Source organism: Anopheles arabiensis, chromosome 2 (assembly GCF_016920715.1).
Source record: "Anopheles arabiensis isolate DONGOLA chromosome 2, AaraD3, whole genome shotgun sequence".
Classification (NCBI taxonomy): domain Eukaryota; kingdom Metazoa; phylum Arthropoda; class Insecta; order Diptera; family Culicidae; genus Anopheles; species Anopheles arabiensis.
Genome location: NC_053517.1, coordinates 103,456,265 through 103,700,094, shown reverse-complemented (window position 1 = coordinate 103,700,094; position 243,830 = coordinate 103,456,265). Strand labels below are relative to the sequence as shown.

Here is a 243,830-nt window from a genome sequence, read left to right as displayed (position 1 = left end):
CGCTCGTGAGGGGCAAAAATTATCTCTCTATTTTTCCAACCCCTTCAAATTCCAAACCATTCTCTACTATTTCCTCCTGCTCGAAATTGAATGTACAACCTTGCTTACAATCGCGCACAAATACACAGACACATTACATCCCCGAGAGAGAGAGAGCGCTCTCTTGTGCTCTTTCGTCTTATCGGTTGGGAAGTTGGTTGATAAAAATCGTCCCGTCCCGAGCACGTTCAGTAGTGTGTTGACCGTGGCCACCGATGGTTGCAAACAGTTTTCCGCTGGGGCAACAACCATTCTGAACGCACAAGGAAGAGGAAGGAGAAAAAGAAGCAAAATCCAACCAACACTCCCTAAACGGAGCAGTGGTAGTAGGGTAGTAGTGCAGTAAAAAGTGTGATGGGTTGGTGTTTTAGGGGTGTTTAGGTCGCTATCGTCGATTCTAGAGGCAGCTGCGTAGAGCTGCTGCGTTACAACAACTCCCCCCATTTCTACTGCCTCTCAACCACACACAGAAAGTGTTGTCGAGCAGGTGGTGTGCTTTAAGCAAGCGTGAGTTGAATTGTGCCGTGAACGGGTGCTGTGTGTGGAGAAATTGTGCTGTAAAAGCTTGTTGTGTTGTTGCGCCCTTCAAAGCATAAATATGTGAAGCAGCAGCATTTTGCAAGGTTTCCTGTTTTGGTCGTGATTGTGGGTGTCGCTAAAACTGATTGCTTAAAGCGCATTGTGTAGCAATAGTGTGTATTTTGGTGCTGCTCAATAGAAGGCTAGAGTCAAGTGTGTGGCAATTTTTGGCTTTAAAGAGGAGTGAAGAACCATGATTTTATGTTCCTCGAGGTGTACTTACTGTTGAAGAGTTTTAAAGGATGATTTATTTGTCAGATGATACCGAATGGAGGCTATTTATAACTTGTTTTATTTATATTCTAATTAATAGAATTTAAATTTTATATTTTTACAAGTATCGTATAACCAGACGGTTTTAGATGGACCACCGAAAGTTATAAATACATCGCTCAGGCTTGAATAAATTTTCATTTTTCTCGGTACCGAGCCGTGTCTAGCAATGCGAACCTGCTGGGGTAGTGAAAAATAAATGAAGCGTCTGTGAATGGGCGGAAGAAAGCGTCGGCTCGCTCATAGTAACATAATGTGTAATTGTGTCTATTCCATCCGGTACAGGAGTGGTGCGTGCGTATAGCCGTATATATATATGCGTGTGTGTGTCTATGTATTTGTGTGTTGAGTGTACAATCTGTTGAACGTTCTGGTCTGCCGTCTGCCGACTGCTGCTGCACAGCGAACGGCAAAACCCCTCGCGTAAGCTTTTGTGCCATTGTGAGCGCAATTTGGATGTGAGGCCTATTGTGTTTGTGTGTGTGTCTCTGCGTGCAAGTGTGTGTTCTTTGTACACGCGCGCGTGTGTGTGTGCACATGGTTGTGGAATCATCAGAAAACAGGGACAAAATGTTCCTATATTTATTGTGCCGTTGAATTCAGCGCATTCTTCAGTGGATGAAAACAATGGAATGGAAGGAAAGGCGCTGTTGCTACTACTTCCCGGAAGCGATATTTATCCTGTGTACGTATCTTATGAAAAAGCTTCTGTTTTCTTGCACCGTTGATGGGTTATAACAGAATGGGTATTACAGTGAATTGTTGAAAAGGTTTTTCGAAGAAAGGACTCGTTATTGAGTTTAAAAGCAAATATAATAATACTTCTGCTACTTGTATTGTTTGCTTGTTGGTTGAAGTAGAACAAATCGAAACCTGCTCCAACACCAACAATGCACATTCATGCATCGTAAAAAGACTCTAAACCGTGAGTCAGTGTAGAGCTGGGACTCACAAAAAAAAACAAACAGCATACTTCCAGGCCACTCCTCTCCAAGGGAGGCTAAAACCCCTCCAAAAATAAAAGAAAATGCACATAAAAATACTAAATGGAATTCCGGCACTTCGGGCCCCTTTTGCGGGAGGACGTTTTCCAGCACGCCAGAGCAAAACGGAAACCTTTGCGGCGGTGGGTGGATGGGGAAATGGGAAACCCGCGACCAGAGCCCGCGACCAGACAAAAGTCACACAGAACAGCCCCGACGGTGTGCCGGCCCGCTGACAAATGTTTTCCGACAAGTTTTTGCTGTTCGGGCGTTCGTTTTTTTCTTTTGTTTCTTCCATCTTGCTCCCGTGCTCCCGTGCTCTTGTGCCATTTTTCTACGCGGCGTTAGCGTTGCGTTTTTAGATTTTCGCTTCCCTTCGGCACAAAATAATGCCGCATTTTCACATCACATTTCAACCAAAAACCCACTTTACCTCACCAAAACGCTCCCCGGCTCCCTTTCTGGCCCCTTCTCCCCCTTGGCGCCCCATTGTGTGAAGTGATGCAATAAGCGTCCGGATGGAACTTTTACGATTCATCTTGTTCCGTTCGCTGCTCCCGGTACCGTTTTGCATATGCGACAGCAGAGCGGAGGCATGGACAGCCGGGGAAGCCAATGAGTTTGTTCGTTTGACGAAGGGTAAGGTGGTAAGGGTGCATGATGAAAATGGGAGTAAATCGCATTGCGTTTCGTAAGTTCGAGCCGGCGACCGGGTACGTTGACTTTGACGCGACGGGGCATTCGCATGTTGCGAGCGCCGAGATCAAACAGTCAAGAGATTGAACGATATTTGTCATTTTCGAACGACGTATAAACATACATTATCCTTCGTTTTGCGAGGGGAGAATGCAGGGCAAAGTGGGTAACAGTGGGCGAGAAAGGAAAAAGGAAATGAAACAAGCATTCAAGTTTGGCGTTCCCTTTGGGCAATGTCCCGGCACTGTCAGGATGGGAAATGGGATTTTCATCACATTTTGCTAGCCATGCGTGCTAGCAACGTGAAGGTATGTGCGCCTCGGCATGTGTGGTACTACTATTGTGTTGGCATGCAGGCAAAACATAGGGGAAAACATTCCTGTTCCTGTTTGTTGGGCTGGGCTTGATTGAAGCACAATACAAATATTTTAATGGAACAAACGAGTATCATGTCGGTTTGTTGTCGTGACGTGATTTTGCGCTTTGAAATAAGAAACGATTATATTGCAATCAACATAAGCACAAGATTGAAGATAACGTAAGATTGTGAAATTATCACTTCAACATTAAAATGGTACATTTTTTCGTTATTTTAAATTACTTCAATACAGTAAACAAATATTAAACTAGAAGGCAACAAAATGATTTTACAATGGAGACGCCTGGTACCGCGAGTCAACACGAAAGGATATTAGCCCGCTTTCGCGTAACAAATATTTAACACAGCCCACCAATTTGAACACAGCCCACAGAAAGAACATCAATTGATGTAAAATGAGCTTTATGCGCTATTGATTGTACTACGCCACCCGCTAGCATCACCATCACCACAACCAACACCCCGACACGCGTGCAAGAACCTTTTAATTTATTCATCACCATAATGAGTGGGAATTGACGCCAGCTGGACAACGGTGGGACTACATTTGCACATTGTACAGTGTAAGGCGAGAGGTCATCACCACTGTCGATCGTATTTCCATACCATGCGTGATGTAAATGATCCGTTGCAGAACAAAACATTCGTCGAACTCGTGTAGCCATATATTAGCATAAAGGAAAAGGAAAATAATGTAGTTTATTTATAAATAATACAAATTTTACATGCTTAGAATTACAAATTTGCATGTAAATAAATTCAAACCTGGATCATGTTTCGCATTTGATTTAGTTCATTTTGGTTTAGGCACATTATTCCCCTCAATGTTGAGCTAATGTACGGATTGTGTGTCACATTAAACCATAATTTAATAAAGCGATCTATGTGTCAGCATACAAGGTTTAGCGAAATTCACTTGGCCTAAGCTCTTCCGGTATCATCCACTAACTGATTAATTAATCCCGGCCCCGCTTTTCACCAATCAAAGATCGATACTGTGCCACCGATGCGTTTCCATACTCTTCTATTTAGCCTGTGCACATTTGCCATGGTGGGCATACATCATCATCATCATCATCATCATCGTTAGCATTATGCGCTTCTGATTCGATGCCTATTGGAAAACGAGACAATAGAGAGCGGTTCCATTAAACCGTGGCCGCCGATGAATGGAGCACAGACTAAACTCCGCTATGCAAAGGTATATTACTCTGTGTGTGCCGTACGCTCAACCGAACTGTGAACCATTTTGGTGCGTTGGATGTACAGGGCCACCAGCACGCTTTCGTGGTACCGCGGCGTCCGCTAGCGAAGCCATTTTCATTGGCCAAACTGATTCATTAATATTCATGACAGATAGAAATATGATACGAAACCATCAGAAATCTGATGCATACTGAAGAGGGTGGTGGCTAAGATGGGTCGTAAGCGTGCAAGTGCTTTAAAGGTCAACGTGGCTTATCTGTGAGTTACTGTTGGCTGAAGCTGTACGAAAAGAAGAAGAATAAAAAACAAAGATTCATGATGCTTTCCGTTATCCGACGTGAATCACGCAATCTACATGTGTAGGCTAAAACGGGGACTTTACAATGTTAAATTCCACGTAAAGCTTCAAAACACAATGTTAGCGAACCTGTCGGTAGCTGTCAATATTCGTCAGGGTTTTTTGCGTTCGTTTCAAAATAGAACCACATTTTGTATGTGCAACCTACACAGTGCCACACACACACACACACACACACACACACACACACACACACACACACACACACACACACACACACACACACACACACACACACACACACACACACACACACACACACACACACACACACACACACACACACACACACAGGCATCCAGTTCTAGCTAAAAATGTAGATTTGTTTTTTCAAACGAAAATGAAACAAACAACAACAAAAAACAATCGAAAAAAGCGCTGACATATGTAGGTTGAAAGTTACGCTTCCGTGAAACATCATTGTGAACGGGGTGGTCGGTTTTTTAGTTAGTTTTTCATTTCAAAATCTAAACAACTGTGCTTTGAGCATTTCCGCTGCCAACGAACGCTACTGGTCGGAACGATGAAGCTGACCAAAAGCAATCGCCTGGATCAAATAATCAAAACCATGGTGCCGCTGCATGCATAACTAAGTGCAGCAGCTGCAACGCTGCTCAAACCAATTTAACCGAAACCATCAAATATACTTTCGGCGTCGGCGTGGATTGTGGTGCCGAAAATTGTGTTGAAAATATTGGTGTGATGTGAATTTTAATTTCAAATCATGGCCCACAGCTCTCAATTCTACTGGTAAAGTCAATGGGGCTCTTTAATTTACATGATTTTGCGACGGTATGATTGGGCGTTCAGACATTGTTGAAACTAAATAATGGGGCCCTTTACGATTCTAGTCAGTTTTTTGTATGGAGTTTGACAGTTGGAGGCTGAAATCATGTAAACACTCCATACAAATCCACCCAAAAAACTAGCTTGCGATTTTCAGCATAGATTATTCTAGCCTCAAAGTTAGAGATCTAGAAACGGAGAGGGTTCCCAATGTAAGGTATCGTAAACGCACGTGTATTAGTGCTAGTGTAGAAATAATGATGCGTTTAATAAAACATGTATAATATGCTGATGCTCAATTATAAACAAGCGTCCATAGAAAAGGATCTTTAAGTGCAATTTGTAATGACATGTTCTCGCGAACCATAGAGTATATCAACCATTGATCAATCAAGTTCAGCTATTGCAATAAATTGACCAACTTTGAAGTGAGTAGTACAAATACGACACACCACGCAACCGATGAATATGAAATATGAGCAAACGTTTTGCTTGTTTTTGCACTTGTCCGATTGAACAAACTTTACCGAACATACACTGTCACTTGCTGCTGACCAACAGGGCACACAGTATGTCACTTCACTATGCATGAAATGTCTATCAAAAATGACAAACGCTTCATCAACCGGTACGGCATCTATCAGCCATTGTAAAGCGAGAGATTTAAAATATTTCCATTCCACTCTACAAGAACTCAATCTAACCTGACACAACCTGTCAAACCCTGTGCCCTATCGTTTGGTATGTTTCACATTTTTGGTAGAAGAAAGATTTACATTAAAAGGAAGAGAGTAAATGCTTTTGCAACAGTAAACGAAAGCGATCGATGCTCGTGCTGACCAAAAAGGAAGTACCGATACAGAAAGTTCACTCTATTTAGGACAAAAAAAGGAAGGAAAGGTAAATAAAGTGTATATAATGTCGGGAAAGTTTTCTCATTTCGTGTGTGGCTTATCGCTGATTCGATTTATTTCCCAGTATTGGTGGTATTACTACTGAGGAAGTTTTTCGGTTTTCACCTCACTTCTGTTTCATGCAATGGAAATACATCGAACAATGTGTTATAAAAGAGAATTTCCCGCCGCAATGCTTTATGCTACTGTAGTTGTTCGATTTTTAATAACACACTTTTATGGACACTGGCAAATTGTTGCTCAGTTTCTGCGCATTAAAAACCATTATTTGTAACCCATCCGCCAATAGAATATTTATTGCTTCCGGGCCATCAACGATAAGCTCGGGCGATGAGGTGTCCGGCAGCCACAGCTGCATGAAGCTGCCATCTAACGATTACGGCGAACAGCCAATGAAAAGTGCCTGGCCAAGAGACAATCCCCAGCTGCACCACCGCCAGCACCAAACAGGCACCACGAAAGCGTAGTTTATATTCCCTCTTATCTTTGCCCTTGCCGTGGCGCTCCTTTCCACTGCACCCTCATTTCCATGCCCGCTCCGCCGCAACGAATGCGTGGAAAATGTGTGAATCAGTAAAATTAGTATTAGTCGCTCCCCCTTGTGTGTACCGAGTTCGTTAGTATGTAGCTAGTATGAGGTGGGGGGGGGGAGGAGAGGCACACCGCGGGGTCCATGGCAGGACTGCGCAGAAAAGGAAGATTTATTCTATTTGCTCTTTCGGATCGGTGCTCTTGCCCATAATCAAACTTACGCGCCGAAGGTTTGTGGAAACCGAAGACGAATAACAATTTCGGTTGACTCACGTACACACACACACACACACACACACACACACACACACACACACACACACACACACACACACACACACACACACACACACACACACACACACACACACACACACACACACACACACACACACACACACACACACACACACACACACACACACAGTTCGCCGGTGGCCGGTCCTGCTTGATTAGCGGCAAAGATGCGAGCGAAGGGTTCGCCTCGGTTGGAAAAGGTTTCGGCGTGCGGGCGCTTGTCAATAAACCGGATCCGTGCCGAATCGGAACCAAAGCCTTAAGTAAGCAAACGCGCGAATGGCGCACAATTTATTTCACCAGGCCCGGGGAATCCTTTCACTAATACTATCGCATTTATTATATTTCGATCGTGACGTCGTAGCGGAAAGGAATGCCCAGGTCGCTGTGATGATGTTCCGTCCGTCGAAATGGCATTTGAATCGGCCTAATCACATTAATCTATTAGGGGGGAGGGGTGGTGGGGCGACCGTTACAGGCACACAGGCGGCAGGAACATAAATCAATCCGGTGAAAAAAACAGCTGTGTTAGCATGGAGCTTTCCGGTGTTTTGTTGCTTGTTTGCTTTGGAGGGAAATCGATACACTTTTGGGAAAGCTGTAGAGCAGAGCTACGTTTATGAATGTTGACTAGATTCTATTATAGAATACTTTAATATCTGTTCAGATCGAATGCAGTAAGCAAAAACACTCAGAAATGGACACACAAAATGAATTTTTAACGTTCATTTTGTTCCGTCTTGCCAACAACCTTCAACAACACTGCCGCAACGAGTGGGTCCTTCTACTAAGCAGACGCTTTTATGGTATAGCGTCATAATAGAATATAATGATTATTATTGCCGTCTGCTGAAGAAGCAATTGTTAAGCACCTTCCATTTAATGTTGATGGTGATTTTCGTTTCCTTGCTTATCAAAAGCTCAATTTAAAAAAACAAATTTAAACATCGTTTATGGCACTTTTTTGTCCAACGATTCCACCGATTTCGTTTCGTCGACACCCTGTAGTGATTGCGATTAAAATATAAATATCTCCATCTCCCCTAACCTTCTCCTTTGCGTGCGTTATAATGCTTCGCTGGCAAACACTTTCCCTTGGCCGGGATATGATAATGCTATGTCGTTTCATGTCTCTGTGCAAACTTGCACAAAACAGCCCGATTGAGTTTGGCAATAAAAAGTGTTCCTCACGATAGCTCTATGGAAAAGAGCCGCGTTGTGGGAAAGATATTCAGCGAAAGAGATGGCCCTGAGATGGCCGGTCGAGCCAGTATCAGATTACCGAACGAATTAAAGTTTATATGCCTTAATTGCTGACACGATCACGAGACCCTTCCGTGACGACGGCTTCGCACGACCGTTGTCGACGGTGGCGGTGGTGAAATTTGTGTAATTTGTTTCATTTTTTCTTTTCCCGTGAGCTTGTCCTTGTGTAGTTAGTGCAAATTAATTCCAAGCACGAAATCGGCGCTTGACACGAATGAGTGAAATAACATGCTCGCGTACACAGTCGAGCGAGCGTAAGGGCAAAGCGATTGTCGAAACCGTTTAGAAAGAGGGGTCCAGCGGGAAGTTTATGGGGAGTGGGCTATTATTCTTCACAAGCAACTTGTTATTAAAAATTATCGTTTGTGATGGTAGTCGAAAAGTTTGAAAAATATTTCATCAAAAGACATTAGCTTTGATGGAAATCATTATGCCAATTAACATTGAAAGGATGTACCGTTGGTTATAATGGGCCAAAACTTAAGCAACCCCTGACTGGCATTTTGCATTTTGATCATACTTTGTAGTAAAGTTGCCAATAAGTTGCAATCGGCTGAGTATAATCGTAAATTAATTTAATTTAATCATAATTAATTCAATACTCCCAATGTGAAGCAAGTTCATAAAACCGTTCTCCAAGACACAGGCAAGCCGAAGAGATAAACGGTTTAGACGCGCTAGTCCGTTAGAGTTTGAGTCCGTACGTTAATCAGTAATGAAAAGCAGCACCGTTTCGCGTAGTAATGAAATGCATTTTCCTCTATCTAAGCTCTTAAATTTCATAAGCACGACAGGACGACTTCACGACGAACTGTTGCTTGCAGAGCCGCGCCCGCTTGTGAGCGGCAGAAAATTAATCAACTCGTCCTTTAAACCTGAACACACGCCCACCAATAGTAGAGCACACACACAACACTACACGCGAAGCCCAGCCCTTGTCTCTTCCTGTGTTCGTTTCCCCCTTTGCTTCACGCTCGTTGCTTCTGTCTGACTCGTGGCACCACGGCAAACGGTCTGAAATACGAATTTAAAATGATTTTACGACCTAATTTTCCAACCCACTGTCCTCGTCCCGCCCTCACATTGGATCCAGTCTTGCCGCGTGCGCGCACCATCCTGAAGGTGGTGCCATCCACCAGCAGCAGCTTCTATTTCCGTTTGCGCGTTGAAGCGCTGGCACACACTGAGACGGAAAAGCATCCCGTCGACTTTAATTGGAATTCTTCACACAATTCCGTCCGCCGAACGGAAGATGAAACAACCCGGTAGTGGTGGTGATGAAGGAATGTTTTCTTTTTCCACTCTTTTTCCACTAGAAATGTAAAGGAAACGTATCACAACAACAGGCGGTGATTGGCGGTGGAGTCTGTTTACAGAGGTGACATAAAATTACTTCCCAACTACGTTCCACAATTTGCCTGTTTTTTTGCTCTTTCGCACAGCACTCCTGCCACAAACGCATGCTGTAGCACGTTGTAGTATCGGAGGTTTTATGTTCCAGCACTTAAACCGAATATGGATGGGTGTGCATGTTTGTGAGCTATTCTGCTTTCCATTAGTACATTTTATGTTTATTTATAGCAAGTACTCTTGTTAAAAATAAATGTTGAAACTGGTAAAGAAGGTATCACTGTCGCTCTCTCTCTCTCGCGCGCGCACACAGCTCTTTGGTAAAGAAAGCATTGCATTCAATTATCTGCAAGGAAATGTGAGAGTAATAAGCATTACGATTTGAAAGCGATTCCTAGTAACGGGGAGCTCAGCTGCATTCGTTTGCTTTTCCCATTTGCAGCTATTGAAGTGCATTCATATTTTTGCAACCAACCAGGAAAGGAAGGGCGAATATAAAGAAAGTAGGTGCAGGTTGCATTTACTTCCTGCTTCCTGCGAGTGGAAAAGAAAGCATCCGTCACGCGAAGAAGAAGTGGATCGTGGTATAAAAATGCATGCAATATTCATTCTCTTCGCTAGTAGATAGGTGTATGAAATGAAGAGAGTGGTATTATTTTATCATGATCAAGTAGCTTATTGCTTGATACTTCTCTTACTATGCAAAGTTTGCTGCTTGTAAAATCTTTAAAATCCATGTTTCATACAAATTAAGCCAAAGCTGTAAAAATATTTCATTATTGTACATTAGTTATTTAGCAACTAGAGATTACAATCATTTATGATTTAAAATTATAATATTATGAATATATCTAAGTATAAACATGGAAAACGCATAGCAAAAGCTTTGCTAAAAAGCACACAGTGTAGCATAAAATTAAATGCATTTCTTATGAATCGCTACCAGTGCTACAATATTGTGCGCTCGTCGCCAAAAACCTGCCATGTCGTTTGTCATCGCAGAAAGGTAGGCAAAACCATTTGACGAGAAAACAAGGTACGCAGTGATAACTTTTTTTGATACAAAAAAAACAATCTGAAACCATCTGCAGCCATGAGCGATAGTGCATCTTCGTATGAAATTTCATCTCTGACCACATTTTCCACTTTATGCTTTATGAGTTGTACCGGCAGTGGAACAACGCAAAAAAGATACACGAACCAATTTCCCACTCGTTCTACTCGTTCAGTCATCATGGGAGTCTATCCTTTCTTTCCAACAAGCAAACGGGAACGAGCTCCATCTTGAGCGCTGATACAGAACGAGACGGACAGTTTCGGTAAAGTTGCGGATTTTTTTTTTTCGCCTCCTCCTTTTCAATGTGCTGCCAACAGAAATTCTTCGTTCAACGCTTTCCCGGAAAGCAGAAACACTACTCCTCGTCGCCGGTCGGTACATTAGAATGCACAAAAAGCATCCGAATCGTTCCTATCCATCGGGCGGAAGTAGGAAGCGGTTGTACCTCCGAAAAACCACGGCGTGTGGCCTCTTCGGCAAGCTAAAAATGTGGTGTTGATAACTCCACACTGAAGGTTCGTACCGTACCGGATACATCCTACCAGCTCGTTGATGACTGTTGTGCTACAACGGCATTCGCGATGCAGTCCGTGGAGAGGTGGTGGGAGGGGAACCGAATGCGAGATTTATTTGATTGTATGGAATGCAAATTTGATCTTAATTGAGTTTGCCAAAGATGCTCCCGAAACGCCCCAAAACGATCGTCCCGGATACAGTGTGTGTGTGCGTGTGGAGTGAGGTCTAGTACGAGCTCGTTTCTAGTTTTCAAAACATATGAGCAACCGCTCACAACGAAACCATCGCTGCGGGTTGCCGCCATTCAGGCGCCTGCCGTTGGCTTTGATTTTAAGTGCTTACCACACGCGCTGGCACTAGCAGCTGGGGTAAAATGGATTTACGGCACACATACACACAACAACAACAACGAAATCCCGCACTACATTATGAACAGCTAGGCTGCGGGAGTGCGTTAGCCCATATTTGTAGAATATATTGTGACGCTGTTTCTTCTTTTCTTTTTTTTTGCAGAAATGTGACTCTACCCCGTGTGTCAGACATCATCCGAGAGTCGTTCTGGATGGAGAAGCGTACTTGCGTGATGCAATCAATAGCAGCAAAGCGATAAATCAGCAACACTTTTGTACAACACTACTAGCAAACTAATCAAGCAGCGATCAAGATTTACCAGCTGAAGCTTATTTTTTTCTCAATAAGTAGCAACATTAATCGTGAACTCAACTTGAGCGTTACACAGTAAGAGAAGATGCAATGATAGCATTGGAAAACTTACCGATACAGCGACTATCCTGTAACGCTTCACATACTATGAAACGGTCATCCAGCCTGTGAAGCAGCGTCATTCAACCAGTGACTTTGACACGATCGCACCGAAACACGAAACCAGTACTTCAGCTCACTCGCACGAACACACATTTGCACGTACTGAAGATGAAGCTGTAAATAATAGTAAGCCTTCAGGGCATTCGCTTGCATCCCCCTTCATACACGAACTACAAGAAGCAGTCTCCAGCATCGAGCAGCTGAACATAAAAGGCAGCAAAGCGTCAATTTATTTGTTTCCTTCTCAGGAGGTGACGTTACCCATCTCGGCGGGAGAAAACGCCGTTCAAAAGAGTCGAGAACAACAAAGCAGCAAAAGCGGTTGGTGGTCCTGCACCGCCTCCCCCCGCACTGTGTAGCTGATAGATCTTGAGTTGTTGTGCAAGAGCTGCTTAAGTGACGGCCGCCCAGAACAACAACAAAACCTACCGTGTGCTTCCGTGCAAAACCCCCTGTCGTGAGAGAGATAGCGAAGGAGAGAGTGGGTGAGCGAAAGTAAGGGGTGTGAGGAATAAAAAGAGAAATAGTAAACAACAATCACACACACACACACATAGGAAGATGAGTTTCTTCAGCTCGCTACAGCAGTACGTGACGAGTGGAGTGGCCGGGCTGGGGTTAAACCCACGAAGGTTTTCCCTTTCGCGCCAGGAATCGGCCGAAGGTTCGTCCGGCCCGTCCGGCGGTCACTCGTCCTCGTCGTCCTCCGTCACCTCACCGTACGGTGGCGTTTCGGGTGGGATGGGACACAGCCCCGGTCCGAGCCCGGGAGGACCGGGTAGCAGCGGCCAGGGCATGGGTGGCAGTACTGGATCCGGTGGTAGCGGTAGTGGTGCGACCGGTGGCGGATCGTCCGGCATGATGGGAGGCACATCGGCAGCGGCAGGAACGTCCCTCGGTAAGTGGCACTGATGCCTGAGCTGTACCGTTTTCCTTTTTATTCATCGGGTGGGAACAAAATGCAACACTGCACCCATGAGCGGTACACGGAGAAGACACATTGCACCCGCTCCAAGTCATACTGTCAAGTGGTGGCTTAGGCAAAAGATTACGACCACGTTGCATTGCATTTTGGAAGCGGGGAAGAGAACAGGTCCCGCAATTTGACGCGATGTAAAAACGATAGCGGCGAAAGATATTGCATGCTTCCCGCTTCACATGCTCTGCTGCGCTTATTGCGGACCAGGGCACGAGCTATTGCAATACAAAAATGCACTTACAGCATCCGGTGAAGGGCTCTTTGGCTGTCTTTTTGCTGCCCTGCCTTTCACGTGCAGGCGTGCGGGTTTTAGAGACAGACAGAAAATGAAATGAAACAGGAAGTGTGCATACCCGAGCGAATGCTTTTAAGGGCAGGACGTGTCTTTGTGGCGATTTGCTTCAGAGCACACTGCTGCAAAATTAAAGCATTTATGTGTAGGTGAATTTGCATCTATAGAAGGTACGCCTAAAATTATGCAAATTTTAGTACAATGCAAATGTCCGCAAAAGGTGCGTAACAACTGAGGAAAGGATAAGGATGAGCAAGCATGATAAATGCCATGTTGTTTTTCATCTATTTCGGATCAATTATGTATCTTATTAGTTTTTAATTGAAATTTCAAATGATGCCTCTAACAGCTTTTAAAAATAAATCGTTAAATATCCGGGAATAATTAATCCACGTTGCATACTTTTAGGCGCTCCTGCATATAAAAGAACAATGCAAAATAACGTCAAAAGCTTTTCCTTTTATTCCACAAAGCTAATCGCTTCGAAAAGGAAATTGTTCCTGCAGCTATATGACAAGCAGTGCCTTAATATGTATACTGCTTATCAAAGTAGTTAACTCTACTATCTCGAACAGCTTCAGGCAGTGCAGACGACAAACAGACGGCAAACCTAGGTCCTGTCTTTCAACACCTACCGTTCTGCTCAGAATTTTTAATGTACGTTTCCCTTTTGACCTATCCTACTCATTCATTTTCAATGCTCTTCTATCAGTGGTGGAGTAGGCTATCAAAACTGACGACGTTATCTTTCACTTCCCCATCAACTCACTTCATCAGGACACACACACATACTCTGACGGCTCGATAAAGGTGAAAAATATTAATCATACATGCTGCACTGCCGGCGCTTGCATATCCTTAATGTGCTTCGCATCCTCAAACGCGCAAGGGGCCACGAGCATTGCGACGGATTAGATCAGGCATAATGGAGTGGATATGTGCTTTTGCCACCGGGGCATACCTGCACGGCGACCGATCCGTCTCCGTCTCGGCCGCGTGTGTCAGCGTGTCGTTCACAACAAAAGCACTTTTGAATATTTCAAAAACTAACTCACCAAAAGCCACCGTCATCCATAAAACATGCCCCAAGTGTGGTGCTGCACATGATGGCGGCCAGGTCGAAGCGGTCGTTTCACGAGCGGCAGGAATAAAACTCGCCGTCGTGCTTTGAATATTTTTGCTCTCGTCCCAAACACTTCGCCACTTAAGAGACAGGTTTGAATGAACAGGCTTTCGGGTTGAACAACGATGAAGAGGTATAAAACTAAACTACCCAAACAGCACCGTCTGTCGCGTAAGGAAAAAGAGTTGAGACCCCCCGAAGGTGAAGTTGTCGTGGCAAAAGAATTATTAATCACCAATAATCTCAAACAGCACGGGACGGCGGGCTGCTGGTTTGCGGTTTGCGTTAGAAGGCGGACCAAACATTGGTTTCAACTGCCATAATCCAAGTGACCGTAACTGTGGGAAGGGCAGTAGTGATAGGAACCGTTTTCTTTTACGTTTGTTGAACCCTTGGGAAAATCTAAATTGAATTTGTAGTGTGTGACATGTCCATCTTTGAGTCATCGTGAATGGATTGCTACCTTGAGGATTGTGTTGAAGCTGACGTTACTTGATTATTACTATCGTGGAAGTTAGTTTTAATCTCTTTATGGAATATGCTTTGTGTTGGCTGTTATTGCTATTGCATGTTGTGTGGAGTTCGTTACATGACTCATAACAAAGGAGATACAATCAAAACTACTCAAGATAGCTTTTATTGCTTAATGATTTGTATTGCCTTTGAAGGCAAATAAAATCACCATAAAACATGCACAGGCAGATTTGGATTTCTTTTTGCTAAATGTATGTTCCAGCATTTCCCAACAGCGAATGGCTGCCATGCCAATTTGCCCAGACCGGTGACCAAAATTCATACATAAAACATTAAGCACTCCAAACCAGACGAAATCAAGCTCTACCGGACTTTATACGCTGTACACCTGTTGGCTGAATCATTCCCAGAGGGACAGGTTGGTACGCTGCTATTGTGTTTTTTTTTTTGTATGTTTTTGCCTCACCAGCTCAAACATTCTTTTTCGAGCAGGCAGGAAAAATATGCCTTAGTGCCATAGTAATTACCACACCCGCCCGTTATATTATGTTGCCGTGAAATAATGCGCTCTGTTCCGGTGCTCATTTTTACCTTCCACCGCTTCCTCACACCGATCCACACCCGCTGCTCTGTAATCAAACAATTAGTCCCAACACACCACACACACACAGACATACCACGTGCAAGGGAACGTGAAAAATAATAATGAAAAAAAAAAAATGTGCCGCATCCCCCATGCTGGCGTATTGCGGCGAACGAAAAACCGGACGCAAAGAGCTTTAATCACTGCTCAGCTCTCCGGGCGGAGATCGCACGTGAACACCAGTCGACCGGTCCTGTCTGGCGCATGTCCTACGGGTAAATAAATGATGCCCCCGACTGGTCACGAACCTGTTTCACGCGCGTGTTCTTGTGAGCAGTATATGGTGTTGTGTGCTCTGTGTGTGTGTGTGTCCGTCCGTTTGTATCTCGCTAGCCCGGCGAGAGTGGAACCGGGTGAATGTGGGTCCGTTCAGCATTGCGAGGCTGATTGCAGATGATTTTGGTAAAGCGTTTGGTGCTTGTGTTTGCTTCACTTCACTCAGCGTTGTGGACGGGAACGGGTCCGGCGAGGACACATTCCCCGTGTCAACACGTATCGACACTGTTGAAATGAGAAATGGTGATGCGAGTGAGTGACAAAGGTGGGCACGGAGAAAGAGGACGAGTCGGGGATAATTGAGAACACTAATTAGGATTCCATGTCTGCAAAACCGGCACAATGTGCAATTGCAACAAGTGATGAATGCACGAGCAAGTGCTTACTCGTTCTCGTGCATTTGTTCTAATCATTTTAACGGAATTGTTGAAATTTCGCGAAAAGGGGTTTGAACTTTGTTCATTCAATGATATGAAAGCCTTTTCCTTCTTTGGTAATGCGTCTTAAGAAAACATACACTATCCCATGGTTGCTTTTTTATAAATAATGTTCCTAGAAAAGGATGTTAGACAAAACTTCTTGGAGTACCATGTTGAGCCTATGCCGAAATTCGCTGGAAAATGTAACATTTCTCAAAGCCGCATCTTCGCGCAAAGGCTAGACCACGGGCGTCTGTTTTGCAACAATGAAACGTTGGGAAAGGGAATTTCTCAACCGACACGTGTACGCACAGTAACATGACATAGCGGCTTTTCCAAGTACAAGAAACATCACTGTTGCTTCGGATGGAACATAATTTTTTTTTAAATGAAAAGCTAAAACATATCTGGCCTACAACTGCATGCTGGTACAACATTGACGCACGAAACAACGTTGTACCGATTCTCGTAATTATGTTTGCCATTTTTCTTGTAACAATTTACATGCTTTTCGTACTTGTCTGGTGTCGTACAAATCTGTATTGGTGTATGTGTGAGCGTATCTGGTTTTAAATGCAAAAATGTGACACAAGACTGCAAAAAAAAGGCACAGCGGATCCATTAAGAGATAAATTTCCACCGCAAATATTAACCTATCTTCCACAAATGGGCCATAATTCTATTCCGCCTTCCTTCCCCATTGCCATTAGCTTCCCATGTGTGGTGCGCGCACGCCGGGAGCGTAGAGAGCAGTGTGGGAAACGGATTCCCAAATCGATTATGTGTTTGCGCGTCCGGGAATCGATTTTGCTTACGTTTGGTCTCGTTCCAGGAGTGCCATTTCCCGGAATGTAGATGTAAAAATAAGAGCTAAATATGGTGATGCAATCTTTCACTTTGAAATGTTGTTTTGATTGCGCTTCGGATTTGTGCTTATGCAAATCCCATCATGGTTCCAGTACAACAACAACAACAAGACACGCATAATCAAACGGCAGTGTTTTGTGACATTGCCAAGCGGTGGTAAGCGTAAGGATTCCCAGAACGCTTTTTCCCTGTCCCTCGGAAGTCGATGTAAATAATCAGATAAACAGGGCATGAATCAAACAAACAACAACGGTCAATTTATGCTGCACGATGAGCCGCGCCCCCCAAACACCTGCGCAAACAATGATCTGCGCCTGCAAAATGGCTAATAATGTAACGGCCATCGCTCTGCTTTTGCTGTTGCGCAGCCGGGTTTGTTTTCCTTCCATTTCGCTAGTCTCGATACGTCAACCCAGGTGAAGTGGTTATAGAAGCAAAATAAAAAAAAATTATCTTCATCTTGAAACTCTCTGCACTCGCACCTGGAGGGGTAGCAGTAGCTGTACACGGGGGGCAAGAGTTTTGCAGAGAGCAGCAAATGTCTGCAAAAGTCAAAAGTTCTTGCAACGCGACAGTTCCCAGGAAAAGCTGCTATTTGTTAGTAAGAAGAGCTTTTGTGTTTTGCTCCCCTCCCTTTTCTGTCTGTCGTTTCGTTTCGTGTCTGTTTCGATCATGAGAAAAGTTCCAATTCCTTAGACAACACAACCTGATAAGAACTATCGCAGTGCACACGCGTTGGCTGCAGTGTTTGGCAGGGTCTATTGCATGCTCTCTTGAAATGAAGAAAATGCTTTCTCAGAATGATGGGTTTTATCTTAGCATTTGCTGCACGAAACTCATTAAATGGAGCAGCAAAACAGAGGCAAACAAGAAAGTGGATTCGAAGAACTGTTTCAGCATTTATTATCTGCCAAAAAACGTTGCGTATAAATTGCTTTTAGAAGCTTTGAAGGTTGTTGTGCTGCACGGATTGTTACACAATTTGCTTTTTCCATTTGACACATTTTACTTTTGATATGTTATGAAGCATCTCTGAACGCTGAAAAGGTGGCAGTTCAACGTTTGTAGCTTTTTTTATCGAAACCACCTCTTTAATACATTTCCAAATGAAGTATTCTTGCCAATCGAGCCTTTAAAACACAACCCCAACCTCTTGACATTAAAGTTTTCCCACCAGCAAACTCACATACCAACAGAGGCACATAGAAAACAAGTTAAGGATCCTTTAACGAGCATCCGTCCTCTCCGGCCTCACCTTCCATCGTAGCCGTAAAAAGTTAGACACACGATAAATTATCATTGCATCTTCCAAACACACATACACACACCGTTGCCTTTCCCCCCCCCCTTCCCCCCTCGAACGGTTCATTGCATCGTGCCCAGAAGTGCTTCAATGATGTTCTTTCGAAAATTGCTTTCAAAAACTCAAAGATGTCTGTTTTCGGGGTGCCCCGAGAATGGGTTGTTTCCTCCCCAACCTTTAACTACTTTGCACTTCCTTCCTTCCGGTTTGTTTCTGACTCCTGTGCAGCTGACAAAGGTCGTCAAGTGTGAAGTGCAGCTCCAATACGGGAAGAGCAGTGGAAGGTGCTGTTCCTGCATCATGACCTAAGCAAGTACCCGAGAATGCTCGAAATTCAAGTATTGAAGTTGTCCGAAATGTATTGCAAAACTGTTACCCTATTGTTGGAGATACTTAAAAGCAATATTTGAAGAGTGTCACAAGATGTGGGAAATATTTTTGTGTTTATAATATATTCCCACTAAGCAAGAAATGTCCCAACGTCCCAAGAGTGGCGACGGGGCTATCATGGCACTTTAAAATTAAAACCCCTCCGCAACTGTACGTGACCGAGATCGGCATCCACAAAATAAAGCAATTTGAAACCATGCCCCATGCCATGTAAAGACTTCCGCTTGCAATTGCCGACAGAACAGCAGGCCTCAGTCTCCTAGCTGGTTGTGTTTCCTTCCGGGCTTTAGTTCACTCCCGCCAGAGCCTCCACTGGCAGCCGGAGCCTCGGACGGACGGATGAAAAACTATTGCACAGCAATTCCAGCTCAATGCATTCGGCACCGGTGGCGCATGGAGGGGTATGTATGTGTGTGCCTGCACGTGAAGCCTGTTGCCTGATTGCACACATTTATTCATTCAACCCGTCCAGACGTGTGTGTGTGTGTTTCTGTGTCTATGACGGCAGGCAATGGTAGCCGTTCGTACGTCCAGAGGTGGCTCTATTCATTTAGGCACTGCCGCTTTCCCAATCAGACCGCTTCACTTGACGTTGTATTTTCACCCCTGTTTTCACAGCCCACTTGCCCGTTGCACCACCCGAACCACCCAAGTGGACGGTGCGCATTAGTGTGGCAACATAATTCAATGATTTCATTAGACTACAATAGCACCAAGAGCAGGTGCTGCCTGCCTCTGTCACGAGAGTGCACTTGTGGCGGTGATGGTGGTGGCTATCACCACCAGAAGCCAAATCACGGCTCACGTCCACTGCAGCCCGGAGAGCATCTTCTTGGATGCGTGCTCGGCCACTTGAAAACCCTCGCTGCCGAGGATCTAATCGAAAGACGTTTCGAACTCAACCCAGCCACCCCTACAGAAGCACTTGACTGGAGCGGTGTACGTGTGTACCAGATACTTATCGCTGTGTGTGTGTGTGTGTGTGTGTGTGTGTGTGTGTGTGTGTGTGTGTGTGTGTGTGTGTGTGAAGCTCTTGCTTGAAGCGTTCATATCTTAAAGTGATGTTACAGTGGATCAATGGCAGACGGGGCAAACTAATAGTCTGTCGGCGATCGGATTGAACCATCGATTTTATCAGATTTCACCCCGGCCCTCTTTCATCAATCCAATTCGCCATCGCGCTTTCACACTCTCTTCCTTACCCTTTTTTCTACAGGATACGGCAAGGTGGCAACACCTTCAACGCTTGCCGCACCGGGCACACCGCCAATACGACGCCAATCGTCGGGCCGCGGGCTGGATGCGCTCGTGCCGCCGCCCCGCCAGGGTTCGTTCCGTGGCCGCAGCTCGCCGATCAATCCCAACCCACCGGACAAGCCGTCGTTTTCCGTGTGGAAGCGGCGCCCGTCCTGGCCCGAGGTGGAAATTAAGTCGTCGTCCGGGTAAGTTCCTCCACTGCAGTGTGTTACAGTGTGTGCGTGTTTTTGTATTTATTGTTTTTTCCATTTTTCCTGATCCACCTTCCGTTTCGAGCCGGTTCCGGCAGTTGGCACAAGCAAGGTCCCACCGAAGAGTGTGAGGGAGGAAGCGATTTGTTTAGCTCCAATCCTGAGCGGTGTTTTTGTTTCGTATTTATGTCATGAATATCCTTACAAATCCAATTTACTCTCTTTCTATCTCTTTCGCTCTTTCTCATTCTCCCTCGGCTCAGTGTTACATTGTTTGTATTTTTATAGTTTGATTTTTTCTCTCTCGCTCTCTTTTGCTCCACCTCCATTCCTACGGGTGTACTCCTGCCGGAGGGATTTAAAAATCCCGCGCAATCAAAACAACACAACTTTCTCTCGCTCTTACTCGCTCTTTCGTGTTGGTAAAATATTTCAAACAGGAAACAACACCCCCAAAAAAAAAACCTCCCACCCTGTTTAGTGGTGCCCCGTGGCCATAAATCGATTTGTTTCGATTTTCTAAGTAGATTTTGGAATACGCTAAGCGAGCTTAGCGGTAATTTATGGCGGTTACTTATAGGTTCGATTAGTTGCTTAAGATTTCCTGATTGCACTCCAACGCAAGCGGACATTAATTTTGTGCGGGCCTGGGTACGTTCCCTTTTTTATATACCTAATTGGGCCTAAGTTATGGTCGGCACCCGAACCCGTGTCGTGCATAATACGCCAGCATAAGCTTTCCCAGTTGACAAGGCAGTAAGCTGGCTCACGGGACTTTATGGTGGCTTTATTGTGCTTGGCCGGGCCCCTCCTAGGGTTGGATTGGCAATATTGCGTTCAGCTGTTCCGTGAAAGTCATAACAAAGGAATGGTACATTTTGATTAATGGCAATATTGAACGAGAGTAATATTTTATCGTTGATAAAGTGTAAAACGTTTAGCTATTAAACAACGGCAAAAAATACTTTCAAATTTGAAAATTTAAATCAATAAAGATGATGAATGTGAAGGACTTAGCCAATATGAATTTTACCACTGAGTGAGTAGTGTGCAGTTTAAGAATCATAAATAATGCATATAGCAAGGATTGATTGTATTCTTCATTGTAAAACTTTACTAAATGTTAGAAAATCTCAATAGCATTTCTTGAAGCTAAAACCATATTAATCTTTTAACGAAGGAATTATTTTACCGACTCGAGATTAAGAGGTATAAAGCATATATGTATATAGCAGTATATGTGTGAACGAATAAAAAATTGATGGACTGGACTTGATGTGTTTGTGATTAAAATAAATCCCCAAAAAACTTTTGCAAAAACCAAGCCATACGCGTAATTCGCAAACCACGGCTTTGCATCAGGATGATAAAACAACCCTCCGTCAAATCTACCCTGTGGCCAATAGCACTTTCGTGGCTGGCGGTGTAAAATTCATTAAACTAATTTCTTTAATCTCCATCTTCGTCGGTTCGCGTCCGTTAATAGATACACCTTCGCCTACCGGCACACAGTGTGTGCTGATGGCTGCGTGCACCATTGCCGTGGGCAGTCCGGAAATATTCGGCTCACAAACAAAACGCTTTTCCTGCTCCGCTGCAGCAAGCACCCCATTGAAAGTGAAACCCACGGTACGAAGGTGGGTGGGAGGGGAAGGAGTCAGGTTTTCAGGCAACGGTTCTCATAATTAGTTTTCACAAACCACAATAAAGGGACCAACAGCAGCAGAGGGTTGGCTGCTACAGCTGACTCACACCCGGAGGCAAACACAAGCCGATGACTGTCCTCCAACCTGGCTTCCCTCTAATGTGTGTGTGTGAACCGCGCGAGGATAATGTAATAAAAACTGTACCCGGAAACTGTGGGCTCAACGATGGATATGGGTGTCAGGAGATAAATGAAGCTTTTGGTTTTGTAAACTACCACCAACATAAACTGTAACTTTTGGTGAGGGGAAACAAAACGAGCCTGGAACGAGGAACGTACGCTTAAAATTATGACAATATATCACAGTGGTTTTATTCATAGTACAAATTTAAGATTGAAGTTAAAGTCAAATCTTCAGTGGCCTTTAATACATGGATAAGGTTACTAAAATATAGAAATTTTAAAAATAGTCTTATTAACTAGTAGCGCCATCTGCTGTGAAAAGTGTATGAAGTACTTAACATGTGTCATTTATTTAATGAACGTGACTACTTAAAATCCTGACATGAAGCTCATTCGAAGGGACGGTGTTTTTAGCTAGAGGGTCACAAACATCATATAACCCAAAAAAAACCCCTTTGTAAACCTACATCACAGTAAATGTTAAGCCTCTGCCTGTGTGTGTGGTAACAGCCTGACCTGTCATCAACGCTCACCCACCAGAACAACCTCATATATCCCGTATGGTTAATGCTTGTACGTGTCCATGTTCCTCCCCAACACCAGCACCCAGGGAGTCCTTTCAATCCCAACCAACCCGCAAACCCCGCTGTAAAGCAGGCTATTTTTTAACCATCAGCGAAAGACAAAGACGTCAGTGAAAGCAGCACACACACAGACGAAGTACAAAAAAAAAACGAAGCATGTCCAATACCCAGCACAAACAATAAGGAAAACGCTTTCAGCTCGGCTTGGGATTGTTATTTTATAATTGTTTCACAATTACGGTCGAGCTTGTAAGCCACCCGGAGCTGAAGCTGATGGTGCCGGAAAGCGAGACAGCAGTAATGATTGAGGCGGAAATGGTAGCGGTAAGGATGGGTAGTACTTACCGGTGTATTAGGTTGCCTTTCTTTCCCTCCCCGTCTCCACCGGTGACGCCGGACCCCTTTTCAACCGTACCGTAAAACCCTATTCCCCGCAAAAGCTGCTCGCCCGAAGCAGCCCAACCGTAACAAAGAACTAACACAGGGATAATACCGAGAATAATAGCCCGATACACTTTCACAGTGTCCGTGACTTTGTGGCGGCGGTGGGAACCCGGGGAATCGGGCAGGCCGTGTAAGTGCCGATCGAAGGGACAGCTTTTCATCAACCCCACGGTCGGTCGGTGCACTTTCCCCTCGGGGAGGGCGTTCCAGTTGCGTTCGAAATCCGTTCGTCGATTCATTTCGTTCCGTTTCGATCCATTTCGTTCCAGTCGATTGTTCGCATTGCTAAATGGGGTGTGCCTTGGATTACAAGGCGGGGAGTGCAACACGGTCGAGTAGGGTGCTGAATAGAAAAAAAGCAAACAGGAAGGCGTGTGGAAGAGGGTATAGGCTTAGGTCTCGTCAATGCATCGTGGTCCTGTGGAACTAACTACAGCCTGTTGGGGCTGTTTTCTGCCCCAGTTTTTATGACAATATAAAAAGTAATTCCCCTTTTCACCTACAGCTTAGTACCAAGCCACACACAGTCATTGTTTTCATAATATAATTAAGTTTAGATCTTTGTTTTCCCGTCCACTACCATGAAACGTAGATTTATTTTATGTCCTTGCCTCACTGCCCCTGAAACAGCACATTCTATTTTCATTCACGGGAACAGAATGTCCGCATGTCCATTGATTTTACCAAACAAATAGCATGAACGAACCACGTGCTTTCTTAGTAGCGCCAAAAAAAGCACCACCTTTGCCCCGCTGCCCCCTAGAAAGCAAGACACGTGGTTTAACCCGCCACGCTTTCAACAAACGACTGTTCAAACAGTCCTAAGCAAATGCGCACCCCTGCTGAGAGGGAATACTTTATTTATAGAGCCATTCGGCATGTGTTTACTTAAGTGGTTTGAATAATTTACGCTTTACGCTCGAAATTAAACAAACATCTCTGCTGTAACGTTTAATTTTAGTCTGTGCGCAAGAGTTTATGGGATGCAAACCCTTTCTTACATGATAAAGAGCAACCAGCAACCAGTCGTAACAACCATTGGCAGCACCCGTACGGGCGCTCAGTTGCGGAAGTTGGGTGTATCGTTACAAAAGGCGTCGGGCGCTTGTTTCCGACTCTCATCGCTCATGCTATTATCGGAAAGCTTTCCGCTACAAATTTGAAGAGCCGATGACGTGTATGTGTACCCCCTTTCCCCATTGCTAATGCGCACGATGGTGAATGGACAAAACAAACACACGAACCCTTTTTTGGGGGCTGGTAGTCAATAATGTCTTCCATTTCCTACACATTTCCGTTCCAATTTACCCCACTGTGGTGGAGTTTGCGAAGGGAAACTCATTCAAGGGTGTGTGTTTTCTGCGGATGTTATGAGTCATCGCTTAGTAACAGCCCCATCGGTTGTCTGCTCCTGCTGTGGTTGATACCTCAACCAACGTTCACTTGCAACACGGTACAATGAGCAACTCTTGCAGTGTTGTATAACTTTTAATATAAATTCCACCAAAAAACCGTTCCGATGCAAGCAAAATGCTGTCGTTGTTGAAGCTTATACCTACTTACTGCTTGTTTCGCATTGCAAACACAACATCTCTATGGGCGCTAAAAGCCCGCCTCACCATAGCATCATAAATTAACTCACCCAAAACCCATAAACTCCTAATGCATTCTCCGGAATCACACCACACTGCGAAAGTGCACTGTGCCCGTTTTTGGCTGTTTTGTTGCCACAGTACACCCAGTACACCACTCGTGGGATGACTCGCGCAGCACAAAATAAAAACAAGCAAACAGCGCCTGGCAGTATGCAAACAGTAGAAGAAGAAAAAATAACCGTACCAAACGAACCGCAACATATGCTGCTTTTGTGGACCTTTTAAGAAGGCAGGACATGACGTTTACTGCAAAACCATTCATCAAACATCGTCTGCACGTCTCCCGCGCCCTTTCCCATTCGCTCCCCCGCCTTTGCATCGGTTTGCAGTCCATCGATCTTTGTTTAGTGTGTGAGAATGTGTATATGTGTGTGTGTGTGTGTGAATGGTTTGGTATGTTAAGCTCGCTTCGACGAGTCAGTGGCTTTGGCAGCGGGCCAAAACACTTCCGGCGAAAACCTGTTGCCAAGCCCGACCTCGACACCGAAACCGAGTGGGTAATCCGACCGACTGGTGAGGCCACCTGTTGTGCTGTTATAGTCTCGCCCGCTCGCTATGCCCCCGTCATGACCCCATTCCGGTGTGTTGGCCCAATGCGCCCCCCCCCCTTTCCATCTACTCCACCGGTCGCGGGAGCTGCTGGTCATTAGGGTGAGCCACCGCCGGTCCGCGGGTATGGAAACATATTGCCCCGTTGGCACAGTCGGGCCCGGGTAATGAAAACGTTTATTTTCCCATTCCACTTTTCCTCCACCATTCAGGCTTGGTGTGTGTGTGTGTATGTGTGTCTCTCTCTCTTTCTCTCGTTTTTGGCTTAGCTCTATGCCGTGCGGAGGCAGGAAACACCGCGCCAGTGCGTCATTTTCGTACACTCATCGACATTTCCAGCCATCGAGCGCACAGACGAACAATTAATTTTGCCGCCATCCATTATCTCGTTCGCGACATGCTGGCAACATTGTTTTCCATTCTTCCTGCACGGCGGGACATTTTCCTCTTTTTGGTAGGGGGTCCTTCATTTGGGGCTACAATTGCTCTCCGAGGTAAAGTTGAAGAACAATTGTACAAACATTGCAGATTTTTGGGATTTTGGGGTTTTCGTGGGGGTCCGTTTTGTAAGCTGACAGATGATTCAGAGGATTAATAACAGGGTAGGCTTTTGGTTTAGTTGATCGCATAATTTGACGTGTATTACATGATGAAATGGGGAATAAATCTGATGATAATAAAGGTAAATGTGTCAACATCGATAGTAAAAAAGAATATAAAAGAATGTAATTGAATGGTTAATAACACGCTATGAACTCGTTTAAAACGGAATAAGTTATGATACCAACATCTACAAAATGCTTCGCTCTATTTGTATTGATTGCTATGTCCACGTCATGTAACTTCCACAAACACCTTCACAGTACATTTCAGGCAGGCAGGCTGTTCACGAAAGCTGTAAAATAAAACTAATCTATGACACCGTTTTTCTTTCTCTCTTTCTCTCTCTCTCTTTCTTTCTTCTAACCTAATGCTCTTAATTCTCTCCTTGTGAAACTTGTGATCCATTGTGCTGATTTCCCTCTGTCACGTATTTTTGGCATGTTTTTTTTTTCTGGCTCTCTATCCTGCCTTTATCATCAACAAACAAACACACATCGAACCGCCTGTACCATATGCTTATGAGGTTGGTTGACATCCATTTTTAATCGCTAACTTTCCGCCATGTTCCTGTCCACACATCAAATTCCTTTAACAATCCCCTAAAATAAAAACGAACAAAATGACCCACATCCGCATCCACAAACACACTCACTCACTCACACAATGAATGCGCACGGCTCCAGCTATCCGTCGCGGGCCCCTATGATAATGGTGCAACCGGTGGCGGAAGAATGTTTCTCCTCGCACGGTCCAAACGAGCAAGGAGTGACGGAAATAGTGTATCGCTTCGACAAAATGAACCCACCCTATAATAGTGTCGTGAGTGCGAATAACAATAGGTAACGATTTATGCAAACACTTTCTCCACTTGTACTGTCTGCTGCTACCACTTCTGCTACTACTACTACTACTACTACTACTACTACTACTACTGCAATACTGTTGCTAATACTATCACTTATCCACTACTGTTACTATTTCCTCTACCTCTACCGTTGTGCTGACTGTTTACTGCTGCGTGTGCTATCTCTTCCACATTCACAATCTTTCTCTCTCTCTCTCTTCTTCTCAGCCTCTCTGTTTATCTTACCGTGTTGCTACTTTCCCCATTTTCCAATCATATTTCCTGTACGCAAGCACTTGATGTTCATCAGACACACAGCGGCACACGTACACTAACGTCACTCGTTGTTGAGCTTTCGGATTTTGTTTCACATGATGGCCGTTTGTTGGTGTATACTGTTCGTTTGGTTCGTGTTCGTATTTGTCTGTATGTCTGTGTGTGTGTGTGTGAGTGTATTTGTGTGTGGGTCGGTGGTCGGTATAGGATGGTGAATTTCGTTGACAGTTCATCTGTGATTTATCGTGAAACAATGTATTTCCATATTATTAATAAACTCGTTACTATTTCTTCAATGTATAATTCACTCTTCTCGATGTTATGGTCAATGTGTACGTCTGAAAAAGTTGATGTTCTTCAGAAGCAAATTCATGTGTGTTATATTTGATGTATTTTTTGGATCTTTTTTTTTATTTATTCTTATTCCATGTTTTTATTCGTGTCAGTTGACTATTTTCATATTATTTATTTGTCGATCAGTTAAAGATGTTTTTGTACATATTTTTCTATTTGCTTCTTCATTTTGCTCTTGTGTCAGGTATTGCTACTTGTTACCTTGTATTGATTATCTGTTTTTTTTTACTTTTATATGAGTGTTTTGTTTCCTGTTTTATCTTTAAATTTCATCCATAATGTTACATTCTTCTTCTTTTTTCTATTTCTTTTCGATACTTTTGTATTTCTTTCATTTATCGCTCTTCGTGTAAATAACAATCAATAATTTATGCGTTTCAAAATGGGAAGCATTCCATGCTAATGTTTTACCGTTTAGCACTTTGTGGTTGTGGCTGCCTTTGTCACTTTTCATTTCTCCCACCTCGCAAACGAAACGTTCCATGACCACAGTCCTTCCTATTTGATAGGTCTTGAACGATCTTTTGCTTGATGGGACTTATTTTCATAGCAAAACTTTACTTCATAAAATTATATAGACGCACTGGGCCACGGTCATGGTAGATTTACAAAACGGCCGGTGAAACAAGTAAACGGTCGCCGTTCTCTTTCCCACCGCCATACCGTCGGAAGATTGCCGTCTATTCTAGTTGCCTTCGTTGCAAGCACATTTCAGTGTCAGCACACAACAAAAAAAGAAAACAGCACGTCTAAACTACCAGTGCCATTTCGCAGTGCCACCGCGGCAATGTTCACTGTTTATGCAAATCTGTATTTAAACCTCGTTTAAGTAGAATCGTACCAAAAATGGCACCACAAAACAGGATTAAAGAAAGCCCGTTTTATCACAGAGGAAGAGAGAGAAAGAGAGAGAGAGAGAGAGAGAGAGAGAAAATACACCAAAGCAATAAGAGCTCATGAATAGCTAAAGCGCAGAAAATGGACCACGACTAAGACGTGGTCAGAATATTCTACCGTGGCATGGTGCTTCTTATCAAACGTCAGACCAAGTATTAATCCCCATCAGAAGATGGAGGTGGAGAGCGGAGAAGGGATGTGGTTGGGAGCAGCTACTTTTTTTTGTTCACTTCTGTCTTTTGTCTAACTGTGTCCATCTTCAGACGTTGTTTTACGTTTGCATGCGCTCTCTTGTCACTGCACTGATCTAATCAAGGGCAGGTTGTGTAATGTTGTTGAGCAAAGACAGAACCACATTTAACCTAGATTTTAATCAAGAGATCAGAAGCGATAGTTGCGACGTGCTAAGGTTATGCAAGATAGTGCGGGATAAAGGAGGGCTCATTTGCACAGGGGACGTTAGTTTAACTTTTAACTACGGTTTACCCTTAAGGTGGGTCAAAGTCAATTAGGAAATTTTACGTAAACGAAGGAATGCAAAGTATTATTATTAGGAAGCTGTCTAGATCTTAGTTTGGCTTATCTCCGAAACAAGGACATTATATTCTTCAATCGCTTCGTATTACTTAGATCACACGTTTGTCAATGTTCATTCAAGGATAGTTGGTTTCGTTCTGTGGCCAAGACCATCTATGTACACACCTTCACCAGTCCGTATGTTTACACACCAATCTCACCTCCACGTTCAATCACCACAGCCCTTTGCATGTAGCTACAGCTGTTCACTATACCTCACGCAACCTTACCTTAATATCCCTTCCATCGCCTATCCTCGATTAAATTCCCCGCACCCAAGCAAAAAGCTCCCCTTTCTTCCAAGAACTATTCCCGTACCAATTGTGAACGGGGAAAACTGTGCGATTCCGAATCGATTGGCGATGGTACTGACGATAATGATATTGATGATGATGTGGCACCTTTGACTCGATGTGTTGACGCCTTTTTCTTTCGGTATATTCGTTGATGTGTATTGTGCGTGTACAATGGCAAACGGCTGTTTCTGTTACTGTTTTATCTCCATCCAGTAATAATCGTTCCGCAACCCCACGTTCTATTTCAACCCCCCTAGTCCCGCGTCAGCAACGGTTCGGCTGGCTATCACAAAGTGTCAGTGTTCTAGCAGTTGCGTACTAATGTGCTCTTCTTTTTCTTTTTTGTTCCCCATTTTCTTCTCTCCGCTTTCTGCGCTTACACAGTGTGCAGGAAAATGATGGTTCCTACTTCGAAAGCTTCACTGCCCTGTCGTGGAAGAGCGAAAACCGGCGCATGTCCGCGGTGCGGGCGGTGGAGACGCGGGCCGAAATACTGCCGGAGAATGACAACGATCGGCTGCTGGAGGACGACATCGAGCGGTCGGAGCAGAAGGAGCATCTCTACCTGGACGTGCTGTACGCGATTGCAAATACGGTCGGCGCACCGGCACCGGGAGGACAGGTAGGGTAGGGAAGGGTAGGCGGACAGTGGTTCAGGTGGTTTCCAGGAATTGCTGGAGTGACGGGCGTTTGACAGACACACCCGCACACAAACACACACAGACACGTACACGTTATATTTTTAGAAAAATTGGTTCATGGGTGTGGTTTTATGCGAAACACTTGTGTCTTTTTGGCTATTGCAGGCTTGACGAGTTTTGCAAATCGGTGGCACATTGTGAAGATGCCACTAGATGTGCTGAGTGGGCAACTTTTGTCTATAGCTAGATTCTCTAGAATTTTGCCTTTCATCCATTATTTTCCGAAACAGCACATACACTTTTATTATACCGCAATTTCTTTACTCTTCACATTGAAAGGCATTTCGTTCTGTACCGTTAGCTACGCGGTAACTCTAAGCTCTCTGCAAAAGACCGCGACACAAATGCAAACCATTTAAGATTCTCTCAGCGAGATTTTCGGACACTCTAATGAGTATGCTAATGCGAAACAAGCCCTGACTATCTGTTGTGACCCACATGTTCACAGCGCATCTGCATTCGGATGGTTTTACATACCCAGCACACCAATTTAGCACGTTGTCGTACGAATAATCCTACTCACCATCACCATGTTACACCCTTGTATGTGTCTGTGTTTTTGGTTGTTATGTCCCTTGTGCAACCTTTTGTTCAACTCACAATTCTCACATTTACTTTGTCCATTTTGTTGTTTTTAGCATTAAAGGTTTTAAAAAAATGCTAAAATTATTCATTGTTTTATTTTATTCTTTTTCTTTCTTTCACTGTTTTTTAATGTTGAACGGTTTTACTTGTATTAATTCTTCTTTCTTTCATTTCAATGTTTTGTTGTTTCTCATACTTTCTAAGTTTAATAATGATATACCTATTGTTTCTCAGAACTATTCGTCTTAAACATTATTTATTCTATTAATATTACACTGTCGCTGTCTCTCTCTTCTATGTACTTCTCTTTCTCTTCAATCTCACACACTAACCTATCTACTATCTGCTCTCTACTAAACTCTCTCTCTTTCTCTCTATCTTTCGATGCCTTCCCAAACTATCTTCAAACACTCTTAACAACTCTACCGCTCTTCTGTACCGCTCTACCGTCAACTGCACGCACGTATGTTCATGCACCAACCGTCCTGAACGAAATGAATCTAAATAAATGCAATCGCTGTCGTTCGTTGGTTGTATGGAAACTCTGCCTCACAAATTGCGAACAATTTGGCTCCCTTCGAAAAACAAAACAAAAAATCGTCATTTTCCATCCAACAACGGTGCGAACTAAACGTCCTCACCAAACGGCACTGGAACACTTTAAATAAACACCATCACTTAAAGAAGCGTCTTAAAGTAAATATGATATCCTTCCATATCCTTTAGCTTGTGTGCAATGTGTTTTTTCCGAGTATTTGTTTCGATTTGCATTGCTTTGAAGCTTGTTCGATTTACATATTTCTAGTTCGCAAATCAAAACATTTAACAAATTATGTATAATATTTGCTTACAAAACAGTACAAAACGGTTAAAAAAGCCCTAGAATGTAGTAGATTAGTAGTGAATAGTATTTGAGCTGTAGTTATCTTTGATTCAATACGTTTGAACACATTTCCATCATATTTACCACCCTGAGAAAAATTATTAATTTCGCCCGTCTTCCATCAGTGACATCTTTTTACACTCCTTTGTCCTTCCATGTTTCGCTCATCCAACCATGCAAATCGATCAAATGCTGTTGACAAAAAAAATATTCACAAAACCACCCCACACATACAAGACACGGGAAATGAGTTTTACAGCTTAGCATGAAAATCAATCCCTTCAGGTACAGCTGCAGGTCACAAAGGAAGCATAAAACGGACGTCTGCAGCTACAATACGTGCTCTCTTCCCACACAGGACCCTCCTCAGTTTTTACTTCTAGAAATAAAAACAAAATCAATCCACCAAAAGAAAACCTTTTCATTGGAACGACTATCACCGCTGTGCTGCGCTGGCGTCGTTCGGTGCGATGGAATCTCAGCTGGCCACTTTGGCTACGAGCAAAGGTGATACTATGGTGCACGTCATTTCGTTCAGTTCGTTCAATCCCCCATTCACTAGCTCGTAATTGAAAGGTGTGCATCGAAAGACAGTAAATCCCATCGGGAGAAGCGATCGGGCAGCATCAGTAGCAGCAGCTCCACAAACTATGCCTTTACCTTTGGGCTGGTGGAAAAAGGGATCCACAAAGGATGTAGCTGTGAATGGAAAACAGTGTACAAGAGTTGAAAAATGTTATCCTTTGTAGGGAGAAAATAATATTTGCTTTATGGTTCCCATATGACTGAACGCTATTTCTAATGGAATGTTTAGTTTAAAGTGTCTTTTTATGAAAATGCCTTTTTCGTTATGCATCACATTTCACACATCGATAGGAAATGAGCCGTTGGTTTTTTCATGATCTCAGTAATAGTATGTTTCCGACTGGTTAAACCAAACTCAAAATAAGGATCAGGGAACGAGCGCAGAACGTTAAATCCAAAGAGCTTATTTTGAAATTCGATCACGGTTGGGATTTTTTGTTTTTTTGGTTTGTGGCATTAAACCCTCATTCCTCGTACATCTCGAAGAAAACACAAGCAACACATTCTGAGTCCGAAAATATCTGTTGCTATCCACACACACAGACACACGCGCATTCCTGCTCTCATCGCCCATTCAACCTCAAAGTCGCACAAAATCTTAATCATACAGACAAACAAATCCGGATGGAGAGTGTCGGCGCGCCCGTCGGGTCGGGTTTGGCTCCATTCTTTCGAGTGGATCACCATCACCACCGCCTGTGTGTGTGTGTTGACCGGTGTAGGCGTTCGGGCGAATTTTCTTTGCAAAGCCGCTACCGTTCTTTACCGTTCAACCAAGCGCTACCGAAGAAAAAAACACACACACATATAAAAACAAAAGCAAACTGAACCAAAATACCATAAAGCGCCGCTCGCCAAAAATCATCTCAAGCACGCAAAACGATGACGACGGCGTACGACGATGGTACGATCCGGATCCGGGGAGATTGGCCAAACGACGGGCGGTGGTCTGCCAGCACAGTGGAAGCAGTCGAGGAAGTAATGTTCATTCAACCCGCTGCTGGTGTTTAAGTAGCGTGGGATTTTCGATTTGCGTCACCAAGTGCGGAGCGACCGAAGCACACGGGCTTCTAGCCATTTGCCATGTGGTTTCGATTCCAGCGAAAAATGGTTTTAACCGCAAACTGACACTGGGCTCGCTGGATGTGTGTGTGTGTGTGTGTGTGTGTGTGTGTGTGTGTGTGTGTGTGTGTGTTTGTGTGTGTGTGTGTGTGTGTGTGTGTGTGTGTGTGTGAGAGAGAGTATGCTAGACCAGGCTGTTAACCGTACCGGTGAATGGATGTGTAGGTACTGCTCTTGTCAAATTCAGTCCTACTGTGGCGTGCCGTGTTTTCGGGGGGTCTTTGTTTGTGAATGAATGCTGAGAGACTGTGAGGGAGAGCAGGAGATAGAACGAGCAAAAACAGCAAGTCGGGTGGAATTTTACGATGACGCAAACTACACCTACGAGTTGGCAGGTAGCTTTGTTCAGCGTTATTTAATGGTATTTACCAATGAGGAACTATAAAGAAGACTTTTAAAAGAGTCAAAATATTATATTATTTTATCAAAAAGAAAGATTATATTGACATTGTTTATAACGACTGCAAGAGAAAAGCATTTAAATATGTTTCAAAAATACTGTTGAAAAAATAATGATTTCTTTGAAAACATTGTTAAATGCTTTAGTTAAAGACAGTAACAAACAGCTTTTAAACAAAATATGATTCCTATTTTGATTCAAATCTAACTTTAAGCCTCCAAGAGCTGTACATGGAGACAAGAACATACAAGAACCATTTCAAACCGTTCGTTCTGAATTATACCTTCAAATTGTAATGAAATTTGAGTCACAAATTCCCAAACACAAACCATACGCTGCTGTCTACCTTCCACACTACACAGCAGTGGAAACATTTCAGTTTACAAATCAGCCTTACCACCGTACCAAGTTAGGCGCAGGAACGCAGTCCTCTCTGCAATCAAAATAAAGCAAACACACCACCAAGCTCGTACTCGCACGCGTAAACACGTGCCCGCGTGTACGGCTGCGATATTAAATTTGAGCAACCGTTAAACCATCAATTCGTTGTTATTTCTTGTTTGTGTCGGGTTGCTACCTGTACCCGGTCGCGTTTTGTGCAATCCTCTCCACTACTCCTTCGTGGGGAAGGATGGGGGGGGGCAACAGAATCAGCATCATTTTACCAACAAAAGAGCTTCATCTTCACCGACCTGCCGATATGCCACCACCACCACACCACAAGATGGCTCGTATCGAACGAACGAACGAACGGAATCCCTTATTCCGTTCGCCGTTTGCTGAAACCCATGCTGGAGCACAAACTTCCTCCACTGTTCGGTCGAGCAAGTTTTTGGGAGATTTGGCTGCCTGGTTCTTTCCACCTTTCCAACCTTTCCTTACACAATGGAACGAAAAATCCAATACCAACATGTGACACCATGGTCCCATCGTGACGATCCGCAACGTTCCGAAATGCCCTGCGGGGGGCTTGGGTGCGAGCTCAGTGGATTGGAAAAACGAAATGGAAAAGCTCGTTAGAAAATCAACATTATAGGGGAGGGAGAGAGAGACTGCATGGACGTGTGTGTGTGTGTGTGCGTGCGTTTGCGGGCGTTTCTGGAGTTCCGTCTGGATTGATATTTGCATGCATGCATGGGCGAGGGAAGGAGGAATGTTGGATATGATCGGCATTTTCTTACATTTTTGCTCACAACTTTTCGCAACTTTTGTGGCTTTTCGTAGGTGTTTTTATCGCCTTCCCAAACAACGGAAATGATTTAAAATTTCAGCAAAGCAATTTAAAGTAGCGCTCGCAGCATTATCGATGCAGCAAGGAAAACAGCTCCAAATCCAGCTTACCATACACGAACCTCACCAGCAAAATCCTTCCAGCACAGTGCATTCAATCCTTCACTCTTGCTTGTATGTATCGCACACACACACACACACACACACACACACACACACACACACACACACACACACACACACACCGAGCTTAATTCCAACCAGCAACAGTAGTGTTTCTACTCACGTTTCTCTTAATGCCTTGTAGTTTAGATTCGCCATAGATTTACAGTGTGTTGCTTTTCTTTAAGCGCGTGGAAAAGCAGAGAAGGATACCCAGATGCATCACATACGGCACATACAAATCACAACCGAACGCTCCGTTTCATTCATCTCCACTCTCTCTCTCTCTCACTCTTACTTTCTTCCCCGCTGCTGCTGTTCATCGCGCCGGTCCGCGGTCGTTGCTTATCGCTGCCGGCGCCTGGCACAGTTTGCACACTACAAAGAGGAGATGTACCTTCAGGCGCAGCGCGTGTTCAACGTGTCGGCCGACCGGCACTACCGGCTGCTGCATGCCGCCACCGAGGAGAAGCCCAAAATCATCGTGCTCACCGTGATCGTGCAGGAAGCGGAAGGGCTCGAGGCAAAGGACGCCAACGGTGAGTTTCTGCTAGCTGCTCATTGACTTTCTGGTTTTTATTTTTTTGCTTTTACCACCGCTTTTCACTTCATCAGTTTGTGGGCAGAAGTTTTGTATGTTCCAGGGGACAGTTTTTTTGCTGACATGTTTTGCCACGTGTGGTTCGCGTGGAGGTTATTTGTTTAATAAAAAACGTCTCAAAAGTTGCTATTACCTAACAAATACAAATATTTGATTTACAAACAATCCAACTATGTGCAATAATTCTGGGTATTGCTTTATATTATTAGGAATCTTTCAGATTTTGTAAAGAAGTGAGTTGGGTTCAGGAACAATTTCAGGACTGTTATGGGTGTGGGATCAGTTCCTAGAACGATTAAGGGTCAGCGCCATTTTCAAAACTGCTATGCGTTCAGGATGAATTTCAATATTGAAATAGGACTTGGTTCAGGACAAAATCTTCAGAATCTGTTCGAAGACCGGGATAGTTTCCTGGATCAGTTCCTGCACCAGTTTCGGTTCAGAATCAGTTGGTTATGGTTTAAAGTTCAGTATAACAACTGTTATGGATTTACGATCAGTTCCAGGATTGATATAGGTTTCGGATAAGTTCCTTGACCGGTATGGATTCTAGTTCAGTTCGAAGATTGTCTTGGGATCTAAAAAGCTATGACAACAGTTCCATGACTGGGTTTGGGAATCTATTTCTGGAGTAAAGTAAAGGATTTAGATAAGTTTCAGGGCAGGTTATGGGTTCGGGATCGGAAGTATTTTCAAGACTCGTTTCGGGATACGTTCGATCGCCGGTATGGGTTTAAGATGAGTTCTAATATTGCCTCGGAACCTAAAAAGCTATGACAACAGTTACATGAAAGGTTTTTGGAACCTATTTGAGGAGAAATAAAGGATTGGGATACGTTCCAGAACAGGTTATGGAATCGGGCTCAGAAGTAGTTTCAAGACTAGTTTCGGGATAAGTTCCGTGACCAGTAAAGAGTTGGGATAAGTTTCAGGAGTTTATGGATTAGGAATTAGTTCTAGGACCTGTACAGGTTTGAGAGTAATTTTAAGACTGGTAGGGGCTCATATAAAGTATCAAGATCATATCAAGAATAGTTCACGTACTGGTGGCATGAATTTTTCTATTTGTCATTAGAAAAAAAACATTTAACTGGAGAAAAGTGACGACACAAATGGAAGGAAATAAATTATGGAGGAATATTTTCATATTCCTAAAATAAAAAAAAAACTCTGAAATATTTCAAAATTAAATCATCTTACTCCCATTTTATAATGAAATGAAATTAAAATGACAAAAGCTCTCGTTCCCCCATGTGCTGATGTTTCAGAACAATTTGAGATTTTAAGCATTTTGTCCTTTAAACTTAAATGGGCAATAAATAATAATAAAATGCTCTCAATATTTCACCGAATGTGCATGTCCACTTGAGCACACACGCACACACTTTAGTACCATCCAAACGCACAAGTTGCGAAACGAGTTTACCACCACCGCCAACGGGTAATGGTGTTATATAAACCATAACAAGCTGCACAGTAACACCCTCCTACTAAAACGATTAGAGGCTGGTGTGTACAATGAAGGCAACAACGAAAAACAGAAAAAAGATACACACCAAGTGTTACCGCCATCAAGCGTGTGCTGTAAAGCATCATCTTTACAACGATTCTACGAAACGGTGTCGAGGGGAAAAAAGACCGCTAAAACGAGGTACCGGTGTCTCGTACTTGTACCGTGTGTCGATTTTATAAAATATATATATGACAACCCGGTCCCTTTCGCTCGTCGTTTGATCCCATGGTTATGCTCTTGAGATGCTTTTTGCATCGTCGCGTTGATGTACTGTAAATTTAATAAAGGAGAAAAAACAAGCATGCAATATGTTAGGTTGCGCGTCACTACGCTGCACGTGGGACTGACTGGTGGAACTGGTGGCTGCTGCAAAGTTAACGACGTTTGGCCGATTCGTGGAAACATAATTGAACTAAAAGGAAAGAAGGGAAGCTTTACAATAAAAGTACTGCTGTGTTTGAATCTTTAATATCTTTCGCGACAGCCCACTGTCTGGCCGTTACGGAATTCCAAGCGAAATCAGACGAAACGAATAGCCAAAATATTTAGTATTCATTTTCAAACACAACACTCCCTTCTTCGCCATAATCCAATTTTCACCAGTTTTGTTTATTGTTCGCGCGGTTAACAAGTCAGCCGGAGGATCGGAGCAATTTGACCACACGGAATGCCATCCAGCGTTACCACACCGAAAATATCCACTTTCAACGACCAACCAACCGGCTAACTTGATTTGAGGCAGCCGGTATTTTTAGCCACCCATTACCACCCATTCTCACCCTGCCTCTCGCGCAGCCTGTGCGTAAGTCCCTCACAGAAATGACAGGAAAATGTACCCAGTGTACGCATATCCTAGCAGCATTCCCACGGTCGAAGGGCGACATAACGTCGATGTGGATGGCATGAGTGTATGTATGTAGCTGTCTGTGTGTGTGTGTGTGTGTTATCAGAGATTGAAGAAAGTGCACCACATCCGCCCTCACACAACCGTTGTAAAGATAAGCGGAGATTCCAGCACACGGAACAAAAACACACGCCGATGGGAACGACTTACGCCGTAAATACGCCACCGGTCGTTGCGCCGGGCGAAAGGGGCCCATTAACGCCACCACTGCCATCTTTCGGTGGCGGTGTCGGGTGAATCGTTAAACAGCTTCGGGAGAAGCTTTTCCGAAAGGTAACAAACAAACCAAAAAAAAATCTTTCACTTCCTTCTACGCTTTCCTCGGAACGATTTTGTTGCAAAGCGATGCCTACCTACATCCCTTCTGACCATCAAACTAAATCCACACCCACCTCGGAAATTGTGCCGCCCACCCCACCCCCAAAAAGTCGACCCGATAGCGACCCGAAGAGCGATTCCCAAAACCGGTTCGTTCCCTTTTTTTGGAACACTTTTATGTGTTTCTCCAGTTCCTTTTTTGCTAAAATGATTAGCTCGCCCCCAGTAATTGTGTAATTTTTTTACGCACTGTTTCATTGAACCAGGCTCTCCATTTTCGTTTCTTTTTTTTTGTATCCACATTGCCCACGCAGGACTTAAGGCGGTTGCTAGGACAACACAGTAGCTTTAGGAAAACTTTAACTGCCTGCCCGGAAACGTGTAATGTTATGGGCAGCTTTTTTCCGTTTGATAAAAGACAGCCACTCACAGCAACGCAGCAGGTTGCTGCGGGAGTTATACCAGCATTTCCTGTTTTTTTTCTTCTTTTTTCTGTCTACAGGATTTGGTTTGGATCTTCGCATATTGTGCCCTCCCCCGGAACGCGCTGCGTGGGATTGCAAAATGATGTGCGAGAGGATGCAAATTAGTAAACAAAAAAAAGGAAAAAAGCAAGCCTGCCTACTCGATGAGTGTTTCGCTTTGTGTTGTTTTGTGTTTTATTTCGCAACCAGCTTCACCAATTAACGGCTGAGTGTCCGGTTGCTGCTGCTGCTGCTTAAGCTGCTAATATTCTTTGAAAGTTGTTAGTTTATTAATCGCTCTGTTTCAGGGGATTTGAGATGTTAAGAGCGTTTGAGGGGAGAGAGCTTTTTTTATTAAATCTTCAATGAAGCGATCTGTACAATGAGTGATGTGAGAGGTGTGTGCAGTTGAGCGAAGATGAGCGTGTACATTGAATAGCTTCACTGGTGATAATCTGTAAATTAGGTTAGTTTTTAAATTTTTCTGGATATCAATCGCATCAACTCTTGTTGATATTGGAAAAAATGTACAATTTTGCAGTCGATTTATTGTTATTTTTAGAGTTGTATTCAAAAATTAACTCGCAAAGGTCAAGTTTACCTCAAAGAAACATGTAAAAACACGTAGAATGCTAGTTAATTGTCAATTTTGTATCGATTTTTTTGTTTTTGGTCATTTTACTGTACAAATTTACCGATTATAGCATTAAATAAATACCAATAAACGCAGTAAAGTACTGTAAAAATAGTTCCTCCTTTTGCTTTCGCTGCCCCATTTCCACAACGCATGCAGTTAATTAAAAGTTCAAGCTATTTTAATCGAACCATAGAACCAATTTCAAACCTTCAAAACTCCTCTCCACATGTGCCGGCGATTCGCCATTCGATCCGGCTTGCAACTGCCAGCATTAAAAGACAGTCAATAACAATTCAATCCATCTTCCACGCGAACAGTTCCATTTGGATCAATTTTTCCCTTCACTTCATTCGCTCCTTCATTCCTTTCCTCCTTATTACGCCACACAGGTAAACGCCTGTGCAGTCAAGAAATTGCTGCGAGAGATTAAGGGGTGAAAGCGAAAAACTTCCTCTCGCTTTTCCAGCTCTCCGACCGCAGAGCGAGCTCAAGAGTTCGTACAAGGTTGATGATGGCGGTGGTGGACGTCCCGGCCTAACTAGACTCGACGCGAGCTTCATCGTTACCTGCCTGATAAAGGTGTAGAACCCCCCCAACACCGTGGTAGAATGAAGAACGAAAAAAAGGTGAAAAAGAAAACTACCCCGAGAAACGAGACCACCGTCGACAGCCTCTCTCTCTCTCTCTCTCTCTCTCTCTCTCTCTCTCTCTCTCTCTGTTACATTCTAACCGCGGGGATTTAATTTGAAAGTGAAGAAAATTGAAATTATCGATTATTTTAGCGCCATTAAGTGAAAGGGATGGAGGACGATGGGGCTGAAAGAAACACGGCAGGCCACTGCGGTACTGCCGGTAGTTGATTGGTGAACTTTTCCCATCGAAATAGTAGTAGTAAAGTGTTTGCGGATGTTAATATGTAGCTGCGTGGATGGTGGAAAACTTGCTCTCGGCGAGCAGGCTGCCAGGCCGTACCGAATCAATTGATTTATCTTTTTTTCTTTGCGTACAAAACATTGTGCGTGAGCATTTTTCATCTCAAAGCCCTGTTAGGGGATTTTCATTCACCCCGCCATAAAACCTTTCCCATTAGACGTGGAAATGAGAGCCGTGTGCTTATATTCTTTTTTGCTGCGATGGCTATTTATAACCGTGCAGACAATAATCGTTCCGAACTAACTTTAGTGGTGGATTTGTTTTTTGTTTTCCTCCACGCGCGGATTAGCGGACGGTGTGGACGAACAACAACTACTACCCGGCTTTAGGATGCATTTATCCGCCTGTCTACCTTTCTGATGGTTGTTTGATTGGAGGGAATGACGCACACAGACACACGCTGCCACCACGAGACGCTGCTCAACGCTCATATCGCCATGCGAGCCGAGCTGGTGTGTGAACACCAACTTTTACACCAACCGGAAGTGGGGAAGCAAACCCTTTCCTTCCCTTACTGCGGCTCAAATCCCTTGTGTATGGCAGCGACGACGTGGACGACTTTACGGTCGTACTCGAAGTCGTAGACCGTTCTGTGGAAAATCCTCTCGCATCTAACCTCACCACGCACAGCACATTATGTGTCTCTGCGTTGTGCTGAGAGCAAAGTGTTGGGAGACGAAACGAAAAACAAAAATGGGACGGATGCTAGAATAACTTCGCAATCAAACAACCATTTGGTCAGTGCTTTGCCGTTCCGCGTTTCACGCCTCGTTCCTTCTTCTTATTCTTGTTTTTTTTATCAAACGCGTCCCGGATGTCCGGAAGAATCGGTATCGGTGTGTTTCGCATCATGAAACCGTCGGCGTCGCCATCGTCGTCGAGAAGCGTGCGAGCGGCAAACGATTCTAGCAAAGCGCACCATCGAGCCTTTTATTTCCTGCCCATCAAAACTCGCACAGGCAAAATGGGTACAATTAGGTTTTGTGTGTGTGTGTTTGATGCTGATATAGCTGTTTCACGGTTTCACGGTGTAAGGATTTGCGTTAAGGCGTTTTACGGTGCTGTAGATGAGGACCACACAAGAACGAAAATCAAATTTATACGCACATAAAAAGATGTGAAGAGATTCAGTACATGTATAAAAAATGGTGAAAACATTCTAAATATAAATAATAAATAACAAACTTTTTCACATTTACCATAATCTGTCAAAACGGTCACATTCGTCAAAACGGTAAATTTTACTATCAGCTCTACCAACCACTCTATCACTTTTAAAAGACAAGCCAAAGAGCAAGTGGTACAGCATTCCTTTCACTACACATTCCATTGTGGGCGAATCGCGATCGGGATGAAATTACTGAATAGGATCAGCATAATTAGACAGCTACACGAAAAGCACTTCGCCCACCGAACAGCACCTAGAAGAGCAAACCCCGCAATTCAGCCTGGGTTGAGTGATTTATTGCCTGCTTTTTCACGGATGGAGCCAGCATTCCATCACGATTTATGCCAATCATCATAGAATTTTTACCATTCCAGTCAATAACTTTGTGGCACAAGACAGACAGACGGGAACGGATTTTTTACAATTTTCTACTCGCAGACAGACACGACACGAATTGGTGCTGTTTGCCCGGCAAGAACAGTCCTTTTCTCGATTAATTGAAAACAATTCCTTTGTGATTTTCTTTTCTGATAATCACATTTTGAGAAGGGTCTTACACATTTTCAAAATTTCAAATTTTGTATCATTCACAATCAAAACTTTTTCTCTCTCTCTCTCTCTCCCTCTCTACCTCTATGCACTAGTTGTCAATTTACAATCTGGCACCTTTACACCCGTCTATGCTCCCTTTTCCATGCTGCATATAAATCGAAACTCTCCCTGAATAATTCGTCGACATTCCACCGGAAAAAAGCCGTGCGAAAGGTTTCATCACCCATCCCGTACAGCCAGCCCATAGCAGTGTGATGGGGACGGAAAGATCAAGGAAAATTGATTTCATGAATATCTTGCACCTCGCACCATCGAACGGGTGGGAACGCTTGTGCCAGCGTTAAGGGAATAGGACGGAAACTGACGGAAGGCTGACAGGCTAAGCAGGAGTGGCAAAAAAGTAGGGTCGTATCTTATTTTTCTTCTCCTTCGTCTCATTCTGGTGCGTTCTTATTGTCGACGATACCATCTAACTTCCATGTGAACTGCACGAAACGTGGTGGTGGTGATGATAAAAAATTCGGGATTCAAAACAGACTTATTCCCTCATTCAGTATTTATTTCCTTCGCCACACACCCCTTCCTTTGGCTGTCGTTTTGTCAGACAAAAAAAAACTCGTCATTGCGACGCATTGGATTCGCAATTGGAAACAACGGTGCTTGAGGCTTATTGGATTGGATATAAACATACATTTTGCAGTTCTATTTGCGTGTGTCTGGTGCTATTTGGTGTGCACTGGTGGCTTTGATTGATTGAATACTGTGGCGAATCGAAACCCGCCACAGCTGGTACCATTCGATATAGGATTCGAGAGAATAGTTTGATAAATCGCTGATTGTAAATGGTGCAATCGGTGACAGAGCGTTTGATGAGCGTTTGGAGAATAGAATTAACAGATTTTGTCTGAAAAGTACTGGGCGCCTCCATCGGAAAATTAAGAAATAAAAATGGAAATTCATAAATCACTTCAAAAAGAGTACTGAAATTTGATTTCCGTGAACAAGAATTGAATTTTGCGATAGAATTGATTTGTTTCTGTTTCATTGTAATATGTATTATACATGTATACGAATAATTATTTCATCAATGCAATGGAGGCGCATGGTGTTTTATAATATTTATGGCTAATAATAGCCGGTCTCGTAGTACAGTCGTCAACTCGTACGACTTAACAACATGCCCGTCATGGGTTCAATCCCCAAATAGACCGCGCCGCCATACATAGGACTGACTATCCTGCTATGGGGGGAAATCTATTAGTCACTGAAAGCCAAAGCCCACAAATGGGTACAGGCAGGCCTTGACCGACATCGGTTGTTGAGCCAAAGAAGAAAGAAGAAGAAATAATAGCTTATTTCCAGGAACAATCTATTGTTTCGTCGTTGATACTACGATTCAAAGTGTAAGTTAATCGTGGTTCTCTTGTGAACCTTCTATACTCTCCGTTTAATATATTTAGCAAAAATGTTCACCTTGTATTCCAAGAAGATGAAAATGCTTTAAACAGTCTTTTGACCCTATCATAACTGAAGCAAGCATGTTATTTTGCAAGGAATGTATTTTGAAACATTAATGCAATATACTAAACTCATTTGTACGTATTGTATTTCCATGTGCTATTGTTGATCGGTGAGCATAATATATAACTTCCTTTATTCTGCCTAATTGCACTCTGAAATTAATTATTGTATGCTATAAATAGACTGCATAGATCTACGCTTCTATGAAATGTGAATTCCCCTGCTACAAAGGTTTAACAATCAGTATCACCGCACCAGCACGATTCTTAACCATTGCTTTGTTCACCGGAACATTATTACACAAATTCGTGGAAAAACCGGCACAAACCCGCGCACACACAAAATTGTACAGGAAAGGTAATCTTCATTCATCTTCATGTTCACACTGTACGGCGGAAACGGATTGTTGATGCTGCTGTAGCTGCGGCTGCTGCGGCTGCTACTGCTGCCGAATGTCTCTGGAGAATGTGTTTTAATTACAAACCCCCACAAAGCAGACACTGCGACCCGTTCCGTGATTAGCTTGCCAGGCTTGCCGCTCTGCGAGGCTTAGCGCTGAGGACATGGTTATCGCACCGGCACGCCTACAGTGAACGTCGTGTGACAACAGCTCATCACATCCCGGACCCGTTCAATGTGAGTCCCGTTTTATCTTTTTGCTAATTTGCATAAGGTGCGTGGTGGCGGTTGTCAGATAAATTAAGAAACCAACCGTTTACAATACCATGTACACCAGCAGCCTTCCCGAAGCGCCGCTGTGTGCTGGTAGCGGTGTGAAAAGCTGAAATGATATAAAATGATCAAAACATTGCAAAACCAACTCTATTTTCAATGATGATTCTCAATTTACTGTTGAGATTATGGGACCCATTTTCATAATTTAAAATCAATACCCCACTGCTCGGTTGTAACGAGCTTCAATCACTCGTCAATAGAGCGCACCAAGCCCACCGCACCGTGACACAGTGAAGTGACATGAATCGAAAGCATGCGCTGATAGAAAAGAGTGCCCGCAAAAAAAAAAAAAAAGACACCGGCCACTTCCCGGCGTCCCCGTCTTTTGCGCGGGCCCCGGGTAAATGGTGCGACCAATCCGCATTACTGCCAACGAAGGAATCTCTCGAGACCATTAGCGACTGATGGCATAAATAGCGCCTGAAACATTCACTTCACTCAATGCGCAACGTGGCGCAATCAGAATGGAGACCCGAAGGAAAGGGGAGGCGGGAATAAAATGTCAGCAAAGTTAAATTGATGGAAAATCGGGTACCGGGGGGAGGTTGGTTTTTTCACGGTCTATCTATCTTTCCCGCTGTCAGCAGTGAATCCGTACGTTCGATGATGGTTCACTCGATTTGGTGATAGTGAGCAAAGCATCTCTATTAGCCTTTTCAAAGGGTGCACTTCTCATTTTATGAGATAGATGATTAATACGTTGGTTTAATTTGAGATAACCACTTTAAACAAACACAGCTTGTGGCTCAAATGTGATGGAGTCAATAGACTACACCTTTAATGCTTCCTTTGTACTGTTAATCTTTCTACATTGGAACGCGAATGCACACACATAACACATCCTTCCATTTAAAAACACGTTAACACAACTGCTGGAAACCCAATTAACTCAACGCTCGTTGCGTCGTTGATTCACCTTTTTATGTCGTTGTGCTCGGCATGCACGATCATAACAAAAACGAGGTCACCACACCATTCGCACCCGTTAAACACCTAATTAAATTCCCACTTGCTCTTCACGGTGCGGGTTCCAACCGTCCCAAAAACCTGAAGCAAAAAACATAAAAACAAAGCCAAACTTTTCGTTCGTTGTCATACAAACTTTTGCGCAAAAGGTCCGGTTTAACCGGTACCGCAGGCATACAAAACAAAACCAAAAAAAAACACACACACACAACCAGCACACTAAACAAACAAACCAGCTGGGTATATACACCAAAAAAGGGGCTTCATCACAGTACGATGATGACAGAATGGTCTGAGCGGACCTGCCAGTGTCCAGCAGCAGCAACAGCTCGAAGGTTTATATTTGTTTTATTTTTTCCGGTTGCAAAAGTTGGCAATTTAAGGCTTCCACGGGGCTCGGTAAATGCCATATTTTTGCAGTGCACTTTAACAGTTACACCGAAACGAGAGTCACACGAATGTCAGCTGCAATGCAATGGCTCTGATGCACGGGAAATGGAATTCAATTACGAGGCGGCTAATTATGTTTCGTCAAACCGACAACACATTACCGGGAAAGGATTAGATTTTGCTGCATGGAAAATTGCGAAACCGTACAGCGCTTAACCTAAACGGTTGTGTCTGGCTGCTGCCCGATGCATTGATGCACTACCCATGGAAATGCTATTGAATTTCTATACTTTTTTGTAAGTGCACCATCAGCTTTGATCCGTCGATATCAATGCCCTAACGCCCCCCAAACGAGGACAAACAAACGGATTGACGAAGGTGCGCTTAACGCCACTTGCCACGATTAATTAAGCATGCTTGCCGTGAGCCGTGCGGGACAACAAAGCGAGGATCAAAGTCACTGAAACAAACGGGACTGCAAATCCCATTACACGCGGGCGGATCATTGTGTGCGTGTGTATATGCCTCAAGGGATCAAAAGGTGTGAGCAGTAGTAGCGCAGCGCACGGTCAAGCGTGATGAATTAAATTTACCCCCCGTACGATGTGTTTCATTGTTGCTAACAAAAAGCATTGGAAAATTAGTTTCCCTGTTCGTTGAAAGTGGATTCGCTTGATAGAGGGCGCTGCAGTCGGCGAAGGGAAGCTTGGAACAAAGATCGATGTATTTTAATTGAAGCATATTCTTTTAAATGCTCTCACAAAATCCATCCATTTCCATGCCCCATGTCTAGAGGTTTGCCACAGTTGGATTTGATTTATTTATTTCATTTAAAGCTATGCACCATAAATAAGCAGCACCACCAGCAAATCCGATCTTAAAGAAGAAGGTGAATTTACTCCAACAGAAGCAAAGAATGCGCAAAACAAACCCCCGAAAGCAGACTATTAATATTGAGAGTGTAATTTGTTTGAGAGATGTTGCGTAACGGCACCCCGGCACCGGTACCTTCCCGGACCACCCCGGTCAACCGGAGCAGGAAACGGAGCACCTCCTCATCTTAAGCCTTTGTACCCGGAGGGACGCCCTTTTTTACAGATTTCGCAGCCTCCGACGGCAGCGTGCGACGCGCCTTGTGAAGCTGATAAATCATCATAATTTTGCCACGCTTCGCCCCCAAAAAGAATAACCGGTCACTGACCGGGTGGCTGTTTCTCTGTGTGTGTGTGTTTGTAAAAAGCATCTGTGTCTGTAATAACGAAACGGGGCGCATATCTACCTTTACCAGGGCTGCCTGACAGGTGATCGTGACAACGGGAGACGCGGTCGTTGCACGCCTCGGTCCGGCCCATTAGTGCTGATTGATGATCAAGGTAGCTTCCATTTTCGTTCTTCGCTCGCACACCAAACACCTTTGAAGTGAGCCTTGCCAGTACCCGAGGGAGGATAATTTTGCTCACCATCTCACCGGTGTGGGCCACGCAGTCTTCTTGACCCGTGTTCGTCCCCTGGAAACGGGGCGTTGGTGGTGGTTTCCTTTTCATTCGGCGCTGGGTATTATCAGCCAGTCGACATCTTTTGAGAGGTTGGTGTTTTCATTTTTATTTTGCTTTTTTTTGCTATTTTCCCTTTGCTCAGAGGGTGTATCCTGCCAGCGGAATCTTAAGCAACACTCAATCAAACACCGTCACCTGAATGTTGTACGAAAGGTTTTCATCTTTTGAGGCGGAGGAAACGAGAATATCTTCAATTACTGAAAGCAGAAGGAGAGGATCGTAACGATTGATATGGAATGCGACCGTTTAAATGGCTTTTCCGTGTAAAGTTTCCAATTTTCAGTGCGCACTCTTCTCTTTAGTAAATTAATCCCCTTTTCCTTACTACCAATTCTGTGTTAATAAGCAAATGTAATTAGAGAAAATGCGTTACCATCGACTAGTTTCGCTCTCAAACACTTCCAGCAAAAAGCTCATCAATTGAAGCACAACGAACAAGGCAGGCCCGAATGTATGTCAATCATTAACGTGTTCAATTTTCTCCAATTCCATTACAACGTCATAATTGGCTTTTGGATAAAAAGGGAACAAATTACAGCAAGCGCAAACTAGCAGCTGGCAGCAGCAGTAGCAGGCAGCAGCAGTAGCAAATATTGCTTCAATATCCTGTCAGCGCTCTCTCTCTCTCTCGGTGTGTATACTGTGCAGCATATAGCACGACGAAGGACACTGGCTGCCAGTCAGTTTCTTTCCTACCAGTTTGACTGGTAGCGTATGTCATCGTCACCATCGGCACTTCGTCGAAGGGCAGCTGCTACTTTTAATTACATCCCTCTTAATACGCCGGATCGGATCAATTTGCTCGCCCTGAAGCAGCCCGTTAGCCGAAGAGGGGAGCGAAAGGGGATAGGTAAAGGAAGGAAAAAGGCGGAAAGAACACACTGACAAAACCGTTTCGTGTGACGATGGCTTCACGGAAAGGTGTGGGATAAAAATAAACGTCTTTTTTCCTGAGCTGCACTGCGTTGCTTGTTTACAATTTTCTCCTTTTGATACTCCTTCGTGGAAATGCAAACTTTGCTCCCTTCATCGTCGAAGGATTATTAGAAATTCAACTTCATTTTTTTTGTGTACTATAGTTGCATGAGCTTATCCAAACACAATTCCACTGGTTTTTGTTGTGACACACTCACACACGCTCTTCTCTCCCCTTTTACCGTGCCATTTCCCCGAAACGAAAAGGCCCAAAATAAACAGGCTTTATAATGTAATAACAAAGCGCTTCGATCGTAATACGCTTTTGAAACCGACGTTAGCAAAATAGCGATCAGTTTCCCGTCCCCCGTTTGTTGTTTACTCTGCTCTGCTTGTCCGCGATAATCTCTGCTGGAAAATCCATCTGCAGCATTAAAAACCCCCAAAACACAAAGCTCCCGAACGAAACACAACGAGCCAAAGGACGCCTTGGTCCAATCGTGACCGTACCATCCATTATCCATTTATCGCATTCCGTGTCTTCATAACTTTGTTTCCTCCCCCCCTACAGCAAACAATAAATGCAAAACAAATGTTTAACCCTAATGGTTGTTGACTGGTGGCAATCAAAGCTGCCGCCATGAGCCGTACCGTACCAAAGCTAAGCAGGAACATAAACACACAGAACCACACGCATACATTGGAACAGGCTTTGTTCGGACGAAGGCAAACGTACTCAATTCACACGCAAGCCTGTCAGTGAAGGAAACAGAAACAGAACCGAAAAAAAGCGCACACACAAATGAAAAAGCAATTTTGGGCATCATCCGCACAAAGTAAACCGCTTACCGCAATCCATTTTCATGGATTAGAGAGCGGACTGCTTCCGCCCCAGCCAAGCCCGCCATTGGAGGAAAACCAAAAAAATGCAAAATCCGCTTCTTTACAACGGAGCAAAAGGACACACATACGCACGCATGGTAAAGCAGCAAAGTGCGTGAATGAAAAGTCATACATTTTCCACTTCACAACCCGTTTCGTGCGCACAGAGTGGGCTTGTGATGAGCACGCACGCAAAATGCGAAACTCATTCATTTAATCATTTTCGTTTGCCTTTGATTGTTTTTTTGTTTTTGTGTGAGCCACACAGCGCTCAGTAACGTCAGAGCAAGTGGAATAATATTTTTAACCACAAACAACAGCGTAACAACCACCACTTGCGTACCTGGTGAGTTGGCGCACGAAGCCTGCTGGAACTGTAGCCCGTCAATCACATTTATAAGCGTACGATTCATACATCAATGTATGAAGCTTCAAAAGCTCAAAAGCTGTGTGTGAGAGAGAAAGTGAATATCATGTTTTCGACATCAAACGAAAACTGCAAAACTTTCCATCGCAAGAGGGGGGAAAAGAACGAGATAGAGAGAAGCAGCGAAACGTTTTCCATAAAAATGACAATAACAGAACAGAAGCTTCAGGCGGTCCCGTTTTTTACCCCAGAAATCACCACGCGCACCGTAGGTCAGGTTGACCGGAAGCAAAGTTCAGTCGTTTGATGCGATGAGCGATGGGAAAGTAAAGAATTAAAATGAAGAAAAAAAAAGCACACAGTCTCGCCACAATGATGCACCCTAAAATACCTTTTTTCCAATAATTCCTCTGCCTTCGTTCGCTGATGGACGTCAAGCATCAATTTTTACTGAAAATCTGTCTGATTTTACATCCATCTTCAAAGTCCACTTTTGTCCACCGATCGATGATTGGGGTGATGATGATGATGGTAACCACAATTAACCGAACCCAGCAGTAGCTGCCAGCCGACGGTGGTTTAACAACCGGCGACTTCCGGTACTTTATGCTCATCCCACCATCCCATGCTCGCCGTTTTCAATCCATCAATTTCCAGCGTTAATCTCCAAAAGGTTTCTCACTTCCGGGGCCTTGCTGCTGCTTTTACTTTTTCACATGGGTGAACCGAAAGATTGGCTTTTTAGTTCAATTACCCTGACCCATGGGCATGGGTGGCAAAAAAGGTCATTTTAATGACAAGAGCTTCGCTCTCGTATGTAGTTAAGGAGGTTCAGAGGAGAGGTTCACTATACTGTGTCGCAGTGGGAGATGACTTAACGCTTTCTCGATTGCAGTATTGTGGTTGTGTGTGTGTGTGAGTGTGTGTGTGTGTATTTTTATGTATCCTCTTAAATCCACAAGATAAGATCATTTAATCGCAAAAGTTAAATGAAGCTATTTAGAACATCAATCAAATTTGTGTCAAAGCTCGAAGCTTTATCGCTCAAGATGATACGGATGGCATCATTACCTCCTGTTTTTAATAGCATCGTCTCTGCCAAGCAAACAGCTCATACGACAGCAGTTATCAGTTAATGTTTGCTAATCAATCTGTCATGTACGCTTTTACAAGTTTTTTCTTTAACCCAAAAGTTTTAAAGCTTTTAACGGAAAGTTTAACATCAGACATAATGGTGGTAAAGACATCAAAGAAGACGATGAAGTTCAATACATTTTTAAGTTAATAGTAGAATTTTAGACTGCCTTGCAGCTATTGAATTTGTGCCCGAGTTGAGCTTAATTCGCACTTGAACAATCTATAATTGTTGATTTAAATTTGCCAAGCAATTCGATACAAAAAAAAAAACTGAAATAATTCTTTACAGGTCTTTCCAAGTCACAAATGATGTATTTGCTTCAAAATGAAATTTCAGTTTTACAGGGTTTTCCAAGTCCGTTTCGAACGTAAACATTGTTATTCTCCGCGTGCAAAATGTCATTCCAAATCGATCTGATATGTCATCTCCATCATAATAATTTTTAATTTCTTCAGCATGATTTTCAACACGACTCAAGCTGAATTGAGTTTGACAGTTCTTTATGATGTGTTGAAAATCATGTGTAGAAACTGAAATTTCATTTTGAAGTAAATATACCATTTGACAGCTGTTTAAAAACATCTTGCGGATGCGGTGAATAATTATGTGCACATTCGTAAGTGACTTGGAAAACCCTGTAACACATGCATTTCAATACACCACTTAGAACTGTCAAACTCTGAAATATCAAATGACAAATGAAAATGAAATATCACTTTGATGTAGATTAACATCTTGCACGCGGTAATTCACAATGTTTACATTCGAAACTGACTTTTGCTCGCTGTGAATAACAATCTTTACATACGAAAGTGGCATGGAAAACCCTGCATCTACCGTGTACAAGATGTTCATCGAGAAGTTTGGGATAAAGCTCAAGGGTAAGCCTCATATTGCTACATTTTTTGTGCAGATACGTTCCCCTTTTGGCAAAAAATTGCCTCTAACTTGTAGCAAATCTTAATTTCTAGCGCATTTTTCTTTGCAATAGCATTTCCGCTTTCCAGTATGACTTAATTTCATACTTCATTATGTTAAATATTAATCTTATTCAGGCAAAACCAAATAAAAACGTACCTTTTTACACCAATTTAATATCAATACGAACAAAAAGGTAAATAGGTCCCATCTCTTCTAAAATAATTCTCCTCTACCATTGCGAGAACAAAACCATCCGCTATAATAGAAACAATCAGATATTGTCACGTCAACGTCAGCGGTGGTAAAATATGTTGAACTTCTCAGCTTGACACGACAAGTGCCTATCAGGCAACACAAAATGAGTGCCAATCGGGCCACACAGACATTGAACTGAGAATAAACTTCATTCCTGCATTAAGCGTACAAGCAAACAGACGTATTTTTTCTTTTGGTGAATCAGTCCACTCGGTAGTCCACTTTGCGTTTCCCTCACACTTCTACAAAATAATCGGCAACCCGTGCCCGTCAATCGAGTAAAACGCAAAACAATACCATTTACAAGAGGCATTTCCCTTTCTCCCAATCGCATTGTTCGCGGTCGTTCCGGTTTCCGTTGCCTACTGTCAACGTTGTCCCATTTTGCGCCCTTTACAGCACGGAACGCGCGCGAAAGGCTACAAATCAAAAGTAAGCAAATGGCACGTGCTACGAAACGCTCTTCGACGCTATGAAAGTGAAGAAGCTAAACAGAACACTTACACCGTGTTACAGCGGGTTCGTCGCTACCGCCAACCTGGGCCCGGTATCTGGGCCCGTGAAAGCGCCCCCCCCCCTTCAGTAGAGTCCGTAGATTGACGTTTACAATACAATCAAGCCAATACACTTCAACACCTGGCCATCGTTCGGCCTCAACCGGTATCGGTGCTGCTGCAGCAGCAGCTTGGAAGCTCATCGTTGAACGCACAAAGTAACGCTTCTGCCGTTGCCCGCGAAGCTTCCGCCCCGTGTTTGCGCCGTGTGGCCACCGTTTTAGCGAATCCGATAAGCGTAGCGAGCTCTTTTATTAACTGTGATGCAAGGGATGCCTCTCTAACGATGTATCTAGTGGAAGCACCCGATACACCGGAGGCGGCATCATGGAGCACTTGAAGCAATATCACCGATAGGCTTTTTGTTGTTGGGCCACACGGGACACGGAGATCCATAACGCTCGCGCTGGTGGTTCAGTAAAAGAGGGGGATGGTTTTTGCTTTTATTTTATCCATCCATGGCAGGACTCGTCTCCCCACGGGGCTGTCTGCTACTCCCTGGCAGCACATAATTGGAATGGATTGCGGAACGTTTCGCACTTCTCGAAAGGCTCTCCATCGCTCTGCTCTTTCCTGCAGATCTAGCATTTGCTGTGCTGGCTGTGGTTTCGTAGCCTTTACACCGGAAAATGCCTTCATACCGGATAGAGCGCGACGCATCATACAGCGCCCCAAATGGCAATGGACGCATATTCTACGGCATAATTAATAACCCAGCGTGGAACGTGCTGCGATCCGATATTGCATGAGCCCCGTTGTGGGCGCCAAACACGGGACCAATATCGGTTGATTGGAGCGGCCCGATGCGCTAATATCGGTGCCCGCATCTGGGAACGCTAAACAGCATTGATAAGGCGCATACTAATCTACACAACAACACACAATACACCCCTTTTGAGACGTCATTTTCCAACCCCATTCCCCTTCCAATTGCAAATTAAACTCCAACCTTTAAACCCCGCCGGAAGGATGCAATACGTTGCAATAACGTCCAATCACCAACCTTCATCCTTTTGTACCGAAACAAACAGCCAAAAACGGCCAATTATTATAACGCCTTATAGCGCCGTTTGCCCGAAACCGCGAGCGCATATTATCTTTCCCAACATCTTCAATGGTGGGACCGTTCTTTGCCAATGGACTTCCCTTGAATTTTCACCCCGAAAAAGATGCCCCCGAAGAACGGATTGACAACGGTGGGGAAGGATAGCATAGCCGCTAAACTTTGGTCGATTTCTCACGAAACCTATCCCCAAGGTGATAAATTTTAATGATTTACCCAAAAAAGGGGAGTACCTCGCGTGAGAAGAGAGACAAGATCCGCAGCCAGTGTCACAAAAGCTGGTCTGTCCAATGTCAATGGCTCAAGCGCTCCCTCGCAGGCGTTTGAAGCGGCGAGGCCGGTTGTTTATGTGATGAAAACACAATTTGCATATTTTCGTTCTTAAAACTGTGAGACCCGAGACGCTCACCAACCGAAACCGAACAGCCTTTCAACCTTTGCTCTTGCGGCTCACAGTATTACCGTAGTAAAGGACGGTAAGAGATGGTTGAGGACGGCTTTTGCCGGCTGATCGTCATCTTCGTAATTGAAACGTCACGCCGCCCTAAAACCACACCGCACAAGACACGTGCCAAAGGAGAGGGAAAAGGATTTTATATCCCGCACCCCCTGCAGAAAACCTCTTTCTTTGTGCGTGTGTGTGTGTGTGTGTCGGGTGAATGCGAAAGTTTTGCCGGCCTGGCGTAAAGCGGTAAAGAACGGTGATAAATGGATTGCGCAGTTACGGTGGAACGATTTGCGGAGAACGAACTTTTCCCTCGTTTTTCGTTGTACACAGCAACCATGTACAGTGGCGCAACTGTTTCCATACTTATTAAGCGTGCAGCATTGCGAAGGGGCGATAAATTACTTTCACGCATTTCCATCCCTTCAATAGAGCCATTGAACATTCATAAATCATCATCCGCCGCCTGGTTCTGGCTTATGTCGTCTCCTTGTTTTTTTTGCTTCTCTCCCCATACAGGTTTCAGCGATCCATACTGCATGCTCGGCATTCAGCCGTCCGGTACACCGCCTCCCCCCTCGCCCCAACCGCCCATGACACCGCGGACCCTGTCCGACACCGGCATGGACAGTCTGGATTCGCCCGAGCACGGCAAGCTGCGCAAGCATCACAGCTTTCGGCTGAGCTTCAAGCGCAAGGACGGCCGCCAGCAGCGGGACTCGGTCGGCCCGGTGCCGGCCAAGTTCATCCGCGCGACCTCGGTCAAACCGCACACGCTGTGTCCGAAGTGGAACGAGAAGTTTAAATTGTAAGTATCGATGCGAAGATCTGAGTGCGCTTCGTCGCGTTTTCAATGCCCTTTTTGCTTCCTTTCATGCCGCGACAGTGACATCGACGATATACATTCGGATCAGCTCCATCTGGACATATGGGACCACGACGACGAGAGCAGCGTGCTAGACGCTGTATCGCGACTGAACGAAGTGAGGGGCGTTAGGGGTTTAGGTAGATTTTTCAAACAGGTATGCCAATCGGCACGGCAAGGCTCGCAGGACGACTTCCTCGGTTGTATCAATATTCCAGTCTGTGTAAGTGGCCGGTCGTCGGCGTTTGCTACAAGGAAGAAAATTGAAAAGAAACTCATTAAGCACTTTTGCCCGCCTTTTGCTGCCCACAGGATATACCTTCAACTGGCCTGGAGGGTTGGTTCAAGCTGGAGGCACGCAGTTCGCGCAGCTCGGTCCAGGGGCGCATCCGGCTGAAGATGTGGCTCTCCACGCGGGAGGACCGCGGCACGTCCGAGGAGGACAACACGCTCGAGGTGAAAAAGTTCGAACGGCTGCAGACAATCTTCATGATGCACGAGCTGACCGTGTTCGATCCGGCCTGGAAGTGGACCGGCGAGCTGGCCGGCCCGTCGCTTACCATCCTTCACCAGATGGCTGTGCAAAGTGATCTATCGGATCTACAAATTTCGTTAGCAAAGTAGGACCCGTCCCTTAACTCCTTCCAACATGTGGCCTTCAATGTGTTCCGTTCGCTCTTTCTCCCGCAGATTGGTAGCTATCATACGAATCAATCGCAAGAAACCGCTCGACACCAAGTTCATCCACCGGCAGCTGATCGAGGTGGACAAGCTGTGGATCAACAACTACAACAACGAACCGCTGACGCGCGAGCTGGAACAGTGGCTGGCCGATTCGCTCAACGGGTTCGTCGAGCGATCGCTCTGCCAGATGCGCCGGCATCGGGAGATCTTCCCCGCACTGCATCCACCGTCGCTCGTGCGGCTCGAGTATCTGTTGCGCTGTCTCGGGCTGCTTGGCTCGATGCGAGCCTTCCGCCAGGTGAGCCCGTTCAGCAAAGGGGTGCGGGGCGAGATTGTCGGTGCGTTGCGCAAGGGTTCGATTACCTGGTCGCAGGCGCAGCTGCGCGAATCGCAACGCTCGCCGAACCCGCTGGTGCACTACACGACGATCCTGATTGCGGACCTGCAGCTGGGCGTTACGTACTACCACGGGCTGTTCGATTCGACCAACGGCATCCAGTACTTTAGCATCGTTTACAAGCAGTTCGATTCATTGGTGAGTATGGCGATGGCTTCCATTAACGCTAAGACGACCTAAAAGAGACAAAAATGAACTTTGTTGAATGGCATAACACATAACACAACTCATTTCGCCTCTCAGCTTTCGGAGGAAGTCACCAACCGGATCGAGTGTGGCCAACTACCCGGCACGATAGTGAACCACTGGACCATCCTCGATCACGACCGAGAGCCCGACACGGCACCGTTCGAGATCTACTTCGCCCTGCAGGAGTTCCACAACCTAAAATCGCACCTGTCCGTCACACCGCAGCCACCGGAGAAGCCGCTCGGGCTGCAGAACTTCCACGAGTGGTTCGAGCCCGCCGTACAGCGATGGATTTCCGTCAGCAAAACCAAGGCGATCCAGCGCATCAAGGCGGCCGTCAGCGTGGATCAGGTGTGCGAGGGCGAGCGCATCGTGCGGCACAGCACGTCCTCGATCGATACCGCTTCCTGCTTCTACCAGATACGCGAGTTTTGGAAAAACCTAGCCTGGCCCGACCACAGCTCCGGTGCGCACTACGAAACGCTCATCATCGATCTCGTCTGCACGACGGCCAACGTGTACTCGGACCTGATCCACCAGGGGCTGGCGGACGGTGGCTCCGGTGGCTATTACGACAACAAGCAGGGACAGCAGCAGCAGCCCCGCTCCACCGACGAGCTGTGCGTGGTCGTGAACAATCTCGAGTACGTGCGCCGTGGGCTCGCGGAGTTCCATCCCGAGACGCACCAGCTGCCGGAAAATGCGGAAACCCTGCTCGACAACACGATCGCCCAGCTGGAAGCGAAAGCGGACCGCGTGCTCACCAAGCTGACCGCCTCGATGCAGGGCCCGCTGCAAAAGTCCGTGTTTCATCTGGCCTGGTCGCCGGATTCGCTGCCCGCCAATCAGGCCGTGATGCCGCTGCTCGAGTATCTCGATTCGCATCTGGCGACGCTCAATGTGACGCTGCTGTCGCAAAACTTTTACCGCGCCATGACACTGATCTGGAACAGCGTGCTGACCGAGTTCGCCAAGCAGATGGATGCCGGCGGGGAGGGCGAAAAGCCGACCAACTTCCACGACCGCATGTACGGAGCGCTGCAGCTGCTCGGGGAGTTCTTCAACGCGGAGGGGCTTGGCCTGCCGCCGGAGATACTGCACAGCGACACGTTCTGGCGGGTGGAGCAGCGGCTGCAGTACCACAAAACCGACACCGACCATCTGATCGATCTGTTCTACATGCAGCGGCTACAGGAGCAGCTGAATACGATCGGGCAGACGCCGCTGGGGTCGCTTTCGGTCAAGGCGTACCTCAACCACGATTCGCTCTGCGTGGAGATACTGCACGCGAAGGATGTGATCCCGCTCGATCCCAATGGTTTCAGCGATCCGTTCGTGATCATCGAGCTGCTGCCGCGGAGGGTGTTTTCGCACTGCTCCGAACAGCAGACCAACGTGCATAAGGTAGGGAACTGAAACGAAGGCATGAAATGCGGGGTTAAGGATGAATGGTGGGACAAAATGAAACTGTCAATACCTGTTGTAAGATTCAAGGGTTATTACAGCTGTTTGAACAGCTGATTGTTAGCCCCAGATTGTTTGTTTACATTTCCCGATGACAGCAGGTTGGCAGTGTTGCCAGTTCTAATAAGAAAAATAACAGCTGGCAGCTATTGCCAGCTTATCGAGTTAACTTTTCGATCGACAATTCAAAACGATCGTTAAGCGTCGAATTTAACTCGAACGACTCAATAACATGCCCGTCATGGGTTCATGGCCAGAATGGACCATCCCCCCGTAGCAAGGATTGACTATCCGGCTACGTGGTGATGAATTAAGTATCGAAAGCCTGTACAGGCCGGCATATCCGCGTCGAATATTAAGATTTAACAAATTTCTTAAGATCTTGTGGACAGTTAAACCGTACTAGTATCAAACGGCTTTGGAAATCTTTAGAAGGCATTTCAAGGCTAAATAGCAAATTCCAAAAAAATATATAAATGAATAAATTCGTAGAAATATTACGCAAAGGTATATGATTAATCTTACTTAATGCATCAAAAATTATAAGACTGATAGAAATCATTTAACAGATTTTTTTAACTAACTCTTCTTTTCGCAACAGAAAACGCTCAACCCGGTATTTGACGAGTGTTTCGAGTTTTCCGTCACCCAGGAACAGTGCCAAACCGAGGCGGCCATGATCGTGTTCACCGTGATGGATCACGACGTGCTGACGGCAAACGATTTCGCGGGCGAAGCATTCCTGGCGCTGAACAACATCCCGGGTGTGGCCACCAACTTTAACATCGACAACTTTAACGGGCTGGCCCAGATCGATCTTCCGCTGCTCGAGATGAAGGATAAAAGTAAGTAGCAGCCGAGAGTAGGTTTAACGTGCGATTTGTTACTCACTGTTTTTTTCTGCCACCTTCAGATCATCCGATACTGCAAATTCTTGAAGGGCGAGTCAATGACAAAAATGCGATGGATTTTCTACGCAAGCAGAAGGCTCGTGTCGTTGGTTAAAATGCTACATGCTGATCGTAGGAAGGAAGAAAAGCTTCAACCCAAGAAAAACTAAAGTCTGTGAGGCACCTTGCGGAAGATGATCATGCTTTGCTTGCACGGATCTTGATCTAAACTAGAGCTCAACAATACACGACGCACAGGAAAAACACACAGGAAACGAAAACACTTGATGCAGAGCATCGTTCAGCAACTCCCGTAACCACATGGATAGTGATGGTATGATAGATCGCAACATTTACGCATATGGTAGAGAATTTATATATATACACAATGAAAAAAAAAACACATACATGTTAGATTGCACCCGAACAGCAGTAGTAAGACTCTCGTAAGACTTGTACGTTCACATCGCAAATTACTCATCGTTAGCGCATCGTTCCTTGTGTTTCTATGATAGCCAACCATTGCCTTCTAAAAAAACCAAAACCAAACCCTTACTTAAGTAGAACGCTGTGCAGTAGTTTAGATGTATATACCCCGGCGTAGCACGTTTTAAAAAGCACAAAATCTTGTTCCCCCCGCACTCCCCTCCATGCTGGAATCGAAATCTGGATGTCGATCGTCAAACTCAAACTTTCAAACTACGAAGAGATAGATCACTAAGCAGAGAAGAGAAGACGACTGGACGGTTTGTGTGACTGTGAGCATCAGTCAGTGGGTGATCGGTGTACGTACCCGTGTTCCGATGCCTCTTTATAATTATCTACTTCTAGCTTAGTAACGACACTACTAGGGAAAAACAACCACAAACCACAAAACAAAACCTGTATTTTTAACGATATAAAACGTACAACTATTGACAACGTAAGACTATCTCATGAAAGAAAACAGAAAACTCACAAGCGTAACAGATGTATCAGATCGCGCCGAACTCTTGCATCCAAATTAAAGAGAAGAAGAAAACACCCTCCCCCAATGCTTTCATTTGTGGGCCAGAACATTTGAACAGTTTATATAAAAAAAAAAAAACAAGAGCGAGACAAATTACAGTGAAATAAGGATGAGGAGGAGATCAAGCATCAATCAATTATAGAGCCATTATAGGTGATGACCGCCAACCCAATATTCCATCTATCTATACAAACTCATAACGACTCTTTGTAAGGAACATTATACACATTATCAAAGGATGATCGCTATCTTCTACAGTGAGCAGAACTGCACCGCGCTGTAAACTAACTAAACTATAAAACGGCGTTTGCCAACGTAAATGTAAAGCAACCTACGAATGAACACTAGTAGGACACACTACGCTGAATGATAGCTGCATGATGAATGGTGATGAACGATCGCGCTGATGAGTGAATGGGTTGTATTCCAAATTCATCGAGTAAATGACCAACGAGAGAGCGGGAGATAAAGAGAGAGAAAGAGAGAAGGGAAAAGAAACTAAAGCATATGGAAGGACGTAACTTTTAAGCTGTAAATTTTCACAAACTGCAGATATTTTCTTATGAATGAATAATGACTCTAGGAAGTCGCCAGTCGGTGCGAACCGGAACAACACCGGAACAGTGAAGCAAACGTGTTGTGCAGTGAAGAAAACACGCGTGTTTGCTTTTCCGTTCGCGAAAGGCGCGCATACAAAATTGCACTACAAACTAAAACAACCACAAAACCAATCGCTATCCATCCGATTCATCTCGTGTTCGATTTTTGTGTGTAGAAATTCACATTCTATTTTAACGTCCTATACACTGCCTCCTATTTTCAAAAGCTTTCCCATCACTTGTATTCCAGAAAGACCGAAAGTCGTGTGTTAACGCACATTTAGTAGAGCTTTCACTTTAATTACTGTGTAGACGACAGCTATAGAACATTTTTCACAGATAACAATTCAGTAGCAGCATAAGCATGTGGCACAACCAAAATAGCCCCACATAATAGCATCGGTGGTATGTTAGATTATGCTCTTCTTTCTTTTCCCAATCATCACATGAACCTTATCTATAGCGTAAATCGGTAAATGTCGAGCTTAGATGTGCTAAAACTCTAAATAGTGTAGTTAACGGCAAAAAAGCACTTTAGCAGAAGGTTACGGTAGTGGCTTCACACAAAAACTGGGCAATGATATAGCAAACGCTGTTGCCAATCTTTATCCGTACTGTGAGTATGTATATGTGTGTGTATGTGTGTGTTTGTAGAAGAATTCCAACATATAGATGTGAGTGTGTGTATGTGTATTTTGCTGCACCAGAGCGCTGCTGATTGGTTGGTTTGTTGGGTAGCATGCTGATGGCATACCCGGCTAGGCAAAACTTGTACAGAACTGCGCCCTCCCACAGCACGTACTTTTCTACAATGGCCAAGCTTTAAAACCAGAGACATCTTCGACTCACCACCATCCGCACACCTTGCCGACAAAAAGCAAGCAAAAGGGGGGATAGTGTAGGAGGTGGTGTGCAAGACTCAAGGGGGGGGGGGGGGTATCATCTAAAACATCCTCACAACACGTCTTCATTGATCATCAACACAGCAAACCAAAGGGCAAAACTACCAATACGCGTGTCTCGTTTCTCGATGTACCTCTAACGTTTTTTCAATGGCATTCATCATTCGATAGTGCACGAGGGCACGAAGGTAGTAAAGACACATCAAACATATACTTAAACAGGTGTACTATTTTTGTATTAACAGAGAGACCGACCGAGTGTGTGTGCGTTTTTTTACTACCAATCTTTATACAATTAAATTTTCCAACCGCTTGCAGCAACTTCTCGTGCGTTCCCTAACCCTGTGCAAGGGAATATGGGGAAAGTAATATCAAGGTAAAAACAATAACAGTTAGCAATACAAAATTGGAACTCCTCCTGTTTTTGAGAGGGCAGTTGCATTACGCGAATCATTGTCTAAAGCTAGAAAACGAATGTAACTCATAACGCGATAAACGGATGGGGGAAAACTATTTACCTAGGATCTATCAAAACAAAACTCACACACCTTGTAGAAAAGCGACCGATTAACACAGTAGCAACGTAACACATGCACTCTCTAGGCAGCCTTTTTCTAGTGAAACTAAACGTAAAACATCTTCCTTAAGGTCCTTAGCACGTAAAATAGTGATCTCGTACCTTCTCCTCACTCATTTCGATAGCGGTTTGTATAGAAGCATCTAACTCACCAGAGCGCTCAACCACTCTCCTAATAGCATCATCTTCACAGCATCACCCGCCGTGTACGTGTACCCATAAGCACACACACACACCACAGAATAGATCACGTAGAGAGGATGCTGCATAGAAAGGATCCCCCTTTTTGTATGACTGCGACTTTTTGTATTGTATAATTGCATCTTTCTTGCGACTTCTGTTGAACGATACTATTTCTCTACCTAGTCTCTTACTAATGCTCGGCTTAACGAGGAGGCTCTCCGAGTTGTGGAAGCTTCGAAAGGAAAAAATTAAGAAAAAATGCTGAAAAAACAAGATCAAGTACAACTATTTCACTTGTGAGGAATAGGAAGCTGTGGGAGAAAATTTAGTTAAAAATCAAAATGAAACACACCTTCAAGCCGGTATTTTCGCTAATGAGTGGAATTGAGGGAGTGAAAATGGAACGCTTTTCCAGGAAAGTAAACTCCTACTCTTACTGGGGTAACATTTATAAGCTAGACTTAAACACAGCAACACAAAACGAACATCAAACGAAACCAAAGAAGTATTGTTTTTTGAGAAGAAAACAAAAACATGGCCGCTCGAACTGCTGCACTATATTTTTCTGTACACCAACACATATTTTTACTAAACAAAACAACTACAAAAAAGGCCGCTAAAAGCCCGCTCTGTTTATTAGCTAAATGCGTTTTTGCGTTTACCCCGTTTTCCTTCCTCCTGCTGCTGCTGGTGGTGGTGGTGGTGATGGTAGGGGGATGCATTTTAATTGTTGGAAATCAAAGAATTTAACTGAATGTTGTACAACTACCATTAAAGAATACACTATATATATTATATATAAATATATACATAAAAATACCAAAAGGGAGGTTTTGGAGCGAGAAAAGTTAGAGATGGCAACGATGGCAACAAAGCGCACGGCACGGGAAAGACTTGTTCTAATTTTTAAAATCAAACCAAACAAAACCTGTCTGAATTGGTGTGACTATTAGTGAAAGTGATTGGCTAAAAAAAGAAGAAGAAAAAACACTAATCAATACTGTGCAGAGCGATAAAAGAGTGAAAAAAAACACAACCTTGGTAAACGAAAAACAAAGCCACCCACTGACTAACCAAAGGGCGACACAATTGATAAAACTAATCAAGCAAAATAACACACAACAGTAAAGCACAAATCCTGGAAATACACGTTTCACGAAGAGTATGTCTGTATGTGTACGTATGTGTGTGAGTGTATGTGCGTGTGGAAACTACAACAAAATGAAAAACAACTAAACTTAAAAGAGAATAAAGGGTGGGCAAAAAGAAAAAAAATAAAACGAGGGAATCATATATACTATGTACCACAAGCGACTGTGAAATCAGTATTTTCGAGTATTATCAAAAAACAAACAAACAAAAAACACACAAGAAAAACGTATAAATAAAAACAAAAAGGATATCTGTTCAAACTATCAAACAAAAAGAGATGCAAGAGCTCTCGTTTAATTCGTATTATGGGTATAAAACATCCGCAAATTAAGCTCTTTCTTTACATTCACTTTTCTCATGTCTCATTAGAATTCGATCGTGTCTGGTTGTAATTCTGCGTTTTTTTATTACTGTATAATTTTATAATTAAAATAATTCATAAAATTCACTGCACTGTATACTTTCGCCTTCCTTACACAGCTAGAGCGGGCACTGTATAAAAAGACACGCAAACACGAACGAACGAGTTCAATTTAAAGCAGCTTATATAAGGGGGTCACGGAGCGCGACAGCTTGACCTAATCCTAGCAAATAATTATAATCATTGTAATTGTAATGTTCAAATTATAATTACAATTTTTATAATTATCAAAGGTAATAATAAATGAAAATAAGTATAATCAAGACTAATTCTATTTCTTAAAAAAAATATCTCTCTGAAGTCTCTGAAATCCAAAACAAGAAAATGAGTGAAAAATACATGACACCAAAGTTTTCACTAACCCAACTACACGCCTCGCTCTGATTTCCTTCTTGTTTCCCACTGTTTTCTCCCCATTGTTTGCTGTCTCCCTCTGTTTGCCTTACCTAACAATATCGAGCAAAAAAAAAAAAAAAAAACGAACAATATGATGGCTGTGACTGTGTATGGAGGGAGGGAAAGAGACAGGCAGCAATACCAAAATATTCATATCATAAGATCGTTGCTACTACTAGCAGTAGTAGTAGTAGTAGTAGTAGTACACAATTTCGTTGGCAGTCCGGGTTTACTGGTAATTTCACTAACTCTAGTACTGTAATGTAGGCAGAAGAAGCGTTCTTGTCTTCTTCCCCCCCGAAGGTATATTTTTGTTGACGGTGTCGATTTTACGCCTACCGTTTCGTTGTATATCCTTATCATTATTATCCATGTGATAGTTTGTTTGCGTTTGTGTGTGTATGTGCGATTTACCTACCGGTAAGGCGATGCTGAGGGGAGGTAGTGGGAGCCCCTTACGTCGGCATCGGTTCCTGTTTGAAGTAGGCATGGTTAAGGCACTGCCTTGCGGACGGACGTTCGTGCCGGCTGAAGGCGAGCATGCTCTTTAGGAGATCGTTCGCATTGTCGCACAGCTTCGGGCAGAATTCGCGCGGTTCCCGCCGCTGGGTGGAGCGGAAGTTTTCCCGCACGATCGAAATGCCCCTCGGCCACTGCGCTTCCGATGGGCGGCCAGTTAATCTGGTGGAGGGATGGAAATTTTCAGAAATTATTTCATCATAGCTACATTATCAAAAAAGGGCGCTCTCGCTTACTCGAATATTCGTTCCAGCTGATTGCCCTCGGCCGTGCCCGGGAACAACGCTTGCCGCTGGAACATTTCCGCAATGATACAGCCCGCACTCCAGATGTCGACCGAGCTGTTGTACGCTTCGCCAAGCAGGACTTCCGGGGCACGGTACCAAAGCGTCACCACGACCGTGGTTAGCTTCATCTCAAAGTCGTACGTTTTGGCGAGCCCAAAGTCGGCCAGCTTCAGGTGGCCGTCGCTCGAGATGAGGAGATTCTGCGGCTTCAAGTCCCGGTGGATGATGCGGTGCGAGTGCAGGAAGTCGATACCGGTAAGCATTTCGCGCGATAGTCGCTATAGGGGATACATGAAGGAGTAAATATGAGCAAGTGTGTAACAACTATGATAATTAGATAATTTTGTACGACACCTTTCCTTTACGACCATTGCATAAGGATTTAAGTCTTCGGAAGCCCTAACCTCCCTCCCTGGCGACTTTTTAATTATTGTAGCGAGAAACTTGAAGGAAATTGATCAAAGCCCCGAATTTCCTTCCACAGACCTACAGACTGTAGGGTAATTCAAGCATCTACTTCCATAGAATAGATGAGTTCCAGGACGTTCAAGGACTTCATGAACATGGCCAACATCCGAAGACAGTGTAAAAAAACTAAAAACTTAATTATTCGCTTTGGCAAGCCTCTATTCTATTTGTCTTTCTATTATTTCTATTTCTATTTTAATAAATGTCCTGCCTTGCAGTATTACTGCACGTTTATTGTGTGAATAATTCAAGTGAATTGAAAAAACTGGTGTGATTGGTCATAGAAAATCATCAGAAAATCCGTTCCAACGCGTTCCAGTCTCCGACCATGGAACTAAGCCGAAGTTTAGCGCAAATTCAAGGAACTACCCTGTATTTACGACGACTTTAACGTCCACAGCCTGACCACGACCATGATTGATTTCACGTAAAACCGAAGAGAGTATCCTATATTGTGGAACATGAGTGAACGAAATGGAGTAATTAAACCGAAGACGCTATATCACTCACTCCACGAGTCAATAAGCACTCCGCTGATAAGAGAGAGTCTCTCAGAAAATCGTTACCTGTACGTGGAGTGGACGCGCCCACAGCACGCCCCGACTTTTTTGGATGACTTCGGTTCAACTTCGTGAGTTTTGGACAGGCAGTGGACGGTGGAATGTGTCACCTGCATTTGAATCTTCTGTTTTATAAGATGGGCACATCTAGAAGGCAGCAGTTGCACTGCTCTACTGTCATTTGTTACCATGGTACTGAGCGGAACGGATAGAAAACGACATCTAGCGGACAATTGCATTCGCGAAGAACATGGGATCTTCTGCTGATGCGTTGGAGGATAATTCTTTAAAACGATGAAGCTTATAATATTGAAAATGTTAAATTACTTTAAATCAAATACTGGAACACATCAAAACATGAAAACATAAACATATTTAAATAGGGAAATAATTGCTATACCTTTTAAGTTAATGATGAATCGAAAATAGTGTGAATTCGGCTTAGCATTCAACGTTTTCGCAACAAAATAGAGCCTTAAACAAAACAGAGCCTTCAACATCGCATTCCAACAAATCAGAGGAAAAAGATTCACATTCTTCCACAAAAAATGCCACATTTTATCACTCCACATTATGTATCGGAATGCTACCTGGAAGACCTGGAGGACAACGCGCCTGGAGAACAATGGGGCGTTCGTGTTTTTGCTTTCGTTGAAATCTTGCGCTCATCGCGGTTTTTGTCCTATAAGGGCCATCCCCTTACGAAGCCCTCCATGAACAATATGTTAATATTAAAGAAATATATTGATTTTCGGTTCTTCATAAATCGCAAAGGAGGCTTCTGCGCCTCTATTTAATGGGGACATACCTGTATAGTGACCGGTGGCATTCCCTTCGGTGGCAGTCGCTTAATGTACTCATCCAGATCGTGATCCAGATGCTCGAACACCAGAAACAGCACCAACTGCCCTTCGCGCTCTAGCCGTTGCCCTTGACACACATCTAGGAGTCTGCGCAATGCAAAAAACAGGTTACGTTGATTAGCTTCTCCAGTAGAAAGGATACACAGGACACATGTATTCAGGTGAAAGGTGACCGCCTCAGCCATCTACCACCTGTAGAGCTGGGTCTAGGTCCAGGAGTGGGATACTCACTTCACCACATTCGGATGCCCAAAGGTGTCGAGTTGTTTGAGCATGAAAATTTCCCGCAACGTCGACATCGGGACGCCATCTTCGGTCAGTGCGACGCGCACCTTCTTCAGGGCGACGATCGTACCAGCATTCTTCAGATCCCGTGCCCTGTAAACGGTACCGTAAGCTCCTGCAAAAACAAAACAGCACCCCACGTAAGTAAAGCCATTGTTTTCCTGTTTGCACTAGCCTGGTGTTCTCCTTGCCGGGAGGACCCGATTTCCCCTTACCTGTACCAATCACACCTAGCTCCTCGTAGTTGCTGGTATTCATTGGCGGTCCTTTTACTGCGATGTCCTTGTTGTTTGTGTTTGCAGCTGCCACACACTCGAGCAATCGCCTCCTATCGCTTCCCTCCTGCCTGCCACTCAATTGCAGCCGTTATCCAGCAGGAAGAACTGTGCTGCACACGCGTCCTTTCCACTGCTCCCGGTTGCCTGGCTCCTCGCCCAACCTCACCTCACCTTTTCCAGTGTCCTTTGTTGTTGAGGAAGCGCGGTTCGCGTTCCGGCATGGTACACACACGGCCAGCACACGAAAACAGTGCCGCCGGTCGATGGTGGAGCACCGCAACGGCGAAGCGGGGAGGTTCACTTACCGCATCCGTTTGACCGTTAAGATCTTCCCGGCCGGTTTGCGGATGGTTAAAATCAAACTCCAATCAAGCGGGGGAAGAAAACAAAAAAATCCGAACAAAAAAGCTAAATCTCTCGGAAACAGGAGAAAATGCTTTTGACGTGTTGTTGGCGGTTGGCGCCTGTGTGTGTGTGCGGCGTGCTGTTTTTTTGTGTGTTGGTTGGCTCTTTGAAGGAGAGCGAGAAGGGGAAAATGCTGCCAGATGTGTTTGACACATGGAGGGGAAAAATGCTGTCACCAGCACGGTGGGAGCTCGTCGGCTATGTAATGGCCACGCGGGGAAAATTAAATTAACGGTTAGAGGACTTGTTTTCAATATGAAGGATTGCGACCAAGGATTGTGCGCTCAGGGACTTTGCAAACAGATATTTGAAACAGAGAACTTTGTGACAAACCTTTTTGAGTGTAAGCATTCTAACCAGGATTTTGCGACCAAGGATTTTGCAGCCAAGAGTTTTGCAACCAAGAATTTTGCGACCAACATTTTTGCGACCTAGATTTAAAGGAGCAAGTCTTTTGCGACAAAGAATATTGCGACCAAGCCTTTTGTCAACAAGTGTTTTCCCAACTGTCATTTTATAGCACGAATAATCGGGAATTCGAGCAAATTCCCTTAAACTGGAGCCTTAAAATTCCCTTAAACTGCACCAGTTTAAGGGAATTTAGAAAAAGTCCTTTAAAATCAAATGTGATGCGGCTTTTTCGTTACTTTCTTCTAGATTCGCTCGGAAACGATGCTTTCCATCGTTATAGTTGGTCATGTACCCATTTTATACTTAAATAATATCCATTTTTTATAGAATAACGTCAGACAAAATTAGCTTTTGTTTTTCATCAAAAAACCATAGCTATGAATGAAAAATGAGCTCGACGGCATCGTCCATCGATAGAGGAACGTCTAATTTACGATCACACCAAATCTTGGCGCTTTTAACACACTTGATCACACACAAATCCTCAATTTCAGGCGTATCGAGTACTAATCGAGCAGATATGGTAAAACTATTTCGAGAAAATGTCACTTGGTTGCGACCAAGAGTTTTGCGACTAAGGCCTGGCTCTTTGAAAATGTTGCGGGAACATTTGTTGCCAAATCGTATGGACGAACTGGAAAACTCATGTAGCGGGAACAATTTTGTTGCAAGAGAAACAAATCGATTTGTTTCATGTTTATGTGTTGCAGAAACAATCGCATTTGTTTGCATATCAAAACGGATAAAACATAATTTCAACTTAATTTTAAAATGTTTTTGTGAGGAAATACGTGCACAATTTTTGAAATAAACAGCAAAATCAATAAATGTTGCCATTGCACAAATGTTGTCGCAACATGTCGCAACAACCCGGGCCTAAGAAGTTTGCTGTGATCGTGTGATCAAGGATTGTGCGACCAAGGATTTGGTGACCAAAACTTTTGCGTCCAAATCTTTTTCGACCTAGACTTTTGCGATCAAGACTTTTATGACGAAGGATTTTGCATCGAAGATTTCGGCGACCAAGGACTAATATTTATACGACCAAGAATTTCTATGATCATGATATTTGTAATTAAGATATTTGCAATCAAGTTTTATGTGAATAGGGGTTTTCCGACAAAAAAATTCATAGATTTTTTTATAGACAACTCTGTCTAAAACATAACCTTGAGTGTTTGTGCGGGCCTTAAATATATATTTATATATATATATATATATATATATATATATATATATATATATATATATATATATATATATATATATATATATATATATATATATATATATATATATATATATATATATATATATATCTACGTTGTTTGGTTTAAATCTATCATGAAATGTTTTTTTTATTCTAAAGTTATAAGCGACTTTCAAAGATTTGAAAAAAATACTATAATTTTAGTTATCCATAAAGTACATAATTCAGCTAATTTCCTCTTTTAGATTATTCCTCTTTTGAGATTTTTCAAAATAACCCTTTTTTCTTTGCTCTTTGGGTATGCTGTCAGTTTTTTGGACATACAATTTCCGTTTATACAAAAGGGTTTATTTCTTCTTCTGTAGCGTTGTTGACATACCAAAAAAGAAAAAAAGAAACATTTGCACTGTCCATAAACAACACGCTCGCTCTCGTTAAACTCAGTAAAAAGTTGTTAAAAAAAAGCGGCCTTTAAATCGATCGCAGCAAAATGATATCGTTCAAGCAACTCGTTTGCTTCCTGCTCTCACTGCTCTCCTTCATGTCAGTGTTTTACTCCGTGGGCAAGCTGGGCATATTCCTGGCAACGCCCAGCCGCGCCCAACCGACGGCAACCCAAGCCTTCCCAGCGACCCGTGCCGAACTGCGGGCGGCACTGTTTCCTCTGTTTTTCAACACAATTTGGGTGGTTCTGTTCGTGCTGCAGCACAGTGGCATGCGGGCCGAGCGGGTGAAGCGGCTCTGGAAAGCGATCGGTCTCGAACTGGCCGAAAGAAGTCTGTACAACATTGCATCGTCCTACTGTTTGCTGGTGAGTATGCTGATGACGATGGACGGCTAGTACAACTGAATGAAAATTGTTCACAATTGCAGCTATTGTTGAAAAACTGGCAAACACCTTCCACGCAATATCGGCTGTGGTTCTTCGAGGTGGAAACGAACCGAACGCTTTGGTGGCTCCTGGTCGGATCGCACGTGCTCTCGTGGATTGTCGTGTACGGTGGCAGCTTGATGGTGGATTTGCCGGAGCTGATCGGGCTGAAGCACGTGTACTACGACATCAACGATTTGGCGCCCCCGATGTCGTACAAGTCGCGCGATCTGCAGGACTACTACAAGCGCTACCGCCATCCGTCGTTTGTGGCGCTGTCGGTTGTGCTGTGGTTCACCAACGGCATGACACTCGAGCGCTGCCTGCTTGCCGTCGTGTGGAGCGTTTACATGTACCTTGCCTGGAACACGACCGAGGCCGACCTGAAGTACCAGAAGCATCAGCTGGAGCGGAAACGCGCCGAGCTGGTTCGCGTAACCAAATAGACGGCCTCCCGATGAGGGTGTACAATCGGTGCCTTGCTTCACGCAATTGAATGGCAGCATTAATGTGTCGTGTTCAAACTGACTGAACTAATTTATAGAACTAGATAGAATTTTGGAGTGTAGTGAACTCCCAACATAAATGACTAATAAACTAACCAAAGCATTTAATAAAAGGAAGCATTTGGTGTGTATTGAATGGACTTGAAGCGGCTAGTTCGATACAACGCAGAGCAGCAAAAGGCGGCTAAATGGGGCGGTGTTGCTGTCCTGGATAAAAGCGGCAAATTTGTCAGATGAGAACGGTTTATCTCTTGGATAAAAGCGGCCAAAACCAGTGGCGGCAAACAATCTAAAACAAATGCTGAATTACTCTTGGCACTGCATTTTGTATGAAATGTCACTTTTAATAGAAGCATTTAACATTTTGAATGCATTTATATGAAAATGTAAAATATATTTATGAGCTCTGAATTCAAAAAATTTACAAAATCCGTTTGTACAGTGCCGGCAAATCTGTGCGCTACACTTGAAAACGTCAAATCGCTCGACGAAAACCGACCTGTCGTAAACATAAACAAATCTCCCCATCGCTAGCAAAACAGCTGTCGGCGGCAGGAGAATTCCCGCGTTTTAAAGAGACCGGAAAGGGAAGACGGTGTGCCAGTGAAACGGTGAACAGATCCAATTTCACAATGCAGTGCTGAATTTAGGTTGCTTCTCCAATCAACTCAATTACGGTGGTACGGCACAGAGTTGACGCGGAACGAGCAACCCGTCCACCATCGGCACCGTTCAATGGTTCAACGCTGGAACGACTCCGGGCATCTGTATCTGGACGGTGCAGGGAAGCATTGTTTACACCGGGACGTAGTGTCCCGCCTTGCCATCCATCAGCTCGAAGCGGTTCGTTTTCTGTACGCGCAGCTACAAGAGGTAAAACACATCGGCATTGCTTTCACATCAAAGTTCAATGACTCACGGCATGCCTTTTCTTTCGCTCCGCAGTACACCGGAATATTCTTGAACGATGAATCAGGCCTCGGCAAGTGCTATCAGACGGTCGCCTTCCTGTCGGCCCTCCCGGTAGCGGGCGAGGATCGTTCGCTGATACTGTGCCCTACCCCGGACCGCATACACCACTGGACGTACCATCTGGATGCGCTGGCACCGTCGCTGCGCCCTCGCGTGCACCCGAAGTCTTATCTCGACGCGACGGCAGAACAGTCCGCCCTGCGGGGCACCGACTGGCAGTACGTGGTGGTGGACGAAACGTGCGAATTTATGACCGAGCGGCAGCTGGAAACGCTGCGCTCGCTGGCCGTGAAACGGTACATCTTCGTCAGCTCCGTGGACCTGCTCGACCGGTTGGATGTGTTGCAAAGGCGACTTGATTTCTGCTACCCGCGCGATACCTCCCATCTGAGAGCCGTGCTGGAGCAGCAGCAAAAGCGACGTACAAAGAGGGGCATATTTAAGGTGTACCTGTGCACGAGACGGTTCGTGTTGCGGAGACACGTGCGCAACTATCGTCGGCTGCTGCCACTCATCGATAGGGAAACGTTTCTGGAGCGCTTTGGTGTGTGGTGTGTGGCAAACAATGTGGAAACCATCGTGGAAGAGACACCACAGCTGAAACCCGCTGAGGAAAGCATCGAACCAGCGCGCGCAAACGAAGAACATCTCTTGACAGTTCCACCGCTTACCCGAGCAATGACACCGGAAGCGGTCACAGTGAATCCAGCCCGTACGAACGAAGAAGATCTGCTGGCAGTTCCGCTGCTGACCCGAGCGATGGCATCGGAAACCACAGCCGATCACAGTCCAGTGGGGGAGAATGAGGCGGTCCCAATCCACTTTGCCGGCAGCGAACCACTGTTCGAGCCGAACGAAACCAACACAGAACTGATGCCGGTGTTGCGCGTTGACTCGGATACACCCTCGGAAGGGAACTCTACCATCCCGGAGACAGCACCCGATTCCGAGGGTTACGTGCAGTTCGGGCAGGAGCTGTCCAGCAATGGGTTGGCATCGTCCCAGCGCTCCCAGCCAGCTGCATTCGCGACCGAACGGTACCGATTCCCGTTCGAAAAGTTCCTCCGCAGCCAGCAGGGAGCGATTCGCTCGTCCAGCTCATCCGTTAGCGTTGAAAGCATACCGAACGGGCAGCCACAGCAGCAGCAACCGATCGTGATCAGCTCGTCCGATTCACCGCCGCGTGCCAAATCGCCCCCGCTGTTCGAAGATTCCGATCACGATACGCGATCGCTTCACTCGGACACTGCCTTCTCCGACGATGACGATCTGTCGCTGATGGAACTGTTGGCAAACTCACGCTCATCGGCACCGCTCGGGGAGTCGGGACGACCCCCTTCCCCGAGTATCGCCCTGCGAAGACCATCCTCCTTCAGTACGCCCATAACGAAGCTAATGTTTGGGCAGCTGGCAGATGGGCAAAGCTCACAGCCGGACGGAACGGGCAATCTCTCCTCGATGGACATTTTTGCGGAATCGACCGTTCAAGCGGAGGGAGAAAATGTGTTTGAAATAACGAAAAACAATGCCTTTCCCAATCGGATCGTGGTGCGCGGGGAGGAGGAAGGTGTGCCCTCGCTAACGTTGGTGGATGATTCCAGCGACGATGATGATGTGCAGATTGTGGAGGAAAGCTGCGAGCGTGTCATTAGTCTGACGGAGGAACCGGTCGGCACACCGACCAGGGCGGACAAGCTGAACCGTGCCGTGGTGTGCCAAACGACACCGCCGAGCGGGAAAGGAGCCGCTGGGGCGAATTCAGCGCTCTCACCCGGTCGGGGATGGTTGGGCAAACGGCTACAAACGTCAGCGTCGGTTTCGCCGGCCAGTGGCAAGAACACACCCACCACAAGCCGATCGACTCCGAAGGGTGGCAGTGCTGGGAGCAGCTCCGCCAAACCATTAGCTCACATTGTAAGGGATGCGAAGCGGAGGAGAAAGTTGGACGAACTGTTTCAAATTGTCGACGATAAGCCGGTGGGCGGTAGGCGCAGTAGCCAGCGAATGCGAGGATCGAGAGGAGGATCGCGATGAGTTTAGAGTTCGGATGTTGTCTTTCAACGCTTCTTTCGCATGACGGAATACATCCTAAATTACGTTTATTGTAGTGTCCAGCATTGTGGGACAAGAAGTTCGTTTGAAGTTTTCAGTTCAAGGCTACAAAGTCTTACTATTTTTAGCTCGATTAGTTCATATTTTGATCTTTCTTGATTGTAATTAGACTTTAGAAATAGATAGGAACGGATATTTAGCCGCAAGCTTGACCTTCTGTACCTTGGTAAAGGCAACCAATAGTTAGAAATATCCTAATCGAACGATGGAAGAGGTTTTAGAAAGGATAGATCTTCAAATTGTAGTTTTTAAGCCTTTTTGCAATGATTTATTCTTTGTACTGGCAAGAACACACTAAATAAGTTTTATAAGCTTGTTTAATAAGCACCCAACAAAAAGTCGCTTAGCACAGATGACCACGTATACGCGCGCAGTCTTATCTAAGTCTTATTAAAAATCTTATCTCTACTGTTTAATCGCTCAATGTAAAGTCGTATTTCCACACTACCGACCGATCACTTTCCGAACGCTTTCTGCTTGAACTGTAACCGCAGGTTCTCCATGATGGCTTGCCGCTGAAACTCCACCTCGCGGCGACAGAACCGGCCGAAGAAAAAGGGACACTGGTAGCGTACCGTTTCCTCGCAGTACGTGTCCTCCTGGTGGATGCGCGATATCTTAAACTCGCCTTTTGCGTTCACTGCAATGGTGGGGAAGGAAAATAGATGTAAGAAGAACGATCCTTTTTTAACTAAACTAACAACTTACAGCAGAAAAGGCCTAGCAGAAAGCATGTCCGATGCGTGGAGGCAACGGAATAGTGTCCACCTTCCGGTTTGGTCAGCTTCCGGACGGAGTAGTGCCCAATCGCCGTGTTGAACGTGTGCGGCCAGTGCGATAACCGCTCGTCGTACTCGACTGTATACTTCCAATGCTCAAAGTTGCCGTGATCGGCCAGAATGCGAAAGTTAAGTCTAGCAAACGGGATGATAAAAAACACACACCACCATTAATGCGAACATTTCTTCCCTTTAAATCCATCGTGTTCGATACGTACATGGTTGGGTTGAGCTTCTTCATGCGGCTAAAGTCAGCCACAAACTCCCACACGTCTTCCGGCTTGGTACGCGGGATGATCGTACTGATCTGGTACGGCTGGTACGAGGCGGACAGGAAGTAGTACACCACGAGCACGATCGTGATCGTGACGAAGACACGCCGCTTTGCCCAACGTACCGCAATCGACATCTTGATGAAGTTGCTTCTTGTCGCTCGAATTACCCTGCGCGCATACGAGGGTTGCGATAAAAAGGCGTCCGCTATCCCGGTCGGTCCGTCGGTTGGGCTGGAAGTGAACGAAACACAAGCGTATGCGTGTTTAAAAATGGAAACAACATTCGTTTCGCATATGGATATGGCTTTTCTTGCTTACATTAGTGCCGGGCACAGGCAGCAGCAGCAGCAGCTCTCTTGTGCTCTTTATCTTGGCCGCACTCTCCGGATGCTGCTGCGAGTGGTGAACATGTGTTCGTGGATGTGTGCATGTGTATGTGAGCTTTAGGGTTGTTTCGAAGGAAGATAAACAATTTATTACAGTGAGTGCCGTTGTTTTGAGATTATCGTAATTTAAAATAATTTTCGATAAATAATTAAATAGTGGAAAAATGTGCTAAATATGTTAAAAGTGCTTCTATCTTGCAAACGTGTTATTTGTTAGGGTAAAAGATTTTTTAAGGCCCCCCCTATGGCAATCGAAGCAGCCCTGACAAGAAAAACGAGATAGTGTGCGGTTGATCGGTCATGCAATCTGTCAAAATAAAAGTTTGTTTACATTTTGAACCGAACGATAGCTCTCACGATGTACAACGGCGAATGATTAAAAAAAGGCTACATCAGTGATGAAAATGTTGTGTGTGTAATGGTAGAATCGACAGCACGCCTGAAAGCCGTTTGTGTAAGTGCATACGCTAGCCATTAAATATTAAATCAATTAAAGCGGTGTTTTCTATGCAGCTGTTGTGCAAGTCGAAGCCGAAGCCGGGCGGAAAGCCAAATAAACGATGTTCGATCATGGAAAACAAGGTAAGTTATAATGAACGTAATCCGCACGGTATCAAAAACTCCTCGCGTTTGTTTTTTTAACCACTGGTTTTTCTGCGCTGCGCTTTTCGGACAATTACATTTACAATCAGTCTGATCAGTTTGCGAAACGTCTTGCCGCACGCCTGGTACAGGCCCTTCTTGTCCGCCCCGGCATCGATCGTGGACGATCGTTCGGCAGCGTCAGCATCATCACCTTCATCTGCGGGTAGTTGTGGTACGGCACAGTTCCGGTCGCCATCTCGATCGCGGTAATGCCGAACGACTAGAAGCCGTATCCGTGGTCCGCTCCGTCTCCTGATCACGACGATAAACGCTGGCCACCGCTGGCCGCGAATGTCGTCGCCGGGCAAAATACCTGGCCGTCCACGCAGAGCGTCGCGAAATGCGCCTGGCTCATGTGCCAAGCGCACAGCAAAGAAACGTTACCGACAGTCTTTGTCGCCGTGAAAATGCTTCTAATGCACGGGTGAGTTGCATTATAACTACAAGCATACGTTTTTTTCCTTTCTTTAATTTCAGCTAATGGACGAACGATCGAATGATCGTTGCTTCGGAAGGGAGGTCGCATTACAGATACCGACTTGATCAGTCATCGGTCGCGCTGATGGTGCTTCGGAGCAACAACTGAAGGCGGGACGATCGGCGCAGCGGTGTAGTGTTGTGATATAGTGATTGTGTGTACATTTAAGGTGTAAAGGGTGATTAATGCTAGTAACGTTGTGTAATGTTATGCAGAACAAAATGCAGCATAAATGGCGATGAGCCAGCATTGTTTAAAGGTGCCGGATGTTATACTGTTCGTTCTTTGTGGTGTGATGTGTTAACATATTAAACCAGTATTAGGATTGATATAATTAGGATTTAAACCAGTGCCGTTGAATAAAATAGTGTACAACGTTAGAAAACATTCCGTGTATTTTTGTTTTGTTTTGTTTTATAACGGAAGCGTATTTTCACTAATGTGCGTAAAGAATGCGCTAGGTAATTGCTCGTTTACGGTGTTTCTCCATTTGTATTTATTGTTTCTCGCCCGCTGTGTTTGGTTCCCCATTCCTCATAATGGTGCGTACGTTTCGTTAACAATGTGCATTAGATGGTGATGTTACATGATAAGTAAATGTTGAGCGTGTTGGCGGGTTTCAAAAAATATTTTACTTGTCCTGCTCCGTTGGTTGTCTGGCTGGCTGGCCGGGCTGGGATGGCTCACTGGCTGGTTGTGCAGACTATGATCGGATGCGCATTTTCAGTGCCGGCGCGCCTGCGTTGCTGTTACGTCGGCGCGTGCACACGTGAATAAACGACACGCAACCGTGGTGATATCACAGAAACTATATATTTTGTTCTATTTCATCATAAACAATTCTTGCCATTAATTGCTGTTTTTAGGTATTTTATATTGCATCGGTACTATCGTGTTCAAAGCTTTTTCGAGAAATGCCAATACATAAATCGGTTAGTCCGTTTATATCGGTTTCTCAAACCCCTGCAAGCAATGGTCAACCATTTCAGTCTTAAACTTTTGACGAACGTAAGTATAAAAAAACACCTTAATGGATTGATATGTTCAATTCCTACTCATGGCTACTCATTTTCATGTGGTTGTAAAATACTGCCCATACATTGTTTCATTTTGGTTTTCTCTCCATCATCTTCGAATGTTCGGTCGTTAGCCGAGTTTTCTCTCATCGATAAGTGACACGGCATTACCCGCAGCTTCTAGTGAGTCATGTTGCCACAACATGCCTGTTACAAACAGCCATTAACCGGTGCTACGCAGCCAGGCCGTGATCGCACCATGCCGAATTGTCAAGCCATGATCCGGAGATGGGTCGTTTGCCACTGTTTTGCATGTAAAGAAACATACCTATTCATCGTCGGCCGTTGCGGCACGAGCAACGTGATATCGCATCATCGGAAAACTGCACAGGCACGGTGGTGATCTGAAGATAGCTGATTTTGGTTGGTCAGCTGCACACAAAAACTGTCGATCTATGAATTTGGGCGTGCTGGCGTAAGGCCCCGTTTTGGCGACCACGTATGAAGAATGTACCGCGTAAAATTATGAAGCGCAGTTTAAGATGCCGCCGAATCTGCCGTATGCCGCTGAACATGTTGTGTCCATCCCTGGATTCGCGCACGCGCACGTGTAATAGAATTGCTGCTACCATGTACCATATATCGTTATGTTCTCACTAAGTATGTTTATAAGATACCTGTACCTTTTAGTTTTTAAACCCTATCTCTTATAAGAAGTAGTGGTATTTGAATTGAATATGAACAAGGCAAGTGTAATGATAAGTATGATATTGTTATTTGTGTGTTCACTCAAATGTTATTATACTTTCTTCATGTTCACATCTGTTATTATTTCATTATTAACAATAAAATATGGCAAAATATTTTTTGCTATCGTCTTTGATTGAATGCAATTGATGGGTTTTGCATTATGATGATCAAGACCGTGACCAGCCACTGCCTCGCAGCTGTATGCGCGGTATGCGCCATGCCTTTCGGCAACGGTAAGATAGAGTTAATGCTTTTTGCACCACTGAAGCACACACCAACCAGCACACACCAACCAGTGGTATCCGGTTAGGTGATACGAATAAGTCTTGTAAGCATTTATACATAACGTCAGCATGACCACGTTATTTCGGCTGTAGCGGAAATAAAGCATAACAATTATTTATTTGTAACGATATAAATAGGAGAAAGTACGCGTTCGTGACAGTCATCAATGCCCGGTTAACATGCTCGTCATGGGTCGCCCTCGTAAATTATCCGGCTGCGTGGTACCAAATCAGTTTCGAAAGCCTGTACAGGTCAACATGTTCGCGTCGTTAAGCCAAAAGAAAGAAAAGTGCTGCGTTGTCGTGATGGATACGGTAAAAGTCGTTCCGTCTTAACAGAAGGTGTTCTATCATCTACCAAAATTGTTGTGTGAGAAATGGAACTAGCTTGCAAAAGGTTTGGTCGTCTGATTCATGAAAAAAAATCAAAATAGTTGTGTTTACTTCTTTCCGTTTTGGACATAACTGTTTCACCAGGTGCTCATCGATTTATCAATGTCGTAGCTGATTGCCGATTAGTCATCAGATGGGCGGGGGCCAATGGACTTGAGCCCATGACGAGCATGTTGTTTGGAAAACTAGTTTAGTGCATAATCAACTTATTTTCCTTCATTGAAGAACAGAGAAGCTGTTGTGGTCCGATCGAACTTAGCCATTCTGTCCATCGTTCAAGAGTCGATTTGTGAAGGCGTGCGTGGTGTCGCTGTGTTCAGTCAATTATTGGCACGGTCAAAAATACGTATGTTTGTCAATGATAATAAAAGGTCAAGGCTAAGTATGTAGAGAAAAAAAATAAATAAAAATAAAACATAGTCCCCCGATCCCGTATGATCGACGGTTTTAAAGCAACACGAGTGATTCAGCGGTTGCATTGCATAATCATCCGCCCCTGGCATTAACTCAGTCATGAATTTAAATTAAATGCGAAGAACAATATGTTAATACTATCAAACTCCTGAACTGATTGGATGGCACGCAAGATGGCAATGAAATTGTTGGGCTGTGCTCGCTTAAGCTGGTACTCGCGTATATTCGCCTTATACGTTTTCCCGGTTGTGTTTTAGCTTGACCCAGCGCAAATTCTCGACGTTGTTTCGTGTGGATGGAGTCAAATTTCGAATGGTCATTTCGTTCACCGGCATTAACACCTCACTGTCGTTCGGGGTTTCATTATGCCAGCGTCGCGTTTCTGAACCAGCTCCAGAAAATCTTTGTCTCCCGACAATACACCGACCAAAACCAGTCCAGCTGTGTACTCCGTTTGTTGACGGACCGATTATGGTTTCGTTTCGCCTGTTGTCGGTGGTTTATTTCAGCGTTTCACGGAGACCAAAAATAAAACAGAACAAAAATTAATCAAAACCGACTGATTGAAAAATACTAAAAATAAATTACCGGCTGCACATTCAGCTTCCGCATTCCGGAAATCCGGTAGGTGCAAGAAAGCAGTCTCGATTCCGACACGTTGGTGCATTTCGGGTCGGGTCAAGGTAGGTTCAATACTCGACCAGAAAGCGCTGCACCTTATGCGCAGCGCTGCATTATTATGCGCTGTAATCGATTCCGACCCGCGGGTGTAACGAGTTCGGGTCGACCCGAATGATGAGTAGGTGACAAGCGACTTCGACCCGTTGGTGCAGCGATTTCTGGTCGAGTATTGAACCTACCTTGACCCGACCCGAAATGCACCAACGTGTCGGAATCGAGACTGCTTTCTTGCACCTACCGGATTTCCGGAATGCGGAAGCTGAATGTGCAGCCGGTAATTTATTTTTAGTATTTTTTCAATCAGTCGGTTTTGATTAATTTTTTGTTCTGTTTTATTTTTATCTCATTGTAGGTAAGACAGCCATTCTAAAATGGTTCAAAATACTCCGTGAAATAAGCGCTGAATATGTGGAAACCCACCGACAACAGATCGGAGGCGAAGGGCTCACTGTGGAGATCGACGAGTCCGTCATTACCAAACGGAAGTACCACAGAGGACGGATCGCGGACAACAACCAGGTTTGGCTGGTCGGTGGTATTTGTCGGGAGACAAAAGAGATTTTTCTGGAGCTGGTTCAGAAACGCGACGCTGGCAACTTGCAGGGCATTATAATGAACAATGTGGCCCCCGGAACGACAATTGTGACGGATGGTTGGCGTGCCTACATCGGATTAGACGGAAAAGGGTATGAGCACGAGATGATAAACCATTCCGAAAATTTTGTCGACCCAAGCGATCCATTATTACACACACAGACCATCGAGAATTTATGGCGCTGGGTCAAGCCCTTTTTAAGATCTAAAGGCACAAACCGGGGAGCATTAATAGAATATATACGCGAGTACCAGCTTAAGCGAGCACAGCCCAACAATTTCATTGCCATCTTGCGTGCCATCCAATCAGTTCAGGAGTTTGAGTAAGTATTAACATATTGTTCTTCGTATTTTTAAACACTTTAAATTCATCGAGCTCTTTCCAGCTGGCTAGTTAATGCCAGGAGGCGGATGTATTATTATGCAACCGCTATCTTGGAACTCCGAATCCTACCTCCTCGTGGTGCTAGCTGGAATGCGACGTCAATTGTTGACGATCGTATACTAACAGGATCGGGGGACTATGTTTTATTTTTATTTATTTTTTTTTCTCTACATACTTAGCCTTGACCTTTTATTATCATTGACAAACATACGTATTTTACTCGACCGTATTTTAAACAATAATTATTTGACTAAAGGAACACAGCGACCTGTAACTCACGCACATCCTTCCACGCACACATCATACGGAAGCCGTCGACTGCTATCGCTGAGTGGCACACCCAGATGGACAGAATGGCTAAGTTCGATCGGACCACAACAGCTTCTCTGTTCTTCAATGAAGGAAAATAAGTTGATTGTTATGCACTAAACTAGTTTTCCAAACAACATGCTCGTCATGGGCTCAAGTCCCGTATGGACCGCCCCCCTCATACATAGGACTGACTATCCTGATGTGGGTAATCAATAGCTTAATTACATTGATAAATCGATTAGTGGTACAGGCATACCATTAGTGAAAACAGTTATGTCCAAAACGGAAAAAGAGAAGTAAAAACACCTAACTATTTTGATTTTTTTTTTCATGAATCAGACTGACCAAACCTTTTGCAAGCTAGTTCCATTTCTCACACAACAATTTTGGTAGATGATAGAACACCTTCTGTTAAGACGGAAGCACTTTTACCGTATCCATCACGACAACGCAGCACTTTCTTTCTTTTTGGCTTAACGACGCGAACATGTTGACCTGTACAGGCTTTCGAAACTGATTTGGTACCACGCAGCCGGATAGTTGATCCTTGCTACGGGGGGACGGACCGTATGAGTTTTGAACCCATGACAGGCATGTTATTAGGTCGTACGAATTGATGACTGTATCACGGAACCGCACAGCGTTGCACTTTCTTCCTATTTATATCGTTACAAATAAATAATTGTTATGCTTTATTTCCGCTACAGCCGACAAACGTGGTCATGCTGACGTTATGTATAAATGCTTACAAGACTTATTCGTATCACCTAACCGGATAGTCAATCACTGGTTGGTGTGTGCTGGTTGGTGTGTGCTTCAGTGGTGCAAAAAACATTAACTCTATCTTACCGTTGCACCGAAAGGTGCATGGCAGCGCCGAAAAGAATATAGCCATACCCTTCTACGCTCTCCTTCATACAGAACTGAGGCACCAAAGGCACCCCGAGTGGCTGGTCACGGTCTTGATCATCATAATGCAAAACCCATCAATTGCACTCATTCAATACAAAGACGATCTATAGCTTAAAAAATATTTTGCCATATTTTATTGTTAATAATTGAAATAATAACAGATGTTGAACATGAAGAAAGTATAATAACATTTGAGTGAACACACAAATAACAATTATCATTACTTATCATTACACTTGCCTTGTTCATATTCAATTCAAATACCACTACTTCTTATAAGAGATAGGGTTTAAAAAACTAAAAGGTACAGGTATCTTATAAACATACTTAGTGAGAACATAACGATATATGGTACATGGTAGCAGCAATTCCTATTTACTTTTGTGCACGTGCAGCAGAATCCAGGGATGGACGCAACATGTTTCAGCGGCATACGGCTGGCCAGATCCTTAACGAACAGTCGCGAGATCAGATGGGCCGCCGGCTTCGTTACATCTGGCGGCATCTTAAACTGCAGCTTCATAATTTTACGGTACGATTCTTCATACGTGGTCGCCAAAAACGGGGCCTTACGCCAGCACGCCCAAATTCCATAGATCGACAGTTTTTGTGTGCAGCTGACCAACCAAAATCAGCTATCTTCAGATCACCACCGTGCCCCAGCTGCAAGTTTTCCGGATGATGTCACGATGTATCACGTTGCGCTCGTGCTGCACCATTGGCCGACGATGAATAGGTATGTTTCTTTACAGCATGCAAAGGACAGTGGCGAAACACGACGGCCAACGCATCCTCCGGATCATCTTTGGCGGTGAATTCGAGCATGGGGTGTGGATGCGAATGATCATCCACGAGCTTACTGAAGCCGTATGGCGCACCGGACATGGCTGTTTGCCATGGCTGGAGCATGTTGTGAAGAAGGCAGCCTCGTGCCCCAGCAGCTAGGTGTTCGAGCGGCTCTCAGTTCGGTACTAGAAGCAAGGAAGCACAGCGAGTTCGATGGCTAGATCAGGTGAAGTAAAATCTCGAAGATCGTGTGCCTACATCGATGGAAAGCTGCAGCTAGCGACCAGGCATTCCTATCAAGAGATAGATGGAGAGGGAGAAAACCAAAATGAAACAATGTATAGGCAGTATTTTTACAACCACATGAAAATGAGTAGGCCATGAGTAGGAATTGAACATATCAATCCATTAAGGTGTTTTTTTTATACTTACGTTCGTCAAAAGTTTAAGACTGAAATGGTTGACCATTGCTTGCAGGGGTTTGAGAAACCGATATAAACGGACTAACCGATTTATGTATTGGCATTTCTCGTTCACGATATAAAAATATATACCAAAAACAGCAATTAATGGCAAGAATTGTTTATGATGAAATAGAAATATAGATATCACCACCATATGCGTGCACGCTTCATTCCCACGAAAAACCAACACCAATGATATCCCAAACGCCGGCGTGGAAATGCGCATCCGATCATAGTCTGCACTAACCAGCCAGTGAGCCATTCTGCCATCCAACCAGCCAGCCAGCCAGCCAGCCAGACAACCAACGGAGCAGGACAAGTAAAATATTTTTTGAAACCCGCCAACACGCTCAACATTTACTTATCATGTAACATCACCATCTAATGCACATTGTTAACGAAACGTACGCACCATTATGAGGAATGGGGAACCAAACACAGCGGGCGAGAAACAATAAATACAAATGGAGAAACACCGTAAACGAGCAATTACCTACCAACGCGATCACTAATTCCTTACCTTTTGCACATTAGTGAAACATATTTGCTTCCGTAATAGGTAATCGAAAGAGCTTTAAAAAAACAAAACAAAATACACGGAATGTTTTCTAACCTGTTGTACACTATTTTATTCAACGGCACTGGTTTAAATCCTAATTATATCCTAATCCTAATACTGGTTTAATATGTTAACACATCACACCACAAAGAACGGCTCTAACGTATAACATCCGGCACCTTTAAACAATGCTGGCTCATCGCCATTTATGCTGCATTTTGTTCTGCATAACATTACACAACGTTACTAGCATTAATCACCCTTTACACCTTAAATGTACACACAATCACTATATCACAACACTACACCGCTTCGCCGATCTCGATCAGCTTCTCCGGAGCGTCCGGAGCGCTTCTCCGTTGTTGCCTTATCCGAAGCACCATGGAGCAACTGCAACCGACCGACTGGATCATGTCCAAGTCGGTATCTGTAATGCGACCTCCCTTCCGAAGCAACAGTCATTCGATCGTTCGTCTGGCATTAGCTGAAATTAAAGAAAGGAAAAAAAACGTATGCTTGTAGTTATAATGCAACTCACCCGTGCATTAGAAGCATTTTCACGGCGACAAAGACTGTCGGTAACGTTTCTTGCTGTGCGCTTGCCAATTGAGAGCACATTTCGCATTGCTCATTACGTGGACATCAAGGTGGCCATCATACTGCCCGGCGACGACGGCTCCTTAAATATAGCGGATGAGCGCGTGGCTCGCCACCGATGGAGACATGTCGCGGCAGAAGGTGTACCACACGTTTATCGGCACGTCGTGCTGGATGGCGCCGGAGGAGACGGAGCGGGACCACGGATACGGCTTCTAGTCGTTCGGCATTACCGCGATCGAGATGGCGACCGGAACTGTGCCGTACCACAACTACCCGCAGATGAAGGTGATGATGCTGACGCTGCCGAACGATCAGTCCACGATCGATGCCGGGGCGGACAAGAAGGGCCTGTACCAGGCGTGCGGCAAGACGTTTCGCAAACTGATCACCGAATGATTGTAAATGTAATTGTCCAAGCGTCCAACGGCGAGCGAGCTTTGTATGCTTTTTAACTATAGAAAAAAACCAGTGGTTAAAAAAATAAACGCGAGGAGTTTTTGATACCGTGCGGATTACGTTCATTATAACTTACCTTGTTTTCCATGATCGAACATCGTTTAGTTGGATTGCCGGCATTCTTTCTTCCCGCTTTCGAACGTTCGCCGGCTCAACACGGTTGCACAACAGCTGCATAGAAAACACCGCTTTAATTGATTTAATATTACAAATATTAGCTATGCTTTACTTACCCTAAACGGCTTTCAGGCGTGCGAAGTCGATTCTACCACCATTTATAATTTTTCGGCTGTTTATTATACACATTACACACAACATTTTCATCACTGATGTAGCCTTTTTTTAATCATTCGCCGTTGTACATCGTGAGAGCTATCGTTCGGTTCAAAATGTAAACAAACTTTATTTTTTGAATATTTGACAGATTGCATGACCGATCAACCGCACACTATCTCGTTTTTCTTGTCAGGGCTGCTTCGATTGCCATAGGGGGGGCCTTAAAAAATCTTTTACCAAAAAATCTTTTACCTTGTTTTCTTTATCGTTTAAGTAATTTTCTAAGATCTGAAAATATTTATTTTACCAAATTATCAATATTTATATATACTGCAGATAAAATTTGTCTGTGACTGTAGACTATAACCGCGAACAATAGCGCTGCTTTATGTTTGCTGGCAAAACACACAGAACATCGCATACAAAACAAAAACATCGCATCGCTTGATAGGTTGCTACAGTGCGGCGAACATTTTTGAAACAACTAAATTCTTATGTGTCGTTATGTTTAAAATTCCGATGAATGTGCAGCATTAGCTTCAGGTGATCTCAATTGATACATTTGCTTTATAAATCAAATCGCATAATTAATTTACACTTTCTTCGACTTCCTGTTGAATAATCTGTCAGAATTATTCTTCTTCTTTGGCAACAACCGTTGTCGGTCAAGCCCTGCCTATGACACTTGTGGGGTTGGCTTTCAGTGATTTATGGATTACCTTCCATAGCAGGATAGTTAGTTCTACGTATGGCGGCACTTTCCATTTGGCGCTTGAACCCATGACGGGCATGTTGTTAATTCGTACGAGTTGACGACTGTACCACGAGACCGGCTTAGCATACTTTTAGGCGTGTATTAAAAGCAAAAGAGGATTCCAATGCTACAAAATGTATTAAAAACAAATGCATTCTTCCGAAGCGATCTGGTTGAATTGAAATTGTGACTGTTTATTCATCACTTGCGTTATAAAGTACGATTTTTTTTTATTCACAGGAAGATTTGAGTTACGCTAACGTCATCCGAATACAGCAATCCCGTGTCTCGGGAATAGAGTACTGCAATAAACTACTTGCTTCACTTAAATGTTACCTTCAACATGGCGAAAATCATTATTCGACTTCATACACTCACAGGTCTCACAATTTGCTATCCTATTATTTTTATTCCCAAACCACTAAACACTACACGATGCTGGCACTGTCCCGTTGATATCCGCTTCCGAGCCACGGATGTCCAGTCACAACTCTTGAGTAGCTAAACCAGCACAGGACAAGAATTGCGTTTGGACAATCAGAGCTAGAAATTGTTGATGATGCCAGGTTTTCTTCTTCTTCTTCTTCTTTTTGTTTCATTCTTCACGATTACTTAAACGCACCCGATTAACGGTCCAACAGCGGGAGACTTACACACACGAGCACTCTGTACATTTTAACACACTATTTTGCTGACAATTCGGAGGTTTTGATTATGAAAAACTCCACACGAAGAAACCCATAAAAACCAATCCAATTTACCCGAGAGGCCAAAGGGACGGCCATGCCCATCGAGTCAGCTGAAAATCCGGCACGGTCGTAAAAATGTGAAGCACCGGCAAAAATACATGCAAACAAAAAAAAAAGTCCAAGCCAACAGAAGTACGGCAGCATTATCGTTAAACTGACCCCTCCCCCCTGGATGGGGTCCGTTTTAGTGAAGAAACTCTGTGCCATCCGGCTTCACGGGATGGAGCGCCCATAAACGCAATCCGCTTTACGGCGAGAGAAGCGCTGTTTTTTTCGTTGCGTTTCGGTGTTTATTTTACGTTGCCCCGGCGATCCGAGGTGGATGCGATTGTCATCGGCGATGAAATGGAAATCCCAGCAAAAATGGTCCAAAATGGAAGCCGGTCTTTTGAGTTTTTGAAAGCGAAAAGCGATGAAAAGCGTGTGGTGCCACCGGTGAAACGGTTGATCTGGAAATGTAAAGGGGACAAAAAAGATTAAAACAAAGCCAGAATGAGTAGACAGGTAAGTTGAGCGCACCGGAACAGCTCGTTTCTCAGCCCATTACAACTCGATGTGGTCGCATAGCGGTTTGTCATGAACAATCTTCAAAAGAGGGAAAACAAAGCACAAATGACAAGGTTTTCATCAACGTGCGGTGGACAGTTAGCTACCGATTTTGTAAACCTTGGCGTATCAGATTCCCTAAGCGGGGTCGGTTTGATTGCTTTTTCAGCGTTGAGCGAAAGTTGTTCACCTTTTACGCTGTGAAGAAGAAAGAATAAAAAAAGAGTCAAGAAAAGTTAGCCACACACTTTGATCTTTGTTCTGGGCGATGTTTTTCACCCGTTGAAATAGAATTTCCATTTTAATAGACACGGGTAACGGAATAGGGCAAGATTGGAAGCGTTTCTTTATTTAAAATGTCCACCTTCACTTGCACACAGAGGAGAGGTGATTAATTAAAATTAATTGCAAACTACGCCAAACTGGGAAGTACTGGGATAAAATTAGAACTTTGCTACGAGAAATTGTGCACCATCTTATATCGTGGCTTCGTGGAGGAAGAAAAATCTATGATTATTAGTGTTTGCGAGCATTTAATTACTGTTTTATTATTGAAGTGATGCAGATGGGATGTTTGTTGCACCAATTGCAATTAATTTTTAATTAGTATGACACGACCATATGTTTGAGAGACAGTATTTGGAAGTCACAGTTTGGAGTAATTAATAGTTGGAATCAGTCGCAATTACTTCATTGATGTCAAGCGCCTATGAGTATGCAAAATAAATGTTTGATATCTATATGCATTCGTGTAATTCGGTTAAATTGCTGTTAGCGCTATTTTCATTATTAATTAACAAACTGATGAGGTTCATAAAATACACTTCGGAAAACCTTCTATACGAAACCCTATTAGAAGCAAAATATAACCATGTTTTACCATAAAAGTGTATCTTTTCACTGTTGTGATATTGAATTATATTTTAAACATTCAGCCCTGAGCACGCATTCCAATAATACAGCTCAACACGATAGGAAAACAGCCAGCAAAATATCGGATTGCCATCCATCCGCTCGACCCACTTCCTGGGACTGGGTCGAAACCGGTAAAGCAAACCTCCCGCTCCCTTCGATTTGTGATCATGGAAAGTCAAAAATTGTTCGCAATCTGTTATGCATTCGAAAGGGAACGAAACATCGAGCGGAGAGGCAACACAAAGGCGACACCATCCAGCCAGCCGCTCGACTCAACCGAATGTTCTGTTGTTTGCTACTGTTTTGCATTGTTTGCTTCTAAAATCAACACACTTCCTACCGTTTCGCGGCTGAAAGTCTGGGGGGAGGAATGAAATGAGCCAAGAAGCTGCAACGCTGGGTGGAGTTTGGCCAAAAGAGGCGTGCAAACAAAAATTTTAAAATGTTTATCTAGCGTATTAGTCTACGTTGTTATTCTATTCCTGTTTTTTGTTTTGCTTAGTCCCTGATGCCGCAGGCTGATCGCACGTGTGTGAGCAACAGAATGCAGCATTGGGTAGGGGGATCTTTGGCGGTATGTAGATTGGATGCAAAAGGAAACAAACAATGATGTGTATTGTTTTTTTTTTTTTCATTCCGATGGACTCTCCCACAAGACTGAAGCTTGACCGTCGCGATTGTCATGTGTGCACGTGTCCGTTTGGATTCTGTTTGGTATGAAAATAATACCCGAGATAACAGAGGGACAACAGTAAGGAGATATAAATACTTTCCCCCAAGTGCTATTTACCGTTCAATTTGTTTATAAAAAGAAGATAGAGAATGGGAATACTAAAAGATTTCGATGGAAATGTAGTTCGCATCACATTGCTGTGTTCAAAAGCGCCTAAATGTATGTAAAATATGTTCAACCATGTACCGAACAAAACATAATACAAAAATGTGTTGCATACTTTTAGGTGCACAGCTATGATAAGATGAAACATAAAATCGAACCAAATTGTTCATACCGATTGTGTAATGCTCTTCCAGACACTTTCCATCGGTCATCGTATGATCCGTTTTTATCCGTTCCTACTTTTTCATTAACAGTTGTTTGATTTTAATGTAGGCGACATTGCATACAGTATGGCGCTCCCTTGCGCTACTGGCTGGACCATTGTTTACTTATGCGGCTTTTCACCGACCGACAACTGTGCAAGGCGAGAGTACATGTGGCGTGTGTTCATACGATTGTGGCTTACAGCAGTTGGCATTGCTAGGGGCAACGCAAGGGCTAACGTTGTGCAACAGCAGCACACACACCTTGCCCTGTGCTTTTCACTGCCGCACGGAATGGAACTCGCCCGACGATGATGTATCAGCCACAGCCACATCCGGGCCCGGATTTACAGTCCCACGGCATTGCTTTTGTTGTAATGTCGGTGCAAATGGTCGTTGCCGAGACACCCGCCCGTGCCCGGGTACGAGATTAATTGAAGCGAGAGCGTTTGCAAAATACGAATACGTTCGTACGTACAGAGGTACCGGGTTCAGTCGGAGAAGCCCGATGCACGGGTATCGGGAAAATCTACCCTCGCTTTGTTTTGTGCGTGTGTGGGCGTGAAGTTTATTGAAAATTACGACATTTCTTCGTGCACAGCTGCCTGCCTTGCGGATCCACAAAACCTGACAACGTGACGATGATGTTGCCCGTGACATGAAAAGGGAATGTTAACTCGCTCGGTCCTCGGGCCGGGAGCCGTACCGTTCGCCACGAGACGGAGACTAATTGTGCATTTGTGGTGCAGTTTACCAGTGGGTGCCAGGGAGCGGTCGCACTAGCACACTGGTTGGTAAGTTAGCGTTCGTTACTTCGGTTACATAAGTTTTCATTTTATTTCCATCATTCCTCTGATTATATTGTTTGCCCTTCAGACTAGGGTGCCATTTGGATTTGGATTCAGTAGTTTCAACGTTGTTTGTGGTTTGCAATGGCTGGAGCAGTAGTGGAGAATGGGACAGATATTAGGTAAGAATTGTTGCGATAGAATGGGGTGGATGTAGTTCACTCAACATTTGTGAAGCTCAGTAGAAACGCCTAAAAGTATGCAATAGTTTATAGATTAAATCATATTTATAATTTTTCTCCTAATTCACTAAACGAATCCTACCGTTAGAGTAAAGTGTATACCTTCAGGCGTTCACAAAACACACTATGATTGCATACCTTCAGGCGGTACCAAATGAGAAAATTTACCAGCAGTCTGCTGTAAAAATACTCATTAATTAGTGTGTAAAGCTGCAGTCTAAAACTGTCCCGCAACGAGATTAAAACAAACTCGCCCGATTTCCAATCGATATTCATCCCATAGCCCTGCGATCTATTTCTGTTCACGTTTCGATTTACCTCCCTGGCGCGGCTGGAAAACTTTTCCAATGACTGTGTGTTTGCGCGTCTGCCACGATTGGCTGGTATCGACTTGCATGTTAATTAATTTCTTACGCACCAAAGAAAATTACCGCCCGTCCAGACGACAGCGTAGGCGACGATCACGTCAAGGTTGTTTCGCATCAATGTCTACAGAGCTTCGGGGTGCTTGTGCTTCACAGGACTTCCTTCCTTCCAAGAGTCCTTCCGAGGGATCGATTCCATTTGCTCCTGGAAGCTGCCGCACAAGAAGCTTGTTGAGATTTAATTTAAGTCGGTCGGTCGCAGCCATTTCTGCTTCAGCCATTTTCGCTCCCGGGAGGGTGGCGCACACACTTCGGGGCGGAATTTCAACCACTTTGCCATTTGGTTGCAGTCGGTGCGACACAAGCGGAGAGAGGACGCGGGTGGTGTGTTTTTGTTCTCCTTTTCATCCGTAGTAATTAATTTCCAACTATTTGTGCTGCAATGAAAATGAAAAATTAAATTAAAATTTAATTGTTTTCTCTCTCTTTCTCTCTCTCTCTCGCTATCGTACTCTCTCTCTCTCCTTCTTCCAATTCTACTATGTACTGTGCTTCTGTGTATATGTCTTGCGATACACGATTGTAATATTGCAAGCATTGCTCCTTGCTGATACCATAGATACTCCACTCCGAGCTACACAAATCGGGCGGGAAATGTTTCCATTTCATTCGGTCGGTAGCGTTTGACGAGTGCTTCGTTTTGTGCTAGCCTGTGTTTGTAAGCTAAAGCGTTATAACTGGACACAGTTGCAACACCTTCGGGTTGGCCGTTTGTCTAATTGTTTGACTGCAGACAAAACGAAGCTGAACCATGAAGCACGTTGATGAGGTTTGGAAAATTGTAATCATCAGCCCGTTTACGCGACACTTTGGCATGGCATTCCTGGGCGGACAGGCAGGTTGGCGATGGTTATTGCATTTTTGCCATCTTACGCAGACAGTCTCAGCGAACGAGAACGTGTAATTTCCACAACACAACCCTAAATGCACTCTACCCGGTGCAATTGAGATGCTTTTTTCCACGTCGGGATAGGAAGCTCGCGCCCAGCGGTGGGAAGGAAAATAGCAATAAAAAGCAGGAAGGGTGAGTTTTTGTTTTCCACTGGCCTCCCGGTTGGCGAATGCGCCAACCATTGTCTGGCATGCGAAAAAGTGCTCCCCCCACACACACACGTACAAAGCTTGAATTTGGTTGAATTTGGTGGGCCAAGTCCCCACGCTGAGCAAACTTTTTTCGCCCCCCTCTTACAAAAAACGAATCCCCCAAAGATGGCAGAACGTGACGGGAAATGACACGTTCAACTTTTGCAATTATTTATGCAGCGTTGTTTTTTTCGTTCGTTTGCTGCAGGCTGCTACCATCAAACCCCGGGCTCGTTTTTCCCTCGCCTGCCGGTGCTGCCGTGTTTGGTGCACTTTCCAAACCTTGCCTCATTTTAGGTCCCAAAGAGCACATACAGAAACCGGTATGAAAGGGTGGTCCACTCCTTCGTACCCGGGGCTTTCTTTCCCACACACACGCGTGCTGCTTGGTTTGGATGTGCATTCGATGGGGTAGCATTCGTGAATTGGGCAAATATTGTGCCCCTCCTTTCTCTCACTCACTATTTCTCTGTATCTCTCTCTCTCACTCTCTGTGGCGGGAAAGTTTCGTGCTTCGATTGTTCCTGTCGGTGTCGTTTGATTTGATGGTGTTTTGTATGGATGTGGCATGATGCCGGTGGCTTCATTATGGCAGCTCGTTTATGTGGCCCAGGGCCCAGCAGGCAGGCAGGCAGGAGGTCCACTTTTTGGCAGTGTGAGTGCTGTTTACGTACTCGGTTCATGGAGCAGCAGCAAGGCGGGGGTATTAAATTTACGCAACTACGAAAGACAAACGTAGCCATGTTGCTGGCTATAGTTTGGTGCATAGTTGACTGTGGTCATAAAGACTTTATTCAGGATTCATTGCATTTCGGTATTCCAAAGTTAATAAAAGATCTGCGTTAAGTTACACTATTATGGTATGTTTTTGATTGTCTTAATTATTCAAAATAAATTTTACTATTTGTATAAGAAATAAATCTATTTGACTAAATTATCAGTGGTTTGGTATAAAAATAGTACGAAGTTATAGGATTTTTTGGTGTTTTGGAACTAATAATGGCGTTATGATTCCAACGAATTTTGTATAAGGAGTGGGACATTTGATGGCTGAATTTATGTCTACATTTTCCACAGATTCACTCGTCACATTACTCCGAATTTTAGTCTAAAAATGTAAATAAATGCAAATTTGATGTGTACTCGTAAAGATTAACTAGCGTATAGGCACTGGCGTATTAAGACAAGAGGAGGCCCTAAGCGGTCTCACGAATGCAGGCCTGGTTGAAGCGTCGAACAGGGGATTGAATCAAAATTCTCAAGCAGAGAAAGATTGGGTAGCAATTTTACTTGAGTGTGGGGTGTATATTTCATTTTCACGGCCCTACCAGATCATGGGGCCCCACTCGGCCGCTTAGTTTGCTTAGTGCTTGATCCGCCTCTGCGTGTAGGTTAAATTTAACTATTCAAGTACTAAGTATTTTATCACGAGAGGATTTTAAAGAAAGAATGCAGAAGACCAAGAAAGGAAGATAGTATCAAGTGGAGTTTTTCAATAAAGGATTACCTAAAACCAATGATTCAAAATGTATTAAGTATTCTCAGTTCAAGCTAGAAGAAATGAATGAGCCTGAATAATGAATAAATGAGGCTTTTAGGACTTGAGGATTCGATCAATTCTCCAACTATTCATTATTTGCGGAACTTAAAGCACAATCAGAAACCATCGCTGATTTACAGAGTTAAAACTACACAGTGTATTGTTTCTAAAGGACTACAACCACGTGTACACTGCAGTTATTTGAGTCCAGTGATCTCCTAAACCTCTTACTACACATTTTTATCATGTGTTCCACCCTGTTCAACAACCCGGTAAAACAAACTTTCTCACACACACACACAGAGTAAAACTTTCCACTCCTCCAGGCGGCATTAATAATGTACCACCGATGTGCAGTCGTCGTGTAATTCCTCCTGCGGTAATCGATTCAGCAGAGCAGCAGCAAAAACCTCAACCGCGATCTCATTTGATGGGATTAAGGTTGTGTAATGTGTGTTACACACTTTGTGGCGCCCTTCCCTGGACCTCCTGCTTCAGCTGAGCAGCTGCTTGCAGTGTTTCCGTCAAACAAAAGGCGGCTATTGCTAAAAAACTGAACATGTGTGTGTGGGGGTAGGTTTTAATACAAAGGTGTTATACGACTGTTTAGCTAGTTAACTTGCACGTGCAGTTATTCCGGTCGAGATGAAAGTGAACAAGGTTTCTGCACAGCTTGAAGCCATTGTTTGACTGGTGTGTCGAGAGCTGCCTCCCAAAACTTGCCTCCCCTCATTTGAGACAGTGTGTTTGCTCCACTCTTCCACACAAAGGCACACAAAGCCCACATGTGTTATGGAAAAAGTTGCCACCACCACCACCACTGGGTGTATAATTTTGGGTTGCGTCCGGTTCTCTCCGAGGCCAGCAAATGGGGTTGCGAAAACATGCGAGAAAAAGAAATCCTAACCCAAAAGGTGGAGAAAGTTTCCTTTACGACCATCCCCACACACACACACACACACACACCTGAAGTGATGGGACGAGGAGCGCTCAACGAGCTGTGGAATTCGATACGAACAGGAAGTTATAGTTCCAGATAGGGGAGGGAAAGGAAGTAGCATGGTTACGGCAAAGATGGCAGGTGAAATGCTTCAAGCTGAGAACTGACTAACTTCCACAGGCGCATTGCCGGGGTTTTGAAACTTTGTCCTACTCGCCTTGATGGCGTGGCGGCGAACGAACGGACGGATCTCTATGTCTATTGGTATAGTTTTTGTGAGTGGAATGTTTTTTTTTGCCTTTTGCGTTCTCTTTTGTTGTTTTGTACAGCTCGTAGCCTCACACACACACACACACACACACACACACACACACACACACGCTGTATCAAATTTGCATAATCCTTGTTTTCTTAATCCTTTAAGCTGAATGTTATCAAACGACATCACCGTTAGATGGTGTATCGACACACACAAACACACACAGAGGTGCACTGCGCTTGTAGCATCAAATGGGTCTCTTGCGTACTCTTCCGTCCCCGTTGCCAAGGCCATTTTGTCAAGCTAGAGGAGCTTGTGTGCGGCAAAAAGTCAGCGGACACTCAGCGTACGCCCCACTCGGAACAGTTAGTAGTTTTGACTCCGGTGTGTCGAGTCGTCGTCATCTTCAATCGGAATGACTTTCAAGCCACTGCTTGGGTACGTGCGCTGGTTGGTAGTGGCGAACTTTTCTCACCCACGACGATGAAAATGCTCGGTTGAAAATGCCGATTTCCTCCCCCCGAAAAGTCGGTCACTGGTGCTGGTGTGTCGTTCGGAGGTTTTTGAGGTTAGGTGCGATACAGAACAACCTTTACCGACCCGTCAAGTCAAGACCCTTGGCAAGCCCAGGCAACACCAGGCGCGTTGCAGAACGGAAGTCAATCTTTCGGTGTGGCAGAGAGCGCCCCATTTGCTTACCTCGGTTGCGGAACAGCAGTGGCACGCAGCAGTACGCTCGTAAATATGGCTTTAGTCACTCTGCGGCCGTATCCGGTGGTCGATTTCTTGAGTGTGTGCGTTTGTGACTTTTCTTCGCATTATGGGGAAAGGTGGTGGATGGGGTCCGCTCTGGTGCTTCCTTTTGCGTACGTGACTGTCTGCCATTTCAGCTGTGTGTAGTCGCTGTAGGGAGTTTACGCCCAATCGAACCGATAAGCGCATTAGCTCGCTCTGGCAAAGTGCAGAAGTACCCTCTGTTGGAGTGGGATTATGATGAAGAACGCAACGCTCAGTTCAAGATAAATCCAAGGACGAGCTGAGCTGAGTCATTGCTTACTTCGAAACGGAGCAGAGCATTCGGCGGTGAATGCCGATACCTTAAAATAATTAGAATCTACACACATTCTCGACACATTGGCAAAAGGGCGACACATAAACAGAGAGAGAGAGAGAGACATCAGCCTAAAAGCGCAATTATTTTGCATGGTTGCACTTTCACACTCGCTGGTTGTCTCCCGTCGGCGTCGGTCGGAGTGTTTTCCACTAATCCCGAAGCGTCTGGGACGGGGATTAGGACACATCGGGCTATTTCGTTCTTATTCCTCCCCTCAACAACGAGAGGCAGCGTGTGTTTGTGCGGAGCGATTTGGCAAAATTAATGCGCAGCCGGGCCGGGCTCAGCCGGCGGTAGGGCAAGGAATTTATTCGGCAGCTTAACCATCGCAAACACGATGAATGGGGTGGGCTGTGTGTTAAGGGGCAGAAAGCTTTGCCCGAGATTGCCCTCAGTGTTGCTCCGTCACGGACGGGGTTTTGTGTGCGTGTGTGTGTCGCACGCTGTCTGAACTGTGCCGGGTCGGTAATTAAATTCGACGACCCTTAAAAGAACTTTCCACCGGGGGTGACATTTATTTTATTATTTCTTTTTTTCACTCTCTCTCTATCTTTCTGGCTGGAGTGATGTTTAGACAATTGTGAGGGTTTGTTTTGTTTGTTTGAAAATTTAATTGCACAGGGAGTGGGAAAGGGGGGCGTCTGTTAATTACTTAATCGTTACGACGGTATGTGATTTGTGACGATCTTAGCGAACCGGGATTAGCGGCGTTTCTGTGTGTGTTTGTGCAGTCGAGTAATGGGAATTAATTGGTGTGGTTGTGCTACAGTGCACAGATTTTTAGAAAAAAGGATCCTTGTTGTTGTGTATCAATTAGATTGGTTTGGTTTTAAATTCAAAGCTACCTCATCTTATGCTTAATTTTCCACAAAATTATGTATTTTGAAAAACACGTTCCAATGTTAAAATAGGTGTCATGATTGTGTCGAACAGCTTTGAACGAAAACGCACGCTAGAAGAGTAATTCTTCAAAGCTCTGGAGAAAATACCTTCTTTAACGTTGTCTTAAAGTTCACGGATTGTGATAAAATGTGTTGTTAAGGTTCCAGAAGCGAATTGTGTCTTTTTGAATGGTCAGTGAAATTGCAAGATTTGTCTTCAGGTGATATCTTCACAACACCCTAAATGAGTAATTCGTGTATCGACTTTAATCCAAATTGTGGTTCAATTACAAGTCATACAAAGATGCAGAGCATGTTCGATTAGTTTGAATTGCTGATGTGTGCTGATAATGTAAACACTATTGAATGTGTCAGTAAATTAATTATGATACATGCATAGCACTCCACGAGCTTTAATAGAACGATGATCTTGTTTTATAACAGCTCATCATTTTCAACCATTTCATCAATCGTGCGTTTAACGATGCGTTTAAATGAAATACCAAATTAGCTCTTAAATGAGCTTTTTACACAGTAAAACAACCATCATACTCACCGCTAATTAGCGCTATTTTGCAAATCAAATTTAAGGGGCTCACAAAATTATTAGCTCCATTTTTTTCCACATAAAATACGTCCAATTTCCGGTTCATTTTGCCACATTCACTAGCACCACAGTAACATTATTAGCGGCATAGTTTCTCGTTAGCGAAGCCGCCGAAACCCATTCCGGGCCCTGGTTAAGTGTAATGACATCACACGCGCGCGCACACACAAAAGTATATTACCGTGGAGCAGAGCGTGCACGTTTTTGGGGTTATCATTAGATGTGAGTGTGTGCGTGTTCCCTATTTTGATGCATCCTTTTGTGAACGGAGGTTACGAGGTTCGTAACAGGTTGACGCTAAACTATTGCAGCTCGGTCGCGCATTTCAATTACGGTTTTGCCCAATGCATTGTCTAACCTGACCGGGGGGAAACCGTTAAACCCGACCATTTCACTGCCCACAGACACACAATTTCGCACCATTAGTTGCCACACTTTGCCACGGTGCCAATGTCAATGAGACAGAAACAGATTTTAACGCACTGCCGAAAGAGCCAAGGTCCATCAAACTCAATCCGGGCGACAACGACGGGCTGCATTGGGTGCACGCCTGGGCTTCACACGTGTGCAACTGACGGGAACGTGTTTGCTGCTGTCCCCGTCGTGCTCCTGGCCGCCCCCAAAAACGAGGGACGGAGTTTTAGTTGGTTGAAAAATTGAAAATGGTGCACGGAATGGTGTTAAAAACATTTTGCACATTTTCCCCCGGCCACAAAACACGCGTAAGCACTCGCTAATGGGTTTCATCCGGGTTGCCCGTTTCATTTCCTCGCCGTGGGTATGTAGTTTGAAATTAAATTAAACTTTTCATTTCCCTCCACTCACACACACACACACATAGAGGGATTCCGTTTTGCTGATTTACCGTACTGTGCGGTGCAAACGTACTGGGAAGCGGGTGGGCAAGAAGTTGCTTTCCCAACTATCCCTTTGAAAGCTCGCTGCGCGTGAGCTTTCGCTTTGCTATTGGGATGTGTGTCGTCGGTTTACCGCCAAACTAATTTTTTGTTAGAAATTCTTTTCCCCCTCCTTTACTCCGCTAAACGATCTCCACAGCCCGAGCCACGATCGGGATTGGTACAGCTCGTTGAGCGGTTAGCAATTTAGTGCTGTTGCAATTAATAATTCATGTTTAAAGTAAGTTTTGTTCGTCCTTTTCATTAGGACGAGTGGGTTGGCGTTTGTTTGCGTTCATTTTCTACTCAAAACGAACTCAAAGCCCTATACCAAAGCGTGAGCGAGGGTACATAGCACATTACTACGAATAAAGGAAGGATTATTAAAGTGTAGTGCACTCGAGCAACATAATAGGGTTGATAATTTGGTACGCCGAACGAGCGTGTGAGTGCATTTGGAATTGAGGCGCCCCCCTAATGCACTTGCACTGCGAACCAAATCAAAGGGCTCGCATTTGAGGCTTGGATTGAGTTGCATCAATTAAATCCTTGCACACGGTTGCAGAGTATAGTTGCCGCTTTGTTGCAGCGCTGTGTACCATCCAAAACCCCGTGCATTATACACGCTCTGGTGTAATAATATCGGGCTTTAGTTCGCTCTCGCGCTATTAATGAGATTTTCCGGGGCTTCCGAGGGCGCTGTGTGTGGAATCCAATCAATGCAACTGTGTCCCGCGTCCGCCGGCATCACCACTGCGCGCTCATGAACCGAACCGGGTGTCGAAATGTGAAATATGACCACACGCGAAGGTGTTGTTAATGATTTACCGCTGCAATATGGTAAAGGGAGAGAAACCACCAAAAACAAAAAAGCACCATTCCCTATCGATAGTTGATGTCGTTTGATTTTTTGCACCCTTTTTGCACATTGCCTGGAATGCATTGATGGGATTTCCTTCACGCTGCAACTGTTAAAGCCTGTGAGTCGCCCGGACGGTTCGAAATTAATGGGGAATATAAAAATTAATCAGAAGCCACAAAATAGTGAACGAGTTGTAAAATATATTCATGACTTACTGGCTCGCCCGTAGAAGCGGGGGGTGGGGGGGGGGGTGGGGGTTGGGTACAGTAAGAGGAACGCTGTGCCCGTTCGTGGCCGAAAGCCAGCGAGGGAAAATCGATTTATGAGCACCCATTAAAAGCATCCGCCGAAGCATCGGTGCGTGAAATTGGGCACCGCGCAATAGGTCGCAGTTGAAGCTGACGGCTGGGGTAAAACCGGCCAGGCAATGTGTGTTCCGTGGGTCGCGTCCCGAAAGATCAGGAAGTTTGGGGCTACCACACGTGTGTGTGTGTGTGTGTGTGTGTGTTGAACGTCATTATGAATTTATTGAAACATTAATTACAATTAATTTGTAGACCTAGCCGGCGCATTCACTTACACAGTTGTGGAGCAGGATGAGGTTGTGGTTGGTAAGAGACACGTTCGATGCGATGGCTGTCGATCGCTTACTTGTGTAAGAGTTTGTTGATCCTGGGAAATACTTGATAAGACCATAGTGCTCTTGTTGAACACACCTGCAATCAAAAACAATATAAAAATAGGACGTTATTAGATAATCGTATTTAAACTTAAACTATTAAATAACAATCAGAGCAATATTCAGATAGCTAGATTTTAGGATAAACGAGGCAAAGATACTGATGGTGGCAACATCAGCGGTCGAACCAATAACTAATCCAAACTACGTTGGTGTGACGTACAGATAGGTGGACGCTCTTTTGAAGTCGTCCCAGAATTTACCTATCTAGGGTCAAAGGCCGGTCGCGACAGTAGCATGGAAGCTGAGTTGCGTGCAAGGATGCTAGCTGCCAACCGGTCTTTCTATAGCCTGAGAAATGAGATCACCTCAAAGAACCCGTTCGCGATGGACGAACCTAGGACTATATAGCACCTATGTAGTACCGGTATGCACATACGCCTCTGAGAAATTGACACTGTCACCGCGTTAGAGAGGAAGATGCTCAGAAGGATGCTTGGCCCTGTAAGTGTGAAAGAACAATGGAGGAGCCGTTATAACAACGAGCTATACGAGATGCATGGCGACCTCACTGTCGTACAGCGTATCAAGCTCGCTCCGGTGGACTGGGCCATGTTGTACGCATGCAAATGGACGACCTAGACCGTAAAGTCTTTTTAGGCCGTTCACAAGGACAGAGGAGACGTGGTAGGCTCAAATTGAGGTGGCAAGATGGTGTAGAGGCGTCCACCATTAAGGCCGGAATAAAAGACTGGCAGACGGTTGTAGTGCTGTATTGTAGGATAACATATTGCTTTTCAAGAGATAATTCATTATTGTTTCTTGAATTTCAAACAAATCCAAGGGGCTCTCTCAATTGTATTTTCCTGGTCCCTGTCAAGAGCATTGCTATTGTCAAAATTATTGCACTAAAGTTCATTTCTTATCGTTGCGGTGTCGAATATCTTGCATTCTATGGTCACTGTACCTCACCCTATCGTATTGACCGAATCTTTAAAATCTTTCTGTCATTGTATTATAAGAGTTTCTAAGGAGTTTTTTACATCTTTTCAGAGCGTTTGTTATACAATGTATAGCCTACTTTCAAGCCAACGATCTATAAAATCTTCCATCAGTTGGTAGGGAGGAGTAACATCTTAGAAAAGAGTACAAAAAATCAAGTAGAATACCTGCAATAGCTATAATGTAGCTTCTGAGCTTAAAGCTGAATGTAGTTGACTTTTATTGAGTTTAGATCACAAGGAAATGGGAATGTCTTTCACGAAAAAGCTGTCTCATAAAAAGTTCGCGAAAGAATTTGATTTACACAAATAAGAGAAATCAGCAATAAACTGTTAGATGTTTTGTGTCACCAGTTCTCAATCCTCCAGTTCTTCATCAACCAGCGCTGACCTCGAGACAACGCGTAAAAGTATAAAGGTAAATAAACGGAGGACGCTTTGAACCGACTTCGTTTGTTCATATCGCTCCACGAGCCATCGTTAAAAGCAAGTATCTGAGATTTCATAAAGTTTTACAACCCTCAGCACTTGTTTAACATTCACCCCGCTAGCCCCGCCGGGAAGCAACGTAAAAGAGAGTGTCATACACAGTGGGTACATAGCCAGCCTGTAACGGTTACAGAGCCGACAAGAGATGTGAAAATTATTAAATCAATAAATCCATATGTCTCCCAAACTGGGCAAAAGCTGGTTTACTTAGACCTGTAACGCTCATATTTGGGGCAAAAAGCATGCACCCAGCGGATCGTTCCTGTTCAACACAAACACACAAACACCTGCTGGTTCGAGCCGACCTCTGTGCACCTCTCACGAGCGTGCGCTGTTGTTGTTGTATTTCTTTTAATAAAATTACACTCCCGGAACGTGCTTCTCGTGCGGAATGGGGCAAGCGAGAATGCGTGCCAGTTGTGCGAAAGTGTCTGCCCGCCAGCCCACCAATCCCCCCGCCATGCTCGTTGATATTCTGGGCACGAACGGCAGCTGCAAGCCGTTCGCCAACAAGCTCCATCCCACACCTAGATTGGTACTCCACCCCCAACACACTGGTACGGGCGGAAAAGGTTCCGGGTTAATCGACGCCTTCCCTCGAACGTCAAAAGGTGAGCAGCCCTTCGCGTCACAGTTGCGCGTGATGGGATGGACGCACGATTTTTCCCCCGAGTAGGTCGAAATCGATCCCGGCCTCGGTTCGAGATGAGATGATTTAGCGTGAACTGGCGGCGAGCTTGGGGTGGGGCATCGGCCGGAATCGGGTGCGTCCTGTGGGAACGGTGGCTCGGTGGGAAATCTGCCGCCTTTTATGAGCTGATAAGATTATGTGCGAATGTGTGCGCCTCTGGTTTATTGGCTTTCAACCTGACCGGGATTGAAGTCGTTTCAGGGCGTTGGGCCGGCGCCGACCACTCGGGCCTACTTTATTCCCCCGTCGGGGGGAAAGAGCAGCAGGTCCCAGCAGACCGTTTCGGAAGGAGAGCCAACACAGACGACTCTGCCCGCAGCAGAAAAAGGCACGAAGTTAACAAGCGTTTCGATTTGGATGAGATTCGTTCTTTCATCCGTCCCTACTCCACATCGCACATCAATGGGATATGGTGATCGGAAAGCGAGGAAAAAATCCTCCTACTATGGCTTGGGAAAATCCACCACCGGGTACGGGGATGAAATGAATAACGTAACGTTGCTGGGAGGACGCGTTGCCGCTCAAACACGTTCAACATTCATTAGCTGCACGGAGCCGTCGGTTGATGGCGATCTTTGCAAAGACGCCTATCACTAGCCGTCAATGCTTGGTGTGTAATACATTGCGTGTGTGTCAGTGGCCATATGTGTGTGTGTGTTAAGCTTGTCCATTGCTATTCATTACCCGCTTCCGTCGAATGGGGAGAGGGAAAGCGCACCTAAGAGCAGGGCTGTAATAAAGTGGATTTGCCAAAGGCCCCATTAGATGCATGATTGAAGGCGAATATTGAATGCCTAACCATAAATTTCTGCTCCAAGCCAAAGGGGGTCGGCAAAACTGGACCGTGCCGATGACGAGCACGCATTGAGTGGTTGACGCTTTGACTGGTGGATTATCTTTTTTGCATGATTACGAGTTGTATGGGCTCAGTGTGAGTTGCTGCCGGCCCTTCATCAGCGCGGCAGTAAAGTGTGAATCGATTGGAGAGGTTTAATGCTGTTAAGTAGATGATCTCTTAATTGAAACCGTTTTCTTATGGATTACTGAGAGCGTTTAGATTGATTAAAATCGTTGAAAAGAGAAAAGGAGGATGTTGGTGAATGGAGATGGAAATGATTTAATTGATGAGACTTAATAGACGTTTAGGGCATATTTGGATACAATAATCGTGTTTTTATCCATAGGCTACGATTTGTAAGCATTGAGTGTATTTCCTGCAAGCAATTGGAAATACTGAATGTTACAATGTAACTTGCTGGTGTGAAAGTTGCCCTCCAGGCCCAGAAGAAACACCAGAATATTTGTATTTTTCTTGCAAATTAATCACCCGTATCTCTACCATTTCGTGATGGGATTTTATTTGTCTTGTTGCAGCACCCGCCAGACGAAAGAAAAAGGAACAGACTCCAAAGGCGCATCCTTCTACCGGCCGCTGGCCAGTAAACACAAACGATGCAAATTGCAATCGGCTACGGCAATCTTGTCCGCACACGCGATGGAATTTGCACAAAAAAAAGGAAACGGAACGCTCAACCACGCGAGTCGGTAGTTCGTGGCTTGTGGCTGGCTTTCCCTTTGCCGGGGCAGAACGGGCAGATGCCGTTTGTGCGAAATCCATTGCAGCTTGCTGATGACACGTAACCGAAGCGGCAAGCGCACAAACGTAACGCAAATATTCGCTCAGCGCGAATGGAATGATTTATTCATTTCTGGGGTTTAATGAATGCCGGACTCGAATGTCCGGTTGTCGGTCCGAAAATGCTAAACGTTTCTTGGGCCGGTGGTGTTGTGGAGTTAGGGGGAAAGCAAACGGGTTGGTGTGTTTTTATTATTTTTAGTTGTTGTTGTTGGAAGCTTGCACCTTCTCCCATGGCGCATGGATCGTGCGTTGCAACATAGTAACACAGCTACACTGTGCTCAGGCGCTATGCTAACTACTGCAAAACAAAACACAGGCGACGACGAGGGCGGTGACTATCTACATCGAATAAATTTAATTAAACAGATGGATAAAAATGAACAACTACATCGGTAGCTGGACATGGACGGCACGCGGTCCAGTGGAAGTGTAAACAGGGAAAAGAAAAACAATGCCGCTTCATCTTACGGTTGGAAAGGGACACTGTAACCTTTCAATTACGTTGCAACATCGTAGCAAAGAAATGAGATTCTTTTTGTTTTTTCCATTGACCAGTTACGGTGTTTCTTCGTGAGTGGTGCTGTTGTAAATATGCTAGACGAAAGTTTGGAATTCTTTCTGTTAATTGATGGCGATGGGTTTTTTAAACAAGAAAATAGTTACAATGATACATGTTGTAGTTACACAGCAGTAGCTTTGAGGTTGCTGCGGAAAGTAGTTTACTTTTACTTTATAGAGGAGAAAAATATAAATTCTCAGAAATGTTTGAAGGGTTAATTCACTTCAGTCACTAGCAACGTACGATTCAACGAGATATCATCCTAAAAGTATGCAATATGTGACTTAAGGCTGCTTCATATCGCATATTGCATACTTTTAGACTAGCATCTCGTTGAATTGAACCCCTTTGCGTGAAAGTAACTACAGATTTAAAACTAAGAAACAGAAAACGAATAAATCGATGGAAAAATCAAACAGTCCATTGGCACATAAAATAAACGATTTGAATCGCTGCCAGTGAGCCCCACTAATTAAAGATCAGCATTTAATCCCTTGCTATCGTTTGTATAAAGGTGAGAAAGTGGGTAAATGCATGCTTTACACGGCTTATTGCTTCTCCATTCCTCCATTGAACGATTTTCCTTTCCCCTGGCTGATCTTTTTTCAGCTTGTGCCGTGGAAAAAAACGTACCCCATTGACCCATGACAGGGAGGAGAAAAAAAATAAACCAACAAACCATTCAGCTAATACCCGACGAATTAGTTCGACCAGCAGTGGCGCGTAGCCGGGCGCGAGCGCATTTTGTCGTGCTCGCTAGTCGCTTGCTTTCCCACCGACCGGCGCCACGTGCAGCCAGCCAAGTGTTGTGTGTATGAACACGTTCAAATTCCCTCCCTTCTCATCCACCTTCCTCTTCTTTCATTTGCACGGAAACCGTTTGTAGCCGCCCAGTGGCAAAGTGTTTAATAACGTGACCAACAGTAATTTATATCTTTCACCTTCTGATTTTTATCTCACCTGTGTACTTTGTCGCCTTTGCTTTAGGGGCGGGCGACGTGTGTGCGGGGAGACGGTTGCTCCCGAAAGCGGGCAGCAAAACATAGTGGTTAGTTTGTATAAACGATTTGACCAATCATTAAAACGTCGGTACCACTGGAAGGTGGGAAGAAAAAAAAGCACAAGGAAGGAAAGCAGAGAATGAAGTGAAAAAGTAGCGGAAACTGTATACGAAAAGCTTCCTTCGGGTCGTGTCGTTCGTTTAGCTACCCAACACCAAGTGGGTGGAAAACCAGGGGAGAGGAGGCGCCATTTGATCTTTCACCGGGCGTTTCTCTATTTTTTGTGCTGTCCTTTCGAGGGGGGTCAGCACTTGTGCTCAGTGTACAACATTCTTGCTCTTGGATCTTACGGGTAGTGGTGAGGGGTCTTTTTTTTTGTTCCCAGCCCGATTTTATGTGTCTTGAATTTCCTTTACTGATTTTTCGTCCTTTTTTGTCCTTACTTGTGCCGTTGAAAACCACTTAAATGCACGTGGTATGATCGGAATGAAACCTTAGAAGAAGGAAAAACGAGAAAACGAGGAACGAAGTCGAATGCAGTCAATGTTTATCGTTTCTAAATTGGTTTAAATGTGCCACTGCACACTGGGTTGCGCTTTGCAGTTGCTTTTATGGCTGTGTGGGGTGGGAAAATGCCTCGCCAAGTGGGGAATGGTAGCAATTGCCAATGGCTGGTTTATTTTTGCTCCATCTGGGCGCTGTTAGAAAGTGCTTCTACAAGGAGCTGACATTGCTTTATAAGGCAAATTGAATTTTGTATTGATTTTAATATGCTCTCGGTGTCTCGTTTCTCTTGAAGCAGTAGGTGAGCATTGAACCTTATGAATTGTTATTGAAGTTCCCCCTAGCCCTTATCAGTCGATCAATGATCTGCTGTAATGTAAATCTACTTTACGCACAACACAACAAGCCCATCCAATGCAATGCACTTAAAATCATGAATCAAATCAATTCATCCATTTGTTCTACCTCGCCAAAACTGCAACAAAGACGTAGCTGTGTACATTGTGTCGCGTGAAATGATGAGCCTGAAATTACCAGCTCCACGTGCCGCTGACTGCCGTTTGATATTTGTCCACATCCGCACCGCACTACTGCTAACAAAGGAATGGGCACACAACAAAACTCTCACTCCACTTGCGAGCAAACATTCGCAAAACCGATACCATCTTCTGTCACCATAAATCGCATTGATAAAGGGAACATGCGAAGGTTACTCCCTTTTGCGAAGCGGCCCGTCGATCGCGCTCGACGTGTGGCAAGCCGTAATGAAGCCTGTCTCTTTCCGTCTCTCCCCCATTCCACGCACACACCAAACAGGGGCGTCCATTTTGGAGTCACATCGGTAGTTAATTAAATAGCACTCATAAATCACCCCTCCATTGGAGAGCAACCTTTGGGTCGTTTCGGGCGCGGGATGGGTCAGCTCAAGCACGCGCTGCCCGTCCAAACAGCCGCCACGGCGGAGGGCGAAGATTTTACATCAAATTCCATTTATCACCAGCCACCAACACCCGTACCTAACCGCTCAGTTTTAGGGGGAATGCTGCTCCTCGCTGCAAAAGCTCGCTCAAGTTAACCTACATAATGAGGTTGATTTCAGGCGGCGTGCAACGTGATTAGGCGAGCAAACATTGGGGGAAGCGAGCGCGTGATACGCACGTAACAACGGGCTGCCGTCGCACGGTGTGTGTGTGTGTCTGTGTGTGCCCCCTCTTCAATTTCTCACCGTTTGTACCGGGGGGGGGGGGGGGGTGAGTGCAGCCGGGGTATTTGGGTAAACCCAACGGCCAACTGACTGGTTTACCGCGACAGATCAACTGTCAAATCACGTTGCAGAGCCAGTCGTGCGCTTCTATGCAGCAGAGCTGATGGAATTTAATGTATTTCTGTGGCCGTGGTTAGGATGTGAGTGAGCCAGCGGTTGGAGCAGCAATTGGAGAGATAATTTCCGTGGGCACGGTGCACCGAGTGGTTTGGAAGGGGGTGGGAAAAGATGCAATAGTTTGTAATTTATTGCCTTTGCCAGAACGAGTGTCCAGGAGTTGCCGGTTGTATGTGCTCTAGAGTGGAGGAAAGGGCATCGGAACTAGCAAGGACAAGATCATCGATGGATTCCATGGAATCTGAAAGCTTTTGCTGGGAAGTTTCTTGTTCCCATCTCGGATGAAACTGATTTGCTAACGATTGGTATTTATTTTTCATATTTTATTGAAAAACATTGCAAAATAAACCCCAACTAAAGTGTTTGCTCAGTCAATTCCACTTTTAATTTGTCTCTTTTGTCCCCCCAAGACTCCCAAGCACAATGTTACACTGTATGGTTTCACCTGAACTGCAACAATTGCCTCAAAACTGAACTGTGTTTGTGCAGCGTTGGAAAACTTTACACGTCCAACGTTCCGGTGCAATATAAACTCAATCTAACCGCAAAAGGGACGTCCTATGCTTGTCTTCCCTTTTCCTCCTTTTAGAATCCGCCGCCGGAGCTCGTTGCTGGATGGATGCGGAATTAAATCAAATCACTATTATTTATCTATTCTAAACTAATAAATTACGGTCAGCACCGAGAGGGTCCGTGACCGAAACCGAAACGTTAGCAATAGGCTCGAGATGGCAGATCGGAGCATGATCAGGTGTCCCTTTGGATGGGTTATTTGCATGTGCAAATGTTTGAGGCACGTTCACGACCGCACGCCACGTACGTCTCTATGTGTGTGTGTGCGTGTCTGTGAGTGGCCAGTTTCATATCCGACATGGGGACAGAGCAGCAAATAAATAAAGCAGCTCGGAAGGTGGAAGGTTTGGCAAAGCGGAGTCGAGTGTCATTTTATAGCACACTCTAATCAAAGATCAACAATTGCTCCGGACCGGTTTGGGGTGCCTGAGTGTTGTGCCCCCCACCCTCTGCACCCTTGGGCCGAATTTTGATGGTGCAGAACGCGTTGGCGTTGGTGGTTGTTGCATATTAAGAAGAGCCAACCGGAGTGCGGCCACAGAGCGGGAAAGCAAAGGGGTGGGTTTTCATTATGTATTCTCAACCCACCAGTGGGAAGTGTGTCGCAACCCGCACGGCGGCCCCGCAGAGACGGAACCACAGAAAGGTTTGCTTTCGATAAACACCTGAACAGGAGAATGTACACCAACAATCACACACCCACACATGGCTAGACGGTTCACACTTGTACTCGGGTGGGTTGCTGTTTTGCTGTGGTTCCTTCACCGGTGTGTGGCTCAATGGAGTGGCTATTATGTTTCGGATCCCTTCTGTCCCCTTTCATGCACAAACAAACCGACCCCATTCCCATCATCCGCCTGTTTGATTGGGCTGCTTGGAGTGTTGGGCTTGGGCAGCTGCACATAAACATCATAATCATATCAAAATACGGAAAACAAAATATGCAAATTTGTTCTAAATTACTAAATCAAAATAAAGTAAATATTCATACACCCCAGCCGCACACAACTGCACCCTTGCCGTTCTGGTGTGTGGTGTCGGTTGTATTTGAGTATGTGTGTGTGTTTATGTGTATCAGGGTGTGTGTGTGGGTAAGGTGTAGGCTGTTTGTTTGATCGTGGGTAACCAATTTTTGTAGACTGATTTACTAATGTAGACCTCTGGACCAGGGTTTGAAGCGAATGAACTAGGCTTGGTGGCTTTTGTGCATGGGGTTGATATTAAAATGAAATTAAATAAAATTGTGGTTAGATGATTATATTTATGTATAGAATATCAAGTGATTGTTGCTGTGTCTGATCCTTTTTAAGAAGGACAAGGCGTCTCCATTATTGGTGTGGGATAATATTTTTAAAGATTTTCATCGTAATAATCGTATCCGTGTCTCGTCGAACACATCCAAAATCATAAGCAAAATTTTTAAAACAACACAAAATCTACAACTTTAAATAATTATCTTAACACAAAAAACAGCGTTTTTTTCTTTTGGCCATGTGGCCGTGGAGACGCTTGGTGGCTTATAAAACTCACAAAAATGGCGCATTGTCTCCAACAACGTTTTGATTGAAACCAACACAATTAAGCCTTTAGGATGCTCTGTCATCCGGAAAATACTTCCATCAATCAGTGAAGCTTAAGGGTATGACAAAAACAACGCCATAAACACTGTCACGATCGATTTCTTTCACTACATTGAAGCGTTGTTTCTCCCGGTTTTTTTGCTTTGTAAATGCACAACCACCGTTTCACACCATCAGTAGCAGGTTGGGAAAGCAGCAAAATCCAGCGAGTGACATGAAACTTTTTAATCCGCTTCCATAAATAATTCTTAACGTTTAGCTTTTCTTCCCCCTGCTGCGAGCGCATCCAGCGTCTTCCGTCCGCGCATTTGGGCCAACTGGCAAACATTCTTCGACCGACCGAGAGCAGCGACATCGTTGCACAGCGTGTTCACTTCGGTCGGTAAGTTCATGCATGTAGTGCTATGATGAAGTGCGGCGCAGATTCTCCCGCTTTCCCCCACCAAGACTGACACTAAAACTTTAATTAAACAAGTAAATTTATTTCTCTGTCTTGGAATGCCGTGCCCCGAACGCTGGAGCGTGCGGCAAGCAGCAACGTTGTACGCCGTGCGCTTAAGATTGAATGTTGAGCTGTCAAAAGTTTGATGCTCGCGACGGTGCCTGGTGCTTTACAAGGGCAGTACCACATTTCTTTGAAAAGTGAAGTAGTTTGCGTGTGTTTTTTTCCTTCTCCTGTTGTTGTTATTAGTACAACTCTCCTGCTCTCTGCTCTGTGCTGCACGACGCTGTATCGTTGTAAAGTTTGTTTGACGTAACGGTGCTGGCTTGCATTATACATCTGATAGATTTGGGAAGCAATGGAAATGAAAGTGTGTTTGCTGTAGTCTCGTATTTGCGTAACTTGTGCTGCCCGTGCGCAATGGTTTGAGTTTCGAGACAGCCGGTAGCTTTTGCGTTTGCATACTAAACAGTTCAAACAAAGGCACAATGCTAATTGCTTTGGCAGAGAGAGACATCGAGACAGATGGCTTCAAATCGCTTCAGATGGGCTTTTGGAGTGTATTGAAGAGAGTATTGGATGAATAGGAATAGAGCTTGATTGGTAGTTTCTTATGAGGGAGAATTTTTATGACACATGGAACAGGTTTTTTTTATGGATTGTTTTTTAAGTTGATGATTTAAAGTTGTATTATTATTCATTTTTTTAATATTTAGAAGGCTTGTTGGTTCATCTTCTATTCGTCAACAAATAGCATAAAGTGGAATGAAATTTCACTTACATTAACTGAGCCACTGTATAACGACGTCTCACGTTCACCCTCACTGTTCATCGTGTATTTCATCATCTGTAAATAAAGAGATACGACTTGTTACATTCGTGTGCCCGTGTCACTTGTTTCCGGTGATAATAATCAATTTTGTTGCGAAATATTGGTACAGATGGGCTGCCTGCGACGAACAGTGATGAATTATTAACTACTAACCCATCGCCCAGCGATCTAATCAACAACTTTTCCGTATATAAACCCAACCTACCCACTATCCAGTGTATCCAGTTGTTTAGCCGGTGAGTGTGTGTGCCCACTAACAGACTTCCTGCTTGAAAATAAACTTCCAATCCAATCGAACCTCCCCACGCCCCGGTGCAAGACAGCATGAAGTATCGGTTCGCCCTGCTCACTGTGCTGGTGGCCGTCGCTCCACGTCCCAGTGCAACCTTGCCCGACTTTGCGGTACCGGCACGCATGACCGGCGTCGCCAGCGGTAGCCTCGACTCGTCCGGTAATGTGGTACAAAACACGGCCCGCGTCCTGAACCTGCTCGACCAATTCCAATCGATCACCGAGACGCTGTACGGGCTGCAAACCCCGACGCTCTACCGGCTGGCGACGGGCCTGCGGGTCGTGCTGGACAGTCTGGTCGAGTCGGGCAGTCCCATCTTCCAGGGCCTGTCGAATGCGGCCCGCCTCTCCACCGGCAACATTACGACCGTGTTCGACGGCATTCGCCGCAGCATCAATGGTACGATCGCGCTGCACGAGCTGCACCAGTCGGCTCTCAACGGGACGGTGCTGCTGCTCGGTACGGGCGGTGTGCACAACATTAGCACCGTGCTGGACCAACTGGTGCGTAATGTGGCCAACCTGACCGGTGCGCTGGACGAGATCGAGCCGGCCATCGTCGCCATCCAGGAGCAGGAGCTGTCCCGACCGACCCAGGCACAGGTGGATGGGCGGTATCCGCGCGTCGCCATACGCAGGCTGAACGGCATACTGCTCGACTACGTCAACATTGGGCAGGCCACGGTACCACAAATCAACGCCGTTGTCAATCGCATCCGCATGATGGATGGTTTCATCGGCCGACTAGCCGCGGTGACGGATGGACTGTGGAGCGACCTGAACCGCACACTGACCGCCGTCAACGGGAGTGTCTACGCGGGAGTACAGCAACGACTGCACACCATCGTCCGCACGATTCGCAACAATTTCAATGCAACCGTGCTCGGGTCGGCAAGAAAGTTGAAGCTCTTCTTTCTGGACGATCTGGAGGAGATGCAGCTGGTGGCACGCAATGCGAGTGCGCTGCTTGCCAAACGTCTCACCAACGTCACCGGGGCGTTGGATGAGCTGGTCAACCGCACCGAGGTGCGGCTGGAAGGCTTCGAGTCGGAGCTGGTGCTGAATCGAACCATTGCCGCCGTCACGGATCTGGCCTGGAGGTTAGCGCTGTCCGTTACCTCGTCCGTGCCGGGCGCGGACATTTGCTACGCCCGGTACAACTACGAGTTCGACAAGATACCGCGGCTTATCTACGGTTCGCTCGTGGCCTGTGGCCAGGGTGAGGCACGAACGCTGCAGACCGTTGGAGGTGGTTTGAGTGGTGCGCTTTCCCTCACCCAGGCACAGCTGGACGCGGAGACGAGTAATTACGAGCAGTGTATGGGCGGACTGGTGCCCGGTTCGTCGGATGTGTTGAAGCGCCAGCGCATCGTTTGTCTGCGGGGTGCCGAGCGGTTCTCGGGCGTGCTGGGTGACGCCGTGGTCGCTGCACAATTGAGCGCGTTCCAGGCGCTACTGCAGAAGGAGATGAGCTACAGTGCCGAACGACATCATCAGTGTGTTCGGACGAGCGGTCACTTGATGGTTGCCGAAGTGAAGCGCCTGTGGAGTTCGATTGCCAACTGTTTGAGTTAGGAGCATAATGAATGGCGAGCTACGGCAGCTTAAAAATGAAGAGAGTGTTTTTTTTGTGTTTCTGAAGAAACTAGTATCACATCCCAAGTTTGTTTAATTTCAAACCACCAACAAGCGACGAGTGCTCGCTCTCTTTTCCTCAGTCCTCTGTCCGTGTCCGTACAAACAACGTATACACAATAGTGCTTAATTAAAATTTTAAACCCCTCCCAATGACCGGTAGGACACAGCCAACGTTGAGGCAGCGTGGTCCTGCTGTGGTCGCTTGTGTTGGTAGTGTCAATCGTCATCCTTACTGTACCCCCCACTTCCTTCTCTTCACATCATCAAACCCTTCGGAATGTACCGTGAGCACGCGGAAATGTGTTTCATCTCGACTGGTGTCAGCAGCGGTGGCGGTGTTGGTGTTGGTGATCGGTTGGTGTTTGCGTTGGCCGTGGGCAAATAAATTCGAATTGACTGACCTGTTCCCTGTCCGATATATTTCCTCCTCAAATTTTCCCCTATACATCTCCAAACACACCTTACCCATCAGCAGAATGATTGTGTTGCACTTTGTCGCGCTGCCGCGTGCTCACCGCCGCAAAACAGACACACGCTGGCAGAGTGCGACCGTTGCGTACCGTTGCACCGTGCCTGTGCAGCTAGGTTTTAATCGATTTAATTTCCCGCACCTATTTTATTCATCGCGCGGTGGCCGGTGCTTGATGAATTGAAATTGGAAACAATCAAAATTTAATGAGCACTCGTCTGGTTTGGTGCTGCTCTGTCGGCTTGAGCTGGGATGCTGCCGAGAGTGGATTGGAAGATTGAACGTGCTGCAGCTGCATCGAAAACTAATGCATCGGCAAGCGGTTTGTGTGGCGCGCGTACAACACATCGTTCGTCAGTTCGGTGTAGTGTTATTGCAGTATCACACGCTATCGATTTACTGGTGTGTGATGTGTGACGGAGCTTTTCGGTGAATTGAGTTATTAAAAGAACGTTAAATACCCCGCAGATTAACCCAGACCCATGCGCACACACAGAAAGGGAAAACGATTGTGTGAATCTCTCGGCCCGCTGGTTCAGCGGACCGAGTCTGAGCCTGATCAATATTGACAACAATCAATGGGCTCGATAAACTTTGGCAGATTGTCATGCCCTGCGCGTAGGTAGAGCGGTGTGATTGGATGCAGGCAATGCCATCAACAGCTCTGATACTGTCAAAGCGTATTGCAATAGTGACGGGATGCAGTGGGTGTAATGGTTGGTTAACCAGTTAATTGTTATTGATACGGTTTAAATTATGTACCATTATCGTTATGCGCACAGTAAATTGATGTAGTTGGTCGAATTGGATTATAGGCAAACCTACGAGCAATGAAACGATTAGTGCATATTTATTGCAACAACACCCGACAGATTTGTCATAACGTAGTCTTTTTTAATGAGTGTTATGAAGCATTTTGTAATGGCAGTAATATGGCTCTCGATTGTTTGTGGTTTATGTGAAGTTGTAAAAAAAACTCCGTTTTATATTAATTATTGGCCAGGCGTTTTATGGTTACATTTCCAGGGTATGATAATGTCGGCGAGATAAATAAAACTTTTAATTAAATAAATGAAGATTAATCTGCGGTGTGTTTTTAATGGACAGAACGTTTGTTCTGTTTTTTTTTTTTAATTTTCTGACTAAATAATGTGTTGAATTTACTGCTTGTTTCGATACCATCACCTCCCTGTAACGGCGGTTGCACTGAAAAAATCATCGTAAGTAAGAATGCATAAATTGCAGCCATTTAGGCGCAATCGACATTTATCAGATATTGGGGTCCTTCACGATTCTAGTTAGTTTTTTGTATGGAGTTTGACAGTTGGAGACTAAAATCATGTAAACACTCCATAAAAAACCACACAAAAAACCAGTCTGCAATTTTCAGTCTAGATTATTCTAGCCACAAAGCTAGAATGAGATTCGAGTACCTGCTCGAAAACACGGGTTTGTTTATTTTTATCCCAAGGTGCATTAAAGAGATCAGGTGATGCAATATAGAATCAAAGTGTATGTAGTCCAGGTGGTCTCATAGCATTTTTTATAACCAATTTTGAGCATCACTTTTTAACAGAACGAGTGAAAACTTTTGCTCAAACGAGCTTTCTGGAGGCTTGACGAATACTCAAAACACTCTTAAAATCTTCATTCATAAGCAGAAGCGGTAAAAATTAGCCTTCTAAACTCATACACCTTGGGATAAGCCCACCTGTATATTATACTCATCTATATTATAGATAGCTGCTCGAAAACTGCTTTACAATGCAAACAGCTGACAGGCAGAAATTTCAACCTGCGAACTTAAAACGGAAAGGGCCCCATTGATTGTAAAAGCAACAGACTTACATTGATTCGAATGATGTTAGAGTATTGAGAGAGTAGTTGAAGTGTTACAAAATCCAGTATGTTTTAATGAATTGATTATCAAAATGGTAACTAGAGTATCATCGAAACTAGACGTTATATAGTAAACATCACACTGTATACCTTCAGGCGCTCAGGAAGCCTGATGGAGCGTAGCCAAATTAACAATAGTTTCTCTTTCCCCCAAGTGATTGTATTCTTTCATCAATTATCTAGCTCTTCACTGTTTAAAACCAATTATCCAAATTGCATACATTCAGGAGCTCTGCAACAGCCAACATAGGGATACATACAATTAAGCCATTTGTTGAAAATTGCATCCACTCAGTGGAGAGTTCATACCGCTTCTTTTCTTCACAGTGTTCTCTGTTATTGCCTGTGTGGTCATTTTCAATTTCACTACACTCTCCCACACCTCTAAGGTGTGCCAGAGCTGCCAAAAAGTTATCGGTCACTAACCCCCACCACTCTACTACGTACTGACGGCGTATGGTGATTTGGGACGAGGTTTTGCAAAACACAACCCATTAATCACGTCACCACGTAGTGCAACATAAATAACGAGACAAACACCACGCTTCTGTGTATGCATGTGGGTGTGTGTGTGTTGCAGCATGTGGTTCACTTCCCTGCTGTGGCGAAGACTTTTCCCTTGATGGATGACAAGCCACGGCACCTTTCTATTGTGTCGGATATGCACAGTTGTCTGCACTGGAGCCGGACTGCATCTTGGTCCCTGGTGTGTTTCTCCCTTTTGCAAGCGCTTTGGAGGGATGAAGTTTTGATCAAATGATTTGCAGAAAAGTTAAATTAACGATCGGGAGTCACCAGCGCACGTCATTAATCTTTCATCTTGTGGGAGTTTTAGTGCATTTCGACAAGAAAGGGATATACTGGATACGGGAGCTACTAACAACAGCGGATGAAAACAGAAAGAAACGATTTGAATATCAATGTCTGCATCGTCTGCCGGTTAAATCAGCTGCCTTTTAAAGCATCAACCGGAACATAAGTGATATGAAGTTTGCCTGCTCAGTATTAAAGCATACGCCCGTAACTCCATTTGAAGCCATTGTCTTAGTAAAGTAACGACTTAACCAAACGATTCATTTGTGTTTGTTAATTACAAAGCCTAACCGAACCGCTCGTTTGTTGTGCCCATTGATGAAGATCCTTTGCTACGCCTCACGCCCATTATTCCTGCAAATCTCAACAAACGGTCGCTCGGTGTGACGGTAGGCAGGCTGCATAGAAACACAGCACCACCGTAAATGCAAATTTAATACCGCCTGCAGTACCGCACGCTGCTGAGGTTTCGAGAAGGGACAAGATTCGGCTAAACAGCTTTATCGCCCTAATACTTTGGTGGTGGTGGTGCTCTTGGTGGAGATGAGCTCGGGGAGCACACATCCACGTTGCATACTTCGCTTCCGACACTGACCGCCACCGGCAAATGGCCCCGTTTTATGCCTCATCTGGTGAAGAAGCAATGGCATCGTACTGTCGGCTCCTTTTTTTTGTATTTGTGGCCCGGCAGGCATTCTCGTTCGATTTTCTTATCTTTACGAATATAGGGGTTTTCTAGCCCTTGGGGGAGGGCTGGTTCGTTTTTCGCTTGTCCCGAAAGGGATCACACTGTGCAAGGGGAGTGTGATCCGTATTTTCTTTGTTCGGCCAGCCAACCGCACATGCCGCTGGACCGTACGACCGAACGCACGTTGCATTCATATCTTTTTATTGCACTGTAAAATTTTACCACCACCCGGAGTTGACCCCTGCTCCAGACTTCGTTCGTCCGCAAAAACCTGACGTTGGGTATGTGTTTCTACGACGGATCGTATCATGTGCAAGGGCATTTGTCCATCAGCCTCGGGTCATCGGGCCCGTTCAAGGGGGTTGAAGGGTTTTGGTTGGTTATTTTCCCCTTTGAAACGTCACGATGACGGTGGTCTCTTTTTTCTTGTGCAGACGGTCATCAAGCGAAAGGGTGTAACATCCTTTGGTGGATGATTTTTGGTAACGGTTATGGGTTATGTCCCAAGGGAACATCGGCAGCACAGAGGACAACACTATTACTGCAACGAACGAGGTGCAGTTTGTGCGCTTTACAACGCATTTTGAGGGGGGGTCTCAATTTTTATAACGCCTGCACCGAGCTGATCATCTTACCTTTTTTGCCTTTTTTTCTATCCAACACAACAATGCACAGACTACATGCAAGTGTATATTGCTCTCAATTGTGGTTAAAAATTTATGTATCTTATCGAGCAACCGATGTGTGTTACGGTAACAAAGACAAAACTGTTGTGTGTTAAAATTTGCCCAGTGCCCTGTCCAAGCTGTTGTTGTGGACAATCGTAAGTTTTTATCACCACCTTCAGTTTAGAAAGCTTTATAGAGTTTCGTTAACTAGCGGGTTTGATCATTCTCTTGGCAACACCAACGCAAGGGCTTTGTTGTAGCTGCACCGGATCAGTTACTCAGTCGTCTGACGTCTATTGCCCAGCTTCTTGACACATAGCAATATGTTTCGGTTGCCTGCCGGTACGGAACATACCACACTCAACTGTCAAGACAGGCGGAAAGTACTTTGCATTTCATTGGATTACGCTGTTGCTACGTTGGTAGCAATTCGGAGCAAGTGCTCGCTTCGGGCCGATGCCGAGCGCACGCGTTACGCTCATATGCGGTGAAGTAGCGATTTACATTCCACGCTTGAGTGCGTCTCGGAGTGCAGGCCAGCTGCTCGGAGTGCAATCGATTACGGTGCAAAGTGCAAAGAAATGGAAAGATAAGCGAGAGCCCCTGCCATTTAAAGAGATGCACAGAGTTAATAGAATTTCCCATGCAAATACCATTACCATTTAAAGCTGCCTCAATGTTTATCTATTGTCGACCACCACCGCCGGCCCTAAATGGGGCGATGAAAATCATGAAAATTGTCCCTCCGAGCTTCGAGAGTATTGTCGAGATAGATGAACACAATTTCAACGTACGCTGCACAAAATCTACAATGTCCAGTGCTATTCGCTACCGGTGACAGACCGGCACTGGGAGTGCATTCCGATGCCAGTGCACACATGCCTGCTACAAGCAGTGTCTTCGTCTCACTGCACAGACAAATCCACACAGATGCGTTAAAATTCTGACGATGATTCGATTTGATTGCCGGCATGGAAGACACCGACAAACTCCCGGCATATGTTTAAAGAGAACCCGGGCCAGGCTTATTTGCGTACAACATTGTGCTCTTCTTTCTTGACAAAATCTCCATGCCACAGTCGGACACGTGCAATTCTGGACGGGCGGGCAGAGTGTTGCAATGTCCTGCCGCCGGAATGCAGCAGAGGATGGATCGAAATTGAAACCACTGAAGCTGATTGAAAGTGATCGTTCGGGCACGGAACAGAACGATGACTCCCCGACTCCGAGCTGCCGTAAAGCTTGAATTGCAGTCAAAACCGGCACTCGTCCGGAAGATGCTTGGAATGCCTGGGAACCGGGGCAGGTCCTACAATGGGACAAAAAGAAGGTTACCGTTGTTTGCTTCCCTGCACCGTTCACGTCGATGTTGCAGCCATGCAGTGCTCTATGCCCCATCAGCAAATCAGAGGAAGCTGGAAGCATCCGTGCAAACAATGAAGATATTGAAGACGACGCGGCAACGCCTTTGCGTCACCCCTTGCGCAACCTCTGGTGCTGGCCAGAGGTCAGCGGTAGCATTTCACATTTACCATTTACGATCCACAATGGTTGACGTCCATCGCACGACATGCGTTTGAGACCCGGTCGTACCGGGATCTAAAATTCAATTGCTAGTCTTTTGTTCACTGACTCGCCACTCGTGCGACGAGTCCGATAAGGATTGTTTGTCTGTGAGTGTATTTTTTTTTTATGTATGTGCTTGTCTTGTATTCGCTCTTGGAGCTATTTTCTTCCTTCAAGATAGCGCATAGCTGGAAGAGATAAACTGGAATTGAACTTCCTTCTCCCCATTCTGCGGTACGAATCCGGAAGGACGTCATTTGACGTTGGTACGTGTGTGCGTCGGAGCCACGGACGGACGACATTAACCTCATCGTCATGCTGTCGTTCGTTTCGAAGGGCTTTGCACGGCCGGTCGTGGCTCCAGACACAGTCCAACAGTCCGCATGCCCGTTCCGGAGTCGCTACTAATGTGCCATGTCCGGTTTCCGCTTCCTGCAACAGCTGGAGCCACCGTGTCTTGTGTGGATGTTGCGTATGTGCCAGTGACAACCGCATTCGGAATGAATTTATTGGTTGTTCGTGGACTATGGCTGTGGACTTCTGTGGCGGTGGGTTGGGCCAGGGTATCAATGCGAGAAAGAGAGAACGAGGAACGGTCTTGTCTGGACTGTTTATGAATTCAGGTGACATCTTTTATCCAGAATCTCTCACAGATGTGTAGGTATGTGTGCGTTTGCACACGGAGATAAAAGGACGACGGGTGCAAACACGGACATGGGAATAAACTGAATTAAACATTCATTCTGCTGCAGCTATCATCGGGGCACGCCTTCTAAGAAAATACTACAACAAATCTTAGCTACCAGTACGGGAAGCTACCAGAGCGGTAGTAATTATAAATACATTTTCTACGTCTTCGAAGCGAAAGATTAATGGACGGGCAAGATCTTCGAGCAAATGTAGAGGGAAGTACAAAACTGTTAAATGGTACAATGGTAATTTAACTCTTCCTTAAGGTTTCTTGCCAACTTCCGTTTGCTGAGCGCTCTTTACTCTGGCCTAAATACCCTGCATACGTCGTGCTGATTGCATACCTGTAGGCGCATTAGTCTTTTTGCGTTTGCTATGGCTCTAATAGCAGGCAATGAATGGTTCACGCCAAATAACAACAACAAGGCTCATAACTGCTCTTACCTTTTAACACCTTTCAAACAACATTTCCATACGTCATTCCGCCTGATGTTGATGGGTAGATTTCTTTTACAACCCTCCCTCCGATGCTCCAAATGGCAGCGAGCAAATTCAATCAGGAAGCAATCATTTGCTACCCAACAATGATGCTGATGGGTGATAACCGGTTTCTCTAAAACGAACCGATGCTTTCCCACTGCCTGATCACTGCTGTTGATGATGCTCCTGCACGCTTACCTTCACCTGGCTCGTAAAACATTCAACAACCGTAAACGCTTTCTCGCTTTCCATGCTCGGTTGCAGTGGTAGCATCTACCTCCAGTCTGAACCCGGCAAAGGAATATGATATGGTTTTCATATCTTTTCTTCTAACATGCTCCCTGCCTTGCTGTGGGAGGATTTGAAAGTCGTCTGAAATACCTAACCCAAGCCAAGGTGTAGATCCAAGAGGTAAGGTTGTTTTGTTTTGGCTCTCGTAAAGATGTAGCTTGGGGGAGTTTTTTTTCTCCCTACCCGCCTGGTGGAAAGGTGGAGCTTGAATGGATTGAATTTTGAAGTTGACGTAGCGACTGCTGCTGCTGCTGCTGCTTCTGCTCAAGCAATGAACGGTTTGGCTCCGGATGCACGAATCATGCTTTTACACCTCCCAACGATTGAGGACGTAAAAAAGGAAGTCCTCTTCCTGCTCGTGCCACTGGCAGAAAGAAGATGCTCCATAAAAGGCAAATTAAACCATTTCATCGAGCGTATCGTGCGCTGGAGCAGGTTGCGAGCATAGGAATTGAACGAGAACTGCTCACACTTTCATGCTTAACGCGTCCTTAACACCCGACCGGCGTCGAGACATTCGATATGGGAACATCTTTTGCACGGCGTCGTGCGTCGTGGCAGGGAAAGGAAAACAGCAGCCCAGCCCCAGCAAACATAACAATAATTTTCAAACTATAAATTTTATAAAACATTAAACGATGATTATATTCACTTTACGGAGGGTTGTTTCGTCTTTGTAGCGCACACCGGTGTCGGTTTGGACAAAAAAGCACGCTTAACAAGCCAATACGGTGCATGAGTGCGATGGCGGTGAATGGTTTCCCGTTCGGAATGAAGCGATAACTGAACGTTAAGGGTCATCCTTTAGCCGGGGAAGCATTCTAAGCCACCGATGATGGGCCGGTTTTATTGCAGATTTGCAACAATGATGGGAAGCATTTTTGGCCCAGAAGCTATTAAAGGATGGGTTACGGTGCGGATGGTTTAAAGGATTTTTAAGCATTTTCGTTTTCTCACATTACACAGCCATCATTTGATGTCGTAAAGCAAGGCTTGGGTTGAGTGTGAGATTAATTTGAGCATAAAGACGTCCCGTGAAAAGGCCGGGACTGTCGCGCGTTGATGGCGGCAAAACTTTCACCAACATTATTTTCCTATTTGACAACGTGAGCATCAAAGTGTGCTTAAAATCTGGTAGCAAAGGATGAGGCGGCAAGCCCCTGGACACATCGTCTTCCACCGCCCTTGGTGCACGGTTTACGACTTTTAGTTTTTAAGACGGCGACTAGTGCCGGAGAAGCGTCTGCGTCTGACCTGTCTTGTGTCTCATCCTTGCGGTTTTGGGACGAATGTTCACAAACGTCTGACGGTGGTGAAGCAAAAGTTTCTTCCAGCCCCCAAACCGTAAGAACCGTCTTCGCTCCGATCTAACTAAAACGAACCACTACCGCTCGTTATCACCGTCATTAAAACCATCATCGGTATCTTCCGTGTATGAACACACACACACATACACACACACGTGCTGCATCCAGCCGGATAGACACACACACACATACACTCCACTCCACAGTGTACGGCTATAATTTAGTTTTCGCGAGATCCGAGGCTTTCCATCCTTTTTCCCTCCGTGCTGCTTTCATTCCGTTGCACCGTTTTTTTGTGAGAAAGCGTGTCTTGATTAAATTATGCACGAGCCTTCACGAGGGTTGGGCCTTCTTTCCTGGGGTTGCAATATCCTTGAGCCATGCCTTTCAAGAATAACCAATAAAGCACGTGCGCTCGCGCTCCCGGAAGCCTTCCGGGGTCAAGATGTTTGGTACGTTTGACTTGGCGCGGCTGCTGAAGCTGCATCAGCAGAAAGCCGACAAAGACAGTGCAGTGCCGTGCCAGTGCCTGTGAGCAATATATCGCAACCGTTAGGCAGGACAGACGCGTGCTGCGTGATATTGGATTGCAGGCGAAGGGAGAGCGGACCACATTTGTACTTTGCAGCGAACTGCAATAACAACTGGAGACGACAATGGAGTTTAGAGTGCACATGTTTCCGTATGGAAGGGGAGGAAAAACAGCGATTCGAAGCACAAAATGACTTGACACCGACAGTTTGCGGCAGCTCACTAGCAGTGCGCTCGGCAAGGGAATGAAAACTCATAAACTGACATCTCTGCGTGTGTATGTGTGTGTGTGTGTGAGTGCATTAAGTTTCATCGTCCTAGCATTGCCGTACCAGTGAGGCCCAATCGGTGGAACACGCAGCCACACGGTTACCACTGCGTGTGAGAACGGCTGCAAATTCCAAGGAAATGTGATGCGATCTCTGTGATGCCATGGGAGCATGGGAAATGACACAGTCAGAAGATGATTTAAGAGGACACACTTACGCTTTTCCACGGCACAATGGCAAGAAGCACATAAAAAAAAACGGAAAAGAAGACGAAAAGACCTCCACCTCAGTGCACGGAAGCGTACAGGAAAGTGTCCCACACTTTCGCGATGAATTCGCTTCGGATCGGTGCTTTTAGTTGCCTTGGCGACGGGCGACAAGTCAGCAGCAGCAGCATCCTGCACGGGGCGGAGATACTCATCCGTTACTGTGTGGTTTATGACAGCGTGCGGCAACAACAATGATGATAATGATAATGACGGCGTTGGCAAGGACCATCGCCCAAGAACTAACGGTTTCCCGGAACACGAGCAAACACCAAGCACTGGCATCGGTAGCGACAGTTTGCCGACTCCACGAGACCTTCCTGCCCGGTGGCACACGGGAAGGAAAAGCAAATGTAACGTACATATTTTATGTTTATTAAATGTGAATAAATGACACAAAGGCGAAAAATTAACATTGTTTGTCGCGCGTTGTGGGCGTGTAGGTGTTGCTTGCCGGCAGTGCCGTGTGGCCCTCGCTGAATGTTGAATTACCAACACAACCAGGGGTCGTAGTACGGTATGAATCATGTCGTTCGGGTGTTGGTGGCAATAGTCGCGGAAAGTATCTTTACTGTTGCGTGTTGGGACAAAAAGCACACATAGACAGGGGCGAGAATAATTTCACACTTTCACTTGGTTTCGCTTCGTTGAGACATACATGAGGCATACATTTAGGCGCTTTTTTGTACTCTCCTGGAAGGTGGACAGTGTGTGCAGTGAAAATTATCACCATCCAGTATGGTTTCTTTTTTTTGCGGGTGCTTTTCCGAGCCTCAAATTTGGAGCCCTGCGTTTGTCACCCATTTTGACAGCAGTTATGGACGTGGATGGACCTGGGCACGCACACAGGATGGAAGGGGCGAACGAACGGTTGTGCGAATCACAGAAACATCGTTCATAAATGTTCCGAGCGGATGTGGCCAGCAGTGACAAGTGCGGGGAGTGGTATGGTGTGGATGTTAGTGGCGCATTTCATTATGCTAACCCCATTGTTCCCGGCCGGTATGCTCACTAATCTTTTTGTGCCAAGTACAAAGACCGGGTGGCCGTAAACGGCCGAGCGAACGAAAATCAAGACAAAAGATCGCCCCGTCACAAGGGAGTTGAGAGTGTGAAGCCTATTGAAGCCGCAAGCAGACAAAGTCGACCAAGCAAAAAAGGCATCATAAAACGTCCACATAGTGGTGTTACAAAATGGTGCCGAAATAATGTCTCGGGAAACGGGAACCACCGTAGCTGTTCTTTAATGTTTTATGTGATAGCATTAGATAAAAATGGTTTAGTGCGGTGTAACATCATTTCACAAAGCCGGCAGTAGCAGAGGGGCTCTACGAACTCTATGCTCTATTGAAATGGTCGCTGTGTTTGTGTGCATTGTGAGTGGCACAAATGGAGCCGCTGCACATGTGTTTTACTCGCACTGGTTTCGTAGCAAAACCGCGCAAACTCTTACTGCTCCGGGCAATGCGACGGCACACAGGGGGAATGTAACTATTTTCCCTCCGGAGAGAGTCGTAGAGAGTACCGATGGTGAGTGTTGAAATTATGCAGCAAAAGCATTGAGCAATGAGCCAGAGTCTTATCGTAAGCGTTTAGCACACGGGTAGGGAAAGTTCGTATTATGTGGGCAAGTAATTTGAACAGCGCATTTTGCCTCTTGCTAATGAATGAATCGGTTGCCGAAAGTTTCGGTTTTCAATCCAGGATAGGAAATTAAGAAAATCGTAAATGTAATCAAATAGTCTAGCGACAATAAGTTGAGAGTATTAAAAAAGGAAAAAAAATATAAATCTTACTATTTTGCATTGTTGGTTGCATACTTTTAGGCTGGTTAGTTTCTTTGAATCCAAAAAAGGTATGCAATCTGCACGAAAAACGCCTAAATGTTATTTAAATTCAACAACAAAAAATCCCTTAATACATCGCATCAGCTTAAGATACAAAAAAAAGAGTGTTGGTTTTACTTTTCATATTTCGTAATAAAACTTACCATATTTTTTGGCGTCTCCCATCTCGCGAAGTAGTCTGTAAAATTAATCTTCCTCACCGAAGGACGCTGTGAAAAGAAAACGCAAAACAAAATACACACAAAAGTTAATCATTGAAATTGTTTCCTATTGCCTGTCTGCAGCACTGGAGACGAAGTAACGGAGAGCAATCGATCTAGCACAGCAGCCTACACGATAGGAAGATAAATAAGCCGAAAAATTGAAGTGCCTATTTTTTACCATTTTACAAATCTTTTCAATCACCGTCAATTGATCTTGATTGCCGCGCCTACCCATACACACACATACAATACGAGCTTTGCAACAACGAAGAAGAAGAAGAAAAGAAACACAAACCTTGAAGCCTCCCTATAAAGCGCCCGTCACCGAAATTGGATAATAAATTGGCGACCGTTCCAAGAAGCTATTTGTGCGGGGGAGAGTAAAAAAACACGAAGCAAACACCAACCAACAGCATGCCATTTCTTCCACTTGGCGAGCATGGCGAGCGCGCGCTAATGCCAGGGAAAAGCGGGAGTCACGCACACATCAACGTGGTCTTGCCACGGCACATACCGTCGCATACCGTGCCACGGGCGTAAAGTGATCACTAATTCATGAAATGATAATATACTTACAGACACATTATACAGATTCGCCATTTAATAGGATTAAAAGCGATGCCTGCGGCTTGTGGAGTGTTTCCGGGGTGACAACGGGGAGTACTGGGGCCGTAGCGTTTCATGGCCATACCTGCACTGGATAGGGTGGGGAGGGCGAGTGAAATCATGTACGATGGATGGCGGTTGCTTTCTTAGTGACAGAAACGTGCTGTACTAGATTTCGGGACGCATTCATCATTCCGGACACACACACACCTAGGCACAAGCACACATGCTAAGAGCTTATCCCTCACGTGGGAGATTTATGATTTATTTAGGAGATTAATGAGAGAAGATTGCGCCGTTCCAGTGCGTTTCCGGAGCAACGGGGCAAACGGGAAGGTGCAAATGTTGGTGCGAAATCAGTTCAACGAGCGCAGGGAGCGAAAAGTTTTACACACGGGCGGGCGATGTGAGCTATTTAGCCTTCATCAAAAATAAACCCACACACTCACACACATCACCACCACCCACGTAGTACTTATCGTAGTACACGTGTTTTTGGGTGTGTCTGTGAGTGTCTGTGATTTGTGGGAAACTTTTTTGCAAGGTGCAGTTTTTTGTTTCCCCTTATGTCTATTGCCGGGTTGAACTCCGCGGAAACTCTTGCATGGAGTAACTTTTCAACAGCCATTTGGTTGATTGCGATTTCGTTTCGAAGGAGCGTTGAGGTTCGTTTGTCGTAAAGTATGCCGTTGTGGTTTTTGTTGCGGTTTGTTTCATTCTACCGCTTGCGCAGCGATGGGCAAATTGTTTACCATGCTAAATAATTACTCTTAGCCATGCATGAACAGCTCCCGCTTGGCGGAAAAAGATAAGAGAAAACCGCTGGCATTACGCTAGACTTGCTTCTTTTTGTTGTTTACACGCAAGATTACAGAGCAAGAAAAATGCGCAATGCGTGCCCCATGGACCGCTTTCGGTCTCAAAAGTGAAGAATTAATGCTTAATCCTTTACTGTTAATCTCGCTTGATTGGAAGCCGTCTTGCCGGAGCGTTGTACATCACGGTGGAAGGCATTCGGAATTCTTACCTTCAATCCGCCCCTTCGTCTAAACGGGAGGCGGCATTATATTGCGGTTTCCATTCACGTACTTCACGCCGAATAGCTGACAAACGGTTCGTTTTCGTCGATCGGTCCGATACGGCTCGAAAGTGGAAAGGCTGCACAAGATGATATCGTAATCGTGACCCGAAATAAACTTTACTTGCCCACCCCACTTCAAGGTTGTTGGAGCAGTAGTGGGCGAAGGATTCGTAATGGGGAATAGGGCAGGCAAGGTGGAATGAGAATATGTTTTTAATCCTTTGAAAGTTTAAATATGCTGCAAACTTTTTCCATTTTCAATTCCCATTCTTTCTCGCTCCCTCGTACATGTCCGCCTTCCGTTGAGGAATTTGCTCACACACTCGGGTGCGATTCCACGAGGATACACAATCAACCCAAATCGTTGGGTGCTGCTACACACGCCCGAAACCGAGGGAAGGGATACTGGGAAGTTTTTCATCCCAAAAGAATGTTCTAATCAATAGATTTCATCAGTTTCAATTTGTGTGTACGGATGGGTTTTGAGGGGGGGTGGGGGGCTTTCGAATTGGTCGATGAAGTTTTTCGGGAAATGGATCTGGCACAGGGGCGAAGCGGGATGTTTGCTTGTTCCGGTTTGTTTGTACGCCGGATGCTTGCGTTCTTGTGCGTTGCGAGAGCGCGTGCTGGCTGGTTACCAAATCATTTTCGAGGGAAATGTTTGTGGTACCCTTGTGGAGGGTACATTAAGAGTTGGGTGCGAAGAGAGAGAGAGAGAAAGAAAGAGAGAGAAAGCGAACTAAAACCGGATGATAATATCATCCCTGACAAGGATCATTAATAATGGGTTCACTCATCGGGATGAGGAATTCCGGATAGACTTTTCGATTGACACGTGATGGAAAGAACGAAAGCCTTAGGAATGATTTGGATTAAACTGGATTAAACTGGAATTTATACTGATTTAAAACAATGTTTCTTGGATAAATAATTTGATAAAAGCATCAAATAAGCAAATCAAATATAAAAAAGAGCAAAAATGGTTCCAAATTGTTACATCGATGTTTTCCTCATCAATATAAACATAAATTTTATGCGATCAGTGAGTTTCATTTGAGCACATTAGCCATTGATAGTAGTGTTGTGTGTCCTGCCAACACATAATTTACATCCCAACTGCATGGTTAGTTATCTTGTTGTTATAGTTATGCCATTCATATGGTTATTACCGCGATATTAAAGCAAACTCAAATTTCAAAACTGTCACTTCCACACCCGCTTTGCTGCATTGCGCCTGAATGGTAGTTTCAACGTGCTACAATTGCAGCACATCCAGGCGTACAACGGACGGTCATCATCAGTCGAATGTCATCAATAGTATTATTACTATCGCGTTTGACCCAGGGAGAGGCTTTTAAAGCCAGCGAGTCAATCGGCTCAGCCAAACCTTCCTAGCATACATTGTGTGCTCTAACGCGGGCTAGCTGATGCGATTTTGCCATATCGCGATACGCGATAGCCACACTCTACCACTGGACAGCGATTACGCAAGTGATGTACGCGAGCGATCGGAGGTAGTAACGCATACTGCACGGTCGAAACTGTCCGAGATAGTGCAACACGGATAATGAACGGATAATGGTTGCAATTTCGTACCGTGGTGCACATTTTGCGCCCAAATGCGAACACTACCAGTGGAAAGAGACGGAAGATAGTTCCGTCATTTTGTAGCGTGAATTATGATGCACAGTGCTTTGCGCAATTTGTGCATGATTAGAGAGTTGGTCGTGATTAGACGTGCACCTCGGAAGTGTGCCCATCGGTACGCTATCGGATGCCACATTTTACGCTACCCTGGGTGACACGTGCTATCTATTCCTGTCAGGCAATGGGCTGTGTGCGCTCTTTTTTTCACGGCACACATAAAACGGAACAGCAAAAAGGGAAAGATGCGGTTGAGTGGAGGTGGTGAAAAAGTTTGTCTGTAAATTTTAGCAGCCAAAAGCAACCAAAAACACTTCTGTTCTGGGAGCGTTTGCTTCCAGACGGGAAAAACAGACGTCCCGCTAGGTTAAACCATCTAGTGGAGCGGGAGAGCCGAGAAGGTCGACAGGAGGCGCATATCGTTGCCGGCGAAAAACCACCTGCCCGAGGTCCGGGTGTTGTGTGCAAACTGCTGGAAACTTTGTCATGCATAAACTTAATTGTTTGTTAATTTTCATAAAATTTTCATTAAATTAAGGCAATCGCTGGAGCATGAGAGGATGTTGTTGCCACGAGACAGCCAAACACCGAGTGAGCAGGCTTCGGTTTGTGCAAGGACGTATGGGGAGAGACGAGCACGAGCAATGCTAACTGGTATTTTTGGCCACTTTCAAGCGTACCATATGGAGCGACTGGGCTAAAGCGTTTCCCCGGATATGCTGAAACGTTCCAGGTACCGGTTGTGGTCGGCTTGGGAAGGTAAAAGATTTGCTTCAAGATTAAAAGAGATTTGAGAGTTGAGAATGCATATGGCTGGACGTTGGTAATGAACGGGCTGGATTGTTGCCTTAGCTATTATTGCTTGGCTTTACATAAGAACAACAGCAGACGGCCCAAATTAATCTGGCTGGCTAATTAAATGAAGTGCCGCTTCGATAATATGCAAATATTCGCCACTATTTGAACTTTTTTCCGCATGAGCCATGGGAAACAAAGTTTTGATTTTTGCAACCATGGTTCGGTTTATCGTGGTAAGCCCAGGCAAGAATTTTAATAATATGCAGATAAACGTGAAAAGAGTGAAACTTTTCAGACGTTTTATGGTTACATTCGAAATGGACAAAGGATATTCGTGTGAATACTCTGTTTTACATATCTCTAAAAACAAAAAAGGAAAATTAGTAACGTAGATTGCATACCTTCCAGGCGATATGTTCAAAGGCAAACGCCTGCAAGGTATGCACTCTTTATCACAACTCCTCTGAATGTCACAAAATACTCTGCACTATTGGTAGTTATTCGTTTAAAATCACGAAACAAGCGTTCAAATTGCCAAAATATATTCCAGTAACTGTAACTGTCTTGTGATAATGCTAACGATTGCACAAGAAAGCATGCCCATCTGCTTCCAACACAATGCGGACAAACGATCATTCATCGCTTTCTCTTGAAGCAAAAGATGATTCCAATACCTGTGTACAATAATCCCTTTCCTACACAAAACTGTACGCTTTAACCTCTTCCTACGAGTATGCACAGTATTAATGCTGATATGGCACATAGCAGGAAGAAAGAGACTCTTCGTTGCTCTCATGTGACTCACGTCACTCACAGGTACCGGGTGTGTGTGCAGCTTCGAGCTGTACCGAGCAGTTAGTCGAAGCAAGTTCACGACAGCCATGAACTCGAACTTTAACTGATCCCGCCATGTCTACTTATTCCTTAAGCAAAAGCGGGATACAAAATACTGTGTAAGAAAGGTTTAAGACGGCACGGAAAGCAAAAACCTCAGCTCCCAAAGGTGTGCTTAATTTTGAGTGAAAAATCTTGGCCGCCAGGAGCAGCTAGTAACGAACGGCAGGCTCGTTCCTTGTCGTCTTTGGGTTGTGTGCCGCTGTACCCATAGGTTACGGTACGTTTTTTGACCTCCTGTCCAACCCTCGTTTCGAAGCAAAAGGGGGAAAAAGTACGAACAGTTGCTGGGCATTGTGCCTACGTGTTCACTTGTGCTGCTGAGGGCAGGTTTTTGAAGTGCTGTTTCATCTTGTCCTACACACTGCACAACAACCGTTCCAACCGTTACTGTCCTACAGGATGTGTGTGTGTGTGTGTGTGTGTGTGACCGAATCACGATGGTCATGCGTCTCCTGGGACCGATAGCCCACGGCTGTTTGTGGGCCCATGTGGGTGTGAGTGTGTGCGCACCAACGGGGGACCCATTTCTTGTAGGAGTTGTTCTTTCCCTTTATTTATTTACACCTTTCACTCACTTATTTGGTCGTGCACCGTTCGCTGGCATTTGACAGCCCACCGCAGCACCTCGTATCGTTCCGCAGGGAGATTGACAAAAGGGAGCAGTCAGCCGTACGGTGCTTACCGTGGGAGCGATGGGGGTGTTTTGTACACACAAGCGAACCCAGCTCGGATGAGTTTTTGAGCGACAGGTTTCAGCCGGTCGGGGCGAATGCGTGATTCAAATAGCCCGAAGGTACCTTGAGGCGCACACCGTACGGCCCTACATCTTCAAGCGTTTTTTTCTGCTGTTGTTGCGTTGCAGAGTGTTTTATCGTCGCTGGTCGGGCTCCGTCACCGAACGTCAAATCGTTGGGTTGGTGTGCTCAGGCTCCCACCTCCAACCCCTGGGGAGGGTTAGATGAACTGACGACGCACTGAACACGGACAAAACGATAAAGACAAGCTCTCGGTGACGCTGCCTGTCAGCACTTTTTCGCTTTCCGTTTGTTTATTTGTTCGGGAGATCAGTAAATAGCTGCCGGTGGTGGTGGTTGGTGGTGGCCAGTATGATGGTTGCTAGTGCCCTCTTCAACCTGGCTAATGGTTCCGGTATGGTGCGCGGTGGTGGAACGATGGTAGTTGTGTTTGAAGTTGTTGTACCAATCAATGGTGTGGAGCGAGTGGCGTTTATTCGCTAGAATGGGCGGTTTTCCTTTTCCTTTGAGTTTTTCGCCGTGAAAGCAGTTTCAGCTTAAAAGTGAAACAGATTTTTTTGTGTGTGTATGTTTTGGGGAAGGAAAGATACGCTCCAAATTTTACAAATATTCTTTATTGAGCATTGCGACGCAAGAAAAGAAAAGTGTTTCGTGGGAAACGTTTAATTCATTCATGGTCGTCCCAAATAGACGACCGTATAATGAAGTGATTTGCTTCTCTTACAACTGAGGAGGACTCTATTTTAATCTGATTGGCTGTATCAGTAACTAGGTAACTAGCTTCAGCAGAAATAAGTGCCTGTTGCTGTAATCCTCTTAAATGCGTACGTTTGAAATGTGGGACACCAAGGAATACAAGGTGTGTCTTTACTTCGGCACAAAATTCATTTTAAACCATTTTAAATGGCAAGAACAAAACCAAAAAACATATTTCTGTCCGCTCTTCTTGCTGCAGAGCGGGCACAACGTTCAGGAAAGACTGAAATCCAGCACCAAGGTAGTTGTTTGAAGAGAAAACATCACCTGTTGACATGAATTCGTTTCGAAATTGGGGCGAGATTTTGGACAACCGTACCGGTAAGCTGGCCTAACTCAAACCCACAAAAAAATGTGCCAACAGCACTCGCAGCTACCGTTTCACAGCAGCCGAAACATCGCTAAACGGTCGACGACAGTCACAAATACTTCGTGCATTTGCATTAATCACACCGACACGTACCTCGGGATGCTCGGGCACCACCTGGAATGCCGTTCTGTTCTGTTCCATCGCCAACGTCGTCCGTACCTGAAGAGCTGACTATTTGCCACCATACTGTGTGTGTGAGTGAGCCATTTGCAGAAGGCTCAGCTTCCCACCCGACTACGTCACAAATGAACGGTCCAATGTTATGAGTGTGTTCGTCTGTTTTTTTTCATCGCCCCTCTTCTACTTTCGTTTTGTATCGCTCGCTGCGGAGCTTGCTCGCGTTAATCCTGGACGCAATTCTGCGTGCCTAACACCGCTACTGAGGCCATATATTTCATTGCACACACACACCTACGGAGCCGCTGGTGATCCGCGCTAACTGCTTCACTCGTTGGGGTTGGGAAGGAAATGGTTGTACGGTACAGGAATGGCAGGAAAAGTCGAGCGAACTGTGAGTCGAGCAGTGGAACTGGGTCCACAAAACCCCCGGTACCGGCTTAGTGTGTGGCAGCTAACTCAGTCGGAAAACAGCACATCCATCACGACACGCAGTGTGTGTGTGTATGAGTGTGCCGTGTTTTGTAGAAAGTTCCACCGCGGTGCCGTCCGGTGCCCATTGTCGGACCAAACGCAGGTGGTAGTATTTAGCCAGTTTGGTTTGACGCTCGCTGTGCGGCACAGTTCCGCGTGCAATTAAGTGGGTAAGCGATTGGGAATTGCTTCTGGGTGGGGTGGATGAAGGTGGATTTTTCTTCGCCAGTTGGCATAACACTTTTGATCGATCGGTTGTTGGTGCTTGGTCTGATTTAATAGGCGCTTGAAGTGGAATTTAGACAACCGGAAGAATGGGTATGAACATTCGAAAAAGTACGTTTGAAATGTCTATTATCGTAAATGTTTTTGAATGGGTTATATTATAGTACACCATTTTATTTGAATGTCTAACAACTTGAAAATTGAGTAGAATTTTGAAGAGAAATGTGCTCAACTAAAGATTGTATGTAGTATTGCATAGATTTAGGCGTTTCGCTTCAAACCAAAAAGCAAAGGCCCAAAACTGTTCGACGGTGGTTTATCAAATGATTAAACGAAATATCGGCTTTGTTTTTTTATTATTTCACGATACATAAGTTAAATATCATCGCTAAACTTAAGTTGAGCAAATGTATTTCTCAGCTGCTAATGTCATTAATTTAATTTTGTTTTCACACTTTGCTGAAAATTTCGTACCACACTTCAACACTTGGTTGCCGCAAACCTGTTTTGCATTATTCAATCTAAATCCAAGCCTCATTGAGTGTTGGATTGAATCCATCGGCAATACAGAATCGCATCAAAACCCACATGGGAGGGGAGATAAAACAGCTGCCCTAAGAAATTATTATCACATGAAATTTTTATTACTCTCCCACCACTACCACGTAACCACGGCGAAGTTGCGAATGAAAAATTGCTTCCCGGAAGGAAGCTCGTTTCGGCACGGAACCAGTTTCGGTAGGGGGGAGCAACCATTATTTAACCAAACTCACACCGGCAGCAGAAAAGCTCCTCGCGCATCCTTGGCGCAAGTACCGAGCACGTCGTAAAAAAAAACAAACAGTGTGCCGTAAAAATATTACCTTAACCTTTCGAGCCGGGTTCGCCACTTAACACGTGGCCTGGCAGTGACTTCCGACCGCGCCGGTATAAAGAAAAAACAGTACGGGAAAATATACTCCACCGTCAGCCAGCCAGCAAAGTACCCCGGGTTCCGCGGAAGAAGATGCGGTGTAGGCTTTTCCGTACTGATTACAATTATTTTTCCCTCCGGTACACACACACACCCCAACGTGTGGTTGTTGTGGTGCTTTAAAAAAGCAGCCAGCAGCTATCGTTGGCGAGGCTCAAAGTTACCGTCATAATTGTGACCTGTATTTTTTAACACCCTACCAAAAAGGGGAGAAAGAGAGCCGCGACACCCCTCCATCGATGGTTCTTTTCTCTTTAACGGTACACGCATTATCTTATCTGGCAATGGGCGAGGGAGTTAAGCAGCGCTGGAGAAAAGAGTTTCCCTGCCATTCGCCACCGTCGGTAAGAAGTCGGTAAAGTGCCTTCAGATGGGGGAAGGTACATGATCATGAAAATTCATTGCACTTGCGAGTTGTACGCTGAGCCGGTGGTCGGTTAGGCAGTCGTTAGCTTTATGGGCGCACGGAATGGTGACGACATCAAGGGAACCATCAAAACAGCGGAAAAAGCACCACCAACACAAACGCTTTCATGTTGTGTCTCAGTCTCAGAACAAAAGCGGAACACAACAGCCAAGAAAAAAAAGAACCACAGTCCGGTGGGGAAAATTAAAGGTTAACGTTGGAACAATTTGTTTTCTCGCTTGGTTTTTACCGCGGCCACAGCAAACAGATTGCGGGGAGAGTTTTTCGGGGGTGTTTCAACAGCAAACCGGACGGATTGCGAGTCCATTTGTCGGGTGTCGGTGACGGTTTGGTGCTGACCTCTGCCCTCAAATAGATAGCAGTCCCGCGATCCGGCGGTTGGCAATTGCTTCGGATTATTGTTTGGCGCTAGAAACTGGGGTTTTGAAAGGCAATAAAGAATCGTGCTTTTGGTTGTTGTTTTGGTTTACATCCATCTTGTGCCTGTGAAAGCGCCTGGGTGAAGTTTTTATTGAGAAGGATCTGTTCCTCTTTTCTCTTTCACTGTGTTTTATTATGGTTTGTGTTTCTGGACAAAAAAAAAACTCCATGCTTTTATTCGGGATAAAATCTAAAGGAAAATTGCACTTTTTCCCACCGTTTCCAGCGCTGTTATCAGCGTCGTCACCGCTAGCAACGGTCGTTTGAGTGCGTACGGTATGATTAATATTTTTATTTTCATCCCTATAATGGAGGCTGCCAGGAAATGAGCATAATTCGCTGTCGGAAGTGAAGATAATTCGTACCGAGGCGCAGACCACTACGCACAGCGTACGATACATAGCGCCGAGTTTGCTGTTTGAATTAAGGATCAAGGAGTTTTTTTTCTTCTTTGGTTTGTTTGGCACCGGTTTTATTATCATTTTCCCACGTGAAAGTGGAGCTTAATCTACCGTAAGTGGTGATTTGCTGGTTTGGTTTTATGGGATTTGTTTTTTGCTTCTACGGTACACTGAGTGAGGGTGGAGAGGCTGTTTGCTAGTGATTTGTTTAAATTTACTTTACGATTTGTAGTACTTTTGAATTATTTTATATTTCCGCCCAAAGTCGAGCAATGAGGCTTGCTTTGGGGTGTGTTATGAGTTATTGTTTTCCAGGGGAGTGTACTTAGAAAAGTCAAACGATTTGTATCGCGAACGGCAAAGGCAAAGAAAAATTCAAAATGATATGTGTGTTGGGCGCAAAAACCAACCTGATTTCATCAATATAAGGTCATCTCTTACTTAATATAAAAGATTTAACAAATTTTTCAAATTCTGTCTTGTGCATTTTTATTTAAAGATGATGAAAAGAGACTTTTAGTTCGATTCTTTAAAAGCAATCGTTACAGGAAGCGTGAATACGTAACACCAACTTTATTGCTTTCCCTTTTCACTCCATCATTTACTCTCCAAATCGCAGCGTCTATTTCTTTTCGGCAGTTCATTTTTACCCTTCGTGAACAAAAAAAAAACCCAAACCGTAGTAGTAAAAACAAAGAAAATCTGTTTTTCCCGTGAACTGTTCGCTTCAGCTCTTTTAGCTATCATCTTTTTGTCAGCTCCACAACCACTTCCTGCACCGCACAGACACACACAGCAGCAGCAGCAGCTCGTTTCACCAGATTACGTTGATTGTATCCGATCTTTTACCGTGCGCTCTTCAATACGGAATAAATGCTTCGGCTAAAAGCGGAGGCAAGGAAGTGGCAGAAAAGTGGTCCATTTTTCCCAACAGTAAACACGATACCGACCTAAATCTAACCGCAAGGAGGATAGTCGTAAAATGAACATTCACATACACACACAAAGAGAGAGAGTCACATAGAATACTGGTGAAATGAAAACAAAAGATCAAGCAGGCAGACGACCACAAGAGTAGAAAAAGAAGAAAAACCAAACACACACACACCTCCCCCTGTCTGTGTGCTAAACGAGATTTGAAATCCATCCCCCTTGCGGGTATAGGCGCCATCTTGGGCGTGTGCGCGCGCGTTTTTTTTGCACTCGCATTGATTGTGGGGCGCGCGATGAGTCGGAATCCAAATTTTCCCGTTTCGGTTTCGTTGTGGGCGAAAACAATGGGACGGTGTGGAGCGAACGGGAAACAAGCTTCCGGGAAGGGAGTGCCACAAAAAAAAAAAACAAAAAAAGATACCACCCATTCCCACCAGCGGAAATAGGAAGTTGGAAAACCGCTGGTACGGTTTCCTGCACAGAGCACAGTAACTGTGCTTATCCTTTGAAAAGGCGCTTGGAGACGATGTTTTTATGTGCCTGGGAGGGTTTTCCTTCTTCTTCTTCTACTGGCCCGATACTGTGTCCCGATCAGGGCCGGGAAAATGGGACGAGAAACAAAAGGCTCCGTCGTTACGGCCGACTGAGGATGAACGCTTGTCATCGGAAATCGTAGGCAATGTAATAAACCAATCTGGCAGCAAACGTCGTACGACGAGCGTGGGCAAGCAAGGAATGGCCGGTCGGTGAGGCGAGATTCACTCGAAATTGTGAACCCGTCACCCGCGGGAGTAGAATGTCCGATGGTCATAAATCTGGAGAGGAAAGGAACAAAAAACCTATTCCGCGCGATTTTTCCGGCAAAGATGAGGAGAAGACACACCCATTCCAGGTTTCAACTGTTAACACATTGAACCTGAGCTCTTCTTTCCATTTCGGGACGTTCTAGTCCGTACTTCAGGAGCTTACTTCAGCCATGAGATCGTTTCCCGCAGTTCGTCGCTTTTCAGTCATTGGAAAATGAACTGGCGAAGAAACCGGGGGATAAGATTGACAGTTGGACGATTGTTTCACGTCATTTCATTCCCAGCTGGAGATGGACGCTCGACGCCACGGACGCCTTCGAAGCAGAGCCCAAAGCAGGAGGTCATACGTCCAAGGGGCAAGGGAAAACGCCCCCACCAGCGTAAGCCAGCGGGATGTAATGATGAACCGACACCGGGTGACCGGAAATCGATCTAGCGTCGTGGCGTCGGTCGTGTCGTTTTTTGTGTGTGTGTGTTTGTCCACTTTTTTGTTGTGACCACCACACTTCGCTTCACTTTTGATGGGCTCATTGTGGCGAGCAGGAAAGCATTTGGAAGATGTCACCGACAGATCCGACAGCGGGCAATTTTGGGTTTTGGTGGCGCGATGAAATTTACCGTTGTTCGGTGACTCCATGGAGCAAGGGAACTAGGTTATTTTGTGCAGTCGGCACAAGTGAAGCGCAAAACTAATCCAACACATCACAAAACGCTCTGCCCGGCCGGGTGGATGGGTTGGGTGTTTCAATTTACGGTACATTTATCATGCATTACGTGCGGGGCGGGCGGTGCGATATCGCTGTGCATCACATTTCCATGCCGGTGGTGGTGCTGTGAACGGGCACAGAAGGCATTCGTCATTTCCTGCTTGTGGGGAGATGTTTTTTTCCCTCTGAAAAGCGAATATTGCTTTCCATTTTGCAAGTAGTTTTCTTTAAATTGAAAATGGTGGAGCTTTTTCTGCCCTGTTTACTTGTTCTGAATCGTACAAACCACAAAACCGCTGCCTTTCAAGTTGAAGCAGGAGCATCAAGCATTCTCGTGAAAACGCTGCACAAAAAAAAAAAACAGTAAAACTATAACAAAAAACGATTTCATCCTTGCTTACGTTCGTTTTCTGTCGCTTCTTCCTCCTCCATCGTATCACACCATCTCGCGAAGGGTGCCAGTTTCTTTTGGGCTTTAGAATTTAGTCGCCCGGAAAGATGACAAGTGACGTCGTTACACATTGCCCATCGTTTACCAATTTCGCTCGCCTTATCCGCACCCGTAGCCGTGGCTCGTAAAGCAGCTACAGCATGCACAAGCAAAATAAGAAGCAGCTCAACACGAGCGTCTTACCATGGCAAGCGTGGCAATGCGAGAAAAAGGTTTGCGACACGTTCCGTACGTCCCGAGCCCGCCGCAACATCCGCCGGCGGGGCGAACGGGACGAAGATGAATGTTGAATTTTCTTTCTGCTGGCAAGTGGATCAGCAGCTAACTATAAAGGCAGGCAGGCATGGTAAACGGCCCGGTACGATGCTCATGATTTGGTTTCCTGCCCCTAACCAGCCCTCCGTCCGTCGTGCGTTGACGCCCATTTTCCGAACGGCGTTACTCTTATGCAAGTCACCAACCCAGGGCAAGGGTGTGTAGGGCATGATGGAGGACGACATACTGCTTCGTTGCTTTTGCTAGAGGAATGTGTGTTTAGATTAGCTTTAATACCATTCGTGTGTGTGTGTGTGTGTGTGTTTGTGTGTGTGTGGAACGCTACTGTGTTGAATGGATCATGCCTTTTACGTCACGTGTTTGGAGGATTGGTTTTTTTCCTCTTCTCTGTACTCGAAAGCGCACTGAAGAAAACGTTCCATTTTATTTTTATTTTATTATTCAAGCTTTTGCCGACGTCCCGCCGACAGAAGCACATACAGCAATTTGTTTGCGCCCACGTGTGTGGGAGTGTGCGTGTGTGAGGGAGTTTTCTTTGCGACATAAATTCCCGGAAAACTGCAGGGATCCCTTGAGCCTCCACCGTCGGGATGCAGGAACGGCAGGAGAGCAGTATCATTAGAGTCGGTGCGCGCCAAAGACAAATGAGGACCTTAGGTAGCCAAAACAAAGAATGCAAACAACTGTACGGTGCCGTCGGGTTGGGATGACACGTCGCTCTGCTGAAAGCATGACGGAGGATGCTGTTTTACAGTGCCGCACAGCAGGGCACGGATGGCAATTCTTTTACTAGGCAGCACGCAAAAACGAGACAAATGGAATTTGATGTAAACCTTTTCTTTTGGGGCAGCAATATAATAGGACGCACACTGACACCTGGGTAGAAGTGTCCATTTACAAAATAGGTTGTCGGGTGTGGGTTTCGAAGGTGGAAAATCCGAGCTAGGCTTAACTATTAATAACACTGTGGGCGAAATTCCAATGCGATCCTTCATCAGATGTCTCTTAGAAGCATTCACATTGAGGATGCTCTTTTGAAGTGCTTCTTAAGGCACTACAATTACAGTACGCATAGAATTATGTCCACAAAACGTCACCAAACGAGTCTTTTTATGTCGTCTTTCAGAAAGGGCAATGACATTCAATCGATATTTTTCCCCTTTTTTCCATACGCTTCAGGCAGTGCGCGCTTCATAAGTCGGCAAAGCATCTTCCAAAGCATCTTCCACTGGCACCAGACATACACACACACAGACACACTGGACGCCCACCGACATCCGGACAAGAAACTGGAAGGGAAATTAAATAAATGTCTCTGCTTGGCTTGACACAAGAACTCATCCGCTTCGTGTTGGAAGTTCTCCCGTTATTCCCGTTCGTACGGACATCTTGCAGTAGGTTTACCCCCCCCCCCTCTCTCTCTCTCTCTCTCTCTCTCTCTCTCTATCTCTCTCCGTACTATAAACTACCCGAGCGATGGTGTCCAGGTCCATGACATCCATTCCTTCCAAGCGGTTCATGGGTTGAATTCCGCACGAAATCACCCAGCTCGTGGGTAGAGTTTCCCCAGCCATTTTACGCTTTCGAGCACATTTGGTGCCCGCAACAACACCATCCCACCCTCCCCGGGACGGATGGTGCCGACAGGAGAAGGAAATTTTTGCTTGCACTTTACACACCAGCAGCCAGCACACACTGCTACTGCACTCGTGTCGCAAATCAATTCTCATTTTATGCATCGTCAAAACGGCAATTTGTCGTCAGCTTGCCGCGATGGACGGCAGCGGACCTTTTGGCAGACGGAGGAAGCGGTTTGCAAAGTTGGTACTTGCATCCGGCGAGCGCAGACATCTTCCACCTCGGGCGATCGGTGAATGAAGAAAAAGTGACGCTCGAGCGTGTTTGTCTTTCTGTCAAAGTCACTTTCCGCTTCGGATGGTTCTGGTCATTACGCAAAAATGGGGGTGAGGTATAGCGGGATCTAAGGGGTTTAAGATGATCGAAGCAGGACCAGCAATACGCTCTACAAGTTCGTGAAGCAGATGCGGTTGGTAAAGTTTCTTCTAGTGGTTCAATATGCAGCGGAAGTTCTTTACTTGCCTGAAACCACACACTAACACACTGCGGGGGAAGTAGTTGAGTTGAGCATTTTGTTTGAGTAAATGGTTGGATCTTCTAGAATGTTTGAGAGATGGAGAGGTATAAAACGAAGAAGAGGTTCAATATATTTTATTACGTACATTAGAATTCATTTTTTACTCGCACTAGATTAAAAGATGAACAAAATAAGTATAGAATATTTGCATTTTGAGTAAATAAGTATAAAAAATAGACACATTGACTCAGGCTGGAGTTAAAGATGATAAAGAGAGCAATAAAACTTGATGCTTTCCATCTTCTTGTCTATCTTTCAGCCACGAATTTAATTCTGACTCAGCAGCAGCAGCGGCGGCAGCAGACAGTTTGTGTCATCTTTAATACTTTATCCACTCACAGGAAGCACATTATGTCATCAGGGAAATTGCAGCGTTGGATTTATTCCGCCGCCTTCCCCATCTTCCCATTTTCTCATTTCGTTCTCTAGCAAAAAGCAGCGCCAAAGAAAGTGGGCACAAAATTGAAGGATATAACTTTAAAAAGCCTTCCAGTGTGTTTCCCCTCACAGGCAACCCACACGCACACCAAAACCGGGACAAAATTTGCATTCCCTCCCTTGCCCGGGTGCCCCCCTTCTACGCATTGGCCAGCCTCCCCCCCTCCCCCCCTACCCCTCCATGGAGGGCTGTCACCCCGGCAGCTAACTCGATTATGAGCACAGTCATCCGCAAATAAACAACATCATTAATTTGCATTTTCTTCCCCGAAACGGCACAGCGGGACAACAAAACAACTTCAAGCTGGCACTACACCGCCAGGCACTGTCGCTCATCTGTCGTGTATACACGACATCCCGTGCTGCTGTTTTCATCGGCCATCCCCGCACGCACTCGGTATGTCCGCTCCCACGAGAATGTTCCCTTTCGGGGGGGCATTATTCCCCGGCCGCCGTTTCGAACGGGCAATGGCGCTCACAATGATGCTCAAAAAATGGTTTTTCCAACAAATTGTCCTTGGAATGGTGCCGATGTCCTGTTTTTCTTTGTGTGTGTGTGTGTGTGTCTGCGGATCATTTGATAAGCCTCCGCTGCACAAGCAGGAAAGCTCGATTTATTTTCTTACACCAGCAAACAACGACGACATTCCTGCCGGAGGTAAAGCAAAGGGAAAGGGCAACAAAATGCAAATGATGAAACGTATTTTAAACCAGTGAGGGCCCTCCGCTAGGGACAACTTCCGCAAACGAGAGGTGGCACAAGAAAGAATATGCCAGGGCTGAAATTTCCAATCACGCCTTTATGTGTGTGTTTGTGTATATCTCTCTTTATCTCTCTCTTTCTCTCTTCCTCTTTTTCTTTCTCTTTCTCTCTGTCTCTGTCTCTCGAAACTTCCGGCACAAATCGAGCGAGCGTGTATTTGGAACGGAGAACCGCCGTCCAACCACCGATCGGCAGCATCATGCGAATCATGCCTACAGGCGACGGCCAACCAGATTGTGAAGTGATAAAAGCGTACAAATCATGCCCCGTTTGGCATGCTCGATGGAAAGCGATGGAGGATGGTAATGTTTTTCCCTCTGTTATCTTTGCTTAGTTTTTGTTTGGGAAGTTATACTTTGGAAAGTCTTACGCGCGCCTGTTTTTTGTTGTTCCGCTTCAGGATACAGACTCACAACAAATCGAGCAGAGCTCGTACAAGACAATCGGTCAGATTATTGGTGCAAAGGACACATAGTAGACGCGCGAGCGGAAACGACGACGAACGAGCGGAGGGATCATTGCAAGTTCCTGGCGAGACCGAGATTCGCCTCTGCCCGTTCGGGATTGACATTATGCTAATGAATTGAGTTATGTCACATTAATTTGGGCATCAAATAAGTGTTCCCATTGTTTTCGCGTACTGTGCGTACTGTGAAAGATGTGGGAAAGAAAACGAAGGGAAAATCAAAAAGGAGGGAGGACAAATAAACTTTCTCCTAAGCTTGGATTATACTCACTTTTTTGGTAATGCTTCTAGTGAAGTGTTCACTAATAGAAATGTGTTTAAAGCGAGCAGGCACGCTGCTTTCGGGATTTGAGTGTCTAATTCAATTAGGATCGATGAAAACTCGCTCACTTTGCCCGGTATTTGGTACCGGTCTAGGTACAAACAATAAGGGGAAGCTTTGGAAAATTGACAATGACATTGAAAATGTGTTCCATTCGTCCTTTGTCCATTTTTTTTTTCTTGTTTCGCTACGGAAGATAATGTAATATTTCACACGGTCAAAAGGAAGGTAGAATTTAAAAAAGGCTCCTCAAGAGATTATGCAATACTTCTAACGAAGGCCGGCTAACCTATTCGCTTGGGCCACTCAGACAAACTTTTCACCATTTGAGTGCTGTGAGTGTCAAAATATGGGGAAATAAATTCACCTTAATGATATTCAGTGATGGAAATTAAACTAAAATGTTTCAACCAAACCTTCTTGTGGCTGGACTGAAGCAGTAACGGGCACTCTTTTATCTTCCGTCGTGGTGAAGTTGAAGTGAGGTTTGCATTTTTTCTTCATTCAATTGCTCATCCCCCACCCGGTATTGTTGTGCAAAGCATTTCAGGTTGCGTTTTCTCTTTACTGTTTCTTCTTGCAAGTCAAAAAGAGGTATGCCGATGGGCGCGGCAAGATAACGATAATCAAATTTCCATTTTATGCTATTCCACCGATGCTGGATCGTGCAGCAGACGGCACTACAGGCATTGAAAAGCGAGAAAGTGGAATATGATTCGAAACCGTTGGCAAGATGGTTTCTTTTGTGGAAATTTATCTTCCTCACTATGATTGCTGCATCGTTGAATACCAAAGAAAAGAGTGTGAACAAAATGAGAAAAGGAACACAATATCTAATTGGTGAGATGAAAAGGCTTTGCGGAGAGACTACACTTGCAGAAAACCTCTCGTACAGTAACGAATGGATTAGAGCTGCATCAGAAGAAACGTATAATCAGTCATTTTCCGGGCACTTTCATTTTAGAAATTGGAAGACCTATGAATTAGGTGAGACTTGATAGCTCTTCTATTCAACTAACCAAGGTTTGTGTAGTTGCATTCAATGGTGTGATGACATTCCAAAAACTAATAATTTATCCTTTTAACAAGATTTACACTAGTTTGTGTGCCTGGATTAAACTGGAGCAGCAATTAAGAACAATTGAACGGCACTTTAAATAAAATTAAATTGACATTTTGTTGGATATTGCTCGGAAGTGCTGTTAAGCATATAGACTGCATTTATCTAATATACTTACCAACCTGCTGAAGAGAATTCTCTTGGATGACTCAAACTTAAACTCAAACAGACGTAGGACAGAATCTGTAATAAAAAATTAAATAGTTACGATAAAAAATTGTAACATTGAAGTAAGGAAATGCAAAAATCATTTAGCAGAACTTGCTCTTTACAACTTTCATCAGTATATATGGTTTGTTGCTCAGCAGTTGTTATACTGACTACAGTGTAAGCATATTTAGCTTTCTTTCGTTTAAATATCGCATAATATCTTTCGTTCTGATCCTTTCAATAATCTTCTTAGAAAAGGAAGAAATTTGCTAGTACAAAGAACTAAATTCTCCGTTTGTTGGAGCATAGAGGCGTGAAATCCGAAATTGATCACCTTGCTTTGTGTGTGCAGCCGAGTGCACACGATTAGGCATTCAGCATTTTGGTTCGTTGCGCTGATCGGACACGCTCTAGTGTCAAAGTCAAACAAACTCTGAGGTGTTGTCGTGGTTTCATTGAGCTGTATTCGCCATACCGTAGGATATTTGTTTACGCGTTATTAATAGATCATTTCTACTAGCCTCCTAGACATTAGATAGGAAAAAGGTAAGTTGTATTGAGTTGTAATGAAATGCTCATTGATTGCTCCCGCAGTGCTATGCTGGGTAGCTGTTTGATTTTCATTCCTTTTTCTCATTTGTTGTTTCTGCGTTCTATTCAGAAGTAATTTCTCGGAAGCCACCGATCCCAAGACAGAGGTTTGCTTCAATGCAAGCAAATTGAGTGAAAAACTCTCGCCGTAAAAGTGCGCCGCATCGCTTTCACCGGACTTCTGTGGGCGGTGGACCTAAAACAGCGGGGTAAAGAGATTGATCGAGTCAATTTCGCACGAAAACGATAGACATTCATCCTCGGTTGCTGTTGAACCCCCTGCTCTGGACGTGTGTAGCAAACGAGGCCCCCTTCGGAAAGGCTAAGAAAAGCCATCCCTTATCCCGAAGGCTCGCCAGTACAAATTGATAATCATCAGGCAAGGGTTTGTTTCGCCAATTCCGGGCCCGAGGACGAGCGAGGCAAGATGGATGAGCCGCTTTGATTGAAACACAAATCTGCGCATCCCAAGATTATACTGCCCCTCGAGCACGGGATGCTTACCCGCTTCCATGGAACACTCGAGAAATCGGTATAATCCGCCACCATGCCATGAGGCTGTACGATAGCCTGCGGAAAGGATGCCAGCGCCTGGAAGGTAGGCTAACCGTTCCGCACCACCAGAAATCTCTTTCAATCGTAGGAATTTCATTGCCCGTTGGCCGATGTTATCACGGCTGTCTGCTTTTCGAGTGGGGAGGGCGAAAAGGCGGCACGGTAAACTCACTTAATTTGCTCCAACTCCTCAAGTGACATAAAAAGCACGGATTTATACATTTGCATTAATGTTTTATGGGAATAGTTTCCCTGCTTTGGATCGCCAAACGGGATGGAGGGTGCGTGTGTGTGTGTGTGTTCGAGCGCGCTTGGTGCTATTTTGTTTGGGGGGACATCTTGTTCCGGCGTGTGTTCCCAATGTCGCCAGCCGTCTCCGTTGATAGGTACGGTGCAATGTGGAGAAAATTAATGATAATTTATACGACTTTACGACCTGTTTCGGGATTATTTTCCCTTGTCTGCTTTTTGACTACCTTACAGCGCGTCCCCGTAGCTACGACTCGTGCCGCCCGGCCCATGTTTTGTCCGTGCATTGGAACGTGAGCATAAATATCAACTAATTGGTGGGACAAGTAAAAATCCTCCTGCCTCAATTTCCTCCATCCGCACACCTGAGGCCATCGTTTGCGACATCAATTATGTGTACAATTACTTTTTCCTTTGCTCCTGCGTATTGAGGAACATCCGGCTTATGTGGAAAGGAACCCATTGGAATGCTTAAAAACACAACTTTTTTTTGTGTAACAGTACCCGTACGGTATGATAGGATGCCTTTTAGAAGTCTTGTTTGGGTTTAATAAAAAAAAAAGAAATAAACACCATCCCATGTTCGTGTTCGCTTGCATAACATTCAGCCAAACACGTGCTTGAGAGGGGCGTAATGTTGAATTTGTCCAACTGTAAAAAGCAATGTAGATATTTAATACCAACACAGTTCAATCTTCACAGCATCGTTTCGCATCGTACAACAGCACATCGCGGGCAATGCTGCAACAAGGCGAAGCGAATTTCATTATCCACGCGTATCCCGACCACGAATTGGCAAACGCACTTCCCGGTAATGCCCCTGCAACGTATGCAACACGCAACGCACATGCTCTCGGGCATGTACGACGCATTTGTTTGCCAATCCGGTGCAATATCGAACGTATCGTGTTTCGTCCCACCCACCCAGTGTGTTGTGTGTTTGTGTGTGTGTGTCAGTGCTTTTGTTGACTAGGCTTATGTCGGTACAAGCCCCGGCTGTGGTCAGAATTTCCACCACCAATGTAGACAAGCACCTCGACTCTGTGCTATTGCTATTGGACCGAGGGTCGAGGGTTTCGATTGTCACGCGTGCATTATTAATAATAGATTTTCACTTATTTATAAAGCATTAGCGTCAGCGGATTAATGAATTTACAACCGAATAAACAACGGACATTCATTAGGCATTCGTTTCATCTCGGCGCCGGCGGAGCATTGCCGTGGTCGCGAAAAACGCGTGGTGGAAAATGCTCTTAGCGATAGTAGCTGCAATCCCCATCTATCTAGCAAACAAATAGCTGTTAATATGTATCTCATGTAGTGAGCGAAAATTCGCTTTCAATATGCAATATTCTTGGAGTACTAATGTTGCTGCGTCAAATCGCAGCAATGGGGTTTTGATTTGAGAATACGCGCGCTTCTCGATGCCCTTCGGACATTGGGATGGATATTGGTTCCAGCGGTTAGTTTTCCGCGTTGCTCCTGGGATTAGGAAAAGCCCTAGATCGGTAACGATTAACGTGTGTAATATCGGGATGAGCCCGCGCCAAGCGAATAAACCACATCCATGGCAAGTGTGTTCGAATGTGCGCCTGAATGGTAGGCAATCGGTGGTGCACATTGGTGATGCAACGAATATGGCATTTGCTTCATCATTTGAACGGCTTAAGGGTTCATAATGACATTGCGAGAGCGTGATTGTACTTGACCGAAAAGAAACGGAGCCGCTTCCAAACGACGCGCCAAAGCTTAGCTGCCAAAGGAAGGACGATTTGGAATGTGTCCGCTGCCACTAGCGTCCGGATGTTATTCGGTTCATTCGGCAGTCACGTTTGCCCGAGGGTGGATTCGAATCGTTGCTCACGTTGAAGGTGCGGTTTACTGCGTTTTGCCAGGTGTGCGTGTGTGTTTGACTTCACAAATCGCTTGGCTTTAATCTTGCAGCTCGAATTTCACAAGCCCGCTGCACGGGCGAAGTCAAAGTTCCGTGGCGAGGAACAAACACCGGCAGGGATAATTGTCATCTGACCCGAACGGCCAGCGGGCAGCGTCCGTGCGGGAATGTCCTGCCCTGCCTGTCTGCCTGCGATTGCAAACGCAATTTATAAATATACGCATGAATAGCCTCCTAATCACATGCTCATTGTGGGTATATGAATGTGTGTGTGTGTCTTTAAGTGCGGAACTCCGGTGCCATTCCGTAGACCTTTGGCATCGAGCCCAGACCAAAGGTGACCACAATTTATGATACGTGTTAATATTTGAAATCATCCGATCGATCCTTGGTCTCTCTGTGCCGAACCGACCTGACCGAGCGCCACAAGCCGTTGGTCGTACGAGGTGAAAATAGTGCCACTGCCAGAATGCACCGCGCGCTGTGTGGTGCATTTTGATGCAATTAAAGTGGCTTCATCGAGCGTGCGGCAGTGCAACGGCGGTCGGGTGAACCGAAAGGAAATTACCGAGCGGTGTCGCCAAGTCGTTTGCAATCAGCCACCGGAAACGATCACCGGCCTGCGTACTGCTGGCTTCGATCGCTGTGCGGTGGAACGTAGATTAATCCAATTGTGTGCGTGTGTGTGTATGAGGGGGAGCGTGTGTATTTATGTGCTTGTGTGGTGAATGTTTGGATACATACATAGACGACAGTTGGCATGTGCAATGCACTGCTTCCGTACTTCCGTAAGTCCATTTTAAATTGGCATGCAAAGGTGCAAACACCCGCACACCCATCACACAGTAGCACGCGAGCACGCTATGTGATCGGGTCAATAAAATGAATATGATTGTATTGCAATTAAATCGATTGATTTTAAATTGCATTACCACCCGTTCGATTTGCTTCCGAAAAGGCCGAAAATCGCAAAACCGAGCGAAGCGGGGAAACGGTGCGGTACGGTCGAACCATTCCACCGGACGCCGGGATTTGAATCTCATCTGCATAATCGATAAGCTGCCCCGGAGTTTGGGTAGGATTCGGTTGCAATTTCCCTTTTTTGCTGTTGGTTGGCTCGCTTGTGTGTTTGTTCGTGGACATGCTTTTACCACACGACGTTCTGCCTTGGGCACCGCCGGAACGCATATCTTTGCCCGTCGAATCGATTCTTGATTTCTGCGGCAAACGATTGGCGTGTTATGATATACAGTGATAAACACAGCCCGATGTCCTTTGCATCGGCGTCCACCCTCAATATGTTTTTAGCCGCTCTGGTACAGTGTGCGACGCTTATTAAGGGGAGTAGATTTGGTGTGAAGAATTTATCAAATGGTCGGCAGGGAAGCGGGAAGCATTTCAGGAAGGGTGTGAATTTCGATTACTAAATTACACCAACTGCTTGCGGGCTCTCGTAAGTACAATCGGCTGCCGGGCTGTCTTTGATTAGCTTCTCCTCGGCACAAAGATGCTGGTGGCAAAGGCGGGCATCATTAGCAGACAAATCAGTGGCGTTGATTATCTGCCCTCAATGGGTAATTAGATCGGCCAGGGATGTTGGTGCCGAAATCCGGTTTATTAAAGTGTTCCGCAATACAGTAATAGTAGCAATTTGTATTGTGGAGAGATTGAGCAGGAATTGAAGCGTTGTTTCAGCTTAGTAGTCATTTTCAAGGGGATTAACCATTCTTATAGGTAGCTTCTCATGATTTAATTTATCTTATCTTTTATGTTGTATGCCAATCAATCAAATAATAATGTAGTTTGAAGTAGAAATACACATTGCAGGGACATAAATCATATAGAACCATGATACTGAAAAACAACTCATTACTTGCTACAGCTCAATTCACTCCCATTTCCAAAAAAACATATCCGACGTTGATGGACCTCTGCAATAATCAATGGTCACGTTTATCAAGAGCAAAGTTAAACTTTTTTATTTATTAATCAACTCCCTTGCTTCACTGAGCCATAATCCGAGCGCGATTCTGCGCATCCGTTTATGTTTTAAATACAATTGATTGATCGAACCCGCTGGCTACAATTAAAAGTAAGCAATACTTTTTTGTTCCAAATGAATTCATCATCATGCCAATGGGGCGTTTTTTTTTTTGTCGTTGAATACATTAAAAACTATAAACCCACTGGAAATGCGGTTGATGAGCACAATTTATGAGCTTTTCCGGTAGCAGGAATATCCATGTTCTTAGTTTTTAGCTCGCTCAATTCATGCGATGAAATTGATTCGTTGATTAAAAATTTAATAAAAACAAATATACAGAAAAGGTCAAAAATAAAAAATTAGAAACAAACACACACTCATACCAAACAATTCCTTTTTGTAGCACATAAAAAATACAAGTAATCGTTGGCAGTCGGCTTGCGTTAGTGCCAATATCCGCTTACTGAACCTACTCTCCCGGTCGTGGCCAACCTTCTACAACATCCTATTTTGAGGGGAATGTGGTGCACAGGGAGGATGATATTGAATTTGAAAAATGATCATTTTTGAGGTCGCTTTTTTACGATACTACTCAGCGATGCTACTGGGCTTTTCCAAATCCCGTGCTCCCGGTCGTTGAAAAATTCCAGGTTAATCCGGAGAAATGGGTCAGGCTGGTGAAAAACGGTCGTTAAAATATGGCCAATTCATTTTCCCACCGCCACAACCTTTCGACCGAATCGTGCGTGGCTGTGTGTGTACGGGGGGGAGGCGTTTTGTTACGCGTTCGAACGAGGGCAGCTGACAGGAGATAGTAGGAGGTAGGAGATACACATACACACGCAAACACCCATACCCAACAGAAAAAAAACAAATTTATCATTCAGTGCAAATTATGACGAACGATTTATCACAAATCTGTAATTTATCAAACCGAGCTGCCAACCGTTCGTTTGGATGCCATCGTTTTGACGATATCGAGGCTTTTTTTGACGATATCGAGGAGATGAATTTTGAGCCGCTACAACCACAAAACCATCACGGTGAACCGTTTGAACTCACTCCCAGCATGCATAAAAGTGTGTCAGCTTAGGGGGCCCGAAAGTGTGATGTTTTTATTATGGATGAAACTCGTTCGCCTGCTTCGAACGTTGAAAGTAGCGCTTTACATGCAAAGCAGCGCTCCGTTGGGTTAGCGATGGAGGGTTACACCTTAAGGATGTAATTAAATTGACACGGAATCGAATAGCTGCTTCGTAAACTTCATTTATTCGTTTAATTTCTCTTCTCCGGTTCACTGCGGGTTGTTCTTCCGGCAGATTCCTTCCGCTTCCGGGCCCGGGGCAAGAAGCAAGAAGACAGTGAGAGTAATTTGGTTTTATTGCATCATATACGACCACCACCTTGCGCCAGCGCAGGCCACAGCACGGCACGGCACAAGCGAGATGGTCACACCATCTTCGGTGCTGGGCACAATTTCCCATCTTGCGCCAATCTTGCCCAAAGATAACTTTCGCTGGCTGTTTTTTCACGCTTTCGTTCGCCTTTTTCTTCCATCACGCCCACCGCACCGAAGCACTCGAACCGGTCGCGAAATATTTATTTACGTCTCATAAAAAGTAATAAAAGAAAACAAGCGACCCTGCCCGCTAGGGGTGTGCCTGTTCCATCCTTACGCAGCGCTTTAGCTGTGTGTGTGGGCATGAAGGAAATAAACAAAATTATTACTTTGTGCCTTTAGGGAGGGGAGCAGACTCGGACCGAAGAAAACCGTACCATTTGCCTTCGGGGCAGCGACAAGCGTCCCGAGTGCTGGCGCGTCCCAAAAGTGTTGTGCCTTCGCTTGCGTCGTAAAATCGTCCCGAATGGTGCAATTAAATCGATTGCCCAACACTAAAGTTTCTCAAGTGCCTCCGGGGCCACTCCGATAGCCGGTAAGCGTAGGGCATGAAGCCTAAACTTCGTCCACTGCGCTGTCATGTTCGGGACGGAGGGAAATCAATCACATACGGGCACCACTACCGTGCCTCTCCGGAGCGCAATGTTTTCCACACAACAAGGGCAACACACATGAACGTGCATGACTTTGCAGTATGTGATTGCCGAGGACTTTCTTGCAGTCAGGGAACAGTAAACACAACACAGGACACATTCACGAAGAAGTAAGGCCTCCTGCCTACGCTCTGTTTTGATCGATTTTGCTTTGAGGTGTTAATAAACGATAACTGCCCGGTGATGGATGGACGTTTCGCATCACCGCCTGGGCGCCGAATCCGACTGTCAAAGTCAAAATTATCTGCCGCTCTGCGGGCTGACCCAAAACAAAAAAAAAAATTAAAAGAGAAACCGCAACAAAACTTGGCATACTCATTCGCCACACACACACACACTCACATGGACGTCATTTCCGCACTCGGTTCGCTTGTTCTTCACGCTTCATTTCGTTGTGTATAGTTTTTGTCTGCGAACGCACGCTTATTTGCGCCTGAATGGTAGGCAATGTGCCGGGCACAGCATAGTGGCCCACGCTACGGCAGCAGCGTGGTAACGAATAATCAATCATTTTCTGATTATTTCCTTTCGCCGTGTACGGTTACATTCTTGCCATGGCAAAAAAAACAAGGCTATCGAGGTTACCGAGGCCTATCTGGCTGGATGGTGCGAATGATCGAATGTGAAGCTGCATGGAATGAATTGATTGAACGGACTGGTAAAGCGCCACGAGTTGGAGTATTATCATCATCACCGCCAGCTTGGAAATGGTCATGCACGGTAGCAGACTCTTTGCGAATTTCCGAACCACTACCGCTTGGGCAGCCACTTTACCGGAGATGTAGTCGCGTAGTTTTTCGTTATCCATTTCCGTTCTCGACCGAGATCGGGAGCGACTGGAACGAGCCGGGAAGCTGAGTCACCGTCTCTGACCGTGAGCCCTGATGAACCGTGAAAGCTTTGGGAGGTGTTCTCGCTCTAATGGTCAAAAACCCCGCGCAGCAACTAAAGTCATAAAGAACAAGATCAGTGTCTTGCGAAAGCGAGCAACATCAAGAGAAGCGGGAGAAAAAAAACGCGATGAAATACTAAATCCCAAGAACGGTCCCAAGAAACATCATTACGTTTATTTTGTTATTGAAAAAGTTTTCTTTCAATCAATACGCCCTCTCTTCTCTCTCCCCATCCTTCTAGCGCCCATTACGTTGCCATTTCTTTGGCGCTGGTCTGAGGAATGTTTTCCGAAGGTCTTAGTGTCCCAACGGGCCGCCGCTTCGCTGGCCGGCTTTTGCGTTGTTTGTTTCGATTTTCGAATCACTTGCGTAAAGAAGTAGGCAACGATTCTAGGGCAGGCTTAAACAATGTTTTGCTTTGCTCTAAAGAACCGTTCTCTTTTTTAGCAGCAGTGAGGCTGATGATAACTTGCACCGCGCATCGAAAGGCAACCGAAAGTAGATCGATAGGTAGAAGATAAGAAGCATACTTAAAGTTTGTTTCCTTTCCCGTTTTAAGCTTCACGTACCTTAGCATCGAAGCTGTCGGCTGAAGGAAGCAAGCAAAAGGACTCGATAAAGACTCATTAGGAAGTTTGGTTTCCTTACCATCTGCCCGCTTGGTACGTTCGCCTTGGCCATACTAGCTTCAAAGGCGAGAATGGAGAGAGAGAGAGAGAGAGAGAGAGAGAGAGAGAGAGAGAGAGAGAGAGAGAGAGAGAGAGAGAGAGCGTCTTGAAACAGTCGATAAAATGGTAAACAGAGCAACGGTAATGACCGTTATTTCCCCTCGGTCTCCTCTAGCCTGGCATGAAAAGGGAGCAGAAACTTGCTCGAAAGCCTTCAATTTTGAGCAGCAGCCGGAGGGGATTTTCAAACGCCCTTTTAGTTGCCGAAGCCTAAAGCCCATCGAAACGTCATCAGCGAATGTTAAAAGTCATCGAATCGAAAGGTCTGTTATGAAAAGTGAATTTAACTCGAACTCGAACATAAACGACTCACCCCGAGACGGAGCATCTTAATGGGTAACGATTGGAAATGTAGCAATTTGTGTTGAGAAGGGGGGGGGCAAAGCAGTAATGCAAAGGAAGAAGTTAAAAAGATGATTCAAAGGTTTTAAAATACTGAAAGTCGTTCTAGAATATTTGTTTTCTCCTGATCAGATGAAAAGCATTAGAGAAGCATTATTTATTTACCGGTTAGGATTTCTAATAATTGCGTACAAAATGATATTCAACGAAAACTCATAACCTAACAGTGTGCACCAACATTACTTTACCGCTTAATTGTTTGCAATTTGCCTTCCGAAAAATTTCCCCGAAAGAAAAAAACACCGAGGGACAAAAATGAAACACAAAAGGTCACTGCAAAAAAAGGGATGCACACCTTTTTCTAATTAAAATCATAATTTTCCACTCGCTCAAACAGGCGGCTAGAAGGAACAGGGAACAGAGGCAACGGAAGCAAAAAAGGTCGGTACAACTTCTGTACAAAATGGTAATTATTATCGAACACTTCCATCCCTTCGCACGGAATGGCTGGCAAAAAAGGAGTAACGCAAAGAAATGTAAACGGAAAATCTCTTTGAAGTTTCGTTTAACACCAACTTTAAAGCAACGGATTGCCTTTAAGCAAAGAAAGGACTAAGTCAAAGTAAGACATGCTAGATACACACAAAGAAACACCCAGCACGACTTCCGGTCACGAACACCGAGCATTCGAGCATTCGAGCCGAGCAAAGGAATGCTTCGTCAGCGATGATACACCCGCCCGAGCGTGTGCCGGCGTCGTGCGTTACATATTCATGCACGCCTCTCGTGGGAATGCACCGTACTTGAAAGTGCTGTTATGCTCGGGGTTTTTGAACTTGTTTCTCGGTCTCGGTCGTGCACGACAGAGCAAAAAAAAAAAAAGATTCACCATTTGCTGTTTTGTACGCCGTGATGCGGAATGCACGTCGCGTCCAGTTTGTTTCGGAGCGCCGGTTCGGAAGCAAGAAAAAGAAAACCTTTCCCTCGCCAAGATTGCAGCCATTGATTGCCCCCGATGTGCACTTTGCCGTTGGATGGATTTTTGCTGTAGCCAATTTCGTAGCCACGAGCACGGGCACGGCGGATCCTTTGAAGGACACCATTGCCTCGCACGCGATACACATTCGTCGGGACGATTTTTCGCCCGAACCGGGTGGATTGACATCAAGCGCAGCAAAAAAAAAAAAAGATGTTGTACATGTACATGTGTTCGTCTCTAGGTATGTGTGTGTGTGTGTGCCAGTGTGCCTTAACTCAGCAGTAGATTTCATCCTCACCGCAATAAAATCACTGCCCAGAGCACGAAAGCGGAAATAACTTTCCATTATCTTTCATTTATCTTTATAGCCGTTTTCATTGCCTGCACACGAGTGTTTGAGTCGAATTGTCGCTCGAAGTTTGTGCGAATTCTTCTTTTTTTGCGGTTGATGGTTCGGTTTTGGCTTAGTTCCTCCCAAAAAAAAAAACCGAGACATTTTCCCCCCTTTATTTTCGGAGCATCTCCTGCGGTGTGTACCGATGGCTGCTGGGAGGGTAATTTCAACTTCGAAGTAGCAGCTACCGTGCTGGAGGGAGTGGAGATGGGAAGCAGAATGCAATCTCGAATCAGTGCCGTCCTAATGAAGAAACGTGCAAGGATTTTTTCCTCTTTCAATCTTTGTATCACACCGTTCCGTCCACCATCGTCCCCAACGTGCCACAGCGGAGCAGAATATGATGAGTTTGCACAAGTAATACAAGCTACTTGATGGCATGCAGTTTCGGTGTATGCTGCTGTGTGCCCTCGTGTGCTGTGTGCTGGGAGAATAAATGAAAATGAGCTACCCCTGGCAGACGGTAGAAGACTGATAAGGAGCCACCCTGCGAAGGTTTGGCCAATTCCAACGACAAATGATGATATCGATGGAATCTTCTTCGCATAGCCTGAACAACCAAAACAAAAAAAGGTTAAAGGTTAGTAGCAGGATGTACAACCGGAAACATCATTGACATGAGGGGGTTTTCCTCCCATCCTCTGTACCAATCAGAGACAAGTCAGTAAATGAGTACAGCGCTGTAACCATGGTTTGGAGCCATCCCCATTTCGCATGGGTACAATTTCCGGCCGCTTGACATTTGGAGTAAGATGAAACGGAACCGAATTTGGGTGTGGCTGTGCTTGACGGTTGGACGGATTTCGGTTTGATACGAGCGTCAACTGCTGTCGAAAGGCAAAAAGGTAACGAATGTGGCACATGAAAATGAATACATACTTGCTTTGATTAGCTGCTGAGGTAGCAATATAAGTGAGTTTAGGAATATGATGAAGTTTATGACATTCCTGGCTGTAGAACATCGTCCAGGCGATGTTGAAATTTTGGTCCAATGGTTAGGTTATGTGAAAGATATTGTAAGAGCTAGTATGGATGATATTAATCATTTTGAATCTAACAAAAATCTGCTACTTGCTTGTCTTCTTGCTATTGTAGTGAGTTGGTTTCTTTTATCTTGAGTAAACAACTTATAAGAATTAGAACCGAATTATTTAAACTTATCCTATAAGGACGTATTTATTCTACTTATCTAAATAATAATACAATTAATATAAATACAGATTAAAAGAAAATTAAGGACTGTTTATTATGAAACTATTACAAAACACTCACACTTTTCTAACCACTTTCTCCGAGGAATGAGCACAACAATCGTCTCATAGAATATGTTGCATACATTCAGGCACTTGATGCAACGATTGTACAAGTACAAAAGCTATCAGTACTATGCTAAATAATAATAAGAGCACTATGCTTATGTTCTTTCCTTCAAAACGCTTCCACAAAGCGCTTTCCCTTGCTGCTAATAAGAAAGTGCAGATCAATCACGTGTTCGTTGCGGTTTTGGCTGGTTTTGAAACCTACTTTACCTGCCCCAGCTCGGACATGGAGTGAAAGATTGAGCGAGATTAGATTTTGTGGTTTTTTTTTGACGCCGCAAGCGTTACCACGAAAAACAATCATTTTGATTTCATGCTACATGCTGTAACGACTCATTTAGGAGGAAAATATCTTGTGTTAAAAGCTTCTTGTTGGTAATTACTCTTTATGAAGCGGAAGAAATGTCGACCCGTAACCACAAAATAAACCTTTCATTGTAAAAATTCGATAAAAATACTTTTACAGGAAATGAATTTACTCTAACACTTTAAAACAACACCGCACATCTGTTTCGGAAATAAATACATTTAACAACTTGTGCACAATTACATCTACAAATAGCACACGCGGCAATGGTGGTGTCTGTGCAAGCATCGTCGTGAAAATTGCACACCTGAACAATTATTTGCTCATCTAGTCATCAACATGTGCGCAAAAGGGGTTGCAGCTGAGCTGGAAGGACCCGTGCTACCACGATGGCAATAAATGCTGAGAATTGCAAATCACGTTTCACTCCCTGCTTTGGTGAAGGGCAAAAAAAGCACACACAAACACACATACACACACAAGTTTCCATTGCGAGCAGAGAGCGTCGGTGGATAAGCAAACCAAACAGAGCTGCAATCGTCACAACAATGGCACAACCCGTCGTTTGCATCGTGTGGTAGAGGGTTCGACCGAAAACGACCAGCGCCAGTGCAGCACCTTCCCACGGTTTGCAATAACAAACAAACAAAAGACGGAAGAGGACAGGCGATGCAGGCAGGATGCAGCGATGAGGGAAGGAAACAATTTGGGGGAGAGAAAAGAAAACTTACTAGCTGCCACGTTGCGCCGTTTGGCCGCAGTCTTCTGCGTGGCGCGAGTTTTTATGCCAATGGATTTGCAATGGAGCTAGCGGTTGTGTGGGACAAAAGCGACCCCTTTTTACAAAGAGGAATGAATAAAGAGAGCGATAGAGCTAAAAACAATGCGCACGATATGATCATTTGAAGCGAGTGGTGTTTTTGATGCGCTTTCGTTTTTTGTCGAATTTTAACACCGAAAACAAGTTCCGCTGGGAAGGGCAACAAGATAAAGCAAATAAAAGGTACTCGTTATGCCCCCGAAAAAAAAAGATAAAAAAAGCAAATTATGTTGAGATAAGTTGATGTTGGAAAACAGTAAAATGTATGAAAATAATGGATTGGCTTAGGATGGCGCTTGAGTTAAACTTAATTTTGAGGGAATAAATTGACATTTGAAATTACTGATAAACACTCACCTCATTCGTCCATTCTAGCACTAGTTTGAAGAGGACTCTGAAAAAAAAAGAAATTACATAGTATAATTTTAATCTACCACTTAAAAAACCACTATAGTTATTAATATTCAGCCAAAATACAGCTCATCGAAGCTAAACTAAACCGAAACAGTAATTAATAAGTGTGACCGATCCAAAATGAATGCCATTCATTATTTTGGATTTTTGCCACCGACCATAACGCTGATTGGAAACGATTCGAGCGCTGAGTGGCAGCACATTACACACCATAAAACCATCCCAAAAATAACCGAAATCTAATCAACCAACCCCCTCACACACTCACGCTTGATGGTAGTTCTTTCGCACTAAAATACTGTACACTATCAAAACGCTACTGCTGGGCGGTTGTTGTGGTTAATTACAGTGTTGCCAATTAGTAGTAGATTTTCGAGCTAGGATTGGCGAGGTGAAGTGGCAACGAATGAAACGAGCGCTACGGCAACTCAGGTCCTGCAGGAGTGTCAATTTACGGAGACGTTTCAAATCCACTTCAACAAATTTTAGCAAATCCATGCACACAAATTCTCTCACCCTGTCACCGCGCTGTGTGTGTATTGGTACGGGCGTTTGCTGTCAGGTGTCAGCAAGCGCCGGTGGCAATCAGACGCAATCATGAGCTTTCGAGAGGGCTGATCTAATAGTTGAGGTATCTATTAATTACCGGAATAATTAGACACATAATTATTAACTAGCATTATCGTGTGCCACCTAGCATCATCATCATCATAATCAGTGTCGCGAATCGGACCACCGCGTTTCCTGTCCTGCCTTGAATCTGGTCAACAAATGCCAGCAGATGTACAAAGTGTATGAAACAATCAGGCAAATTAATATGCCAACCGGCGTCTCACCGTCATTTGAGCTAGAGCAGCCAGAGCCGACTGGCAGGTCACAGTGTTCGAAGTGGCACGCCAGCATGCCACTTAACAGATTGATCGAATTGAATACCACACTGGCAGGTGATGCATCCCTGGAGGGAGTCAGTCTCTGTCCGGAGATGGCTGGGGAGTAGGATGGAAACGAGCAATTATACACGCTGGCACCGGTAGCATGCCCGCACAAGCCTGCACTAACAATTGCAAACTGCACTTTAATGCATCCCGGAAGTGTTCTAGCGATGTAAAAGCAGCGGTGAATGTGCGCGTGAGTCATAAGTGCATTAAGCTAGACAAAGCTGATGGGGTAAGTTCTTAACTACTGCAAGCCTTTCGAGAGAGGAAGCAAAGAGGGCAAAAAGAAGGACAAAAAATATGAAGAACCCACCCTGTTTAGTGCAAAAAACGCCTCTCTGCTGTGTCTCTGTGCTTTCTTCTGTGTAAAAAAAAGCATCCATAGTGAACCGACCGGCTCATCTTCCCCCGGACGCAAGGAAGCCAGCTCGAAAGAGCTCAAAGAAGATGGTTAAAAGTTTTCCCCTTTCCTTGGTGCACTGAGGGTGCACTCCTTGAAGAATCCACTTCGCAGCTCAAACGCGCTTGTCCGCGCTCAAGTACCCCGGCAAGCTCGTTGAGTTTTCGCTACTCAAGTAGCAGGCAGTGGAATCAAGGGTTGGTTGGCGGCTGGCTGGTTGATGCCTGAAGGTGCCAGCCAGCACGCCAAGCCGACCCAGGTTAACAATGGCGGCCCGGCTTGAAGCATCGCATCGGAAGCGTTTCGCATTCATCGCAAACGTTCCCATCTCGAGCATTACTTGCCTCGTGGCAGTAAATGGATGAAAATCCATTGACCGAGGTGTTTGCCGAGGTTGTAAAGCAAAGCGAACACAGCGAGTTGTTGCTGCACGGTTCAGGCGGGAAAACTTTGCTACCATCTCGCAACCCTTGCGCTCCTACTCTTTGCTACAGCGCCAAAACCGTATTGCGCTTAAAACAACGTCCGAAAGATACCACTTTCCGGGCGGTGTTTCGTTTCGGTTGGCACACAACTTCCACCCCTATTTTTATTCCTGAACTGAACCAGGGCGTGTGTTACGGTCCGGGTGCGAGGTTCGTGTTTGGGTAATTGCTTCAAATTACACGGTTTCGTTTTTCTTCGCCCGTGTACATCTTCAACGTGCCCTTCAAAAAGGATAAAGTTGTTTCTTCAAGCTCTTACTACTCCCGGGATCCCCATCCATGCTGGTCATCATCACTAGCCATAGTGCATCATCATAACCAGACACTCCGCACTCTCTTCACTTCACCTTAAAGCACGCCAAGAGAAGGCGACTCACTTTGACAGAGGGTTTAAAAGAGAGAGAGAGAGAGAGAGAGAGAGAGAGAAAGGGCGTTTACTTAGCCGTCAATTTCCTCTCATCGAATGCTTTCATATCGAAGCTGTTTGCGTTTGCAATAACTTCAGGGGAGGATTTTATCTCTCTCTCTCTCTCTCTCTCTCTCTCTCTTTCTCTCCTAATGTTTGCACCCTCTTTTGAAACAAAGAGCATGAACAAACAAAAGCTAAAGAGACAGGAACTACCCAGTAAGCTAACACTAAGTGCAGCGGAAATCTGGTGTCCGGATGGGTTAAAATGATTCTAGGGTTGGTAATCCTTGGGGCACCATTATCCTTTCCATGCTTGCTTATGTACCGAAGGAATTGGTCTTCATCACTGGACAGTGGAAGTGTTTAAAAGTTTTGAGTTTTTAAAGTAGTGAGTGGAAGAGTGAACAGGAAAAAAAGGAAATCTTTCAGACGGTCATCTTGAGGACATTAAACAGTTTACGCACTGTTTTAGAAGCTTCGAACTGCTATCTAAACGTGAAACGAATGGCTCGATAAGTACTGTAGATGAAGCTGCTGTGTGTGTTTGCTATCGGCCATCTACAATGTAAATATTATACAATTGAATAGTTAATTCTATGGAGAGATAGAGAGGGAGACATATTTTGCAATCGAAACGTCTTACATTCGGAACCACACGGCCCAACCACTGCATCTTCCACATCAATCAGAGTTGGATCTTGACTTGAATTGCATATTCTACATCACACAGATTGTAGCTTATAAGACACAATCTACAATCAACAGCACACTCCGCCACCACAACCGGGCGAGCCGATCGTTGCTAGCGGTTGGCTGGTCCATTTCCGACCCAGTGCGGCATAGACAAATCCATCCTTCCCTCTCCGGTAAGTGGTTACACGCTGGACGAGACCTCTTAATGTCTGGCTGCTCATGCGTGTGGCTTCAATTTACTGGCAACAGTATTTTATTCATCTCAACAAAGAGCGAACATGTCCACCCGATGCCGAGTTCACCAACCGGACCGTACGTACGCTTGGAAGTGCGTACAATTGCGAGCATCATCACCGCCCGGACGATGATAAAAGCTTATACGGCCTTTTTTTTGCACGACAATGCGTGTGCTGCAACTGGCACTGGAATGGAGAAAATCAATACCAACGTAAAGGAAAAGGGGTTTGCGTGGCAAAGCCGGGCGCTCGGTTCGGTTCAATAAATCGAGATCTCTATCGTGTACTACACACATCGGCACAGAGGGATGATGCTTTTCTCACAACGACTCGACAAAAGGAACATGCACGTTTCGCTCCGAGCGGTGTAATCTTTCTATTTACTTTGCCGTAGCGGTGAACGATACCATATGGTGGTTGAGTTTGATTTGTTATTTGACATGGAAATGTCGACCACAGTGACAGTGGCAAACAACGATGTACCACCACAGCAGCAGATGCTTTTCATCGTTTCGTTCTTGGGCCTACCCCCAGCCCTGATAGTCATCATTGTTTAGGAACATCAATATTCGCTTTTCTGTATTTTTGTTGCTTTCTCTTTACCGCCAGCAACCGAAATTGCTAGCGTTGGTGTCAAAAGAATTTGTTCGATTTTGATTTACGCGCAGCACCTGTCAATAAAGTCTGTCGAACACTGTGTACACAACATGGCAAGACAAAATGGTGATAATGATCGGCTCATATTTTATTTGACAAGACGAAGACCAGGCCAGAACTTCTGGAAAGAACTGGCAGGTTGGTACGAGGAAGCATAGCTAATGCTGATTTGCTCATTCATAACCTCAACCATCGGTTCACCTCCATTAGGTTTACCCTTCGAACCCTCCATTTAGTCGATGGGATGGCAGAACTCAGACTAACACCGTCCGGCACCGTTCCGCAAGGGGCATATTGTTTCTGGTTGAGGAATTTTTATGTGCGTGTGGTTCTGGGAAAAAGTTAGCCGCATCGTCGAACAACCACCGAAGGGCATTAGGATATTGGCTAGCCGGTGAAGTGGCGCGTGACAGGCCACAGCATCCATCGACCAGCAACCAGCCGTACGTACACACTCCCTAGGTGCTTGGTGGTGGGTTGCTATGATGATGCTCATAATTCTAGAGGTCAAGAAAGTTCCTATGAACAAATGCTACCGGGTGTAAGTGTGTCCTGACGGCGATAAGGGCTTGGTCTGAGGAAGGGCTAGGATGCCTGGGAAATACCACGCTCAGAGATGTTAGAAGTCACTGCACGATCATTCGATTAGTGACGATTTATTGCTCAAGAGAAGGGGAAAAGTCAGCAACAACGTTGCGAGCTAGCTTGGCTCGTAACTGGTTTCCATGCAGCCCGGGGAGTGAAGAAGAGACATAAGTTAATAGTGGAAAAGAGCGAGTTCAATGCAACCAATAAGGGTGGGAAGTTATCAGCATTGAAACAGTTGCACAATATGAATGGGACCGTTACCTTGGCGCTCGTTCTCGAGGATATCTGTAATTGGGTGCTTGTGAAGAAGATTCCCAGAGTAAATGTTGCGATGTTCATTGTGTTGTTAATGTCGTGTTTATGATGTAATTACTCAGCAAGGAATTAGGACTATATAAGCTTTCGTTGGAGTGAAACCCAGTGCTACTATGTTCAAAGTTTTTGAACAGCAAAAACTGTTTAGTGATTAGTCTCTTGCAGTATCATCACTGTTGGTTGAAGGATTGTTAATAACTAGAGGAAACGACAAGAGTTTAATGTTTGAACATCTGATTCGTGTAATCTGTACAATGTGTATTTGTTTCCTCGTCTTCTCATCTGAAACTCAGACGAACAAATCCCAAGAAAGTGTGGGACTTTTTTCCCCAATTTTTTCCCTTCAACAACCCACTGGTATCATTTTGAGCTGATTGACATTGGTCCCCTGAGGTGACAAGTTGAAATCACCCTCTTATGGAAGGAGATCATTTTTTGGCGTCAATTTTTGTGCTACAAGTTGGTCCAAAAAATATTCTCCAGAGTAGAATTGAATTAACCTCTTCTCAAAATGATCCAACTGAGTGCTTATCTTGAACGTGTTGAACGTCTTGAACACGTTGAAGAGCTTCACCGGCAAGCCTCCTATTCCACAGGGACCAGCCCCGTTATCCTTTCACCTAAACACATTTTACGGTGTCTTTTGTGTGGTTGTTTGTTTACAGTTCATCCTGTCCTTTTCCTCTGTCTAATCAACCATCGTTTGCTTGTGTGCTTGAGAAAGGATTAACACAAAATGAACGGTGTTGTGCTGCACACAATAGCTCGGGCAGCAAACTGAATGATATGCATTGTGCGTACGTTGCGCTTGCACGCTTGCACGGAGGCGTTATTTACACTGCACCCAATGCTGCGCTTATCTGCTCGCCTACCTCAGCGGGCGAGCAAAAGGATTTATCACTGGACTTGCTGTTCGTGTTGGTGCACCATTTGGTATCGCTTCGTTTTCTTTTTTCCTCAAACAAAAACCAAAACCAGTGAAGTAGAAAAACAGGAGCAAACGGAACAAACGCTATCTCGTCCCAACAACGAATGGAAGGGTGTTGAAGAAATTATAAACGATTTCATAAATAACACCTCACCTTTCGCCCACGGGACCGGGCAGTGGCACGAACAACCCTCTCTAGGGAAGGGAAGGGTAAAGTTTGCTCATAACAGCATCATTTTTCTTCTCCCGTTTTAGGAAGGAAGTTTCCATTTGTTTGTGTCTGTGTTATTTTTGTTGCTGTTGTTGTTGGTTTACACCCAGTTCGAGGTTGCGTCGCCGGGAATGATAAGAAGGACAACTTCTTCTAGGACTGCATTTACTTCGGTTTGCATTTGACACGGGGGCACGGGCAGGACAAATGGAGCGATAAAAATGGTTCAAGCTGAGCCTTTGCTGTCAACCAGGGAGCAGTTTTTGTTGTTGCTGTAGGTAAAGTTGCTTCGTTTAACTGTCTTTCTTGCGGGGCCGATGAAACGTTAAAAACTGTCAAGCCCGCGAGGATTTGCAACCTGACGTGCTAAGCCATGGGACAGGAGCAGTTGGAGTGACAAATAGGCACATTTTCCTGTTTTTTCTCATTCTTTCTCTTTCTTTCTTTCTTTCTCTTCTCTCTCTCTCTTTCTCTCTCTTTTTCTCTTTGTAAGACTTGCGGCTATGGGTGCACCGAAGGGCGAAGAAATAAGCAATAAGTTTCTTCTATTAAGCCGTCTTAAAGCTGCCACATTCCGTAGATTATCCAACGAAACCCATCCAGCCTATCCGGTTTTGGGGTTAACCAAAGAATAGAACATCCTATTCTTTCACTCCCAAGCCCTGTTTCAAGACTTAAAGGTTCCCGCCTCTCCCTCCCTCTCCAAATTCCGACCTTCGGGGAGGTTGAGTTAAGAATTAAACGAAACAAGCTGGAACAAGAAAGGGCAAGCGAAACTGTTCAAAGTCATTAATCATTTTCAATTGTGGATTTCCGGTTGCCTTGGTGCCGGATGTTTCGACCGCTGTTCCTCCCGGGTTTCCTCGCCCTGCGGTAGGCCCTCCAGGTGTGTTTCCCCCGCACACGAAACGGTTGAAGAATAATCGGATCGGTAATTGGAACCTTTTCGTTGTGCTCTTAATTAGATTCCTCCCGAGCGCGTAAGCGTGAAAATTAACTTCTCCCCTCCACACGTCTCTGCTTTTTGTCTTTTATTCAATAAAAGGAAAAGTAACAATAAACCTTACTGTAATTCAAAGGTCTTGTGTAATATTTTTGTAAAAATTTAAGAAAATCTTGCTTAAATGTCAGTTAAATATTGCGAAGTGAAGGCTGTTGGTCGCTCAATATTAATTTGTCTTATTTGTCTTTGCAACCCGTTACCCTTTTGTATTAATTACCATTAGCAAAAAGACAAGCCTTTTTAAGCATCCCAACAAACCAGAACCGTACAATGTTTCTGCTTCAATTTGGTATCGCAACACATTCGACCAACCGGAAAGCCCGACGACTCGCCTTATTGGTAGAAAACGGTCACACCACCTTCCAGCCACCAGCAACTGCTGACACGGAACCGTCGCCGGCATCAAACGCAAGGGCATCAAGACAGCAAGAATGCACTTAAGCGGAAATCCTCCGCCGAGACATAAAAGATAATCATCTCAACGCCATCGCGGGAAGGAAAATGCGTCGGTCAGAAGACGAAGTGGAAGATAGAATGGAAACAGCTAAAGGGTAATGGGAGGCGGCGAATGGGTCCACTCGGTCGGCAACACTACGTCCCTTTGACAGGGGAGTTCCCTGAAGGAGCGGAATCTCGTTTAAGGATTCCATCCACCTACTTATCCTTTTTAGCTGGCGATGAAGCAGAACGAGCAGAGCTGTGTGTGTGTGTGTGTGTTCTTCGTTTATGCGTGTTGGCACACACACAGAGCCTCGATGCTTTTCGATCGCGGACAAAACCGTTTTGTGTTTTCAACAGTCAGTGTATGGGTGTGTGTGTTTGGCTGTGTGACTTAATGGAGAGCTGAAGGAGCGTGCACGAGCGTGTCCTTAGGCAATACCCTCCACCCAGAGCAGATTTGACAACCACCACGATGACGATGCTCCAACAGCAGCAGTACTCTCCGCCGACGACGACAACGACGGTACCGTACACACATAATGAAGAAAATTAAAAAAGTCATAATCCTTTCCGACTGTCTTTCGACGCCGTTCGGCAGCACCAAACCGGTGCGAGTGGCTGCCTCGTTTCGAGGTGTGGGAGTGAAAAGTGGATTTTCATTCATTTCATCTCACCCCAAAAAAAACGGAGGGAATGGGAAAAGCGCGCTTAGGGATTATTCTTGTTCGCATTCGGATGCAGCAGTAGCAGCAGCAGCATCCTGCAGCAAAGACTTTCTTGCGCACTGACACTGTCAGCGGTGGAGTCCTTTTGAGGGATTTGGTGTGTTTTTTGTTCTGTTCTTTTCTTGTTCTGCTTTTCGTTCCTTATTGCTGGCTGTTTGCTGATACCTCCTGGTGATGAAGATCCCCACGCAACCACGGCCGGGTGGGAAGCAAAGAAAAGTGAAAAAGAAAAGTGACGATCCGAGGAAAGGGAAGTGTCACGTCCACTTGGTCAGATTGTTGGTCTAGGTTTGGATGGTCGCTTAGCTTATTGGATTGGTGGATTGGAAGAAAACGATGAATTTCTCTGCGTCTGTATGTCGGAAGACATCTTCCTTTTCGGTGCTATTGAGTTGCTAAGGGATAAAATGCACAACAGCGACAGAAGAGACTAACACAAAAAAAAAAACAGCAGTGGACACCAAGAAAGGATAGTGAAATAATTGTAGGTGGCAAGTGAACGTGACAAGTCGTCCATCGTATTCATCCGGTGCTCTTGCTCGTGAAGCTACCGTTGCTAATCCTGCTAGAACAGTGGAAGCAGCAACAGCAGCCAGAGAACCTTCACGCGAACGCAAGTACTCTGGGTTTGGATGTGGAATAATTAAAGCGTGCTGCTTGTTCTATGCAGACTTCTATACTGCGAGTGCAAAGCTGTCCGCAGGCCGCACGAGGCAGAAGGGCCAGACCGAGTACTTAATTGGAATGCACCTTTTAAACATTATTATCTTGTATCAGATGTTTCGACATGTACGCTGCGTCTTTTGCACACGATTGGCGCAGTGGCCAGGAAGGATGGTCACGGTAGCTCCGGGTGGCATACATAACTCATAGCCGGAACATCTTATCGGAAAGGTAGCTTTATGTCAGTGAATATCCTACACCACTGAAATGCCAATGAAACTCTTGAAATTTATCATGAAAAAGTTCGCTGAGTGGCTCTTCCTTACCGAAATATACAAAAGCAAAAATTGGAAAATAGAAAACTGTGAATCCGGCCCGCTCGTGCTGGTGCACCAATATTTAGACAGCAAACTGGTCGTCGGCGCCACCAACAGCTTATCTGGTCAAAAGTTGGCCAAAAACTTTCGGTTTTTGTGGGGTTTTTCTGCCTTATTTTCTGTCGAGCCACTCCCGGAGGACGAGGGAGGGCATAGAATTCGCTTGCTCAGAATGACACTGCAGGAGAGGCGGTTGGCGTCATTTTTCCCCCTCTATTCTGGCTACATTTTCTGCTGCTATGGGGAAGCTCAATCGTGCGGGCTTGGCGCATCGTAAAAAAGCTCCCGCTCGATGAACGATGGCGAAAGAGCAGCACGGCGAAACGCAACGTGAACTGACAAATGGTGCAAACTGGAAGTTGGAAATGAGGATCACAGTGTAGAGATATTCCTATCAGAATAAGCACACATACACACAGGCACATACACATACAAAAACACGCTCATTTCAAGCGTCTTATTAAAGGCAGCCCAGCTTGAGTTTGGTGGGCGCGGAAGGACACTGTGTGGATGAAATATAATGAAAGTTTGCCGAGAAGATATAACATTAATTAAAACGTCATCTTCAAACGAGTAGGTGCGAGAGATGGGACGAGATTTGGAAGGGGTGGGAAGGAGTGGTTGGAGGGAAAAAATGCTGCTTTTAAATCTCGTTAATGGCCGATCCGGCGGGAGTCGTACGGCAACAGTAAAGAGCAATGCAAACTGGTCAGGGATATCGAAAATATCTGCAATATAACGTTACTTGAGTGTGCGGCGAGAAAGAGGCATAGAGAATAAATGAAAAAGAAGCATTAGCGTAATGAAGGGATGTACTCGTTCGTTGAGTGTTTGTGTGGGTGTGTGGGTTAGTGGGTCTTTATTGTTCTTGAGAGCAGCTAATTACATTTATTAGCATTATGAGTAGCCGATACAAACAGATCTCAACTGTTTGATGTTGGTGCCATCTATTGGCAATAAATTGCACTACTACAATATCTATACGAGCTCAAGTGAAAAAATTATAAAACATTATGTGAATTACAGTAATATTGGGACCATTAAAATATACCTCCAATGCAATACAATTCTTAATCGATCGGTTAATTATTCACTAAACAAGCTCATTAGATAATAGCTTTCTTTTGTGTTGCGCATAAACTTGCACGATTTCTCGTTCCAATAAGCGCACCGAAAATACGCATTCTCTAACATTGCTTCTTCCCTTTATTCTTCTTTCGATCAAGCCCGGTTCCGGCGATGCCTTCCGGGCATGCCACCGTTCGATTTGATTGAGCATCGAGTGCTCTGTTTACAGTTGTTGCTACCGGTAGCTAAGCAGATTCATAAATTAGTCCCAACCCAAGCTTCCAAACGCTCCCTGTTCGTTACGTTTTGAGGAGAACTCATAGGCCACCATTGCCATCGCTTTTCGCCGAGCTGGAAGGAAGAATCTGTATCATCCGTGTTTGTAATTTACAAAGTTACAATATTTGCGCACTGCCAGCTGCTCGCGCTCGGCAAACGCCCAACATAAACATATTTATTTTTCACATCAATATATCCACTACGGGTACCTTTTCGGGTCGCTTGTTTCGTTTACCACACTGGCCGCCCTATAGCTGTCAGCTGTCCGTAAAGTTGTCCATCGTTGATGGCCGGGCGGAGGAGGGTTTGTAGGCCACGGCGCTTCGGTAGGTTTCCCTCGATCGGTTCGGCGCGTGGTTTTTGGTAGACTAGAGCTACCGCTCGCTAGCATAAGTAACACATCCTTGTGCCCTGATTTTGCTGTTCATACAAGCGTACCAAATCGTCCCGAACAGTGTTTGGCAAGCGTTTCGCCCATCGCAAATCGACCGGTAAGAGCGAGAGAGCATGATTAAGAGCCAACATAAAGGTCTAAAGCATATCTTTCCGATTTCAAGGCTCTTGTTTGTACGTCAATGAGCCAGCGCGGGTGCAGGCGAGCGAGTGAAGATGTGTAGTGAAATTTAGTTTTCCAATTCACCCCCCGCCCCCCCCCCCCCCTTCCTAAATGTGTTTATTGCCAACGCAAACATTGTGGCTGCGGTTTGTGGGTTTTGTTGGTTGGGTGATGTTAATAAATTGCTTAAAATTCGGTCGGTTCGGTGTGCACCGATTCCGACGCAATGCTAACGGACGGTGTGCGATGCTATTAGTGAAATTAGAAGCGCTCCGAAGGGCCCGCGCTTTCCGGGAACGGGCTAGGAGCTGGTAGCTCCCAAGCTGGTTCGGGTGATTGGTACAGGGGCTGTGCCCAGCCCAGATCCCAACTCACCGTTTCAGTTCGGTTTTGTTTTCGATCCAAAGGCGTTCAGATGAAAGAGTGGTCTATTTTGTTGACGAGAAATGCCAACGAACCAAGCTCCCCACCCGGAATTATATCGTCATCTTGCTTGGTGCAAACGTGGCTGTGATAAGGGGTGGTTTTTGGAACGGGGGAACTAATTCATGGTACGATCACAGGGTTTAGATGTTTGTTGATAAAATATTCCAAGACAAACTGAGATGAATCTTGTTTTTCGTCAAGCGTACATTGACTGGATTGCTAAGAATGTTTGCGGTTACCTCAATCAACGTGCCAACCATTGAGCATCCGAACTGATTGACAACGGTGTCGGCAGCACTGTTACACTCACCTGCGGAAGAAAGGAGAAAAGTGATATAAAATTAAATCGATGCTTGCTCCAAGGTAAGATTCGCTTTTGCGACAACTATTTGCACTGATAGATGCCCTATCATCTTTGGCAAACGATGAAGCAATCAAAGGCCCGACCGAATGAAAACATCAACGTGCTCAAACGAAATCAGTACGCTTGAGCAGTCAAAGGGCCAGCCCTTGTGTACGAACTGTTGTTACCGATACAGACGGTTTTGAGGAGGAGAAGGCTGTGTACGGCGTGCTATTGTGGCAATCATTAGTAACGATTTGCCGTGTCAGTTGTGCTGCAGTTGTTCTGCAGTGCGACGAATGGCTTTCCTCTGCTAAAGGTTGCGTTTCTTTGTGTGATTCCTCTTTAAATGAGTTTATTTGTTTAGTAAAGATAGCTAAGTTTATTGAAATAAATAATTGAGAATAGAAAGTATAATAACATAAAACTGAGTGAAAAATATGTAAATAACTGCACGGCTTATTTCCGATGGAGACGCATGGTAGCTTGTAGATTTTATGGAATAATAATGGAAGAGATAACTGAAGTAAAATACAATAAATAAAAACAACTTAAATTTGAATGATAATAATAGCATGATAGCTTAACTACTGCATTCAACTAGAGCTATTCGAAAGATTATTTCTTAAGAAATTATGTTCAAATAAATGTTATCGAGCCAGAGTTACTTTCTACTTAATAAAATAAGATCCTTGGATGGATAGCACGAAACAATACCCAGAGCATGTTGCTTCGTCTAAGCAAACAAACAGTGCACATCAATTTTAAACATTTTAAAATTAAACGTTGCCATTTGTTATGTATCGCTCCTGTGTCCATTGGTCTACAAACCGAACCATTCGCAACCCAAATGCCATTCGTAGATTGTGGAACTACATTACTGTTCAGCATTTTTTCATCCTACAACCGACTGTGACCTCAAGTCACCAAGGGTCCTATTTACGGCTCTTACTATTGCCAATTCGCCCAAACGAAAGAAAATGAATGCAATTCATTTCCGGCCGGATGGTCAGAAGCGAACGCTATCGGGTCCACCTTCCATTCTCCCATCACCCAACGCAGAAAGTGGAATCGTTTCACGCGTTTACGATACCCGCGCTGCCAGAGCATGGATGCAAGATAAAAAAAAAAAAACCAGCAAACTTCACACAACACACAAAACAATACCAACAACCACCAACCAGCAAACCGGAAGCGTGCCGTCTAGACCAAGCGGGCCACACAGATTCGTTGCATACACAAATCGCGCTCCGCGCGCTGCAAGAAAAATCGTTCATCGTTTAGTGCAAGAAGGGGGAATCCCATCTTCCACTGACCCATCCACCAACGATAAAATGGGGGAAAGACTTTTGAGTTTTTATTCTTTCACTTCCCAACCGCCGGACGGTCCAAACACATCCCGAAACCATCCGGGGTGGGCGAAGATGGCGAAGCAATATGTTTTCCTAATTTATTGGCCACCAAAAAGCGAGTTATGGCCGGCGTCGGTGTTTAGTAAGGCCCAGGTACCAGGGCCAGTTTTTCATGCCCCATGGGTTCCCGTCGTTTTTGTTTTTTGTTGTCGCTGCCGTTGTTTACCCTGCAACATGTTCTGCCCAAGACACTGATTGCAAGCAAAGGGGTTAACGTCAGCGTTTTGTTTTGCCGATGCCCATTTTGTATTGCCGTTGGTGTGGCAAAGCGTCTAGCGTTAGGAGAGGAACATGCCCGCCGGGAAGAAGGAAGTGGTTTGAAATTTATCGAAGCTGTGAGTCGAAAATGCAGTCGAATTGCGTCGCTTGTGTGAGCGGAATTGGAATCGCGCCGCAGTGGGGGCAGCAAAAAATATGTCCACCAAGTGATCAATGGCATTGGGGTGAGGGAGTGGGCGATGCGATTCGAAAGTCCACCATCAACAATAAATAGTGCAACAATAGAACACACACCCACTCACACATACAACAACATGGCACAAAAATGAACACGTAACAAAAACTAACCTAACAAACGACGCGATCGGAGAATCTCGTCCATCCACGGCCGGCGTAGCATCGCCACACGCCACAAATCTTCATTATTTCGGCAAATTTAATAATGTCGCTCCGTTGAAGTAATTGCACTTTTCCCGAATGCAGCTGTTAAGCGGGGACGGGTCGTGGTCGAGGCTGTCCGATCCACCGGCGGTTAAACGTTCGGCTGATGTAAACATAGCCTCATAAATCTCTAACACCGGAGCACGCGCTCGCTCTCTCTCTCTCTCTGTCTATATTTCAAACCGTTGTGTTTGGCCGGATTGAGTGTACGCCTTTTTTTGATGGCACGCCACTACCACCGGCAGGACTAAGGTGCTTGAGGTGATTTTTTCTGGTTTTGTATTGAAAAGAGGACAAGTGGATAGTGCGAGAGAGGGAAAGAACCACACCTCGATTTGCACGCGAGATTGATTTACTGGCAGTGGAATGTAATAAAGTGAGGTGAAAATTTGCTACCATCCCCGTACTCGCTGTCGTACTCACTGGCAGCCGAACTGGACGAGACTGCTGTCGCCATCGATCACGTAGAGCATGGTCAGTGTTAACTATCAATTGACGTTTCGGTAAAGATAAATCTTGGAACTTCAGGGACTTTTTTCCCTCCCCGCAGCAGCAGCAGCAGCAGCAGCAGTGTGTCCTTTGATTGCAAGTGAAAAGAGCTGGCTGGACAGGTTCCAACACTGATCGTAAACCATCACCCACTTTGACGTACTTTGTTTGTGCTGCTATCGAACCACCCATACGTGTGGTTTGCTCAGTCCATCTACTGTGTCAGCAAACTAGTGAACTTTTGAAGCTAGAACGCTTGACACTCCACTCCAGAAATTGACCAGAACTGAAACGGACAAATTTGGTTTACTTTATTGAAATCAAAACCACATCCACACATCCAGAACGCTTGCTGATGAGAGGTTGATGGTATGTTACCGTCGAGTGTCTTACAACCGGCACCGATAGTATATGACTGTTGGAATTACTTCCCGGGAAGTGTGTCCATTACTTGGGGTCGCCTTGAAAACCATGACGAAGAGCCATGCACAACAGTCGTGCAGGGTCTTAAACTCATCCTTGCACCAAGCAAGCCGGATCATAGAATTGAAGTATGCGAATGAGGAAGTTCTTTTCCCAGTATTTACAGTGCGTTCGACAGTGGTATGGTTTGTTTTTCTATGATAGTGGCATCGTTTTCTCCATTTGCTCAAAGATGCAATGTACTAAGCGCTACAGAGACGTAAAAAACACCACTTCCTTCACTCGCCTCCGTATGTAACCTTCTTTCAGCAGTAAGTCCTCTATGTGCACACAAGCAATTGGACTTGAAAACAAATACAACCGACATCACTCTTCATCTTCGACCACAGAAGCCCGACCCGACCCCCACGGCGTTTCTCCACCACTGCTTTGAATCTTCCCTCTCAGACCGTGCACTCAGCTATCAGACCGAGACAAGCCAATAAAAATATTATTCCCGACTAATACTTTTAGTACTTGTCGGTGCTCGTTATGCTCGTGTCTGCGTGCAGTCTTACCGAGACGGTGCAAACAAAAAAAAAAACAACTCTGTGGTTCAACGTTTAAGATGAATGTTGAAGCATTGTGCTCTTTCGTGCTGCTTTCCGTTCCGCACAACATACTCGGCATACATCATACGTTATGGGCAGGTTTTTGTTTGTTTTCAAAACTGTCCTGATCTACTTAGAGGCAACTGTAGCGCAAGAAATATTGCGGTAGAAAATATTACAAATGTTTTCATATTTTTGCTGCACGCTAACTTGCTTGGGCGCTTTTCGTACGTTCAGCATAACGTTACTATGACAGAGAGTGAGCGTGTGCATGTGTGGTGATATTTTATTGAGCTTCTTAACCACTCAGACACCAAAGCACTGCGTAAGCTTTTGCCCCGAAACCCCGAAACAAAAATCTTCCCCTGAACAGTGTGATGCGGTTTAAAAAGTTTTCCCTTTTAGAGCAGCGATTCAGGACGCGACGCGACCGAGAACTGTGACGTGAGTGTGTGGGGAAACATCGTCAGCCTTCCAGTACGGTTCGGTCCGGACGGACACGATTGACAGCAGTAACAATGCGTCAATTTTATTGTGCAGCTCGGGTCTAACGCTATAATCCCAGGGAGTTTTTCCTTGTTCACCTTCACAGAGGAAGATGATACTTTTGCCGCGCTATCCTACTCTGCTTGCGCCCCGTGTTGGAGGCCAAAACAGAAAAAAGCAAGAAAAAGCAGGCAGATAAGAAGCGTAAGAAATCAATTTGAATGGAAATGTCGCTGCATAATCCACAGCTCAGCGACTCAACGAGCGGCGCGCTTCGGAAGACGGAATGAAAGTAGTTCCCTTCGGTAGGTAGTTCCTTTAGAGCGGCTCACTGTGCAGACAAGCTATGAGAGAAAAATGGGAAAAGGAACACAACGAGGAAAAAAAGCAACTCCCAACGCTAGACAAAGAAATGTTTGCCATTTTCTTTATTATTTTCCGCACACTTATTATTTCCCACTCTCTTGCTCTTTCAAACACTATCTCTCACCTCCTGGTGGCTGACGCAGTGCTGACACGAGTGGAAAGCTTCGAACAAAAGCTGCACACTATAGATTGACAATCGCCACCGTGGCAGTCCTCTTCGGTCCCGTACTAAAAGGAGGAACTTTTGCAGAATGACAATTTTCTTCGTCACTATCATTTATGAGGGACATTCGTCACCGGCAGCGGCTCATTCGCAATCGACAGTTCACCATCTAGATAGTGCTTGCCGCCGCCGCCACCACACAACCAAACGATGGACCGAGAAAGGTCTGAAGAAGCTGTTTCATTTTCTTGCTGAATTGACGACCTCGTCCACCGGCATCGCCAGCAGTTGGCAAAACACGCAGGGCGAACGTGGTGAGGCTAGAACCTTTCTGCAATTGATGAAAGCGAATCATCTGCCGGCGTGTACAGGTTCGATAGTTTTCGCACACCGCTGGCTGTGTGCGGCAGGGGGTTGAGCCATAAAATGGAGTGTGGCGTCGTACGGACACGTACAGTAACTTTGTTGCAGTACCCGTTCTACGGTAAACTACGTTAGGTGCAACGTGGCGAACATCTGTCAACTAGTTCAAAGGAAGAAACACTTTCATTTCACCTCAACGGAGCTTCAGCAGGGCTGAAAAGACCGTAAGACTTTCAATTATTCGCACCGTAGGAAAGTGGAATCGTTTTGCACGCGGCAGTCGGTTGAACTGAGGTTTGCTACGCACTTAGAATGTGTCTAAGGACTCTCGAGAGCGATCGGCATTGGTATCATCGAGATTGAAGAAGTCATTAACGAGGGAAGCAATGTTGAAGGAAATAAACATCCAATGGTTGATGAAGAGTAGAGTGAGCTGGCTTAGCGAGCAATGCTCTAGAGAAGAAATTCTCCAGAAAACTCTCAATGTCCTCCTGAGTGATGTACCAATCCAGTGCCTATAGCTTACAATTCTACCGCTTTGTTTTAATCAAAATCCAGTCTCCGAGGAATTGCGTCAAAAAGCTTGAATACATCGTCAAGCATTTCACTTTCCATTCCAGTGAGATTGCCTTTTTTTAAGACATTTGGACCTCCGTTGAAGCCTACGCGGTGAAACTGTTCGATCGATTGACGTCGGCGATGATTTTGATGTGTCGCGTCTGGAAGCAGCAATGGGATGAGATTATCACAAATCTAAACTGCAACAAGCGAAAAAGCAGCTTCTGCGAGATCAGGCAAAAAATAGAGGCTCCCCGGGCGGCATTCGAAAAGACATTCGCGACGAAGCGTGAAAGCGTGTATCAGAAATGAAATTGATATCGCATCCAGCACCACTCAAGGATTCGTGCTTTTTTTTTTGGTTGTTGTTGCCGTCGTCTTTCAACTCTGTGCAAATGTTGCCATCGTTGAGGCAAACGGTTGTTATACCGGAATCGGATACCATAGTATCATGGTACAGTACTGGGCAGACGAGGCGGGAAACGGAAACCTTTTCGAAATCAATTTACGATGAAAAGATTGGTCCAAAGATTGGAACCGTCGCGAATTTTGTGCAGACAACTGCTTTCGTGGGAAGGACTGAGCTTTTACAGTGGAAAAAGGGTTATTTCACAAGCTTGAAAGACCCTGCTATTGGTGTTGGTGCGACTTTGTTCCGGTGTGTAACCAGCCTGATCAACCGGTGAACCGGATCGCGTGGTCGTTTTGTGCGCCGCGCACTGATTGAAGCATCCGGTTTAATAAAAGAAACCGTAGAGTGATGGTTTTGGGACGCAAAACAAAAAGAAGCGGGAGATACCGTAATTCTTCAAGATGTTTCGGAAATTGATCGTCTGAACAGGAGTTGTAAAAAACTATTTTAGACAAAACAGCAAAGAAGCAGGTCTAAAAGAGCACAGAAATGAGGACTTTAGATATGGTCATTGAATCAATCAGATTAGATCAACTTTAACTTGCTTTAAATATTGATGGTGTGGTGTAATGTTTGATTGCATGCTTTAATAAAAGGCAAACAACTCATGTTTCGTGTAGGTGACTTGTGGCTTCAGCATGGTCATTTATATATCTCGAAAGCTATAGAGTAAACATATTCTATTCATCTTTCTTTACCAAGAACAGATGCTTCTCTTTGAAGTTTTACATTTACCTTCATAAAAAACGATGCAACGTGTTTACATAGCATCCACTATAAACTCTACTAAAACACGTTCGACTACACTGCACCGACCGCCTAATGGGTGCTGTTTTCTTAGTCATCCACTTAGTGCTCTGTTTTGATGACTTCCGGCCACTCTGTGGTCAGTTGTTATAACGCATAATTGCTCGCCGCGCCACTCATCAGTCCAACCATCGCTCACCGCAAGCTTCATTTAATGTTTAGTCACCGTTAATGAGCCACATCGCTAAATGGACAACTGTCACTGTGCCTCGGTGCTCGATCCTACCGTGCCATGCCACCAGTATAGTATGTTCCACTTTTTTGTTGATGTTGATGTTAACTTCTCACTTCCGGCACGAGAGATTGGAGTAGAAGTTGACGAACCGTAAATTGCTACTTTCTTGTCGACCGCTGTCGGGACGGGTGGATGCAGTGCATATAAACATACAAAAAGCCACTTCCACGGTGTGTGGCATCACGTATCATGAAGGAATGCTGTGGGAGTGGGAGGTTGCAAGAGGAAAGGCATGGAAAAAGACACGGCAAATGCAACCGCGGGAAGCCACCAGGGATCGTTAGTTACGCTTGCAGCACGGGTGTGTTACATGGGACTTATAGTGGAAACATGCACTACCGCAGCAGCTTGCGGTTTTTCGGGTTTCCCGGACGCTGAACAGCCGCGTGAACCAGTAAGAACGTACCGGCACTGTGCTACAATGTCGCTCTATGCAACGTGTGCATGGCTCAAAGAACAATCGAGTATCCGACCGAACCGCAGCGAGAGCTACACGCTTCCCACACACACACACGGTGCATCTGCATCACGGTTCGAGAGAGGGGAAAACGGCTGCGTCTCCGGCTTTTTCGGGTAGGCAAATAATATTATTATGTCCAAACTCATAAACCATAATTTGCACCGCGTATCGCTTTTATGGGTGCGGTATTCTATCGACCGTGTAGTTGGGACTCCAGAGTCGCGACCAAAGTCCACCTTGTGCAAGAAGTGCCCTTACGGTTCGCTTGTGTGGAGGGATAGCGAGCCAATACGGCAAAGTTACAAGTCTGTTGACACACACTCAAACTCCCTCGGACGACACTCACGCGGCGAGGCAAACCAGGGCCCAGTTGTCGCAGTGTGACACAGCAGTGTGCTATGTGTGTTGACGTTCGCCAAAGTATCATGCAGCCCTAACCACACTGCCCATTATGTTCTCCATTTTACAACCCAAACAGAAGGTGCGCTTCATTGACCGCTTCCGGATGGGAGTTTGTGTGCGTCCAAGGGGGAAAGTTTTTGTGACCGTATCGATTGAGCTGTTTTCCAGCAGCGTCTTCTTACAAGCCGGCTTGTTTGGCAGTTTATGTTAGATATTATGAACGAGATGTCACCTTTTCAAGCTTATTTCCAAACTCTTCGGTGAATGTTGACGCTGCTGCTGAATTGTGCTGTGAACTAGGCACCGAATTTGTTGCAAAACGCACACACTAATAGCCACTGCCCGGGCATGGCCACCCGCGTGGAACGTCATCCTCGGGAGAGGATAATTTATGTGCTGCCGCTGCAAGAAGTTGGCCAAAAGTTCGACAAGTTTGCAGTTGGCGCTTGTCAACATGGTGCCCGTTTGCCGTGCTCTAGTGATACTTTCGGCAAGCACGGTGCATGGGAAACCGTTTCAGCTCCTGTCCACGGCACAAAATGTTTGAGCTAAAATTAAAACTGTCACGCGTGCGATGAAAACTCATCAGATTGGAACGCTAGTAGTGTGGAAGTGTTCCATTAGCGAGTTCCCTTCACACAAGGCGCGGGGAAAAAAAAGTTCCCGCCAATTAAAGATTGTCATCAGCTCGGGATGAGGAAATTCAGTACGGTTGTTTCGTGGATATAATAAAATGAAATGAACACACAATAATAAAGCGCTGCATCGTGGTTTATTTTTGCTGTTCATCTGTCGCGTTGCACCGTCGTGCACGGCTTTGGCCCTTCTTTATCACTTCATTTATTGTGATCTGTTCATGATTATGATTATTTGTACTATTAGCATAATGTACTGCAAATTGTGGCCATCATTGCAACCATCTGTTGTATGTCTTCCTTTTGTTAATTAAATGCAAAAGTATGAAAGTGCACATACGACCCATACATCGTCACAATAACAAAAAAAAAGCTTCAAACAAATTATGTTCATCACGCGTTGCTTATTACGAAGCCAATTACGCTTGAAAATAGCGTACGTTTGAGCTAACAAGGTAGTATTTGAAGTTGCATCGATGTGGAAATTATTATAAACACACATCCATCCATTTCAACTCGAGTCGATGTATGTAGCACAGCGGCACTACAAGTGCTGTACTTTTAATTCCGCAATTCCGCAGTGAAATAAGTTAACGATTTTACACATTTTTACACATCAAGTTAATATGTTGGGTTGGGTTTTACTGCTTCACACACACCAATGTGGTACCTCAAACGAGTAGCACTGTACAGTGTGTATTAAACCACGACTGGATTTTGAGTGGTTTCGTTCGACAACTTTTTGGTGTGTTCGGTGTTGATTTTGTAGACATCATTAAATATGCAAAGACTTGGCTGATGGTTTTTAAGTACAAACATCAACAAACCACTGCAGCAGTTGCAGCATCGTGGTACAGTAGCGAAATACTTTCCTATATGTATGAAAGGACTGAAAAAGCATAATTTTGCTTCTCTTGCGATGAGAGAGAAAATAAACCGTTGCCACACACTTGCAAACGTTCAACTATCGTAACGTGGTGGGATGATGATTGACAAGTGAGATGCCATGGATTGTTTGAACTCTTTAAGCAAATTATTTTACATCCTTTTGTTTAAAATACTAAACATTGATAATTCTTACGACTTTCTGCGGTTTGTACCGACGTTTGAAAGATTTCCAATGCATTCCTAGCAGCTAATGCTATTATGATTTTTCATGCTCTGGGTAAAGGAGCAAATTATTTGAAAATGAGCAATCTTGCCACTATTTGAAAAAGCTTGCCACCGCAAACATAATCCATCCTCTGTTAGACAGCTTGGCGGGTGGTTTGAATAATTTTGCCAGAAAAACCGCGCCCCAAGTCCGATGACAAATCGGGCAATTAATTTCAGTCGGCTGCGGAAAATCGAACCGGAAACAGCGGCGAATTGCACGCCCAATATCGCGCACAATGTTCGTCTCTCATTACATGATTAATGATGTAATTCTAATGTCGGGAGGGAAGCGGCAGCTTTCGGATTGCTTTCACACTTTTGTGACGTTGACTACGGTTGGTTTTTTTTGCTCGAATTTTACAACTGCCTCGTTCCACTGCTCTGCACGGGGTAGCACAATTACAATTTAATGAGAAGCGATACGTTTCAGATCGGTCTTGCAAATGGGCCAGAATTCTAACCCGTGGGGTGGTGTCGCGCAGACGATTTCACGCTTTTAACTGTTTGATTATAAATGGGTCTTTCTGCTCGCTGCGGTTGATCAATTTTCATTAAGTTCAGCCTGACTATGATTTAGTTACTTGCTTGAAATTGGGTTGATTTTTTTTCTGAGTATGTGACAGGAAGCGTGATAAGTTGTGAAAGTGATAACTGTGATCAATCAGTGCATGATTGCCTGCAGCAGCACCATCTTCCGGTACACAATCGATAGCATGTACCATAAATTATGCCGTTTGAGTGCAAGCATCAGCTTCATTGATAATTACATTAATCATCACTTATTGAAATATTTTTCAGCAGCCAAAACATTGCCTCCATTGTTTTGCCACTAGTTTATGAGCTGTTAAAGGTAGAGAAACAAAAGGGTTTGCTTGCTCCTCTGTGCACATCACCTTCCCGCACTGCCACTACTATTATTGCTGCATCGCCCCACTAGCGTATAAAGGCGTCCGATAATTAAAGATCCTCCTTTCGCTTACCCGGCGGATGATAATTAAGTCCTTAAGCCTCCGAGCAAAGGTTTTGGCTTTCGCCGTCGTTTGGCTTTAAACGAAACGGGGGCGTTGTTATTGCGAACTTTTATACGCCGTTGCTAGGTCGGTACCGCTGTGTCGGTCGGTCGTTTCCCAGTCGCAAAGATGGAAGTAAAAGTGCCCCCACCCCAAACGCCATCCCGTTGGTCCTTTGCTTTGTTGCCATCGTGGATCGGAGCTTGCAGGTTCCAGGTTATGGTGGCATAAAATCAATTTTATCCTAATTTTTACGACCCATGAAACACAGGCTGACGACGCGCCTAGGTACTTGGGTTAGTGTGCGGTGTGCACAAGCATTTACAAAACCATCTCCCCCTTAGGAAGGAACTAAGCTGCTACTGGGCTAGGGGGTTTCCTTGTTATTTGCCCTTTAATTTTGTTTCCTCTACACTTAAAGCAGCAGCTTAGGACGGTCGAAAGGCAAACCCGGTGACTATTGTTTTGTGAAGCTGACGTAGAAGTTAGCAGCAGTGCAAGCGTAAGCGCGATAACTCCTAGCCATCCGAAATAAGGCAAACCATCGATGGCGAGCAACCAATGACAACGGAGTAATTTATGGTGCAAAAGGCAGTGTTTTTTTGTCTCTTTTTGCCAAAATTTTTAATTGTTTTTTCTGCCATCTTCTTCGTTCGATCGGGAACAGGGACACAACGGCTAAACGCTTTATTTGCCTCCGGGATATGAAACGACACTAACGCCTCTGCTGCTCATGAAAACAAATGCTCATCTCGCAATCAATCTTCCCGGCAGGACAGGTCAAACAGTGTGAGTGTGTGTGAGTATGCTGGATGAATTCCGGATTTTATTGATGCTATAAATTTTATCCCATCATCTCAGTGAGAGCAAAGACTTTTCGCCTTGGCGTCAGACAGAGTTGACCGAATTCTGGCAAACCGAAAGGCATGTGCCACGTGCTCTAATCGGGTCACCCTTGGAGATGGAAACCACTTTCCTGGTTTGACAGAATTTCAACATTCTGCAAGTAATTAAACCCCCTGCCTAAATTGTTTTCCTCTCGTTTCCAGTTTTATTAGCAGTGGTGGAAGTTTTCCATCCGATTTCTTTTCTCCAATACTTATCAATTAACCTCTCGTTGGTACGCATTGATGCGGCATTGATGGTGGTGGCACGGTAGATTTACACAACCTGTGGTTTTGCAACTTTCATTCGCACGCTTTGTAAATAAACAGGAGAGGGAGTGCGTAGCCAACGGTAAAAAGTATCGCTTTTCGCTTACCAGCTCTGTGCATAACGCTCGATGGAAGTAAGTGATAAATTTTTCACAAGAATCACTCTTACGCAAAACAGACGCAAGGAGAGAGCATCGGCAAGCGTTTCCTTGGCTACCGACAGCTTCACTTCTTTCCTTTCGCTGACGCTCTGCGTAAAACTCCTTCCACCGAAACACTGTGAGGGTGCGGTGCGTAACCCATAGAAACGTGAGCCTTTGATTAATTACGAAGGCGGAAGATTCTTCTGATGATTTTAGCAGTTTGTTTTTTTTTGCTCTCTTCCCCGAATTTCTATCTTTCTCTCTGTGGGGAAAAACATTTCCAGTAGGATGAGTGGAAGCTGCGAGAAACAAACCAAAACAACGAAGGCAAAAAAATCCTAATTAATTTTCTCATCCCCTTGCTCCTTACCCTAACTGTCTGGTTAGGTGGGTGTATGATGAGAGTGAGTGTGAGAGAAAGAGAGAGTCTTGGCCAAAAATTGTTGCCTTTGCCAAATTATTGAAAGCAACGCAGCCACACCCTTTGGAAACCTCACCATTCAGGTACTCTTTACTGTGCGTCTCAAACGCAACTCGATATTTGTGTGTGTGTGTGTTTGTGTGTGTGTGTGTGTGTGTGTGTATTTTTTTTATTGTTCCTATCACTTGAAACATTAATCCCTTTCTGGACCAAAAACGGAAGAAGCAAGATTTGCTGCATTTTCCTTGTTCGGCTGTTTGCGAAAAGCCGCCAGGGAGAAAAATGAAGATGAATGAAGAAAATGTTGTTTTTTTACATTTCTACCAGTCCTCAACTTGACTTTTTGTTTTGAATGGCCTTACAAAAAAAGGCACCAAAACTTGGGTTAGAAAACGGGTCAGTGAACGCTTCTTATCGCGAGCAATTAAATTAAGCGTACCAAAGTTAAATTGAATTGAATCTCAAGCGACCCCGGACTGGGCCGCGCTTTGCCATTTTCCCAGTAAGACGCTTTCTATTCGTACGTTTCTTATTCTTCTTCATTGTGCTTTTTCTGTTTGCCGTAGTAAGATAAGATCGAATTCGTGTTTGGAACTATCAAAGACTCCCCAAAACTCCCTCACAAAACTCTCTACGCAGTCACTGTGCCTGGCAAAGCGACAGTATCATTGATCGTGATTTAAAAAACCAGCAAGAAGAATACGGAAAACCCCGGAAACTCTACACCGGCCGGATTTGGATCTGCCGGTTTTAACTTCGCTAAATTAAAAAAAAACTCTCACTCAGCATCCCAGATCTTCCCCTAAATCGATGTAAGATAAGCTTTGATCTGATTGAAAAATCTCGTCACCACCGCGCGTTCCCCCGAAACGAGCCCGAGAAGAAAAGTGGAACAAAAACTCTTAATTTCATCATGCTAAATCAAATTTATCACCCCGGAGAGTAGCAAACTCTTCGCCGGAAAGGGGTCGAGGTGACGAACTGGAAAACTTACCATCCCAGCGCGGTGGCGCCTTTTGCCCGCAGCATCAAAGAAGCCGGGGACTTTAATTTAATAAGCCAAAAGCTGGCTGGGTTAAACTATAAGTAGATTTAGCTTACTAATCTACGCCGGGAGATATTATCTAAAGCGGATTGTGACACAGATACACACACTTTGGTTCAACAAACGGATACTGTTTCTTGTCATCGCAACGAAAAATGTTACGGCTTGTTCCACTTGGCTAAGCGATCGATTGATAGGGTAACGCTTTATAGTTGATCTGCTTTGATCTTTCAAGCAGCGTCCCAAGAAGCCTTTCAATTTGTCACACCCATTATGAAGCTTAGAAATCTTCGTCCCGTAGCAACGCGCGTGTGTGTCTGTGTGTCAGTAACAAAACCTTCTCCCCCAATAACCTCAATCCCTAACGCGTGATGACACGTTTTAGCACCACTCCATCATGCACGTGTGACGAACCTTTGCCTGCTGCAAGCACATCTGACACCAGCCAGCGCCAGAAGATCCCACACAAGTGCCCGATGCCTTAAGTAGCCGTGTACCGTCGGGTGCACGTCACTGGCGGGAAAGGGAAAGACGTGCCTCTGGAGCTAATGGACATCGATGTGGGACGGTTTCTTGGGTAAGTGTTTTGAAACAACAGCAGCAGCAGCAGCAGCAGCAGCAGCAATATCAACACGAACACCACCCCCATCCGATTACTGCGACGATGTTTGTGTGTGGTGCTAATGGGAACAATGATCATCATCAGGTTCCTGGTTCCAGGTCCTTCCACAAGCCGTGTCCCGTCCCATCCATCCATCTTCATCGCTTCAGCCCCGCGCAGACGTTATATTGGATGATAACGATGATGAGGATGATGAATATGATGTCATCAGTGTGGGCCTCATCGCAGCGCCGTCTCCGCTAAGGATGTTAACGAGGGCAGGAGGTGACGCATATGGGATGGTGATTTCACCCCCACACATTGATGACCTTTTCTGTCGTTTAGAGGAGGGTGAGCTCGGGATAGATGTTAGAAGCGAGACTTCAGTTTTGGGTGCTATGGCTGGTTTTTTAAGAGTTTTAAGAGCTGGAAAAAGAGCATTGAGCTGGAGGCGAATACTGTTAAAGAATTGTCTCGTCATGCTTGGAGCTTGCTTTTAAGATCTTTTTTACCATGCAGATACATGTAGCGATGGCTGTCAGATCTCATTGTTTATACTGCTCCAATATGGAGATCCTATTGAAGGAAAGGGAGACAAAAAATAACTCCTCCCTGGAAGAAAAACAACTGATCCATCCTGCAGGTTCTTGCATACTCATCAGCAAAAATCCATTTCTGGGAATGCCACACACTCGTGTCGGTAATTTCAGCTTCTCCACTTCGATCCCCAGAATGGGGAGGGATCCATTTTTTTGCCACCTCACACGACTCACCTCCTCGGGTGCCACCCATCATACCCCTCTTATTCAAGCCAACAACAAAAGGAAAAGAACTTGATGGGTTTTATTCGTCGATATCTTTGTTCTGCCGTTTCGTTTCCTTTTTGCTGGCTTTCTTTCGACTCGCTTGCCGATTTCTTTGTGCATTGTAACGGACGTCAGTATAAATATCGGCAAAATATCGTATCGGAAAAGCGTGAATGCATAGAAACCCGAACGAGAAAGCACAACCACACGCGCACACACAATACACACACAATACAGCAGCCTTAGCGGAGCTCGAGCCCGGTTTCGTAACGTAAGAAAGCACCCATCCACCCCTGTCTATTGTGGTGCTCGCAGAAGGAAAGGACACCCAAGCTGGTGGCTGTGAGTGATGTGCAGCAGTGGCGGAGAAAAGATACATTAATATTCCCAGACAAGTGCGCTTATTGTAATGTGAGATCTTACATGTGATTACGTTGCCCGTTGCTTTCGGTTCGTTGCAAAGGTGACGTAAGGTATAATGGCAAGCGAAGATGTGGGCCCAACGAAGATGAAGTCGACGATGGTGGCCCGATGTTGATAGCCTCTTTTTCCGATGCTATTGTCATCGCAGCGCAGGAACCCCTCCCTCCTTGCTGTTATGCCCTCGCAAAACCATTTTCTGGTGAAGCGGTTCGATGGTAGCAAGACCCTGCATGTCAAACGATAGCACGACGTGCCAGTGATGCGCCTTGCCTCCAATGACATACTGCACACCGGGGAGGTGCCAAACCTAAATTTTATCCCCAAAAAGAGAGTGGCTGTGTGTGTGTGTGATTTTTTTTTGTCCTATCCCCTTTTTCTGCCTGGGCAATGTATCACCGAAAATCCACCAGCACACGGCGCACACGGGGCGACGGCAAGCGAGCGAAACAGGAAAAATCCATTTTTCATCTATTCTTCTTCAATCCCGGGCAGGAATCGATCCACCCTTTTCCCGAACCTCACGTGTATGGAGAGGAGCTTCTGATGAGGTAACAACGTATTGGATGATGAAATTACATCCTTTGCAGGTTGCTGAACTAACCAGCCCAGCCAGCCAGCCAATTCATGTTGGGCCGGATCCATCAGCATAGCAACCTTCCCCAGCAGAAGAAATGAGATAGAAAAGGTGGTTTTGTCATTTTGAGGAAGATTTGTTTTCTTTTTCATCTCTTTTTTTTTAAGTGATGAAAGGGGAAGAAGGAGGAGTAAAACTTTCACTAGCTGCTGCATCCTTAAGAAAGTAGCCGGTGGTTCGATGAGTTAGCAGCATCGACCGCGTACAAAACGGGCAAATCTGCAACGTCGGTACGCATCATTATGAACAAGCAAGAAAATCTGCAAGAAACTCTTATACTGACGCAGCACCAGCAAACAGAAGCAGTATAGTGATGCAAAGAACGAAATTGGTTGCTGCTGGTGGTGGTGGTGGTTGGGTGAGTTTTTCCAATGAAACTAATTAGTGCTCCCCGGTTGGATGCCCTCGCTGATGGCAGACACGTAATTACGAAAAATAAGAAGGAAAGCAAGCTTGAGTTTCGTGGGGAGCAAACGGACGCTAATGCCTTTTACATGGAGTATGTGCAGACAAGCGGTGAACGAAAACAATGTAATGAGTACAATGACAGTGGCTGTTTTATTCATGCTTCAATTTCGATTGGATTTTGGGAATGGTGTATCAAAAAAAGAATTCGAAATTTTATTACGAAAGGAATAGGTCAGAGGTTCCAAGTTCACACTCCTTCACAAAGGACGACTAAACCAGTGCATGAAAAATGGACATAAAAATCTCTCCAACAGGTTCTTCCCGAAAAATCGCCCTCCAAAATCATGTTAGCCCAAAAACCGATATCAAATGCTTTGATCGAATCTTCCATTGCAGAATCCCATCCGCAACAGTTAAAAGGTTCAATTTCCATTAGCAATATTGATTTGACGTCTAGTGCGATCTCTCTTTGCGTACATGGGAGTACACGCACACGCTTTTTTCTTTCCTCTCTGTAAAACTTTACCAAATATTGTATTTCTGCAGTGCAGAGCATTTAGAATGCATCGATTTTAGTTGTACCCCGTTCAACACTGGCCATCCGGAGTCGTTCTTCTAAAACTGTTGGACAAAAACAGGGCTGCGCCATCCAACAAAACGAACCGGACGGTGAAACACTATCACTATGCAATGCAAATGGAAACTGGTGGGATTTTGTAAACGACCGTGCTTCCCACACTGGGGCAGCGTTATCGTGGTGGTCCTTACCGGAGCTTAGCAAACGCGCACACAGTATCGCATCGCGCCAACATCGATCCAGCCATCAATTTTAGGCTTGCTGCATTTTATTTCGTTACCCACTATCTCGCCGCGTATTTCGTGATATGGTAAGGGTGCACGTTTTTCTCTCTCTTTTAATCGATTGCTTTTACACCGAAAAAATGTTGTCTGAATAAAAAAACTAAACATTTTTAGTGTTGGCCCCATACACCAAAAGGAGATCCCCAGTTTGGCTAGCAACGTTCGCGAAGATCCATGACAAACTGCACTTTCTCGAGTTGCAGCAGCAATTTATCTGTCGACAGCTACTGTCACACCACCAGTTTGGCACCTGTTTGTACCTGAGGGTTTTCAGTTCGCACAAGACGAAGAAAAATACACCCTACACCTAGGAGAGCACGATGCACGACGATCGGTACAAAGGTGGTAAAAAGTACGCCAGCAATGGGTTTCTTGCAAAGATAAATTGTTTTCGCACTCCACTCCACTGCCACACTCGGCACACGGTGCAGACAGAGTTGACTGTCATCGTTTAGATAAACTTTCCGGCGTGCACAACTGTCAACCTTTTTCGGGCGCCAATGTGCAGTGATTTCTCTTGCGCACTGTATTTCTTTACATTGCCATAAGGTGACGGCAGTAGCCAAAGCGAATCACTTCAACGACAACTATTTGTAGCGTTTGAGAGCGATGTCATGTGGAAGCGGAGAAGTAGACGTTAATATAAATGATGTGAACTGCTGGACAGCTCTTGACTTTGACTTTGATTCACCTTTTTAAGGGACATTTGAGCGAGTGAGTTTTCAATTTAGTTTGTTACTGTATCGTCGCCTCGCATGGAGAGACAATAAAATTGAAAATTTGAACTTTAAATTGGTAGCCGTACACTTACCTCGAATGAAGATGATTCTAAAGCACGAAACGAAGAATTTTAAAATTACACTTGTTTCGTTTGTCCTTATTTTGATTGCAAACCGTGTAGTTTGACATTTGTTACACAGCTTTTAGCGCGTTGCATGGCAAATGGGAGATTCTGCTCGCCCAGATTGCAGTGTGCAAATTTGACATTTTCAAACGATACCGGTCCCGTTGGGATTGTTTCTCTATCTACGTTGCACTTTGTGTGTTTTTATTTATTTTCGCTTGCGCCGTTTGGATGGGAAGTGTTTGGATTAATTTCAGCGCAACACTGGCGTCTGGTGCTACGTCCATGGTTGTGCTGCACCCGACCCGACACCATCTGAAACGACATAAAAAAGAAACAGACGCAAAAAAATTAAACTCAATTCAACTGACAGCTGAAGTGTGAGGTTATAAAATTGAACACAACTAAAAACTTCGTTCTTTTTCTCCTATTTTTATTTAGAGGTTTTCCCCATTGCAGCTTTGCGCCTGAAACTAGGCAAACGTTACAACCTAGCCGAGCGCTGGCTACTCGATGATCCTCCAATGGCGGTGAGTTCCGCGCGATAAGAAATGGGAAAGGTTGCAACAGCAACAAAAACATGCTATTTCGTGGCACAACCACGGCCCGACAACATTGTTGACCACTGCAGCCGCGCTTTGGTGCACCAATTGTGCCAACCACCGCGTTTACCAACACATGGCGTCCTAGCGCATGACGTGGATGGCAATCGGAGTTATTTTTCCTTTTTTTCCTCCCGCGGAAGGTTTGAAATAGTTGTGATTCCCTTTTTTCTTTTTAATTTTTTCCCCCGCACTTCATTTCTGAAGCACAACCTGCAGCACACGAAAAAAAAACCCCTCCCAACCCAATAAGGCAGGCACCGGGTGAGAACGGAATCGTAATATGAATGTAAATTTGAAAACTTGTTTCCGGTATGTGATCGGAATTGGATTTTTACTCGCCGGGCAGCGTCTGTCCGTACGGTGTTGGTATAGCGTGTCGACGGGCAAGAGTGGCAACCGTCAGATTGGAGTGTCAATGAGCAGGAATCGAGAGAGAGAGAGACACGCGAAAGGGCTTGATGGGAAGCATATCAAATAACATCGAATGGGAAAATGGGTGCAGTAGTAATTTTCCACTGTTTGCCGTTAGCGTTACGAGGATTACGAGAGGGTTGAGTTTGTGGGTTTTATTTCTTTTTCATTTTTTTATTTTCGTTGCTACTGCTGCTAGTTTAACACGGCTTAGATTGGGGATGACATTTTAATCGACGGATCACAACTGCTGCCAGACGGTGCCGGGCTAAAGAGGGGAAAGTGTCTGATTCAAGATTATCTGTTTGAAAATTATCACTTCCAAATCGTTTCATGCATTTAGCTGGATCATCTTTAAACGTTTAGAAACGGATGGCTTAAGCGATAGTTTTGAAGAATTAAAATATGATTCTTGAAACGGGTTTTTTAATTATATTTTCACAATTCTTCTAACGGCGTTTCTTGTAAATAAATTCATTTAAAATAAAGAATGCCTTAGGTACATCCAGCAAACCAGTGAAACTCACTCAATAAAGCCCTATCTTGTCACTGTGCCAAGTTCGAAGACACAAACCAAGACTGATAACATGATTACCGTTTCCGGAAGACCTACAAGAGAGGAAATAAACAAGTGTCTTCGCTGCCGAGCGCTTGTCCCGAAAATGTGTAACTCCCGCTTGCTCCCCTCCCCGGCCGGGGGAGGAATGTGCGCTAGAAAGTGGATCGCAGCCTTGCGTTATCCACCCTCCGGATGGAAAGACACCATTTTGGTGGCAACGCCGACGGTCCGGCCACCGACGACGCGCAAAAAGGGGAAAGCGCACTCAATTTATCACGCTATTAAGTAATTTTCCTTTAACCGTGTTTGAGGAACCATTCGTCACGATTCGGCCATACTGGGTCCGAGCTGGTAGGGAAGGCCATTTTTATTTGCGCTCTAGAGCGGCACGACTGGAAGGACGAAGCAGGATCCAGGCGCGAAAGGACGAGACAGACAACAAGGGAAAAGCTGCAGCGCATCGACCGACGTTGCAACCATCTTCCTGTACCTTTGCTAGAGCAGTAAGGACGGGACGGGGAGAGAAAAATGCTATTGCAGCAAATTAAGATAAAATGAAATTGAATTCACTGCACGAATGCAGTCGTCCTGCATTTTTGTCTGTTCCTGGGCGTTTATATGTGTGTGTGAGTGTGCTTTTGGCGTAATGGAAGCTGTAAAAATTTCACCCAAGAACCGAAAGTAACTGCTTGCCGTTGTTAAAACTTGTGAAATAAGCGAAGAAAGGACGGTCCCGTGAAAGCGCTTTTACCGGGAAAAGCGGCAAGAGTAATTGTGCTGGAGCTAGGGAAAAGTGTCCTATTTTTTGGAGAAGGCGGATTTTTTCCCATCCTTGTTTGCTTTTCCGAGCATGGTCGTGTTAAATTAACCTGGTTCAGTTCTTTGGCTGGACGGTACTGTTGGGTTTAAGCGAGAAAGAACCTACTTGCCACACAAACCTTAAATGGATAGTATTAATATGCTGAACTTTAAAGTACATTTTCGAGAAGGATGCACCACTTTTTCAGCTTGAGAAAAATCTGAACGCAAATAATTCTCAAAAAGCACTCACCGTTGATGGGAAAGTAAATTAAGTGCACTGAGGAAGTATTTATGGGAAAACGTTTTATTTAATTGCACGAGCGTCATTAAGGAAATGTCAAAATGGAAAGCTACATAAGATTCTTTGTTCACGACAAAGTTTCTCCATAGAACTGTTGGCTTTGTCTTGTAAAATGCTTCTGCATTGCCTCGGAATTTGGAATAGATTAATTCCACAAATTCAAGAAGCGGCTTTACACCAATAGTAAATAAAATATGTTTTTTGATGAGTTTATACCAAGCACAGTCGTAACTGAAGAAAGAAAAGTTGCTTTCTAAATAGAGGAACTGATTATTATGAAAACATTGAACCAAGAAAACTACATTCCAACTCATTTTCCACCATGTTAACCACCGCAAAACTACCCTTTTCCAAGATGGTTTGCTTTCACTCGCCAGCATGATCAGCTCCGGCGATAATAAGCGTCATATAACAAATGGATGCTGTCTTATTCGTGAAGGTGTTTGCGTTTTTGTGCACATGTTCTTTGAGTTTGACGCAGCGAAAGGAAGTTTTGTGCAGCGAATGTGTCAGGAAGAAAGTGCAACATTCGAAACCAAAAAAACCAACCTACACAAAAACGTCAAAATAAAGCTAACCCTCGGGCATGTGTACACTGAAGAAAGTTCACCGAAAAAAGTGAGATGAGATGGTGTCTAATTTACATTTTACGGTTATGGCAAGCTGAAGTAAAATGTGTGCAGCACTGAGGAAAAACATCTCTCGTCCCTCACCACTGTACGCCGAATGGAAAACCCCACCATGATGCGCTTTAACATGACGGATTTATTAAGAGGGGAGGCACAAACGAACGGCACAAAAACTTCACCTTCCTCGGAGTAAGCTGTACGCCGCCTGTGCAGGGAACTTGTTCATTAGAAGAAGTTTATTCCCGAGCTCGTCGTTTTCAGTTTTCACTCGTGTGTGTGTGTGTGCGTTAGTGGGATAAGCGAAGAATAATTGTTTGCTGCACCGCTTGCAAATTCCGCTATTGCCGGAGGTCGATTTGAGCTAAAGTTGTGCAGCAACGGTACCGATAGTTCCTTTTGTGCATCGTGTACCTTCACCGATTCATTAGCAAAATAGAAAGGAAAGCTTCTCTGCACACACTCACACACACACATGGTCGATAAAGTTTCATATGTGTAATCGTTCGACAGCCGTTGGCCGCACAATTTCCGCACATAATGCATCCCATTTTAGTCGATTATAATGCAGTAAAACTGTTAACCACCATCATCATCAGATTTATTCGCAGCGATTTATTCGTCACCGTTTCTGTGCTTACATTTCCAGCAGAGCTGAAACCATCCATATCCAACAGAAAATGCCCATTATTCTGGTAGCCAAGCCACGAGACAATTGACAATCAGTGGTATGCCAAAAATAACACAAAAATCGTCCCACAAGCAATAACAGCACGACGCTGTGTATGTACGTCAATATCACATGCAAAAAAAGGAACAAACTCGTAAAAATCTGGCATCAAAATGGTTTCACCCACGAGGAGGCACCAATATTTGTAGCGCATCAGCGTAACTTGCCAAACCGTTGCCAAGGCGCAAACGCAGCGTGAAAAAGGGTTAATTATTACGCGTAGGTGGATTCAGCACGTGAGATCGTACTCTTTTTCCGAAAAACCCCAAAATCAAACGCCCCACCTTTTTTGCTGTACACGTGGATGAGTCGCCCATAACTCGAGCGTTACTTGAAAGGGAGATCATTTTGAGAAAATCGAGTCCTTGAGATAAAGGGTCAATTGGTGCGCAGGGGAACCAAGTGTAGGACGGTTGTTGAAGCATGAGAAAAGACAATATCCAAAACATAGGGCAAACGAGAGGGGTGCTTTAAGCGTATTTATTTCGACTTCTATTTGTATTACATCGATCTAAATTGGTAACGTGAACAAACTTGAAACGATTTTAAACCACCTCTTGAAGCACAATGATCCGAGACATTTTTGAGAACCTTAGCTTACTAAATCAATCCTAAAATAGTAAGCATAGAAGCTCCTAATGGCAGATCCATCTAGCAGATTTAGCTTTGTATCTGCAACATTTTTTCCAATATCTAGCTATAGGTAAGCTAAGTCTTTGATATATTATAGCTAAGGTAAGTTGAGGAGTAAAACTGAACATCCTTCAAGATCGCACATATCCTAGACGTTCATGATCTTTAATGTCCTAATCACATTTTGTTTCTTTCTTTTTATCGCACCATAAAGATTATAACTAAATCCATCTCCACAACTTCACGCTGAATACATACAAAGAGAAAGATTATTTGAAAATTTATGTTCTAAAATCTTGCTAAATCCATTGCTGGCGAGTGTCCCACCAATGCGAATAGCCCAACTTACACCGGATGATCTCTTTGTTTTCCATTTCAGATGAAGAACCACATTTACCACGCATTAACGCAACAGTCCCAGCATTCGCTTCAAACGCACAAAGACCTTTCGCTTTTGTTTTGTTATTCAAATTCATCTTACAGCTCTTATTGCCCCTTCCAAGCTTCCATCTTTTATTGCCAACGATAGATGGCAGTCTTAGTGAAAAAGGTGTTATACCATCGAAAAAAAAAGAATTGATGGTGATTAAGAATTTAATTTCTACCACTCGGTGTGATTTCGTCCACAACAAGAACAAAGACAAATCAGTCCCTTTCTCACACCGGCCCTGGGTCTCTAGATGCAGCACCCGAACAAAAAGGACAAATCTTATACTTCAACGCCATCGATGTGATGTTTGGCAATATCGTGCGTTTGGATTCGCCATTACGCTCTGCGAGAAATGCTATCTTTTGTGTCCCTTTGCGGACGGATCCTTCCCGGCGTACATTTCAAACACAGCGAAACAGACGTGCGCGTACGCCGCGGTTGCGTACACGAATCAAAGCAAAACGCCCGGGATCGCGACAGTCGACCGTTATGGTTTGGCCTTCCCATTTCGGTTGTTTGCTTTCGGACGCCGAAAGCAGATAATAAAGAAAGATGGGCTCGGTGGATAAGATAATTTGAATTTAAATTTGAATAATTCTCAACCTTGCTGAGAGGGTGAGGGGGGGGGGGGCAGAAGCTGCGAAAGGGAAGGCTCCAGGCACCGGGGAGGCCATACTGGAGAAGCTTCCTCGGCTGACGATGATGATGATGATGGTGCCGATGTTGCCGGTGCTCCGAGAAAAAGAAAGTGCCGCGTGCCGTATCCTAAACAGGTCCGTGCACCACCATTTCCCACCCGAACTGCTGCTGGTGCTGCTGTGAACTCGTCACACGTTTATTTATTCATGAAATTTTCCCAACCCCAACTTTCTTTCGAGGCCGCTGCTTCGATGATGCTCCGTTTACAGAAACAGCTCTATCTGCTGACAAAACCTGCCATTTTCTCGGTCGCTAATAACGTGGCCTGCTACCTTTTTTTGCTGGTGTTGGGGCTGGAACTTACCCTCACGTGTGTGTCTGCGTGTGCCCACGCAATGCGAGGCCCACGGTATTGGCCCCGTGGACTAGGGTGGAAGGTTGGTTGTTTTAATTTATTTTGCCCTCCCTGTTCCTTTGCTGCAGCCGGTGTGGTGTTGCGCCGGGAGGGTCACAGGAACTGTCACAATCTTAATGTCCTCTCGTTCGATGTTGTTTTAGCCTTACACGTGGTGCTTCTTCTTAAAAAAGGTAGGAGAAAAAATAATGGAGACGCCATGGAGCGCCTTCTGAAGAGCCGTTTGATTTTGGTAACGGTGGGACAGCATAAGAAAGGGAGGCACAGCATCATATCTTGATGTGGTCGTGCGTTCTAAAGCCATGGAAAGTGAGTGGCAGTGGGTTTGATAATTTGTCTTCTTATCGAGATGTGCCCTCTAGGAGGTAGGAGAAGCCTAGGGCATGATACATTTGCTTTTGAACGATGAAGCCAACAAAGAGCGCTGTTTGAAAGCATAATGATGATGCTGGCATGAATTGGATAGTTCGAATACTTCATCAAAATGGAGTAAATAGTTTGAAATAAAACAACGTTTGATTGAGTTCAGTTCATCTTGTTATGTTCATCTGATTGAGAACAGTCCTGGCTATGAGTTATAAAAGGAAACAATTCAATAGTGTAATAGTGTGAAGTCATCACAGACTTGAGTTATAACAGCTTCCTACAGTGACTCAGAAGTTCCAAATATCATACGTTTATACGCTTCAAAATCGATCAAAACCATTGTAGTTTTGAATTGATCCTCGTGTATCTTTCCGATGTAGCTACAATCCTAAATCTAGTGTCTATCAGGGGTCAAATCAAGCGACTTTTTGCTCCGCTATATTACTGGTTACTAAGCAACTTACATCGAGTCTACCCAGTATCCAAGCAGACTGCGAATTTTCCAACCGCTCGACCATGTCACCCGTCACCAGACGGATGCGTGCGTCACACGCGTACCTCAACTGAACGGGGTACGCATCATCGCAACCACGCGGATACGCAATATCGTCCGCGATCGGTGGTGAAACGGTGCCGGTGGCGCAGAAAACACCGCCAACAGGCACTCCACCGACCGTCGTCCCAATTGTCGAATTTGCCGAACCGCGCATGTTTTGGTTTCGGACAACAGCCGCACAAATTCCGAACACTCCGAAGTGAACGGGGGCGAGCGCGGATAGAGCTTGTGGATGTGTTTCCAGGGGTACCAGGCGTACCTTACCGCTGCATACGCTGACACACGGTGAAATACTCTTTCCGAAATCTGATTTCCACGAAACCGAACGTAACGAACTGAAACGTGTATTTGAATGTTTGTGTGTGTGTGCGTGGAAAGGGTTGTACAACATAAATTGATAAGCCTGTCAACCGTTTTAGCAACTAAACACCAGTCCCAGCAGCACCTGGTTTCCGGTACACAATGCCCCAATGTGCACGGCCCGCGTACCACCGTACCATGCAACAACGTTTTTTGGGCCTGTTCGTTCCGTGGCGCATGTTACGATTCGATTCGTGAAATTTTCTCCCCCACAACTCCCCTGGAGCCTTCGTGTGCGGTACGGTGCCAGGATGTGTAATGAATAGTGGGAGGAGCGAGCAGTGCCGGGGAAGCGCCTAGTGGTTAGAGAATTTAAATTAATGAGCATCGTTTTTCCAACCAGCCCTGTTAGCCCTGTTCACTTAAGGGTTTGGCGGTTTGGTGTAAAATGGAGTGAGTGTGCTTTTTTCCCCCTTTTCGTTCCCGTTTCACCATTAGTTAGTTGCGGGCAATGCGGGCAATTGGAGTGGGATACAGTAACAGTATATTCTAGTTCTAGCTTATTCTAGGAAGCTTTAAATTGCCATTAAAGCTACTGTCATGAACAATTGGAGCAGAATGTATTTTACGGACAGAAATCACGCTACTTAGCCATTGATGCAATGAAGTCATGTAGACAAGGGTATGGTCCTCTCGTCCTTGTTGTTGCTTTGATTCTAGTAATCACTCGTCAACTAAATATCCTCACCGCTAAATGAAGACTTCACAATCGATTAATTCAAGCAAACAGGACCTTTGCCACGACTTGCCCCGCTCGCCACTTGATGGATGAGCGATAATTGATCGCGCACTTCACGCATCAGCAGCGCAAGACAACACACGTCAAGCTTGACGCGGAGGGAGCGTCGTTTCGCATTCTTCACCTTGGCACGGCGCGGTTTGACACAGCGTGTCACGAGCAATCCCGACACATCGATTACAATGGCGTGCAGCGAGGCGAAAGTTGCGCCATTTTGCGCTCAATTTTCTCCCTGAGCGAGCCAGCCTTCACACGCACAATTAAAACGCGCACCCGAGTGAGCACACTTCTTTGCTCGCCGTGGTGAGAGACGCATCAAATGATACTTTCGCTTCGCCGCGTACTTGCAAAATGGTGCGTATATTGCTGCCCCTGTGCTGGTGTTAATTTCTTAAACGTTCAACGAGGCGTGCTACGGTGTGATCGGGAAGGAAGTGTTCCTTCTGTATATTGCAGCACTCCACCGATGAAAAGGGACGACCACCGCCGTAAATCAGTTCCATTGTACGCGTAGATCATCTTCAATTTGTTAATAAAAACCCGTTAATTTATTCTTTTTTTTATTAATGTTTTCTTTTCAGTAGCTGTTGCAAAGTGAATGCAAAGACCCTTCGATCGATCAACTGCTGTGGTCTGCTTTCGACACTGGGTTTAGAAGCGGTTACCATTAGCAGTGCTTTTGCAACCGGGCACACTCAGGGCTCGGCCCATCCGCTGGCTTTCCTGGCGATGAATCATGCGACACCCGAAACGCCAAAACCACAGTTCCACCACACACCAGTGCAGTGTGTAGCAGGGCACTCCTTAAACCATTAAATAGGGAAAACTTTTGCTGGAGCACGAACGAAATGAACGCCCCAAAACGAATGGACGGATTGGATGGATGGACGGGTCCAAGGGTAATACATAAAATGGACTTTAAATTGGAGCAAAAATTGAAATATGACGGCAGATATCATAATTCAACTGTCTGTCCCCCATCCCTCAGCAAAAATCTGTTCAAAACTGCCGTGGGCTGAACGGAGGAGTAGAGATGGAAAGATTGGAGACACATAAAAAAACTTTTATCACAATTCCTACCATCCTGTGTGTGGTTGGGTGAAAGGAAGAAAAAGTAAAATTTGTATGGCGCTCGTCTAGGAGCAACTCCAGGGCCGTTCTTTCCGTGGTTGGCGAGTGCAAAAAGTGCAATAAAAAACTATTAATGTGGTCCTTTTTTCTGGTAAGAAGTGAGAGAGAGAGCGAGAGAGCGAGGATGTCTAGTAATTCGTTCAGAGCAAAAAGTGTACGTTTCGGACCCGCCTGTAAGACCTTACACAGAGCGGTTACCGAAGGCTGGGCGTGCGTTGGGAATTACGTAATGAAATTTTCCAGTACCACCCAACGACTTCCACCCTCGAGAACGTTTTTCCTTCCTATTTTGACTGTGCGGTAAAAGTCGCTCCAAACACAGCCCAGTACAGAATGTGTTCCGTTTCCTTCCCCTTGAGGGTCGATTTCGAGTTTTCGCGTGTTGGTTGCAGAATGTTTGCTCCAAAAAAAAGGTGGCCCAAAGTCATTCCTTTTTTCTTGAGACAGTTTTTTTTTTGTATTTCTTCTCCCCCAACGAGGTCCAGGGGAAAGAGTCAGTGGTATTTCTTTGGTCCATGTTCATTATGTGATAGTCAGATTTTTGGAGTGCAAACTTTCTTTGCGGTTTGTGCCTTATCTAGAGACGCTCTAAAGAAGCATAGGGAAAAAATGCATGTTGGTGATTTTGACCAGCTTGGCTTTCGTTTTCCTCCGTTCACAAGTTTCATGAAAAGTGCAAAAAACTGCTAGTTTTACCAACTGTTTTCTACTCTCCACAATTGTTGCAAGTTACATTAAAACGCGTATCGTTTTCAAAGATCCGCTTTTCTACCGAACTTGAGCTTCTGATTTCCAAACGAAGAAGCAAAACCTCCGCGTGTCACAGTACCGAATGCTGACAAGCTGTTCAATTTTGTACGAAAGTATGTTTTTCCTCCTCATCATGCAGCAAAACAGGAAAGTTTCGGCATGCACACACACAGAGAAGCACCAAGCAGAGGAAGCACACGAAGAACTGTCGTTCGTGTTGATTTTTCGCAATCGATAAAACTGCATTTATTGCGCGAAAGTTTCTACCCCTATGTCTTCCTTTTTTGTCTTGGAAGTTGAAGACAAGCTCGAACAATTTCAACGTGTCGTGAGATAGTTCGACTTAGTTTTTGATTATCATGCAAGCTGTTATCTTAGTGTTCTTAGTCCACTAGAAAGACAGAGCTTTGAAGAGCTTTAAAGTGATCTTTGGCATCCAATATCGAATAGGGGTTCTTTTGTAATTTAAATTTCACGAGTTTTCTTTATCTATCAACTTCTCATCTTTAAAGACCTAGCTCAGAATTAAAGCAACTAAGTTATAACACAACGTCAAACCAACAGAATAATGCAGAATCCTCTACATTCTTCCATTCCATTCACCGAGCTTGATTGATTCCTCGAGCCGATAGATCAACCACAGCTTGCAACCGATTCCTATCTCCATTCGATTTCGGCTAAGCCCCAAAGATTGCCCCGTCCATTCAAACCCGGTCCGGGCAAACATTGACAGGTTCGGTCAATTGAACGAACTGACCCGAACTGAATAGCCGTTTGCATCTCCTCCCCAACCCTAGGGCGTTATCCTCTACTTCCGCCCGATCTGCTGCTGATGATTATGCACCGGTTCCGGTCCCTTGGTCAGAACAGGCACTGAATTCTCGATCCCTTTCTTGACACTGATTATTCTTTCTACCTTTCCCCATAGCCCTTTCATCCTTCCCCATTCACCGTGAAAGATTGAAAAGCACACAAACGGGGGGGTAATCTGCATGCGATAGTAAGTAGACCACGATTGAGTGCTTCGGCACTGGCGATTGACCGGCTGGTCGAACCGGGAACCCTTTTTCTAGCCGGGCATTGGATCCCGAGTTCCGGGTCCGGTTCTGTGGCGACCGAAGGGATCCGAATTTAATTATCCGATTTCACAGATCCTGGCCACCGGAACCAATCAATTTCGCTTGCAATCGATACTGGTGCTACAGCTATTGTGAAGCTGTGCAGAAGACGTTCTGGGAAGCATTCTGGGGTAATGTTGTCGGTACAGGATGTTAGTCCAGTTCCTGCTTCCTGGTCCGGAGATGCAGTCGGAAGACAGTATCGTACGCTGAGCTGAGATTTGCATACCAAGGCGTACTGGTGCAACGTTTGTATTTGCCCTTTTTTCCCCCAGCTCGGCGGATGTGACGATGCAATTTCAAACAAATTCAATGGTAGGGATGATTTGTATGTACGTTGTTTTAAGCCTTAAGGCTACTGCAGGTGTAAGCCGAGGAACAACACGGACACGCCGCAACAGAGGATTAGTTTGCTTGTTGATTGAATGGTTTAGAAATTGAGCAAGTTGTAAGAAACGATTACAAAACATATTTTAAAAGGTTTTGACAAACACGAAGAGGCGACGATCATGTCCTCAAATCGATTAAATCCATTTAGAGATTTAAAGTAAACAGTAACGATTGCTTATTATTGCTTGAACAATGCATTCTAAAGAACAATTCATGGCGAAAAATAGATGTTGTTTTATCCATCCTTATGTTTGTGTTGCTCATTTTCAGCAATACAAAAACAACTGATCGCTTCCTCCATTTCCAAGAGGCAGATTTTTCACTCATCCTCACGTTACAGCACGGCAGATTTAAACAAAACAAACTCTCCGTATCGCTCACGTTTGCTCTGACAGGTGTGCCTGGGTATATACCGTGATGCGTGATGTTCCGTGACCGTGGAAGCCACAATTCACACCGAAAACGACGACCGGCGTACCGGATTATTAAATGTTTACTCAAACGGAAACGACCAGAACGGCACGTTCGACGCGGTAGGAAGCGCGTCGGTGAGCGTAGGCCTAGGTACAGGCAGCGCACATTAGCACGCTCCATTCCCTTTCCCTGGAAAAGCATTCGATCGCAGAAAACAACCACACAGCTCCATTTCGAATCGTTATCTCATCATTCGAAACATCCGGTACGGCATGCAGCATTGCCGAGCTAGCACTCGCACACCCGCATCTGCAACGCTTTTCCGGCTCTGACAGCCCCAAGCCGTGGCTTGCCTGCCGTTGACAATTATTTCTAGTTTATGATTTTATGTTTCAATTCTTTTGCACCACCACGGCCGCTTATCGGTATCGCTCTCACGGGCAGACAATTTAAATCAACCATGAACCGGCCGTGCACGGATCTGTTTATTTTGCGTTACTGCTTCATCGCTTGCCATCAATCGATAATCAAGTGCGCGTGGTTTTGTGCGTATTTCCAATCCGTTGAGTCTGTGTACGATGGTATGGTACGTGAGTACAACATTATAATTATTTTATGCTTTTTTACCCCTTCATGGGTGAGTTCCTACCGCTGGGCGTTACTGATTAAAACGAGCGATTGAAGTTGACACGCTTTGGTGCCGTTGAGAGCTTTATTGCAGGTTTTATCTGCATACGAGATGAATCGATGATCATTATGGATGGAAAGTCCTGTCGCCAAATGAATGGGATTTTTAAAGCTTACCTTTATTTCGGCTAAATAGAAGTAAACTAAAAATCCGTAATTGTTGAGCGAAAAACGCTTGGACTCACCTAAAAGGAAAGAATAAAAGAAATTTATTAGCAAAATTAGTTACTCAATCAAAATACAAGATTATTGTTCCTAATAAGTAAATAAAGAGTGTTTTCAATGACCCTCAAAAGCCTGTAAACCAAAAAAAAAAGAAAACCTTCCCCATCAACTGTTTAATGCCACAGCAAAAGCTCACTGACAACCAGCACACATTAACAGTAAAATCTCCCATAAGTCCATTATCAACGACAGCCAGCCAGCCATCCCGATCGATGTCGATTTTCCCACCGAAGAACCTACTGGAAATCTATGCCTGCACACCACGAACCAGGACGATAGTGTGCTGTAACGCCAAAGCTTTTTCTAACGACCGTTCATATTTGCTGCCGCGTGGAACCGATTCGATAACGAGTGGCTTGTTTTTCGTCGCTCCAAAATTTATTTTATATCTTAACTGCCAATTTCGTTACGTGTTGGAGTAAATTTAAAGGACCTTCGACAGGCAACTCCGACAACATTTCCGCCGGAAAGCAGCAAGCGAATCTCGTGTGCTTTGCAGGTTATTTCTATCGATTGATTTTCACCCATTTCCTGCCCAAACACCGAAACACACTTGAAAAGTTTAAGTTCTTCCTGCGGGCAGTTTTCCTGTACTTTTCCGGCTAACAGAAAAAAGGGTAGGAAAACTTCACTCCCCCTCCCCCTTCCAAATGGTGGAGCTCCTGCACGAGTGTTTTTCTCCCGAAACTACATCTTCTGGTTAGCAATTTAATATCCTTACCCGAGTTTTGCCGAAAGGTCCTCAAAAGGACCGTTTTTAAGAGGGGACGCACGTATCGGTAGGTCAGCGGAGCCTAGCGAATTCGATAGAAAACCGTTCCCACGTCAAGCGAGCAGAGAGCATCTCCGATATCGCTTCCCAGTTAAAGCAGTTTATCGGCTTAATCCGGGTGCTAGGTATGAGAAAAGTGATCGGAACGGAACCACAGGGCTGTCCTGTTTGCGCTGTCAACATCAACAAAAATTTACCAACACACAAACACACACGACACGTAAAAAAAATGCTGCCCTGAAACGTAGAGTCACCCTACTTCCCGGGAGGGATTCATTACGAACTGCTCCTCTCAATGCTACCGGGAAAGGAATTCCCTACGAAACTGATTTCATTTTATTATCCCCCAAGGGACGGACGGTTTCTTAAAGTGAAGTATAGCGTTTGTATGTGTGAGTGGGTATATACCCAAACGTTTTTCCGATCAGGTTTTTCTCCATCTCTCTCACGTGTACACACACTTTCTCTGTCAGGATTCCATCATTCGGGGTGTTGATGATTGGTAAAATCATCATACCAACGCGCTACACGTCAAGATCGACCTATTTTTTTTTGTTCCTCACCCCGGAGCAAACCGACCAGATGCTTCCGATGCGCCCGAGAAGGAGACAGCCCGATAAACGGAAACGAAGGGTGATAAATTTAATTATTACGGTAATAACTTTCGGACAAGGTTAAAACAATCAATCGATACCCTCGGCTCGGCTCGGACTCGCCTGCTTCAAGTTGACGAGGGTGTGTTTTAGGGATTGCTTCAAGTTTCTAGGGAGTGTTCGCAAGGCTGTGTTGGAGATGTGTGTTTTTTTCACTTTCACCTAGCGATTAAGGGCACTCATACTGCCGAAATCAGCACGAAACCGTGCTTGCATTGAACAACTTTTTGGGGAATCACTCTCCCGACAGGCAATCAAACGTTTTTGACAGCTTTTCGCAAAGGGTTTCGCTGGAGTTAAGGGTTTTGGGGTTGGGTGGTACGGAGAGCCAACACTTTCGCTCGATCCAGACGTACAGATCGCAATCTGGCCCGGTCTGATTAACGCATGTAAGCGGGTTGGTGATGAGGGGTCGAAGTTTTGTAACAAATTTAGCTGTACGCGTTGGTACGCTATACACTCATGGCTATCAATCAATCAAGGTTTCCGAGGCGATTGGCGTACTTCTTGGAAGAAGCAATGTAGGTATGACTGAGTAACCAGCAGCCAATAAGCTGCGCGTTTCGACACGATCAAGCAGATTGCTAAAACTAACATGTCTGAAGCGGACGTTCGATTGGATTCGAGTAAAATCGATGGGTATTGTGAGTGTTCTTAGAAGTTGCCAGCTGTGGGTGTTTTTAAAGCGAAGGTTCAAATGACTCACTTTGAAGTTGTTTTAATAAATCATTCAATTATGAAAGGGTAGTTCAAAGGAGACAAATTGAAGAATAACTCATCTTAAAAATTATTTTAAAAATACTTTTCAAATACATCTAAACTGTAAAAAAATACACCATTGCATAATAGCGTGGATTTCTACGTTTTGTACTGCTGATTGCATACTTGTAGGTGATTCTGCACAGCACATAATGAATAATAAATGTTTGCTCTTACTAGTTGACTAATGCACCCATTTGCTTGTTCGATTTTTTCCACCAAAGCAAAAATCTTATCCGCTTATTTTGATGGCTTAATTAAGTGGTTTGTGGGCTCTTTCTTGTTTGTCACCGTCAAACGGTGGTCTTAAGTTGACTGCAAAAGCGTGTTTCTATTTATGACAAGAAGACGTAAAACCGACGTTGTCCCCCCAGGCATACGAGCTGCCCGACCCCTTACGCTCCCCGTAGAACAGGCTAATTAACTTTCTATAAACTCATCGAAGCTAATCAACGTTCCATGCACGAATGTCGACACTTCCGACACGTGCGGTAGCTCCTGCCCTAGTTGGCACAGTAGCTACTCGGGAAGTAAATTTACGTTACCGTTTCCTGCTACGTTGCGACGGCAAGCAATTCTTCAATTTCTTCCCCACTCTGAGCCACTTCCTGATGGCTGTATACGTGTGCTTGAAAGAGAAGCGGCGGTAGAAAGGAGGATGAAAAAACGCACCGTTACGACCCATATACTTTCGCATGAAAGGAAAGTCACGTCCGATGCACGCGTTACGGGATGACGGGCGTGTGTCGTCAGCGAACGGAGCCCGGCGATGGCGCCATCACGCTACGGCCGTTTGCTGATGGGATGCTGATTCGTTTAGATGGGAGCGATCGTAAAGTAGGCTCCCCGTTCACCACAACCATCTTGTGGAACCGGAGTAAATGGGAAATCGAGAAAAAAGAAACAGCAAAACCCGGTACGCTCTAGTTTCGCTCAATGCTGAATATTATGTTGAGTTGAGAACGTTCGTTCTAAAGAATGGGCCGGAAAGTATGGTAAAGTGAGAGACACAGTGAGAGAAGCAGGGAAGGAGGTAAATTTTCCGCAAAATGTTCTGCTCTAAGCAAAGAATGAAAAGAACCTAGCACAGGGCCGGGTTTCGGGGGATGGCAACAAAACCTTCTCAAGACCGAAGGTTAAAGTGACATTAATGGAGGTCGTTTTTCTGGCATCCCGAATCGATCAACGCCCTTCCACGGCTCGGGACACGCTTGCTTTCTTACAGATCGCCCCCCTCCGTTTCTGTCCTGTTATACCACAAAAAAGGCCCTAAAAATGTCCTAGACCAGAGCGGGACCCCATTTCCCTTTGCTGGCGGGTCCTTGGTATCGAACGATTTGAAATGCTAGTACTGTTTTTTGTCGGTTTTTGGGCTTGTTCGTGTACGTCGGCAAATCAATCGAATCGATCAAGAAATAAACAACGTGTGTAGGAAGGGAAAACACACTCACACACACACACTCATACGACACAAGCGCGTGTGCAAATAGAAGCATTTTATGGGCTCACGTTCGGAATTTATGTGCCTTTGTTTCTATGCACTAGCGCGATGCCATGTGGGCACTAGCGTTCCCACGACGGTCGCTTAACTTAGATAAGAGTTTCACAACATTTCCCATAAAGCGTTCGCGAGGAGAACGCATATTTTAAGCGCACTTAACGTTAATTGCATTGCACAAAGCAGCCAAAGGAGCCGTTTCTTTTGCCTGCCTTCCTGCATTGCTTGCTTCTGGCTTCATATCACGTTCGATTCCACACCTCTCCAAACAGTGGGCTGAAATTGTTCTGAACCACACGCACACACACAAAAACACACACTTGCTTTCACCCAACGGCCGAGTGTCACAACCGGAAAGTGACAAACAATGGCAAACGAACGCGTGCGCGGGCGCGCGAGCATCGCAATAATGAATACGATAAATCATGCTGGAAATTAATTTCCCTAAAATCGCATACGGAACCGAAACCGAATTTATTATAAAAAATTAATGGTACATTGAATTAAAATAATGCAATTTCGGCCACGGGACGCACGCTCGCCCCGGTGCCTGCCTTTTCCGGTTATGCTTTTGCGCGCTCGCCCCGGTGCCTGCCTTTTCCGGTTATGCTTTTGCGCGCTCGCGGACAAACACACACGGACGTTGTGTCGCCATTTTCTCCATCCATGAGCGACGAGGACGCACACACACACACGACCCGTTGTGGATGAACGGTGCACTCCTGTAGTCACCACCAACTCTGCATCAAACGCACGCAGGATTGAAAGGCAAATTCAGTTAAAACAATCTCCATACTTTGGCGAACCAAACCCACGCACTCCTACCTTTCGTTGTAAGCTCCTTTCTCCCTTGCCCGTAGTGATGTAGAGTATGGAAAATGGTACGCGATTATTTACGTTGTTTTTTGCCTACCTTCAACCCAGTGAGCGATTTTGTTTTGTTTTTTCGTTCCATGAGTTTTTCCTTCCTTCACCCCGGTGGGGAGCCTTGGAATGGTCCGAAAGAATACTTAATTTTTTGGCAAACCGATGCCGATTGTGCATCGACTGCAGTATGTGCAATCACCCCTCAGTACATCGCAACACATGATTGCTGTTCTCCAATTTTACGGCCACATAAATCGATTCGTAGCCCCCGGGCCGTGTGCTGTTCGTTAGGAAGTGTGCATATCCGACACCCAAGCAGTGGAGGAGAGAGCGCGATACAGCGATTGAGCCATTTTGGAATGAGGCAAAATAATATTAAAAAAAAACTCAAATTCATCGTTCAACTGTTGTGTTTTTGCTATCTGATGCATATTTCCGTTCAGAGAAGTGCCTGTTTGGTGTAAATCATTTTTTGTAACTTTATTCTCCAACTAATTGGCTTTCCGAAGCTAGCATCAGTTCGTTGGAGTTTGATGAGTATTTTCGACACAGATGGTTTTTAGCTGTTCTTTGTGCGGTTTTGACGCGGTCTGCCATGTGTTGTGCTAAGTGTGAAAACACATTGCCACAATAACTCACACAGATTGTGGTATTGAAGTGTATCGATTTGGATATTTGTGTGACGAACAAAATGGGAAGAACGATGTTGTTTTTTTTTTGTTTAAAAAGTGTTGCGGTTGAATGTAAGTGAACTGTTTAAATTACACATTACATATATCAGAAATGGCTAGTCCAAAACGTCCTTGGAATGCCTTAAAATATGTTTAAAATAAAATTAAATTTCACATCGGTGCTTCTTTTCCAGAGCATCATACAAATCGGTTCCATGGTACAACACCTCCTATTGTAGCATACAATAATCCAATGCCCGGAAACTGTTCAAAATGGGCAATCAGGTTGTGCTTGTGCTGTGTTCCAAATGCCGGAAATATTACACCACAAAGACTACCACCTAGGTCAAACAAGAAAAAAGGACACCCTCAAGCGATTACTTGCTTAGCGGAGCAAAGGACATTGCCATCGAGGGACGGAACTTAATGACGATTAGCTCTCATGTAAATGGGCACCACACACACAGCCGTATTTGTGCTGTCGACAGCATTCACGAAACGATCACAGCTATCCGGTGAGCACATCCAGCTCTGTTACCTTTCCCAGGTCAGAAATCGTCTGCCAGATCTAGGATGAAACCAAAGAGACGATGCCGACGACAACGATGCTGTTCAGTGCTGTGTTAATGTATCGTCGGAGGAAGCGAAGACCAGGGGAGTACTGTTAAGCTGCAATTTGTTTCTTTGGGCAGCCTCTGCCCACAATCCCCCGAACAACCAGAGCAGCGAAAAGGTGTCAATGAAACTACGCAACGGTAGCAACGGTGCGCAAAAAAGGGTAAACCTTCCAAAAAAGGTGAGTTGAGATAATATGCCGATGGAAAGATACATTCCTCTCTGCAGGACATTCGGTACAGGGAAGGCAAAAGTACTCGCTCTGTACAACGCCATCTGTCCGAAAAACAGATTCCATCTTAATGCGGCACTATTATTGGAGGTTGGAAATGACCGAGTTGAGCAGCATGGAAACACCGAAACAGGTCGATATCTTTACCCTACGGTAGAATTGTAGTGCCATGAAGAGATTCTCGGAATGTTTGGATGAACCATTGCGTAGACACCCCGAGCCTCCCGAATGGTCAATTAGCAATAGCAGACAAAACGAGCCCGTACGGAAAGATACTGGTACTGTGTCGAACTGAGCTATCGTGACGAAAAGTACACCATCGTTAAGTTGTCACACTATCAACCCCTCGCCCGGTATGAAATACCGGAAGGTGACAATAGATATACCAGGAAAAAGTTTATTCATTACCAGCTTCCTTCCAGGCAGAAATCATCGACGTAAAAGTGTCACACAATTGTGCTTTTCATAGTATTTTTAACTCGTACGAGACTGACAAGGCCATCGGGATGGAGCAAGCCTACATCAGAACATTGTCAGCATCTCAGGATGTCTGAGGGAGCTTCTACTGAGTGCTTCATAAGTTGACACGTCGAGTGGGATTCGGGAAGTACCCCTTCCTAAGCCGATCTAAATGGACGAAGTCCGGTACAGGTAGAAAGACACTAGAGCGATGTTGCTTCACAACTGACAAAGATAAAATGCTTCAAATTGATGCTAGCTTGTCCTGAAATGATGCCGTGCTCTTGGGACAGATAGCACCTGATATCTGAGATTCAAAAGAAGGAGTGGAGATTGAAGATAAAGCTTCAATAGTTTATTTCGCTATTTTCACATGAGAATCACATGAGAATGAATGTCTCCAAATACAAAACACATGTAAAACCCAACATTAAACTATCACTCTACTTTTGCCACCATACCAACCAAAACAGACGAAACCAGACAAGACATGTGACCGAGAAATCTCATGCTACCGTGTATTTCCGCTTATATATGATTGTGTGTGTGCATTCCAGCAACAGCAAAAGAAAAATATCAAAACGAATGTGAACCAATTATTTTTAATTGCCGACGAAAATGGTTTTAATTGATTCTCGCCACTGCTCCGTTGGCGCCGTCACACATTTGCACGAACCCACCCTTCCACCATCTGCACTTAATCCGACCTTAACGAAGGGATTTTCGGGACGGATAAGTGACTCTGTGACGGTGCTGTACCGCTGCATGTTTGCAACCGGAGGTTTAACCTTACCGACAACGGCATGGAGTGAACGAAAGTAAATGGGTAATTGGATTAAAATGGAACTGTGTGTTGATTAGCGAACGGGTATCGACAGAACCACCCGACAGCGATACAAGCGTGATATCAAACACACAGTAACACACACACCAAGTCAAACAAAGCCGAGGATGTTACTACCGTTTACAGGATAGTTTATGTTGATCCTTTCACTTTTTGCTTGCTTCATCCAACTACATCCATTACATATCCAGCACTGGTCCAAAGACTGCAGAAAGTCGAAGATCCGGTTCGAAGGACCACTAATAGAAGGGCAAATACTTTAAAACTTACACTACTTTGAACCGGTGGGTCATTCTGTGGGGAATTGCGGGGAACCCATGTCAAATATTTAATCGGTATCAGGCTTTGATCGACTCTGGAATCCTCAAATCGACACTAACCAAACGGAGATACTACTGCAAGCATTCGCTTAAAGCAGTGAAGCGGTGGTGAATAAAGCGGTTAAGATTATTAATTACACATCATAACTTAACCATTCCCAAGTATCGCTCCCCTGCGAGGAGTTCATTTTCGGCACAGTCCATCAGTCATTTCAACCCATCTCCGGTCGAGCGTCGGGTAAGCTAATGAAATTAAGCTTACTCAAAATCAACCCACGACCAACGTTGGCGGGGGGTGCTCATTTCCCGTACCCGTACATCCCTCCTCGGGATGCTCCTTTACGTCCAAATAGGAACAAAGACGACCCGCACCTTTGCAAAAGACCGTCTTTTATCATACGAAATGAACGACGCGCACCGACGTCGGAATTCAGATAAGTGAATCAGGCTAGTTATGATTATGAGGCCTACACTGAAACGTGCAAGGCTTTGAAGTCGCTACTCTTTGCTGCTGCTGCTGCGGGCACACAGGGACGGTTCGGTTACGTTCGGTGGGAAAAATTACCGTTCATTTATATGTTGATCGGTGGCGGCTAATTGAAATTCTGGTACAAATTTACGCCCCAAAACTCGCTAGTCGCTACGATGAGGAAGATTTCCCTCCCCCGGCCAACGGCCGAATAGGAAAGGCAACGATACCGAACCTGAATTGAACGTTATTTCAGCAAATGGTAAAGGTATCTCACTTAGTTTCTGTTCCTCTTCAGCTTACTAAACCATTTGACACACACACACACACACACACATACTTATGCGATTGTGAGGCTTATCAATCTGTGCAATCTGGCTGCTGCCTTGGGTTACAAAATACGGTGAAACTTTCTTACGTCCTCAGGAGAACTCCTGCTCCACGTTTCCAAACGCACCTGATAAGAAGGGCAACTCGTGCAAACCATTGTTGGCAAAACTAGTCCTCACGTTGCGCATCGTTCGCGTCTTCGTGAATAATTCAAATCTCGTTCGCTCCGATTTCGTTCGATGCGCGCGGGAAAGAAACGCCGTCCCTCTAGTTGGTTGGTCCAAGTCACACACACACACAGTTTCCCAGTGACACCGACCAAGGAAGACGCCCGGAAGGATCTGATTATTCGCCGCCCATCCGCTGGTGCTGGAACGGTGTTATGCCTTCTCCAAACTTCCTTCCAAGCATATAAAACTTGCCCCAGACGCACGTGCCCTGGTGCTGAAGACGCTTCAGGGGGAGTAACTTTTCTTACCGTGCCTAAACTTTGCTTGTCACGCGGACAGCACCCGGTGTGTGAATTTCCGGCGGCGATTTCTTACACACCCTGTTGGCTGTTGCGTACTGCTGCGTGTCTTTTGCGTTGTTTTTGCGCTCGTGCAAATGTGTGTGTGCTGTGTGTCCCAAGCCAGCGTCCCGGAAAACATTCTCCTGGGCGGCATAATGGGACGCGAAATTAAAACAGACAAATTACGAGCCCAGCGCGTCATCACGGCACGACATTATGAAGCCATCTCAGGTACGCACGCACTGCGCTGGCCGGTCGACTTGCCGACCCGCAACAACCAGGAGGCGTGCGAATGGAGAGGAGCTCAGGGGATGTAATCTTTTCCAAAAATCAAAGCCGTAAAGCATGGGCGGCTCGCACCGGAGGGGAAAACTTCTTCCAGCCGAGACTATTTACACTCTGTGTGTGTGGTTGTTTATCAGATTTCTCGTACCTCATCCACACCGTGCGCGTATCTGTGTACGCCGGATCAGACACGTGCGCGGTTTACTGTCACACCCGATGTCATCGAGTGTGTGTGTGTGGGTATGTGTGAGGACGCCCTTTCGAGGGACTTTACGCGACCCGTGGCTTCACAAAAGTTCCCACAATTATCCATAATTAATTTGATTAACATGACATTACAAATTCCGGCCAGGTCTTTGATTCCGCTGGCTGCACTTCCTGCTGTCCCGGATGCGTGGTGGAAGGTGGGGATGGCCAGTTTTGCTACGGTTGGAAATGGCGTGAGTCCCGGGATCACGGTAATTGTACACATAAATTATTAAATGCCAACAAACTCGTCAAACCCGCATCACGGTGGATAGAAGGAGAGAGTTCCTGAAAGGACTTTCAAACATACACACAATCAACATAATTGCATGTTGCATGTCCGCGTTCCGCGGGGTCCAGGATGTCCCATTTGTTCCGTTTCGAGCCGGTGGGGAGCAATTGTTAGCACTTTATTGTTCACTGTGACAGCCAGTTTTGATGTGCTGGGATTTGTTGGAGTCTTTTTTTGTCGTCTGTTCCGCTACTCGACGCGGTGTAGCTGCATTTAAAGTTCACTCCACCAGCACCAGCTTAGCTCATTTGCAACATCCGTGCGCTTCCTGCGTGTGCATACCACTCCAAAACAAGTGTTTGCGGTGAGGGAGAAGCAAAACAAAACAAAACGTAGCGAGAAAAAAAACGGTCCCGAGCACACCTCAAATCCGATTGTGGTTTGGTTGCTTTAGAGCCTTTAGCTGCTAAAATGGTGTCGGGGTAAAAGTTGTGCTGGAGTGTATACCCAAAAAGGTACACAATGTGCAGGAAAAACAACGGCTACGTGACATAAATTTTATTGCCATCGTTTAGCAGCAAGCGTTCGTGGGTATGTGTGTGTGTGTGTGTGTGAATATTAATGTATGCGTCACATTTGAAAAGCTACGCGTGGGCAGCGGGAATTAGCAGTGTCACGCTTTAATCGTATTTGCAGATGATTTTTTTGTTATATACGGTTCAATAACATTATTATTTCATCAACAGCATGTGATGCAAATGGAAAACCCTCTATAATCACAGCCCAACAGTACAATATGTTTAAAATCACTTCTATCAGATACATCGGCTTTCAAACATTACATTTGATTGATTTGTACCACTAAAACACAGCAGAGCATATGAGGTTCTTCACAACAACATTCGAAATTCAATTAACGTCACAATGCAACAATGTAATCAGCTTGTTGTTTGGACTACACTTTTTAAATCGATCGCAAAACCTGATTGTATTGACACTTGATAGTTCAAACATTATTGGAAAATCTACATTGTTTATTTTTAATTAGATTTGTAAATGAAAAACACACACACTCACATTACCTATTTCTGAGCAGCATGTCCTAACTGTTGTTTCAAATGATTGTGATAATGTGCGCTGTGATGCCTTTTTTCTCTGAACACATTTTCCAACCAACCATACTTTCAACTAAACGGTAAAATAAAATAAAAACAATAAACAAAATAAATGTATTGATAATTCATCGACAAAGCTACGGTTCGATGCACGCGGTGTTCGTGTGTGCAGTAAGCGATCTACATCGACTCTACTGCTCCTTCGCTCTTTCTGTCTTTCCTGTTTGCGCACGGACAGCAACCAATAAATTGTACATTTTATTCCAAACGACCAATCCTTTGCCAAACATTGGACTTACCTTAAGGAGCTAAAATAACCCAACAACAACAACAAAAAGTACACACAAAACCCATCGCCCAACGGTTTTGGTGACTGCCTTCTACAGTCGTGCCAGAAAGCCAAAAGGTGGAAGGTTCCGTTTGTCGAACCCACTTGTTTCGGGCTACCGTTCCATCGGAGGCAGCCGAATCTAGGCACGTAGTTTAGCGATTTGTCTGTCTTAATCAACTGCCGCTTGCCTTGCAAGAATCGGTTTCTGGTTGTCCCAATCCCAATGGGATTTTGGGTCACACGGGCAAGACACCAGGGCGTGTGCGTTGGGTGGCACTGGTTACCGGTGGTTGCCGTTTGTTTCGGCCACACTCCAGGGAGTTTCGTGCTGGTAAAGCAAACGGCAAAACAGTAGCAAAATAGCGGAAGGTTGTGCCGAAGGCTTGAGTAGCTGTAGTGCTGCTGAACGAATATATTGATGACACTGCACAGAACACTGAAGCAGAACAGTGGGATGGTGAAAAAGAGATACTGAACCGGAAACAAACCTTCAACCTCCGATCAGCAAAAAATAGGAGAAAAGGAAAAGATTACCTATCGGCGCCCGTGCGCACACTCACACACACACCGAGACAGCAAAAAAGCACGGTAGTTTATGGTGGGAAGCAAGCGTAACGTGTATATCTCGTTGCAGATATTTTATAATGCTTCATCTTTTGGCCCCGGTACATGTTGGCGTGGTGGGGCGGACATCGATTGGCCCTCTTGTCATACGGCCAAACACGGACATACATACACGAGCGATACGGGAAGAACGGGTTGAAGAAATACCGTGTATATGTGTGCTTTATGCTTATTGGGAAGATTTTGCTTCTCAAACTCCAACCACGCCACTCGGCGCAAAGGTGACTCAGCGAAGCTAGCACGCCAACTACATCCTTTTCTTTTTTGCTTGGGAGTGTGCCGGCGCCATCCAACAACGATACCGGGTTAGTATTGCCAACTCGTGCATTCACACATCGTTGCAGCCGGGCACGGGTAGTGCAAATTTTACACCAACTATCGAAACAGCACGTGAAGAATTGTGAATATGTGGGACCATTTTTTCGTGGTTCCAAGACACCCGATGTCGATGTTGCTTGTACCGTACGCTCGGTGATGCTTTTGGCACAAGGTTTCTTCGCTTTGCCATTTTCCACCCAAAACTCCGTACGTGTGTAATAACATATCGAAACATACAGTCATCCATCGAGCCACAAGCGTTGCTTTTTTTTTTTTGCTAAAAAAGCTACGAGCATCACACAAAAGATAATCGAGAAAGGCTTAAGCAATGTGCCAAAGATTGCTTCGGTGTTCATTTTTCCTCGCATATCGCATTCTCACGGTGGAAAAAAAAAGTTTACTTTCCACAGCTTTGGTGGGTGCAACGGTAAGATGGGAACGGAAAAATCTGCTTTATTTGCAATTTTTATTCACAAAATTTATAGACCAAGCTTTTGCCATGATCGTTCTCTTTCCAGTGACTTCGTTCTACCAGTTCAAGAAAAACTTTGAACGCACGTGTGCCGAAGCATAAACTGGTCATCCATGGCACATACACGGTGCTGCTTTCGGAACTTTTCCATCCCCGAGCACTAATGGCACACAAACATTGATAAGCAGTTTTGTGCAGATGCTTTATGTGTTAACCCAATTGTAGTCGATTGGCTGCGTTGGTTTTAGAATGATTTGGTATGAAACTATATTTGATTGCAATTATTTCGTACTTGAACAAGCAGCCAATTGTAGTTTTGGATGAATTGATGATGATCTTACGATAAGATCTTATATCTGGTCTTGAAAACTTTGGAAAATTGATACGAAAAGCAATATCATTATCGTTTATTTTCTTTTGAAACAAACAACGATCTCATTCTTTAATTTCTTTTGTCCTTCCTTTTTAAGTAATTTACATAACATTGTTTTTTCATTAGTTCAGCTATGGAAAACTATTGCATTTTACGCTCGTTTAACGTTCACTGTGGTGAATGTTAAAACGACCCTACAAACGTTCTGGTGTAATGACCCAGAACAATGGCAATTAACATCGCTTGAATAACATCAGAAAACTAGAAAAAGGTATCTTTTTTAAAGAAGAACCAAATATTTTTTTATTCTGATTTGTTAAGGCACATTGTTACTTTTCGACAAATAATATGATTTTAAATTGACATTTTTACAGCATTTTTTTTAACAAAAACTTTGCTTTCAAACGCGATCCATATGCTCCCTAAAACCACTCCCTACAGATCATCTGCTTGTCGTATCCCCAAAAGCCAAAATCAGACGAAATTAAATTAGAATACTTTGATTTGACCTCATGCATACAAATGAGCTACTTTCAGATGGTTGTGCCTCGCTCCAGCCGAGCGCCCTTTATCGGGACCATATCACACCGGGAAGAGATTGTACCCATTCCCAACGATGAAATGATTTTGGGGAAGGAAGCAACAGCAAAAAAAAAAAAGAAATACACCAGCACCCAGCTGCTTCCCCCGAATTGGATGGTATACCTTTTGCGGGGAAAAAAGGTATTGCTTCTTCGACGGTGCGTGACCAGGGCTCATGGTGACGGATGCTAACCCATATCCTTCCACCGAGGAGTAGTAGCACAAGACGATGTCGAACGATGTCCGCTGATGTATGGTATGACATATGATTTTTTAGCTCTCGCGTAAAGACACACATTCCCAACGTTTGGCAGACCAACCTGTTCCTGTCGGGTGAGCCGGAACCATTGCCGTGCGGACGGAGAGAGAATCCTGATTCAGCAAAGACATGCCCATTCCCTCCGCCAACAGAACAGGCAGTGAACGGTTGCAGGCGGGGAGACAAATGTGAGCCAAACCCTTACCGAAATGGACGGTGATTTTCAACCATACGGTCATATGGAAGGAATGATGATGGAAATGAAAATTGGGCCAGGAAATGAACGAAATGAAGGTTGTTTTCTATTTTGCGGTACCCGATGTTTATGCTACATGCTGATGATGATGCTGATGGTGATCCCATGCTGCCGAGAGCGAGACCGACGCTATGGTAAAGTGAAGTAAAATGGAAAGAAAATCAGCAGATGGGGGAGTGGCGAGAAGTGTGCAAAGCACGGAACACCATGAAAGCCCATCCAGATTCTCTCAACCGGGATGAAGAGATACAAATTTGCATTTGCTGGCAGAATTTTTGCCTGCAAAGGCGGATTCTCGTCCGGGTGTTTTTGAAGCGAATTGGATGCCAAATCCGTTCCGTAGGCATTCCAACCTAGCACGAAGCGAAAGTGTGAGGAGATCACAGGAGAAAGCGTGGCAGGAGGTAAAATTTTAATGAATTTTGAGCACCAAACAGCAGCACCACCCCTAAAACGTTCGAAACGATCATGGAAACCACTGTGAAGGACCGACCGTGCGTCCTGGTTCTCGTTTCCCGGGGTCCCTTCTTCACATTATCTGTGTTGTCCGTAGTATCATTAAAGCATTACTTTGCCACTTTGCTTGCATGGTTTTTCGATGCGCGAATGGTGTTGAAGAATTTTCTAATTCCTGTGCTTATCACTGTCGGGGTGGATATTAGCCTGCTTTTCGAAAGAATTTGACTTGCTCTGGAATGTGAAACCAGCTCAGCGGCGCAGAGGAGTGAAAGTTTGGTATATTTTCGTGTTAGAACCATCGTATTGTATTGCAAAAGTATTCTAATTGGATATTAAGAATATCATTGAAAGCAAATTAATCAAATCTAAATGAAACATAAAAAACAGGATTTTGTTATGAAAATTGCATACTTTCAGGCGTTTTTTAAATGATTAGCTACTAGCCACTAGAACAAGAAGTAGTATATAAAATTGACAATTATTTTGATTTTGATTTTGATTATTTTGACTTCTTCTTCTTTGGCTCAACAACCGATGTCGATCAAGGCCTGCCTGTACCCACTTGTGGGCTTGGCTTTCAGTGACTAATTGATTCCCCCCATAGCAGGATAGTCAGTCCTACGTATGGCGGCGCGGTCTATTTGGGGATTGAACCCATGACGGGCATGTTGTTAAGTCGTACGAGTTGACGACTGTACTACGAGACCGGCTATTTTGATTGTACAAAAGAGCTAAATGTTCAAGCAACTGTATTGCACAATACAGTTAGTAGTGTTAAAAAACAATGTGAACCTTAATATAAACTTAAGGAAGTTTAATCTTATATTTATATCACGACGATGAACATTTTACAAACTTTACTTGGTTTCTAGAAGATGGTTCATCTAATGCATAAACATAGGTTAAAGTTTACAGTCTCATTAAATAATAATTGAAACTAACTTAACAACAACAAAAATCTTCTAACTCAATCATATTGACATTACTCCACCAGACCATCGCAGAATTGAATAACTGTTGCTGACGCGCTTCGAAAAGGCTAAACAATTTCAGCATGCAGGAAACATCCGCATCAACTTGCACCATTCAATCATCAAAGGAATTGATTCCACTGGACATGAAATTAGTGTCAAGCGCTAACGAAACCGGTGAGCTGTCGCCGGCCAAACGTCAAATCGTCTGACCCTTCTTCCCCTGCCTGCCTGCCTATTAGGAACGGCGTGTTCCCATTCCCAAAACCCATGTACCACGATGTCCGTGCCACACAACATCACCACCGATGGGAATAGCGTATTCACACTTCAATTACAACGCAATCAGCTGTAATTAATTCGGTATCATCTCCGACCGACATCTCGACCACGAGAGCATCGGGGATCGATGGCCAACTGGGCGCCTCTACTACTCGTCCCAGGAACTCTCCCTGTCTCTTACACACACACAAGCACACATGCAGTGTTTGTTGGGTTCCGTTTCCGTTCCGGGTATTTCCTGCCGAGGGTACGCTCTAAAGTCCACAACCAACACCACTGCTCATCAGTGCTGCAGACTTGAATGTACACCCCAACCCCAAAACCCCAGTGCACTGTCCGCAGAATGGCGGTTGCGGACATGTAATACAGGGTGGAATTTATGAAGAGCAAACTGGGCAACCCGGTCGGATGGGCACAAGATTCCACCAGATTCCACCAGAAGAAACAGCGATGGAAGCTGCACCATCACCACCAGCACCACTGGCTGTTAGAGAAATTAGGATCGAGGATACGAGCAAACCGGAGCAAATTTCCATTCCTCTCGTTTCGACTGCCCTGGCTGCGCCTCTACTTTGTCGTTCGAATTTTCTCCACCACCACCAACCACTGACCACCAACCACATAAACGCTCAAAACCCCGGGACAGCCCATGCAACAAACATTAATTAAGTCAATAAAATTGAAATTTACGCTCCACCGATCTTGTCGCATTAAATGTTTGTGCAAATGGAAATAAACACGTTTCCAGCTCGATGCAGCAAAACCTAACCGCTCCAAACCGCGCCCTCACTAACCCCTCTTCCCACCAGCCCCCCATTCCACACCGTTCGAATGCGGTTCAACAGTTTTCTGCACCGGATTTTTTATCTCGTTTGTTTGCTTGGGTTTCCTTCGGTTCCCTGTTGTTCACCCTGTTTTCCCGTACGTTTACCCGTGTGAGGGAGAAGCAGAAGATTGTTTTTCTATTTTCATTTGTTCTGTTCTTGCTTGGCTTTCCCTAAATGTGGCTCCACGGCAAAATGGTATGGTTTTCTCTCTTCGCAATGGATACTGGAACAATGTCTTGAACGTGGGCTCTCGGGCGCGATTGTCAATAAAATCGTCCCGAGAAAAATGGACACTCCAACTAAAACAGAAAACCTCGTTTGCAGTGAACGGGATACAAAGAGATGCAGGGACAAACACAAAAAAAAAACACACACACCCAGCAACCACAATTCAATTCACAATCTGAGGACTTTTATCTCATTATACGACCTTCTTCGAGCGCTCAATCATTCGGTCCGAGTGCAGTCGGCTTCTCCCATTATCACGCAAACACGGGGCGAACAGACGGACAGACGGACAACAGCAAACTACTGCAGCGAATTTAGTTTAATTCATTATTTTGCCTTCATCAATCTGGACGGGTGCTCTTCTGCTGCTGCTGCTGCAGTGGCAACTGCAAGCAACTGCAAAAAACAGGATCGGAAAGCGAACTCGTGTGATTCGCATCTCGCTAGTTTATGTTTCCTATCCCGCTTTCGACTTTCGGCCAGGTTGCAGTATTTGCGGTTCAACTTGGAACGTGATCCCGTAGTGAGTCGGCCGTCTCACCAGTGTCGGACGCCCGGTCGCTCCTGATTGTCCTACTTATTCGCACAAAAAAAAGCCAGGACCCACGTCGCAGAGATAGAAGGATTTGGATCCGTTGCTCGGTAGCTGTGAATTGTGATGAAGTAGCTCCGGAGAGGGAAAACAAAGCCGTAGCAAGTAGCGCTTTTTTCGTGAGTTCCTTTCATTGCTTTGCGCATCGCGCAAGGGAACAGGCGGTTGCTAAGACATACCACATTGCTTTAATTGGAATCGGGTAAAGTGATCGGGTGCGGGTAGTTTCCATATTATCTACTTACTTGCGACTTTGTTTATTTCTTTTTATTCTTCAGCTCTTTCATCAGTTGCTATTTCTTGAGAAATTGAATTGAAAGAGGTTTTTTGTTTCTTCTTTTGACATGGAGAGGTTTTATTAAAGTATTACTTTTTTTTAGAGTCTACTGTCATGATCTGGCTACTTTACTAGTTGTTGACTTAACGTTCTAAGTAGATTGGAGATGACTGATTGTTCATCAGTGAATTATTTATCTTTAAAATATATTTTTTACTGCTCTTGGTGGGTATTTTTGTTTCAAAAAGTAGATAAGAGCTTCTTATATTGCAAGTGTTAAACGTAGACAGTATATTTATGGTGAAGCACTCAAATTTAAAATTGAATTTTTGGTTAATAAATAATAAACGGTCCACAATTTTGAATACTACTAAATTGCAACAGTGGACGAATTTTAAATTTAATCCACCTTTTCTACGCTTTTTGGCCGACCCAGCCCCGTCTGTACCAGCCATTCCCAATCGTATCCGCCCCACCACGTACGTAGTAAAAGCGGCAAAAGGATAACATTCAAACCCACTCAACCGGCTGCTCGTACCCGACTTGTTGGCAGAACACTCGTCATCGTCAGGTGTTCGAAAACTAGCAAAATCTCGGTGCACCTAGTGTGCCAACGTACCATCCATGCCATTCCATGCGGATTTCCATCGTCTGTCACTTGCCGCTCTTCAAACATCAGAGTTAGAGAAGTTTCAAATGCTTCAAAGCCTGAGTGGCAACGTTGGTGCAAACTAACAAAGTGGAAATTTTTACTACCCCAATGTACTATGTTTTGAAGTGTGAGTTGAGATTTCAGCAGGGAGCGAAAGAGATAGTGAGAGAAAGAGAGAGAGAGAAGGAGCGAGAGAGAGAGAGAGAGAGAGAGAGAGAGAGAAAGAGAGCGTGTTGGGTTTAGCAGACAGTACTAGTCAACTAATACCTAGACCCAGTTGAGTGTGGCTTGCTGCAATAGTTTGTAGTGCACAGTTACGAGAGGATTGATCCTTTTTTGGTGTAACTTCACAGTAGCTTTGGTGAGGTAGGGCAGCATTAGCTTTATTTTAGCAAGTTTCGCCAACTTCCGTTCTAGCCATGTTGACCCAGCAAAGGTACATTAGAATGAATTTCGTTTACAGTGAACAGAGCTACTGCCCAAGCAAGCTGTTGCCCTTCCCCCAGAACACATTCCAAACACGGTCCATTGCAATGAGTCCAAAGAGAAGAACATTGAACAATATAAAAAATAATCGATTGAAGCACACAGCACAAAAAAAAAACAACAAAACAGCCACAAAACCCATCGACGAGCAAACGTCCGGTTTGCTGTTGCCACGGCTCGTCGCAGCCATGTGCTTTTCTTGCATTCGAATTTTCATTGATTTTTCCAGCCTGCCAGCCTGCCCGTTGCAGACGTCGTGAAGAACGATTGTTATGGGGTAGAACGGAAAACGGGGGCAGTTCGGCAATTGGAGCAGGAATTGGCATTGTAGAAATAGATTGACTCAACCCGCACGGCGCACAGCGAACGAATGGGGTGGGTTGTGTTTGTGTGCGAGTTTTTTTCCGGTTGTTTTAGCAGTCAGGGCTCCCCGATGGATGGCTGAACTAAACTGGCGCACGACTGATGAAGTAATAGAGCAATAACGGGGCGGACGGGAATGGGGAAGAAGCAGAAAAAAGGCATTCGTTTGAATGTGCTGTTTCGATGTCGCTGTGTGGCGCGGGAACGCAGCGTACGGGAACTGACAGATTCAAAAGATATTACTAACCATCATAAATATGGTGACAATAAACATGCAATTCCGGAAGAGCGATCCATCCATTCAGCGGAAACACAACGGCCCAGGCGTCCCCGCGGGTCATTATCCTGGGAAGCTATCCAGATGGTAGATAATCAAGGACGAAAAATGAAGCGAACAGAGCCGCCGAATACGGCAGAAGGCCGAACGAGAGAAGAAAGCAACAAAAAGAAATGTTGATGTGACAAACAAACGGAACCCGAAAACTGCGCTCAATTTGATTGATGATGAGACTGGAGGCATACTTTTTAGTAGAGACACAGGCGTTCGCTTCGTTTTTTGCAACTGTTCCTACTGCCACTAGAGCTCGATAGTAGTAGTAGTGGTAGCAAATGGTTTCAAGTTGTCTGCCCCCCTCAATCGGACCAGATTCAACTCCACTTCGACTGATTCTGGCGGTCTGGGTGTGGGGTTGAGAAGACATCGTTAATCACGTTTTGGCCGGAAGGACCGAACGCCTGCCCGAGTCTGGCTAAGAGGTTCGCTTCATTTTTTCCCCCGTACTGCCCGGTGGAGCAAGCTCCGAAACTCTACCGAACGGTAGATTATCACAAAGCACGGAAGAGTGGTCCCTATTCCTTGATGCAGTTCCCAATGTTCATTAGAAAGCTCCAACAAACCCTCAAAAAGTACCGGGACCAAAAGTGGCTACAACTTCACTAAGCAAAACGACCAACGGGACGGTTCGGCTCGGTGAAAGGCAAGCAATCACCCGCCCCAGCGAAGTCCACCAAAAAGGCTCCAACAGCAGTGAAGTAACGCGGTGGAAACGCGACAGAGTGAAAACTTTCTTATCTTACCTTGTATCGTAAACGAAGCGAATAAATCACACCGTCCGTTCCTCTGTGCATACAGACGTACGCGGGTCCTGCGGCATTGCTTTGCCACTGCCTGCTTCTGACGGCCTGGGTCCGAATGGGTGGTAAACACTGTCGGCGGCTCACAAACATCGGTCAACTGCTACGCACGAATTTCCAAAAATCACAGCGCTCACCGGTCGCTTGGCGCTTGACGCAAGACGAAGAGTTTATGGTGGTGAGTAATTTTTTGCGCAAACATTCAACAAACAAGAAACCTCCCTCGAGTGACGTTAAGCAGCCCCTAAAGCTCTTTAGCGCTTGGCTGGAAAAGACCGGAACGTAACACGCACACTGACGCACACACTTTAACCGAGAGCTTCCGACAAGATCGATTAAGTCCAATTTCACTCATCACTGGCTTGGGTGTCTGGTGGAGCATTCCTTTCCTGAACTACTGCAAGACTAACTTAATCCTATTTGAACACTTCACGCGAGCAAGCATGGGGACCATTGGGAACGGCACACACTTCATCACAAAGGGCACCACGGGGGCTCGGTACAAGGGGCACGGGATTGTTTCGCATAATTCGCCGACTGACTTTGCACTGCACTGCACGCCCAATCGATCGGTGCGTGGGTCTTTTTGGTGAAGATGTTGATCGTACTTCCAGCGCCTTCACTTCTTCGGCCGCCTCTCCAACAGCTGCTGAGCGACAAGGTCCTCTTTTTGATTTCGCTGCTCCTGCAATAGATTCGCCTGAGGACTGCGCCCCTGAGACACTGGAATGGAACGAGCTGAAGTACGCGGCTTTGGGCCCACACTGTACCGCACCGTACGGTGCGCCGTTCGGGGTCGGCAGAGGTTTTGAGCAAAGCCTCGATGCAAGAGAGAGGCCCCAACCTACGCGATAGACGGCTGGCGTTGAACTGAACTGCATATCCTGGTGCTCGTCTTCGAAGGCTCCTCTTGGCGCTCGGTAGCTCCAGTGTATCCTTCACCTCGTCCGCTAACCACTCTCTCTCACTCTCTCTCTCTCTCTTCCTCTTCCCATTCCCGCTCGTGTCGTTGGGGACCGAGTCTTCACACCCGAGCTGTACATATACACACCCGTCGTTCGCCTGTCTGCATCACGATTCCCGACGGTGGAGAGATCAATGAAATGGTGAGTGGAGTGACGGTGAGGCACGGGACAGCTTCCCCACCCACACCCGCAATCACAACACGAATGGCTTGTCACGGGCGGGGGGAGATCCTTTCGGGAACGATTCGTTTTTCAACGTTCAACGCCCGCTCCCGAGTGAGACGTTCGTGTTTCGGCGCGGCGCGAAATCACGACACCCAACCCAACGAAGAGCCGCGCTTCCCCCAAACAAACCCCAGGAAAGAAGAAGCAGCAGTAAGCACCTACGAGATTGTCTCCCCCAATGCTTTGCGAGGATGATGGACACTGCTGCATAGCCTTCGTGCGTAGCCTTCGTGCCGGGCTGGCTGGCAGACATCGTACGCTGTCGTGCGCCGTGGCGCTGGTAGCGCAACAAGGATAGCACCAGTGGGACACCACCCGCGCATGGCACCCAGCACCGATTGAGCTTTGACAGAGTGCACGAGGTAAAGTGATACTGCTGCACCTATAACCTGTCCCCGAAAGCTCCTGCTCGCACCCGGCGGCATCCACCTCATAAACGCGCCCCGTGCGAACTGTCAAACTTCGGCTCCCAGGATCTGTACGGCAGCGTTTTATATCTGTTAGTGTGTGTGTGTGTGTGTGTGTGTATGACTTACTAACACTAACACTCCAACGGACACACGGCATCCGTTCGGGAAAACGGTTGAGCCGAACCGTGGAGCCTTGCCACGATAATGCCAGCGGTCGGTTATGCGCAGGTCTACTGTCCCGTTTCATCGATTCGTCGATGAAGCACGTTTCGGAGTACAAATCTTGCCAGGGGAGAGCAAGAGAGAGCTCACAAATGTCTACCACGGTAGACCCAATCCTTACCACCCAAAAATGCCGAGCTCGTACACTCGTCAGCTGAAGACGGAACCGTCTCCACCGCCGCCTCAAAGGCCTAGCTAATAGGTGGAAGGGTGGCGGCGAATGCACCACCGGGTCGGATAAGAATGTCGAATGTTCTTTCCTGCTGCTGTTGCAACTCGATTCGCTGCACCAAACTGGCGGGGCAATGCATCGAAATGTCGATAAACAACTGTCACCACTGCACTCTGCTTCTTGCAACATCAACCCAGCCGAGGACGAGGTTTTACATAGTGAGCGTGCTTCTCCAGCAGGCAAATGGAGAGTGGAAGAGGGGCACACAATTTGGGTGCTTTGCATAGCAAATGACACGGTTTGTTTTTTGTTCTTGTTGCTGCCGTACCGTTTTGCGCTCGCCAGACGCAAAGGGAGGACGAATCCAAAAATCAACCCAACAAACAGACCCTAGACAGACCCCACCATAGAGGAACAACCTCACACGAGTCTCCCCTCCCTTCCCATCCGGTAGCCACTCAACAACATCAAATCAAACATCTACAAACATGGAGGAACCCACCACCCTTTCGCTCTTGCTTGCTAGAAGCAGTCGATATACACACCCCACAGACAGCCTGGTTGGCCATTTTTCAACCTTCACTCCCACAGCCGTCTGATGAAAGAGGTGAAAAACAATTCGCCAAACATGGTTCACTACCACTCTAGTTGTTGTCAAAAAAAAAAAGGAAAGGAGTCGTACTTCCTGTTCCTATGCAGGACCCCGGCATTGCCCCTTTCTGCGTTGTATCGAGCCCGGGGAAGTCGTGCCTGCCGTGTGCTGCTGGACCGTGGCGCGGAAAGTGAACCTTACCGACTTTAAAATATGTCAAAAAGTTTATTTGCAGCTGTCAACAATTTCTTCTACTCGTTGATTCGCCTGCCTGCTGCCGCGCTGTAGGCTCCGTCTGGTAGGCTCGAATTCTTGTCAGGTACTGGTTCGCTCCGTTCGTGCACAAAGACCCCTGTAGGTGAGTCACTGTTTCGACTGTGATAGATTTGCCAAAGATTTTAATGGTATTGCAGACTAAATTTACTGATTCAAGTGTAGATTGCCTTAGGAAACGAACACAGGAATCATTTGCAGTTTATAAGTGAGTTTTTCATTACATACATTTAGGCGCATATTTTGCCTACATTTCGGCGGAAACATCTGTTATGTGTTTCTTTTTTATAAGAACTTACATATCCATTCATGTTTTCTTCATTATAGCTTTATCCAAATGCGATTCATTGACCTACATTTCTTGCAATAACTTCCTTTGCCACATGAACATTGCCTGGCAAGTCTTAATACTCCTCCAACCGAAGAGTTTTCGCGTTCCCGTCTCCTCTTTGTACATACTTTTGTGTGTGCTGCATGTGCTGCACGTGAAGTATCCCGTAACTGATCTTATCAGTCTCAAGTTAGGGAAATACACCCGAAGGCATGTATAAACACATGACACATACGCACACAGAAACGCAATCGCTAGCAAGATCCTCGGTCACAGCTGAAGCGCGACGCAAACCGTAAGCCTGAAATTTCACATCCCTTGCACATGTTCACACGGTAAAGTCATAACTTTTCAAAACAAATGTTCAACTAATGTTTGCCAAGCGCGAGCTTATGTATGTGTGTGAGTGCGTGTATGTTTGCAGGATACTCTTTACCATTCATCCACACGCACACACACAGACAGGCTCGAGGTCGTGACGAGTTTCGCGCGAAAAGGGATACCATCAGCGCGACACACAACGGGTCGTCACAACGGAATGGATTACGCGCCGGGCGACGTGGAAAGTGGGAGTAAATAAAGAGCTCCTTTGCGAGAATCATTACCAATAAAAGAGAAGTCACGCCATTACAAAAAGGGGAACCGGAGGGCAAGCAAACGGCGTCTCGGTTCCCTTTTAATGCCACCGCTCTCATGTCCTTGCGTTCCACAAATGCATCACCTCAATTGTCTGCACATTTGTGTTAGTATGTCCTAAACATAAACGAGAGCGTGTGCGTGCGTGTGTGTGTGTGTGTGTAAGTATCCCTTTCATGAGCGGAAAGGAAGGCTGAAGGGGGTTTGCATTTACACTCATGCCAAGACCCAACGGTAGCAATCCGTCCCAGCATCTTGCTGCTCGTTCCGAAACAAACAGCACGGCCAGAAAGAAGAAAAAAAGCGAGGATAAAACAAAATGGACGGTTTTGTTTGCAGAAGTGTCATAATTTTATTTATCTTCCGCTTTGTTTCAACTGTCATGAATTATTAGCAAGGATGGCGAACCAAGAAAAATGGGAAATTACTGCGCCAAAGAATAATACGTGTGTGAGAGCACTTTTCAGGGGGCCATGGGGAAGGAAAATGACACGGGAGGAGCGCTGAGAAGGATTCCATTGCGCTGGAAGGGATAAAAGCAAAGCAAAGAAACGATAAAGCTTAGCTGAGCTGAAGCACGCACGTTATGAGCGTACATGAGTGCCTCGGTTTGAGGAAAATTCTGTAGATTTGTACCTCAAACATTCGTTTTTGCTGTAGCTTTGGACAATTTTCAAACCCAAGCTAAATACTTACAATGATCCAATTTCTTTTCAGATAAGAATAACGTTAAAGTGCCATAATTTTTTAGAGCAAAAAGCAAAATTATAACAAACACTACGATGACAGTCGCACAGTTTCCGGCAAGCAAAAGTAATTGCACAAGCCAAACGGTAAGAATGGTGCGGCACATTTAAGTGAGCGATTCAAGTGCTCCACCAACAAAAGCCGCCATTGATGATAATACATTGCCCAAGGCGACAGCGGGGCAAATCTTCCCACGCTGCTTCACCCTGCTAAATCGTTGGCACGTTCATACACTTTGGGGTGAACATTCACGCAAGGTTTGGACGTATATAGCTTGACTTGGGTGGCAAACGAATAGCTAGATCCACTTCTTAGTGCAAGGAAAGGAGTGTCTAAGCATCTGGGTGTTAAAGAACGAACGTTATTAATTTAAAATGTCCGTTTTAATCAAAAAGCAACATTTCTTACCAAATGTGAAGGTGCTTTAAATCCGTGTGAATGAAAAATGTGATGTAAATTAGGACAAAAATAGAATTCACAGTAAGTAGTGGTGTTTTTCCGTTAAAAATAGACACCAAATGCATATCGTACTATTTTTCCGTTCGTCTATATTTTGTGACCCATCACTCTTCCCATTTTTCACCACATTTTAACGCTTACTAGCGAGTGAATTACGCTTCGCTAACAACTAACTGCACTAATAACTTCATTCAGTGCTCTTCCGGATTGCCCTTCGCCACTTTCAACACCCACGATCGCTAAACCAGCAGCACCAACATTCTCGCAATAAATAAAATAGCTCACCAACGCCAAGTAGAAACTCAGCGGACCGACAGGCGAAAAAAGAAACAAGTCTCACACACACCCAACAACCCAAGCATATGTTTCTGGGCAGATAAAACATCCCGACCACCAACTTTAACGAGCTTTTGCCAGGCGCACCCCCGTTGCCCAAGTACCGCTGACGCCCTCCCTTACCGAACACCATCAACAACACCACCAACCACGGAGCTAGTAATTCCGGCGAGAATGTTGAGGGTTTTGTGGCGAGAAAGTACATCTACTCTGATGTGTCCCTCTGTTTTTTACTCACCAGAAATGGTGGGAGCAGTATTCGAAGGGTGCGTATGGTGCCGAGAGAGGGCAAGGGTGCATGTTTAAATGTCACATGAAACCGAGAATTTTGCAAAAGCCCCATCCGAAATGTAATGCCAGACCATATTTACGGCGCAATGTCACGGCGGGGCTGACTCGAAGAAAATCTGATTAATGAGATATGTAAAGATGTGTTAATGGGTTTCGCATTTCCTTTTGCATTTATCATTTGCTCGGCATCGATAACGAGTTCCCAGGCTACGCGCGCGTTTGTGCCATGTTGGAGTAGGGAGACTTCGTTTCATTGTGTGATTTTATCGTTCGGCAGGAAGAGCGGCATATTGTTGAACACGAGCTTAATGTTAAGAGAACGATATGAATGATATTGACCCTGATTTTTTATTGCTTTCGACACGTTAAATAAGCTAAAACTGTGAATGAATAGTAAAAAACGAGCAGTAATGAAAAGATGGAAGAAGATCAAACAGATAGCTTATAGCAAAACTTTTCACTTGTTTGCTCATTTGACCATCATTTTTAGATCTTTATCTTTATGGTTTACACCGCATAATAAAACACCACATGCATGAACTGAGATCAAATATGCACAAATATGCAGGAACGAGATAACTCTTTAAAGATAAAAAGGTTAAATTAGGGGCCATCCATAAGTTACGTTAAGGAAGAGTTATTAATATGTAGTATCAGAATATTACGCTGGCATAGGATTCTTGTTGCTTTACCCAAGAAAAAATTCCTTTACCTTTTATACTTAAGCATGTTTAAAGAATGCTTTAATATGAGTGTACCAAGCCACATAATTTTAACATGCTTTTTGAAGATGTCTAGCGGTCTTTAAAGTTTTAAAATCTTTATATTGTTCTGAAGAATAAGACTTCTGTAAACAATAACATTGAAGTTTTGATAGTTGGCTTTAATCAACTTGCCAACGTATTTTGAAGGACGATTTAAGACTTGTTATTTGACACAAAGGTAACAAGATCAACTGATCTTATTAAACACATATTAATTCATGGATGATTAGGCCGGTCTGTTGATACAATCGTTAACTCATACAACTTAACAACATGCCCGTTATGGGCTCAAGTCCCGAATAGAGCGTGTCCCTATACGTAGGACTGTCCTGCTTTGGTAACAATAAAGACAACCTCACTTCACCAGTGGTACTGTTCCTCTGGTCGCTCTCCAATCTCCTCTTGGTACTGATACGTATTTAATGGATGATCCCTATATAATACTATCGAATACCGGATATGGTCGATGCTTGTCAATTTAGCAACAATTTCGAAAAGCTTTTCAATCAACAATTAAAACCAATTCAACCAGGATCTGCAACATAAAATGAACAATGCTTAGCACATAATAACATCTACTAATGGATATCATGCACAGTTGAAGTAATAAACTAATAAACCTATCCTCTCGTCGCTCGTTCTCTGCTAATCGTTTCACACTTTGGTGTGTGAAATGGATTTGCTCTCCGAAACGCAGATGCCCCGAGCAAACGTCCAACCTTAACCACCAGCAAGCTAATCGATGATCAGAAACCCACAACTCAACACCGTGCCAGTACAGACGATCGTAAATTTCACCACTTACTTACACCACCATGCGAAACTACGGTCAGCTTACTCCGCCAGCAGAAACGAAAACCCCATTTTCCACCACTATCAAACCCGTTCGATCGTTATCCCGCAACCGGTCGGTCGGAGCGGATTTGCTGTAAGGAAACAATGGTGAACGAACAGGGAAAATACGGCACGGAATCCAACATTTTCTATCACACACATACACTGCCATGAGTGTGATGGTGTGTCTCTTAAATAGCTCATGCGTCCCTTTCAACGCCCGACACGACCCGGTCCCCGGTTGAAGTAAGGAATGCATCCGGACCACCACCGGGTGGCCATATTTAAATGCAACTGCCCCTGCACGGAATCTACCATGACGGGACGGAATTGGCATCTTTATGAAGCTGGCATAAAAGCAGTCCTGGAGCGGGTGGATCGGCGTTGGCGTTTGGTCACTTTACTGCCCCGGGGGCATCCTACCGTGAACCGTGGGTATCGCAAAACCGGACGTTTGCATCGTTTGTCGGGGTTTGTGGGCAACATTTTCAGCATGAATTTAAAGTTTCTTTCGGTTTTTGTGTGTATTTTTTTTTTTTGCTGTTTCGTTTGTCGAAATGATTCCTTTATACTTCCTCCTAGCTCCACAGCCAAACGAGCTGTATCACAATTTTGTTATATTCCAGCGCTCGAGCATACTGCTCGTACTGTGCTGATTTGGTATCACACCGCTATGTTCGGATAATAAACATTTTCAAACATTTTCTGCTGTGCCCGGTGTGCGATTATCTACACAGCCACTTTGTTCAAAATTTGCGGCAAAACATTTGCTCCCGAAAATCGAACACGGTCCAGAACGCCGAAAACGTGAAAATGCGGCCACAAATCGAGAATCGATTGACCGGGTGCAATCGTAAAACATAAACGCGCAAGAATCAGGCCAGCGGGACCAGCACAGTTGGAAGGGCTGGAAAAGATAGCCGATAAGACATAAATAAGTGATGTGTCGGTACGCCTTGTCCAGAGCACCGGTTCCTTTGGAGCGGAACGGAAAGTACAGAAGAAATAATGTGAAATAAACATCCAGTGCCAGAAGCGCGCGCACGCGGACGAATCTCCCAACCCCCGGAGGCGAACCATTACTTCGCTGGGGCTGGGGGATTGGTTGGGAAAATTCTCTCGCAATAAGCACAAATATATTGTTGCCCTCTACACGTTCGATTTACCACGTCTTTTGAAGCAGTTTCGAAGCTACTTCTCAAATTCAAATTATATCACCCTAAAGCGCTTGAAAAGTGTGCGAAAGCGATACAGCGAAAGCTGGGACGGTAAAATGGCACGGAAAATTCGACAGGAAAGTGATGCGTTTTCTTCAAAAAAGGCCAAAAAGGCAACATCATAAAACTGAACATTCACTCAAAGAATGTTTTAACACAACGGAGAGGGATGTGCATGTTGGGAGAAACACACAGATGCAGTCACCGGGACCGTCCTGTGTCGATTTGCACGTTGCACACCCAACAACTGCTGATGACTTTCGGCATCAACTCGATTTGCTTCAACCAAACACACATAGCCACACACGTTTGGTTCCCTCGTTAACGAGCATAAAATACTAACCGAACGGAAAAGGAGCAGTATCGAGCAGAGCGACGGGCCAGGGAAGTGCCGGAACAGGATACACATTATTAAACACTCATAAAATGGACTCGCAGTGGAAGCCGCGGTCGACGGTCGGGCCGGATGTGAGCGAAGGGGGAAGTGATTTTAAAATAAATAAAAATCATATTCTGTCAACGAACGACTTCCTCCCGTTAACAAAGGGGAGGACAGGAAATTTGTGTGTGTGTGTGTGTGTGTAACAATATAAGTTAAAAAAATACTTATCTCAGCTGGGTAACAACACAATACACCAAACACACACAACAAACTACTACTCGGCTCGGGCGTCAGCATCAAACGAAATGGAAGGGCAAACACTTTGACACTTCAATTAATTTCTTCCCAAAAGTGTACAGAGGTCAAAGAGAGAAAGGGCAAACGGTCTGCTCTATGTTTTGGGTTCTCATTTGAATTGTTTCATTTTTTGATAAAGTATTGTCGTTTTTTTTGTTCGTTTTCTATTTATTCTCTCTCTTTCTTTCGTTCATCTCACACCTTACCAATGAGTGCGCATTTTAATATAGTTTCAATCACATTTGAAGGTAACACGTTCATCAGTTATGAATTGCCTGTTTTTGTTGTTTTTTTTTTTTCACCAAATATATTTCCTTTTTATTTGTGCGCTTATCGGGTACACCGCAGCGGAGGCGCAATCGAGAGACGACGACCCTATGCCCGACCCGTTATCGGCAATGCGGTTTTCCGATGTTCCCCGTTTCTCGCGCGATTTGTATGCTTTTTGATTTTGCCATTTTGATGAGGAGAGGGCTCCACTTTCGCCAAAGAGATCCTGAGGTAGGTAACGAACAGCAGCAGCAGCAGCAGCAAAAAAGGGCTACGAGCGAGTTAAAAGTATTATTTTTTTCCCTTCAGTGTATTGCCGCACTGCTGACAGTACTTATCACAGTGTACTGGCGATAGCGTACAACTGGCAATGAGGGGTGTGTGTGTGTGTGTTTTGCGCAATCCCCTAGAAGCGATGGGATGGGTGTTTGATGGGTATTGATGCATTAGACGGGCAGCATATTTGCCCCCCCCCAGCCCCTTTGCGCTTAGGTACATCAAACGGAGGGTTAAATAAAAACGTATTTTCGACCTGTCAATGCCTTTCGATTGGAAACATCGATCAAGCAACATTATAGCGGAAGCAAAAACGGAACTGTGAACTCAGCTACTCACAGTTTGCTTGTGTAGTTAAGCTATTTATTTTTGTGAGTTTCACCCAAAAGGGATTGAACAATTTTAAATTATTTTTATCAAAGCAGCAAAACTTGCGTGTGGATGTAGCGTTACTCAGTAGTAAATCGGAAAAAATACTAAAACATATGAAACATATAGCTGGAAGGTAACCACGATCATCAGACATTGTAATTAAACCATTCTATCGTTTTATTCTCAATCTTCTCACTTTGATTCGTGTTTCCGTAGATTTAAAACTGAAGATTGTAATTTCTACTGCAAAAAGCTTTGATCATCATTTAAACTAGCTCAAGCAGCATGAAAGTATGCCATATACTTTTACGATTTCAAGGAAAAATATATTTCACAACAATGTTATCACATAGTTTCACAATAATTTCCAAAGTTGATTAGACTCTTATCATCACTATGCTGTGTATATGCTCCATGAATTTTAGCTGCCAATCCCACTTGTTGCCATAGCTTGCAACTATGTAGCGAATAAAAGATGATATCAATATATTCACATTCGTATGATGCATGGAAAGTATGCATCCTCGCCGTATCCTTCATACTTGACAAACTGATTGAATCCATCGTTGTGCTGCAATGGTATTTAGAAAATGCTCTTATCTAACTCTCCGTCAAAAACATCGTCCGTCTTCTAGCCAATACTTTATTCCAACAAGAAAGCTTTCCTTTCAACACTCCACCTTGAATCCTCAGTCCTCGTTCGATGCCCTCACAGCAGTGCCGATGAGAAATATTTTCATATATCAAGCTCCATCCCATCACCAACCGAGGAAGGTTTACTGCGGAAGCATTTTCAATAAGATATCGTCCAAGTGCGGTATGATGCACACAAAAAAAAGAACTTAATGCACACTTTGTACCGTTTGCATGTCGGAAAGATCGGACGAAAAAACTTTCGCGGGCGAAGTTTTGCCTCGTTGCACAGTGGACGATCGGTAGGAAAAATCGATTGCTATTTATCATGGAGTGCCGTGCAGCAGATCACCCTGGTACACGGTTTATCTCGGCAGAAAGTGTGACTACCTTGTATCGCCATGACAACGGCCGATAACAAACAACACAACAGTTGTGATTGACAACGGTTTCCTTTGGTTGGTGGTGATGTCGCCCAGCAAAACCTACCATACCACCACCACGCTGGCTTGGCCAGAGCTGCCAGAACGAGTTTCAAGCCGAATGGTACTGAAAATATCGTACCAGGGAAAGCAAACCGCCGTACCTCGCCCACTACCGGAAAGTTTGCCTCCATTTGCGGTGCTAAACGTGCTGGAATAATCGTACTTTGGCAAGTGTTTCGAAGGTTTTTGCTCAAAGAAGGCATCGAGCTTCGGGAGCTGCAGCACACGACTCACACGACACACTTTCCTGGCGCTACTAATTCAAAAGTCCAGCTCTGTGTCATTTATTTCTGTGGAAAAACAGCCAACAAAAAAAAAAAAAACAAGCACACCACCAGCGCACATACATCTCAAAAGCTTCAACCACGGTAAGGAAGAAACCGTGCCAGTTATGCAGAAGTCGGACAAATTGTGGCGGTGGTAAAGTTTTGCGTGGCAAAATTGTTACATACTTTAGCCGAGAAGTTATCAATAGTCAACTTGCCCGATTGAGCCAACCAGCCAGCCAAAGGAGTGTGCCAAACAGCCTCAGACTGCTTCACCCCACCATGTGGGGAACGATGTGGGTGAGGCTTCTGATTCTTCATCAATTACAGCACACCTACAAACACACGTACACATGCAAATGTAGTGCCAAGCTGTGCAGCCATTGTACGTCCCTTTGCTTACTTACGTCTCTCCTCTAGGGGAGACATTTTCTAAAGTTATCCTTTTGGGCAGGACGTAAACTGAAAAAAAAACGTGGCAAGTTCCCATGACGCTCACAAGGCCCGATACAATCTTACACTCCACCGTAGCATTGGGTTGAATGCAAACAGTTTGAGCAATACGGTCACCGTGTGGACCGGGATGCACACATCGCAGCACCTCCAACAATAAGTTCGTCCCTAAAATGAAGAAAGTTTTCCCAGTTGCATATCTCGGGCCTGATTCTAGGCAACACACACAGTCTCTGTTGTTTCCGAGCGGTTGTGTGTGTGTCGAACGCAATCGTTTCTCGAAAGCTGTACCGCACTCTCTGGAAGATGATGATAAGAAAGATGTTTTTGAAGCATTAACTTCTGATACGGTATACACGGGACCAACTTTATTGGAATAGTTGGACGGCCACTGGGTTTAGTCAGTGTAAAGAGGTACACAAGCTTCAAGTGGTGGTGTCTTATTTAGCCCTTAATAGACCCTCGCAGGACATGGTTACGCGAACTTGCCTTTATTAGCTGTCACGGTTAGTTGTGAAGGTTATCAGCTTCTTTCAAGCATGGCGTGGCATGAACCTTTTGTTATAGCTTTGAATCACGCTTTTATTGGCAATTCTCTTCACGGTGATCGCTTCGATACCAATGACATGTTAAAGAGCCACCAACAGCATTGAATGAAGCCACACGCAAGGTTTCATTGCGTTGGTATGGAGATAAGTGCTACTTCCTGCTTCAGTATGTACACATTATACAAACCTGATAACAGTGCATCGTTGTGGTCCCGAAGAAAAAAACCAGCCCGATCAACCAACTCCCGTTTCCAACGACACACACATAAACACACACACGTTAAACCATCCAACGTGGAAACAGGTTAAATATCAATCAGCGGAAATCAAAATCCAAAGCCTTTCCCAGGAAAGCAGCAAACCCTTCTCATTCAGATGTCATAACGATGTATATCCTTTACTCACTCTCTTTGCATCGTGTCATGACATCTTCAAAGAGGAATCATCACCAGTGGCGTTTGCACATACACAAACCATACGCAGGGGGTGAAAAAAGCCCTATAAGCTACAGTAAGCGTAACGGTTCATAAGCGTAAGGGGATTTCTGTACGCATAATACCGACCGACCGACCGAGCTGAGAGGTATTGGTTACACCCGAAACCCTTCGTCAACGCGAGCCTACGCAAAACCAAACAGCGCGTCATCATCGGGGTGGACGATTATTAAAATATTTATCATATTCCCTGGTCCCACGGCCGTCAGCTTCCCCCGGTTCGGGTGTACAATCGAATACTAAAGCACATCATATCCTTCCGCTGGTTGGAGCCTTCCAGTAGCATTCGTTTCCTGGAAAGGCAATCTTGCAATCCTTTTTCTGTTCCTTGCTGCTTCTACTTTCTTCACCAAAACGATATCCTGCCGAGGACGTTCTCGATGTCTCTCCCGTTCATCGGCTCCCGTGCGCCGTCCAGGAGGCGGAACGCAAGAGCCCGCACCCGTATCAACGGTTATTCGCATAATCTTTTCAGCGATATCAATAAACTTAAACATTTTCTCATCCGCTTCGCTTTTGGTCCGGGCTTTTGGCGCACTCAATCGAATTCCGAACCGGCTTCTAAACGCGCGTGTTTCTTTCTTTCTTTTTGTTGAATTTCACATACTCTTTTTTGAATAAAAATGCTACTTTTCTAGACGGTTGCGATCAGGTTCGGTGGAGCTGAAGAAGTGTGGCAGAAGACCCGTGCGATACTGCCGTGCAAAAAGGGGAAAGACGCACTGGAGAAATTGAGCAGGCGGAAAAAAGCCACCCATCTCCTCATGCTAACACATGTCATCGCAGCTTGAAGATGTGCTTCACGCGTGTGCTTGTTGAAGTAGCAGCAGCAGCAGAAGGCACCGCCGCATCAAACGAGCCCGCGGGGTTGTCGAAATGATGATCCCGTCAAAGAGGAGCGACCATCAGGCGGGATCGTACGCCGTGTCTAAAGTTCGTTTAGCGCTCACGTCGCCCACCTCGTCCCATCCACGGTACTGGCACTGTTTCCTTTAAATTCGTTTTCTACCGAACCGGATAACATGTTCCATGCAGTACGGTTGAAAACAAATGAACGGGAAAGAAGGAGAGAGAGACAGGATTTCTCAACCGAAATGGCAAGCTGCAACAAATGGAAAGCCCTTCCAGAACCGGGTAAGGCACTTCAATCGTGCGATGAGGATGGCACTGTCGTTGAAAGGAAACTTCTTTTCCCAGCGCGCCCTAAAGACGCCATTGCTCCCTTTGCGGTACGCTGGAGCGAGTTGCCCGTCGCATGTTTGCCCCGTACGTGAAGCTCATTCGTTTTCCTTCAGCAAATATGTGATTTTCGCAGATGGTATGGAAAATTCTTTATCCCTTCCTCGGTGCTTTTGCACGTAATTTGCCGCACAGCACACTTTCCGCCCACCACGTACCAATAACGAAGGAAAGTTTCTTTGCTTCCACACGGTCGGATCTTCACCAGTTTTGCCCTGCAAGCGTAAGCCTTTCCGCCTTCCGCCTTAACGGTCGATGGTGCTACAGTTTTCGAAGCATCCATGCACGGGCGTTGTCTCTTCGCCAGGCTCTTCCAACGGTGCTCTGACGGTGCATCGATCCTACCCCAAAATGATTAAAATATTCAAATGATTTAATTTAATCGAATCCACGGCTACCGCGAACGGCGATGCAGCACCAGCTAGTCAGTGGTTTCTTGGCGTCTATCTGTCTCTCTCTTTACCTGCATGCTTGTATGCTTTTTTCGAACTGGAGATGAACTAAAACGAAAGCTAAATTGGGATCTGCCTGCGGCTCTGGGATGGGGCACACTGATGTGATCGACTGATTGCAGCAAAACGACGAGCTGTCAGTGCGATTGCAATGGATCGGTCTGTCGCAATCGAGGCGCAACGGCGCGATGGTTTACAGTTCGCTGTTCGTTATCATCCCTATGGCAATGCAGCGGCAGGGGCAGTGAATGTAACAATCTGCAAAGAAAAACGAAAGAAAAAAACTCAACGTAAGATGGTTTACAAATGAGAAAAATTTAACATCCTACATGTAGCTACGTTTGCAACGGTGGAAATATTCTAATCCGAAATCATAACAGATCGATTCGGCAAGCGGCATGAATTATGGTTCAACATTTCCGGCATCCAATTAATTACGATTATCTGTGCAAAGTTTCGCCCGACCAAAGACAAACATACCTTGAAGCGAATCGAATAATTCGCTCCATCGGCAAATGATCGCAAGGAAAGTTCAAACATTTGCAATCTTTGTCCCATTGCCTGATGGAAACTTATTCTTTAAAAAAGGGAAAAAAAAGATACAAATCGGAACCGGTATTACAATCGGCTCCGCCATAAACCCATAGGGGTTGTAAAAATCTGGAATGAATTTATGGCTTTACCTCAATCGAACAGGGTCACACGGCGCACTGTCTGAAGACAGCGATATGATACCTTTTTTCCATATCACAATCATCACCTTTCCTCGGGATAGTTCACACTTTTTCTAAACCTCGCCCCATCAACGACCACAACGACGTGCCGAACGACCCCAAAAAACCAGCGACAAAAGAAAGCCAGAAAATAAACGATCGTATGCAAATTTCCATTGGCCCATAAATTGGCAATGCGAGAATCATCGGAATCGTTTCGAAATGTCTCCGAAATGTCTCCCGCTCCACTCCGCAGGCGCATCTAATGACCGGGAACGGTCGAAAACCAGTCGGAACCAGCCTGGAAAGAGCACTGTTAGGGCGTCGTCGTTTTTTTCTGTTGCGTTTCTCCATTTTAAAGCACGATTTTTCTGTCCAAACGCAGGTCAGTTACCTTACCACAATCCCCCCATTGGGGGTTGCTAGCCATCGAATCCACAGCACGGGTTCGACTTTGTCATCATCTGCTCATCAATTTGATTCCCAAGCCGTTCGTTTGTTCGTTCCTGGGAGCGTTCGTGGTTGCCCTCGTGCGGGCGAAGAGCGAACAAAAAAAAAAGAGACCGTTTCAGCTGAACCGTATGATGGAAAATCATTGCGGACAGAATGACGTTCTGCGTTCGACCACGACCCACTGGTTCTCGTTTCTTTTTTCCTTTCTTTTGTAGACAGACGAAGTGCATTCGAGATGATGTTCTTCGCGTGTAATAAGCGTGTATGCAAAGGGGCGAAGCGTTACACTGTATGTATTCCGGTTCGATGTCGAAGTGCCAGATGACAAGCAAGATTTTCAATTCATTTTTCGACCTCTGTCTCTGTCAACAATGGCCCGGTGGCGGCAGAATCACGAACATCCGTGGCCTTCCATTTCCATTTCTGGGCCGCAAATAAGAACCCCACATCCCTAGCCGCTTTCGATGCACCTTACATCCGTCCGCACGTTCTGATTACATCTTCGCAACGTTAGCGTCCTTTGGCTGCACTTTGCGACGCTTCCTGCATTCATAATCTCTGCCTTCACTAGCGGTAAAATGGGAAATGTTGTTGGGGAAACTACACAAGGTGAAGTTTCTCCCGCCAGTCGCCCTCACCTCGGAGGATCGCAGGATCGCTTAGTAATACATCTTTGTCACCTAACTCTGGTACACCCCAGTGGGGAGGGGGAGGAGAGAAGGAAGCACGTGGACATAGACCACGCAATGGGGGTTGTTTTCGCAAAAAGGGAACAACGATTGACAAGCGAACAAATAATACAGTAGAGCACAAATACTGACTCACCATTACCTATCCACAGGATGGAAGCGCTCGCGCGATATCAACAACACATGTATTCACACACCCACCCCACTAAGGGTGTTCATGCACACACACACACACAAAAGCACATCCGGACGCGATGTGATTGACAAATTAATCACACTCTGCCCCGGCTCTACTTTGTTTACTATGCAACCGTATGTGACAGTCGCTGTGCAAACTGTCAATTTTCGTTTGACGCCGTGTCACACGAGCAGCCGAGCAGTGAAGGAGGGGAAGGTGGAGACAAACGGAACCGGAACAGTACGGAAGAGGAAGGGGAGCTGATAGCCCAATTCAAAATCGAACCCGTTTCTGGTTTGCAAATGAAATGGAGTGTTGTTGTTGGTGGTATGCAAAATGCAACAGAGATCAAACGCCATTAGTCGATGGAGTGATATTTTGTACCAAAACCGAGAACCGTGATAGTCTGCAAATGGAGCAGAGGTGACGTTGAAGTCCTCTTTCGATATTCTATTGCGTAATTGAAGCTATTTGTTTTGCATTGTGTGTGTGTGCATGATTTTTTGCTTTTAATCACAGATGGTTCAATTTGGTTAGTTTGCTTTTCACATTCGTCAAATTGTTGTGTAAATAGTTCACGTTCGCTTTTTTTGTTGCTCTTTCTGCCCTGGAAATTGAGCACGACGAACAATTAATTCGTGGTGAACGCACCATTGCACTCCCTCTCAATTCTTCTCTCTTTATCTAAGCTCCACCCGTGCCGTTAAATTTTGAATCATTTTCCAACTGCCACCACCACGAACACGGTGTTGTTTACGACCTTCCTGACCATCCTTTACACTGTTTGCGTTACGTTACGCCCTGTTTACTAATGCGTCGCCCCTCTTCTCCTGGGTGAGTGTGTGTGTGTGTGAGAGTGTCTGCGTTGGCTCGATCCAATTGTCCGATCCAATCTACACCTCTTTTTAGTGTGTTTGCACGCATCGGTATGCGGGACGGAACTTTGTTTAGCAATAACAAAGTCATTTACATTTTAATTTCAATGTTTACGCAAAACACCAAGGCAGGAGACGAGGGCGAGAGGTTCTAAATATCCTTTGCTTTTTAGAAGAGAGCGTAAAAGAGAGCGAGAGAGAGAGAAGGACAAAAATTTAAATTCTACAATATAGGCCTATAATATATACCTTTTTTTATTCCTGACCCTTTTTATAGCCCCGTCCGGAACGTTTGGGCATCCTTATTCACATCTAAACCAGTTGCCGTACATCACGTACCTCGGTCAGAATGGCCCATGCTTCCTCTTACCACTCTATATACACACACACCCCGCACTCATGATAAATGTCACGGCACGTGAGTTAATGCATTTAAAACAATTGTGCCAATTGGGGGTATTTTTGTACACGGTTCACCCATCTAAAAACCCCCTTGTGCTGCGGTTCAATTGGTCGGCAAGGAGATAAACCAAAAACACCCTTCGTCGCACGGAATGGTTGCAGTCCACGTAGTTGTGTGTGTTAATTGAATTAGCATAACTTTGTCGTTTAGAGATGGTCGCCACGATAGAGGAGAAAATTATGACATTTGTTATAGAGGTTCAAATATTTTGGGGAAGTAGATTTTTTGCGCATTGTTTGCAACGAGGGTATACTGATGGTTGATGGTTCAATTGAAGTGAAGAAAATACATTAATTGATTCATTTTTAATGCTGAAATTACACATTTTCATGTGGCTTTATCGTTTTAATTACAACCAAAGCTTGAATTGATATTTTGATTGGTCGTTACGTTTTCTATGGATGACCCCAATTCGAATTACAATTCAATGAAAGCAGTCTTTTCCTCTGTGCTATCAGAATTCTTACGCAGTTCTTACTTATGTTTCACCCGAACAAAACACTCACAAACGCTGCACTGTCACACTACATCGAGTGCGGTTTTCCGGAAGCTTATTCTACCCCTTCAAGGATATCGTCATTTGTCTGGCAAAAACTAAAATCCTTCCTACAGTCATCTTCACCCACTGTTGGCGTTGATGGACGAGACCAACTGATACTTGGCACTTATCATTATCATCGCCCCTGACAAACCGAGACCGACAACTCTCTCTCCCATTTGCAAAAGAAATGCTACTGCAACCGGTTTCCCCTCTTTACTCGCTTCAAGAAACGGCTACAAATTGAATGAATGAATTTGAATATGATAAAAATCAGTATGCAAATCAACGGATTCTTCCCGTCTCGCAGGGTACAATGGTGATGCTAGTTTAGTCCCATGATAGTGACACCAAGGTGTGAGTGCGTCTTTCGTTTTTTTTTTCGCCTTTCCCCAACACAGAACGGTAAAGTTTACGGGGCCGACCCGGTGGTCGGTGTAGCTTTCTGCCAGGACAAAGTGCTCCGACACGGTGAGCACAAAATTGATGAGCGACGAAAATCCTTCAAGATGGATAACGATATTTATCACACTCACTCGTCACACTGGTTGTCGTATAAAGACACTAGCGCTTGGTTCGTTTGAGGTTTCCTTTCACACAAAAAAAAAAGTTAAAGGGGAAGCAAACTACACCTACCTCTGAAATTGGATGGTTAACATGCTTTCCATTTTCGGCAGTGTGGTGTTCTTTTTTCACAGCTAGTGTTGAGAAAAGCGACACCTTCCATGCGTCTTGTTACGAGTTGGGTCTTTTGCTGTTTCTTTGACTGACCACAACGAAACCCAAAACACCGAGGACCCCCCATTTCTATTCTACTTTCATGGAATAATATCACGCCGTTCGAGAGGAGGTTTTATATAATAACATTCACCGTAAAAAAAACCCCGAAACCTGCAACATATTAAACAGCAACCATCCGCCTGCAAAGTAAACAACCCTCCAAACACAAAGCTTGGGGACAACGTTAAGCCCGGAGCTTTGGGTGAAGATGCCAAACACCACCGCCAGCATGGGGCGATCGAAAAATTGGCCACCGGAACGAAGATGACGATTTTCTAACGAAGGACGAGGTCACGGTGTTCGCTCTTTCCTCTCCCTGGACACGTGGTAATTTGAGGGTTTGCCTTTCAGCAGACAAAACTGAACAAGATGAATGCAAGGATGGCGTTATGGAGCGGTGGAGGCGATGGGCAAAAATTATCATTAGAATAATCATCCTTATCCTTATCACATATTGTTGTTATATTCATGAGCGCTTCACGGGGCACCCGAGCTTGACCAAACGAAGCTTTCCACCGCATCACAACAGCACTTTTAGCAGCGCTCGGCTACCATGCGGCAACACGGTATTCACCATGGTTACCATGGTCGACGAGCTTTGGAAAAGACATGTTCGCCTTCCATTGCTACAGAAAAGGCGACATCTCACCCATACTGACGCACCGGGATGAGCAGCTGAGCACAAACGTGCGACCAAAAGCTTAAAGATAACGGTAAAGTTATAAACTTTTGAAATTGATATGTGAAATTTACATACACAATCATCGCCAACACACACAGACGAAACAAACACCTCCAGACACGATGCGATGGGGATAGTTCTGATCTTTCCAGGCAGCAGGCAGCTCACAACATCCTAACAGACGTCAGTGTTCCGTTCGGCCATGCATGTAAATAAGTGTTATTTGAAGACTTACCATCTTTCCCTGGCGAAGGAAGGTGTATATTCGTTTCCGTTTTTGCTTCCACACTGCTTGTTGATTAGCAAAACCCGCTGCTGCTGGGCTGTCGTTCCAGCAACTTCAGCTGTGAAGAATGAATATCATGTCCTTTTCCAACTGTATGTCAGCGTGAGATTATTCCAATGCTGATAGGGATGGTAGAAACTAGGTATAATTACACCCTTTCTAACCTGTTGAGGTGTTAACCGGTAATTTCTAACCGGTTGGTTACGGTTGTCAGGTCCACCATGCCTCCCGGAAAATCCATCGCGAGCTTTATTAGGACCAGTTCGACATGTTTCACCATTTTCACCTTTACGTTTTCTGGTGTGATGATTACGTTAAGCCTTTATGAGCTTCTGCTCGACATGAACGTGTTTCTCAGTAAAAGTTAATGAAAGGATGCTGCTCTTGAAAATTTGCACATCCCATGCACATCGTTTCATTACTTTTAGCAGATTCGCTCATCCCGTTTAGTTTGTAGCATCGTTTATGTGCCTTTAAAAACCTTCCTTTTTTGAATCATTTTTTTGCTTTCCTTTTTATCTCACCGTTGCCTGGGTGAGTTGTAACAGATGGACAATATGCATCTACGGGGGAGAGAGAAAAAAATCCGGTACTCAGTGCAAGAAAGCAAGCATCCCCAGAGTGCGAGTTTGGTTCAAATTGGCCACTATCCCATACGCTAAACTGAGGTCCACAAAAACCCTCAATGGAACCTAAATTCGTTATCGAATCCGTTGCATATCGGAGTTGGATTTTTTTTGTTTGTTGCTTATCCCCGAGGCAGGAAATCAGAAAAAGTTGTACGACCCAGGCACCTGGGTGTTTGGAAAAAGTTGGCTTGCATGTTTTTTTCACGGCTCGGCAAAACGAAAGGACGCCTATCATTATCCGATGCAAGCGCGATAGGTGATGGGAGTGACAGCTTGCTGCCTGCTTTTTTCGTGGAGGTCGTGATAGGCGCTATCCCGCCGGAATGCTGCAATACTGTGCCAAACGGGATGTCGATGGAAACTCTGGCGCTACGGCTACCCCGGTCACCTCAACAGTGGATGGGCACTCACAGGACATGTCGGGAGCAAACGATCCAAAAAACTCCTACCAGGGCATAGCTAGTGCACCTGGAGCTGGATGGAGCCTCCATGAACCATTACCAGCGCATGATGGCTTATGAATTGAACGTAACGGAAGAGTTTCATGGATAGAAAGAGAGAGAGAGAGAGCGAGAGAGGGAAAAAAAGATAGAGATACGGTACATAAACGAGATACCAGGATAGGTGTAAATGTGGCCTATAATCGGAAAGGGATTCCCGTCCTATTCCATTTAATCGTGATGCTATCCGTGAGCTGCTTTTGTAAAACCAGATCCCCTTTAGCTACAGTGCAACAAATGTGGGCTATTTTCGTGCCCAGAACGTTACGCAAAGGTGGTTCAGCTATTGCAGGTTGTTGAAGAGCGACATACAGGGTTTCCCACGATTTATTGGTCAGTTCCCATGATTTTTTGGTGCGTTCCCACGATTTTTTGGTTGTATCCCATAGATTTTTGGTTCGATCCTATAATTTATTGGTATTTTCCGATTGGATATCAATACAATTAGACCAAAAAATTCTGGGAAACGACCAAAAAATCGTGGGAACGCACCAAAAAAATATGGGAATCCACCAAAAATTGATGGGAACCAACCAATATATCGTGGGAAACCCTGTAATAGGTTTAAACTATACTAACATGCAATAGCGTCTCTTTTAGTACTCTGTTTATAGTAATCGTTTAGGTATTTAGACCAAGTCGACTGAGTACAAGAATTCAAAGTTTTTACAAACTTCACTTGGTATTATTTAGTACAAGCTCTTCTTATCCATTTTGGAGATTCTTCAATTATTTAAACATGACTCAGTTTTACCCATACAAATCTCAAAAAGCCTCAATATTTCTCCGTAACAGAACACAAAATAGTGGTTAATCAAACTAAAGAGTCTCCACCCCGCTGCAGTACACTAATCCTTCACTGAGCACAGTTTAAAGCTGCTGCACTGGAGTCGAACCGATGCAGGCAAGAACCCACTCGATGTTCTGCGATCCACTGCGATGTTTCACAGTCACCATCGCCACCATCACCGTACACTACACTATATGGCGCTTTTGACAGCGCTAAGTGGAACGGAAAACTAGCACAACTACCCGCCCATCCAGCCCCGTGCACCCACCTTGCCAACACACCTTGTACTTTCACCAGAATCCGGTTTCATCCCAACACGGCACACATGCACAGCGTGTAAGCTTTTTGGATCCATTCGGAAAACTTCTTTCCGAGACCGGGTGGTGTCGGGTTTTTTTCATCGCTTCCCTGTCTACGCTCCATCTCGCTCAGCACGGCGCTACACAGCATTTACATAAGCGTTCGTGAACGGTGGTGGCCGTTTACTTTAACCTAACCGGAATTGACGAGCCCGATAGAATGGCGAGCGAGGGTTGACAGCAGCAACAACAACAACGGCAACGACACACACATACACAAAAGGACGCTGCTAAACGCGTACACCGAGGTACCAAAATTCTTTAACCGGATAAGCAGTTCTAGCGCTTGCACAGCCACTCAATTCCAAGTCCAGAGTTCCAAGTGCGATGTCTTTACGGACAAAGAGGAGAAACATTGTGTGACAGAGGTGGCACCTGATGGGTGGAGTGGATGGGTTTGCTAAATAAAAATCCTATAAAACGACACGAGCTTACTGACGACGACTTTCACATGGCCTGCCCCCGGTTGGACGATTAAGCTCTCCCCAAAAAAGGGAGGGAAAATAAATATTAAATAGCTTCAAGACATTCCTGTTCGCTTGATTAAAACGCTGTACAGCGGGAACCACTGCACACAACTCACACAGCAAACAGACAGGAAAAAACAGGAAAGCCTCAAGAAATCAGTGTAAAAACAAACGGTCAAAGCATACCAAAGCGCTGCCCAGAAAGGAGCGCTGCCCAGAAAGGAGCGCTGCAGAAGAAGGAAAAGTGTGCTGTTTTCCTCATCGCTGCACCATTACCGTTGGCTATCTTTTGTCCATAGTAACAGCAATCTTCAAACGAACTCCATGCACTGCGAGAAGAAAAAAAACAACAACAAGAAAGGGCCAACCTTTGTAATTGGAGAATAGTCATTTCGGTTCGGTGGACCTTCCGGTTGGGATTGTGTTTCAACGTGCTACAGCACACACACACGCACACGCACTTTCCGTGTCAACATATTTTGTTCTTGCGTGTATCTCTATGCCTGGAACCTGGATGCAGTTTCCTGGCATCACTTCGTTAACCGAAGAAGCGTTTTAAAGATGACATCCACTTTAAATATACAGATGCTTCTGCTGGGAGAGTATTTTTGAGCTGTTTTGACTTGTGTTTTTTTTCCACAAGTAATTGATATTCCAGTTAAGCCCTGAAAGCCAACCACTGCCGCTGGTTGGATGGTTTCTCCAATTATGTAACAGTCCTAAATTTTGAGAGCAGCTTTTGACTTTTGACTCGATTATTTCTTGGATTAGCAGAGAGCGTTACGGCAGGTTCCTGTTTCAGATGAAAATTACGCAACAAATGGTATTGTTAGACGGACTACGAGAAATAAATATTCTTATTGGATAACTTCAAACTATGTTGAATTTTGATACGGCCAGATTTCATGTTGTTAGTTCCCCTCTTCACCTTAAGCTCTGATCGCTCAGAGCAAACAATTTCAACCAGAAAAAAAACAATATCATTCAGCATACAATATCTGAACAACAATATCATTGGGCAGGGAAAAGCGTCGTCTGTAAGCGTCACATTTGAGGCAACAATTTCTTGCCCACTCACTGTAGCAATCGATCAATGCAAAAGAGAGAGAAAAATACACTTGAACTGTTGACTAAGTTCTATTAATTCTTCTTCCCTATTGCTCACTGGCGAGAAGTATGTAGATCGATCCCTGTATCAATACCCATTTACTAACTAAGCTCGAATGGTAAGCTGTGCACCTACTGGAGGACCTTCTAGTGTGTGCATGTGAGTATGATAGTGTGTCTGTGTGTGTGTGTGTGTGTGTGTGTGTGTGTGTGTGTGTGTGTGTGTGTGTGTGTGTGTGTGTGTGTGTGTGTGTGTGTGTGTGTGTGTGTGTGTGTGTGTGTGTGTGTGTGTGTGTGTGTGTGTGTGTGTGTGTGTGTGTGTGTGTGTGTGTGTGTGTGTGTGTGTGTGTGTGTGTGTGTGTGTGTGTGTGTGTGTGTGTGTGTGTGTGTGTGTGTGTGTGTGTGTGTGTGTGTGTGTGTGTGTGTGTGTGTGTGTGTGTGTGTGTGTGTGTGTGTGTGTGTGTTTGTTCTAGATTAAACGCAACGAGAGAATTTAAATTGAATTTTTCATTCGACAGCCGGCGGCTGGACAGATTTTTCTCCATTGGCAAACACTCACACACTTCTGCTCAGTGAACGATCGCTTTTCTCTCTTTTTTTCATTTTCACTTCAACATATTCACAATGTAGTGGGCCGTTTTGTTCCATTGCCCCAGGCCCCCAGAACACCCTAACACCCATCTAGGTTCGTGTCCACGCACTAGGCAAATATTGGAAATATAGCAGCGGAGCTGTGCACTAGACATTGTAATACACGAGGCCGCAAGTTAAAGCTGACTAGCGTTTAAAGCTTTTGTCGATAGATTTACCTTCACAGAGAATAGTTGTGTGGTAAGTTAATATTTGACTAGCTTTACAGTAAACTGATGAATTATTATCTTTGTTGGCTGGCTTATTTGCAGGCTGTTGTTGCCTTTAAAATATTCATGGAATCGTAACGCTTGACACGGCCTGCATAATAATTTAAACCGAAAAAATGAGACACTCGATCCCCGACAAGGCACGATTGCTTATGGGAAAACGAAAGTAAAACTAACAAGAAAATACAAGCCCTCACCAAAACAAAGGCAAAAGGATTATTTGTTTCCGTTCGCTCTTCGAAGGCCAAAATTCCATTCCAAACCCCCAAAAACAAAACACATCAAATGACGTCGCACGGGTAAAGATGTATGTCTGGTGTTCTA

The 243,830-nt window shown here is 44.9% G+C and overlaps 7 protein-coding genes and 1 long non-coding RNA gene across 15 annotated transcripts; 4 read left to right on the top strand and 4 right to left on the bottom strand.

The window, feature by feature from the left end:
• Positions 1-245: 245 nt before the first annotated feature.
• LOC120905734 (BAI1-associated protein 3) lies at positions 246-62,421 on the top strand. Of its 7 annotated transcripts, none has more exons than XM_040316799.1 (15): positions 246-362; positions 1,177-1,576; positions 11,744-12,953; positions 20,038-20,263; positions 26,616-26,771; positions 29,560-29,797; positions 31,146-31,157; positions 35,214-35,382; positions 54,161-54,449; positions 54,528-54,729; positions 54,819-55,126; positions 55,197-55,725; positions 55,831-57,180; positions 57,842-58,085; positions 58,154-62,421. In XM_040316799.1, exons 3-15 carry the CDS (start codon positions 12,617-12,619, stop codon positions 58,243-58,245), a joined length of 4,152 nt encoding a protein of 1,383 aa, XP_040172733.1. In that variant the 5' UTR covers positions 246-362; positions 1,177-1,576; positions 11,744-12,616; the 3' UTR covers positions 58,246-62,421. The 7 variants fall into 7 exon arrangements, with proteins under 7 accessions (XP_040172733.1, XP_040172724.1, XP_040172717.1 ...); XM_040316790.1 differs by having other exon boundaries at positions 246-397; XM_040316783.1 differs by having other exon boundaries at positions 246-420.
• A 512-nt stretch (positions 62,422-62,933) lies between these two features.
• Positions 62,934-67,126, bottom strand: LOC120905759 (cyclin-dependent kinase 6). The gene is made up of 5 exons (XM_040316843.1): positions 66,567-67,126; positions 66,298-66,466; positions 66,012-66,153; positions 64,125-64,453; positions 62,934-64,050 (listed from the first exon to the last, which is right to left on the bottom strand). The coding sequence occupies exons 1-5, from the start codon at positions 66,607-66,609 to the stop codon at positions 63,825-63,827; spliced, it is 909 nt and encodes a 302-aa protein (XP_040172777.1). The 5' UTR covers positions 66,610-67,126; the 3' UTR covers positions 62,934-63,824.
• Positions 67,127-69,025: 1,899 nt separating this feature from the next.
• LOC120893469 (nurim homolog) lies at positions 69,026-70,172 on the top strand. The gene is made up of 2 exons (XM_040295390.1): positions 69,026-69,466; positions 69,529-70,172. Exons 1-2 carry the CDS (start codon positions 69,146-69,148, stop codon positions 69,970-69,972), a joined length of 765 nt encoding a protein of 254 aa, XP_040151324.1. The 5' UTR covers positions 69,026-69,145; the 3' UTR covers positions 69,973-70,172.
• Positions 70,173-70,510: 338 nt separating this feature from the next.
• LOC120895953 lies at positions 70,511-73,532 on the top strand. Its single transcript, XM_040299712.1, has 2 exons — positions 70,511-70,905; positions 70,978-73,532. Exons 1-2 carry the CDS (start codon positions 70,768-70,770, stop codon positions 73,036-73,038), a joined length of 2,199 nt encoding a protein of 732 aa, XP_040155646.1. The 5' UTR covers positions 70,511-70,767; the 3' UTR covers positions 73,039-73,532.
• Positions 73,356-74,694, bottom strand: LOC120895954. The gene is made up of 4 exons (XM_040299713.1): positions 74,489-74,694; positions 74,114-74,401; positions 73,825-74,030; positions 73,356-73,756 (listed from the first exon to the last, which is right to left on the bottom strand). Exons 2-4 carry the CDS (start codon positions 74,302-74,304, stop codon positions 73,572-73,574), a joined length of 582 nt encoding a protein of 193 aa, XP_040155647.1. The 5' UTR covers positions 74,305-74,401; positions 74,489-74,694; the 3' UTR covers positions 73,356-73,571.
• An 8,208-nt stretch (positions 74,695-82,902) lies between these two features.
• On the bottom strand, positions 82,903-85,000 carry LOC120897803. 2 transcript variants are annotated; one of them, XR_005738578.1, is made up of 3 exons: positions 84,519-84,994; positions 84,362-84,456; positions 82,904-84,281 (listed from the first exon to the last, which is right to left on the bottom strand). XR_005738578.1 is itself a non-coding variant. In XM_040302913.1 (2 exons), the coding sequence occupies exons 1-2, from the start codon at positions 84,381-84,383 to the stop codon at positions 83,884-83,886; spliced, it is 420 nt and encodes a 139-aa protein (XP_040158847.1). In that variant the 5' UTR covers positions 84,384-85,000; the 3' UTR covers positions 82,903-83,883. The 2 variants fall into 2 exon arrangements, 1 of the variants encoding a protein (XP_040158847.1); XM_040302913.1 differs by having other exon boundaries at positions 82,903-84,281; positions 84,362-85,000.
• Positions 85,001-89,306: 4,306 nt separating this feature from the next.
• LOC120896866 lies at positions 89,307-219,426 on the bottom strand. Its single transcript, XR_005738470.1, has 8 exons — positions 218,440-219,426; positions 185,214-185,561; positions 155,486-155,522; positions 141,990-142,054; positions 123,431-123,496; positions 109,524-109,589; positions 98,784-98,919; positions 89,307-90,398 (listed from the first exon to the last, which is right to left on the bottom strand). It is a non-coding gene; the product is annotated as an uncharacterized LOC120896866 (long non-coding RNA).
• On the top strand, positions 109,791-111,480 carry LOC120896864. Its single transcript, XM_040301366.1, has one exon. It carries the CDS (start codon positions 109,899-109,901, stop codon positions 111,438-111,440), a length of 1,542 nt encoding a protein of 513 aa, XP_040157300.1. The 5' UTR covers positions 109,791-109,898; the 3' UTR covers positions 111,441-111,480.
• Positions 219,427-243,830: the final 24,404 nt, after the last annotated feature.

Bases quoted from the DNA above. Each gene is read 5' to 3' on its own strand.
- LOC120893469 (XM_040295390.1), top strand. From the start codon at position 69,146: ATGATATCGTTCAAGCAACTCGTTTGCTTCCTGCTCTCACTGCTCTCC. The intron at 69,467-69,528 runs GTGAGTATGCTG...TCACAATTGCAG, and splicing joins CATCGTCCTACTGTTTGCTG to CTATTGTTGAAAAACTGGCA.
- LOC120905759 (XM_040316843.1), bottom strand. From the start codon at position 66,609: ATGAATACCAGCAACTACGAGGAGCTAGGTGTGATTGGTACAG. The intron at 66,154-66,297 runs GTGAGTATCCCA...TGCATTGCGCAG, and splicing joins GGGCATCCGAATGTGGTGAA to ACTCCTAGATGTGTGTCAAG. The intron at 64,454-66,011 runs GTATGTCCCCAT...TATCCCCTATAG, and splicing joins TGCCACCGGTCACTATACAG to CGACTATCGCGCGAAATGCT.
- LOC120895953 (XM_040299712.1), top strand. From the start codon at position 70,768: ATGGTTCAACGCTGGAACGACTCCGGGCATCTGTATCTGGACGGTGCA. The intron at 70,906-70,977 runs GTAAAACACATC...TTCGCTCCGCAG, and splicing joins TGTACGCGCAGCTACAAGAG to TACACCGGAATATTCTTGAA.
- LOC120897803 (XM_040302913.1), bottom strand. From the start codon at position 84,383: ATGTTCGATCATGGAAAACAAG. The intron at 84,282-84,361 runs GTAAGTTATAAT...TTTTTTCTATAG, and splicing joins GTTCGATCATGGAAAACAAG to TTAAAAAGCATACAAAGCTC.
- LOC120895954 (XM_040299713.1), bottom strand. From the start codon at position 74,304: ATGTCGATTGCGGTACGTTGGGCAAAGCGGCGTGTCTTCGTCACGATC. The intron at 74,031-74,113 runs GTACGTATCGAA...CCCGTTTGCTAG, and splicing joins AAGAAGCTCAACCCAACCAT to ACTTAACTTTCGCATTCTGG. The intron at 73,757-73,824 runs GTAAGTTGTTAG...CCACCATTGCAG, and splicing joins TCTGCTAGGCCTTTTCTGCT to TGAACGCAAAAGGCGAGTTT.
- LOC120905734 (XM_040316799.1), top strand. From the start codon at position 12,617: ATGAGTTTCTTCAGCTCGCTACAGCAGTACGTGACGAGTGGAGTGGCC. The intron at 12,954-20,037 runs GTAAGTGGCACT...TTTTTTCTACAG, and splicing joins AGCGGCAGGAACGTCCCTCG to GATACGGCAAGGTGGCAACA. The intron at 54,730-54,818 runs GTAAGTGGCCGG...TGCTGCCCACAG, and splicing joins GTATCAATATTCCAGTCTGT to GATATACCTTCAACTGGCCT.
- LOC120896864 (XM_040301366.1), top strand. From the start codon at position 109,899: ATGAAGTATCGGTTCGCCCTGCTCACTGTGCTGGTGGCCGTCGCTCCA.